The following is a 266,740-nucleotide window of genomic DNA, read 5'->3' on the forward strand; positions in this document are numbered from 1 at the left end:
TAGAATTGTCTGTTACTACACATATTCTGAGATGGGGGCATTTGTTAAGATTTGCTTATTAATTTAGTACAAAAAAAACTGCATTTGTGTCATATTGATCTTTCATCTCACACTGGGCATCTGTCAAGAATGAGCAAGATTGCAAGCAATATGATGTATTTTCCAAAAATGTACTGAAATAGTCTAAATCATTTCTTTTTGTGTCAGTATTAATCTCAACCATCTTAAAACCTTTAACAGACCTCGCACAGTATGCCCAAAAACCAGCATGGCCGGTCTAAAACCAAGTGATTCCTGCAAGGTTTCACATATACTGTAGCAAACAGTACCAAAGGCATTCCTTCATCCCAGTCTTTACCTATTTTCATACAATATAAGTTAGGTTTGATAAAATCTTTCAATTGCACCCTGACTCTCAGGATGATATGCACTGGAAACTTGGTGTTCTTTGGATAATTACTTAAGGGTTTGAGTAACAACTCATGACAAAAAACCTTGGGAAGGCCAAAGGTGAAAAAGAACTCCATCAATGGTTTCAGAATAACCGGAGATGTTATTTTATGCAACGGTATAGCTTTAGGAAATCGAGTCACTCTACACATTAGAGTACACAGATTGATTACCTGCCTTCATCTTCATCTTGGATTTTAATGCGCATCTCGTCAGTAACGCCAGCATTTGCTTTCAGATGGAGCGGCATTTACTACACAGAGCCATTGTTCACTGACAAGCTATATAATAGGCAATGAATCACCTGTGATTTTGAGCAAAATTTTGTGTAGCTTGTCAGTGAACTACTGCTCTATGTAGTAAATGCAACTCCATCTGAAAGCACGTGCTGGGGATTTACTACTAATCACAGGAGCGGCTTTACTGATGAGATGCACATGAAAATCACGTTCGATTTTTTGCACAGTCCTAGGTCCAACACAGTCAAACAGTACTTCTTCAGACGCTTCCCCATAACTGGAATAGGAGTAAGTGGAGCAGGCGGCTTTCCTGTGAAAGAATTTATCAACATCACGCTTCAACCCTTACCAAAAAAATAAATGTTTGAGAATGCAATGGTAAGTCTCAGCTACACCCAAATGTCCTTCTGGTGCCACCATCTATTTATAACTTAGTGGTGCTGGTGCTACTGCCTAAAAATCCACTTTCAAGTTCTGTTACAATGTTAATATAACAAGAACTAGGTTCTTTTTCAGTTTGTTAATTATTTAGTCTGCTGAAACGAGTCTAATTTTGGTTCATGCAGAGAGAATAAGTGTGCAGAATCCTAAAGACCCTAGCTGTTTCCATCTGCAGTAAAGCATGGGCAAAACATAACTTGGAGACAAAAGCAATCATTTTTTTTATGCCTTTTGTCTTTTTAACCTTGATATCTTAACAGCAGAAATATGACATTCACAATTGCAACGTCAAAATATAATATATTATTATTATTATTATTACTATATAAATATTATTATAACAGGATTTGTTTAGCCCTACTGGATACAGTGAGACAGAAATGTGGCCAGTGGAGCATTCATCGGCTTGGAACTGCCTTTTACCTCCTTCAGTACAGGTCCACTGCACATGTCACCATCTCCACTCAACATAAACCAGTGTAGACCACCAACTCTCTCACTAAAAGCCTTCAAACTCATCCGATCAATTGTTACACCTTGCAGAAAACCATTTGAGAATCACCTCATTCTGCTTTTGCTGCCAAAGACTTTTTAAGGGGCTTCAGCGCTTAGTTACTCGAGTGGGCAGAGTAGAGAAGCACAGGACAGGTGATGATAAAGTGGATATCACATCTCGAGAAGACATATCTGGGGCAGCTATTACACACTCAAGAAACTGGCTGTCAGAAGGTAAAATGGAATGTTGTTTTAAATCTCAGCATTTTTCCTGTAAAATACATTTACACATAAATTCAAACAATTCCACCTATACAGTATGTGCATGTATCGTTGGCAGTTTACTACAGCTAGATGGAAGCAAGCGGGATGTGTTTTATGTCCTGAACAGATTTTTAGGAGTTCAACAAGTCATGAATTCAACAAGGTGCTGGAAATATTCATTGGAGAATTTCATTGAGTTATTGTACATTTTTCATCCACACATGCCTACTTCCACTTCAGTTCATCTCAGTGTTCTGCTGTTTGAAAGAGACTGAGGTAGTGTCTGGCCCTTTGAGTCTAAACTATAGATGCTTTTCAAACAAACAGCTTCATACTTCAGATTTTTTTTTTTTTATTTAATAAGTCATAAACAGCAACTTAAGATATAAGACTCAACAATTCAATGTATATATTTACAAATTAAAAAGATTATATCTTAATATTAAATTCAATACAAGAATCAGAATGTTACAATACCCCATTACAGATAAATAAAAACAATAATGATATTAACTAAACATATGATGAATAAGAGCACCCCTCAAATGAATAATATCATTGCTTTAATATTTACTAATATCACTGAGCATGTCTTCAATTTGCAGCCACTCACTTGAATTCAGAACAGTTATGCTCCATCACACTGACAAAGCTGATAACCTCTCAATTTCATGGACAAAATTACCTAACTAGTTCCAGTAAGAAAAAACAAGGCAGGGTTAAGACTTAATATTTTCCAATAATCTCAACATAAAGTAAAGCTTCACTAAATCAGTAAAGGTACCGCAGCAATATCATAACTCAGCACTACTACACAAGATCCAGATTTACAACTCCGTCATCAGCTCTGACAATAAAATATTTTTGATAAAAATCCAAGCATATAAACAAAACTTTTAAATAATTAAAACCAGGGTGCTGTAAACTGATGTATTACATCAAAATGGTAAATGCATTTCAGGTGATTAGCTCTCTTTGGGGTAAATTTCCAACCTGACTTATTTTCTGTGTGTTATGATTCATCTCAAGTCGGAGTCAGAGTCTCCATTAAAAACGAGTCAGTCATTAAAAACGATTGGTTAAAAAAAACACGTCGTTCAAACTGAAATGAACATTTATCTTTTCTTTAAAAAATGCATGTCTATAAACCTCTTAAGATAAAAGGTGTTCAAGCTAAATTTTTACCTCAAATGACAAGCACATAATTGTCACTCCATTCCCTTCATCTTCTGACTGCTTTATCAAACTGACGAAAAAGACGTGTACTAACAAAATATCATTCTAAATGGTTACTTAAACATTGGTAATTCTGCCTCCTTTTCTCTTTGAAAATTCTCTCACATAACAGACTGAATGAACAAACCATGTCTGATTTGTTCGGCTTGGTAATGAATCACATGACTCATTTACTTAGTTAATTTATTGCTGCTCGTTACCAATAAAACTTAAGTGCGCATTCACAGCCCACACTCAAATTTTATTGATCAATACTCAGTTTTTAAAACTGGAAAGCAAGTCATGCGGCTAAAACAAGGCTTCAGAAAACAGCATGGAAGTGAAACAAATTCTTTTACAAATGCTATTGCAAATATCCATCACTAGTGTAAATGATACTCTGAATTCAAAATAGCATACTACCATAATACCTGTGCTATTTATTCTTATATCTTTCTTTATATTTCATCCATACTCAAACCATTGATGCAGTTGGCAACCAAATCAATTCTGTCATCCTAAAGGTACCTCTGGGTATCTTCTTTTATGTTCAACAGAAGAAGAAAAAAACGAATACAGTTTTGGAATAACTTGAGCATGAGTAAATGATGACAGAATTGTCATTTTTAGGTGAACTATCCCTTTAAGTCCAACACTTGATTCCCTCTGCTCTCCTGGGGCATGTTTCCCAAAAGCCAACTGGTTGCAAGTTTTGCTGAACTTTTGACCATAAGTTGTTTTTGGAAAATGTTTTCCTGGTTGGTTTTATAAACTAATACAGTCAGAAATTGCAATCTGTATTTATGTTTACAAATATAACAGCAACTTTGATACCAAAGAGGTGGCGTTCAATCCCACAAGGACATTTGACCATTGGATCTTAAGTCCAATGCCTTAGCTGCTCATCCATACAGATTGGGACAGTATGATTTTTTTGTAACACAGACCCTCAAATTTGCACCGACCACTCTATGCTGTAATTTTAAATGCTTCATTTATGCTCAAAAATTTTAATTTGTGAGGGCCTCTGATTTGCTACCAAGAGTGGGATTTGAACCCACAAGGGTGTTGGTCCATTGGATATTAAATCTCTCAATTAAAGCTGCAGTAGGTAACTTTTGTAAAAATATATTTTTTACATATTTGTTAAACCTGTCATTATGTCCTGACAGTAGAAAATGAGACAGATAATCTGTGGAAAAAATCAAGCTCCTCTGGCTCCTCCCAGTGCTCCTATTGCCATTTGCAGAAATTAATCCGCTCCTGGTAAGAAACAACCAATCAGAGCTGCGGTCCATAACTTTGTTTGTGTTCAAAATGTAGAAAAATTAACATAATAAGCGAGTACACCATGAATCCATTTTCCAAACCGTGTTTTTGGCTTGTCCTGAATCACTAGGGTGCACCTATAATAAGTGTTTATATTCAGACTATTTTAGATTGTTTCGGGGATACCGCGGCGGAGTAACCCAGTACCTTTGTGATTCTTCATAGACATAAACAGAGAGAAGTAGTTCCGGCTACGATGTTCTTCTGCTAGACGCAAGCAGTTCTGTTTATTAACCGCTAGAGTGTCAAAAGTTACCTACCGCAGATTTAAGGTACTAGTATTCATTTGTTTATGTAATCTGTTGTCTATGACGGCTACCTCTCATGACACAGTTTATACTATTTTCCCTTTAAAAGAATTACTACTGCTGTTTTTGAAACTCTGAATTTCAGTAAATATTAGCATTTTTCCCAAGATCCATTAACGGTTCTTTCATTCATGAAAAACAACCCTCATTTGGCTAATAAAGCTGATAATTTTAAATTGGATCAAAGCTAGATGGAGGCCTCACATAACCGCAACCTTGACCAGCTGTGAATAAAAGCACAGTGACTTTATGTTGTGTGATTCACATGTCTATGTGGTTGTGAGGGCATGATATTCATATCTAAATTTCTAAATGAGTATTTCTGAAAAAAATACTCATATTTTGTCCACATATTCGAGGTAACATTACCATTCTATATAATATTTTTTTTAAGTCATTTCAACTTGACAGACTTACATATTTGCACAAAACTGAGTATCATTGTAAAAGAAATGCCACTAGATTTCGTGTTAAATAAGTTTATTTCACACAGAAAGCACTTTTCTCATTTACAGTGCACTAGAATATTTTAGACAGCCTAAAATAAATTAGGAGAGAAATGCCCTGTCATTTAGTACTGTTTTGACTTGGTGGGATTAGATTAGGTTCCTGTGAATTAAACTGTCCATCAGTCAACTACATCATACTGGCAGTTTGCTGACCTTCTTATCTTACCGCGTTAGTGCTTCTGAAGGGCAGTAATTGGAACAGTCTGGACAAAGAGCAATCATATCCCCTCCATCTCACAGTATCTCATAAAGTCAAAGATATCTCATTGGCACAGGTTCCAGGGACAGATGATCCTTGTGCACAAAGGGCCTTGGTGTTCAGCATTCTTCGACTCAGGCTGTGCAACCTTTGGGTCACTTGCCAATCCATATTGCATCCTTGACATACTTCATTCAACTTTACTGCTGAACAGTGTTAAAACAAGCAATTACAAAAACATCTTTACCTCTCAGAACACAATATAAATAAAATATAAAATAAGTAAAACATTTTATTTTTTTGTATTTTATTTATTTTATTGGTAGTTTTTTTTTACAGTTTTTTACTGTATTAATTATTATTAAAAACTATACTCCTACTGTCAAAAAAGTGTAAATTTGTATATCTCCTCCTAGAGGAAAGAAGTCAGACAAAACAAGAAATATATACTGTAGGGATGTAACGATTCACTTAACTCATGATTCGATTCATGATTTTGATTTCATGATTCGATTTTCTCACAATTAGTTTTAACAAAATGAGACTGAAGACATTATACTGTAAATGAAAAGGTGACGTTTTATAAGGCTATTGCTGCATGTTTCTGCATGTGAAATTGAAATATAACAAAACTAAATTGAAATTTTAAAATGAACTTCAAATCAAACAAGTTACACAATATATATATATATAATCTTAATATAAACAAACTAAGGCTTCGTCTGTTCTCTTTCCATTTAACATTAGTGACAACCACTGGATTTTAGTCATGATTCAAACAAAGATGCAGCATACTCATGCATGAGTAGTTTTTAATCTAAATTAGACTGTAAAATTCCAAAATGTAAAAAAAAAAATTATTAGTATATTAGTCTTTATTTTTGTGTAACTATAATACATAATACATATCTGAACAAAACGGCAGACGAGCTAAATGAGACGCTGATTCATTCTCTGACAGCAGGTGGCGCTTACGAAAAAATTCATATTTTGGTTTTGGGAGTCCCCAACAAAAAGTTGGCATGAATGCAAGGTCTCATTTTCAATTCATCTTGCCTTTAATGCCTGATAAAGCAGCGTTTGTGAGCACAGTGCTGCTTTGTGTACAGCATTGCATTTTCATCCATATTGGGGCACTTTATGCATTACTAAGAAATTACCACGTAAACTTTTCTAAAGATATTCAGTTCCCCTCAGAGATACATTGATATAAACTCCTACTCTAACTGTATCGTGATTTGTTTGGCATCTCAAGCGATTTGAATTGTCACATATTTTAATCGATTTTCGACCGGCTCCCAGTTAATCATTACATCCCTAGAAATATAACTGTGAACTCCATGAAGTCTCCTGAGTGTTCAGAATGAGATCAAGCTAGCAAGAGGAGTGACAACTGTGCATATGTTTCATATGAGTCCTCAAATGCCTTCCTGACCTGCGGTCAAACCTGGAAGCAAGCAAACCTTCAATGTGTCCAAGACTCAGTGAAGAGACAGAGGACAAGGAGAGTCAGTCAAACCCATGATCTTTACAGCTCTTTGAGTCCAAAGCAAGACAGAGTTAGGAAACACAAAGTGACGTGGATACATCTGTCTTGAGAAACACAAAGACAAAGACATGAATGCATGCACACATGCATGCAGACCAATACGTGAATGCACTGACCCACTCTGGCCACAGATGGCTTCTATCATACCAGATGTGAGAGGCTGCCAAGACAGATGGACAACAATTTGCAGGGAAGAGCATATTGGGACACTGAGGAGCCAGTCTTTTTTCATTTTTTTAAAGCGGGATAAGGGATTGTCTACATATGGACATCTTAGTCTGATCTGCTGTCTTTCCACCATCAGGTTGACTGATCTCAAGGGTATCGCTCCATCTCATAGCAGAGCCAAATATCAAGAACTGTTTGCCGGAGCTGCTCTCCTCAACGTCTACACACAAGAAACATAATTGATTCAGGATTTTTTGTGACAGCAATTTCCCTCTGGTTGTTAAATTCATGAAAATTAAAGGCAGAGTTTAATTTCGGTGCCGTTAGACCATCGTGTCCTCATCTGCCGAAGAGGAAAGCTTCATAAAATGCTGTCAAGCAGCTGACAAGCTGTCATTGGCTGACATCTGATATCTGCTATATGGACTTCAGCACACTATTGTTTTTATATAATAAGCAATTAAAATTATAACTGTCTCTAAATAAATAAAATAAATTATTATTATAATTACATTTCGTAACAAATACATACCATATATAGTTACATTTTTGTTACATAAAACTATTTGAATTATAATAAGTATAATTTATATTATTATTAATATTATTAAGAAGAAGAAAAAGATGTTGTTTACTGGATATTTTCCATGCCTTTGCAACCCTACAGGTGACTGACTCAAAATGTTCTCATGGACAAAGCCAGCATATTCAAATAACATACTTATGGGGACTCCTGCCATTGAGATGAATTGGAATGCTAACAGATAACTACAATATTTCCTTGTATTATAGACCACCTTGGTTCAGACAAACAACTAAATGGATTCGAGTTGGATACCCTTGCTAACAAACACTATAAAACCTTCATCTTCTAGTCCAGAATCCATAGAGGCTCAATTACAGTGTTTTTAGCCTTAGGTCAGAAATGATTTTCTGTTGGGCAAGCACCTTCACCAATAAATAGTCATAGTAAAGTCTGAAAGAATAGGATGGCTGGAAGGGCTAATTAACACAAATTGCTCACTAAGACCATCTCTGGCACATTGTGTTTACAATCAAGTGGATTAACTACTCAAAAACGCTCTTTAACAGAAGCAAAGCAGTGAAAGAGCAGCGCACTAGCCATGCTAATGAAGCTAGCAGCCCTCCTCCTGCTCTCATTCACAAAGGTTTGTGAAAAATGCTAATATACACCATCTTATTAGTTTTCTTTGATGTTCATATTGCATATTTTCAGACCCTCATTATGCTCTTCTTTCGGATATGTTCTTGTAAATTGGTTTGGGAATGAATGACTTGGTTTCCTACCTTTGTAATAAGGCCTGTCTCATTGCTCATTCATACCTTTGTGTATGAAATTTTTTTTTTCTTTTTTTTTTTTTTTGCATGGAAAGTCATAAGAAAGGTTTAGTCAGTGCAGGCATGTAAGTAATCAAAAACATATCAGGGCTGGCTGTATGTAAGAATGTGCTCGTTAAAATATGTAAACATGAGAGTAAAATGTATGAATGTGTGCAATAAAATATGTAAACACAAAAATGTATATAAAAGGAGAGTGTGTGAGAATAGCAATATATGTATGTGAAAAGAGAATATAAGTGTGCGAGTTCAGTAGAATGAATTATGCCTTGTATATTCAGATGTGCGCAATGCATTTTATAAATGACTATTTCCTGATCCTGGGAAAGTAGACTGTGCCAACTGTTCTGACTCACAGTCTGTAAGTACATTTACATATTTAAAGGATTTGCCACTGACGAATAATTACTTGTTGTTTGTAATTTCTCAGATCATAAAAGCAGACATGGTTTTATGTTTACTTGGCGTAATGAAACGCAATGCGTAAAAAGATAGTATAAAGGGCTGTTACAGTGGTTCTCAACTCCAGTCCTTGTGCCACCTGCTCTGCACATTTTTTATGTTTCTCTTATCACTTCAGACGTTTATTATATTCGAATGAAAGTGCCCTGCGAAATGGACATCACATGATATTCTATCATAATTCCAGTTTGAAGCAAACGTATATGATCCATTCAAAGTGCACTGAAGTGTACGAGACGTGAATTTAAATTGTATTTATTCAACGAGATATATGATGTCAGGGAAGGGTGTTTTTTTTATTTCCATCACACACTAGAATGCACTGGATAGCTGGCCAATCAGCGTACACCTTGCTTTTCAGAATGATGAGCTGTAAAAAAAAAACAAAAAAAACAACGTGTTTCAGAAAGGCGGGGCATAGAGGAGAAACAATAATCTACAGTATGTGGAAAATAATGTTTTTTGAAACTTAAACCGCATAAACCCATTTCATTACACCAAATATAGAAATAATTTTCCTTTTAGCAACATCGCATGACCCGGTTAAAAAAAATGCTGTTGTTTCCTTTAAACTTTCTAAGTAATCCTGAAAGAGATATATAAACAGTACAACTGTTAGTTTATATGTGTGTATATTAAAAATATATATATAAATATAAATATATATAAACATTATGTTCATCATCTAGGGAAAGCCTGAACTCAGAGTGCGTAATGAAGTCAGTGAAATGTGGAGGAGGATTTTTATGAAATTCAAAAATTGCCAGTAGTTTTCTGTAAGGGGTAGCTTTAGCTTTAGGGTTGGTGTAGGCTGATAGAAAATACATTTTGTACAGTATAAAAACCATTACGCCTATGGAGAGTCCCCATAAACCACAAATGCAAGTGTGTGTGTGTGTGTATACATATATATATATATAGAGAGAGAGAGAGAGAGAGAAAGAGAGAGAGAGAGAGAGAGAGAGCACCACACCTGCTAGTACTCTACTAGTTGACCTACAGTGTTCTCTCCCTCTGTTAAAACATGTATTTCTATTCAAAAGCAACGTGTCCTGATGAGAACTTGTTGTTGTAGGGTATTAGTTATGGGTGCCTGTGTGTGGTAGGCTGGCAGTTGCTAACATTCCTCAATTCTAAATTTGCACTTTGTCATCGGGACCCATGGGGGTGATAATGAGAGAGAGCTAGCGAGAGAGAACAATGGCCCCATGCTGTCAGATGCAGAAGGTAAATAAGTGTTGAGTGTGTCAGTGTGTGTGTGTGTGTGTGATAGAGAGAGAAAGAGAGTGAGTATGTTTAGGGTGGGGGCCACCGAAGTTGTGATGGATGGTCCTGGTCTTTACAAAAAATACACGGCCTACGGATCTACTCCCTGCGTTTTCACCCTTTTTACTGGTACCTCTGCAAGGGATCATTGCACGGCCCACCTCTTACCATGATCTACACCTTTTTCCTTCAGTTCCTGTACCACAATTCTCCTTGTGTTTGTCTCTATGTCTCTGAGGATGATGATTCTGAATCTAATTATGAGGTTGTTTTGTAATTAATTTGCAGTAAACACCTCACTCAATTAGGCAGGGAGTCTAATTCTCCTCTCACACAGGAGGTGCCGCGCTCTCACTGGCAGAGCTGCTCTATTTTCAGTGCTGTGAGTTCACTTCAAAACCTCACCAGGTGCCAGATCTCTCCCCTTGCCAGAGTGCTTTCACTGTCTGGCTTTCTGAGGTCTTGAAACCTGATGCAAAAACAGTGTTTTGCCCTGCAGTAAAAGTTTAAATTAATGTTCATCATCCAATACAAAGCATTAGTCCACATTACTGCAGTCCTGCTAATCCAGCCATTATAATTTTATAATGATATAATCAAGGTGATGTTTCCACACTTATTATTTGTCAAATAATTTGTCAGTTTACACTTACTAAAAACTATAATTTGACTTTTTATATTTGATCCTGATGTTTGAAAATAATAACAACATTATATAACAATATAATGATCTGATAAAATAAAAACAATAAAAAACATACTTGCACAAATAATAAATGATCAAAACCAGTGCAATTTCTATTAACGAAAGATAGCACACCTCTCATAAATACATTTGAATTACTCATTTCAAATGTAATGATAAAACAGATACAAATACATTTTGTAAATATTGTTTTCCATTGGTATTAAAAATTATAATAATAGTATTTATAACTTATTGTTAAACATTATTGGGTTCTGAGAAGAGCTCTACCATTGTTTGTTTGCATGTTCATAGATCCTTTGATGTTTTATTTTCTATGGATTAAAATTCATTCTGTTTGGGGTCATTCACACAAAACACATTTTTTCAGGACATCGGAATGGAAAAAAAACACTTTTTTTAGCGCAACTTTCAAAAAAATCTATCCAGTGTGGTTTGCATATATTCTAAGAAAAAAAATCCATAGAAAAGGATCATTTTCTGATAGGACATTATCCATTAAGTTTAGAGACATTTCCTTTAACCCTAAAACACAATACAATAAAACTGTCAGTATTTACATATTTAACTTTACTCAGTTTAATTCCATGAATCAGTTGCAGGCTGAATACAGCAAGTCTATTAGCATAACAAAACTCACTAAAACACAGAAACCACATTAAATCAAGTCCTCATTGGTTGTACCTCACAAAGTAAGCTTCCAGACACCAGCGAGATCAATGATTCAGCCCAACACTGTTAAAAGAACAAAGAGTGCCCCTCGATGTTTTTAATGCCATTCTTGCTTATGGATATTTGACTTGCTTTGGTGTTCTGTCTCCAAAGCCAAGACTGGCCCCAGTGGGATAAATTATAGCTGCAGTAAATGAGGGTGCTTTCATTAGAAAGCAGTGCTGTCAGCAGTACAGTACAGTGAGAACACCAGAGTACAGACAATGAAACAGAAACTTCAACAGTCCCGAGACTCGAATGATTCTTTACTGTGCCCATATCTCATAGGGGAGTAAAACACCTTCACAGCATCTTAGAGGTAATTTAAACATGGACCAAACTAATTAATTATTGAGGATTCTTAAATGAGTAGTTCATCCAAAAATGAAAAATTGTTCACCTTCAGGCCATCTAAGATGAAGATTAGTTTGTTTCTTCAGATTTGGAGAACAGATTTGGAGAAATTTACCATGACATCACTTGCTCACCAATGGATCCAAACAACTGATAAAAAAATAACAATAATCCACACATAATCCACATGACTCCAGTCCACCAATTTACATCTTATGAAGAGAAAAGCAGCATGTTCACAATTAACAAATCCATCATTTGGCCAAAACATGAGCTCATAATCCAAAATAACACTTCCTCCAGTGAGAACGTCCAATCCCTGTTGTCCTCTCACAGCAAAGTCCACTGTGTGTTTGTTTAAAACTGTTTTGGACCATTTTCACTTGTTGTGTGCATATTTCTCTCCTGATTCAGACGAGATTACTTTTTCACTGGAGAAAGCAATATTATGGATAGAGGACTTTTAATGATGGATTTGTTGCCTACAAACAAACTCATCTTGGATATCCAGAGAGATTAAGCACATTTTCATGATTGACTCTCCTAAAACATTGCATTGACTGCTTAAACGCTCTGACATGCCAACTTCTGTCTCATTTTTTGAGTTTTTTATTTAATATATAATCATACTACATTAACATCAATAAATTGACAGCCCAACTTATTAGCATAAGGATAAATAATGGGCGCAGAGGGAATAAAGAGGGTGAGCAAAAGGAGAAGAGAGAGAAAAGTGAGACTGTCACAGGCCAAAATACATTAATCACAATGATATACCTCTCGCTTCTCTACATATGGCCCTTTCCATATTAACCAAAGAAGACAAATCAATCAACACATTCACCTGGAGGTCTTTCCATTAATCTGAAAAGCACATGTGGATTTAGATGTGCTTCCAGCGCAGGGCTGTGTGGGTCAAGGCAGGTTCCTCATCAAACATCCTGCCAGACAAAAGCTTTGTGGTTCAGTGTTATTTTTGTTTACCGAGCGACACAAGCTGTTTGTGTGGCCCTGGTGGGAGTTACTGAACATTCTGGTGTTACAGAAGCAGACAGGCACTCTTTACAACATTTACTGTCGTGCAAAATTAAACTTGAACTTCTTGTCCCATTAAGAGTGTAAATGATACCATTAAAACGTTTCTTCTAGTTTTTTAATGATATTCATTCTGATCTTTTGTACTTGAGCCACATCATCAGAATTGCGTAAATGGGTTTTACTGTGTCTGTCTGTAAATATTTGGAAAGATATGGTTATGTTTGCAAAATGTTAAATAAACATGCCTGTGACATTAATGTGATTTATTGTTGTTATGATTGTGTGTATGATTTATGAGGATTTACATCATATGTTCTCTAATAACATAAAAATATATAAAAATGTAAATCTTGTCACAGTTCTAGGGTGTTCTGAACGGTTGCCAGAATGTTGCTATGAAACCATTCTAATATGCTGATTGGTGCCCAAGAAACATTTCTTCTTATTGTTGTTTATTTTTATTATTCGTTTCAATAGTTCAAACATTTCTGAACAAGCTTCACAATTAAAAAATACTCACCCTCATGCCATCCGAAATGTTTGTACGTTTTCACTCATAAATGGTGCTTGATCTGTTAAGATTTTTCTCCTGATTCAGATAAGACACCTTTTTCACCAGAGAAAGAAATATTATAGACAGAGGACTCAGATTTCAGCAGGAAGCCATGGTTTGAAGTTAAAAACAACTTGATGAATTTGTTTATCTCTTGGATGGTTTAATACAAGAATAATCCAATACTAGCAATCACTTATCATGCTGCTGTTCTGTGTTCCTGGTCATGTGGCAATACAATAAATTCTAAATGTTTTTGAGAAACTTGCTATGTCTTGAACTCTGGTTGGGTGAAGCTGTAAAACATGCCACCTTAATTGGCATAGACAGCTCTAACGCTTCCAGAATGAACAGGATAAAGCTGGGTTTAAAAATGATATTCCCACAAACTTAACTTTCAACGAGCCATTAATGCATAAAATATGGACCTATTCACTATGTTGTTCTTTTACAGTGCATAACATTACAGCTTTCTTTTCCATTTAACCATTAACTAAATCACCTTGAGCTGTGCCGAAAAAAGCCTGCACAAACTTTGAAGTGAGGATTTTCTTCTTTCACCTACTCTCCTCCATCCTGTGGAGAATTTGTTTGTACTGCATGTAAACCAGTGTACTGAGGGATACAATAAGAGGAAGACTTCACCAAAAATAATCTTGTGCCTGGGCATTTGCAAGCTTTTTTTGCCTGCTTGTTTTTATTTACCCAAGTACCATTCTAGCCCCATGACAATACTCTAAACCAGTTCTGGCCAACAGAGTTCATAAATTCTTATTAGCTAGACAATGGAAAGAGTGTTATCTTACCTGGCCAGACACACCACCAAATAATGCTGGTAAAAATGCACAAATTGGGTTTAGGGCTGAATAAAATGGCTTTTTCGGTTGACTGCCAGGTAATTTCTCATGCACACAAGTGTACTTTGTTTTAAGAGCTGTAAGAGCTGTTCTTGTTTTTTGTTTTTTTAGAATTACAAGTTTCTGTGTTTCATGAACTGTTTCTGATCCAATTTCTCTAACAGAATCTGCATGAAAAACAATGATAAAAAGAAGTTCTGCACTCCAGTCATTAAAATTAGTTACTGACGTATTTGTTAAATTTTTGTTGTTGTTATCATTCATTTCAACAGCAAAGGTTAGATAAAAAGAAATTGTTTCATTTGTATGTTTGTGTATTTTTATTTATTTGTGCTATTTACACAATGTTTAAGTTTTTTTCAAGTTTGTAGGTGTCAAGGTACCAGAGATGCTCACAAGTCTCTGAGCTAGAGTCCAAGTCAAGTCTCAAGTCTCTGAGCTAGAGTCCAAGTCAAGTCTCAAGTCTCTGAGCTAGAGTCCAAGTCAAGTCTCAAGTCTCTTTATTATATTAAGTCTCTGGTTATAATAAATGTTGCATCACGTACAGCGACCCATCCAAGCTGCTTAGAACACTGCATAGCTATATATAAGGAATTCAAAGCATGTAATATGTTATTATGACAACTCTATCTATTAGCATACAGTATCAGCTTTGATTTTGGTATATAATCAGTGTAAACAGGCTATTACAACATGACAAAAACACCAAGAATGCTTTACTTTTAAGTTAATATCTGTATTTTGCATTTATGGATTCAGTAATGGCCTTCTGTCTGTCCTGGCTGTATAGCTGCACACCTCTTGTCTGGCTTAAGAATGAACAAAGCTACGCTGACTTATGTTATTCATACAATACCTACTCACAAATAAACATCAAAAACAAAACCGGCTGCAATGAATTTCTGTGCAAAACAGCTTTTACTACAAACACTTCCACACAAGAACATTGTTATCACACAAGAACATTTTGATAGAGAACCAAAAATATTTAAAGTAGATAAAATTAGAATAAATAAAATGGAAATTACTACTATTACTACTGTAAACTTTGCAAATAGGACATCAGCCCCTTCAAGTCAATGAACAATAACAAAGTGGGCTGCAATGAATATCTGTGCAAAACGTCATGGCTCCGCTCCTACCCAATGACAGACGCAGGGTTTTTTTTCCACTGGAGTACTCACGTGAAGGATGCATGCACAACTAATAACTAATATCATCACGCTATAAAGGGTTGGCCTGCGCTGGGTGCGCCCCTCCCCCTATAACTGTTCTGTCTCGCGGAGGAGCTCATTTGTGTGCATCTGTGTGAAACACGCGCTCTGAAACACGCATAGGAAAAAAGAGCGACAGAAGGAACGGCTCCCCTCCAGCCGTGACTCGGCTCTCATCGTTCATGTTTATGAGCCGTTCAAAAGAATCGGTTCGTTCGCGAACGTCACAACTCTTAACAGCGAGCTCATCTGACGTTTACTAAAAATTAACATTGTTCACGAGTCCCGGAGCTCGAGTCCGAGTCGAGTCTGAAGTCTTTCGAGGACGAGTCTCAAGTCGAGTCTGAAGTCACTGTTTGTGCGACTTAAGTCGCACTCGAGTCCGAGTCTCAAACTCGAGTCCCCATCTCTGCAAGGTACAGAAACTAAATAATTAAATGTAAAATAGCAGTGGAGTACTTCGAGGAGAACTTCGCAGAAGAGAGCTTGGTTCAGTGTCGCTGTCCGTGATACGCGTCTCTCTCTCTCTCTCTTTCCTCACCGACACAGCGCGCGAGTAACCAGTTACTCTGTTCAGCTTTTCCGCATCTTGTGTTTGGATGCTTTAATATTTAAATCGACAAGCGGTAAGGCTTAAAACACGTGAAAAAGATAAGCTTTCGTGACGATGCGCAGCAGTGGCCCGTCAACTGTCCTGAGCATCTTTTTAGGCTGGCCTCAGTCAGTCGGTTATATAAAATATCAAGGTGAAAGTCATCATAGCTTGCTTAGTATAGACCCAGCTCCCAACCCAACTTTGAGAATAGATTAACGGCGATATTTTTTTATCGCCCGATAAGAGTCTCGCGTTAATGCAGCAAGTTAACGCCGATAACAGCCCACCACTAATATATATACACACACAGAATAACACTGTATATAATACTGTATATAACCATTCAATTGGTCAGTCATGCCTATCTGATATTTCTTTATATTTATCTCAACCATTGCAACACTATATATAAAATTGTTCATCTGACTAACTTCTCGTATCCCAACAAAGACTCCCTTTCAAGTTTCATACAAACACACCTAAAGCCATCGTGTGTCTCAGTTATCGAATGCCATGAAAATTACCTCAGAGTGACCTTGTTACTTTTGTTCTGATTATATTGAACAATGTGTATTAACAATATATATATATATATATGAAAGGAATTCCCTGTCATGTTTGCCTACATGTTTAAAGCATAAATGCATTGGCACTCTCTAATAACAAAATATATCCATTCTACAAGAGTAGTGGTACTAGAAATATGTGTAAATACAGACAACAATGCCATGCTGCTGTGAGCTCCTTACAGGGAACTGAAAATTGTCAGGGTTCAATGATAAGCTACAGGCCCGTTCCCTGGAGAAGTGTTGAACTGAAGATATTAAAGAAGACATTTTTCCTCCCTCTTGCCTCACAGCCAACAACATCTCTGCCAACAAACACTTTTAGTGCAAATTGCAGTGTAAGGCTGGTGCGAGGTAAATCACACTAACAGATAAATAAAAAAATACATAATAATAATCTAACTAAACCTTAAAAGTGGTGCAGGAAAGCAAGAAAAGTGTTTATGTACCTTCATTTTCACAGAATGCATCTGTAAGAATATACTGTCAAAGGATAACCAGATCACTTCCATATACGACTCTTATGAACACTGTGAATCATTTTAAAGTGGTGACATCATGCATCATACTGTATATAGATTGCTTATGGTGACTTTCATGCAGTTATGTCAGTACTGACAGCAGAAAATTGCTGAAGAAATAGCAACCGCCTGCATCAAATGCCCTCTCTGGATGATTTGTGATCATTTCATTGAAACCATTCAAATCTTGAAAGGGGCATAGAAAAGCTCCTTTGGTGAGCAGCAGGTGTTTTTTGTAGTCTTGCAAATAATGATTTAAATTTGGGATAAATGTTATCTATTAAGGTATTGTTATAAAACAAATAGTGCCGGTCTGCTTTTCATGCATTTAAACTTGATAATTGTGCCCATGAGAAAGACACTTCCTCTCAGTTCGCTCTAGGTGGACTGTTTTTAGACAAAAACTGAGGTGTCTAAACTGCAAAGGAGTACTAGTGAGTTTTCTGCTGTTAACTCCCAGTGAGTGGGTGTCATTTGTTATGCCGCACAAACATTTTGTACAATTCATACTGAAACCAGTGGGGTATAAACACTTTTAAGAAGTCCTTTTTTGGCAGTAAACATACCAGCCCTGAATTAAATCAACTTTACCCTGCACTCCAAAAAGTAAAGAACAGCAATGCACTTATTTCCCTGCAGACCAGCTGCATTAGTAAGCACTTACTGCCACATTTATACTGTGATAAGAACAGATGTTGCCCCCACACTTTGTTTACAACACTTTGCAAGGTCAAAGAGTACAAGCTAGAAAAAAAAAATTGAAGAAAAGTGTCAGCAGCTCAGAATCAGTTGCTAAAAATCGGAGGCTGAATTGTATTCATTTTACCGCCTTAGAGCTCTTCATTCTGCAAAGTAATGTCATGTAGTAACTTTATAAATGAAATAAATGGTAACATATGACCACATAGACATGTTCCTTAAAAGTGAAAATAAAATGAAAATATATATACTTAAAAAAATATGAAAAGAACAGTTCACCTCTCAAATTGAATTTTGAAATATTATGCAATATAAAATCAATATATTAGTGTTGAACATTTACAGTATATTGGTCAGTTTCCCCTGTTTTTGTATTTAGATCACTTTATCAGTTATTCAATGTCTAAAGTTTAAGTAAATATTCAAGAAACACTAATTGAATGACACTGTTAAAGCTAACATTTAACAAGTATCAAAATAGCTATTTTTCATACTTCATACTTTTGTGATACCATAAACTCACTTGCTGTATTAAAAATCATTGCTTTTCATTTTTAATGTTTTATTTTAATTCATATTTAAAAATATATTTCATCCCTATATTTAAGAAGTAATACTGAATTTATTTAGTCATTAATCAGCTATAAAAAAAAAAATAATACCAGAATTTACAATACTGGTGCATCCCTAGTTGAGACAAAAACGTCAGACCACCGTATCACCAAAAACAACAGACCTTTCAACCTACAAATGGCTTAGTTGTCTCTACATATTAAACCAAGATGTGAGAACGTACTTTAAAACCTTAACATACAAACAGCACTTAGAAAAAGACAGAAAACGAGTGACCTCCAACAAACCCCCAAGGCTAATGCTTGCTTTTCACTGTCTGAGGTCTGACTCGTCTGCCCTTATTTTACACTCGTTCTGCCCAGCAGCACATTGCAACTGACCTTAACTACAAAAATCATAAGAACTGCTCATCTTTAACTCCCCATAGAGGCAGCGTGGAGCCTGGCCAAGGCTGCAGTGACACCATCACACCTGCTTCTGCAGCGGGTAGCTGGCAGTTCAGTGACTCATAGTCAGATCGCCAACCGTTACGATGGAAAAAAATACTAATCTATGCAAAACATGCAGATTCAGAGCCACAAGAGCATCTGTGTGAAGGTAAAGGGTGAATTATTTGATCTTTTGTAGTAGAGATGGGTCGATTTAGTACCTTTGTCTGGCTTTTAGGATCCGTTGCAGCCATTTTGCGCTATTCTGAAAAGATTTCACACATAATAAGAAGTTTATGTGTACATGAAGAGCTTGAGTTACAATTTTCACGCCACAATGCAAGAACTGGATATCCACAACTCCGGTTTATAGTAATATCTACTTTGCAGTGTGTCACTTGAAGGGAAAATGCTTTGAAAACCTTTCTTCTTTTTTTACTGTCAGATTTGCCCGCCTGTACACCTCAGATGTCTCAAACTAAACCTCTTTCATGGAGTGAAGAGTGCATTTATTGCAGTTCCAGTCTGAAAGGGAGGGATAAATTGTCAGTATGATGTCTGAGGTATTTTCCTGTCGAAAGAGTTTAATGGCAGAGCTCGTGGAGAGGCTGATGGCAGGCTTGTCCCTGACTCACATCCGTTTACACAATGATCAGCCCACATGTGTTCACAAAAAAGCCGGATCGTCACAGACATCGCTAAATGATTCCTCGGATAAATGCACGAGACTACAAACGAGTGTGTAACTCATGCTTATCATTTTTTAAATGGATACAGCACAAATTACAGCATGACAGTGTCATTCTCAAATATACGCTCTCCTGCTTTCTTTAAATGCAAGATAATTTTCCTGATAATTTAGTCACCCCCGTGCATCCAGGATGTTCATGTCGTTCTTCTTTCAGTCTCAAAGAATTTAAGGTTTTTGACGAAAACATTCCAGTATTTTACTCTATATAGTGGACTTCAGTGGTGCTTAACGGATTGAAAGTTCAAATATGCAGATTCAATGCAGCTTCAAAGAGATCTACACGATCCCAGCCGAGGAATGAGAGTCTTATCTAGCAAAACGATCTGCCATTTTCTTTTTAAAAAAAAAGTGTGTAGTTTGACCCTCCTTGCACATTTACTTCTGCAGCAATGTAGGATGATTTTTAAGTTGGAGGAGAAAATGAGTTTTTGTGCTGACCTCAACAAGTGGGCGGGCATAAATATGCTAATGTTTAATGTCGACTTCATCTTGATTAGTTTTAATTTTAAAAACAACTCATTTTCATGACTCGGAGTCGACTCTTTCTTTTGAAAGACAATAACTAAATAATTATACACAATGCTATTTTAGACTTAAAACTTTGCAGGATGTTTCCATTCACTTAAAGCTAAATTTGTTACACGCTGCATGAAAGGTAATTTTCAAAAATCCATAGTGGGGCACTAATCCAACCATATTGAAAAAGAATAAAAATTAGACAACAGGAAAATTCATATACAAAGAAAAAAAAAGAAAATTATAGGTAAAAAAAAAATACTTCAGATCTTAATTTCTGCTTTTATGAATTCCTTTTTTTCTTTTTTTTTTTTCTTTTTTTGATCCAACACAATATAAATTTTATTTTCTGGAAAAAATTGTTGTAAAATTGTTCGCAGCCAGAACTTGAGAACTTGTGAAAGTAAGAATAAATAAATCTGTAATAGCCTAAAATAAACAGAATATTCTCACTGAGATTTAATGATTCATCCAGTATTGACTGAATTCATAACTCAATTCAGCACACAGTGCATATTTTCAGAACATTTTTTTTTTTTTTTTACTTTAAATTCATTTTGAATTATCAGTCCCAGAGAGACTATTTTGACTACTTAGGACTATTTATGTATTTAGTTATTTGTTTGTTTGTTTGTTTGTTGAGTTTCTTGAAATTAATTTAACCCTATCAGGCTCAAATTAAGTTTTAGTAACAAGTTTTTAGTACTCCAGATACATAAAATATATATCTGGAGTAATAAGGTAGTTAGTTTTTAACTGTTGCAAATCAGCAACGCCTGCTTTGAGAGGGTTAACAGCCATTCAACAGTTGATTCAAGTGTATCAACAAATGCCATACATACTGAGCTATTTCACTGACTCAGCTGTGATAAGTACATTTATGCAGCATCTGTGCATTAAATAGTCTTTATGCATATGCTATTTTAGTTCCTAATAAAAAAAGAATAATAAAAAAAAGAATCCATATCCACTGATTACCGACCTCTGGAACAAATGCAAATGGAGTAAGACAAGCTAAAAGCTTTTTTAGAGGTAACCCAAAACTCTCAAAAGTTCTTGTGTTTGAGGGACGCTGACTGTGATAAAGATGATGACAGATAACATCAGTGTGGCAAAATGTCATCTTTGTAGTTTTAGATGCTTGTGTTGCCACAGGGGTTACAGAATCAGATAAAGACACATCCTCTTATTAAAGATTCATCAGCCTCTGTCACTGAATGAAACTTGTGGCAATGGTTCATTGTGAGGAAGATTGAATGAAAAAATATTGTTAACTCAAGCCAGCATAGACAAAGGTGCCAGGTTTAACTCCCAACTCCCTCAAGGAAACAACTACTCTTTCCAGATTATGTTTGCTGTTTCCCAGTTCTCCTTGTTATTGAGAAAGAGAGGCAGGATGGCTCGTGGGCAACCACTATGGTCTTTAGAACATAATTTACTGTTAGTCTGGCCTTTGTGTCTTTCCTAAATACCAGGATTGTGTAAAACAGCTTTCATTAAAATGACAAAATTACTATTTTATTCTACAGTACTTATGAAATGCATCAACCTATCAAATTGTCTGTCTTGGCTGGGTGTAATAAACAACATTAGCCCAGAATGGGGAAAAACAGAATAAAGAGCAACAGTGACCCCTGGAGTTTAAAAGGATACATGTGGGAATTCATCTCTGTGCGATCACTATGACACAAAGCAGGTGCAGTTTCTCAGAGCTTGTTGATCCAGTCACTTCTGGACCTTTGTGTACTGTGATTTCTTTTTAAATGCAAGTCAGTTATTGGAGAAAAAAATTCTTAGTGTAAACAATATTTTACCAGTAACACTTAGAGTATCAAAGGTTCTTAAAAGCATGAAATGTGCTCACAGGACTGAGTGCACCATTACTATCAACTGAAATCCTAATGGATAGCTTTCTTCAGATAAATTAAACCTCTTGTTCCAATCATTTGTGGCCCTAAGTGCAAAAATAGGACAGTTGCAAATGGCTAAAACATTATTTTAGACTGACAGTCACTCATCAATACATTCAGAAGAACCACAGAAAAACCATTTTGGGTTCTTCAAAGAACCTTTCCGTTAACAGTTCTTAGTGTGAAGAAAGTTTTAATTATCTAAAGAATGTTTTATCATTATAAAGACATTTTTGTGGAATGGAAAGGTTCCGTGGATGTTTGAGGTTCTTGGTGGAACCATCAATGCCAAAAAAAAAAGAATCTTTATTTTTAAGAGTGAGCAGACTATAGCTATAGCTTATGTCTTTATATAGACATATCATTGTGTCTCAAAGGATGTTTTGTCTACGGAGCCACAGTAGCATTGCACATAACAGATTGCTCGTATCTGCAAACTAGGTCGTTACTGAAATTGTGCTGACCTCAAAAGCTTACTAAAGACCCATGTGGCATTAGTATAATGCTAAATGTTTAAAAAACCATTGCTAAATGTATGACATAAAATCTTACTGGTAGTATTTAGCATTTATAATGCTGCAGTTCACAGACTGCCCTTCTGTCAAAAGACAACATTTCTTATTTTTAATTAGAAACATTCTACATCAACATTACAAAGTTTTTACATTAACATTCTAAATATTAAGTTTTCTATCCAATATTAATATACTTTTTTAAATACAGAAACCTATTTTTTTAGGTTCCAATTTTACTTTAATGAACAATAACAATAAATTCAAGACAAATTATATAAACCTGCTGAAAAAAGAATTTTTTTTAACATTGTTAAAGTAAAAGGTTAATAGTTACAGAGGTGGCGTATTTTAATTATGATGTTTAAGCTGCCTCATTGAGTTCAATCTGTAAGGAAAAAAGGTGAGTGACAGATTTATATTGGCTATGTCAGCATAAACCACAAAACAGAGCAAACTGACAGTTACAGAAAGAGTGAGGGTAATACGCATGACCTTTACATCCCGACAATTCACGTTGATGCACAAATGTAGTGTTCCTGATTTGAATGAATTGCCTGATAAATCAAGAAGGTATACACTGCAAACATGCAAGGTTAAAATTAGTGTTGGTAAAACTTTATTTTAAGAACTAATACTCAATATTAATCGGTTTCTTATTGGCAAGCATTGCTAGCATATAGGCTGTTTATTAGTATCTATAAACCACATATTATTCCTCATGACCATATTTAAGATGCCTTAATCCTACCCATACCTAAACTTCACTACCTTACTAACTATAAATAATTAATAAACAAATAAGTGGAAAAATCTTTGTTAATAGTGAATGTGTTCCTTTTTCTAAAATGTTACCATTCATAGTATGCTAAACAGCTGATGCAGAGAGAAATTTGATCAAAATACTGTAAAAACGCTGTTTTTAAAATGTGAAAAATCATTAGAATTTAAAACAACAGATTTCTATTGTTTTGAATATATTTGTCCTGAAATGGCAAAGCTGAATTTTCAGCATCATTGCTCCAGTCTTCAGTGTCACACGATCCTTCAGAAATCATTCTAATATGCAGATTTGGTGCTCAAGAAAAATAACGAATGTTGAAGATTAGCTGTGTAATTTCAGATCTGAAACTGAATAATTATAGCCTGCTCAGATGGATTTTGCCTTTGATCGTTTTAAAGCCAGGAAAGGTTACACACAATTCCCCAAGTCCCTATTCCCGGTCTATTCCCCTCTCTCCGGCACCCTTTGCTCTAGTGCTAGCGTGAACCAGTGGAGAAGACCTTGACACATCTTTTCTAGTATTCATCCCCCTGAGAGCTGTCCCCATTCGGAGTTCAGCCACACTGGGAATTAGAGATGATAGGCCTTATTGAAATCATTACTGCTCTCTCCTCCGCGATATTTTCACTCAGCAGCCTTGACTGAGAGATTTTTATTGCCCTGCTGTCCCTGGATGAGGGGGGAAAATAGCAATGATAGAAAAAAAACAATAACCTAAAAGGAAAAAAAAAGTGTGCTATTCTTATATTGCTGGCAACACATGCCTTATGTTCTAGTTTGCTTTCAAATATAAAGGCTAAAAACAAGGACCTACATAAAACTAGGAAGAGTCTAGATTTGACTCTACATAAAGTTTTACAAAGCACAACAGAGACTGCCACTCATTTCTAGGGTTCTGCACCATAAAGTTTTAGGAGGATTGGCCGAGATAAAGGAAAAGATTACAGGAGCCCAGTCTGGTGGTGGACGTATGAGAGGACAGGACATGGCATGTTCTTCCTCTCCCTCATTACAGCCACATCACAGGACAGAAACCTGAATGTATCTCCCACTGTTAGCTTAATTACCCTTCCTAATGAATTTATCCTCGTTTCATCTGTGGGATTGACATTCTCCAGTCACAGCTATAATCTTGCAGCAAGACAATGAAATGAACTTTGTGGGTCAAGTCTGATCTAACTAGTTAATGGTTAGTACTTAGAAGTACAGATTTAAAGCCAGATTTAAATAGACTGAAATATAAGTCATTGCTCACTGTAATCATTACAAGCTTATCACCAAATCATTGAGTTTAACTGGATTTGTGAGCCGATCGTTCAGATCATTCATGACTCATTCTTTGTGGAGACTGAATCATCATATTTATGGTTACTAGCCTTGGGTTTTAACTACTACCCCTCCCTTTAAAATAAAGGAAACTCATTTGCAAATTTGAAACAAGTCAAGAATTTATCCATATCTCTTCAAGCCCTTTATACTTGACATGACCCGTCCACTGAGAGAAGCAAAGCTGCCAGGGAGAGACATTTGAAAAAGATTATATCGCAGTGAAATATTTTGGAGCTCTGAAAGCTGCTTTGGTAATTTGCCCATCAGTCTGGATTTTATGCAAAACTTGACATTTAAAAAGATGAAATGAGGAAGACGCGTAAATGAGATAGAATATAAGATGGCATTTGGATGCTAAATCAAGACAGCATTCATGAACATGCAACATGGCCTGAAAACTAAGAGACAACTGAGTTTAGTTTTATTTTATATTTTTACTGTCCATTTATTAGAGACTGAGTTGTACAGACACGGTTTGAGCTTCTCCTGTCAGTAGCGTGCACAACACAGGTTTGATTTTACCCATGCTGTTCAAAAGTGGTATTTCCAAGATTTGTTTTTTTTTCTATATACCGTATTTTCCGGACTATAAGTCACACTTTTTTTCATAGTTTGGCTGGTCCTGCTACTTATAGTAAGGTGCGATTTATGTATCACAATTAATTTGACATGAACCAAGAGAAATGAATCAAGTTAAAACATTACCGTCTAAAGCCGCGAGAGGGCGCTCTACGCTGCTCAGTTCTCCTGTAGTCTACACTCTAAAAACTGCTGGGTTGAAAACAACCCAATTTGGGTTATTTTGACAACCCAGCGCTGGGTCAAAAAGGGACGAACCCAGCGCTGGGTTATTTTAACCCAACCAGTTGGGTTATCATATTTAACCCAGCCTGCTGGGTTGCCTTTTTTATGGTTTAAAATGACTATATTGCAGGGTTTCAAAAACCAGAGCGGGTGTTTTTTATCACTGTATTTCAGAAGGAAAACTACTGTATTTAGAAAATGTTCGATATCATTTCGCATGTGCTTGATAAGGCAGCGTTTGTGAGCTCAGCACCGCTCTGCAGCCGTTACCGGAGAAACCTACCTCTCCCGCTCTTAGCGCCTCCTGCTGGCAGAAAATAAACTCGCAGAGTGCAGCCATGTGGGGAAACAATGCATTTCTACGTTAAAATTAACCCAAATTGAGCTAGGCATTAAACCTACAAATGTTGTTCATTTTAAATATCACTTTTACACACAAATAATAATTATCAAAAGGAAAATATTTATTAAAAACAAGAGAAAAGTCAAAAAGTAACATGTTAGAAGAAATGCAGAAAAGGATGGCATTAACAGCTACAGAGTTCATAAACAATGCATTAAACATTTGATGAATATAACTTAAGATCAAATTGGACTTTGTTCAATTGTATTTATTGTATAAAATATACGAAAACACATACAATAAATTTACAATTAGGTTTTTTTCCAACTATTCTGGCATGACAGTACACAAATAAATCACAACATTAACTTTGATATTATAACATTTAACAGACGCATGTGTGTGTGTGTGTGTGAAAGAATGTGAGCAGGTGTATGAATGACAGAGTGTAAACTCTTCTACTAAACAACACAGAAAAAGCATTTAACTTTTTTTTTTTTTAACAAATTATACACTTACAGTTTGTTTCATAGTCCATGAATACAAATCATGCATCACGGTCAATTTTCATGATCTCTTTAGCATAACTGATGTCATCATGAAGAAACCCCATCAGCACAGCATCTGACTTCTTCTACATCATCCAGGGCAGCGTCCTCCTTTAAAACCACTGCTGTTTAGGGGAAAGAAGATTCTCCTCTCTGACCAGGATTCATCCCAGTCACCACCTGCTCTTCATCAGTGGCCTAAGAGAAACACATTTGAAAAAATTATACATTTAATTAAACTATCCATTTTCAGGTAGAGGTGTATTCACATCCACAAGGATAGGTAAATAATCGGTTTTAAAGTTTCAACACTTTGTGTGGTTGTTTAATGTCTCAGTCCACCACAGCGCTCCAGGAGGCTATAATGACAGCACTACTGTGAGGGCAGGTGATATTGTTTGAATAAATATTGCTTTCAGAAAGCTTCTTTACTGAAACATTAAAACAGACATGACATTCACATACCTCACAATATTCATGGAGGGCTGCTCTTCAAACCGTTAGTTCACCAAATAATTAAAATGTTCATAATTTACTCTCCCCATGTTTTTCCAGACTCATACACAAACTGCTCATTTTTTGGAAAACATATGAATATATTTAATATTCTTTTTTTGTGTCCTCCATTGCTGGTCTGGGAGACCAGTATTTTATTTTGAACATACATGTTTGCTATCATATAATTTAAGATGTATTCATATATAAATATCAGAATTTACTTCTACAATAACTCTATATTTATGAAGCTTGAAAATATTGATTATCTAAACTATAAATGGATTAACAAATATGAGAAAACTGAAAATATATTAATTCATGTTGTAAAGACAGACAAAAGTCTTATAGGTTTGGAATGACTTGAGGGCAAGTAAATGATTTTTTGTGTGAACTTTACCTCTAAGAGCGAAGACCAAGAATAATGACTCTCCAAATCAGACAACTCCAAAGTTGGTTTGATTTCTGCAATAAAAAACACAGACATCAATGGTCTTAATGAAATGAGCACGTAATCACACTGTTGTTGCATCAAAATGTGAAGTAAACTGGCAGGAGACAACAGAAACATTTATTTTCTAAAAATAACTAACCCTAAATCTCAAAGGAATGATGCTCTCCCATGTCTCTTGCTTTTAACATCTACAAAAACAAAAAACAAACATTATTTTACTCTTAGTAAAACACAACAACAACTGATAACATGAAATTATGAAGTTTACTTGCCTTAAACGATCTTTCCCTCTCTTCAGAAGAAGCTGAGAAAACCTCCTCCTCACACAAGCAGACTTGTGTGTCCTTAACTCCAGTTAGTTTGAGTTCTGCAAAGAAGGGGCATCAATGGTTTCAATAAAATATTAACATATACATATATATATACATATATACTTACATATATACATATACATATATATATATATATATATATACATATATATATATATACATATATACATATATGTATATATATATACAGACAGAAATGTGAAGTTAACAGGCAGGACACAACAGAAACATTAATTTTCAAAAAAAAAAAAAGTAATAACTTAACTTACATCAGTCTCAAAAGAATGAAGTTATCTTGTCTCTGGATTTCAACATCTAAAAAAAAAAAAAAAAAACACACATTATTTTAGTCTTAGTAAAAATAAAGATAACTTGATGTTATTCTGAAGTTTACTCTCCTTAAACCGTCTGTCCCTCTCTTCAGAAGAACACCTCCTCCTCATCCTCACACAGGTCTGTTGACTCCTCACACAAACAGCTTCTGTGTCTTTAACTCTCAGCGCGAGGACAATGAGACACAAGCTTGACAAGTCTGAAATATTACATGTAAAACATACTTTTAACAGTTACCACTTCAACAGCCTCAAAATAATTATGCTAGTCTTTACTACACAATGCCGTTTCCTTTAGGGGACAAACATACATTCAGTTTAACCGCGAAAAAAAAAAAGACAAATTCACATGAGCTAACCCTGACCATAACCGTCTGTTAACGCCTCAAAAAGTACAGATAATGTAAAATCTTATGTAAATATGACAAAATACATTCACAGACGTTATATTAAAAGTACATCCTCCGTTCAGTAACGTTACATGAGGCAGTTAAGACCTCCGTGTCTGAGGCGAAAACCGCGTCCGTTTTTTTTTTATATAACTATATATAACGTTAAGCTCCTTTGTTTCCGCCTTTCATACAACCTTCCGCCTTTCATACAACCAGGTAAACAATAAAAGATAACTTTACATTTTGAATATTTACTTACCATAGTCTTTCACTCGCTTCTCGCTTCTATCACGCTGAGAAAATGGCGGCTGCTCGCACTGGAGACGTACGATCTTGACGTGACGTGCGTGCTCTCCTTCACGTCCGCGTCCTCAACCCACCCCGCTGGGTTAAAAAAGAGGCTTATTTTCAACCCAAACTTGGGTTAAAACATCCCAAAGTCCTATCCAACGGCCTCAACCCAGCAGTTGGGTTGAAAAAACAACCCAGCGTTTTTTAGAGTGTACACTGAAAACATAGAGCGCCCTCTCGCAGCTGTAGACTGTAACGTTTTCTCTTGGTTCTTGGTTCTAAATAAATGTTATTTATAGTCCAGTGCGACTTATATATGTTTTTTCCTCGTCATGACGTATTTTTGAACTGATGCGACTTATACTCAGGTGCAACTAATAGTCCGAAAAATACGGTAGGTAATATTTTTTATTCAGCAAGGATGCATTCAATTGTGTAAAAATATAAAGAAATGATTTCTGATGCATCATGTGACACTGAAGACTAGACAAATGGCTGATGAAATTTCAGCTTTCAAATCAAAGAAATAAATTAAAAATGTATTAAAATAGAAAACAGATTTTTAATTGTAATAATATTTCACAATATTACAGTTTTCACTGTATTATTGATCAAAAGTAAGAACTACAAAGAAACTGCTGATCCATTCAACTAGCACCTACAACTTTCAGGCAGCACCTGAAAACCTCAGGAACGTTGGACATCGAGCTTTTTGATCTGCTACAAATGGCACATTTTCAATTGATCTAACCATAGCCACAAAGCCAGCATTGGCAGATCTGCAGATGTCTGCCACCAGGTGCTTGAACAGCCTGAAATTGAGCCGATGAGAATTAAGGAGCGGACTCTTACAGAGTCACCCAATGTGAGCATTTTCCCTCTCTGGTGGCGGAAACCTTTTGTTTGAACACGTGGATTTCTCTGCCATATCCCACATCTGCCGTCACAAATGAGATTGGCTTTGTTACGAGTGCTCTGACAAACTCCTGGCAGCACTTTCTTTGTTTGTGAGGAAAAAATGAGGTGAATTTATCTAGTGGGTTCATCTTTGGTTTTAACTCTGTCAAAAACTGTATGTGTTGCGGATGCTCAAATGTGTCCAAACGCAGATAAAAACAGTGTTTCAGATTATAACTTGCGATAGTTCAATCTCCATTTAGATTTGTGTTTTTGCCTGTAACATCTCAGAGTTTTCAGGGTTATAAGATAAGATCAAAGGGGATGTTTACGTCTTTATAAAATCAGAGATGTAGGACTGAGGAGGAAAGCGCTAGTTCAAGTACTGTAAGAGTGTCTTATTCAAACTGTAGAATTTCGTCATGAAGGTGGTATTTGTTTCTGGATTGGCCGGGGCAGATCACATGACCTCTGGCCACCAAGATTAATAGAGCAGCAGAAATGGGGTCGATCAATACCCTGCTGCCTGAAGACAAATAGCATGGTTTCAATCCAGCATTAAATTTGCTCTTATTGAACTGCTGTTGATCAGAGGGAACACAAACCGCTCTTCAGACTCCATACATGATTGTTAAAGCTTCATTCAGTGCACACTTCTTCATTCCCTGGTAACTTAATCACGCTCCTTAAAGAGATAGATAGATGTGAAATGAGAGACTATATAAGCCTCTCAGACCGTCTGGCATGTATTTTAGCATATTGCATCAAACTGAGTGGCATCTTGGTAGACCATCAGGTTTTCTTCAACACAGAAAAAGAAATTCACAAGAAAACTTCCCAGATAGTCAGTGATGCTTGGTATAGACAGCGCTGTTGATACACATCATATATATTTTTCTGATATGTGAAGGATACTACATCTATTGTGTACAGTACTAAAAGCCAAGGAAATAATGAAAAAAAGAAAACAATTCTGTCACATTTACTCAACCTCATATCATAAAAAATCTGTGAGACTCATATATATATATATATATATATATATATATATATATATATATATATATATATATATATATATATATATATATACACACACATTAATATGTATGTGTGTGTATGCGTCGATAACATTTTATATTTAAATATATTTATTTACATTTTCATGGATTTTCATTGTCCAGTGCATGCTTCAGCTCATGTTCACAATGACAAACATCTTGAAAAGCAAAGCACTTGCTGTCTCAATCTATTAGCTACATCACAAAAAACTCACAAGACTTATATAACTGATGAAATACATGAAACCCAAAGAACAGGTAACAACAAACTACCTCATCCTTTTGAATAGTGAAATAAACTCTTCCTGACATCACAAGACAACAAGTTACTAAATGTGACAACAAAAATCAACAATAAAGGAAATAACACAGTCAATTTAACCATATTCAATATTCATGGTCCAGTGCATGCTGGGAAGCAGCCAAATGGGACTGAACAAAACTGTTTTTGTAGGATCACAAAACTCATAAAAATGTATTTATTTAACCCATACGAAAGGAAAATATATTTACCAATATATTTCTTAAAATATATTGTGATATATTGTAATATATTATTTTCCCTTTTTATTTTCTAATATTTTATATATTTGAATACATTTATTGATGATATTGATGATACATATATTTTATAATATATTGCAAAATATACAAATGATTGCCGCTTTCAATATATTGCAGTATATTGGAAAAAATAAATATATATAAGAATATATGCCTAATATATTACATGATATTTTCCAATATATTGCAATATATTTTTGTTTCATAAGGGAACCCACCTGCTATGACCTGTCAAGTGTAAAAAATGTAAAAAGCTGCATAAAAATGAATCACTTAAGACCCTGTAAGGGGAGGTTCCCACCAAATGCTAAAATTCTAAGTGAATGACCCTTCAGTCGTTAGAACTTCAGGAACAATAAGTAAACCAAAAGAACTGCAATAATCAAATATATCTGGTTATTTTTTAGCATTATTTATTTACATAATAATTTTAATATAAGATTGATAAATATAAGATTAAGTGCAATTCCTAAAAATAAAAATAAAAATTCTCAATGCATATTCAGTTTGGCTCAGAATTACCTCATATTACTAATCTAATTGTTCACGTGCACGAACAATCCAAACTAGAATGTTTTGTGACTCACCAGACAATCAGATTCAGCTCATTTAACAAAACTGCACTTAACACTGAGAATCAGTTGGCAACTGCTTAGAGCTCTATTGCCACATTACATATTCATACCCCCAAACTGTGAAGAAGAGTGCATTTTTTGTATCCCATAGGAGTCTAATTCTGCTTCACATTGCATCTTTGATCTCAAAATAGTTTTTCAAATATTTTTTGCATACCCAATTACACAGCTTAAACAGAGCTTAGCATTTTATTTAAATTTTTAAAAGATAAACAACAGCAGAATTAAGCTAAATGGACTTAACTCGCAATATTGAACATGTGCAATGTGTGCTTCACCAAAACATCAGGGACACACGGTTTTTAGCAGCAACACAAGAGCACAGAGAGTGACCGCACTTTGACCAGTTAAACATGCAAAGCAATGCGGCAGTTAAAAGAAAACGGCCTCAACCACAAAGCACAGAGGCCACACTGTGTGACAGTCTCGCTTTTATGGAAGGAATGGGAAACATACTGCACCCACTGATTCAGCATTACATCTCAAGTCCTACTGCCTACAACCAATGTGTAGATTTTTCACCTAGTGACAGGCAAGCAATTAAAGCCAAAAGCCTTAGCCAGTGTCGGCCCCCTGGCAGTATCGGTAATGACAGCCCTGGAACAGCAGTGGCAAAGAATAGGAAGAGTAATGTGATTAGAGGCCAGAATTGCAATCTTGTCACATGGAGCAGTCCCTGTGTCTCCATCTCTCTCTGCGGCGATGGAAAACCTGATTTATCAGACCAGGAAGCCAAGGAAGAGCAAACAAGAGTTATAAACACAGAAAACTGAAAACAAGCAACCATTTTTCTCCATGCAGGACCACAGAAGATTGCATGGAGCGGTCTGGAAAGTTTGTTTCATAGTCACTATACCCAAAACGCAGGTCTGCTGGGAGAGACGAAGCAGATGAAGATAGCGCTTTCATGAACCAACTCCCCACAAAGAAACAAGTGTGAGTGTGTGTATGCACGTGTCTGTGATTTATAACCTGAGAGGAGAGCAGGTTTCCATAGCAACTGGAGTTATCTCTTTGATAGGAGTTGGCTGACTGGAACCTCGTTGTGCAGGAATAAACCTCACCTGAGGCACTGAAGCATTTAAAAATAGCAACCATCGAATTAGCGTCCGTACGGGAAACCTGTCGCAGAGCAGAAAACAAGAGCTGCAGAACCTGATCTTAACTTGGGGGAGGTTCCAGGATGAGAGAGAATGGGGATCTCAGTGTTCTTCGTAATTCATTGTAAGCGTGCAAAGCCTTTTTGAAGAAAGTCAAAAATGAAATGTCTACTTAATGACAAAACAGGTTTGTTTGTTTTTAGTTTTTTTGACGTACAATTAGCAGTCTTGTTCTGACAATATCTTCATAATGTCTGAAAATTAAATATGTGTTCGAACAGAAATGCAATTTCACCTCACTTTAATTTCAATTAGTCTGTTCTAACCTGTATTTATCTATGACTAACAAAAGTATTATTTTTGAAAAAACAAAACAGTGGCTTAAAATAAATATAACTTTACTTTACAAAAATGAACCACGGTAACCATAGTTTCCAGTTTCCATCCACAGTGCCATAGTTAGGGGAGAGCAGGGGCAAAAGTACAATTTTTCAGAAAAACTTCATTTTAAAAGATAATGTTGTATACAGAGATACATTTCTGCTGTGGGCAGTAACTCAGAAGTATGGTCTAACAATACCAGGTGGTATTTTTTAGAAATGTAGAAAGACTTCAGTATAATTTCACTTTGAACATAAGTTGAACATTGTTACTTTCGACCCAATCGGTTGGGACGAAAGTAACACACAGGTGGGTCAAAAGTAACACAACAATATAAGCTAGATTTTTTCTGTTAGTCTTATTTTTATTAAGTATACCTGATTGTGACCTTTTAAATAAGTAACTGCAAACATATTTTATCCTTTATCTTTGCAAAAAAAATTATTAAATTACATTTTAATATTTTCATTTCAAATTTAAGTTTAAGTGTCATCAGATGTCTTAAAACCTGACTGTATTTTTTTATTGTAAATTTCAATGTATTTTTATATAATAATAAAAAATTCTACAGAATGCACAATATACATTTTTTTATCACATTAGCATAATAAAAAAACTCTAAACATAATGTAACAGTAGGCTTATTTATGTTTCCATCCAGGTGTTTTTATGCATAACTTGAAAATGTGCATTAAAACATCTGGAAACACTGCAAATTCACAGGTGGAGGTGTAAAGGCTAAGATATGGCTAAAACCTAAATATAAATGTGACGTAGCAGCTGCCCAGAGAGAGATACACCCTCTCAAAAACATCTGGATAAAACCAGACCTCTGTCTGTCTTTCTGAACCTCACTCGGACATATTCTTTTGGTATAATATGACATTAACATTTGTAAGAAATGATGCAAGAAACAGAAATTCACAATATAGCTTGCACTGGAACAAAATAAATACTTTTTGTGACTGTAGCGGGACAAAAGTAAAAATTGTTACTTTCGTCCCGACAGGAACTCCTCACATTTAAACTCGATTTAATTTTATATTTAAAAAAAATTGAAAATGCAAACTTTAGGATGTGTTAAAGCACTAAATAACCTGTAGATTGATCATTACTGTGACACATGAAACAAGAAAAACAACACAACTAATAAAAAAAAAAATTACAGCTTCAACAATTTACTTTTTGTACTCGAAAACAGTTTTACGGACCTAACTTCTGGAAACGATGAGGAAATCACATGATATTTCTCAGCTCCGTCAAGGATTGCATGCTGAATATGCTGTCATAGCTGGGAATGCAAATGCAGAAAGAGGCTCTGAGAAAATCGCTTTGTTACTTTCGTCCCACGTTACTTTCGACCCCGCTCTCCCCTACTTCATCATAAATGTTTGTGTTTGGAAGAAACCTCATTAATGATGATTTACACTAGTAACAATAACTTACTGTGGTGAATTTCTGTTTGAAGTTGAAAATCTTGCCTGTTAAGGTGTGGTGGTATTTATTGTTGTTCGTCCAATTTTTGAGGGTGAAATCAACAAACACAGCAGTTGCTATGCTGAATCCCAATATCCTCATTCACTATTTCCACACTACAATGAATTTAGTAAATGAAAATAAGCATGAGAACGCGGGCATTAAATATGTACCAAAGAGAGCCACACGTTTTTGTTGAAGATAATATTTTGATAGATACAGTAACTTCTACAACTACAAAATGTCTGATTTTATATGGACGGGGCGATTGAGTGAATGAATTAATGACTCACAAACAATGGACTGAATCAATGCTTCAAATGAATCAATTGAATGTATGCATGAATGGACAAATGAATAAGTCATAAAGACAGTCAGTTGTTTCATTCCCAGTTGAATCCGTCTATTTGAACAAATCAATTAAATTAATAAACCATTGAGCAACTTAAAAAGCCAGTCACATGTTGCCACCTACTGATGTAGTTATGTTATATGAAAGAGTGCAATAAGTGACCATTTAGTCACCGCAGTCTGATTATATATTATTGTAATTATATTATGATTATAGGCCTTCTGATACCTATACTTTACATGAATGGAATTATATGCAATTCAAAAAAGAGAATTGCCAATATTCCCTTTGGATATATAAAGTCATATGCAAGGGAAAATACTAAAACAATATAGACAATATATAAGAAAGCCTGTCTATTTTCAGCTCATCTCTGTCAGTGTACTTCAGTGGAGAAGCAGAGCATCTGTCTGAGTGCCTTTCCTCCACCCAAAAAGACGAGCAGTCCACTTGGGGTCTCCTCCAAGATTGAACAACTGCAACACAATTGCTCCAGCCCTTCATTGAGATTACTGTACTTCAGAACAAATGACGGGCTTGTCTTCTTTGCAGCTTGAGGGACTACGGAGAATTGTAGGTGGAAGCTCGGGGTGAGAGAATTGGCCTTTCAGTAGCCTCCTATGGGACGCTTGTCAGTGCACATTGTTCTGGAGATCTGGCAACCGACTGTGGCTACTTGAGCCAGTGGCTTTGGAGTTAAATCCAGAGTCTAAGCCTTAGGCCAGCACGGAGAGAAGGCCAGGGCTTTGTAGTAGGATTTGTAAGAAGAACAATATAAGCACGAGTTTGTCCTTTGCTCTACAGGCCCATGTGGGAGAGAACTAGAGTTGCATGCCCACTTCAGGTGAAAAAGATTGAGATATTTTGGTCTCAGTGTGCTGGATGTGCATTTGCTCATATTATTTTCTTATTGTCTGTGTGGGCATCTGTGGACATCTTGTGTTTGTGACTCTTGAGGATATGTATATAAATGAATGGAATCACTTGTGTATTATTAGTACATATTCTGCTAGAAGATTTACTAAATGTGGAAGCACTGCAAATCTTCTTAAACAGCCAGCAATAAAAGACAAGCTGCTTAACTTTGCATCTTCGTAGATAAAGTGTTAGATCATTTCCCTGACAGCTTTCAAAATAAGGTCACTTAAACAAGACACAGGAAACAATGAAAACGACATGAGCATTTATGAATTTGCTTGGCTAAGTGTAACTTGCACTGCAGATTTGCTAGAATTGCTGTTGATTCACATGATGTCTAAATCTGTGTGCTGCATTCCAAACCGGTTCAAGGATTTAGACGGGATGGTCATACAGGAACCCAAGCCAAAAAACTAAGTCTAAAAGTTATATAAAGGGAGCCCTACAAAACAGCATTTAGGAGGAAGACTCAGCATTGCATTTTAGTAAAAAAAAAAAAAGGATGGTTGTTTTTGAGGAAAACACAACAGATCTTTCAGAGCATCAGCTCAGCGGTGGTGCAAACATGGTGTAAATTTCTGCTTTGTGCTTTAGGGCGTTCCACACTACATCAAAATGAAAGACTGAATGCCATTTCCCACTGGAACACAACTGCTACAGCTCCACACTCAACACTCAAATGACTGCAAATATTAAGATCAACCATTTCAAAACCTCAACCAACCTGGTTGGTACACAATGTTGCCACTGTAAAAGACTCTCAAATTTACACCTACCCCTCATATGCTGTCATTTACATGCTTAAAAACCTAATTAAAAGCATCAAAGTTTATACCAGGAGTGGGGTTTGAACCCACAAGGACATTTGTCTATTGGATCTTAAGTTTAACTCCTTAAACACTCAGCCATCCTGGTCATGTTCTGTGTAGTCGGATTTATAGAAACTGTTTCTCTAACATAAATTCAAAAACCTGTATTCAACCATCCCTTTTAGATAAAGGGATAAAATTCATGCAAGAACTGGTATTTACTACCAAGAGTGAGGTTGAACCCACGAGGACATGCGTCCATTAGCTCTCCATTAGTCCAAAACCATAACAATGCAGTCATGCTGCCCATTTATACAGGCTTCTTGCAATTGTCTTGTAATGATATAGATGCTCAGAGAACAGTACTAATCACTTCTTAAGTTAGTATTCTCTATTATTTACAAGAAACTTTTGTAATCATTATTATGTTTACGTCATTGTACAAAGTGTCAGTTGGATTGTTTTATCATTTATAAGAATGACAGAAAACAAAGAAGGAACTGAATATGATGCGGAGAGGGCTCAAATTTATTTAACTTGAAAACCAGCAATTTACAGAATTATTGTATAAATTATTTTATTTATGTGTAAATACAAGTTGCATAATGGACGTTGACATGGAGAGTGAAATTTAGTCTTGATCAATAAAGCAGTTGCAAAACACATCAGTTGACCGATTTCACCAGTCCAGTCAGTTTAATTTCTCCATTACAATGAGAGTCACGGAGAGATGTTCCGATCCCCTGAGTCTCACAGCTCAGCTTTTGACAGAACAAACTGTTAAACTAGCTTAAGTGACACACACTAGTGTCAGTGAACAAGTCAGTTAAGCCATTTATAAGGGACTCCCACACCCACTCATTAAAAGACCCTGATTTCATTGAGCCGTGCTCAATCATTCTGCCTTTGATGCTTGGGGGAATTTAAAAATCAAACTGTTGTCACAAACTGTTGACAACTGAGAAACGTACAATTATATTATTTCAAGTTGAGTGAGGACATTTATTATTATTATTATTATTATTGTGGTCTCATTCCTACTTTAATTATTAGCAGGTGTTATATGAATCATTTCTTTCAAATAAATGTTCTGCAAAGAATCCTTTTCTTATGAAGAACTATTTATTCTGTATAAGGTTCTTCAGTTATCTATTTGATTCTTTAAAACTTCCAGAAATTTTAAAGTCAAACTACTTTAAAACTTCAAGCTGTGCACTCTTTACAGAGTGTCAGAGAGAAATAAATGTTTTAAATTTACTGAGTAATGTATTATTGTTCTGCTTTCTAAATTTTAACAGTACTTTTAACAGAGCAGCACTTTTTATGGCTTACTTGGGTTGTACAGCAATATTTTCTGTAGAGCTGCTTTTAAACTATAGTAACTGTAAATTATTTATTTTTAAGAGCTTACATTTTCCAGATATTATAATGAATATTTTTGAATTCAGTGCAGTGAAGTCCAAAACAAATGTCAGTTGTTTAATTTTACAAACATGAATTTGTCATATCACACATATTTATTGTGAATAAGCAAACTAGAAATACATTAGATCTAAAAAAAAAAAAAAAAAAACAGTGGGTACTAGAAATAAAGATTTTTTTAAAAAGTTTACTTTTTCAGATAACATTTTGGCTTTTGTGTAATTATTAATCCAATATAGAATTTTTTAATTTTTTTTTTCAGAATAAATGGACCATTCTGCACCCATCTTCATAGTTTAGAAAGTGGAAATCATCCTATTTAGTGGCCCATTTCTTTTTAGAAATACCTAGCAGATGGTTTTCCAAAAAATAAAAAAATAAAAAAAAATAACTACAGAAACAAAAAGGTTCTGTGTGGAACTTTAAAACAGGGTTCACATTTTTGACCGCAATAAATAACATTTCCCACTGTTCATAATTGAAAAAAGGATTTTAAAGGCCATTAGAAAGAGATTATGCAAAGAAAAAATCCTAGCTGATTAAATATTTTAGAGCTGAGCATAAATACATTTAACTGGTTGTAGAAAGTTCCGTGACTTCTAAGGATTGATTAGTTTTCAGGTTTTCAATGAGCATGAGAACCCTGTGAGAAGATCAGAATCAGAAACATTTAATTTACGATCACATTTACAGACTTACAAATATCTTCAGATTCCATCATCATACAGTAAAGTATGATCTGAATTGTTACAGGTGTCATGACCTTTCACACAAAATAATCACAGTACCACACAACGTTCTAAACACACATAGACAGATGAAGACAGCATGATAAAGTTTTACCTCTCTCCCCTGTATCACCTCTTTGAGCACGGTGCCCGAGCCGGTCCCCTCTGAGCTGTAACTTTGTCCTGTTTACCCTGCACTTTCTCATCTGGAGACGGATCGATAGGAAGTCTTCATCATCCCGCTCATCAGAGACAGACACCACTAATGAGGCTCAGAACAGCTGACTGCTCACTTTCCATTGTGCAGGAAAGACTATAGGGGGCACGCAGGGTTACATTGGGAGGGAGAAGAGATCCAAGGTGTAATGACTACTTGTAAAAGAGCAAGTAACTTGAACACGAACTGCTTCCGCAACCCATTGTACCTTCGTGAACATATGTATAGATCTGTTTATAAATATGTAACATTAACTAGTTAATCCTCACAATAACACCATGAACGTGCATTCAAAAGTACATAGGGTCAGTTGTGATTTCATTTAGTCTTTAAGATGAAGACAAATCATTCTTTTCTACAAACTTTATATTTTTCTCCAACAGTGAAAACTGTTATATGTTGAGTATAGTTCTCAAATGTAAATATGTGTTTATGATGAATAAGATCTGTTTTGACCTATGAAGGCCCACTCTTGCAAATGGAAAGCTACATATCCATTTACAAACATAGTTATATATCCATTTCAATATGGACAAGTTTATGATGAGAGGAAATTGTATGCAGATACATCGATGTTGAGTAATGTGTGGAAACAACCAGATACTCATTCAGTTGACAAAAACACTGCAGAAGACCTAGGACAAAGACCGTATGTTCTCCTGGTGTTTTGCATAGCACTACTGCCACCATGAGGTAAGGAACAGAACATATTACTAAAATATACCCTATAAATTCAATACTACTGTAAGTTAGAAGTTCATGACACAAGAAATTACTTTTAACTTCTGAATAGGTGCAATCTTCCCTCATTGGCTTTGAACCAACAAAACCATTTAACCACTGGATCTTAAGCACAACACAATAACCACAAAGCCATCACAGCTGGTTTCAAAAGCCAATTCACTTTGAAATTGATTGCTTATATGTTAAACTGAACAAAAACTAAAGCAGCTCTTGACATGACTGTTTGCTTCTTACGGAGATTTTTATACTGTGTGCACAAAGTAAAGCATGGACAACTGAGCTGCAGCTTCTACTCTTTAAAAATAACAACCCTGCTACCAGGAATTCGGTTTGAAGCCACAGAGACATTTGTTCGTTAGATCACCGCCTTAACCACTTGGCCAACCTGGACAAAGGATAGCATTTTTCCCCAATCAGAAAATAATTTATCAATAATGAGTTTATAATAAAATATATATAATACATTATTAACTGATTATTGTCTAAAGACCAGTAATGGGGTTTAAAGGGGTCATCGGATGCTACATGCACTTTTACAAGTTTTTTTAACTGAAATGTTGGCAGTGTGTTTGCACAACCACCCTATAATGATACAAATCCACCCAGGGATATTTTATTTTTTTTATCTAGTAAAATCTTTACCCCTTTCTCAAATCGAGTGGATCTCAGATGCCTGTTTGTGTGTTGTCATAAAAATAGGCCCCTCCCACGAGTTTGACAGTAGTGTTTCAGCACAGACTGGACTGGGGTCTTACAGTAGACCAGTGTTGCCAAGTCCACGGTTTTCCTGCAGAACTGGGCTACTTTAACAATGTTGCTGCGGTTTGTTTTTCCTGTCAGCGGGTTTAAGCAACCCTCAATAATGTGATATTTAGCCCCTAAAATGCAAATTGTACCTAGGTAACCCCACCAAAAATAAGTGTATTTTACCCTACCTGAATGCAATTTTTACCAGAGTATCCCCTCAAAATGTGATTGGGCTAGTTTTGAGCAGCAATTGGGCAGGTTGTGTTGTGTGAAACCTGGCAATCCTGCCTAAAACCCACCCTTAGTAAATCATTTGTGATTGTGGTCCTAATGATGTGCTTATTAGCAAGGTTCAAGATGAATCAGGCTGAAGTAAACCATACTTCAGACAGCAGGTGGAGTCAGGAGAGCTAATTAACATTTAAAGGAAAATGCTACAGAACAGCTGTTTTTGACGGGGTAAAAAGGGTGTTTACGCTACCATTTAGAAATTAACCAAACTAGGTTGCAGACTAAGACCCTAAAGAATCATATCAACTTGTGGAAAATAAGCATCTGATGACCCCTTGAAGTAAACCAGGTCTTAAGTAGACAAGGCGATAGTGTACATTTAATCAACTGCTCAATAAGTTACAAAAACAGCAATTTGCAAAAAATAAAGAAAATTGTTTGGAAAAATAAAACCAAACGCGTTAGTTTTAAGCAGCTAAATTTGTTAATTCTCATGTTCAATTAAACACCAATAATTCAGCATAAACTCTTCAGTTTTTCTACTGAAAATATTCAGTGTTGTGTGCATACACAATTTTGTGTAAGATTACAAACATACAAATATATAAAAAAAACTAAATCAGATACATGAAGAGAAATTGTCTTTAATGTCTTTTTTTCTGTTGAGCAATTTATACAAAAGGCAGACAATTTTGCTCCAACAAGAAAAATGACTGCATCAATGTAGGATACAGGCAAAATGGTTGCTTTACATTTACTGAATGTTAAAAATCACATTAGTATGGCATCACAATTGAAAACATCAGTGGTTTAGCTACTGTATGAAAGAAACTGGCAACACCGTGGTGGAACAGATGAAGGATCAGCACATTTCAAGCATTACTTCCATCAGATAATGTGGAAGGTCTGATATAGTGTGAAAATTTGTTTAGAGTGATGGTTCTTAAAAGCAGTTTATAGATCTTAAAAATTTCAAGATACACAACCAGTTGCCAGACCAAACTAAATGAAAAAAAGATTGGGAGATGAAGAATTCAAATGTAAAACCCACGCAAGAACAACAGCGCCTCAAAAATCTAGGCAACCACACAATGACCTTTGAAGAAACTATGCAAGACTGGCAGCAACTTCTCAACGCCGATCCTTCCGATCAGACTTCCGATCTCTCTCGCTTCTGGATGACCTCTTCCCTGACCGGCTTCCATCTGAACTCGTCCTCTTCCGGTCAGGTTTGGAGTTCTTGTCTTTGGAGCCCTTGTTTTCTCGTCCGTTGCCTTTTGAGGACTTGTGTCCCCTCTCACTGCCACTCTTTTTGCGCTCCCGGTCCGACAGTCTCCTGCGGCGCTTGTGGTCTCTACCGTCTCGATCCCTGCCGTGACTACGGGAGCGCGAACTGGAAGACGACGACGAGGAGCCAGAGGAACTGCTCCTGCTACTGGAGCCACTGGAAGAGGAGCTGGATCCACTGGAGGAGGAGCTTGAAGAGGAACTGGAAGAGGAGCTGCTGCTACTTCTGCTCTTGCTCTTCTTGGCATGGACTTTGGCCCGTCCACGTGCGTCATCTGCCTCCTCCCTAGCTTCCTTAGTGTCTGCTTTGGCTTCTTGTGGTTGGACTGATGGTTCTTGGCTTTGTTCTTGAGAAAGGACTTCTGGGTCAGGTTCAAGCTGTGGTTGTTGGGTATCAGACGCAGTGTCATCTTGTTTACTGTCATGTTCTGTTATGCTAGGTGTTGGGACATCCAGTTGAGGCGGTTTACTCTCCTCGGGTTGTGTTTCCATGTGGCTTTCAGGGGTTTGTAGGGAGTCTGTTACAACATCCTGCTGAGTCTCCATCTCTGCCTCCTGCTCTTCCTCCTTTTGCACATTACCTACCTCTTCAACTGTGGCTTCTGGACTCTCAACCTGCAACTTACCCTGTGCCTCATCTTCCCTGACAACTTCTTTGCCCTCCATCTGCTCTTCCCTAACCTCACTTGCTCCCATATCCTCCTCGTCCTCCTCCTCATCTTCCTCCTCTGCCTTCCTCTCACTCTCCTCATGTTTATCCTTTTCCTCATCCTGTTCCTGCTCTTTATCCCCCTCCCTCTCCCTAATCTCTGAGCTCTCCTCTCCTTCCTCCTCAACTACATCTTCCTCCTCGTCCTCCATCTCCACATCATGCCTGTTACCTGTCCGGCCTACTCCAGCCTTACCCTCCTCTTGATCTTCTTTCTTCGTCTCTTCAGCCTGACGGTTATCCTCCATTTCTTTGTCACCTATCCTTTGGAACTGACGCCTTGGCCGAGCCTCCATTTTGTTGAGTTGCTCTGCAAAGGCTTCACGTCTCTCATCAAACACACCTTGGAAATTGGAAGGAGAGTTCAAAATCCCAGTAAATAAACCAGTTTTTTTTATTTTGTTGACCGACATAAAACCTATATCTAGGTTATCACACCATTTTAAAGAGGCCCTATTATGCCATTTCCAATAATAGGGGCCTTCACACCAAAGGAACCTTTTCAAAGTACCACAACTAATTGTGGAACTACCCACTTTTGGGTGTTTTCGCACTGCTGGAACTGATAAAATAAAATAACTAGCAGCCTAAATGCTGAGCTATATACATGCATTTACCCTATAAATGTAATGCAGTCAAATGCATGTTGTGGACAAAAAAAAAAAAAGTATATACCAGGTGTAAACAGTTTAAAATATCTGAATCTATACAAAAAGTGGAAGATAGCACAAGCAAATTTAATAACCAGGAACCTAAATTATTAAAACTTAACTTACCATTTAATTTTTTCTGAGACTCCTCCAGGAGCTTTTGAGTAGCAGAGCACATTCGACCGGGCAGGTAGAAGATCGGGGGCTTGGTCTTCGTGCGAATGAACTTGATGAGCTTAGAATTATGTGCATTCCACTCTTCTTGCTAAAACACCATAATGCATGGAAAAGTCAGACCAAGAACAATTGATCCAAATAAAACTACAGCAGATATAAATTAAGAGTCGCTGTCTCACTGCAGCTGTGAGACATACCAGTTGAGCAAGCTCCACTTTGTGCTCCAGAAGACGCAGCTCTGTTTGTTTGGCACGTCTTTCTTCAAAGAGCTCTCTCCTTTCACTCTCAACTTTTTTACGCTCCTGTTCTGCCTGTACTTCCAATTTCTGCTCGATTTCTTGCCGTCTTTTTAACTGGTAGAGAGAGACATACGTTTTAAAATTAAAGCAGCACTTTGTTTCAAATGTGGTTTGATTTAATGTTTCATGCAATTTGCTGAATTGATTCTCGACTTCAACTGAATACAAATAAAGTGGGTTGGGAACATTCAGCTTAGGAGAACCAGTTAGGAAAAATATTTTTTTTTTCTAGACAAATATATTTAAAAAAAAAAATAGCCTCAAAAAGGAACCAAGAAATACAACAGTGCATTAAAAAATGAAAAATTCCAAGCTTAAGCTTACTCGCTCTGTGGACACTGTAGACTCTTGTTTGAACTTCTGCAACGTTCCCATCAACAGGCCAAACATGCGCCGGTTTCTGAATGAAGAGATAAAACAATAGTTTTTTTAATTCTGTAAATTTGCAGTGGAAAAACAAGCAAGTAAATGATAAAAAGCTTTGCAGACATTGCCCAAAACAAAAGCATTACCTCTGCTTTCCTCTCTCATCAATTGTCTGATCTTGAATAAGATCTCGGCGCGTACGTTCTTTGGAGGTAGCAACCACAGATGACTGCAACGCTGGCTATAGATAAAAAAAAACAGAAAAAAAACAGAGCAAGGTTATTTTTAAAACAAAGGGACAAATCACTGTAGATTGAGGAAACATTTAGTCTGCATACTTTTTTGACATCGTCATCATCCTCAGCGTCGCTGTCATGGCGTGAATCTCTCCTGGCTCGCTGGTCCCCTGCCAGCCTAGTTCGGAATAAACCATTTGTAAATGCATTTACACAACATATCCAGAAATCAGCAACTGGTAGGCAATGCCTCACCTCAAGAGTGCCCCTTCGATGTCCCTCTGTTTGGCTGGGGGTCCTACACCACTATCTGACAGTCCACGCCTGATAGGGTTTAACATACATTAAGAACAAATCTAACATGCATTTATTACAACCAATTTCTAATACAAAAACAGATTCTTACCTTAGCAGATTGATTCCACGCCCCCTACCTCCTCCTGGGCCTGTGATGGTCAGTCTCCTATTTTGACCCGGTCTGGAAGAGACAAAAAGGTAGAAGACACACAATTAACAATCATATACATACATATATATAAACGGCACATCTAACCCCAACTATGACTGTACAATGACCCAGAATACTGAATGCTCTGTTGGTTACAGTGTTTACTTTTTATTATATTTGTATTAAATGTTTGTGAAAAATACATTGTCCTTTGAACTATAAGCATTTTTGTTTGTCATTTATGCATTATCAATTTTCAAATGATTTTCAAATTATTTAAATATATGAAACATTGACACATTGATAAGAGTAGTAAATGGAGAATTACAAAATATTTCTAAATGGCTTAAAATTAATAAACTCTCTCTTAATATACAAAAAACTAACTTTATGATTTTTAGCACAAAAAAAAAAAAAAAAAAAAAAAAGGAGATTGTCAGGACACAGAGGTATCAATTGATGGTTTAAAAACCAAAATAAGAACCAAATAACATTTTTAGGTGTCATTGTAGACCAAAAACTAACCTGGAAATATCATATCCAGCATGTTTGCAGAAAAAATAATGAAATCTGTTGGTATACTGAGTAGAGTTTGTTCTTTAATTGATATTTCATGTATGAAAACATATTACAGTTTGATCTATCCCTACATTTTGTACTGTAATATTGTTTGGAGTGCAACATGCCAAACATATCTAAATAAGATTTTATTAATACAAAAGAAATTCTTAAGAATTTTGAGTAATTCAAATAGATTGTCATCATCTGCTCCGCTTTTCATAAAATGTAACATTGACAATATTCAATGTTAACCTCCACTGCATAAATACCTTTATGTACAAGTATGTGTATATGACAAATATTATGCCCAGAGTTTTTAATAACTTTTTCATGTATTCTTCGGATGATCATTCATGCCTACTCCACAAGGCGCTGCAAAGATTTTTAACTTCCTTTTTGTAGAACTACAGCCAACCAATCTACATTGAAATACAGAGGGCCTTCCCTCTGGAATCATTTAGACCCTGCTTTAAAGACTAAAACCACTCTAAATTATTTCAAAAGAGAGCTGAAAATAATGTTAACATATAAATAAGTTTATCTTGGTAATTTGTTTATTAAAATGTTTGATGCATTGATTGTAGTGTCTTGCTTGATCATGTAATTTTACGTTCATTTAATGAGATTTTGGGGAGGTGGTTTTATAAGACCTTATGGTCTTCTCACTCTCTCCCGCACAGTATTTTGTTTTCTTTTTTCTTCAATGGATTTGTAAAGTTGTATTTTGAATGTTATATGTGCAAATAAACTTTCAAACACATACAATTACACAGACTTAATATTGGCCACTCTGCTTTCCAAAATATCAACACTAGTATAAATACTATTAGCATAAGGACACAAAATGCTATCAGACTATTAATCAAATGAGATGGTCAAGCACATCTTGACAGTAAAGGCAGTTCTGTGATTAGTAGTAAATCTCCAGCACGTGCTTTCAGATGGAGCAGCATTTACTACACAGAGATGTAGGTCACTGACAAGCTACGCAAAATCGTGTTCATAATAGGGTTGTGCCAATAGACAATAGTATAGTGTATCGACAATAGTCCGAGATAGACATAAGCAGATGTCTGTCGATAGTAAATATATTAAGCTCATTCTCCTATTAATGTATTAAATAATAAATTATTATTATTGGGCAGCCTATTATAATTCGGCTATCAAACTGCCCCAGCTATTTCACTTCAGCACCGCATTTCACACACACGACAAACAGACGTACTCCATCCACAAACAGACGTACATCGTTTGCTGATATAAGGCATTTCATTGCACTTTAACAATAAATCTAAACGGCCTATATGTGCAATATTTTAAACGAGCCCGCACTAACGGAGTTTAATGCCACAGTTATGTTAGAAATCATCTCATTCTTTTGTTTCTGTGGCGGTGTGTCGGGCTCGTCATGAGCCGCGTGGTCCGGAGCACTGTATGACTGATGCAGCAGTTCAATTCAACTTTACACCAAACATATGAACTTCCTTCTTTTGAATACTTTATATTTAACGTGTTCGTTTATGTACAATAATACTGTTAAACTTTGAATGAAAGATACTATCGATTTTTACCATTGACTGATTTTGCAGTACATTACGAACATTTGTGAGCAGATGCAGAATTTTTTTCATAGGACGCGCGATATGACAGCTGCATCCGACTACACATGAACTAGCCATTTTAATACAGTACTTTTATATTTAACGTGAGTTTATCAGTATATTTGAAAGTCGAATATTTGAAAATCTCCCTCGCGCATCTACACAGTTTAAAACACCAAATAGTTATGATAAGACAAGAACAAAGAGTCTCTCTCTTGCTACACCCATGCATGATAATATCGCGTATCACCGATCTAACAGGCTGACGATTTGAAAAATGACCATATCGCCCAACACTAAATCATAATCGCAGATGATTTAACAAGAAAAAAACTATGAAATTCCACTTCCAAAGACATTTCAATACTACATTTCCCTAAAATCATGCTAAAATGTCAAACATGTAAAAACCCATTTATTTCTGCATCAGAGGCCTCCTACAACATTTTAAAGGAGAAAAAGTTTTTGGGGTCTTTGAGGGTTAAACCTTATTGGCTAATAACAAAGGACAAGTCTTTCCTGTCAAAGCAACATGTTGGAAATAAACATGCAGTTCTCAAGTTATCTTTAAGAACATTTGTTACTTTCGTAAGATAAACAGTTAGAGAACTGTGTTGGGTCGCTATCATCCAAGATCTTGAAGCAAATCCAGTAACACAAAGTCTCATTCAAACAATGCAGGAAGAACCTACAGAACTCATGTTAAACCTCTACAATTAGTAAATAGTTCAAATCTAAAGATCCATCTTCAAAATGAAACTTGTTTTCAAATTGATTAAAAAGATACTGGGGCTAGATTTAAAAACAGCCTTTATTAGGAACAATTAACGACGTACAGAATGGTTTTATGAGACGTGTTATTTGTGCTGGACTTACTGATAGCTCTTCAGCATATTTATCTACGCTGATCTGGGTGACTTAGATAGCTGCGAGAGATCACTGCACAGATTTAAAGACTAATTAATGTATAATAGAACGTTGTTTTAATCGATGAAATTAAACACGTTGTTCTTAAGCTTACGAGCTAGCTGTAGTCTTAGCTTGCTAAAAGGCCCTGGTTTATTTCCCCACAATATATACGTTAATGATTAAAACGCTTTCATTACGTAATACCTTAATTCGGTTGGATCTCTCCCGGTTAGCTTTCGGATATTTTCGTCCACGCTCTTTAAGCTTTCCTTGGCTTTTTCCAGCTGGTCTTGCAAACTTCGCACGGCCACCGCCATCTTGATCTTCGTCTTCCAACAGCGCGTGGAGCGTCGTATGCGCGCTCGGCTCGATAAAGGCGCGTATCACTGATCACGTGGCCGGTCCTGAAACCCCACTCGCAAGAAACGCAGCTGTGATTGAAAGGAACACCATCACGAGCAAATTTATGGATTGGCCTATTTGGGTATATAACTCCCATTATTACACTCTTTTTTTCATTATGGTTTGCCCCAAGAACGCATTAATATGCAAATTAGACACAATATATCGAGACATTGTAAAGAACAGGAACATCAATTTATGGACACTTTACGCACATATTCCATCAAGTAGTATGTCATATCATTCTGTTATATCTTTCATAGTTGAGAATCATCTTTGTACAAAGTTTGGCTAAAAATTGCCTGAAACCTTAAAAAAAAAAAAAAACATTGCTTTTGCCTATACATGCCTTTTCATGTTTATTTATTTATTTGTTTCGAATAACTTAGTCCTGGCATCCTCTACAAAGACCATAGAATAAAATGTGTGTGTACATTATATATATATATATATATATATATATATATATATATATATATATATATATATATATATATATATATATATATATATAAAATCAACAACAACAAAATTCACAAAACATTTTCACATATAACAGGGTGATAAACGTCTCTTTATTTTTTTAGTCATGAAAAATATTACAAATACTTAAGAAACCTCATTCAGTTTCCACTGAAAATACAATATTTACTACATTGTTTTAACAATATGGAATTAGTCAACAACGAAATAAAAAAAAAAGTACACAATCACAAAAAACTGTTCTTACATTTTTTGAAAGACAGCACAATTTTTTATGACGTTACTTATTAGTTATTTAAAATTTTGACTGAAACTATAAATACCATGGAATTATTTTTTTTTTCTAAATATAATCAAATTAACATTAAGTTAACGTTTCTTATGATGTTACTTATGAGTTATTTAACCACTTTGGAAGAAACTATGATAACCATAGATTTTTTTGTGCATTTCATTTTCATTAAATTTCAATAAAATAAGGATGATTTTCAGTTAGCCCTTTAATAAATCAGACATGTTTTTATTTGGCAGACACAGCACAACAAAACCAAGACAATGAAATAACAAGAAGCCAAAGATGTTTCTATGTTATGTCAGAAATTAAGTTTATTTGACAATAACAATGCTTTAAAGGACAGTAATTTGTAGTTGTAATAGCTGTACTTTAATTTTACATGAAACTCAATTCAATTGGCAAGATAGAGCCTTTACAAACTCTCCTGAGTATCTCACGATTCCTCACATTCACATTCATTTTCTTTACAAAGGCTCTTCCGTCTGTTTCCAAGTTCTGCTCATTCTTTGTCAGCCAAATCGTTTTGCTCAAAATACCTTTAATAAACAGAAGCATGATTATACTTCATGAGGACACCTGCACATATTTCAGGGAACACTAAATTTGGCTATAACAGCTCCATGTCAGTTACCTGGCAACAATACAAATCATCAAGTTAAGAGCTGACAAATGCTCATCGTCTTTGCTTTCCTGGAAGAGAAAAATAATACAGACTATTTTAAGCAACAGATTTTAGGCTGTCAACAAACAAGCATCCACTTGTGCAACTGCAACGAATGCAAGGGAGAAAATACTGATACCCCAGCTTTTAATTAAGAGCAAACCAAAAGGTGTTTACCAGATTGGCACGCACTGCAGAGCACCGCCGTGCCAACTGTCTGATAAGGGAATGTGCTTCAGGAAGCAGTGGCTTCTCAAGGCACGCTAGTAATGCATAAAACCATCTGCCCTGTGAAGATAAATGTGCAATGTACAGCTAAACTTAGAAAATACAGTTCAATAATACCTTTTCATATTAAAGGGATAAAATTCAAAACCTGATTTATTAGAAACAAAGAAATAAAAATAAAAAACTATTTTTTCTCAACTTTTAGAATGACCTTTTCATTATATACATCTCAATAGAATAATATCGGATTGGATGCGACACATTGAAGCAACTGAACTTACCAACTGTGGTACAAAGTCTCTCTCCTCAAACCAATTAATTAAATACTCAAGCACAGCAGAGATGGTTGACTGAGTGGAGAATGCAACGAAATGACAATTACATATTAGAATATGTGATTTATATGTGAATAATAAGAATATCTGCTGTCAAATGGCAATCACCTGGTTGAGTTTGCCGACAATGCTGAGGAAAGGTGGGAAACCAGTCTAATAAAAAGAGATTCAAGAACATCAAATCATGACAGTGTAATTATAAATCTACACAGTGTAACTCAATGTAATCTATTTATACTGATTACGTGTTGACCTATTACTTATGTGTTGAGTGTTGATGATCTGATAAGGGGAGAATTATTACCTTGACGTAATCAAGACCCGGGTTAACTTTGTCTTCTTCTTTCAGCTGGATGTCAAGACAAACATTCTCACCCAAGCAGAACCTCTTCCATCCATCCTCATCCTCCGTTTTGGGCTAAAGTGGGGAGAAGACTTTGTTTTTAAAGCAACTGTTTCATAATTTAATCAAAAGTACAGTGACTTGAAGCACTATAGGATTGTAATGTATAAGTATATTTTAAGTGAGTGTAATGTATAATGTGATGTTTATGTGAGTATAAAGTATAATGTGTGGAATTCTGTACTTGTGACTGTAAGATATACCGTGTGGATTGAGTGTATGCAGCTGTTTAACGGTATGCTGATTGTTGAATAATTGCATAAATAGATACTGCCATACAAGAAAATTTTCAGACTGAAAATAAAGTATTATATTACATAGTATTATATCATATCATGCAGATATCAATTATCTTACCATGACAACATTATCATCTAAAAACTGGGATTCCCAATGCTGACGATGCTTGTTAACACTCTGAAATAAGAAAGTGTTATATTGACTGTACTTAATTTAAGAACAAACATATCTTAGATACTTGATATTAAAAGTACTTGAACAAGGAACCAATACATGCTAATTGAACACCTGTCGGACTTCTGAAAATTTGCTGACTTGTTGTTGCTGCCATTTCAGGCTGGGAGAGAAACCCTGAGGAGCAGCCAAACAACCTGTGATCTGTAAAAAATAATAATAAAAACAGATTAAACACAAGTTTGCAAATAGTAAATGTAATAGTCACTGTTCACTTGTCGCACTTACAGACACATTCACAGATTGTTTCTTCTTCAGCTTCTTTGGGTCAATTTGTGCCACAACAACATCTGGGCACAGAGATGCTTCCCTCCTGTAAAAACATAACGCAACTGTATGAATGTTTACAGTGAGCAGCTGAATAATCATTAAAGAAACAAATTTATTTTTAAAGAATTTGATTAAAACAAATTTATAAAGTAAACTAAATGTACAACCAAGTTAAAAAGTTCTGTAACCAGTTTTTCATAAATGAATAAAAAAATCTCCAAGCATTGGTGTCTTAGAGAATTCATTTCTAGACTTTATTTTTTTCAGTTGAATATGAATATCACTAAGCCAAGTATCCCAAGTACACTATATTACTGAGACTTTTTCTAAATCAATCAATCAATCTTTTGCCTTTAATTTTTGTTTTAATTATTATTATTTTATTTTTTGCATTTTGTCCTTTAATATTATTTTCTTCTTCAATACGTGTAAAAATATGTAAGTATGTAAAGCATTTTGTAAACAATGTTTGTTTATATAATTAAAGTTCCAACTGCGTCTTCTTTAAAGACCTAAGATGAATAACGTTATAGATGAAGAATGACTTACTGAACCTGTCTGAGATATTCTTGAGGGTTTCTGGGCGGTTCGTTTAAGTTATATTCCTCTGTGTCGCAGGACTCCAGGGGCAAAAGTCTGGGCATCAACTCCTCCACGTCTGACTTCATATCTTTGTGTTTTTTTCTATTCGAGATCATCAAAATACGTAAGTCGCTGCTGCTCGTTCTCTACGTGATTGTCAGCCTCACCATTTTGAACACATTTGCCATGATGACGACAAATAGACGCGACAGTTACCGTGGTGACGCTTATTCGCTAGCTATGATACAGATGGAAACGGTGTGTAGTGAGTGACCTCTGTTGTTTAGGAGCAATATGAAAACGAATATGAACATAACAGGAGTTAAAGAATCATTTTCATTTCTATGCATGCAATGTATTATTGTCAGAATTGTACGTTTTTAAAGGGGAAACATTTGCCACCTGGAAGTGATCTAGATAACTTCATAAGGTTTTTTTTTTCTTATTTATTTTTATATTTTTTTATGAGGGGACTACAGTGTGTCAGCCATGTTATATTTTGTCAAATACTAAAGCTGAATCAATTAATTGAAATTAAGCATGGAAAAATTCTGAAATATCCACCTTATTTATAGACTGATATCTTAAATAAGGTTTGTGCCGTTGACAGAAGCTCAATCTGTTACTCCTTTCAGTATGTTCTTCTTCCTGAGTGAGCTGATGTGTGTCACCCATATGCATATTATTTGTCCTTACTTACTCTTGTACTGGAAAGAGCACTCTGATCTGTATTTTTTAAGACTATAATGAAACATTTCCGACCTGTATTTTGTTAATCAATTAACGGTGTTGTTATTGTAGGCTACTAATGAAAAACGTCCTTCACTCTTAAAAATAGAGGCTCTTAATTAGCATCTACATCCATGAAGAACCTTTAACGAATCTTTCAAATGCACAAAAGTTACTTCATAGTGGACAAGGGTTCTAGATCATTTTAGTGGTAAAATTTTATTTAGGTTGTTAAGATATTCTTCAAACAATGTAGAAAAAAAAAGTTATTTTAAAAACTTTTCACTGACAGATTCTTTGGGAACCAAAAAGATGGTTCTTTATGGAATCACTGCACTGGGAAACCCTTCTTCTAAGAGTGTTCAGGTTATTTTCTGTATTCAAAATTTGTATTCATTATAAATTACTGCTTTTTATGTCTCATAGTTACATTCTAACATAATGATAATTTAATGGGGGTAGCATTTCTTATACTTGTTTCAGAAGGATTACTCACTGTATCACAGGTAAAATCCAAACAATGTAAAAGTACTACTGCTTGTGGTCTAACATTGTGAAACCTTATCAGTTTGAATGTGGCTTTGGTTCAGTGTGTGTGTTTGTGATGTGGCGTGTGTTGATGTTAATGATTTACTGACAGTAACCTCTAATCCAATCTCTGTGTGTCAGACTGTGATCTCCATGCATTGGCTCATTCTGTGACAAGACAGCGGGAATGACATTTCGCCGGGATTTAGCTTGTCTTTCCCTTGGACTACTGGATTTGGAAATGTACATAAAGGAACTGATCTAATGTGATGAAGTGAAACTGCTGGATAAATCCAAACATGACAGCTGTACATGCATACATTTTGTTTCATATTGTCTTCGGTTATTTACATCAGGGTTTGGGTTTGATTTCAGAATACAAATTATGTGGAGACCCCCAATGTGAAAGTAAGATCATTATTATTTATGTTCATATAAGTGTAAAAGAAAATATTAGACTAAAACTGTGATGTGTGTTTACTGTTTATCTTATGATTATATGCCTTCATGCAAAATATGTCGATGTGATTCATGTGCAAGTTATTTCTTTCTTATCTTTAAGTTTTTATCCATTTCTTCAGGCATGATAAGTAATGTACAGGCACAGAGAGACCACAGTGCTAAAGATTGCCGATTTCTAAACTTCAAAACAGGAGATATAATAACTGTTTACTACAAACTCACTGGGAAAAGAAATGATCTCTGGGCAGGAAGTGTGAGTAATCTTTTTCTGGTTCTGTCTTGATTAAAATATCCATGCTATAAATCAGTAAAGTACGATCAATATACAACATTTGTGCTTTACTTAACCTGACATATAAACATTATGTTTAATAATATTCCAGATATTTTTTATTTTGCAGATTGAAAAGCTGTCTGGATTGTTCCCAAAAGATGCCATCAAAGTTGATCAACTGTTTATTGATGAAAAAAAGGAAATCCAGGTGCCAACCCAGGTAATGTACATTAAAAGTTTTTAATGTACTTTTTAAAAAACGAAAAATGTGCTTCATGTCATACGACTACATCAGCTATTTTAATTATGTCTTAAAATGATCAAATCAACCTCAATACATTCAGTTACAGGAACAAAAACAACTTATTTCTGATAATCCTTTTCACAGATGTATGTCATATTATGGAAGAAAAGATCTGTTATTACTTCTATTACATTAGATCCATTATATTACATCAATTCATTAGATTAAATTTGCGTTATTAAAGGCTTTTTACAGTGTACAGAATCTGACTCAAATAAGGTGGTGTAGCTAATGTTAATTATCTGACAGAATTAATTTTTCCATGTATTCAGGTTTGGTAAGAAAAGTCTCAACCAAGAACATATGAAACACTTTAAATTTTCTCCTCAGGAATTTGACTTCATCTGCTTTGATGAAAATGGTTTAGTGATTGAACGAAGTACTGAATTTGATGATCTGGAAGATTTGTCAAGAGAAACCGATTTCAATGAAATCCAAGATAAACCAAATGAAACAGAAGAGCGTGAACCCAGACAGGTTTCTGTTCAAGATGTTTCTGATCAAAACAGCCCCAAGACAACACAAAAAGGTGGGTCTTCCTGGATAGGCTCTGCTGTTAGTGGATGGTTTGGCAGGAATGCACAAAGCAATGATGAACCACAGGATGAGAGCAGTGAAGAATCCTTCAAAAGCAGAAAGATAGTGATGGATATTGAGGAGAACCATGTGGAGGAGAAGACGAACTCTGGAACTTTTGGTTGGATCAGGGGTGAACTCACCAATGCTTTTGGATTTGGAAACAAGGATCTAAAAACTGATACACAAGACAATATTAAGAAATCAATAAAAGATGAAGATACCTCATCTCAGCAGCCTAGCCCCTGGATAAGTACAGATAGAGATGTCTTGGACATTGGTGAAGACGATACTGAAGCAGCAACTAAACCTGAAGCTGAGAAAGCAGATGAAGACATAAACATGGAGGACCCAAGCATTCTTAACCCCAGTCAGAACATGGATGTGGTTGACAACAAACAGCGAGATGAAAACAACCTAGAAGACAGTGTGGAAAATAAGGATGGTCCCTTGGAGGACAGGAGAACAGAAAATGAAAAAGAAAAGGAACAGGTGGGGTGGTACGGAAATATGTACAACAGAATCACAAAACTTTACAGAGAAGAGCAAACTAAAGATGATGAAGATGATGGAGGCAATGACAAACTAGAAAGCCCTGGATCTGCTACAAATACTGAGACCACTGAAACGACAGAAAAGGAAGAAGATGCAGTTAAAAGCGAAAATGATGTTGATTTTTTTGAAGGAAAAGTGAAACAAGATACAAGAGATGTGCAAAGCAATGAGGAAAAGACAGGAAAGAAAGAAAATCCAGGTAAGGAAAACTTTGATGAGGAACAAATTAATTAGAAGGATCAAGAAGATAAAATGTCAATTGATATTTATGAGCAGGACACAAACTCAACAGATGTTGACGTACTAGGTGAAACTCAGTCACTGAAATATCTGATGTTGTCAAGCAAGAATCAAGGATGTTGATTTACTTAGTGAAACTCAGGCTTTATCTGATGGAACAATGACTTTAAAAGACAGTGTTGCATCTGATGGCTTTAGAGATATAGATGCATCTATCTAAAGACTTTAAAACCCAACATGGTGATTAAGTTAAGTCTGCAAATAATACAAATGATGTAGGTATTTAGAGCAAAATCAACTCGACTGATTCAGCCGATGACATTAGAAAATTATTCTAATAAAATTAGCACAGATCCTGTAACTGGTGCTGATACATCTGAACTGTCAGAATCAGATATTCAGACAGATTCTGAGTTACATTATGAAAATATACAAGAATTAAATGTTGTAGATTTGTACACCGACTCACATATTAAGACTTTCACAACTGGTCAAAGCATAAATGCAGTTGTAAATTCAGAACCGACTGTGGATGCATTGTCAGAATATAATAATGAAAAACAATTAGCTGAAGGCGACCAAGGTATAGCGAGAGAAAATGATGAGTCAGTTATAGACAGAAAAGATAAGTTAGTTATGGAAAGAAATGAAGCACAATTAGAAAAAGTATTACCAAAAGACATCACATTTCATGACGAAAGGTTATCATCTTCAAAAGCACATGTAAATGAGCAATGAACATAAACTGGACACAAACATAAATCCTCCTGATGAAAGATCATAATCACACTATTATAACAGATGAATTAACTGTACATAGTGAAGAAAATCTGTATTCAGACCTTGAGTCAAATTCATCCCTAAACATTGGTAATAGAAAACTCAGGTATAAGTATTGTCAAGAATACAGATTCAGTAAGTGAAAATAATGATGTGGTTGTAGTTTATGAAGAGCAAGAGGACTCATGTACAGTTTCCGAACCTACAGAGAATTATTTTGAAACAAAAGATCAAGGACGACACACAAATCACAAATGAAAGTCGAACAGAGGAAACACATACAAAAAGACCTTTGCTAAACATGTCTAATGGGTCTGGTGATTTAAAAGATGGTGGTCATGATCTCAGTTTAGCAAAAAATGCAGACAGCGATAATATTCCTAACGCTGTACCTGAAGACCCAGATGGATATAAAACATCCACAGAAACAGAATTGATGAATGATTTCTTCACATAACATCATGCATGATCAAAATCAAAGTGTTGAATAAAAAGAAGAGAATGACACAGCAAACTATGAGGATCATCAAACCCATTCAGAAAGCATCAAGCAAAGGGAGGAAAGTGATGATGGTGACATGGCGGTGAATACAGAAGATAAAGAACAGGGAAATGAAAAACAACCGGGAGGCCCTGAAAATACTGTCAATCATCCTAGAGAAACCTCTGAAGAATATACAAATTATATCAGTATATGTGTGAACAGAATATAGAAGATCTTTTAGATTTATTTAGATGCCAGAAGTTATTATGGCTGGATTTCAAAATGGTAAACACTAATACAGGTCAAGATAATGATGACCTCGATGAACTTGGTGACTTTGAACATCTGTTGGAATGCCATATGGAGATGAACACAAAACTGGGAAATATTCAACAAGATAATGGTTCTCCTGGCAAGAATCATACTAAAGAATATCTACCCTCTTATCTTCTCTAATAAAGAAATATTCACCAGTGATAACAAATAACAGTGTAGAAAGCAAAATAATAATAGCATGAAAGATAATGGATTTAATCATTTTGGTGAATATTGCATGGGACAAAAAGTTTCTGCATAGCCTATGTGATGAATGGGAAATCTAGGTTTTGTGATCTTACTCTTACTGAGTGATGGTAATGTAAAAGTTGTCCCCATAAGTGATGTTCCCACTCTTTCATCACAGGGATCAGCGAGGATGACTGTGTTCTTCGTGAAGCATGTCTAAATGTGAATAAGAAAACACAAATCTCCACAACAGAGGCTGAAAATAATCAAGTTACCGAAGACTTGGGCAATCCTCAAAATGAGCCAGTCCCTGAAGAAAAGAACCTTTTAGAGAACAGAGCTAATGTGGAGGATGTTCAGACTGTTGAGCAGGAAAAAAGAAAGCAAGAGGACTGGACTTTTTCTGAAACCAAGAAAGCTTTCCAAAACCACAGTCTTATTTCTGAGGAGCATGTTGAATCACAGAATAGTACCAACTTTAAATATATATATATATATATATTTAAAGGAATATTTTATCCTTAAATTAAAATTCTGTCATCATTTACTCATCCTCCTGTGGGTCTGACGCATCTTGAAAAAAAAAAAAAACATTTTGAGGGGTGAAATTTCACACATTATATACATTGTAAATTGTAAAATCTTACATGTTTTTTTATTATTATTATTCTTTTTGACAGATGAAGGTCAGTTTTATCAAATGGCAGTTTTTGTTGAAGTCAAAATGAATGAAATTGCATCTATAGTGAAAAAGGTGAGTGTTTCGTTTGAAATACAATTAAGAATAGTAGCCTGCTAAAAGTAGCCTGTCCGTTTTTTTTTACATAAAATCCTGAAAAATATATATATAGATATTCTGGACAATAGAAATAACACAATAATGTCATGTCAGGCTTAAAACATTTGATAGGCTATTCAGTTCATTCCATTAGGGTACATTTAAATGAGTATTATTATTATCGACCTTTTAATTATGATGTTTATTTATAGAAAATTACACCTAAATCTGTGTTGGGTTTTTACCTAGATGTGCAGTAAATGTTAATCTAAATGATACATTTCCAACATTTTACAAGGAAAATACAACAATTCATATATTCAGTTTAGCTCCTTAAGATGACAATCAACATTTTCTGAAGCCACTTTTTTTGTTTAAAAATATTTATGCAATATTTTGTACCCTATTCGTAGAAACTGCCAGCGACTAAACCTACAGTCTATTTTCTGTCTTGACATATCGCCAAAAAGTGTCAAATTTTGCACTCAAGGCAAGTTGACTGATATTGATAAACATTTACTGTCTCTACAACTAAATAAGCTATAAAAACTGGTAAATAGATAAAAAATTACATTTTAATGCAGACGCAAAGTAATAGTAATTTCGAGTTGAATCCAGACAGACTTGAGCTGCTCAACCGGTCTCTAGATCAATGACCTTTGTTTATAGAGATATATTTAACTGACACACCCACTAATGAAACATACCTGCCCATATTAGAACTGTGACGTTTCATAACCAGCTCATGACACATATTTTAGCGTGTAAGCTTCACTCTCGGTGTCTATAGAATAATAGATACGTCTGTCTCTTTAAAACTCGAACGGAACTTTGTGGCACTCAGCAATTGGTGACGTGTGGAATAAACCATGATCTTTGTAGGGGTGTTTAATTTAGTTGATTTTACATTTTTCGCATAAAATCAAAACAGTCTTATTTTATATAACAAATTATATATTTTTATTGTTTAAAAGATATCAAAACAAATATCACTGACGTTTGGTTTAGATTTTCGGAACACAAGATCATATGCTTTACGAATCCTCCCTAAAATACACGAGTGCGCTCTTCCTCTCAGCGCAGTGCGCACTAGCCGTCAGAGTAGAGCAGCGTCCGGCACCATGGCATAACAACAGATAAATTAACAGATTACAGAATATAGAATAACTCAGTTTGAATATAATCATGGCGGATGAATTTAAGGCCGAGTCGGTCGTCACAGAAGCGGCTGACATGAAAGGAGCAGCGAAGATTTACTACACTCTCGCCGTGGAGAAAATCAGAGATGTATGTGGCTCAGTGTGTATTATGAAACAGCATTAGTGTTTATAGCAGGTGTCATATATATTTCTAATAAGTCAGCTATCACAGTACTCATAATTTATTCTAATGCAGTGTTTACAAATGTTTAATTAGATGTATACTGTGTAAACTGTTTTGTATTAAGACATATAGCTTGTTAGCATTGAAGCATCTGGTACATGTTGCTCAGTCCATCTTACATTACCATTGATTTGGGTGATTTTATTAAACTTATTGATTTATAAGATCTACAGTGTCGTCAACTGCCATTTATTGGCCTTGTTTACCAGTTTATGACAGTATAGTTTTAGTGTTTAGAGGTGTAGTGTGTATATTGTCTTTTTTATCTTAGTGTTATTGGTTTTGGTCAGCTATTGTAGGTCAGTGACAAAGGAGGAGTTTTTTTCTCTTTTTTTAAAATCTATTTTAAAACACATCTCAGTTTGTTAGAAACCCTTTATACATTTTATTTCAATAGTTTTGATTTCTTGACTGTAAAAATGACAAGTGATGTAACAGTAAAGTAATAAGTGCTCAAATATTCTTAGCATAAATGTGTGATATAAATTATAATTATTTGTACTGCTACATTTAAGAAGTAATAATGAACGTTTATGTGAAACTACTAAAAGTTGTCTCTGTGTTTGATCATGTGAATGTGGGTTTAGGTTTATAGAACATCCTGTGCACTTTTGTATACGTGACAGAGAGAGGGTTAAAAAAAGCCTCATAATATAAGTGTTTGTAAAGTTGCTTAATTTATACTTCCCTTTCTATTGAGAATTCATATAAGTGTTTAACTTCTGTGTCTTAGGTTGTGTCTTCACTTCCTGATGATATCCGGCCTGGTCCTGACTTGTATGGACTGCCATGGGAAGCTGTGGTTTTCACTGGATTTTTAGGTTTATTGACACTGCTTCTGTTCAGCTGCAGGTTCATTCAGTCTGTAAGTCATTTATTACTGCTACACAAAAATGCACACTTTATGAGTGTTATTTCACTGAATGAGCTTTTTCTGTTTTGTTCTGCAGATCAGAAGTCGACTATATGCAAGTGAGTGTTTTCCATCTCTTTATCTGCTGTAAACCTATCCTCATTATCTGTTTTATCTGATCTCTACTGTCAGCTCTCAACTGATCCTGTCTGTTGATTTGTTTTCAGGTAAAGAGACGCAAATGGCGCAGAAAGTGGCTGAACTGCTTGATGAAAAGTGCAAAGTGCTGGAGACATTCAGTGAGGTTAAACAGAAGGTGAGAAATACTGTTACAGTATATGAACACCTAATACACATGCATGCTTGTATAACTGCATTCTCCTAAATCAATCCTCCTAAACAATGTCTGTCCGTCTCAACAGTTTGACAAACTAGAGTCCACACTACAGAACAAAGGCATGTCTGCACAAGCTGCAGAAAAAGACAGTTTAGAGGTAAATATGGTCATTATGGTCTCAAATCTTCCTGTAAAAACATGCTGTTACTAATGTTTATAACATGCAGTTATTTAGCTACCAATGTGTATAAAATGTGTCTCCCTGACCATTTCACTTGTTGCCTGATCCAATTATACTACTTTTAGGTGGCGTCACAGAAACTTGAACAATCAAATGCACAAATTAAAAAGGAAATCGAGAGGCTGCAAGAAGAGCTGTCCCGACAAAACAAAGCAAGAAAACAACAAGAAGATCAGGTAATGTTGTCATACATACAGATACACTCACTTTACACATCCAAGCTACCCTTAATCATGCTTGATGCACTTTAAGTTGTCTGTATCTGTCCAAAAAAAATTTATATTTGTTTTACAGCTTGCTGAACTTGAGCAGATTTTAAGAAATTTAGAAGAGGAAGCTAAAGAACGAAAGTCCCAGTTAGAACAGGTATTGACTATGTGTATGATGCATGTTTTATTCATATTTCCTTTTAAAACACAATCATTTGTAATTCTATGCTGTTACCCTTTTTCTCCATCTGTAGGACAACACAACGCTGAAGATCCATGAGATTAACACACAGCGACTGCAGAAAAACCTGCAGGTGGCCAAAGAGGAGCACGCAATGTTGCTTGAGAGTAAAGAACAGGTGAGATCTGTGTTAGTGTTCTTAGATTGGAGACGATGAACGGATCAAAAAAAAAATTTTAACAGGAGTACCTGTGTTTTCTTCACTCATACAGCTGGTGCAAGAGGCAGAGGACTGGGGTGAACGTCTGGGTGAGCTGGAGGAGGAGATGAAAATGTGTGAAAGATCTCATACTGGCATGCTGGAAGACTGCGCTAATAAGGATGATCGCATCCAGGTAAAAAACACAATGGCATCAGGCTCAATGAGACCAGACGCTAGAAAACAGGAACTGTCATATTTATTTCAGTATCAAAAGAACAGCATTTATTTGTGAATGCCTTTACTGTCACTTTGCATCCTTGCTGAATAAAAGCATTAATTTCTTAAAAAAGAAATACTGAAACCATATGGTAACTTAAAATTAGATGTACACAAAAATGTCAAAACAACATAAATAAAATTTTTACGTTCTTAAATGACCTATATTTAATAAAATTTTGCTCAGAAGAATTTAAAAACAAGAAATTCTTAATTGACAAAGTCTAGTGCACATCATGGTAAAAATACAAAGTTCTGTCATGAAACCGATAGGTCTGACATAATGAAATCATTCATGTGACACAACTGTAGAAACATTCAAATACTTTGCTAGTGCTCACTGTAGCAGTTGCAGCGTTCTTCAGAAACCCTCCACCTTCCCCAGCTCCACCTTTATAGATCTGCTACGAGGTGCTTTCATATTGTTTTAAATGGTGTTGTCTCATGTATGTTATATGTGCAGTCACAGCAGCATGTCATGGATGTACTGGCAGTAGCAAGTCTCAGTACTTTCCTTTTCTTGTATCAGTCACTGACAGAGTGCCTTTTGAAGATGAGAGGTTGGGATTCTGAGGACGAGAGCTGCGTTGACGGCAGCACTAATGCAGCTAGGGATGAGAATGGAGACCGTTCAGGTTCAAACTCTTGTGGTTCATTTGGGAATATTCTTAGTTTGATTTGAAGTCAGGTCTTGAGGTGTCATCTTATGAGTTTTTTGTGCTTGCAGATTTCCATCAGAGGCAAAAAGTACAGAAACTTATTGAAGCGGCCAAGGTACTCTTACTTACATCCTGGTTGTCTCAAACCTAGTGAAACACCTAGATAACAAATATGACATCCTGTCTAGTATGGCAGCTCACTGGGGTTTGAAACACAACCCTTATGTGTCAGAATAAATTAATAACATCTGTCTACATCCAGAATAGGCAGATATGCTGCTATCAGATATAATGCTGTAGATAAGTTGGTCCTCCTCTTTGTCACAGATGAGTGCAGGCTTGAAGTCCATGGAGGAGGACAAGAACAGAGTGTTCGCCAAACTCGCAGATGAAGTTAAAGCCAAAGAAGATCTCCAAGGTAAACATTTCCACTAGAGTTGAAAAAGGTGCTGATGCATGAACCTTTTATTTTGATATAAAATTATGTTTTTTGATTAATTTTAGAAAGAAAATGTGACCTATTCATTCATAATGTGAATCTTTAGGCACCTTACAATTACATTTTCTGTCGATTTGTAGTCTTAAATTGCTGATGTAATCGTAACATCACAATGTATTGCTTTCCTACATGGTTTTCTAGGAAAACCACTGCTATGCAAGTATTATAAGTAATAAAAGTTGATCTGATTTTCTTTGGCCGGAATATATCAAACATGAACTTGATTACAGACTGTAAATGAAGACTTGTTTTCTTGTTTCTCTGTATTCTCAGAGGGGATCAAACAGCTTGAGGAACAGAAGGAGGTGTTGGAATCAGAGAGTGCCAGCTATGCTAGTGAAAGCCAGAAACTCCAGCAGAAACTCCAGATCATGACTGAGATGTACCGGGAGAATGAACTCAAACTACACAGGTTTGGACCGTGGAAAATCATTACACTCCATTCAGTGTCTCTGAAGTTTTTTTATTTATTTTTTTATTGGAAATTCAAAAACTAATGCTATTTATTTGAATTATTTCTTTGACTCTTTTCAGGATGTTGACAGTGGAGGAGAAGGAGCGCTTACAGAAGGAGGAGAAGCTCAACAAGGCAGATAAGAAGATCAGTTTTGCTGCAGAGGAGCTCAGCACCTACAGGTCAGAGCAGATTGTTTAGCACACATGAGGAAGTCGAGTTAAGTATGATATAGTATGTGATAAAATCAAAGGAAATGGTCTCTGAGAAGGGGAGAAAACTTGAAGCATAATGAACGTTCACCAAAAACAGGAAGTTTACATTATAGTCTCTTTCACTGTGTTTGTATAGACAACGAGCCAAAGACCTAGAGGAAGAACTGGAACGGACATCAGTGGCCTACAAGAATCAGGTGACACATTAGTAATGCTACTTAGAGTTACAACGTCTCTACGTCATAAATATTGATAAAGGTTCTTCAGTGGCACGTGCTGATGATACCCACACTGAATATGTTTAATATTATTTTTATACAGAATTTGCTGTATAAAATATAAGAAAAATCTAAAACCACAAAATGTGCATTGTCAGTTGATTAAATTGTCTGTAGATTTTGGAACTGACATTAGGGGGAGACATCACATCCTTATATCAGTCTGTCATTATGATGTAGATCTATGTGACTGACATGAGGATCATATCATAATTCATTAATTAATTATATAAATTGAGATAGATGGTTAGATATGTATGTATATGTACACACAGTATAATAGAATAATATATATGATATATTATATATGACCAATATGAGATTGTATAATAAATAAAAAATAACTTTTTTTAAATTATATAAATATTTTACATGAATTATTATTTTTTAACACCACAAATGAAAGTGATATCTCATAAATACTGATATTATATCAGTTTATCATATTTATTTTGTATTTTTTTCCCCACCAGATTACTTCTCATGAGAAAAAGGCTCATGATAACTGGGTAAGTTGTTTTCAGACCACTTGATCTGTACCATTCATCAGTAGCTTTATTGTGTCAGAAGTTCTTTTTATACTGTTCTTCTTGTTGTCTGTGTTATAGCTAGCTGCGAGGGCAGCGGATCGAGACCTGGCTGAGGTCAAGAGAGAAAACTCTCATCTCCGCCAGAAGTGAGATTGACTAGAGAGATTTTTGCTGTAGTGTTTTATATACAGCAGAAGCAATATCTATCCATACATATTAATATGTTTACAATTGCAGGCTGACTGGGGCCCAATTCAAGTTTGAGATTCTTGAAAAGGATGTACGAGAGGGCAGACCTTTATTTAGAGGTCAGATACTCTTCACTTTCCTATGGCTAGCACATGTCTATGATTAAAATGGTATTAACCACTAGTTATGCATCTCCCCATCTCACAGGTGAAAGATCTCCATATGGACACTCTCCTCTTAACAGACCAACTTCAGAAACACGGGCCTTCCTGTCCCCTCCTACACTAATGGACGGACCCCCTCGAATCTCACCTCCCTTCATGGGTCCAGGCAGAGGTGATATACACACATCCCTCCCTTTTTGAATTCTGGGAAAAGTTTCCTAGCTAGAATGAAAAATGTGATTCATTCTTTGCAGTCTCAGTCTTAAGTTGTGTAGTTATATGTTGTGTGTTTGTGTGTATTACATGCATGAATCCAGTTCATCTCCCATGAGATATAGTTAATATGTTTGCATTAGGGGTGTAACAGGTTTGATTGTTGGCACAGTGTCAGTATTGTTTAGTAAATAATTGGATATTTCTGAAATTTCTATATTTGAACAGTTACCTATACGCTACCGTTCAAAAGTTTAGGGTTAGTAAGATTTTTAATACTTTTATTCTGCAAAGATGCAGTGAAGAGATTTCTAATGCTACAAGGTATTTGTATTTTAAATCAATTAATTTGATACTGAAAAAAGTCAGCTTCCTCAAAAATATTAAGCAGCACAACATCTTTCAACATTAATAATAACAATGTTTCTTGAGCAGCAAATCAGCATATTAGAATGATTTTTGAAGAATCATGTGACTCTGAAGATTGGAGTACAAATAGAAAGGAAACCCTGTATTTTAAATTGTCATTTTATTTACAGAATTGCTGCTTTTACTGTACTTCTGATCAAATTAACGCAGTCTTGCTGAGCATAAGAGATCCCAAACTTATATTCAGATTTTGAAAGAGCCCGTTTTATTTTATCTTTTACACACAACTATTGACATTTTACTAAATGTTACACAGTGTAAATGCATTTAAATATATAGATAGATATATCCAGTGCTATCTCGAAAACTGCTTTAGTATCTGTAAGTTTTTTATTCATTTATTTACTTTAGAATAGTTTATGCATATCACTAATAATTAAAGACCCGCAGGATATACTAGTATGATTTTTGCAGTTTAAATGCATACTAAACCATGGGAAGCAAATCATTCCCCAAGTTTGAATTTAGATGAGTCTGTTTGAGTATAGATGAGTCTTTTTGTGTTCCATTACCCTCGTTGATATTTTGTTGGTTGCCTCCCTTTCCTCGCCTTTCCATCCTTAACTTCCTCAAACATTTTTATGTGCCATTTCTCTCCACTCCATTCATCTTCCTTCACTCTCACTGTCACATAACCAGCATCCCGTGGCGTGGTAGAGCCCCCTAGTGGTGGGCCAGACTTTGAGCGGAGTGGCCCTCACTCTGATAGTGGCTCGTTGTCTCCCTCCTGGGACAGGGAACGCAGGGGCCCTCCCCCCCCTTCAGGTACAGTGATGTTCCCACTGCTGTGGCTGACCTGTAGCAGGGGGAAAATCTTCTCTAGCTCTTAAAGATCAAGAGTTATTAATAGTAGAACCATAAGCATAATAAAATGATGACTGCCTATTCTACATATCAATAGTTTAGCCAAGCGTAACAATTCTTTTACATAGTCTTAAAGGTACAGTAAGGCAAAAAAAAATGGACTTCACAGAAAAAAAGATTTTAGAAAACTAAATCAAATGTAGATTATGCAGTTAATGAGGCTTATTTGCTAGATGTCAATGTCAGTTTGCTATTGATTTATTTATGTTAAGCACTTAACTCTCTTGTGTGTGAGGTGAGAAGTGTTTCTGTTACTGAAACTCAAACTCAGTTAGGTGGCTGACGCAGCCGCACAGCTCTTTGAAGAGTCCCAGAACTGGGCCTTCTTTGTTCTAGACGTTTCTGTGTTTTTGGACTGTGCGTCAGGCTTTGTCCCACTGCCCTCTGCTGCTCCTCACTGTTGGGCTGAATACTGCCGATTCAGGAGCTGTGGACTAAAGGTTCAGAGCAGTGATTAGTGATTTTATACTGCGGGTGTGAATAGCACAGGACATCACTGTTTTTAAAATGTCATTCCCATTACATCCTAGGTGTTCATGAGCCAATCATTTTCAAACGTTTAGTTTAGTTTTTTTGTTTGTTTGTTTGTACAATGCATTTAGAAAGGGTCTTGAATTTAGTTGTGATAGTATGAATTAATTATTTTTTTTTATATATTGCTTAATATGATACATTTTTTATTTTATACAGTTATATTTTTTTTCAATAATTATTCTTACGTTTTTGTTAAATTATCAATTTCTCTGATAGTGTCTGAAAGGCTCACTATCATGTAGAATATTAAGAATAATAATAAAATTAGAAATTATTTACCTATTTTTCTGATCCCAAATGAAATGTGTTCAAATGGCATTTGAGTATTCGTTTTTAGATTTACTTTTAAAATATGCATTTTGTTTTTATTTTTTAATAAAAAAGGATCTTGAGTTTATTTATAATAAATTCTACTTATATAAATCATAATCTTGATTATAGCATTTTTTTAAATAAATGTACATTATATAGAATTTTCTTTTTTAATAAATATATGTATGTATGTGTGTTTATGAAAGGTCTTCCTCTCCCAGATCCGGGGTTGCCCTTTAGGAGGCCTCCTCCAGGTCCATATCCTATGGGTCCTTTGCCTCCTAGACCTCCACTTCCTCCTGAGCCATACTTTGGGGACAAATCAGGTGAGCCTTTATGATATGTTTGACTTCTCCTCTGTTCCTCTTAAAGGTCATTTGTACCTGTGGAATTATTAATAATATCCCATATGACTCACATATGCAAGCCTAATAGTAACTTAGAAACTAAAACTGAAAAACTGAGATTCATATTCTCATAGTAAATGGAGCAATATTATTGATAAAAAACCCCTGCTAACTTGTTTTTATGCAGCTCATGTAATAGCATTAGCAAGGCATGAATGAGTTCTCTTTTCAGTAATCCTGAAGAATTCGAATGAAAATGTGAGAGTGGGAGTTTGGCTCAAAGATCCTAAGAGTGTTTTTTCCTCTCTCTTTGTCCCAGATTCATCATTTCTAAGAAACAGCTCATCTGTCATTGAAAATGAGAGCAGAGAAGTGAGTAAACCTCCGACTGATCAGAAAACCACGTTGTTTTTGTACAGTCAGGCACATTACTTAAATGTCTTATTTTAAAGGGTCCTCACTCAATGCCTGGTGACATGAGATTGCCCCCTGATCCTAATTCAAGAATGGGACCTCCTGGCCCCCCATTAAAGGGAATGCCCCCACTGATGCACCCTAGGGACCCACACTTCCCACTCAGGGGCCCTTATGGGCCTTCGGAGTTCTTTTCCCCTCGTGGGCCTGGTGGTCTCCCCATAGGCAGTAAGTTAACTCTTTCCACTTGAAATATTGAATTTTACTTTTGCAATGTGACTTTTTTACAACTGAAAAGCATATTTCAAAATGTATTTAGATAAAACTTAATTTTGTGATTTGATAAAGATAAATTTGATATTATTGGTTAATTTTCTTTTTTTTAAATATAATTTATGATCATCATTACACATGATCTAATTCCTTGTTATTATTTTATTAGATTTATTACAGGATATGACTCAGCTACTTGAATTTTTATATTCATTAAATGATTAAATTAATAATTAATTTCTGGCGATATTCCTGGCAATTTGAGGTGGCTTAATTTCAGAGTTTTCTGTCTGATTATTTGAAATTTTTTGTTAATACAATTTGAATTATTAACACTTTATTCGTTATACTTTTTTTTATTTAATTTATTACAAGATAGGTATCGGCTACTTTAAACATTCAATTATTTTATTAAATTAATTATTGAAAAAAAAAATATATATATATATATATATATATATATATATATATATATATATATATACTGTTTTCCAGTACAAATTAAGAGCTTTTATTACCATTTCCACTAGTGCGAGGGCCACTTCCCCCGGGAATGTTTCCCAGAGCTCCAATGCCACTCCCTCAACATATGGGCTATTTACCACCAAGACATTCGTCTGACAGCTTCCCCATCGGACCTCCACCCAGACCCTCCCCACCCGGCAGCGAGCAGCCTCCCAACCAGTCGCCCTCTCCTCATGATGTCATCTGATCTCTCACGCTCTCTTCCTCCCATGCAAACTGTTTCCGACTTCCTGTTGTTGTGCTCAGGGGGTGTTTCCTTCGATATGTAACCACAGTAGCCTTGTGGTTATATCTTACTATTTGTCTTAGTTGAAAACGCAAGCATGGCAAAGGGTGCAGCACATGCCACTGCTTAATATTATGAAGAGCAAGTCGATGTCTGTATTTCAGGTACAGTGCGCAGCCTTTGTGAAGGCTAAGTAGGTGAATTGTAAAGTCAATGAGACAGCCTTTTAACAGGATTATAGGTGCTCAGGTTTGTGATGTTCTGATGCTTTTCTTTTTTTTTTTAATTGAAGGTAGATGATAAAAGGTCCTTATATTTGTCAGACTGTGTATATAGAAAGTCTACTAAGTATATATTGTGAATAGGATGCTGTTAAAACAAGACTTTGGTAACTAACTTGACGAATCCAACAACTCAATCCAGTGAACCGTCCATGGAGCAGATATATTTTTAGTTTCATGCCTCATGCCTTAAAATAGGTGGTCTGATTAAATAAATCATGTACATTAATAATAAAGATTTAATTTGAAAAACATTGGATTAGTTTCATGTTTTCTTTGCGGAGACATTGTGCTAACGTATGTAGCTTAGTAGTATCAGGATATTACTCATTATTTGTCAAAGATTAAATTGGTTTAATGTTTTTAAAGATTAAGATGTAGAAAAGTAATTATTAGTAATTATGAAGTACAGAAACATCCAATTTTAGGAACATTTTAAGAAGCAACTAAGAACGTGCCTTCATATTAATCTTTAATTTCCATGATCTGGAAAAGTCTTTTTTGAATCAATAGAAATTGAGCTTTATATGTGTAATCACTGTAAAAAATTAAGTTTCATTCAGTATCCCATTCAGAATTGAAAAAAAATAAATAAATAAACAGACAAGATTTTTTTTTTTTTAATGCTTTTATTTTACCGATTAAAAGAAAATGCATTCGTCCAACATTAATTCAAATCAACATTCGGCTGGTTTACCCAATATCTGTCAGTTAACTTTTTCCCAAAGGTTTAACTTCTTTATCGTGGAACCTCAAGATCACTTTTTCTCATTAAAATCTTCCAACCTGGCATGTTCACACCTGTGCCAGAGTACTTCCTGTTTGCAGATGTACATATAAAATCCAATGCTATGTGCTCACCGGAGACAAAAAAGTAGACAGAACACACCTGCCCAAATATTAAACATTTAAGATGGTAAAACCATTTTTGCAAAACAACAACGCTTATAAACTTTTTTCAGTGTTCATAAATAGAACCCGGACATGTGTTGCATAAAAGTATATACGTTGATATATATACGCATATGCACATTTATGTTATCTTATTTAACTCCCCTTTAAGTTTATAAGGTAGCAGCGTGGTCTTAGCACTGCTGGTGCCCCATGATGGCCACTTCTTTATTGCAAACTGTCCTGATTTTAAACAAATGCACAACATTCGTACCACTTATATCTGGGGCCTTCTGGCCAGTCTCATAGAGACCATGTCTGTAACCCACGGTCGCCCCTGAAACTGAGTTGGCTTCCGAAGAATCAAGATCTTAAAACAATAATAATAACAATAATAAGGCCAAGTATCGTTGCAAGTTAGGTCATTTCCATTTGAGTGACAGAAAAAGAAATGAAAAAGCCAAAGATAAACAAGTTAAGAGCCATTGGATCGTATGCATTCCGTTTGCATAGTTTTTGACTTTGCCGTTAACGCAAGCCGACCAGAGAGAGAAAGAGAAAGAGAGGCCAAGTCAAGCTAGAGATCGGACCTGCAGTGGAAACTCGGACTGTACGTTATACCAAAGGCTGGCGTGAGGTCGATAATCGGTAAGGTAGCTGTCTGAAAAAACCTGTAAATCACTGACCATCTCAGATGGGGTCATAGCAGCCCTCTTTCTCCTCACTACGAGATTGTGAAATGCATATAACGTTTACCAAAGAAAAAAAAAAATCTGGGATCCAACTGAGTTGTAACAACCGACTGGTCACATCGATCGTCAATAAAAACCTACGCTTGCTCTCAAATGGCTCAAGAATTTCATCATAGGACCAGTCGAACGCTGATTCCAGGATCCCGCCCCTGCCCGAACCAAAACAGAATAAAAGAGTAAAAAAATATTCATTTCATGCAGACATTTGGCCATTTTAGTTTGTTTTTAACTCCCCAGTGGAATGTTCCTAACACGTCTCATAGCAGCTTATAGGTCTGATAGAACCAACCTTGATTTTCAATAGTTAAATTACATTCACTCTTCACAGTGAAACAGGTGCATTGTAAGAGAGATCTAACATATGTTGACCAAAGCCACAGCACAGCTGTGGACCACCACCCAAGTCCAACCATTAGTACATTTATCTAAAAGTAGTTGTCGTAATACGATAGTAGTAGTAGTAGTACATCTCGGCCCATCAGCCATTGGCCCTGCCCTCTGCCAGCATGCGGGCACATCGAAAAAAAATATAAAACAAAAAGTGTCGTATCACCGTTATCTTTGGCAGCTGACGCAGATGATGCGCTGACAGAAGTTAAATCCAGTGACTTTGTTGAAAAGATTCTTCATTGATGGAAACTTTAATGGTGAGAGGCCTGAGCTATTGGACTCCGTTTTGTTTCCTCCACATGTCTAACAGTAACCCTGAGAATGGCTGTTTCCTGTTCACTGCTGAGGAAGTGGTACGCTTTGTACTGAACACACACCTCCTTCTCTGATGGATGCACTTTTTGAACGTTTACACGACACACGACACACTCGCACACACACATAGAGAGATTGCAAAGAAAAACAAGACGCAAGCACTGATGTCTTTTGTAATGCTTCATAGACTTGGTCAACCGAGAACGTACAGTGACGTGGGTTTGAAATGAAAGCTATTCTGGGTTTTAGGCACGGTATGAATGCTTTAGCAGTTTGTAATGTGTCGTACGCAGTAGTTCTCCGCCAACTAGTCATTCGGCAAAATCGATATATAGTGAACAAGCTCCGATTTAAGAACACACTTATCGAAATTGTCTTTTTGGTGCTGTACTAAGCAGAACTTTTTGAAATGAACTAAAATTCACAGAATCCTGGCACACGTTTAAGAGCATTCTCACATATTCATTACAGCACGTTAGGTACCCATGTCAACGCACCTGAAAACAGAATTTTTAGTCTGTGGTGTAATCAAAAAGAGAGTGAATTTAACAGATTTTAAACCACAATGACCCTTTTTACGTTCTGTGCCACCAACCACGAAAATCTGCCGTTTTCACCAATGTTGACATAGGTACCACAATAGGTTGTAAACTTGTCAACATTTAGTCAAGCTGGAACTCTGCGTCGCATTTATAAAATGTCGAATTACATCAACCCTTAATACACATGCCAAGAGTTGTTCGACCTCATTGGTTAACTACTTCAAACCTTTTTTGGACCACAAACAACAAATCCCGACAAGATCATAAGCTAAATTGCTAGGTCACCCCTCACTTGATAAGCTTGCATATAAAAGATCGTTTCCATGCTGCGAAGGTTTGCTTTGGCTGTACGATGTTTTTGTCATAAGCGCAGATCTTACAGGAAGATTGGGACGATGGCTTCCATTTCAAACCTGGTTTGGCTTTGGGTAGTCGATACCGCCAAATAACAGGAAGTTCTGAGGCCTGATCGATTAACGATTTGCTAGGCAACTTAACGGTTTTTAAAAAGCACTCCGCTCTTTGTCGAGTCACTTCGTTATTCAAGCACGACAAAATAAAGATATGCTAATGAATTAGGGGATTCTGCAGAGCAAAAACGCTGCCGCTTTCAAGAAGGCTTTAGTTTGACATTCACTTTTTTCAGCTATGCAAGTAACCATGACCTCCTTCGACTATGATTTTTTAAAACAAAAAAACAAATATACAATATATGTAAAAGCAAACAACACACTGAGAACCACAAACTAGGGAAATTAGACACAGGAAGAAAAAAATAAAACCAGCAACTTCTAAAGCGCATTCTTTTGGAAGAGCTTTCTTTCCTCCACAAACACTACAAAGTCTTGCCTATCGAGCATGCCAACCTTATGAACGAAGCTTCAACAAAAGCTTTCAACTGGAAAAGTACCGCAAGTGCAGGAATCCTGAGATATGGAACAAGCAAACGTCTGTCTCCCGCCATCTAATGCTTTACAGATGAAATACCACGGCCTGGATTCAATCCGTTCGGAGCGTGTTCACCCTCAACTATGATCCGTCGCTCAAGTTGACGCACTTCTTTAAGGAATTACAACAATGTTAACTCCAAACAGACTGAGGCCGAGGCCATAAACACACTGATTATGAAGTAAGGGGGAGTTCAAGGCAACTGTGACTCAAGAAGAACAATAAATCTGACGGAATAGCTGATTGTTTTCACTCTTCCCAAAATATCATGACCTTCATCTTCATCTTCATATAGTTTTTGCCTACCTGAGACAGACAGGAAGGACTTCTTAAAACAAAAACACACACAAGAAAACAAGAAAAGAACAAACACCTATGGCTGGGCCCAGATATTGTGCTGCAGGGCGGTCAGCATGCAGGCGTCATACACCAGACTGAAAAACCTCTACGATTGGTTTCACCAGCAGAGGTGCATCTACTTCCAGGTTGAGAAAAACCAGCGGGATCTGCGTCCCGAACACGTCGTTTCCACCAATCCTCATTTCTGAATAACAATTACATACTGAGGAACAAAGATGAAGGGTCGTAACTGCTGTGGATCAGTCCTGTCCCTTGGCTGGAAGACTAATCTCCCTAGAAAAAGGTCAACGTGAACGTGGGATTTCATCGTTGCAGAAGCCAAAAAGGGATCAATTGATAGTTTGAGGTAATGCCACACTTTCTAGGGGGAACCAACAAACAGACAAAAGCGAGAGAATGAACAACTCACTGTACAACTTTTAAGTTAGCTGTATAAAAGCCCCTCTCTCCATTCACTCAATTAGCTACTAAACCAATACCCAACTATACTTTCCTAGTAATAAGCAGGATATATAGATACAGATATAAATATAGAGCTAATACTGATTAAACACAGCACATATAAAGGATTAAATCCACACTACAAGAATAAACAAAAACAAAATCAAAAAGCAATAAAAATAAAAAAACAATACATTAAATGAGAAGGGCCCATTTAGTGAAAGATCACCAAGCACAGGGGTAGAGAGGGCGTTTGTGTCTACATGCCCGCGCTGAAACTCTGCATCTCGCGGTGGAAGTGCTGAGTGGGTTCGTTCAGGACCATGCTGTTGTCCATGGAGGGATGCCAGACGCGGCCCAAGCCCAGGGACACCTCCTTGACTAGATTGTGGACGGGGTCGCCCTCGATGTACACCGACTGGTCCGGGTCAAAGTCGATGCTCTCTTCGGACACCTCCAGGACTTTGAGGTTGGACCCACGCAGGCGAGAGATGGCCACCAGGTTGTGTGACCACACAGTGTAGCCTGTGGAGCGAGAGAGAGGACATGCATGGTAAAATGGCTACTACTCACAAAAAGAGGAGGCTGCTTTATTGACTCACTGATTCTTGGGACATGAGAGAAAAACGACAAAAGTAAAAATACGCTTACGTACCAATGGTTAATTTGAATAAAAACTTTCATGTGGGTAAGTACTTTTAGATACAAAAATGAAGTGTACTCACATGTCAAAAATGTATTATTAATAATGCAATTGTGTTTTAAAATTGATAAATTAGTACACTGAGATTACAGGACAAAAAAAAAATACAGTCATGACAAAATATGTATGTTGCCCCGCATAAGTTTTAAATCCAAGAGTCCTTTTTGTTTTCCTGCTGTTAATGGGAAGGAAATGAACTAAAAAACAGTGATGAAAAAGGCTTTGGAGCTGAAATATCATTAAAAAAAATATATATATTTCTAGGCAGGGTTATTTAAAACAATAAAACTAATATTTATTTATTTTTATTTGTTTTTTTACCCACACATACATTAAATAAAAAAATAAAATCACCTGTGTTGTGTTTGTGTTGTGTATTTTAGTCATGGTACAAATTTTTTATTATTATTAATATCATTATTATTATTATTGGTAGTAGTGGTAGTAGTAGTAGCAGCAGCAGCAGTATTTTATTATTATTATTATTATACATTTTAATTATTAATTTTTGGCATAAAGGTTTATGTAGAGGGGAAATGTTAAATTTTGCTATTGTATTATTGTTTTTGTAAATCCTTTGGAAAGGATTAAAAAAAAAAAAAAAAAGCCTGATACATAAAAGCAGCAGTAACAACAACAACAACTACAACTCGAATAGACAGGAGTTTTCAGATATAGTAATTTTGGATGAAAAGGATATTATGGAAAGGCTAATCCCATTTCTTAAATCAGTGAATTGTCAACGGCAAGTGAAAGTTTAAAATCTCTACTTACCATGGATTATCAAGACAGCGAGGTGCACACAGCGCCAGGCGAGGAGAACCAGTGGGTCCTCATTCCGGTTGACGCTGAGGTCTGGGAATCCAGCATCGTCTCTCATCAAGATGAAGTGGCTGAGGGTTTTGTGATACTGCTGCGAGATGAGCTCCAGGACACCATCCGTCACCAATGAGCTGTAGCTGTCCAGATGGATCCGCTCCAAGGGCAAACTGGGCTTCAGCACACGCAGAAGGTCCTGGCTGCACACATCCATCGCCATGATGTAGACGCGCAGGTTGGTGCTGCGACGGACCAGGGCTTTCCAATCGTCTTCCGTGGCGGTACCATCCAAAGGCTTGACGTCCAAAGCAGCACCATTCAGCAAAAGGGAGAGGCGATGGAGGGGCGCTCGGTCACCGCAGGCGAGAAGACGGCACATATCTGAGGTGAAGTCGCAAAATTCTAGGGACAGAGATTGCAGGTGAATGAGCCTTTCCAGTTCGATGGTGGAAATCAGGCTGGGCAGCTGGTTGTCGATCAGACTGAGGTGCTCGAGGGAGCTGGTGCTGTGGTTGGAGAGCGAGGCCAGAGAGCACGGGGTCACCACTCCGAACATGAACGCAGAAGACAACCACTTTAACTGCCTGCTGTTGGACAGGATCTCTTCGAAGAGCTGCTGGATCCTACAACAACAGGATGTTGAAAGTAGAACACGTTATAAATTCTTAAAGTCAAGTAAACAAAAGCTGCACAACTGAGACAAAAACACTCACTATCATTCAGAAGAATGGGGTCAGAAAAAAATTATACTTTTATTCAGCAAGGATGCACTAAATTAATCAAAATTGACAGTAAAGACCTACACATTTTACACACAGAAAAAAAAAGTCTACTAATATACATTACAGTTCACCAAGTAGTAACAGCAAATATATTATATAGAATAGAATTATATAGAATAGATATTATATGAAGGGGAAATTATTTTTGTATATATTTAGAGCAAAGTACAAACATTTCTTAATAGATCCTCGAACAACTGGATGAAGTAGAATAGTCATAAATCTTTGCATTAAGACATTCATTTTTAAAGTTAAATAAATGTAAAGGCAGCACAATGAGAGAAAAACACTCACTATGATTCAGAAGTATGGGGTCAGTCTTTTTTTCTTTTTAAAGAAATGAATAATTTTATTTAGCAAAGATGTGTTAAATTAATCAAAAATTATAGTAAAAACTTAAAAACAAAATACATTTTCTGATTTTTAGTCTTTTGAACTTTGTTCCATTAAAGAATCCTGAAAAACCTAAAATGTTGACAATAAACTCTGCATATTTAAATAATTTCTGCAGGATCATGTGACACTAAAGACTACTAAGGACGGCTGCTATATTACATAAGTATTTAAAAAATAATAAAACCATAATATTTCACAGTATGACTTTTTACTGTGCATTTATTTATTTATTTCAAATAAATACAGCCTTGGTGAGCATAAGAGACTTTCACAAAAAATAAATAAATATAAATATAAATTATATATATATATATATATATATATATATATATACATAAAAAATACACATGAAACTCTGAATGACAGCCTGATTAAAGGTGAAGTGCTTAATTTCTATGCCTCTAGTGACAGAAAACTAAACACTCTTTGAATTAAACAAAATATAAATATCATGTAACAGTTTTTTTTCCCTTCATTTCTTTGTTTTTGTTTTTTTGCTTCCAACAGCAATATGATTTTTAAACAGAAGAAAGTATAATGTCTATACACTGTGCAATAAGCTAGTATTCCACTGCTAAAAATGCACAAAACTGTATTTGGCATAACTTTGTTCATTTCTCCTAAAGTGGTAACAGAGTCAAAAAGATCTCTCACAGGGTTTAAACCAGCACAATCTAATAATACAAGCTTCATGATTCAGCCCAAACCAGAACGAGTTCCTTATACCTAGAACTAACAAGATAATCAGAATATTTGCAAAGCCAGCTTCCTTGATTAGATTTCTCTTACAGAGTGTGCCATTTCAGTATACGATTGTAATTACAAGAGTGAAAGGTAGCTTTAAAACATACTCTTTCGTTTTCTTGCCCCCTTGGTCGACCTGGCTGAGGTAAAGGCTGTCCAAAATGCCGTCATCCTGAAGAATGCATGTGTCCCCATAGAGACTCAGCTTCTGGATGTTTCTGGAGAGGAGAAAAAAAAAAAAAAGAGGAAGTGTGAGTCTCGTGTCTTGCAAATATAAACAAACCAGAGCAAACAAACAGATATCAGATATTCCATTCTCAATTCATGTGTGTCTTAAATGAAATCACATGAGAAGAGTGTATAATGTAAAATTAACCATTTTAAATGACCGCCAAATATAAATATATAATCAATAATCAAATAATTAATGAAACCAAAACAATGAGGAACTGGCCTTATTCACTACAACACCAAACTAGAATTAACAACACAAAAACATTGTTCCTGAAAACTTCAAAATCAACAGACATTGTCTTTTTATGACCAATTCAAACTATTCTTATGTTTAACTGTGTGATAAAAACAATTCTCAAACTCTTTCTACACCAAAGAACCTATATTCAGCTCTCTTTTTTTCTGTTCTGTGCACATTTCAAACTAAAGCCTGTTGTTTAAATGGCAAGTGCTGGGCTACGAGTTCTTCTAGAGCTTCTCTGTTGTACATAAACAGAACTGTAGGTTAGAATCAGCATCAGGAAACAGAATGAAATACAAAGCCAGTCTTGTTTAAATGTTGTTTTGTACGATTCTAAAGGTTCTGTTAGAATGTTAACAATCCAGTAAGCCTGTGGGAGTTTGAACATTTATTTACTCCTTAGAACTAACTAACATTTATTTTCTGTTAAAGTGCTTATTCTTTCCGAGTCTAGTACCAAAAGTAACTAGAATGTTTTTCAGTTTCACTAGAAAACAGATTGATGTACTGTTTGTTATTAATCACCAGTATCATCTATCCTCCCAATACAACCATTAGTGGTAATTGTTACAAATTGCGCCATCAAATTACAGATGCATGCTTTAGATTAGAATGCATTACACTTTGTATTTCAGTTTCACTATTAATTATTTTATTATTAGGTACTAGTTTTTTTTAAGTTACTAATCAAATATACATTACGGTTCACCCTGTAGCAACTGCATAAATACTACATAAAAACTATAAATACTTATACTTAGATAGAAACACCGATTTGAGTTACTTTTGTATACATTAAGTGCATTGTACTTATAATGCAGAAATAGCTCAAATAAAAAAGGTAGCTACCTCCCATTAAATGAACAGTAACTAGCATCCTATGAATAGGTAGCTACTAGTGAGACTGAGAATAAAACAGGTACTAGTTAGTTCAGCTTGTCATAGGAGGTGATAGCGGTTTGAATATCAACAAAGCAGGCAGACATGCGATGCTTCTGACATGAGCGTTACGTAATGCGCAGGGTTTGTTTATGGCTGCTGGTGATCATCAAATGTAAGCAAAGCAAAGCAAAGCGGCAAGAAATGAGGTGTAATGTCAACACCAGTGCATGCAAACCATGCCCAGATCCATATACCTGTTATTACGCAGCCCGCCGAGGACACACAACACTTGATCCAAATATGTCACCATCGCATCTTTCGCGAACTGCGGGTCGCTCTCGACGGCTTCCACTCCGTGCTGCAGCGGGCTTAGACAGCCGTCCAGCGGGGCGAACTCCAGCTGTAGCTCCCGCACGAACGAGCCGAACTTGCGCATGAGGAACTCTAATCGCGGGGTTTGCTCCGATCCAGATCCTCCGCCGTTGGTTCCGCCACCGACGCGCAGCTTGAGCTCCGTCCAGAGTGCAGGGTAGAAGAGACACTCCCTCCAGCGAGAGCACACGGCCGAGGCCCGGAGCTTGTCTCGGTCTGACAGGAAGGAGAATATGTGAACGATAAGCTCGCTTGGTAACGCCAAGGCTCCGACGCTACTGCACAGAGCCATGGCAGGAGTCTGGAAAGAAGCAATGAAGATTAAAGCCACAACCGTTACACAACCCTGCGCCCCTCCTCTCCGGCCTGCGACTGCGCTGAGTGAAAACAAACAACTGCGCGATGAGCTTTGCTTTCAATAGTACTGGATCAGTCCATTTTCGCTTTCCTAATAGGGGCGGAGAGAAATTTATCAGGAGATGATGTGCACCTGCTAATTGAAAATGAGATGTAAATATATTACATTGAAACGTATATACTATTAGACACAAATAGTGTGTGGTAATATTAATCTAACTATAAGTCGTGTAAAGCACTTGTAGTCAAATTGGTGGTCTCAGTGGTTCCTTCCGAAAATCCCTTATTTTTGCCATACAACGAATGGCCGAAAGAGGGAGCAAGAATTTTCCTTTTAACCACGGCATCGATTTCTCATCTCTTGCATACACTTTATCAATCAAATATGTGCACATGGTAATATCCCTTTAGAACCATAAAAAAGTTTTGTGAATTTTTTTATGTCATTACATTGGTTGAAGCATAAGAAACAATTTGAGGAAAATATATATTTAATTCCTATTTTATTCTATGTCCATTGGAATTTTTCACAAGGTTAAAAGCCATGTATAGGAAAAAACAACGTTTTAAGATGAAAACCTAAACATTGTTTTAGGCTATGCTTTATTTTCAGGCTATTTTTGAACAAACTCTGTACAAAGATGATTATTAACGTTGTAAAAAGATTTAACAGAATTATTTGATATATTATTTTACTTCATGCATTATGTATATAAAATGTCCATAGATTTATATTCCCATTCTATACAATTTATCTATATATTGCATCTAATTTGCAAATTAATGTGTTTTTGGAAGAAAAAAAAACATAATGAAAAAAAAAGTGTTATAATGAGAGTAATAACTTTTCATAAAACATATCTAATATTTCATAGGAACATTGAACTAGAACTTCTTTCCTTGTTCTTTCTCTATTGACCCCAAAATGCCTGATTAACATGACGTGTGTCCCGTTGTCCTCTACAGAAGACATGTATATAAATTATTCCCTGTTTCGTAGCATAGCATTTTTCTGAGACAAACAATTAGAAAATTTGTCAGATTTAAATGATAATTACAAAACATTATCATATTTCCCTAAGAGTGCTACATTTAATCATACTGTAAGTATCAGTGATTTTTAAAGACAAATGAAAGGAAGTGTTTATGATCAATCCTCCAAACATTTGATACCTCTTAAAAGCCCTGAATGTGCTCTGTACATGTGATGAATAAAACACTACTGACTAGTTTTACTGGGAGTGCAGACAACAGAAAGTCATTCTTTTTTGATTGGACTTGATCTGGGCGGGGAAAAAGAAATCAGTCTTGGTAATTATTTTGTGTGAAATTATAATCACTTTTCAAAGATTAATAACGCTGCACAAACTGAGCCTCATATTTGCATGAATAATAAGACTTTTAAGGAGTTATGAATTAGGCTATTACTATTTGTGTTTTTAACAACACATTAAGAAATTAATATTTGAATTCATAAAGGGTAAGAGATTAAAAGATGCAGTGACATGTAATGACGCCTAAAACATAGATCTACATAATATAGTATAGAACTATATTGTGTTTTGTTGTGAATATTCCAGAAGAGGCTACATTTTAAATATGGAATCAAACTTAAGCTAGTTTCTATTAAAACTACTAAATAAGAGGGCCTCACTCACATGCTACAACAAACTACATTGAAACAAAACTGAAATGATCTCTGCATTCAGCAGACTGGATACAGCTTGGATAAAAATCTATATAAATATGTATAGATCTTTTATAGGTCTTTTGTAAAACTCTCAGCGTTTTAAAGTGTCTTATTACGTTTTCTAGTCTGACAATCTATTTAAACAGAAATTGTTTACATGTGATGTCACTTCCTGCTTGACGCTGCTAGGAGGAAGAGCTCGAAGAAAGCAACAGAAGGTTAGAAGAAGACATGGCTGAACTGTCACTGTACCTTACAAATGTAAACGTGTCTCTGGGACAAGGCATGGACGCAGAGAAGGTAAAGTCATTTTTTTAATACATTAAAAGAGTTGCCATGGAATTACATACTTTGTTTTGATATAGACAACAGTCGCGATATATCATTTTATTTCCTTGTTCGTTACATCTCAACCTAGCGGTGAAAGTAGTTTGATAATAAAATATAATGTAAGGCTAGTTGAATTAATATTATAAAATACAAATATGATATTAATATATAATAATGTAGTTTATGTAGGTCTGTTGATCTCTCTGTATTGAACAGTGTGTAATGTTCTTGATAAATTACATTTAAATATAACGTTATACACTTATCTGCTGGTTTAGAGTTCTACAGTGGTGAAGGAGTTTGAAAGTGTTGAACTCGAAGATCTGGGTAAAAAGAAGGCAAAGATTCCTCGTAGAACGATCTACTTTGCATCTGGTGAAACCATGGAAGAGTACAGTACAGACGAAGAGGAGGAAGAAGAACCAGAGAAAGCCAGAACTTTAAGTACAGTGGATACAGTGAGTTGCATCAAACCATTCAATATTAAAGTGGTTTCCGTTGCTTCTTTCCGGAACATCTTCAGCGTTTAATCACTTTGCATCTCTGATTACAGTCGAAGTTGACCTGGGGTCCATACGTCTGGTTCCAAATGTGGAGAGTGGCTACCTCAACCATATCAGGTAATGAAACTCTTTCCAGACATTTAGTCATAGAAAAACAGTCCAAACTTAATACTTCAACCCAAATATTTCAGTTTGTGACTATCTTGGAGAGAAAATGGCATCACTGCTGGGAATCACGACACCCAAATATCAGTATGCAATTGATGAGTACTACAGGATGAAGAAAGAGGTATGCACACTGCTATTATAATTCTACAACCTTCGCTTATTAGCCGACATTCTCAAAAGTAGCATGTGCAATCATTGTTGTGCATGCTTTGAGTGATTTGAACAACTTTCACGACACCCTTATAATGTGTAATCCGCAGGAGGAGGAAGAAGAGGAGGAGAACCGTCTCTCTGAGGAGGCAGAACGTCGTTTTGAGGAGCAGCACAATCAGGAGGGCCAGCAGCCAAAGACCGAGCAACCAGAAGGAACTGCTTCTTTTGTGAATGTGACCTTTGAACTGGAGCAGGAATCACATGCTATACCTGATGCAAATAAAGTGCCTGCGCCCATTCCCTCCTAAAATACTGTTCAGCCGATTGAGCCTATTTGATGGTTTTTACCATATTAAACTTAGGCATGAGGTGTGTTAGGTTCCTTTTTTAGAGGGGAAAGTTTATCTTACATGAAGTTGAACAAGAAGGTAACATGAATGTAACATATGCATAGCTGACAATGTTTTCGCTTAGAATGTAGAACTGTTTTAATAATCATTTTATACAGCCATACATAAAACTAAAGAATAAAAATATTGAAAAAGGTTATTGCAAAATCAGAATCCTGGCTTTTTTCCTCAGGATTCTGAGTTTATATAATCACAATTTTGACCTTATTTGGAATTCTAATCTTGCAGTTGTTTTTTTAGTTTTTAGACACTTGACCTGAATTTTAAGAAAAGAAAAAACTCACAATTAAAATATATGAACTCGCAATTTTGATTTTTTTTTTTTAATCTGATTTGTTAGATTAAAAAGTTATAATTACCTTTTATTTATTATTTTTAATTCTGTGGTTGAGATATTCCATATAAAACCTATCTTAGTCTCTACAACAATTCATTGTACATTTTAATAATTATAAACATCTAAAAGGCCTAAGTGAAACTCTATAACAACTGCATGGACTACCAATATTTTACAATGCTGTAGAATTTGAGTACTTATAATATTAGACATTTCTATGTTACTGATAATGCTAGGAGTTGTCGAGTAAATTGTCAGATGGGAATATTCCCTCTTTCATAAGTCAAGAGCTGAAACATTCAGAAAGTTATTTTTCTAACCAAATATTCTTTTTATGTGGACATATTATTTTTAGTGTGTATGTAAATGTGCGCTTTACCCATGAGAATGGAGTTCAATTTGTCTACCCCTCTGACACAAAAAAAGGATTTCATTTTGAATAGTGTATAATTTATTTGTGTACAATAATTTTGTATTATGTTGGTGAAAACACACATACCGTTCTATAATGTCGGTGAAAAAATACAGTTTGTTTTGGATATAATATTACTTAATAAACAATTCAACACAGACCTGAACTATTCTGTGTATTCCTCTTTCTAACGTTTTTTTCCTCATTCAGAGTAGCACAACTGGTCCAAAAGCAGAACTTGATTTGGCAACAGACTGTGATGTCATGTGTCATCTAAATCAGCTGTGTTGCTGTCAGTGTCATTAGCCACCAGCACCTCTCTGTTCTCGTAAGTCCAGAAGCCATTGAGGTCGATGAGGATACTAGAGACAGTATCACCCTGACCGCTGTTCACCAGGTCCTGTAGTGTGATCTTATAAGGATCCTTAGGCTTCACCATGTCAAAGATTTCATCCTGTATACACAAACATTTGATTTCCATTTAATGACCCAAAACGCCCTGCTCCCTACTTGTTGATAGATTGCTTTATTATTATTATATAAAGGCCATTCACCTTAACATCCTGGAAGGAAACTGGCTCCTGCCCATGTATTTTCATTTGTTCCTGAATGGACTGATATCCCAGATGAATAAGTTAGTTTTTGCTTGGTATAAATATATAAAAAACATAAAAGCCAACAAATATTTTTGCTTGATTTCAAAAACGTTTCCTTACCCTGAAGAAGTAGTTGAGGGCAAATACATTGAGATAGCCTTTGTTTTCCATGTCCAGCAGTTTGAAAATATACTGGAGGGCCGCAGGCTCTTTCCTGTTCTCTAGAGCCAGCACGAAGTCTAGATATGTCTTATAGTCCTAAATGGTGGTGTTGAAAAAAATATTACGTTTTTAGATACTGAAAATTTTGATGGAATCATGTAGGAATTCCATATATAAGAATATTGTATCTCTGTTTTTAGTGACAAATGTCTACTTGGCTGTAGTCGTTTTCCAGAGTAACATAATATTCACACAAAAAAATTTCATGTGCAAAGTAAAAAGTACACTACGGTTAAAAAGTTTGGGGTCAGTTTGATTTTTTATTGAAGAAATTGATCACGGTTTCTGCCAAATTTCTAAGCAGCGCAAATGTTTTCAACATTGATGATAATAAGAAATGTTTCTTGATAACCAAATCAAGGCTGCTGAAAATTCAGCACTGCCATCACAGGAATTTATTACATTTTAAAATATATTAGAGTAGAAAACAGCTATATTATATTTTAATAATATCTAACAATTTCTACTGCATTTTTTTATCAAATAAATGCAGCCTTGGTGAGCATGAGAGACTTTTCTTTTTTCTTTTTTTAAATCTTACCAACCCCAAACATTTGAACAGTCTTGTTCAAGTATATCTGGAAACAGGACTTGAACTCAGTTCTCCCTGCCAACAAAACTATAATTTTGACAGCAGACTACATTTTTTTCAAGAGATTTTCTCCCATCAACTCTTAGTGTAATGTAAATCATTAATTAAGTCAGAATGTTATACCATTTCGCCGTCGTAGGTTAAGCATTCCTGGTAGACCCGGTCTAGGAAAACACCAGTTAGTGTTCCTGTGCCATAGCGAGACAGCTCTTCCTTACTGAGCATCCCGTTATGGTCCTTATCCAGGTTGAGGTACTGACCTGTAAAAAGGACATATGATGATTAACACATGAGATTTAACTTACATAACAGTGATTAAGTGTATTTTGCAGGTATACCATAAACCCGAAGAGCAGAAGGTGCAGAGAACCAGTTGGACTCCTGACTTTCCTTAGACAACTCCTCGTCTCGAAGCTATAAGTGAATACATCTGATTAGCATAATGTTGCAGATTCTGTTCTTTTGAACTTCCTATTAATCAAAGAATTGTGACAAAATATATCAAAGTTTCCATAAAAACATAAAGCACCACAACTGTTTTTAACATTAATAAAATAAAGAAATATTTCTTGGGCAGGATCATGTGATACTGAAGAGGTAATGATGCTGAAAATTCAGCTTTGCATCACCGAAATACTAACGTTGGCGAGTATAATTCTTTCAAAAACATTCAAACTTTTTAAAAGTAGTGTATACAGATATTTTATAGATAGGTTCACTTGAGCGAGAATCCATACACTACCTCAAGTAGATCATCCAAAAAACTGCAAGCTAGGATATCCTGAATTTTTATCTTCCCTGCGGAACATGTAAAAAAACATTAGAATGCTTCTTTTCATTCCAGTTTTTCCAAAGGGTAAAATCTAAATAATGTTTACAGGTGCTCTGACTTAAATCAAAAGACAAATTGTAAAAAACGACCACAGGAGAATTACCAGTATGTAGAGGATCAAGGAAGAAGAAGAACTTGCGAACGGCAGTGCAAACATAAAATGAGTAGAAGGATTTCTCCAAGCCATCAAGTTGGGGGAGTGTAGGAATTAACTCTAGAATGTAGTTCTCCAAATCCTGCAGAAAAAAAAAGCATTTATGTTAAACAATACAGCTTTACTTCTAAGCAGATACTGTGATTTCTACGGTTTTTCAGGGGGTAAACTTACAGACTCTCGGAGGTAACCCTGACCTGCTACATCATAAAGACTCAAACCAATCCTGGTTTGGTGCAGCCACACTGCCAGAGAAGAAACGCAGATGAACAGGATTCATCTACACATCTGTATTACTGTGTCAAGATTCATTAAAAAGAATGCTTAATAAACTGACATCATGAGATAAGCACAAAATTCATAACTACCTTTTCTCATGACATAGTTGAAAAACTGCATGATTGATATTCTCCCGTATGGATCATTATGAAGCAGTTTGGCATAGATTCTGGCAGTGAAGAAAAGCCTGATGGGGTGTAATGAAACATCTCAGTGAGTCATGAGCACTGTCCATGTACGAATTACATCGATTTAGAATACAGTTATCAGCACGTCATACGTTTGAGTAAAGCTAATTGATATACACTTCTTTTTTGATGCACTTACTTGCATTTGGCGCCTGCTTTTTCTCCAACCTTTAGGAAACTCTCATAACTGATCATGGCCTCGTCACCAGTTGTGGGCGGCACTTGATGCTTATCGAGAAGAAACCAAAGGTTCTGTAGGAAAGAATGAAAAAACATTTAGGAGAGGAAATACAAACACAGAACATATTTAGTAACTAAACTAAAGCAGATAATGAATGTTTAGATTGGGACACAGGCCAAAAAAAAATGCTCTTACCTGCAACTCTTCATTGTCCAGTAGTTCCCGGCTTTTCCTCTGGAGAAACACTGCCCTCGATTCTTCTCTGAGTTTCTGCAGCAAGACTTCATCTTCTGCAGGGAGCTGATATGAAATATTGGGGAGGTAAGAAGGCAATATGTTCAGAAGTTTCAGAAAATGTCTTTCTTTTAAACAACAAAAAGAATACTTCTATTAAGCAAGGGTGCATTAAAGTATTAGTTCACTTCCAGAATAAACATTTCCTGATAATTTACCCACCCCCATGTCATCCAAGCTGTTAGTGTCTTTCTTTCTTCAATCACAAAGAAATTAAGGTTTTTAAGGAAAACATTCCAGGATTTTAATCCATATAATTGATTAGAATGGGGACCAATATTTTTATAGGTCCAAATTTGCTTTCTCAATTCAGCTTTAAAGAGTTCTGCACTTACCCATCCAAGGAATAAGGGTCTTATCTAGCCAAACGAAAAAAGATTTCTGTCCATTTTATCCACAAATGCTTGTCTTGCACTAGATGGGACTAGATACCAACCCAGTGTTGACAAAGCAAATGCCCTTTACAAAAAAAAAAAGTCAAAGACAAAATGACAAGGAGTTTTTCACATTACCTTTTTGGACCAGAGTACACAGACGAAGAGCTAACAAAGAAAAATGACAGATTGTTTCACTAGATAAAAACCTTATTCCTCAGCTTTGAAGCCCTTTGAAGCAGCACTGAAACTGCAATTTGGTCCTTCAACCCGTTGATCCCCATTGAAGTTCTTTTGGTTTGCAATATTTCACAATATCACTATATTTACTGTATTTTTTATCAAATAAATATGATAACACCGTATTCTCCTTACGGATTAAAGTGTGATCAACTCACCCTGTAGTAGAAGCGTGGGATGTGTTTAAATGAGCCATCTTCTCCTTTTTCACCTCTTTTCCATTCAGTGTAGTACTTAGTAAACAATTCAGTTTCCTCTGCTTTCTTCTCCTCCTCTGTCCTGCCATCTGTGGCAAATAAAGATTTTTTTTTACACAAATTATGATTATTCACACTGTACAAACCTCTTCCAAATTTTACTATTCATAGTAAAATCAAATAATCATTAGCAAAACCATGGATGGCTCCTCATTACCAGGGTCATTCCTACTACGCAATAAATGTCTCCATCATTCATGTCTTAATATATATATATATATATATCATATAAAATACTATGGGTTTAAGTTACACTTTAAAAAAAATGTACTATGATTTTACAAATGGAATTTATAATAGCCAAGGTTTCATTTAATCACAATATTCTAATTAAACAAATAAATAACTACATTTATAAAGTCAAGTTTTATTGTCTAAACTTGACCAAAATATATTTGTTAAAGTCTGGTATACCCTTTACAAGTACTTCCATAAATTACAGCACAATCATATTAATTTTTCAACATATTTTGTATAACAGGAATAGAAAAGGGTTACTATAGTTTCTACACAACAAACTGTATTTGTTGTAACTAAGTCCCAAAATATAAAATATTTAGTATAGTAAAGTAAATTAAATTCATTTTGACTATATTTATAAATAAATATATACTTATATTTAAACATTTCCACTAAATACAATGTTTACCAGGGTAAAACCACGGTACATTTTCTTAAGCGACTTCAAATCCTTCTAGCGTGATTAAACAAGTTGATTCGGAGATTCATATACAAATGTATACATTTAGTGGAATTTAAAACATTGCTACTTGATCTCGAAATGAATCTCTAAAGCACCTGATTAGCTAACATTCATATTACCTTGTTTCGCAGTGGCGAGTCTTTTCCGCAGTAATTCTTTCCAATGTGCGGTTTTATCGTTTGCCATTATAAACGTTATATATTTTAAACTAACTTTAACTAAATTAAGACTAATCCTTAAACAATGTTATTATGTTTGAGTAGCCTAGGCGGTTGACGAATTGTTTACATCTCTGACCTAAAGGCGCATGCGTGACGTCAGTGAAGTGCGACTGCACAGGAAAGGGCTCTTCGCATGCACTTCTGTCCAGATCATGTAAGGTAGATGCTCTTGTTTAAATGACTGAAGATTGTATTAACAGATTTGCGTTTCAAAGAAATTTATGAGCTATCTTGGGTCTAAGGAACTAAAGATTGAGGGCTCTAAATACAAAAGGCAATTTCTTTAGAATATAATTTACTGAATATGATTTGTATCTATTCTATTGTAGATACAAATACTATTAAATATAACTTCATAAAGTTAGTGTGTCTTACTCTATGTGCGATGAACTGTAGAAACCGACCTTAATTCACAAAGCAATGAGATTTTGAGACAGAATAAGTCATTTATTATACGTTTTACATAAAGCACCTGAAAAGTAAAGCGGATTGGTAGAGAAATGTGATCTCTTGTTGTGTCAAAGTCTATGATTTGTTTTAAGCGTCTGTGCACATCATGGGTTGTCAACCCCTTGTGTCTCAGGCCCGATTTGGCTTGTTTACCACAACAAAACATTTTGCATGCTGTCAGGTGTATCATAAACCCACACACACAATGTTACAGCACAAAAGGAGATGAACAAGCACACGGCCGAGTTGCCAAAGAAAAAGTGTTCACTGCCAGAAAAAGGCCTGCATTCCCAAATTCAGTATTTGATGCTGGAACGGCCAGAAGAACTGCTGAACATATGAAAAAGAGAAATGGGGTGGATACAGAAGAGCTATCAGATAATACACCATCCAGAGGCAGAGGATCTGTGAAAGTTTCTCTTCCTGATCATCCACTGTCCGCATCCGAATGGGCGAAATTTAAAGAGAGTTCCTCCAAACCTGATCGCTTTGAGATGCAAATGATGGAAGGACTGCTGGCGGCTAATGCAGACGTCAACATCGCCAAGTCTCTCTTGGCCTACGTGGTTCAGGACAAAGGCACCCTTTCTTACGAACTCCTTTTGAGGTACCTCACACTGTGTGTCACGGGTGGCCACCACTCGGAGGTGTTTGAAACATACGACATCATGAGAACATGCTTTAAGACTCTTGACACTGGAGCCTCGTCCCTGTTTATTAAAGGTCTCAGTCAAACTGAACGCTGGAGGGAGGCGCTTGAGGTGTTGGAGGGGATGAAAAAGGCCCTCCTGCCATCTCCTCGTAACTATAGTGATGCCATCACGGGGGCGGTGCTTCACGGTGACACCGAGACCAGCTGGATGCTTTACGATGAGCTTCTGGAACTGGGTCTCGTTCCTAATCAGGACACCTGGAAGTGTCTGTTTCAGAGCGGCATCACTCAGCATGGACAGGAGGACAAGCTCTTTTCTGTTCTCTCATATATGAGAGATAATCAGATCTACCCAGAGGAGCCGCTGATTCAAACTATCAAAGCTTGGTTTGAGAGGTAAATGTAAAATATGAGAATGCAAACATATTCAAATATTGTTGTTTTTATAAAAAAAAAAAAAATGTAAATACTGTTTACCTTTTTTTTTTCATCTGCGCAGTTTACCGGATCAGAAATGGAGTGGGAAGTTCTCATACGTGGTCCCCAGGTACACTTGCTATTTTCCGTTTTATTCAAATATATTGTCAATAAAGACTTTTCTTAATTAGATCATTGATGTGGCAATATCTTGTGATTTAGTGGAGAGTCCAAGAACTGCAAGGCATCACTTGAATCCATTCAGCTGACTGAGGAAGAGTATGGTGAGCTGAAGGTCAAAGTGATGAAGAAAGTGATAGAAGGAAGTGACGTCTTCAAGAAAACCACCCCAGAGGTCTGTCTGTACATTTGAGTCTATAGATAGATAGATAGATAGATAAAAATAGATTTTACACCAGTGTTGTTGAAGTTAACTAGTTGAACATAAATATTAGAATATAAACATAAACTTAAAAATTAGAAATGGCCTTGGCAACTAACTGAAATAAATAATCTTAAATTCAAGTACTAAAATCACTAAAACTAAAATAAAAATAAATGTAAAAATAAATTTAAGCTAAATATAAATATTTTGTAAAAAGTAAGAATAAAATGAAAAAAAAAAAAATGCAAGCGTTCCAGTCTCATAATTAATGGTGTTGGGGGGGGCAATAATTTTTTTAAATTGTGAAATATGTCTTAATTCATTAGATATTTTAATGCATGTGAATAGCATGTATTAATTAAAATGTATTAGCATATTAAATTCTCATTAAAATCATGTTACAAATAATCTTAATGGTATTAAAATGGGTTTAATCTTTATGCAAGATATTTTTGATATTTTTCATATTCTGGAAAAGTGTTTTTATGAAATTCACCGTTATCTAAAGGATTTGAAGGTCGAAGTTTTAGCCAGGACTTATATAGTTCCGTTTGACTCCACTAGATGGCGAAAGTGTCCTATGCACCCTATATTCTCTTTTCTACATGACAGAGTAAACATGTTATACATGTAACATATGTTATAGATGTTAAACATGTTACTTGATTTTTGATGCTTTTAGATTACTTTCTCATTGAAAATTATAAAACGATAAGGACACATGGACTAAAAACTAAAGCTACATTTTGTGTTGCACCAAATAGGCTGCAGCCACTCGATAGGCAAAGTTGGGTAGCTTTCCAGAATTAGAAGATGTTCCATGCAGTTTTGATCTCCGTCATAAATGGAGTCTGCCCCTGAATTAGATGATGTTGTTGTCTGGAGGGCTGCTTTTTTCAGGCTGTGGGGTCTATAGATGTCAAAAGCATGTGATCCTGTCTAGTTTCCGCATTTAGATATGATGCAGGGGCTTTCCAACACATGTTCCTTCATGCGTCTGCCGGGTCCCTTGTTTAGAAAGCTCACGAACCCAGTCCAACCGAAGACACAAGGTCACAAGGCAAGCAATTCCTCTGAAATTCCATTTCCCAGAGAGAACCGTCGTGTTTGTTTGCAAACACCGTTCTCACGCATTGGAAAACCCATTCAGTTTCCAAGCACTGTCTCAGAAAGGGACATTTTCACACAGAACATCTTGGAAAAACAAAGCACTCAGTATAGCCATAAACGATCGCTTATTTGGTCGTGCACATGATTGATGCTAAGACATGTGTACTGCTTAAGTGCCTTTAGCTGTTGTAAAATGCAACACAATGGGCTTTCACATTTCAGCCCTCAAAAGCCTCTCACATTATTGACCCTGGAAAGTCCCAGCCTGTCTGTCTGCAGCGCTGCATGGGCTCCAGCCCCCCATTGCTGCAGCAGTGCTTTATGAAGTGAAACCAGATCAAGACGGTTAAAACACCCCCAGTCAAAACTCTGCAGAAGCATTTAACAACCCCTAGACAATCATTTTGCCTTTGATGGAAAAAATGTGCTTCTTTTTGGGCGGTTAACATGACATGCCAAGCAATGACAAGTGTGTCCTGCTTTGTGACATGCTATACTTCATCAAAACAACTTCCAAATGTTTTAAATAACCACTTTAAAATCTTGCACAGTTATTATACATGACCTCACAATAAGTGTGAGATTACATGGAATATTTGTACTTTTAAACATGAAAAAAAAAACATTAATCCACAATCTATATGTAAGTTTCAAGTATTATTACAAAAAGGAAAAAATATTATTTTAAAATAACCATTTTCTAATTTAAGAACAGTATTTATTTGAAATATAATGTCATTTTGGTGCATATTTGAAAATTATGTATAATTTTTAAAGTACAAATATTTAATGTGTGTGTTTTATGTGTGTGTGTTTATATATATAAAACCTTTGTAATACTTTATTTTGTCAGTGGAGTTTAAAAGTGCCCAAGTCGTACAGTTAATAGTCTACACAATTATTGTTATTAACACATTGAAAGATCCAAGTGAAATATTGTCAAACAATTTAGCAAAAAAAGCTGTTTTTTTTTGCCTCCTTACATTCAGTGGCCTGGATTTTTTTAGGTCAAGTTTGAGCTTGGGGGAGCCTGTTTTTCCCGTTTCAGAAACTTCAAGCTTGTAATAAGGAAAAGTACAGGACTTGCAGGCTGCCGCGGGGGCACGGTGTGCTTTACACGTACTCTTATTCATCTATTTTCTTTGTTCTCTGTCAATTTGGCTGCCTTTAATTCTATTGGTATTTCATGCATGCTTTGAACAAAACTGAGCAGGTTCTTTTGATGATTTACCAAATGCTGTTATTTGTTTTAATGATTCAAGAAAAAGCTTGCAATTGTACATTGAGTTAATAAACACTCAAGGCTGAAGGAGCGTGTTTTGATTGTCATGGGCCATTGTGTATATTCCAAATGAAAATACTAGAATGTGATTACTATCACACCAGGATTAAACTTGTTTTGAATGTGCATATTCCCGACACACCCATTTTGTAGGTACACAGAGTTCTGCACGACCAGCTGGTACCACACACACACACACGTGACCTCTCAACACCATCGGGGAATCCCCGGTGTTCCTGTTCCCACTCAACATAACCTCTCCATGGCCATTAGAGGGTGCGGAACGAAACAAAAACAATAGAACTGCACTTACAGTTCTAGATCTTTGTCAGCATCTCATTGCATACATTATCACATAGATAAAACCAAGATAAATTGTATGTTAGGATTAATTTTGTAGTCCTATGCTGAGAGTGCTAACCCTACCCAATGTTGCAAGATTTTATAACAACTCTGAACAGCTCAACTCACAACTCACCAACTGCTAACCCCCACCAAAACCAGAAAGGAATTCCCCAAATATCCAGCTCCCCTTCCCCCCTCTCGCTGTCCGTGGCACTCACCCCTCCCCCAGTCATGCATCCTCTCACCCACAGACGTGCTGCTTAACACACACTTAACAGGATTTTTAGCTTGCAAAATAGCTGCATGCATTCTTTTTTAAGGGCTTGTTTTCACATGTGGGTCACAATCTTCTGTTTTTGCATATTAGTGGAAATTGGAATTTTGGAAGGAAAAATTCTCACGCTTCGGGCAGAACTGAAAGCACCGGGTTCCAGCCACCTGACAGTCCAGGAATACATCTGGTTTTGACAAGCTCAGCTTTGTGTGTACTAAACAGAGGATTGTGTATTAGTTGTTGGACTTTACTTCACCACATTGTTGTTGTGTCCTCAGCTTTGAGGAAGAGCTAGCAGAGTTCGCAGTTTGATCAAAACTTTTCAAAGTCTTTAATTTATTGGAGAATTTTAACTTTGGAAAAACTTACCTTGGTTGCATTTCAGTGCAAAACATTTTTTTCTTTACTCCAGTATATTTGAGAAGAAATGTATTACTGCTCATTATTTAAAATTGAATACAATTTAAATAACAAGTGATGTCTGATTTGAGATGAATCATTCATTTTGAATCTGTTTAAACTGCCTGTTAAACTGGTTTATGGATTCCACCGAATGATTCATTTGTGAATTGCATAGATCTGGTTCATTGTTTGTTATTATTTATACGCCAAAAGATTTTTATTTTGTTTTTCTTGAGTTTTAAATACCATTCCAGTTTTTTTTACTTCAGTTTGATGTTTAATTCAATGTCACTAGCCATTTCTTTATAATTATTTGTGTAATCTACAGAAATTTCTGAATGAAAATAATTTAAAAATGTAAAAATCGTACTATTTTTGTTATAGTTTTAGTTATATATTTTTGTACTTTTTTTTCCATAAGTTGCCAAGGCGACATTTCTAGTTTTCATGTATATTTTTTATGCTTTCATATATCTATTTACATTTACATTGTACATTTATTCATTTAGCAGACGCTTTATCCAAAGCGACTTACAGATGAGGACAGTGGAAGCCTTTAAAAACAACAAAAAGAGCAATGATATACAGTATTGTTCAAAATAATAGCAGTACAATGTGACTAACCAGAATAATCAAGGTTTTTCGTATATTTTTTTATTGCTACGTGGCAAACAAGTTACCAGTAGGTTCAGTAGATTCTCAGAAAACAAATGAGACCCAGCATTCATGATATGCACGCTCTTAAGGCTGTGCAATTGGGCAATTAGTTGAATTAGTTGAAAGGGGTGTGTTCAAAAAAATAGCAGTGTGGCATTCAATCACTGAGGTCATCAATTTTGTGAAGAAACGGGTGTGAATCAGGTGGCCCCTATTTAAGGATGAAGCCAACACTTGTTGAACATGCATTTGAAAGCTGAGGAAAATGGGTCGTTCAAGACATTGTTCAGAAGAACAGCGTACTTTGATTAAAAAGTTGATTAAAGAGGGGAAAACCTATAAAGAGGTGCAAAAAATGATAGGCTGTTCAGCTAAAATGATCTCCAATGCCTTAAAATGGAGAGCAAAACCAGAGAGACGTGGAAGAAAACGGAAGACAACCATCAAAATGGATAGAAGAATAACCAGAATGGCAAAGGCTCAGCCAATGATCACCTCCAGGATGATCAAAGACAGTCTGGAGTTACCTGTAAGTACTGTGACAGTTAGAAGACATCTGTGTGAAGCTAATCTATTTTCAAGAATCCCCCGCAAAGTCCCTCTGTTAAAAAAAAGGCATGTGCAGAAGAGGTTACAATTTGCCAAAGAACACATCAACTGGCCTAAAGACAAATGGAGGAACATTTTGTGGACTGATGAGAGTAAAATTGTTCTTTTTGGGTCCAAGGGCCACAGGCAGTTTGTGAGACGACCCCCAAACTCTGAATTCAAGCCACAGTACACAGTGAAGACAGTGAAGCATGGAGGTGCAAGCATCATGATATGGGCATGTTTCTCCTACTATGGTGTTGGGCCTATTTATCGCATACCAGGGATCATGGATCAGTTTGCATATGTTAAAATACTTGAAGAGGTCATGTTGCCCTATGCTGAAGAGGATATGCCCTTGAAATGGTTGTTTCAACAAGACAATGACCCAAAACACACTAGTAAACGGGCAAAGTCTTGGTTCCAAACCAACAAAATTAATGTTATGGAGTGGCCAGCCCAATCTCCAGACCTTAATCCAATTGAGAACTTGTGGGGTGATATCAAAAATGCTGTTTCTGAAGCAAAACCAAGAAATGTGAATGAATTGTGGAATGTTGTTAAAGAATCATGGAGTGGAATAACAGCTGAGAGGTGCCACAAGTTGGTTGACTCCATGCCACACAGATGTCAAGCAGTTTTAAAAAACTGTGGTCATACAACTAAATATTAGTTTAGTGATTCACAGGATTGCTAAATCCCAGAAACAAAAAAATGTTTGTACAAAATAGTTTTGAGTTTGTACAGTCAAAGGTAGACACTGCTATTTTTTTGAACACACCCCTTTCAACTAATTGCCCAATTGCACAGCCTTAAGAGCGTGCATATCATGAATGATGGGTCTCATTTGTTTTCTGAGAATCTACTGAACCTACTGGTAACTTGTTTGCCACGTAGCAATAAAAAATATACTAAAAACATTGATTATTCTGGTTAGTCACATTGTACTGCTATTATTTTGAACAATACTGTATGTGCTATAACAAGTCTCAGTTAGGTTAACACAGTACACGTAGCAAGGGCTTTTAAATAATATAATAAAAAAAGAAAATAGAAAAAGAATAGAGCAAGCTGGTGTTAGAGGCCTTGGGTTTTAAGCCGATTCTTGAAGATGGCTAAGGACTCAGTTGGGGAGGATTGAGTTGCGGTAGTCATTCAACCAAGAGGGAACATCTGGATTAATTGTAAAGGTTTGATAGAACTGGCTGGAAGACCTGCCAAGAGAGCATTGCAATTAGTCCAGCCTGGACAAAACAAGAGCTTAAACAAGGAGTTGTGCAGCATGTTCCGAAATAAAGGATCTGATCTTCTTGATGTTGAATAAAGCAAATCTGCAGGATCGGACAGTTTTATCAATGTGGTTTGAGAAAATCAGCCGATCATCAATCATAATTCCAAGGCTTCTGGCTGTTTTTGAAGGAGTTGTGGTTGATGTGCCTAACTGGATGGTGAAATCGTGATGAAACAATGGGTTTGCTGGAATCACAAGCAGTTCTGTCTTGGCAAGGTTGAGTTGAAGGTGATGGTCCATCATCCAGCAAGAAATGTCTGTTAGACAAGCTGAGATGCAAGTAGCTACCGTCGGATCATCAGGATGGTATGAGAGGTAGAGTTGAGTGTCAACAGCATAGCAGTGGTATGAAAAGCCATGATTCTGAATGACAGAACCTAATGATGCCATGTAGACAGAGAAGAGAAGTGGTCCAAGAACTGAGCCCTGAGGCACCCCAGTAGTTAGATGTTGTGACTTGATTATTTTTTTTCTAATGTATATATATATATTCTAAATCTATTGGCTTCTTTATGTATGGCTAGTACTTTTACTTACAAAGTATTTGTGTACTTTGTTCACCTCTGGTGAGCTCTAGGCATGAGTGTGCATGACTTTGCAAACGCAATTTACTATGAAGCTAATAAATCAAAAGCCGTTTTCAGCTCTGCGTCCCAAGGACAGACAGGTGAGGGAGTGACTTGGCCCCAGTCCAGCTGGAAATTCCCTTGTTTTGTTTACATGTTGTACCAGGGACAATTCGGGAGGCATTTCAACCTCTTGTTAAACGACAACAAAGAAGAAGGAAGTTCTAGCTTTTTTTGGCCCTGTTATTCAAGGGGCCCTTATGCTTTTGTGTTATTCAGCTAAACATAACCTGATCACGCTTTTGAAGGTGAGCCAGGTGTGGTCAAGTTTAGTCTGAAGCTCTATCATATGCCTGTAACAAATGCCTATAAGATAAATCGGACAAACACCTTTTTTTAACTGTCCTGGGATGAATTCATAGAATCGGTAGACAATAAAGTTGTTTTTGTACAATGCTCTGACAGATAGTATGTTGAGTTCTTGGCAAGAACTTGTCAGACTATCTGTGAACACAATGCTTTATCTCATGGTTGCATGCTTTGCTCCTATACTTCCAGTACATTCATGACTGCACATAACTCTCTTAATCTCTCTTCGCTTAATCTGATATGTAGAGTTTCATTAGTTTCAGGCAGGATCTCTTACAACGATATATGTGCTTGCTATAAATGTCACTCACTCGTGATTTTCCAGAAACAATCTTGAGTTTAAAGGTGAAATGTGTATTTTTGGTCCCACTAGCATCACCGAACGGAAATGCAAAAATAGTGATTGTTTATTTAACAGTCGATTCCTCAGCTGTAATGTGAGAAAGTTAAAATCTGGATGTAATCCTCCTCTGATTTTATATATACTGTTATAGCATTTATTAATATTTTATTAACTTTTATTTTTAATATTTTTAGTCATTTTATGTGCTTTTAATATTTGTATATATTTATAATATTTAATAATATTTATAATATTGTATAATATTTATATTTGTAATATAATATAATATATATATATATATATATATATATATATATATATATATATATATATATATATATATATATATATATATATATTATTGATATTTATTTTATTTTAGTATTTTTATTCGTATTTTATTAATTTTTAAACTTAGTTGTAAGTTTAGTAATTCAGCTTAAATTTACTTGTTTAAAGGTTACTAAATGTGCTTATAATGTATTTATTTTAGTTTGTTGTCCAGGCAACATTTTTCATTTCCATTTAAGTGTAAGTTTATCATCTAATAATTACATTTTATTTCAGATATTTTAATGATTATTAATGGTTGTAGAAGTTAACAACAACAAGACTGGTTTGATATTACGTCTGTCCTGATTGGTACTGTTTTCAATTCGGTATAAAGGTTTTCTGTTGTCCTCTGTCTTGTGCAACACCGGTTGCTTTTCTCTTGTGCAATGTGCTGAACAACACCAAAGTGAGGAACTGTATATAGAAGCCCCCATACATCCAGCAAACCATATGTTCCTCTTGTTGAAGAAATTGAAACTGTGACTAGTTTTAGCCTCAGAACAAACAACATGGAAATATTGCAGTGTTTGTCTGTGTATCTAGATCACAACTGTAAGCTGTAAATAGTCATGATTTTGATATTAACCAATAATTTGTGTTCTGTACAGGAGCTTAAAAGCTTTAAGAGTTTTGTGAAGCAGAGACCCCCCTTTGATATTGTCATTGACGGCCTTAATGTAGCTAACACAACACCAAAGGCCACGCACTCTGAGACGGTGAGTTGTTGGTAACTTCAATGCTTGGGCGTTCCAAGACAGGGCTGGTTTGTCTGTGACCTATTGAATCACTGATCAGGCTAGATGGTCAACCTACTCTGATTGAAAGCTCTAACGGTGGAAAAAAATAGGCATACTTGTGTTTGTTTACCTTCATGATTGAGTATTCAACTAGCTGGCATTCTAAAGTAAAAAAAAAAAAAAGAAATTAGTTCCACCAGGGGGTGATGCTAAGCCTGGGTTGCTTTTAACACAGCAGAACAAGTTTAGGAAACAGCCCCAATTTCTCATAGTTTCCAACCTCAAAGACACCCCAAACCCATGAAACCTACAGTTAATCAAACAAAAAATTAGGGAAAGTTCAATGTCCATGTAACTTTACACAGAATGTGTTACACATCGGCCCACCTACGAGATGGTGTCAGTCCCAGACAGAAGTGGCTTTACATTTGGTTATCATCCTTAGTAATTAAAGGCTTTTTTTTGCCAACAAATACCAACACCCACCCATCTCAGCTTCAACCACCCATTCATCAAAAACCAATGACTTTCAGTGACACATGAGGACCATTTGAGACACATTAAAGGGACAGCTCACCCAAAAAATTTTATTCTGTCATCATTTAGTCACCCTCCACTTTTTCCAAACCTATATGAGTTTCTTTCATCTGTTGAACAAAGATATTTTAATAATGTTAGTGACCGAGAAATTGCCGGTAGCCATTGACTTCCATAATATTTTTATCCATACTATGGAAGTCAATGGCTACCGTCAACTGTTTGGTTACCAAGATTCTTCAAAATATCTTCTTTTGAAACGCACAGGTTTGGAACAACTTGAGGGTATAATTTAAAAATTTAATTTTTGGGGTGAATTATCTCTAGATACTGATTTTCACAAGATTCCCGTTTCAGTTTGTTGACTTCTGAGTGGATTTTTGGATATCTGTTTTTTATCATTCTATAAGTCAGAAAATATTGTCAACGGCTAGGAAAAAAAATCAATTTTCACCATGTTTTTAGAAATAAAATGTATAATATAAATAAGGAGAATGATGCAGGAACAAAATCTTCATAATATACTGTAGATAGAAATACAACTAGTAAGGTTGGTGTAAATAAGTGCTACTGAAGTTGAGATTTCTGGTTTGGTGCATAACTCCTTCGGAGAAAACAGCCTTTAAACACAGTGTGTATTATACAGCCATTGAAATCTACAGGCATAAAAAGATAAAGTGCAATAAAACTAACACTGTGTATTTAACATGCTTTCTTTCCACTAGACTGAAAGAAGACAAGTTATGGAAGCAAAATAGACTAAAATCAAAAACTAGACCAGTGCATAAAAAAGCTATGTTTTTTCCAGCAGTGTCTAACTTCAACAGATATGAGAAGACCTAATACTCTTGACATTAAACCACAAATTATGATGGAACACAAACTCTCGACCTTCAGTCAGATCCTTTTTCTTTCTACCCACTCATACTTGGTGTCCATCTGCATGTCACACATTATTAACACCACAGATGCAACCCATGGCAACTGAACATGCAGGCAGGGGATTTTACACTCATTTTGCTATGACTAACCATGTATTTAAAGTCAGACATGTGCATTTTGTGGTCAAGTTTATTTTTGGTGGCAACATTTACCCCACTTCCTCGCTAACTGGCACATTCATTGAAATGCTAGTATTAACCGGTTTTGTCTGCACACAGTCTGTGCAGGGTGTGAAAATGAAGGCCTAAGCGAACTTGTTGCCAAAGTAGGCCTATATGGTTTGTTTACAGGCTAAGTTATCAGACTCTATGCAAGAAAGTTACTGTAAATTGACTAAACTAACATGCTGGAAGGAAGTGCATATCTTTAGAAATTCTTAAGCAAAGGAGACTGGAGGCAGATGTTACGTTTGGATTGTGAGACATGGCACTATATTGTCTACGGTGCTTTCCAGAGTAAAACAGCCCATCTGTGGCTCACCGTTCACTTCCTTATCATGAATTAGCAGAAGATGAACACACCTGCAATTCACATTTAGCACTTCCTCATGTCTGAAATAGCAAAATGAGGGATACAAGATAAACTGGAATTCACTGGGACTGACTTTGCATATTCAAACTGTAGATAACATTACGGTAATCTAAATTTGAGTAAGAAATATAATTAGAAGGTAAATACAAAGCAGTTGGGTAATGCAATAAAAAAATACAAAAAATGATACATGCGTGCATTTTTATGTATATATATATTTGAAAAATAATTGAAAAAGCACATGTACGTATATATATATATATACCATTATTATAACTAAACTAAGATATATACAGTTTAACTCTAGTACATGTATTTTTACTAATTGCATATTTTTTAATCAACTGGTTCCAAAGTGATTGTTAGTCGATGTATGAATTATATCTCTTTTTTTGTTTTTTTTTGGAAAAGTAACCTTTATTTAAAATAATATTGCTATATATTTTGTAATGAAATAATATTTTATTATGTATTAAATATTAAAAATTATTCTGAATAATTTTCTATAGCTTGTGTACTAATGGTGAATAAAAAAATCTAATCAATAACTCCTGTAAATAAGAGTAAGACAAACAAATTTACAAACACAAACACACTACATTTAAAATAATTAGGCCTATCTCATGAATAGTTATGTATATGCAAGTATATGGGGTGTTAAATCTGAACATCTACATACAAAGAACGTTGGATATTTTTAGCACATGGTTGTAACCTTTAATGTCTTCACTTTGTATGGTGGGTATTGGAAAAACAACTTCCTGTGTAATCAGGAAAACCCCCCCCCCCCCCCCATCATGGTTTGTGAGTGAGTGGGTGGTACAAAAGTAGGTTAAAACAATGTGAGCAAGAATAATTTCCCTCCAGATGACCTGCTAAAGTCCCAAATAAATCTGTAATGCCAAGGGAAATTCCTCCAAAAAAAGTAATGCGCTACAGCTCACTTCATAGAGAACATGCTGAATGAACTGAGGTCTCTCATTCATGATTCAAAAATTATGAATGGCCTCGTTCATATTTAATATCTAAATAGAAATGGTAAAAGGTCACTGAGAGTGTGAATTATCTCTGCAGTTGCTGGCAGTCGTATCAGAGCTACAACAGCAGGGGCTGAACATCCTGGTCCTTGGCAGAAAGCACATGCTTCAACCTTCCTGGAACTGGGACAGACAAAACATGGTCAAAATCAAGCAGAAAGCCCACTGTTTCTTCACCGAGAACATGTTAGTATGACCCCCCTTTCTTTAATCACGTACTGCCCACACTGTTCCAAAACCTAGTGAGCTGCCTCCACAGGATCATGGACACTAAGTTCCAAAACATTTGTGACATGATTATTCTGACTTTGTCAGTTAAATTCTGTGTTTTGTGGAGGCAACAATCCCATAATGCACTGCAACAAGCTCAGTAAACAACTCATCCAGGATTGGTCTGCATGAAAATAGTTCAATCTAGAATATATTTTTATTTTAGTGTTCCTGTAGCTCAATTGGTAGAGCATTGCGTTGTGGTTGGGGGTTCGATTCCCCAGGCACACATGATAGGTAAAAATGTATAGCCTGAATGCACTGTTAAGTCGCTTTGGATAAAAGCGTCTGCTAAATGGATAAATTTATATTTAATTTAAATGTAATTTTGAGTTAGAGTATCATATATTAGTTTAGCAGCATAACTTTGCATGTGTTACACTGTTCAGAAAAACATTTTCATGCAAAATGCTGACCATTTATCTGATCAAAACTACAGTAGAAACAGTCATATTGTGAAATATTATTTCAAAATAAAAGAACTGTTTTCTATTTGAATATATTTTTAAATGGAAATTACTTCTGTGATGCAAAGCTGAATTTTCAGCATCATTACACCACTCTTTAGTGTCACATGATCCTTCAGAAATCAGTGTAATATTTGGTGGAAATCATGATCACCATTCACCATGTTTGAGATGAGTAAGAAAGAAAAGAAATCAATACTTTTATTCAGTATGCATTTAATTAATCGGTTGACTGAACTTTGTATACAGAGAATCCTGAAATGAATTATCAAGGTTTTCACAAAAATATTAAGTGGCAAAAACAGGTTTTAAGATTGTTAATAAGAAGAACCATTATAATAATAAGAACCATTACATTTACATTTAATCATTTAGCAGACGCTTTTATCCAAAGCGACTAACAAATGAGAACAATAGAAGCAATCAGATCAACAAGAGAACAATAGTATACCATGTCAAGTCTCAGTCTAGTACAGAACGCATAGCCAGGTTGGTGTTTTTTTTTAATAAGAATATGAAGGACAAGAAAATAAAATAATTTTGCATCATTAATAACTGAACACCAATAATTTATCATATTCAGCATATTAAAATGATTTCTGAAGAATCATGTGACACTGAAGGCTGGAGTAATGATGCTGAAAATTTAGCTTTGAAATTGCAGTAATATATTACAACTGAAATATATTCAAACACAAACAGATGTTCTTTTACATTTTAATAATATTTCACAATATTAATGCTTCTACTGTTACTGTATTTTATTCTGTAGCTTGGTAAGAATAAGAGACTTCTTTCTAAAACATTTAAAAAATCCTAACCTTTGAGACCAGTAGAGAGAGAGAGAGAGAGATAGAGAGTGTGTGTGTGTGTGTGTTTGTGTGTGTGTGTGTATAAAATGATGTACAGAGATGCTTCCTATAGTTATAGAGGCTTAATTGTGTTATGTGTCAGTTGCAAAATTCAAAATTGTTAGTGAAGTATGTATCGATCACTTTCCTTCAATATAAACTCATAATGATTCCATTCACCTATCATGAATGGCATTTTTGATAGAGTGCACTGTTTTTCTTGGATGGCTGCCACAGATCTGAGGATGACCCGTTTCTGCTGTATGCTGCTTTGCACTCTGGCGTTCACTGCAACTTTCTTAGTCGTGATCTGATGAGAGATCACAAAGCCTGCTTGCCAGACAGTGCAACCAGACGCCTCTTCTTCAAGTGGCAACGTGGCCATCAATTGGTGATCAGTCATTACGTCCCAGGAAAAAGAGTTCAATTTCAGGTAGGTTTAGAAATGGAGAGATCTTTTGCAAACAAGATTACTCTTAAGGACTGAAACCCTCATTATGATGAGTTGGCTTTGCTGTGTTTTTCAGAGGATCTCAGCTTATGACACCATCGTTCAGACATCTGGTGGCTCCTGGCACATTCCTTATGATGTGAATAGAGCAGATAGAGCCACGTATGAAGTTCCTCAGAAATGGCTCTGCCTCACTCCAGGACATTGAGGCTGGAGTTACCACTACTGTGCTGGCTGAGAAATGTGAAATAAATAATACTTTGCAAAATGTCCAATTGTGTCTCTTCTACCTCTTGTCTATATATATATATATATATATATATATATATATATATATATATATATATATATATATATATAGACTGCTTCTTTTATAATCCTGTAAAAAAAAAGGCCCAAATTTAGAACTATAAGGCTGTGTGTCTAAAGTGCATTTGCAGAAATCTTTAACATTCACTAGCACAGGTTAGCCATGTAGGTTTTAAGTCAATGGCAAACATTAAGGCAAGGTTCAGCTATATTATAAAGGCAGATTTTAACTGACAGTTTGTGTTTTCAGGTGTTTTTCATAACTGTCAAGTGGTGGCAAATTATAAACCTCAATAGAATGTGCTCTTTGGTGCTCTTTACTTATTCTAGTTTTGGAAAGATCAAAAAAAAAAAAAAGTGAGAAAGTGAAAGTGACATTCAGCCAAGTATGGTGACCCATACTCAGAATTTGTGCTCTGCATTTAACCCATCCGAAATGCACACACACAGAGCAGTGAACACACACACACACACACACACACTGTGAGCACACACCCAGAGCAGTGGGCAGCCATTTATGCTGCGGCACCCAGGAGCAGTTGGGGGTTCGATGCCTTGCTCAAGGGCACCTAAGTCATGGTATTGAAGGTGGAGATAGAACTGTACATGCACTCCCCCCACCCACAATTCCATCCGGCCCGAGACTAGAACCCACAACCCTTCGATTGGGAGTCCAACCCTCTAACCATTAGGCCACAACTTCCCACATATTGTTATCTACATATCATTTATATAACTGTTTGGCCATACACCACATGAATCACCAAAATAACCCTGTGTTTGTCTTCCCTACATCAGCAGACCTGAAAACACTCATAAACTATCTCTTTGGACAAAAGCTTGTTTTGTATACCATTTCGAAGACTGACTGAACCAATTCTGCATTTTGAAACAGAAGGTTTACACTCCCTTATGAAAATACACTCATGATAGAAATTAACTACTCTATTAAGGGGCAATATTTGGATTTGGAAATGTATACCTTACCATAAAAAATGTAATCAGTTAATAAACATTAATGTGAATAATTCGATTTAAATTTAATTACTTATAAAATTAAATATATGAATTTAGTAAAATTATACTAAAACTATATAATGACCTGCTTTAAAAAAATATTTTATTTTTTGCAGAAGGTTTGTATTATATAAGCATCAGCGAAATCCCAAATAAATTGAAGAGCTTTTTTACGGTGCTTCTCACGCAATGGCAACGCGTCATCTCACCCGGATGTGAATGTTGGAGCCGGTGCTATAATTTCCGGTGTACAACAGAGCAGTGTGGTCAGATCTGTTTACAAAATTTTATATTAAACAGTAAATCTCTCGCATTATGTCCCGAGGCTCGAGCGCGGGGTTTGATCGACACATCACCATCTTTTCTCCTGAGGGGAGACTCTATCAAGTCGGTGCGTATCGATGAAAGTGTGTCTTTGTTAAACCGAGAGAATAAATGCCCAGTCATTTTGCACCAGGACCATTATGCCCTTTCTCTGGCTCAGACGAATGTGTTTATGGACACACTAAACATTTCTTTGATTGAAACGGATGGCAACAAAAAGATTTCGGAACACGTTCATATGTTTATGTTTCAGTTTTAGGTTAAAGTTACAAGACAGAGTAATCTATAAATCTAATATGTATAGATATAGATAAAAGCTCTGTCGGTTTCATGTTTATAGTTATTAATATTATGAATGCAGATATTTATTCAGTTTTGTTTACGTTTCACTTGAGCAGATCATCCGTCAGTACATTTTCTGAATTATTTTCATCGATATAATCTGTATTGCATGCATGCATATATATAATACAATAACATAATTGTAAAGTATTTTATGTATGGTTGCATATTTTCTGATATATTAATGAATTACCATTAATAAAATTATATAATATTTGGATGTCAAAATTGAGTGGGTTACAATTTTATGAACAATAATGATCATAGTTAACATGTTAATTTTATTTTCGACAGAATATGCATTTAAGGCCATTAATCAGGGAGGTCTTACATCAGTAGCAGTTAGAGGGAAAGACTGTGCCGTTGTTATTACTCAAAAGAAAGTTCCAGTAAGTTTGTTTTGACTTTGTCTTTTTTTTGTCAACCACACTGTTAAATATAGACTGAATTTTTATTTAATTTAACTGCTACTTGTTCCAAATTAACATTTTAACTATGCAGAAACATTTCAGTGACTGTAAAGCAGTATTATGTGCTCTTATTGCGTTTTCCTCTTTTGATTGCTCAGGATAAGCTTTTGGATGAATCCACTGTCACTCATTTATTCAGAATAACAGAGAATATTGGCTGTGTGATGTCAGGCATGACAGGTAAACTCTTCTATGCACACAGCAACTCTCCAGCTACGGCTGTTTTGAATGGTGAAATGTAAAACTATGTATTGTTTTACACCACATGTGATGTATTATGTTTCTCTTTGAAGCTGACAGCAGGTCGCAGGTGCAGAGGGCGCGATATGAAGCTGCTAACTGGAAGTATAAATACGGCTATGAGATCCCAGTAGACATGCTGTGCAAGCGCATTGCAGACATCTCACAGGTGTACACACAGAACGCAGAGATGAGGCCACTGGGCTGCTGTAAGTATGTGCTCTGATTGAGGGCAGAAGGAATGGAATCAAGTCACATTTATATGTATAGAGGTTAATGCAATATTCAACTACACATAAATAAACAGGAAAAAAATCATCATTTCATTAAGTTCATCATTTAAGAAACTCGATTACAAAACTCTACTGAAGACAAATAGTTTCAATATTTAGCTTAAGTTAGTTCAATGTTGATTTAAGTTCAGTTCAGTAGCATGCAAAGTTCATCAATTATTAAATTACTTCAAAAGCAGCTCTACAGGAAACAATAGACTTACAGTATACCATATTAGTCTAGAAAATTAGTACACATATTAAAGTAGTTAACATTCTACTTATAATGCATTTATATACTGTAGAATGCGATACAAAAATAAGTATTTAAACATTGTCATATGCCGCACAGCATCTCATATATAAATTTTTGCCCTGTTTAATCCAATATGTGTGTGTGCGTGTGTGCGCGCGTGTGTGTGCGCGCGTGTGTGTGTGCGCGTGTGTGTGTGCGCGTGTGTGTGTGCGCGTGTGTGTGTGTGTGTGTGTGTGTGTGTAAAACACTCAAACTTTTAATAGATGAGACTAGAATATCTAATATAAAGACTAATGCATTACATTGTGCAATATAACATTTACATATCATTACATATAATTTACATATATTTATTTACATATGTCCTGTGTGTCAACCACCAAATCATAATCTGTAAAAATCCCCACTTGGTGCAACCAGACACCACTACTGTCATGCTCTCTACATACACTACCATTCAAATGTTTGAGGTCAGTAAGATTTTTATTTATTTTTTAAGAAATCAATATTTTAATTTGCCAAGGATGCATTAAATTGATCAACAGTGACAGTAAAGATCTTCTTTCAAATAAATTTTCTTTTGACGTTTCTATTCACCAAAGAATCCTGAGCCCAGTTTTCCACAAAAATATTAAGCATATCAACATAAGAAGAGATGTTTCTTGAAAATCTCTAATATCAGGTCACTGTATTGTGCGATGCAGTATCAAATGTACTGTTCTCTGCTTGTATACTTCCTATTAAGCATTCAAAATATGCACACTTTGTCTGTACATATCAGAATTCCATATTAAGGAATGTTATTGCTACATCATTATATCATCTTCATAAGACATCGTTGTCAATATTGTGTATTGTTCTGTCAGGTATGATTGTGATTGGCGTGGATGAGGAGCTGGGGCCGCAGGTCTATAAATGTGATCCTGCAGGTTATTACTGCGGCTTCAAGGCCACTGCTGCTGGGGTGAAACAAACAGAAGCAACAAGCTTCCTGGAGAAAAAGGCAAAGAAGAAATTGGATTGGAATTTTGACCAAACAGTAGAGGTATGATATATTCACCCTGAATGGAATTAATACCCTTTTTTGAAGTTAAATCCTCTCACATCGAGTTTTTTGTGTGTGCACTTTTCATCCCCACAGACTGCAATAAGTTGCCTGACTACCGTTCTGGCCATCGACTTCAAGCCTTCAGAGCTGGAGATCGGGGTCGTTACCACAGAGGAGCCCAAGTTCAGGTGAATTTGGAAATTTCAAAATGAGCAGGATGTAATATTTTCATATCACTACATAGCATTTACATATGTCCTGTGTGTCAACAACCCAACCATACTCTATAAACACTGAAAAATCCCCACTAGGCACTAGCAGTCACCAGAACTTCTAGACTGTACTTTCATATCGACATCACCGTTCAAATGTTTGGAGTCAGTAAGAATTTGTTATTTGGACATTTATAAGCAAGGGCAGATTAATTTGATCATAAGTGACAGTAAAGGCATTTATAACGTTATAAAATATTTTCATTTCAAATAAATGCTGCTCTTTTAATCTTTCTATTCATCAAAGAATCCTGAAAGAATTGTATCATGGTTTCAGGAAAAATATGAGGCAGCACACCTGTTTACATCATTGATAATATAATTTTTTCACAAGCCACCAAATCAGAATATTAGAATGATTTCTGAAGATCATGTGACACTGAAGACTGAAGTAATGATGCTGAAAATTCAGCTTTGCATCACAGGAATAAAATTACACTTTAAAATATAAGTTACTTCCCTCAAAAACATTTGAACAAAATCCCATTTTTATAACACATTATAATGGTATTCTTAAGGCACTATAATGAATGTGTAATGCATTATAAAATAAACGTATGTTGTTTCATCAAACAACAGTTATAATACATTATAAAACGTACTTATTTGTGGTTATAACTTTTATGAGTATGCTTATTTATTTAAATCCACTTAATTTATAATGGATTATAAGTGTCATATCTTGACATTATTTGTTCATTTAAAAGATCTGAACAGTATCTTACTGATATTACAACAAATATAGTTCAAATCAAATGTGCCAAATTAAATTACACGTTCATCTGATCAGATATCTGATCTTATGGCTGTTTAAAAAAAAGAAAAAGGTTGTTATTAATGTTGTTATTATTTATAAGTGCACAAATAAGTAAATATTATAATGCATTAAAACTGTTGTTATGCATTATGCATTCATTATAAATGCCTTAAGAATACTCTTATAATGTATTATAAACACAGGCTTCATAGAAAGTGTTACCACCTCAAATTTTTTTAACAGTATTCTCTGTATTTCAAACCACTAGGTCATTTAACCTTTTGTTGTCATTTTTTTGTGTAAAATGAATGAGTACATTTATAAAAAATTTCATTTTGTAGTTCTGTATATTTCTATATTTTTCAGAATTTTGTCAGAGTCGGAGATTGACACCCACCTCATGGCCCTAACTGAACGGGATTGAGAAGATTGTACCCTGTGACAAATAAAAGTCCGAGAATTACAATCACGTCATCAATATTCAGGTCAACTGATGTTTTTTTGCTGTTTATTTAGCTTTTTCTTGTAACAGTACAATAAAAAAAAAAAGTTTTGGAAAGCAGTGTGTTGGTTCTTTCTTTTGAATTCAGTGAGAATTATGTGCAGTGAAAATGTTTCTCTCTGGTATAAAAAAAAAAAATGCATTTACAAATTACATAAGAAATTTCTTAATAATTTACATTGTTACCTTTCTTTGTTTCCCAATTTTTTTAGTTTTTTCAATATCGTAAAACTTTTAAGGACTTTAAATGGGATTTTACTTCTAAGATTAACAACAGTCTCAAACTGAACCCCATTATATATGTACACACACACACACATATGAAGCTCTTTAAACTGCTGTTACAATTAAATTCATGAAACTTTATCTTCTGAGTCACCGTATTATATTACATATTGTCTCCTTTATGAGGAAATGGGTTACTGCCTGAATCAGTTTCCTGCTTTTTACAATACATTACATTTTTTCAGTCACCAGGAAGAATCTCACAGTCTCCTTCACTTATGGGAAGCGGTGTAAGTCAGCACCTGTCTGCTTTTTTCACACTCTCTTAAAGATGTAACTAGCATTTCCTAAACTCTCACTTAACAATCCCCTCCAGACATAGTATTTGCATAGCTGTAGTGCTCTGCACTTCATAGATGACAAAAAAAAACAGACGGATTTTCCAAGTGTCGGCCTGCTGTCATTTCTCGGATCTGGCTGAATCATATGAGTATTCTCCTGCAGTTACAGGAGCTGTCAAGAGCCCTGCTTGTCCTAACCCGACTCCTCAGGGCTGAGAAAGCGAGTGCTATGACTACATCATTTGCATGGATCTTTTCAAGAGGTGTCCCAGGGACTGAAGACGCTAACGGTATTTCAAAATCAAAAAGGCGTACAGTCCGGATTCACGTTCGGAAACAAGCAGGGTTAAGCTGAAGGTGGATTCCCTTTAGAGATCTCAGGTTTGTATTCAAATCAAGAAAACCACATACACTTCTTCACTCTGCTTTACTGTAAGGTGCAAGACAAAAGCAAAGTGCGACAAAAGTTGAACTGCTTGTGAAAATTTGAGTAAAATTTCAAGGAGTTTCACTTCACGTTGTTGGTTTAAATGTGAAATTAAATTGCAAACATTAGGGATATTAAAACTATGCCAATAAAGGATGTGGAAATTTTAAGGTCTATCTTTAATTTAATCTTTAATTATCTTAAGATCAGTCTTAAACAATGTTCAAATAACATGCCGAACGGACACTACACCCTTTCCCAAGAACGTCAACATGGGAGGCACTTTTCTAAGAATATAATTTAAAACCCAAAGAGTTACAAGTGGGTAAATTCTTAACTAATTTATCACCCTGATAGATTCGGCATAAAGCCGCATTGTGTAATTCCACGATCTTCCTTATTTTGGGAATTCAGGAAGTTGGGAACTTTCAGCATTGCCTATTTTGTTTAAGAGGCCCTTCCTGCTCAGGAAATTCCAGTGAACTCAGCTGACGGAAAACAGAGTACAAGTTCTTCAGTTACAAACACTTCTCCTCAGTGACATAAAAGGATATTTAACATCCTCATTTCTCTTGTAGAACGGTTCTCGTGCATTTCCAAGGAAGGACACAAAGTCAAGTTGAAGGTTTTAATTTAAAATGTGTTATATCTTTCCACAAAACAACAAAAAGACAATGCAATCTTTTATATACACACATGTACATGTTAATATAAAAATAAATCTGTTTGTATGCACAATATTTTACATCACAGTACAACATAAACACAGCCGTTAATTCAGGCTGACAGTACAGTCCGTGATCGAGAGCCAACGGTATGCTTTGGTCAGCCTCTCTCCAGTGTTGTTCTAATACACCCTTCATTTCCAGGGCCTCCTTTTACATCAGTCTTGTATTTGCGCCGCCAATGAGCCGTGAGCCACCGGAGACCCTGCGAGCTCTACTGCGGACTCTTTCTAGGCACCTTGAGTGAGAATATCAATCTCGTTCTCCATTCACACCTCCATCCACCAGAAGTCCTTCTATACTTGCCCCACCATTTTAATATCATCATAGATCTGTGAAACGAGCAAAAAAGAAATTAGGGACTACATAAACGCTTATTATTTGAAAGGAATCAAGTGAACACCAAAAAAAAAAAGGAATGCTTACATCTTCATCATCAAATGTACATTGGTCTTCATAATCCTCGTCGCTATCTTCTGACTCACTCTCTGGAAGTTCCCTTAGGTGTGGCACCGTGAGCTCACACAGGACATTTTGGATGTCTGTGTTGGCTCGGCCATAGGTCAGGTGATAAGGCGTGTGACCGCCGTACGTGAAGCTGTGAACATCAGCGCCTTTGCTGATTAGAAGTTTAACCAGCTCAAAGTTCTGGAGGTCGACTGCTAAGTGGAGAGCGGTCCGGCCATTACACTGCTCCTAAAGACAAATACAAGTATTTTAAGCCATTTGGTTTCACAAAGTAATTTTTCGGTTTATTAAGACACAAACAGATTTGTTTCGAGAGAAATCTCATTCTTACCTGTGCGTTAATGTCTGCGCCAAACTGGATGAGGCTTTCTAACAGCGACAGGTAGCCTTGGACGGCGACCACATGTATGCATTTCTGACCTGGAGAGTAAAATGAGATTCAAATCAGATCAAAAATGTCCAAACAAAGGTCAGGGAAGTTCATCGCAGATTGAAAACACCATCTTACCGTTATAGTTTGGTGTCTGGAGGATGGCTGGGAGTTGCTGTGGACAGCCCTGCGTTAGGAGGCTGAAGCAGGCCAGAGAACCTGTCCTGCAGGAGATGTGGAGGGCTGTATTTCCACGGTCGTCGACCAGAGATGCATCACAGCCGGCTTTCAGTAACTGCTCCACTATAAGAGGCTGCTCTGTGACGACTGCCAAATGCAATGCAGTCTGAAATGAGAAGAGATTGGTTTAGAATGAGCTAAATAGTCATAAAAAGAGCTAATATTTGATATTATATGCACATGTTTTTAAAACTAATCTTGTTGTACCTGTCTCTGGTTGTTTTGTATGTTGAGGAAGGGGTCACCATAGGACAACTGAATCATTTTTAATGCAGCCTCTTTGGCCTCGTGAATAATGGCAAGATGTAGATACCTTTAAAATAAAAAGGATAAACATTATTATGCAACCGTAAAACATTTTTCATTTATAAACCAACTTTTATGGTTTGCAGAGAACTGTATTTTTCCTAGTAGGGACATGCGCGGCTCTCGCGCGTCTGACTGTCTGGCGCGCAGCCCGGGACTTTCCGAGCTCGCGAGGCCCCGCCCACATTGACGCCAGGCCAGAGACCCGCAGAAGCCCCGCCCACACTGACGCGGCGCCAGAGAACAGTCCGTGCTTGATGCAGCGTTTCTGTTTACATAAAGTCCATTATGACTATACGGTTGTGAATGGAACGAGCAAGACTTTAACAGCGCTCACGAAACGATCATTTGCTTTGATTTTTTTTTTTTTTTTTTTTTTTTAGAGCAGTGCAGTGAAATAAGTACTTTGAAAAACAAACATATAAATTAATTAATAAAGTTATTAATTATATTAAAGCTCTTTACAAACTAAAAGTTGTTTAGTTTGATTATAACATTTAAATTACTTAACTGTGCCGAAATACAATCATAAACTTGAAGGACTTTTTGCATTAAACTAAAACTTGCTAAAAACAACAAAGCGGGCTAAATAAAAAAATAAAAAAATAGTTCTCTGCAACCAAAAGGTTGTTTCTTGTTCATCCATTATATATTATGCATATTATTTTAAAATATCAAATGCACATAAATGCTTTGCATGAGCTACATAAATATTGTTTTATACATCTCCGCGCACTTACGTGTCTCCGTCTTCGGTGAGCACTTTCCTCCAGGGCTCGTCCTGTCGCTCGGCCATACTCATCCGCCCGAAATCAGACACCACCACGTCCGTGCATTCTTCCTCTTTAAGCGAATCCAAACCGCTGTCTAAACGGTCGTCGGTGCTTGCAAGCATTTTCCCAGATTTGGGTCCTCGGCCATCGTCGTTATAATCCATTTGGTTGGTGCTGCTGCCTCTGTAAAGCTCCATGTTTGTGTCGGATGTCTGTGTAGCTCTTCTGGACTGAGAGTCTCTTGAGCGTTAAAAGAGAAGAAGAAAAGGGCGGAGCTTCACTGAGACTGGGGGATTTCCAAGAGTGAATTGACGTCTGAATTATGTGAACAGGGAATTAACAAAGCCAGGAGTTTGGGGAAATTTTCTCTGCTTCATTAAACACTATCAGATCAGTAATACTGAAAGCCCGACTTTTCCATTTGCAAAGATATTACAGAATCCAGCTGGGGCCGGCTGAAAAGAAAAAAATCCTAAACATTTTGTGTCAGAAAAGAAAACATTTAGTGCAGAACATCACAAAGTGTACTTTGGGGCTTTGCAAAAAATTCCATGTTCAAAACATTTCAAAATTTTTACTGAAAGATTCTGAATCATGCATATATTTTTCAGATAGTTTCCATAATTCTGATATTGCATCATTTGAGCAAAGTAATGCACAAACGATGATGGTAAATTTAATGTATAATACAAACAATCTTAAAACATCTTTATATTTCTAATATTTTATCATTATATTTTAATAATTCTAATTATAAAATGATATTATTAAAGTACACAATAATAGTAATTATTACTAATATAAAATTATTTTTTACAAATTATAATGAATTATTGAATAATGGTTTATTTTATTTTAATTTATTTTTATATTTTGCTGAAAGATATTGAATCATGCATGTAGATTTTGATGGTCTCTGTAATTCTGATATCACAACATCTAATCAAATTAAAACATGAAATAAAATGTATAATATATTTTTTAATTTGATTTTTATTATAAATTAATTTATAATTCCGATTATAAACTATATTATTAAAGTATATCATTATTATTATTAATTCTTAAATTATAATTTTACTAGTTTTATAATTATTCATTTTTTACATAATGTTTGCTGAAAGGTATCAAACATAGATTTTAGATGGCTTATATAATTCTGACTTTGCAAGAGAGAGAATTAATATAGTAAGTTAATGTACATTCATTTAAAGTCCAGGAAGTAGAGTGTACGTTGCCAACTTAGTACTGTTTCCTCATAATGTGAAGAATGGAAACTCCTCTGTCTGTATTTCTGCCGTGAGCATTTGCCCACAAAGGCATTCAAATTCACACAAAGGAAGCAGAGAATGCGTCGTTTTTCGTTCAAGACGCAAGTGTACTATCCACTACAGTCTGTCCTCAAACACAACTACCATAGTAACAGTAACCATGCACGGTAAACCCCAAGGGCAGAGGGTGTTCCACTAAAACGCATCTACATTTGCAAAATTCACATTGTCTAAAAGTACAACAGAAAGTGTACTCCCAGTGGAACGTTTTTACTACTGTAAACTTATATCAGTGTGACCTATAAACAGGTTGAGTAACTTGTCTCTGATACAATCTAATTCATTCAAGTATAGATAAGATGATGAGTGCATATTGTAGTAAAGTGACCTACAAATCACAACAATGCAATTGCTTCGCAGTGTTATCAGGTCCCAACTCATTTAACCTGATCAAATTCTGGAAACTGAAAATTTTCCTTTGTCAGTGTGGATAAGATGTCCTGTCCAGCTCTCTGCGCGCAGTCCTTGCACAGAAATGTTCGGTGGGAGAACAGTGGACTGACTATTACTAAAGCCCCTGGCTCTTTTGCTGAGGCAGTTCTGACATACACATAAACACACAATCTTCCTCTAATGATTCACAAGCTAAACTTCAGGAACAAGACCATCCGTCACATTTAAACATGATCACCGACTCATCACTTACCATCTCACATGCTTAATATGTATTGTTGCCATGTGAAAATAATACGATAACATGGATGTGATGCTATAAGGAATGAACTATGAGGAATAGTTCAGCCACAACAAATCATTGGGGTTTTTGTATAACATGTGACCACATTTTAATGCAATCTTTTCATTATGGATGAATAGAGAATTACATTTCCAATTATTTCCTTGTAATAGCAATCACATGGCTTATTCTGATTTTATAATGCATTTGCTTATCATTTTTGGAGCTTGATGGCGTCACTCCCCATTCACTTTCAATTCAGTTGAAAAGAGCTGCATGAACATTATGCCGAATCTCTCTTTTTCTTTTTCTGTGGAAGCCATATTGACTTTCTTGGAATACTATCATGGTAAATGAATGATTTCTTTTTTAGTTTCATGCACATATGCATTTGTCATTAATTGTTACAATTGTTACAAACCTCTTGGGGTTGGACCACCTTTTGCCTTCAGAATTGCCTTCATTCTTTGTGGCACAGATTCAACAGATTCAGATTCAGGTGTTGGAAACATTCCTCAGAGATTTTGGTCCTCATTGACATGATAGCATCACGCAGTTGCTGCAGATTTGTCTGCTGCACATCCATGATGTGAATCTCCCGTTCCACAACAACCCAAAGCTGCTCTATTGGGTTGAGATCTGGTGACTGTGGAGGCCATCTGAGTAAAGTGAACTCATTGTCATGTTCAAGAAACCAGTCTGAGATGATTTGAGCTTTGTGACATGGTGCATTATCCTGCTGGAAGTGCCATCAGAAGATGGGCACACTGAAGTCATAAAGGGATGGACATGGTCAGCAACAATTCTCAGGTAGGCTGTGGCTTTTAAACAAAGCTCAATTGGTACTAAGGGGCACAAAGTGTGCCAAGAAAACATCCCCCACACCATTACACCACCAGCAGCAGCCTAAACTGTTGAGAAATGTTCTTTACACCAAATTCTGACCCTTCCATCTGTTTCAGGGTTCAACGTGTTGTGTGTTCAGAGATGGTATTCTGCATACCTTGGTTGTAACGTGTTTTTTTACTGTTGCCTTTCTATCATCTCTAACCAGTCTACCCATTCTCCTCCAACATCAACAAGGCATTTTCATCCACACAACTGCCACTCACTGGATATTTTCTTTTTTTCGGACCATTCTCTGTAAACCCTAGAGATGGTTGTGTATGAAAATCCCAGCAGGTTTTGAAATACTCCGACCAGGCCATATGGCACTAACATCTATTCCACGTCAAAGTCACTTAAATCCCCCCTTTTCCCCATTCTGATGCTCGGTTTGAACTTCAGCAAGTCGTCTTCACCACATCTAGATGCCTAAATGTTGCCATGTGATTGGCTGATTAGCAATATGTGTTACCAAGCACCTATAAAGTGGCAAGTGCTTAAAATAAATGCTCTTCTATTAAACTTCCTATTCTTCAAAAATTGTATCACAGTTTCCTCAAAAAATGAAACAGCTCAGATGTTTTTAACTTTATTTATTTCACCAAATCAGCCTACTAAAATGATTTCTGAAGGATCATGTGACACTGAAGAATATGGAAAATTCAGCCTTTGCATCACAGGAATAAATTACAATTGGAAATATATTCATATAGTTTATATATATATATATATATATATATATATATATATATATATATATATATATATATATATATATATATATATATATATATATATATATATATATATATATATATATATATATATATATATATATATTTTAATAATATTATTTCACTATATTACTGTTTTTACTATATTTTTAATCAAATAAATGCAGCCTTTGTGACCCAAAGAGACTTTTGAAAGGTAATGTAAATAAATTCATGTGAACAATTTGAGATACTATTTCTTGAAACTGATTAAATAAGGCACATGATGTCCTGTGATATAAGATGGTGACTTACCAGTTTGTCAAGCTAAATGCTACATTTTCACTCATGTGTGAGCATAATGCAATTTTATATAAAATGAAATGGCATGTTCTGACACACCACCTGCTGACTCACTGTGAATGCCGCTGAAGGTTTAGACGTGAAGTGAAGGATGTGTGACCCACCCTCTCCAAACACCACTGGAATTTCCATTCTCATCCAGACTCCACTAGTGTCATTTCTAATAGTCATTAGAGATAAAGGCCACTTTTCAATATGAAAATAGGGTAAATCACTAATCTTTTACCTTCAGGCTTCCCCCATCTTTCCATCAACAGACGTGTTGTTCCTAGAGGTGTGGATGGGGATTCTGCAGTGACATTTTTAAACAAGTCATCACAATTTTCCCAGTTTCAAGCAGTGGACATTTTACACAGAGGGGAATCCTGAAGCTCGGTCCATAAATCACATTGGTTAAGTAATATGAATGGAATGTGATTCCACACCAATCTCACCTGAAAGGGTGTAGTCTACAGGTTATGTAATGGTTATGAGTAGTTTAACCTTTAAGCAGGGGATTGTATTGATTTTAAAGCGCCAGTGCATTCCCTGCATACTTAAAGGGATAGTTCACCCAAAAATGAAAATTATGTCATTAATTACTCATCTTCATGTTGTTCCAAACCCGTAAGTCCTCCGTTCACCTTTGGGACACAAATTAAGATATTTTTGATGCATCCCGAGAGCTCTCATAGACTGCAAAGGGACTACAACGAACAAGGTCCAGTAATGTAGCAAGGAGATTGATAAAATAATATAGGGGCCATCAGGGGTTCAACCGTAATTTTAAAAAGCTATGAGAATATTTTTATGATACGTTTGGGATACATTGTTTCTGTTTAAATCAAAGGGTAAACAGCGTATCTGAATGGCACAGCTGATCAAAAATATCTTAATTTGTCTCTGGAGATGAATGGAGGTCTTGTGGGTTTGGAACGACACAAGGTTGAGTAATTAATGACAGAATTTACATTTTTGGGTGAACTATCCCTTTAACTTGGAGGTTTCTCTCAACTTCATATGCAAAGTTGCCCAGACAATGCATATGCATACAGTGTGGTATTTCCCGTTTTGTCTAAAGAGACAATTCAGTTCTAAAAACAATTAAATGACAAGCATTTTTTGCAATTTTATATTATTTTTTATATTTTTATATAAACAATGTGTTGTAGGCACAACAGAGATGTGAGAACTCAATCTCATGGATTTTTAAATTAATAAATTAATAAACTAATGACGCAAAAAATAAAATAAAATAAATATCTACTATATATATATATATATATATATATATATATATATATAGTAGCATAAAGTATTTTTGGCACACACGTCTGCCAATGTAACAGTCCCAGATGGAATCTGTGAATATTTTACACAAACAAGCGCAGATGTTTCTGCTCCCTACCGCCCTCTAATGGATGCATGTATTCCTTTGCTACACTTATACGGACAACACAGTGACCACGCATATTTTTAGTGTCTTCAGAGTTATTTACATTTACTGGTTGACTGATTGTCTGTCTGTCTGTCTATCTATCAAATACTTCTATTGCACAGTGTGTTAAACATCTAGAAAATGGCTTTATTGTTTATATAAAAATTGCAAAGGAAGAAAGTGAAAGCGAAATAAAAGGTCTTGCTATCAAATAACAATAGAACATTTCAAAAGTGCAATTATTCGAATATTCCACAAGATGGCAACAGACTGTAATAAAGAGCAGATCCACAGATCCGCAAGTTAAACCTGAGTGAAACACAGCCAATATATAGACACCATCTTTGAACCGAACGATATATATATATATATATATATATATATATATATATATATATATATATATATATATATATATATATATATATATATACATTAACAGTAATGCTAATTATATATTTTAATAAAAATCTAACTTAAGAATCTAAATATTAATGCAAAAGTTTCAGGTTTTTAAAGGCACATATCCTAAATAAGTGACAGTCCAAATTGTAGCCTACGAGACGTCTTGGTTTGTGATAAAGTTATTAATACTTTCACGTGAAACCAGGTGTGTACAATTATTATTTATTTTAAAGAAATGCATTAATAGAGTGGATCATTATTGTTATAAAACTGCTTATAATGGGTAAAAGTAGCAAAAATGTTACACCGATAATAAAAATAATAATAAAAGGCTAATAATAATTATGATGATTTAAACATACTGAAATATTTGTATTTATTTTCGTTTATAGTGTTTCAGTTTATTTAATATCCATGTGATAATTTTGAGCTAATGGACCAAAACTGTGTTAGTGATAAATACAAAACGAGTCCTAATTAAAGCTGATTAAACATGAATTATTCGACAGTCTGTCTGTGTAAAGCTGCCAGAGTCTGATACTGGAGCTGATCGTCTCCTGCAGAGCGAAATCCAGAGCCAACCTGCAAGAAAACGCCAAGAAATGCTTCATCATTCCACACAAATCAATCAATCAATCAATCAATCAATCTATCTATCTATTATCTATCTATCTATCTATCTATCTATCTATCTATCTATCTATCTATCTATCTATCACGCTCATTTGCCGTCCATGGTGAGTGTCATGGGAGGAGAATCGCTGCTCGACACAGTGGGAAGGTAACATACTTGTGGCTTCAGCATCCGTCCGCTCCCTGCTCCACAGAATAAAGAGATGCGTCTGTTATCAGCGATCACAGCTTCAGGTTATCAGCAGCTGACTGACCTCACGTGAGAAAACCAGCGGCGCATATTCCCATCGCTCACTGCACTCGTGCTCGGCCACTAATTAAATATAGCCTATTAGTATTGTAGCCTGTACTGTTGTTTTAGTAAACGCAGTAATTTTGATAGAGCGTTCCTGCACATTATCAATATTATTATAATTGTATTTATAAAATAAAATAAAACCGACAAAGTTAAAGGTAATATTATTTGCCGAGCTACACAGTTTGGAACATTATACATTGAATCAAAATAAAATTGAATAAAAATCTTAATAACAATTATTTGTTTTCAATAACATTTTAATCAATATAATTAATTATTTTATATATAAATATCTACAAATAAACAGTAATAAATAAATACAAATTACACATTTAATTATATATATATATATATATATATATATATATATATATATATATATATATATATGGGTGACGGGGAAGAATATTTCAAATTGATTTAATTCATAATTTAAGTATATAAATAATAAATTATTCCCTTTAAATATAAGTTTAAATGTTTATGTTTTTATTACTCTATATATTTCGGTGGACTGATCTCACATTACTGAACCGGAAACTGGAAAACATGGGAAGGTTAAAGAGCCCATCGATCCCTTGAGACCTTTGAGATAACCGTCTGCTGCCCATTAGAAATGAATCTGTAACTGGATCAGCTCATTAATGCTCGTCCCGCCCCTCCTTGTTTGAATGTCAGCACTGATTGGGCACAACTGCAGTACTAACAGTGAGCACGCACAGAACCTGAAGGCGACCGAAAGGATAAAACGCGCACGGGACGCATCAAGTCGACAGTATCCAGCCCACATCCTCTCCTTAGTGGTTTCACCTGGACTTTGGGTGAATCTGACAAGAAGATGCCACGAGGATTTTTAGTGAAACGGAGTAAACGTGCCTCATCTGCATCCTACAAAGTGCGTGCTCAAGAAGAAAAAGAGCCGCGCAAAGAGGACCTGTCTTCCCAAACTTCAAATGCAAGTGTGCCGGACGTGCTGGAACCTATTACAGAATCATGGACAAGTGTCATTAGCTCTAAACATGAGCAGAAACATCTTCAGGAGGACTCTGGAGGGCTTGTTGGAGAGAGCGATTACGCACAGAGCTACTTCAGTCATCCAGAGCAGAGCGCGTCATCTCCGCGCAACAGCACAGACTCCTACAGCCCAATCAAACCCATCAGCACGGAGCTTTTGGACAGGTGTCTGAGCTCACCAGCCATGGCAGAATCATTTCCCTTGGTCACCCCAGTGTCTTCAATCGAGCGTCTGCTAATGAACCACTCTGACATGAAGTTTGGCACACCAGTGCCCTCATCGGTGCCCCCCTACCCTCCCTTTCATCAATGCGTAAAACGCGCGTTCATGGACTCAGAGCGCAAGAGCAAACCACCAAAAAAGCCTAAAGTCATCAGAAAGCTCAATTTTGAAGACGAAGTCACCACATCACCAGTCCTCGGGCTTAAAATAAAAAAAGAAAGTCCTGAGTCAAAACTAGAACCACAAAGTGGTAGAAAAAAACCTCTCGGTGAGTTCATCTGCCAGCTTTGTAAGGAAGAATACACTGATCCGTTTTCTCTAGCCCAGCACAAGTGCTCCAGGATCGTCCGGGTTGAGTACCGCTGTCCGGAGTGCGACAAAGTTTTTAGCTGTCCTGCCAACCTCGCGTCCCATCGCAGATGGCACAAACCTCGCAGCCTGAGCACCGGAGACGCGAAGAAGTCTCCGCTGGAGGCGCGTAACCACGAGAAGACCTCAGTGGAGGGGAAAGAGAACGCCAGCAAGTTGAGAGTGAACAATCAGCACCAACTGAGTCCGGACAGCTCCCAACAGCACAGATCAGCACCGGACAGCAACATGATGCACATGGGATCCCAAGACCCTCCTCTGGACCAGAGGTACCCGTCCTCGGAGAAATGCTTTGAGATTCATATCGGCTCCGCGGACAGCTCGAGGTTGTTCGATCACTACCCCGAGGAGCCCGACAGGTCCAGCACCCCCTACCTGCCCTCGTCCATTCCAGAAGAAGTGTTTGAGTGTCACTACTGCAGCAAGAAGTTCCGCAGGCAAGCCTACCTGAGGAAACACCTGGCCGCGCACGAGACGATCAAAACAGCCTCATACGGTCACATTGAAAGCGGACAGATCACTTTCCAGTGTCACCTGTGCGGAGCGCACTTCCCCTCCGCGGAGATCAGGGAAAAACACCGACTCTGGCACGCGGTCAGAGATGACTTACTCCTCAGACCTGACCTGAGTCCTGGAGAACAGCAGATATTCTCATGCAAACACTGTCCCTCCACCTTCTTCAGTTCTCCGGGTTTGACCAGACACATCAACAAGACTCATCCCACAGAGCACAGACAGGTGACGCTCTTACAGATGGCCGTCAGGCCGGGATGCTGATCTCATAAACACTTCAGACTACGCCTAACGGCTTGTTGTTGATATTATCACTAATAATACGTCCAGTGACTTTATGTGGGAATATCGAATTTACAGGTTTTCTTTGCTGAAAACAGGATAGTTTATGTATCCTTTGATAATCTTGGATATCACTTTATAACTTCCACTAGCAGGTTATTAACATACATTATATACAGGGTTCCCAAACTTTTGAGAATGCATTTTCTAGTTTATATATATATATATATATATATATATATATATATATATACAGTATTGTTCAAAATAATAGCAGTACAATGTGACTAACCAGAATAATCAAGGTTTTTAGTATATTTTTTATTGCTACGTGGCAAACAAGTTACCAGTAGGTTCAGTAGATTGTCAGAAAACAAACAAGACCCAGCATTCATGATATGCACGCTATCAAGGCTGTGCAATTGGGCAATTAGTTGAAAGGGGTGTGTTCAAAAAAATAGCAGTGTCTACCTTTGACTGTACAAACTCAAAACTATTTTGTACAAACATTTTTTTTTTTCTGGGATTTAGCAATCCTGTGAATCACTAAACTAATATTTAGTTGTATGACCACAGTTTTTTAAAACTGCTTGACATCTGTGTGGCATGGAGTCAACCAACTTGTGGCACCTCTCAGCTGTTATTCCACTCCATGATTCTTTAACAACATTCCACAATTCATTCACATTTCTTGGTTTTGCTTCAGAAACAGCATTTTTGATATCACCCCACAAGTTCTCAATTGGATTAAGGTCTGGAGATTGGGCTGGCCACTCCATAACATTAATTTTGTTGGTTTGGAACCAAGACTTTGCCCGTTTACTAGTGTGTTTTGGGTCATTGTCTTGTTGAAACAACCATTTCAAGGGCATGTCCTCTTCAGCATAGGGCAACATGACCTCTTCAAGTATTTTAACATATGCAAACTGATCCATGATCCCTGGTATGCGATAAATAGGCCCAACACCATAGTAGGAGAAACATGCCCATATCATGATGCTTGCACCTCCATGCTTCACTGTCTTCACTGTGTACTGTGGCTTGAATTCAGAGTTTGGGGGTCGTCTCACAAACTGCCTGTGGCCCTTGGACCCAAAAAGAACAATTTTACTCTCATCAGTCCACAAAATGTTCCTCCATTTCTCTTTAGGCCAGTTGATGTGTTCTTTGGCAAATTGTAACCTCTTCTGCACATGCCTTTTTTTTAACGGAGGGACTTTGCGGGGGATTCTTGAAAATAGATTAGCTTCACACAGACGTCTTCTAACTGTCACAGTACTTACAGGTAACTCCAGACTGTCTTTGATCATCCTGGAGGTGATCATTGGCTGAGCCTTTGCCATTCTGGTTATTCTTCTATCCATTTTGATGGTTGTCTTCCGTTTTCTTCCACGTCTCTCTGGTTTTGCTCTCCATTTTAAGGCATTGGAGATCATTTTAGCTGAACAGCCTATCATTTTTTGCACCTCTTTATAGGTTTTCCCCTCTCTAATCAACTTTTTAATCAAAGTACGCTGTTCTTCTGAACAATGTCTTGAACGACCCATTTTCCTCAGCTTTCAAATGCATGTTCAACAAGTGTTGGCTTCATCCTTAAATAGGGGCCACCTGATTCACACCTGTTTCTTCACAAAATTGATGACCTCAGTGATTGAATGCCACACTGCTATTTTTTTGAACACACCCCTTTCAACTAATTCAACTAATTGCCCAATTGCACAGCCTTAAGAGCGTGCATATCATGAATGCTGGGTCTCATTTGTTTTCTGAGAATCTACTGAACCTACTGGTAACTTGTTTGCCACGTAGCAATAAAAAAATATACGAAAAACCTTGATTATTCTGGTTAGTCACATTGTACTGCTATTATTTTGAACAATACTGTATATATATATATATAGTCAATTAAATATATAAAGAGCTTAGAATACCAAAAATATAAACAAAAACTATAGACATTTATAGTTACAAAAAAAAAAAAAAAAAAACCCATCAATTTAATGTTTTAGAATGGAGAATATCAAGAAATATAAATGTTAACTACTGAAATCTCTTTGGCTTTCATTATTGAAAAATTTATTAAAATTATGTTTTCCATTACATTTTCCAGGCTTTTCCAGATATTTCCATGACCATGTGAACCCTGTATATAATACTTCGCTCATATAAATTCAGATTTGATTATTATAAGCACTTTCAGGTTTGATTCACATCTATTTGAAACTCATTACTGCTAATATTATTAAAAGTTATAAAGTGTTACCCATTAAAGGTTTTTAATGTTACTGGTTTAATTTAATTTGTGAAACTGTTTAAAGCGGGAAAACAAAAGATCTATCAGGCTTGAGACTCTAGGCTCTCAGCAGGATTTTGATTAATATATGTCTTTATAATACGGGAAAAGGCAGTTCATATATTTTATGTATCATTGTAAAAATAGCTCCCATGGAAAGTTTATTAGTCTGAATCGTTTTAGAAGGTGCTTTGATTTCTAGATCATGAATGAAGGTACTGTACATTCCATTATATTTTAATTGACAACTGTAGCTGCAAAAAATTTATTTATATCATAACAACCGCCAGGAAATGCCATAGCATACATCAAGACTATTAGAGGCCCACATGTAATAATAAACTACAAGTGTCATATTTCTTTCTATTTTCATATGTAGCCATTTTCAGCTGTAATGGGGGAAATTAAAAGGTCAATAAACTGAACGGTCTTTGAATACCCTTTCAAATGTAGCTTATTTATCATTTGCAAAAATTTACAGGAGAAGCTGCTTAAAACTAGAAACAAATAAATAAATAAAAAAGAAAAATCAGTGCATTTAAAATATAAATGGTTAAACATTTGATGCACCCAATAACTGCACAGGATTTTCTATGTTGTAAGAATATTTTTATTCTTAATTGTAGTTGCACATCCACTCTCCTTCAACATCCGATACAAATGTACAGAGTTACTAGCATGTGACAATATTGTGGATCTGTGCGTGTGCAGCTGTTTTATCAACACATGCAGTTAGTCCTGGAATCATGCAGCATTTGATCAGTAGTAACATACACAAAATCTACCCATGAGGATGTTTATTTCCTCTTGAAATTACGTACAGGTCTCAGTTGCTTGTGTGCAGGCCTTTAATATACACTTTATAATTTCAATCCAGAAGGGTGCTGCATGATTTCAACTCCACAAGTATTTTTTTTTTTTTCTGATAAATTCAAATTAAAAAGAAAATAATAAAATCTGACCCCATGAAGTCTCGCATAGCTTTCAAGAAAATATACAAACTTGATTTTATCTTAAACATGGCAACAGTAATAACTTGCATCCGTCATCTACAGGGTCAGATACCCTTATATCCCTTAAACGGTCAAAATTAAACGGAAAAGTGCAGACCAAAGCTAGTGTCGAAGACTTTTTTTTTTGTACACTTCCACATCTACATGTTTAGAAAGAAAAAAACAAAAACAGGACATGATTACATTAAAGGCTGTCCAGTTGTCTGAAAACATGCCATGTGCACTGTTGAACTAGCTTAAAAAGTCCTGAAGTGGGTAGTTCAGTTAAATTTGGCAACATCGCCGTCTCCCTGCAAGACCTGTTAATGTGGCAACTCATTCACACTTTCCTTAAAAATCCCATCTAAGACGAGGTGAATCAAAAAGAGCATTGCAGTCAAATGATTTATTCTGTAAATGAGCTGATAAACCTGCATGGGCTCGTCTCTAAGGCTGCTGTGCAATGAAACGAAAATAACAAGACAGAGTCCAGCAAAAATCTAGCCATACAGACAGACATTCAAGCTGAAGACTTGTTCTTTGACTTGTTCTAAGTGGCCATTTCACTTTGTTTTTTTGGTTGATTTAAATATTGGTAAATATGTACACAGATCAGATACTGTTCATACACTATACACATACATTAAATATGTATATATTTTATATTTATAGATATATACACACACACACACACACACACATACAAATAACCGTTACAAATGACAAAGGGGCGGTTCAGTATAACATCAACATAAAAAAAATCTGTAACATTCTAACGAAGCGAAAACTGAATTTACAAATTGCAATAAACCGTCATCCATAAAGAAAACCAGCAAATAAACAAACAAATGTGAGTGTCAATGTTATATAAAACATGTTCCACATTAGAAGCGAAAACAAACTGAAATGTGAAACGCAAATCTGCTCCACAACATGTTTTTGGACACTTCTTTCGCCATCAATTACCGCGTCTTCTGTACAAATCTAAAAAGTTGTGGTTGATACGATGGCAATCAAAAAGAAACATTATCGTATGATGATTTTTTTTTTAATGATCACTGGCACTCTTGAGTATTGGGCAGCTACAGTGGCACCAGCTACGACAACAGTAAAGGAAGTTATTTAAGGTAAAACGCAACACAATATCCATCAGCGATTGAAAAAAAAAAAAAAAGAAACATTTCAGTCGTTGTTGATCACTCTGGCTCTGAATGGGGGGAGTCAGACAGCATTGGGGGTGTGGCTACCGCAGGCGAGAGGGTGTGGTTTGTCTCTGACAGTGCAGTGGGCGGAGTTCTGGCGTGAGCGCGAATGGAGTGAAGTGTGTGTTTGCTCACTCAGGTCAAGTCTTGTTGGCAGAGCCCGAGGAACGGCGAAGCTTCATGGACATCCGGCTCTTGCTAGCACGAGGTGATATTGGCGAGGCTAAGTCGCTCCCGTCTACCTGCATTGCTGGACTTTCTGCCAGCTGACTCTCGAGGCATGAGCCTGTCAGGGAGGGATGGGTAGAGGAAGAAGAAAAGAGAGATCAGAACCTCACGATGCTAGATCATACACACACACTTAACACCACACTGAAATGTGGCATCTCATTAAGGGGGTTACATTTAGCTTGGGTTTGTGAATTCAAATATGAAATACATTGACAGGGGAAATAAATTTGACTTCTTTGTGAACTCAAATCAGACTTATTGTGAATTTCACTCAGACTGGAATGGGAAAAACCTCTCAGATAAATTGTACATAAAGGCCACAAGTAACCAATAGAGAGCAAAATAAGTGTGAAAACCCCTTCCTGAGGGGCGTGAGAGGTTAATGCACCAGTGCATCATGGGTGAAGTTCACAGAGCGGATCACAGGGGATGCTGAGACTAATCAACGCTGAGACTTGACACCTCGTACCTCGATGAGACCAACAGTGGTGCAGTTACGTTGTCGCAACACAAACTACATTGTAAAAGAGGAATGGGGTACAAAAAAGAAGGTACTTTGCCATTTTCAGTTCCAGCATACCATTCACAGCTAGCGTGAAAGACCTTCCGTTTCAAGCCTTTTCCCTTTAGCTTGATGAGCCCAATGTTTTCTAGTTGAGGTTTGGGAAGGAGCAGAAAAATCACAGCATTTCTCTCTTGGGGTGTGAGGATGGACAGAAGTGGCAGATAGAAAGGACGTCAAGAGAGAGGGGCGGGAAAGACGCAAAGTGATGGGCATAGATGTGGTATGTAAGAGAAAGAATACAAAAAAAGGCAGGAGGAAGAAAAAGAAAAGAAGAGATACAAGATAAAGGTGTAAGCAAGCTGAGAGGGAAAATTGTAGCAGCTGCACATGAAATACAAGACCACATCTCTCCACATGCTCATGAAGGTTTATTATTCATACACGCACTCATTCATCCACTCAACTTACACATACACAACACAAAAAGATTGTGATTCAGTGATTCAATACATTCTGCAATTTGCACTTTTTCCATTCTGTAATCAATTGTTATAATGTTGTGATTCAAGCAAGAGATGGTTGAAGAACTCTTTATTGAGAATCTTATGGAACAGGAAGAATACTTCCGCAAAAAAAGGTTGCCATTAAGCTGTATTATCCATATGAGAGCTGTACTGTACCATTCTGGAGCTTCCATTCAACAATTACACAAACAGACAGACATTATGTGTGATATAAAGAATAGAAGATGAGGTGAGTGAAGTGGTGAGATCATGCTGGACACAGACGTCTGAAAGAGGTGACGAGTATAAATGTTGGTCAGTGTTAGGGACTTGATGTGAACATGCCATGCAATTTATGTTGCAGACTTCCCACTGGACAAAATACAGAGAACATGGAAAAAGAAGGGAACATGTTTCAGTCTAGAAAGGAATCAAACAAACAAGAACAAAACAAGCTCATAACTTCGTTACAAGCCGAACAAACGCAAAGACAATCAGGCAGCCTCAGTGTACGGCATCTTCAGAAATCTTACCTTTAGATATACACAAGTGATAGATTATGATCTGAAGGGGAAACATAAAATAAACAAAATAAAATATAAAAAAAAAAATCAAATGGGAATGAAAAAAAATTAAATAAAAATGAACATTTGGGTTTAGAAGTTATCAGGCACCCAACACAAAAGCCAGAATAGTCCAAAATAAAAAATAATTTGTGTACAGTTATGCATGTGTCCTCAAATGAAAGGCTTGGATAATGACTTATTTGTGGAGGAAAAGATCAATGAATTCTTCTCATTCATCTGCAATTCTCAGGAAATGTCTTCCTCAAAAAGGGCATAACATTATTTCTGGACTGCCTTTGTTTCAAGTTCAGCTGCCATGTTCATTTTAAGTTTAGCATTCCTTGTAGCTCATATATATGCCAAGGCCATGGGTTTGATTCCCAGAAAGAGCTTCTTGAAAAACATATTCAAACGTTTGAGCTCAGTGAGATTTTGTTTTGAAAGAAATGCACTTTTATTCAGCAGGGATGCATTTAATTGATCAAAAGTGACAGTAAAGACATTTAAAAACCAAACAAATGCTGTTTTTATCAGTATTTTTGAATCAAAATCAATTATGGTTTTTGCTAAATTATTAAGCAGCACAACTGTTTTTAACATTGATAACCCCCAGTTGGTGTTTGAAATTTAATAATATTTCACAATATTACGGTTTTACTGCATTTTTGATCAAATAAATGCTTGGTGAGCATAAGAGACTTCTTTCAAAGGCATAAAAACATCTTAATGACCCCAAACTTTTGAATGGTAGTGTTTATGAATATCGAATGCAGTGTTGCTTTGGATAAAAGCATCTGCCAAATGCATGAAAATGTACATGAAAAATAAAAAAGGGTGAGGTGATTGGATAGAAAGTGTGCATGTGATTCATCAAGCCTGGAACTGAGGTGAATCGTGAGTAGTGTAAAATGACAGATTCATTAAGAATCGATTCATTTAGTCAATGCCCACCTGCTTCGGAGGGAAGATGGTGGAAAGGTGCAGGGCAGAAAACACGAGCTGCATAGTCCTCAAATGTTGTCGGTTCCAAGTGGTGCTGGACTATCGTCTCCAGATACCTTGCTCTCTCTTCGTAGCTGATAAACATACGAGTTAAAGTCATACAATATTGGTGCATCAATATCATAAGCGACAGAAACACATCAACAGGGGTCAAACAGTTAGCCAGGATGCCATGGGTTAATAATTCTCCCATCATACTGTAAACTGTATTACAAAGCTGTCATTGCTTTACGTATGGTGACACTGGGTATCAATGGACATCTTACTGTCTGTGTTATTCAGTTAAGAAAAATGATGGTATTGAGTAAATGGAAGGGATTGGATTATGTCGCTGTGTATGGGTTTAAAAACGGAGGGATTCTGTAAATGGGGACGATTTGATTAAGTAGACCGGTGGCATATGGTCTTTGCTGCATTCATAACTCAGTAAGCCAAGAGCACACTGTTCGGAGAACGTCGGATGCTGTGTCACTGGAGAAACTTTATGGAGTAACGGCGAGAAACGGAGTGATTGCGAGACGAAAAAAAAAAAAAACGGAGGTCCTGCTGGGACGAGGCAGGGGGAAGTTATTCTCGGCTCTTGTTCTTTGAGCACTTCTGGCGGTTAAGATGAAGACGTAGGAAGTGTCTCCTCTAGGAGATAGTTTACAACACTCACGCAGATCTGTCGTTTGCCTTTTCCTGTCTCCAGCAGACCCGTTTCCTCCCCACGGGTCCCACAGTTTGAGAGCGAACCCTACGTTGAGTGGGTGAGAGGTTCCCACAGAGGAGAAGAGAAAGCAGCTAGAGAAAGTGTTTTCGGGAGCGATGTAATTAGACACATGCTGTACTACAACCATACGCAGAACATGACTGAGCTGGCGACAGCTATGACAGCCGTGTTAACAGCTCATATGGTCTTACTGACAGAAACATTCAGCCACGACTGCTAACAAATGAATTCAAAGCTTCTGAATGTAGACATCAGCTGTAGCCTCCCTGTTCTGCACTTCCAAATGATTAAAACTAAGAGCGCCACTTCCTCATGAACCATCAACCACAGTTAATTTCCCTAGACACAGACTCGTTTATATTTCGTTTAAAACTTGCCAGCCAAAACACATACACAAAATCCTATTTTTAAAAGAAATTACTTTTATTAAAGCTGCAGTAGGGTACTTTTGACGCTCTAGCGGTTAATAAACAGAACTGCTTGCGTCTTGCGAAAGAACATCGTAGCCGGAACTACTTCTCTCTGTTTATGTCTATGAAGAATCACAAAGGTACTGGGTTACTCCGCCGCAGTACCCCCGAAGCAATCTAAAATAGTCAGAATATAAACACTTATTATAGGTGCACCCTAGTGATTCAGGACAAGCTAAAAACACAGTTTGGAAAATGGATTCATGGTGTACTCGCTTATTATGTTCATTTTTCTACATTTTGAACACAAACAAAGTTACGGACCGCAGCTCTGATTGGTTGTTTCTTGCTGGGAGCGGTCTGTAACTGCAAATAGCAATAGGACCACTGGGAGGAGCCAGAGGGGCTTGATTTTTTCACAGATTATCTGTCTCATATTCTACTGTCAGGACATAATGACAGGTTTAACAAATATGTAAAAAATATTTTTTTACAAAAGTTCCCTACTGCAGCTTTAAGTGAAGAAGCATTAATCAAATGTGAGAGTAAAGACATTTATAATGTTACAAAAGATTTCAGTTTCAAATAACATCAGATTTATTTGAACTTTCTATTCATAAAAGAATCCTGAAAAGACGTTTTACCATACTTTTTTAAAATTGATAAGAATTGTTCCTGAGCACCAAATCAGTATATTAAAATAATTAATGTGACACTGAGGACTGGAGTAATGGTGCTGAACCTTCAGATTTGCCTGAAGTCTTCTAGTCAAAAAGTATTATAATATTTCACAATATTACCGTTTTTACTGTATTTTTGAAGAAATAAATGCAGCCTTGGTGAGACATCATAAAAACTTACCAACTTCAAAACTTTTGAACGGCAGTGTACATCTGCACAAAACAGAAGTTACAACTTAGATACCATTTTTACCATAAAACTAACTACAATGAATATGACATGATGAAATATTTACAAAATTTTATCATAGGTAAAAAAGCTGGAATCAAACCAGCTTTTTATCTGTTTAAGACTGAAATGTCTATGAGTCTTGACGGGTTTAGTCTTGGTCTGGATCTTGGGGTGTGTTACTGGTCTGGGTTTTACAGGGTCTAGTCCTGACTACAGCTCTGCTACACAGATGCTTCATGGCCATAATAAGGTGCAAAGTGGACCAGATTTCATGCTGATAGTCTGGCTACAACCTGGCAACCATTCCAAACTGCGAGAGCAGAGCGTGAGCAGCACCGTTGTGCATCTTAATAGCCCTCTCAGAGCCACCCACATGTGGTCACCATCCTAAACCTGAGATGAGCCTCTAGTGCCACCCTGTCACCAAGACAACAAATCCTCTCCGCTGTTGACTTCAGATGCTCTTTGTGTGTCACAAAGAGAGAGGTAAAGGGAAAAACAGTTCTTCTTTTTTCCCCTTCTCTCCTTTTTGCACTATGTATTCACCCAAATAACCCGGGCCTTGCATCCGCCGTAATTGAATTTTAGATGGGTGGTGTTTTTTTATGACGGCTTGTTAAAAAGGAGAAAGTCCTTTTAAGAGAGTGCGTGCCGGGTTCTCGTGCCCTCTCTAGCATCACATGCTAGAAGAGGAGAGGAGGATGAAAAAAAGAGCCTTTTGTGCATTACCAGAAACTCATTTTCCCTGTGGATGAAAGGCAGAAGGGGGGAAAAATACTCCTGGCCTCTTCCCCCCTCCTACAGAGCTTTTCATTGTCACCACGCTGAACTCCTGGGCTCTGGAAGGAAAGAGAGAAATTGCCACTGAAGAGACAGCAAAAGTGAGCTTGTTAGCACATTAGGAGTGAAGGGCTCGTGGTGGGCTCCAGGAACAGTCCCTGGTGGTGTGTTAATTCAGCACTCCGAACATGCTGGTGCTGATAGCCTCCAAATTGATCACTCCTGCTACCCACGATTTCGTTCCCTCCCCCTCTCGAAGCTGACGGCAGTGGTGGAGAACAGAAGCACGCCTCTGGAAAGGGGTGGAAGCTTTTCATGATGTCAAAGTCGTGTCAGTCACCTTGACCCCCATAACTCCTCTATGACAACATGGTGTCTAGCGAACACTCGTAGGTAGACGACAATGATCTCCGAGAAACATCAGAACCGCTAAGATAAAGCAATAATCATGGTGAAAATGTGAAAAATGTATTCTTGAGTGTGAATTTAAATTGAACTGGTCACATCTCACAGGAAGTTGGAATTGGAATCTGAATTGCAATTTGAACAGGAAGAGGAATTTACCAATGGTGATTTAAAGGAATTAAAACCAGGTAAAGAAATGAAATGTTCTTCCACCCTGGACCACAAAAATATGATGAAATGTACATAACCATTCAAAAAGTTTGGGGTCAGTGGGAATTTTTTTTTTGAGACAAATATGCAATTTAACAGATTTATATATAATGTTAGATAATAATTCTATTTCAAAATAAATATAAAAAATAAGTCTATGCATTAAAGAATCTCAGTTTTCACTGAAATATTAAGCAACAAAACTGTTTTCACCATTGATAATAATAAGAAATGTTTCTTGAGCACCAAATTAGCATACTAGAAGGATTTCCTAAAGACCATGCAAGTTTATAACTGCAATTTCTCACAGTATAACTGTTTATACTGTATTTTTCCAAATAAATGTAGCCTTTTTAACCATTAGACTTCAAAAACATAAAAAAAAAATCTTACTGACCTCAAACTTTTCAACATTCAAAGTTTTTCTTTGAACATCACTCAAATTGTTATATGAAATTATTTGTACTTTACATTCAAATTTTTAATGGTAAGATAATTCTGCATTTCGTTTGCCACCTCAATTAAAATCCAATTCAAATTAAGGAGTTCAATAGGAATTTAAATGGCATTCTCAATTCTGAATAGTGCATGAGCCTGACTACAACATAATCATTATGCTAATCTGATGTCCAAATTAATCATAAAAAATACTATTAACACAAATAAAAACAGGGCATCTCAAAGGACACATGTGCCTGGAAACATCAGTTCATCGGAGAGCTCTGGGACAATTGGATGTGTGATTGCACAAAGATGACACACGGCCAATATCTTCAATATCCGAGAGCACAGCTATTCACTGCTCTGGTCTTGCAAATTAACACAGCACAGTAGCTGACAAGCCCAGTGGAAACACAGTCCCAAATTGCGCGCGCGCACACATACACACGCCTCATTTTAATTACACACATGATCAGTCATTTTCTCCGCATGGTGTGGTTGTTATTATCTGTTCTGAGGATTCCTCCATAGGACAGCATTGACACCGTTCAAAAGAAACCCAGAGCAGGATCCGCAGCCCCGCAGAGAGAGCCACTGTCCGGCTGCCGAACGGCTCTCATGTCTTCACACACAACCCAGTGGGACACGCACAGAGGAGTCCTCTCATTCAAACCACAAACCACAGGGTCTCCACAGGTACTTTTGTTGGGACTTGTCTGTCAAACCCTGCGAGAAATCACTTAGCTGATATACAGTTGCAGTCACACTACTTAAAGGAATAGTTCACCCAAAAATGAAATTTGCTTAATATTTACTCACCCTCAGGCCATCCAAGATATAGATGATATTGTTTCTTCATCAAACCAGATTTGGATAAATTTAGCATTACATTACTTGCTCACCAATGTGAATGGGTGCCGTCAGAATTAAAGTCCAAACAAACATCACAATGATCCACACCACTCCAGTCCATCAATTAACATATTGTGAAGCAAAAAAGCTATGTGTTTGTATGGAACAAACTTTAAACAGCTACTTCTAAGTCCACAATCCAAAATAATACTCATCACATTTTTGGATGGCCTGAGAAAGAGTAATTTTTCAGCAAATTTTTATTTTTGGGTAAACTTCCTTTAAATGGAGCATTTCCAAGTTTACACATTTCTGATGTTAAGATCTGCCATCAATCAAGCAATCTCATCAGATCTACCCAGGTATGCACGCGGAAAACATCCGAGTCAAATATCAAAGTGTTGATCAAACCAACTAAGAAAATAAACCAAAAAAATTTAGATCTGACCAGCCAAAATCCACCAATACAATTACATCTGCACTGACACTGGAGAGAAAGAGAACGAGATCAGAAAAGTGACAGAAAAACATCACACAAATAATCAAATTTGAGGAGTTTTACAGCGTATAATTACAGAAATCTATGTGTGCCCCGAAGAGCAGGCTAATCGGTTTATTTTTCCATCTGATGCCTGCTGATATCGTGGCTCTAACAGTGATTTTATTAGCGAGGCACGGTGCTGTGGCTGGCTGCCACAGACCCGTCATTACGGCCAATGTCTCCGCGTGGCACAAGCAGATGAGAGGAGAGATAGCCCAGGCTAATGCACCATTGCCTGGAGCTCCGAGACACTGATCTGGGCCTGGTCTCCAGCATCACAGCCTCTCCTATTAATCTCAGCTGAAACCAAATTGAAGGGCTCGTGAAATACAGCCCCGAGAGTGGCCAGCACGATTTATCGCCCCGCGTCCTGTCCCCGCGCCCCAGGTGGAAAGTGATGTGCGTGCTGCCATTGCAAATGCAACATTTATTTAACATTCATGACGTGCAAGTCAGCGCTAATGCTATCAGAGAGGGCTGCGTGTACGCCGAGCTACACGTACGTGGCGGTCCTGATTAGTATGAATGAGTAAAGGTAGGCTTGCCATCTGCCTCCTGTGCATGTCTTTTTTAAACAGTAACCTGATTTTGTGGTTCTACTGAGAGTAGAGATTTTTCACCATGGCTTTCAAATGCCGTGGCTATTAATTCTTTAAATCACATTTGGCTTCGCAGAAACATTTGAGGTCTGAATTCGCACAAGAAGTGTTTATCTTTTAACAGGTTTGAGCAGGTTTTGATGTGATTTGATTTAAATAAAATAATACATTATTGTGCAATTCTTCACAGCTATTCCAGTCAAAACAATATCAGATGTGAAGATATCTTTATTACTTTTTTTAAATTTTTATTTAGCCCCTTATTCATGTAGAATTAGCAAATTCTAGGCACTTCTGGAGTAATAAAAATAAGTGATTGTGCAATTTCACTTACTATGAACGAATTGAAATCATCCCATACACAAGTCATTAAAAAAGGTAAAACTTTGATAAAACTAATAAAAATTCATAGAACTAATTTGTAAATACATGTAAAAAACATTTTTTTTCAAACAAACTTTCAGACACAGACAGACAGACAGATAGATAGATAGAAAGATAGACGGACAGAACAACAGATCCAACGCTAGAATGAATAGAACGATATATATATATATATATATATATATATATATATATATATAATGATATAGAATGATAGAACGATAGATAGATAGAAATACAGACAGACGTGTCTCTGCTACACTAACCACAAACTCCATGTGAGAAGCCTGCAGTGCATCCTAAACACTTTGTAAGAGTCAGACCCACATTCTCCATTGCCATGCACCCCCAGGGAGCTTGTTGTTTACCAATCTATCCCGAGCCGGAGGGGGCCACGCAACAACATTTTTTTTTTTGTTAACACACCCTGCACCTCACTCATTCACACAAGGCCTGTGTTTGACTGACTGGAAAGTCTGGGGATGAAGCTGTCGGTGCTAACAGGTCAAAACAGCAGAGAAGTTCAGAGGAGAGGCTTAGTGATTGATTGACATATTAATGCCATCAGCGACCACTGAGGTGAACTGTGCTGGAAAAAAAAACAACAGTCACTGACAGCGACGGGTGTCGCTTGTGCAGTTACAAGAATTACTAATGCACAAAATAAAGAGATAAACAGACGAGAGAGAGAGACAGAAAATGGCAAAAGCAATTAAGCACTGACCCCAACAATACCCCAACCCCCTCTTTAATCTGTTCCAGCCCCTTTTTCGGCACTGATGAGACAATTAGTGAATAGTGAAACCTTGCATCCCCCTTCACACACACACACACACCAGCAAACCATGTTGCTATTGGGACACAATAGGGCCCATTGTGAGAGCTGGCAGTGTGTGGCAGCACTGCCTGTTATGCGTTTGGCTGTGGCTACGTCAAGTGTGTGTGTTTGTGTGTGGGCCGCTCAAGCATGGGGACAAAAGGGGAAGCGCTGGCCTGCTGCTTCCATCAGCTCGGCTGCTTTTGGAAAAGCCAGAGTCAGATGGAAGGAGGCTATGACCCAAAGCTCTTCCACTCTCTCCGCTATCACGCCCTGCCATATGCTGACCCCAGCAGCCCGGCACTTATCGCTGCCAATCAGCAGCCAGCGGGCCTGCCCCCACTGTCACACCGGAGCTGGAACGGTCCCACACACACCACTGGACTGGCACGGCCAATGGGGAAGCCGCTTAGCACGTCCCCTCCTCTCCCCCCTGCATCCCAATCGACCACTGACAGATGGAAGATGGCCGTGACTCTTAGACTTATGTGTTTTTTCTTTGTCGAGTCAGAGCCAACAACACTCAATCTACCCCTCGGCCAACTTGCAGCCATGAGCCAGACGGATCAGATAATGTGGGTTTCTCTCACCGTGCAATCAGGGCTTGAAGGACCAGATCTAGATCCACTTCATTCCAGTATGCGTTACAAGAAGATTAACAGCTGTAGTTATTCGCTAGACTCAGGGCGAGACAGGTCAACTAGCTCTAATTGAAGTGGGGTGTTTCAAACGCACACACACTTCCACATATGGCAGGCCAGGACATTTTATCACTCAGACCCAACATGGTGCCCTCAGAGACTAAGGCTGGTTGGAAGGCCCCGAGCTCAGGCTCTTTTTGCACACATTGCCCATTGGATTAGTCCTGTGCTATCTGCAGTTTAACCCTGTTATTTAGTCTGCCCAGCATTCATAACACTGACCCACGCCAGATACCTGCTATCTGCTGTTTTTATTTCCTTTCCCTCCAACAGACATCAAGACCAAAGAGGTCCCTTTCTCTCCATTCCAGGCCTTAATTTCACAGTCATGCTGAATGAGGGATCAGTGTTCAGGGAGGCAGATGGATGCAGCCCAGGGCCAAGAGAAGGAACTGGAACTTAGAGTCATGCACAAGAGAGGTTGAAGCATACTGGCTTAGAGAATGAGAAAAGCGGATGAAAAGTCTGATATTATTGAGTTTTGAGGAAAATAATTCGGGAAAAAAGATGATGTTTTGACATTACTTGACAAAGGCATACTACAGGCTTTGTATAAAAGGAAAACGCTGGTTTGTCTTTCTTAAATCTAGATAATTTACCATACAATGCATGTCTCTGTTGAACTAAAGAGGGGCTACTGTGATCATGCGTGAGTCGGTGCATAATTTAAACATTTCTAAATGAGGACCTCTTCAGCAAGAACAGCACCTTATGTGGATCCAGAAAAAAATCTAATTTAGTTTTTCTGTGAAACTAAAGGTGGTAAGCTGAGGCTCAGCGTGCAATGCAATTCAGGTGGAAGAAAATAAGCTTGATTATATGGATGAAAAGAGACTTGAAAGCCAATGTATTTTCCATGTGCACTTATTTTAACGACTTCCAATTCTTTTAAATTATACAAATTCACCCAAACAATGTGCTTGGCTAACAATGCAACCATTGCAGTCCAATTCTCCAAATAAATGACTCTTATGATTCAATTCTTTTAGTGAATCAAAAACAAAGCGTGACCAGTGTAGCCTGGTTCTTTTAGTCACTTAAATACCATTAATTACAGAGCGAACGGTGTAAACTGAACCCAGAAATAAATGACTTATGAGTTGGGTCTTTCAGTGAACCAAAAGCATACCGTATGACCAGTGTAGCCTAAGTCCAAAATGACAGACTTTTACGAGACAGTTCTTTTAGTGGATTAAAAACATACAGAACTGGCAAAGTAGCACAATTCATGAACAAATGACTCTCAGTGTGACCAGCATAGACTAAATCCCGAAACATGCGAGTCTTACAAGCTTTTTTTTTCACTGAATCAAAAAAAAAAAAAATTGTGACCAATGTAACCCGACCCCCTTCCCCCCAAAAATAACAAAAAATACAAATGTAATTCATAATGTGTAGTACCTTTTGTTATATTAGCAGAGAAAAAAAAAACTTTCATAAGCAATTCTAACAAAAAATAATTAGTAAAATATACTGATATGAATCATAATTTAATCAAATTGAGAACATGTTGAATCAAATCTGGAAAACTCTATTAATACCCAGCCCTAAAATTCTAGTTATCTACTAATTTGTAACCTTAAGATGAAGCTGAGAGGAACGAATCTGATAATTGCTCACGACTAAGTTTTGTACCAGTGACTTTTCTAGGCTCTGCAATTTAACTACTACACCACACCACTCGTTAGTGATTGATTCAGAGATACAAGGACGTTAAAGGGACAATTAAGTTACATAACTCTCTCTCTCTCGGAAATGATTGGCTCCATCAACAGGTAAGCAGGAGATACTGTGACTTCCTTCCTCACATCTCTGGGGTCCTCTCAATCTCACGGCCTGAATTCATCGTAGGAGAGCAGCTCGTCTGGCACATAGATCTTCTAATCACTTCTATCCTGCCATCCATCCCTCACAGTCATCAATTATTCGCACAGGACAGAATAAAAAGAAGGTGCGAAGGCGCTCAAAGAAAGAGAGAAAAAAAGAGGGAGGGATAGTTTCAAAATAAAGGGGATCAGACTGAAAGAAAAACAGACCAAAAGAGAATCGAGAAAGATGGAGAGAGAGAAAAGGTTTGGAGAGACATCCGTCGATAATGACAGATTACTGTAATTCAGGCTGTCAGGAGCATCGACCTGTGCGGCTCACGCCAATCAATAGCTCAGTCCACTATCGAGCTCCGCGCAGGCACACAGATGGGCGAGATTGCTGCGAGCGAAAGACTCAAGCTGAGCCAAACAATCTCTCTGGCTTGGAGGACATGGCAGATGAAAATCGCTTTCCCCCCCTTTTCTCTCTCCCTTTTTTCCCCCTCCTCTCAGACTTTGCTTTGTTTTTGGAAGTAGCATCTCTCTGAGAAGAACAGAGTGCTCTTAAAGGAAGGTTAAAGGTCTTAGGAGCCAACTAGACAGAGAGACTGGATTTGGACTTGGAAATGTTCAGATACTGAACACTATCTAAAAGCACACAGTGGCTGCAATCATTTAGAAATAACTGTTTTTCAACAAAACAAACCCCTAAAACATGAGCAGTACTAATAATCTTGGCAAACACTACTAGCTTAGGGCTGTCAATATATATAGAGAAAATTAAATGAATATAAAAATGTATTGCAGTGTTAAAAAGGTTTAGAATTAGATGAGAAAAATTAAGTCAAAATAAAAACCACAGGTTTCAAAGAAAGCATGATCAAGTCAATGAAAATACAGTTATACTTAATTTTACTGTTCAAAAAGCTTGAGTAAGATTTTTAATAATATTTTTTGTTTTAGCAAGGATGCATTACTTAAATCAAAGTTGACAATATAATTTATATCACAACATAAAACATTTTTTATCAAATTGCAGTCTTTGTGCACTTAAAAGTTTTCTTTCAAAAACGGTAGTCCATATGACTGTACCATATAGGGTTGATTTATAAATGTGATTTCACTCCTCTTGACAGCCCTAATAATTATGCAAACTAAACAAGCTAAAACGGCTACTTTTTAAGCTTATTTTAAGAGACAATGCATATTGTGTATGTAAAATAAGAACTGAAAAGTGGACCCAAAAATAAGATAAGTACAACAGCAGAGGTTCAGATCATCAGAAAACAGAAAAGAACACCAAATTGCCAAAGAAGCATTTCAAAATCAAATGGCTGTGCAGGCAGGTAAGCAGGCACTGAGGAGTGATATGAATGATTCTATCACCCGCCTGACTGGGTGAACAGAGAGCTGTGCTCTACATGTGCAGAGCTGAGAAATAAGACATCAATAATTATTGAGCGGCTCTACCTGCTCCCATCAGAACAAACCTGACCGCTTGAAAGTCAATCTGTACATACACGAGCCAGGACTATACGGCAGAAGGAGAGAGCTGAAGAACTAAGCAGGCTGTAACAATCATAATAGGCTTCCGCCACCTTAAACATGACAAAATCACACATGTGCACTCGTTAAAGTCTAGGAAAAGGATACAAATTTTGGTAAAGAGGGATGAGGGATTTCAGAGCTCTGCTGGCGTTGATGGCTGTGGCTCGCACCACTGTGGGTAAGATATTTCCATCCACTATGGCTCCATCAAACAAGGGACCGAAAAATGGCACCTGTGGAAAGTGAGACGACATGATATATGAACACTTAATGGCCCGAGAAGAGCAAAATGTGAGAGGCTCTGAGCAGGAACAAAACACACATTTCAATCAGTATTAAGGCCTATTCACACTCCCATAAGTTCACATTTTCAGCATGAAAAATGTGCATGACATGATTATAAAATGAAACAATGAATCTCTATAAGCTGCTTCACATCGAGTCTGAAATATTGTATTGTGATGGTCCATTATCAGATCCATTTTATTTTATACAGTACTTTTATAGTTTAATTTTTTTTTTTTTTAACAAAGTCTCTTTTGCTGATCAAGGCTGCAATTATTTAATAAAAAAATACCACCACCCAAAAAAAAAAAAAAAGGGAATATTGTGAAATATTACTACAATTTAAAAGACTATTGTCTATTGTAAAATATTTTCTAAAATGTAACTTTTTCCTTAGATGCAAAGCTGAATTTTCAGCATCATTACTCCAGTCTTAAGTGTCACATGATCCTTCAGAAATCATTCTAATATGCAGATTTTCTATTCAAGAAACTTTATTTTCATTCATTCATTAATGAACAAAGTTTAAAAGAACATTTATTTGACAGATTTTTTTTTGTAACATTATAAAGGTCTTTATTTATACTTTAATAAATTTTGTTTCTTTGCAGAATAAAAGCATTAACTTCTTCAAAAATAACTGACCCCAAACTCTAGAATGGTAATGTATTAAAAAAATTCTGCATCATACTGTCTGTGAACAGGCCTTTTTCACACAATATTAGCTAGCAGCTTTATCCTTCAAATAAAATGAGGCATGAAAATGTCAAAACCTCCGACGTATTTCAGTCTGTTACATAAAAAAAATCCCTGACATTAAGCCGAAAAGATAGAGTGAATAGCCCTCATGCACTGAAATGGGGTCTAAATGGACTTTCATAAAAGCCAGGCCTCGTCTTTCTTTATCTCTCCATCTTTCTACATTTCCTCAGACTGCATGAAAGACTGAGCCTCTCGTCTCGGATCCATCTCCACAGCGGAATTCGATTCGGAGAATCTCATTCATTCAATTAGCCCCGACATAACTGAGCAGGAAGCAAGGACTGGTAATGCTCAAAGACAGATATGCTTCCACTGTCTCCTGTACAAAGTATTGAGCTTTTTACAGAAAAACAAATGGGATGCACAAACAAATATCTCTGCTTTACAGTACACAGATCTCTCTGTTCAGCGGCCATCAAATTGTTTCACGAGATCCTTTAGAAATCATTCTAATATGAAGATTTGCTGCTCGAGAAACTATTCTTATTATTATCATTGTTGAAAACAGTTCAGACACATTTTTATTTTCAGAATTCTTTGATGAATAAGAAAGTAAAAACAGCTTTTATTTGAAATATATTTTTTAATAATTACTTTTTTCGTTGTTGAATAATAATATTAATTCCTAAAAAATTATTTGTATAGGCCCTACATTTTTTAGCATGTCATTCCATCTCACACTTTTACTCCCAAATGAATTGTTCTAATGGAGTCAAGTGCTTTAAATATGTTTTACAAATCTATTTGAATAAATTAAAAAGATAAAAATATTATTTTATAATTTTACAAAACTAATTGTTTGTGACATTTCTAATTATAGACAAATCAGAAATGATTAAAAGTCGGTCCTTATTGGTTCCTCTGAGATGGGTTCAGCATTGAGCTCACCTCGGGTTTTTTAATGATCTGGATGCTGTACATGTGGTTCTTCATGGGGTAGATGATGATGAGCACGTCTCCAAACTCAGTAGGAATGATGCCTCTCCGGTAGTCCCGCGAGTGCTCGGACCACACGATATGCACTTCATCATTACCCAGGTGTCTTAACTGTATGGAGAGAGAGAACACATAAAAGATGTCAGACATTTTGCTTTTGTTCAAACAGATTTAAAAGTATACTTTTTAAAGATATGGTTAAGGCTGAATGGTGATACCTCACTTTCGTTGTGGGGTACACATCCATAATACACTTGTATGCATTATTTACTCTGCAACAATACAAGAAGCCTTGAGCTTGCATTCAGTTCATATTTTATGACAATCACGTTTCTAAAACAAATGCAAACATTTAACTGGTCTGAATTGAATCTCGACTACATATAGCTGTGGTCCAGCGCTGCCCACTACAGTGTTATTAACCTTGCGCTGTGACAGTTGAGAGAACGGACACTCGGCCTCGTCTCTCCTCTTCTCATCTATCTTCCACCGATCACTCCATCTTCCCAAGACCCGCTGCTCAATCACTGCCAAGGCCATGGGCACAGCGACCCATCAACTGTCCCGAGCGAATGCCACAACCTTTATGCAACCAATGACAAAGTCTGTCCTTTGGACATCATTCATTTCTTTAACTGCAGAGTTCTGCTTTGCGGTTACGGCTCAAGTTAGTTAAATCAGTGCGGACCATAGAAAGGCTGTTACTCTTAAAGTGAACAGATCAAAAATAAACATTCTCTGGCCATCAAATGCATATAGTCGAGACTAGTTCTTATATGATGCTACAAAAAAGAAAAAGAAACATATCAAAATCATTTATTGCCACAAGGTAATATGAAATAATAAAGTAATAATAAAATATAAATAACATAATAAATATATAAATGTAAAAAAATACATTAAATATAACAGCTATATATATATATATATATATATATATATATATATATATATATATATATACACACACACATATATATATATACACACACACATATATATATATATATACACACATATATACACACACACACACACACATATATATATATATATATATATATATATATATATATATATATATATATATATATATATATATATATATATATATATATATATATATATATATATATAATATATTTAATACAACATTTAATAATGTGTAATAATTTGTTTTTATTGCCTATAACAAACATTTATGGTTGATTTTCTCAATTTACTTGGCAAGTATTGCAAAAGTAAATGTTATATCATATATACATGGACTGAGAAACATTTATGGCTACTAAATTCTCTTTTAAATTACTTTAATTGTGTGACATAAGGACAATAAATATATAACCATTATATATTATAATAAAAACAATTTCTTAACTATTTAGAATAGTTATTTAATATTATTATTAAATAATATATTTAATAACTATATTTTAGAATAATACATTAAATAACATTTTCATGGACTGTAAGAAACAATTACAACTGATTTTTGGTCAATTACAACATTTTCTAAATTTACATGCAATTGGCAGGTGTGGAAAAAATTTATGAATCCTTCATGGAGCACGTTAGACGATAAAAAGTGCATAAAACAGCAGCCATGAGAACAAAAAAAAAGGTAGAAAAATAAACGTGTGTGTGCTGTGGCTCTAGCGGCCGCGCTGACACGCTTTAGTGTCTAGTTAACATGGTTTAGAGCAGCTATCGGAAGATCGTGCTCTGGATAGCCTCTCCAGCAGCCCTTGCAAATCCAATTTGCCTCTGAGGAGTCATGATAGGCGATGCAGCACAGGGACAAACCCAATCTTATTTTTGGTGGAATATAGCCGTGCGTGGCGTGGAGGTCCCCTCAGCTCCCCTGCAGGGCAGGGACGGCAGTCCAAAACCCCTTCACCAGCCCAAACACCCCACACATCACTTCACCGCACGCCTCGTCCTCAAATTACAGCCATGAATTACATTCAGCCTTCAGCTGCACTGCTGCAGATCAGGGACTGCCATTTTGTTCCAGGGTGTGTGTCTGTGTGACAAAATGATTGGAGTTTTATTGGACGATAAGGTGGTCTGGACTGAGAGATTTTCTTTCATCTCTCGGCCATCTTTGTTTAATCATGTAATATCATTCTGAAAAATGCCACATTCGGTTGGCAGCCCATGCTACAGATCATGGCAACATTGTGGTAGAAACTCAAATGGCCTGTCCTCATTGGGATGAGAAGATATAGATCTGCATTAGATTTTTTATTGCGAGATATGCTCAGTCACCTCAATGACACAAAAACATGGGAGAAAGAAATGTCTGAATTATAAAAGAAACATGATTTAGTCTACCCCAGTTATGGTAATGAATGCATTATGGTGTTAAAAAGATGAGAGCATTTAATGCATTACTGTGTTAAAAAGTAGGGCTGTTACTACACAGAGCCGTTGTTAACTGACTAGCAAATCCACATTCATTTTCAGCGTTTATTTGCGCAGCTAGTCAGTTAACAACGGCTCTGTGTAACAGCTGCTCTATGTGAAATCAGACACCTGATGGAATTTACAGCTGATTAGAGAACCGGCTTTACTGACGAGATGCACATTAATGATTGGCCAATATTTATCGGTTCACCCCTTTAAAAAGATACGTTTCAACAGTTCTGCATTTTCTTTTCCTCCTATGAACCCATGTATAAATGTAATATTTTAAATGACTTTAACAGTTTTTGCGACTCCTACTTTTTCAGAGGTTTTGGGGCAGTAAGATATTGAAAAAAATAAATGAATACTTTTATTGAGCAAGGATGCATTAAATTGCTCAAAAGCAACAGTAAATACATTTATAATGTTATAAAAATTCAAATAAATGCTGTTTTGAAATCTCGAAGCATCATGAAAAAAAAAACCTACAAAAATATTAGGCTGTTTTCTACATCGATAATAAGAAATGCACTAAATTACAATCAGCACATTAGTACTGATTTCTGAAGGATCATGCGATACTAAAGACTGGAGTATTGGAAAATTCAGCTTTGCATCACATACATAAATGACATTTTAAAACAGAAAAGTTATTTGAAATTGTAATAATTCACTAAATTACGTTGTATTAAATGTATTTTTTATCAAAAAAATGCAGGATTGGTGAGTAAAATAACTTAAAAAACATATTACTGACCCCAAACTTTTTGAATGGTAGTGTGTTCACCACAGTAGTGTAAATGACTTCATGTTGACATTAATATGCATGTTATTCATCATCCTCCATTTCTCTCAACAGGGACAAACATCGGATTAAAAACAGTGGCCCATGAAAAGGGACCTTACATCTTGTCATCCTTCTGCTTAAAGCCAATTACAGTCCAACATCTTCCCGACACTATCCCACAACCCCCCTTTCAGCATACCTGCCCAGCTCATAAAAACAGAGAAGACACAATAAGCTGCAGGCAAGACCATTTCAGACTAAATGTGGTAATCTAATTAGAGCCCCCCCTTCACCACCGAATAAACGCCCCATGAAACGTCCATCTAACGGTCCAGTGTAGTCCCCCCACCCTCCCCACTGACCCTCACAACAATATCACATTTCTATCTATGTTCATTAATAAGTCTTTGGGGAGGATTAACACCTTATCTCCTCGTCTTTGCCCCAGAAGACGTATGAGTGAGGAAGTGAGGGGACAGCTCTAATGACAAGCGATTGGTCATTCGGCATGGAGCTGGCCGCTTCATAAACATCCCCATATCACAGCCTTCCAGCCAAGCTCATTAAGGATAATGCTGCACATTATTAGATTTGTGCTGCCCATCTGAACAGAAAAAAATACCCATGCAGACAGACATTTGCAGGTGTTTTTTCAAGTATGGACACTTTAATGTCCCAGGGGTTGATTTTTATTAAACGTATCAGCTTGTAACATTGTTCTTTTTGTTATATGAAGGTCACATTAAAAAAGACTTGGCAACCATGCTTTTATTTTATATTACATTTTTAGCTACTAGTTTTTATTGCTTACCTTTGTCTCAGACCCAGAACTTCAATATTAGCACTTACCTTAAATAAATAATCACTATTTTTTTAAAAAAACAAACTGTCCTTCAGTTGTCTGATTACCTTCAAAATGAAAAATGTTGCTAATAATTATAATAACCATTTTATATACCCCCCCCCCAAAAAAAAGTTAACATACCATGAAACAAAAGTGTCAATGGAAAAAAGCGGGATATATGAAGACATTTTTTTTTACATAACTTAACATCCCATAACAAAATATTTTCTATTAAAAATCTGTATCAATTTATGCAAGAACATATAAAAAATATGTATTGTGTATATTTGGCATACATAAAATTTTAGCAATGAATTTAGCCTTAGCAAGACAAATGAGTCTTTTTTTTGACATCCTCATTTCTACCATAGCATGCTATTAAACACTACATCTTTTGAGATATATATCCACTGTTGGATATTATTAGTAGACTAAAAAATAATAATAAACTAGCTAGAATGTAAAAGGTGCGTTTAAAGAGAGTTTAATTTACAAAAGCCCACAGGGCAAAAAAAGTGCCTATAGTTGAAGAAACACAGTTGTAGAAAGAGTTTCTCCATAAGGTCACATCGACTGCAAAAAAAGTGAAAAAAAGAAAGAGTGCAACATCCCTCTTTAAATAAAAGAGAGACAAGATAAAAGCCAGTGGGAAAGGCAGAACGAGAGAATAAAGTACAGCTGTTAGGAGTCATTACTTTCTCCTTTTCTATGTTCTGACAGCAGAGAGGACCTTTTCTCTCTACAGGGAACCCAGAAACATAAAAGCGCAGCTCTCGGCAGGTATAAGTGTCCCACCCCTCAGATTAGCCTGGGTTAGGTTTAATGATGAGGTGTGAACGCACAGGTCAGAAAGGTTCTGTGTCCCACTTCACCCATCGCACAGGAGGAGCAGAGCTGCACTGCTGGAGAAAACTCCAGACAGAAGAGCTATGAAAGAAATGACACAGACTACAATCTGAAAGGCCTTTCACAGGTGAGCTGGCAGGGGGAAAGTTTAACTCTTTAGAGAGTCAACAGCTTTTGAGTGATGGAAAACAAGATTTCTGCTTGTTCTAATGAGACCGGTGTACTAGTATGGAGATATGTGTTCATGAAGCAAAGCTCCAGTCCAGTTGACTAAGCTGCTAAATGGGTTATTTAGATGTACCACTTAGACTTTAATGTGTGAACAAAAATAGGTGAAACACTCTTAAGAAATACCTTCATTGTGTTTAGCAGAAGAGAGTAAGTTATACTGAATGCAGGGGTTATCTACATAAAGATACCTTTTTTGGTAAAAATCATTTTGCTATAGGTAATTAAAACTATAAACATTATAAATTATTTTGGTTTATTAAAATCAAACTGAAAAAAAAAAACATTTTGATTAAAAAAGTTAAACTTTGAAAAAGGTGATGATTTACTTATAACGGAAATTAAAAGAAATTAAATCTATATAGAAATATTAAAAAACAACAACTAATTAAAATGTTGTAAGCACATACTAAAACTTTAACTAACATGAAACCTGAAAACGTAAAAAACAAAAGCTAATTCAAATTACTGATAAATACTAGGGTCTAAAGAATACTAAAGTAACACTGGTAGAAATTTGTCATATAACCTGGCTAAAGTTGACTTTAAAATGCAGTGTTCTACAAGTTTACCTTTTTAGTGAGCGAGTCGTCGGAGTCCGGAGGCATGCGTGTGGAGACGTGGAACATGACTTCAACTGTAGAAGTGGCGAAGTAGGGCATGGTCAAACCCGTGCTCTTGTTCCTCTGCAGGCCGCCCATGAAACCACAATGACTCGTTAAGTTCACCTGAACATTGAGGAAAGAGTTTGTTAGGGCCCATGCATTAATATCAAATAAATATTGTAATATTTAAATATATATATAACTTTTATTAATGAATTGTCTCCCAGCAATTAATTATCAAGATTTTACCTCCCAGCCCAGGCCTGACACAAAGTCTTCATAGGCCTGACTCCCGGCGGTGTTGGACAGTATTGAGTGCTTGTCTTCCTGCCCCTCTGCCACGTAAAACACCGCAATCTTGTGTGTTTCACGACTGAAAAAATTTAAATAGGAAAGAAAGTACATTTTGGAGCAAAACATGCATACACTTTTATCAGGTTGTCTCAAAGACAGGTAAATGCTATGTTCCCACCCCCACCGCTTTACTCTTACAAGACCTTTCCTAACAGCTTTAAAAGAAACAACACTACATACCACTGCCTTGAATCCAGATTCTTCAGCTCTCTCAATAGTTTTTCGTTCTTCTTCAGCAGGTGGAAACTGTTTCTGGAGACAGGACATTTAAACATGAAATCTAATGAAGAGAAATATTTCACCAGATGACGCATCTATGATTAGCTTACACACAGGAAGGTGATCAAGGGCAAAAGAAAGATTTCTAAATAGATATAATGACAGGCAGACAGAAGAATTGACAGACAATAGACAAAACAACAGAAAGATAGACATACTGATAAATAGATAGATTTTTTGGACGCTCTAGCTATGGCTCAAAGATGCTATTTGGAGAAGCGCTGTTCTAGACTGTGCATTAGATCTCTTCCATTAAGCGTCCGCCTGCTTAATTACCATCTTCCTTGTTTTTCTCACAGACTCCTGGAAAATCTGACACCGCAACAGAAACGAAAATGAAAACAAACAATGGAAGATCCTGCACTGAAAAACATCTTATGACACGATGAGGCGTGAAACAAAAACCTACAGATCATAAAAAAAAAAAAAAGACCATAAATCTAAGATAATGCGACTTCTTTCCATCTGCAGCTTTTATAGTTCAGAGTTCAGTTACTTTCTCCCTTTCCCCTTCTTTATCTTTCGCTCCCTCCAAGCGAGTCATGTGGAAAACCACACGATGCTCTCTAAAAGGACTTTTTGTTTTGTTCTCTTTTTCTTTGAGCTGGGGTCTCTTTATTAGCTTGTTGCAATGTAATGGTCTTCATTTTCTCCATTGAAAGTGAGCCATTTCAGGAGGCGAATGCGCGAACGGCATAAAAGGCCGACATTAGGAGCGCGCTCACACACACAATGGCCCGGCGGATTGCAATGCCTTAGTCTCTGACCATGGATAAATGATACATGAATGCCTGGAGAGCAGCAGCAGGACAATTCCTCATTAAACAGCCCCTATGCATTTTCTCCCAGCTCTCCAACTCATAATAACCCTCCAGCCACATTCGAAAGGTAGCAGCCTTTTATTTTCACCCGATGTATCAGGCAAGAATGAAAAGTACCGCGGCTGCTCGGCAGATAACAGACCCCTCAAGAATTAATCCCCCATAAAAGCTGCATGCGTGCTCACACACACACACACACACACACAAACACCGCACACCCAGAGCTGTTTAAGAAAAGCCGCCTGCCCCCACATTAGGGAATTGTGAAAAAATAATTTTCCTTCATTAATCTCATAACAGACCATGTATATCATGAAAATTAATGCCATTACATTCAATGTAAAAAAAAATTTTTAAATAACCCCAATTTTCCAATTATTTGTCATCTGGAAATATTTGACCATTCTCTGTAATACCACAAAATGGTATGGGATTGAACCCTTACAGTCAAAAGCAATGAGGGAATCATTAGGCATTTTGAGGGGGATGGAAACTGATGTTTGCCCAGCAAGTCAGCAGCACTGTAGCATCTATTGTTGGATAAGCTAATCAGAAAGCTGTTGACTGTTCAAAGTAGATTAACATGGCTCTGCACAATCAGGGAGAGGTGCGAGCAAACAGGATGTTTACATGATGCATTATCGGCCTTAAACACCAAAAGCATCACCCAGATTGTGCTAACAAACTCTAGCAAAACAATGTAGTGATTCTTTTGGGGAAAAAATGGCAGGATGATTTGATTAAGTGTTGCTGAAAACTTAATTCCCAGACCAAAGGATTAAACGGATATGAAAGTTAAACAAAGCTAAGATAAAGACAGAATCGGCAGAATCGTGGTCAGTGGAACTAACTGCCCAAAAGACTCAACTAAAATGGTGGAAAAGAAGAAGTGTATGACTTTGGGTATGGTACATGAATACTTGAGATGACAGATTCTTGAGACAAGCTAAAAAAATAATAAAACATTTAATAGACAGAGCATTAAAAATTGTGACTTGGAGCGATGAACTCCCGTCAAGTCATTTATCGATTCACTAATAATGATTATTACAGTGATATGCAGACAGCGCAAAAAGACTGCAGAAGATGTTCTTAAAGTATTAGACATTTTTAATTAAAATCATTTTTCATGAATTGCACTTGTATTCTTACAAACATCTTGGGAAATTGTCTTTAGATTTTTGTAAATCCTGGAAAAAATAGCAACTCTAGCATGGGGAAACCACAACGGACATTATGATGCCTGATATTAGGACTTTTTTTTTTTTTTAAAGGATTGCTCCAATAGATGTTCGACATTGCAAATTTTTAGGCATCATCCCAAACCTGCAAACAGTAGGATACAACAGGGTTTCCCAACCCGTTCCTGGAGGCACCCCAATTCTACACATTTTCAATCTCTTCCTAATCAGACACCTGAATCAACGAAGCACATTAGTAGAGACTCCAAGACCTGAAATTGATTGCTCATATAATGCCGAGTTCACACGGCACGATTTTCAAACTCATCGGATCGTCATTGTTTTGACACTGTGTGACTATCTGTGGTAGTATTCAGTTGCTGCTGTGTTCACACTGCACAATGGATCGGCGACAGCGGGTTTCACATTGCATGACTTCACAATAGGAAGAATAGCCGACAGCTGTCTGGTCTGCTAACTAAGTTCCACAAAAAAACATGCAAGAAGTGATAAGGAAATAATGCAAGAAACCAGACCGAAGCCCGCTAACTGTTTGTTAGCTGATTTCCAGCTACAAGGAGAAAAAGAAAAACAGATTATTCAGGAGGGAGATGCAGGGAGCAGGGGTTGTGTGTTCTTATGCTGATGTTGTGGCTGGTCAAGCAAATGTTTGTGCTTGTTTCTGTATGATATAATTGTTCATATATCTACAAAAATACTGACATTCTGGTCTATAACTCCTCCCCGAACTTCCCTCTGCCCTGTATCTTGGTCTCTTATTGGCTGTAGGTCATCGACGATGTAGTTTTCTAGGGGTGCTCCGATCACGATCGGCCGATCGGCTTTACTGACGAGATGCGCATAACGATCCGCCGATCGTGATCGGAGCACCCCGATAGTTTTCAGTCAGAAATCATTATACAAAGCATGATTGTGAATCGCCGACAGCTCCAGATATTTAGCATGCCAAATATTTTGCTGGCATCGGCAACGTGTCAGCGATTCCCTCAGATCGCGTTTTTGATAATTCACAGTGAGTGATTGTCACTTGCGTGAACGTGCACCGATTTGCCTCTGTTTCGGGCATTTGTCTGCGATTTCGCAAAGGCGAGTGAAAAATCATGCTAAAATTGTGCAGTGTGAACTCGGCTTAAGGGAGACATGTTGGTCTGGTACACCATCCCAAAAACATTTGTTATAAATAGGATTTGTACTTGTAGATATTCTATAACAAGGGTTTTTAAACATGTCATGGAGGCCCACCAGCATTGCATATTTTGTATGCCTGCCTCATCTGTCACACCTGATACAAGTCATCAGCTCAGTAGTAGAGAGGCTGTTAGAACGGAATTGGATGTGTTTGATAAGGTAGACCAACAAAATGTAAAAAAATATATATTTTTTTAGTATATCCTATAGGATTACCAGGCTATTGCAACTGCAATGTCTATTCATGAGGTGATTAGTCCTACCTCTTTTCCCAGGAGTTCATGCCCAGTATGTTGAGGAGCAGTTTGCAGTAGTAGAAGGCTGACTGGGGTCTCTGTGGGCTTGGCTCTTGCTGCACTACAGCCCTCATGCTCAGGTCATTCCCACGATAGAGTGCGAAGTCCCGCTCTTCGGCACACTGCTTCAGGATGGCATTGATGACATCATTCTCTTGCTTCTCAGACACGCAAGTGGGCGGCAGGGCTGGAATGTTGAGCGGTGTGCCAGTGCGTTGTAGGCACTCTGGGCTGGAGTATCCCAGGTACTGCAGCATCTCATCCAGGGCGTCCTCCCCATCCTGCAAGGAGTCCCAGTTTGGGATCACCTCTCTGCATCGCCGTTTGGCCTGTGGAGCCATTAGTTCCAACCCTGCCTCTTCCTCTTCATCCACTTCCTCAAGTTCTTCCTCTTCCCCGTCTTCTTTCCCCTCTTCCTCATCCAGGTCCTCTTCATTCTCCTGAAAAAAAGCTCCATCCTCTGGTTCTTCTTGACTGCCTCTTTCTAGACTGTCCTCATCTTGGCCACGTTCTCTACCACCCCCTGCTTGATTAGAGTAGTGGTGCACAGTTTGACTAGGAGTGATGCATTGAGGTGGACCATACAGTATAGCAGAGTCCCAGGAGTGTTTTCCGGAAATGTCCCTCACGATCACCCGAACGCAGGCACTGGTGGTGGTGAGGCCTGCTGACATCCCGCCACCGGGCAGACCGTCCTCTGCCCGGATCTGTAGATAGGACAGCAGGGTGGTGCCATTGAGCACGAAGAACTGCAAGTTGGGTGCGTCGAAAAGCTCAGGGGTCAGGTCTGCACTCTCGCTGTATGGGTTATCCTGGTTCTCGCATACCTGGCTGGTAAGAGTGGCTGGACCACCACTCATCGGATAGTGACCCAGGTGGTTGACCAGGTGGGATATGACTGTGCGTGCCGCAATTGAAATCAGGCCTTGCTGAATACGGCTCCTCACTACAAATAGTCAAAAATACAAAGATGTATTTATAAGAAGTTGTATGTGCAGAAACCTCAAGAGATTTTCAAAAACAGTGCCTATGATTCATAAAGTTCTACACTTATCCCTTACTACTTGGGTGTTCATTTCTGAAGTTTTTTTTTTGGCTAATCTAACCAAGTTTTTAGCAACAGTGAAGTCCTCTCAAGCTCAGTTTCAATCTATTTGGAATGTTCTTAACAACAGAATTTAACAATCAACTTGACTGAACATCTTATTGACCAATCAGTAGTATGTCTAGTTTGCTGTCATCTGACATAATCAGCCATGCTTCTTACATAAATTGGCATTTTTACATGCAGATTTAACTAATGGAGCAAAAATAATATAAAACAATGTAAAAAAAAAAAATAATAATAAAATTAAAATTCTGTTCTGTTCAGTGTTAATGTGAATAAATTTAAATGCTACTTTTTAGAGATGGTTGATCTCTAAAATCGACTAATCGGTTGATCCATCCCCAAATCTATGCTGCAGAATTTAATAAAAAATCAGAAAGTGAGAGAAATGGAGAAACTGCCGTGATGAAGAGGTGTTAGAAACAAGTAAAGGAATAGAGTTTAGGCACTCGTTTCAACAGGGATGTAGTGATTTTCAGATCTATCAGTGTTAAACTCCTGCAGAGCTGGGATGAGTGAAGGTGCAGACGGATGAAGACGGCTTGTGTGAATACAGGGACATTAGGGTGTGATGAAGAATGCAGAATGCCTGGGGAGAGGTGCAGATGCCTCGATGCTGGTAAGAAGCTCCCGACAGAGACACTCCTTCTTCACACTCTGCCAGGCCTCACAAAGAAACCATGCGGAGAGCAGCCCAATACCAGTGCACTCGACGTGCCAGAGGCCCACTCCCCCACAATCAACACACCACACCAATCACATTCAGCAACACTCTCTACTGCCTTAATGAGCCAAAACATTCTTAAACCGGAGCTCTCAGGGGGAGGGATTTTATCCGGATGAAGCAGTCTTCTGTAGGGACCACCTCAGCCACCGAGTGCCCTCCGATCTAGCAAGAATCCAGCACTAGGAGTAATTTCAAGAGTAATGGAGGTAGGAAAGTGGTGGACACATGTCTCACTCAGGGTTTTAATGATTAGTTATTTTCGCCTGATGGAGAGAGACACAGCAATGGCAGCACAGGAAACCAGCCCCCAGCTGTCAATCTCAAACCCACCCTCTCCCTGATACACACTGAAACTAGCATGAGGGAGCAAATAGATTCAGTGATAACATTTATCTAGTTCATTCCTACTACTTCTGATCTGATCTGCATATTTTAACTAAAGAAGGTTATAAAGATAGGAGAAATGTGGTGGGTGGTGTTAACACTGTGCAGAAAGCTCTGTTTTTTTCTGTGTGTTTGTCTTATCCTACTGCAACAGTCAGAAATGATCAATTCAGTTCTATGTTAATGCAAGTAAAACGCTGTCGTGTAATAACGTTACAAGGCAAATTACTTGATGATCAAAACTTGTCATGTTGCAACTGGTTAGGACAAGGCGTAGGAAACTGGAGAAAGACAAAAGTGATTGCCGGACCTGGCTAAAATATCAAATGCATAAACACAAGAGATTTAAAGGGGTCATATGATGCATACAGTTTTCCTTTCTCTTTGGAATGTTACAAGCTCTTGGTGCATAAAGAAAATCTGTGAAGTTGCAAAGACTTAAGTCTCATATCCAAAGAGGTCTTCTTTATCAAAGTTAAGACTCGGCCATGCACCCCTAAAACTGCTCATTCAAACACGCCCCCACATGTCTATGTCACTGTGGAAATATTTGCGTAATGCCATCCAAATGTTAACGCAAAGAAAGAAGGCATGGTTTCAGTAACTGCAGTTAGTGTTGAAGCAGCCATGTCAGGGAGACATGAAGAAAGGAAAAGCACTTTTTTATTATTATTATTATATTATTATTACATTTATTTTGAAAGATGAAGGTCCCGATTATGGAAAGGGGCATTACATTTCCAACAAGTGCTTGCAGTGTTCGACCAATCACAATGTACTGGGTCAGTTGGCCAATCAGAGCAGACCGCTCTTGTCGGAGGAGGGACTTTGTAGAAAACGAAGTGTTTGAGAGAAAGGGAGCATAGAGGATCTACAATTATGTACAGTATTTAAAAAATAATGTGTTTTTTGAACATTAAAGCATGTCAACATATTCTGTTACACCAAATACACAAAATAATAATCTTAAAAAAAAAAAAAGCATCATATGACCCCTTTAAAGAAGGTCAAAACAAGTACGAGAGAGGCAGAAGACATGCACTCACCTTCAGTGACAGGCTGCAGTTTAGAGGAGCGTTCAGAGTCGGGTGAATGGAGTGGCTCTGGCTCCTTCAGGTTCTCCAGTAGTAGGAAGGGGTCGTAGTCTGGGCTGCTCAAGTCAGACAGGTGAATGGGGAAGTAATTGGGGTTGCTGAAGCTCTGAGCTCCATATACACAGCCATGGAGGACCTGACAGATGGACAAATGAGTTAGAAATACAAAGAAATACAGAGTGGAGTTTATGTCTTTAGTTGTTTCACAGGGCATGTAATTCACAGACAAAAATTTAATTGATGTATATAAAGATATAAAAATTATGTTTAATAGCAGGTGTGAGTGTTGGCCTCGTACTTTATAGATGCAGCTGAGGATGGACTTGTCAGTTTTCTCATTTTCTGAGGCTCTTTGGATCGGCTGCAGGAGAGTTTTAGGAGGTAGAGCCATCACCCAGTCCAGCAAGCACAGTAGCAGAGACACAACCAGCTGGAAAGATATAAAGTAAAATAAATAAAATGAACAAAATTATTCAAAATAAATGCTTTCCATTTCGATATATTTAGAAATGAAGTTAATTACTGAAAAAAGTGTCACATGATCCTTCAAAATTAAATTAAATTAAATAGTGTTCCTGTAGCTCAATCGGTAGAAAGGGTTGGGGGTTCGATTGCCCGGGAGCACATGATAGGTAAAAATGTATAGACTGAATGCACTGTAAGTCGCTTTGGATAAAAGTGTCTGCTAAATGCATAAATTAAATTTTTTATTTAAATTTTAAAATATTCTAGAAATAATTTTAATACGCTGATTTACTGCTCAAGAAAGATTTTTTATTATCAGTGTGGAAAACAGTGCTGCTTAATATTTTTGTTGAAACTGTGGTACATTTTTTAACGTAACATTTTTATTTATTTATAATTAATAAAAAAAAAAAATCAAAAAAGTCTTTTTGATTTATATATATGTGTGTGTGTGTGTGTGTGTGTGTGCCTGGACCACAAAACCAGTCATCAGGGTCAATTTCTCTAAATTGAAATTTATACATCATCTGAAAGCTGAATAAATAAGCTTTCCTTTGATGTATGCTTTTGACTCTTTAATCTGAGGGTGCAATAAAATCTAAATACTTAAAAAAATCACTTTTAAAGTTGTCCAGATGAAATTCTTAGCAATGCATATTACTATTCTTGCTCAAACCCATCACATTGCTTCAGAGGACTTTTAATATAGCAAACAGATTGCTTAGTTGCTTTATAAAGCATTTCTTTTTTAGTAAGAACAGGAAAATGACTTGATGTGTTGCATCTAGATAGGACAAACTGTTCTGGTTTTTAGGTGTGCATTCTCTTTAACAAAAACCATTATGAGCTGCTGGTTGTAAAAAAGCATTTATTTCAAATGTACATGATTGGGTTCTTTCATTATGTTGGGGTACATACCCTCTTATCCAGCTCATGAGGGGAAGACTCTGTAGCTGGAAGAAGGTAAGTGATGGTTGCAATAAGGACCTACGAAGCAGGAAATTAACATTAGTATCTTCTTAACAAATCCAAACCAACTTAAAATTCAGCTTACTTGCACTGTGACTGACTTTACCTCCACTATTTTCTTTGGAGTGTCCGGCGGGAATTTCTGCAGTTCGTCCACATAATTTATGAGCAGGTGCAAAATGTCCGAGGCCACCAGGGCAACGGTTTTATTTGAGAACTGGGAGGAAGGTATTAGTGGTTAAAATTGAGGCAATCAGCAACTTTAACGTGCTCAGAAATGTGTGGAGCAAAACTGCAAAATTGTGTCGTGGGCCTCATCTGAGCTGATTAAGACGGGATGAGTCTTTGCCTAATTCTGCTTCATGGAACGCACCCAAAGGAGAGAGACCCTCATGTCTAACCCTCCACCTAAACCAGATTCTCTGAAAAACCAATATAATTGACCCGAACACAAACAGACTTTTCTGATTGGACCGGAGTTTGAGTATGAGTGTGTGTGTCTTTTGGCTCTAGCCTTCATTTCAGACAGAAATGTAATAATTCATGGAAGTCTCTGAAGCGTGCATTTTTCAGTGGATTAGCCTTCTGTCTGTGAGAAGCAGAGAAGCCAAACATGTTGACGGTCCAGATTTAGGAAGGCTGGTAGAGGTGGGTGCAGGGAGTATGGAATAATCTTCTTCTGGATGAACCGAACACACTTGTGCCAGTGCAGTGAGCCCAGGCATCAGGAACGGCTTCAGAAGACTCAGGCCAAGGGCAATGCCATCATTTCTCTGCTGTTCTCACTTACATTGCCAGTGAAGGTTCTTTTACAACACAGACGCTTCTATTCTGTTTATAATCAATCTTTAACAGCAGAATATATGTACATGTTGTTGTATAACCAAGCATGCGTTACCTTGAGGGTGACACAGATGACATTGAGTGCTTCTTTGATCTGCGGATGCTGAGTGCCATGAACCAGCTCTTCACAGAGCCAAATACCCAGACTACAGAGAGCCACACACCTGACAAAATAAAAGGAACCAAGAGAGACCTTTAATTTAAAATAAATGATAACTTCCATCACATTTAAATTAAACTTCGAACATCTTACAAATGCAAAATCTCGTGCTTTAGATATGGAGATGTTGTTGTGCTTTAGATAATCACATATGAAACTTGTTCTTAAATTCATCACCATGTGGCACAAATAACACCATTGCTCAATAAAGCTGGAATTGTTGCATTTTAACTTGTAAATAAAGATAAAAAATAATGAAATAAATCAATGGTAATATTACAATAATTGGCTAATAAAAAATTATAACATTTAATCTCAAATTATTCATCATATAGCCTAAATGTTCCAGCTATCTAATATTATGGCAGTGCTTGAAGTGTGCTTACTTTTTATTGTACAGTACCGGACAGTATTAACTTTGCATGTTTAAATTACATTTAAAGATGTGTCCATTATGCCATAAAAAAAAAAAAAAAAAAAAAAAATGATAGAAAAGGTAGCTTATTGTTAGGAAGATTTTGAGTAATAGGCTAGGCCTAATTCTAACATATTTTGGCACTTTTGTAACAATGTCAAATATGAAAGGTTTGAAACTTACATTTAATAAATTGCTGATGCATTTCAGAATTTCATATATACTTGTTCATTATCTGATCTGTCCATTTTTTTAAATGTATTGCAGGTTTTCATTTATAGTCATATTCCTTGTGTGATTTGATGCAAAATGAGGAATACAAAATATGAATATGACAGCGTCAATCCTCTCAACTTTTGTGAGTGATAATTTAACGGATAAGCTACAGTCCTGCATTTAAACGAAGCTAGTTGCATTAAAAAAAAACAGCTTATTCTGGTTGAGTACCAACTTTACATGTAGTATTTTGCAAACAGGTTAATTATTTAATATGAAACACCTAGCTAAGGTTTTTCTAAACTTTTTATATTTAGTGGAGGGATAGAAGAGGAAATGATGTGAAGAGTTTAGGGGAATGGGATCAGGAAATGCTGCGGGCTGAATTCAATCTTGTGTCATTTCCCTAAGCTCCACAGCACAACATGTCCGAGTAAATGTGGTAACTTCTAATAAGTCACAGCTTTGACTAAGACAAGGTGGTTGTGTTCAGGGCTTGTACCTCGCTGGTGCAGAAGGCTCATCTCTGGCAGAGGTCAGGATATGCTTGATTATATGCTCCTGAAACAGAAAAATAAAAACAATCACTGTTAACGGGGTCATATCATACTTTATATATCGTTCCTTTAAAATTTTGGGTGAATTTAACACTTTTTTTAAAAGCCTTAAAAATGTAAACACAATTAAAAAAGTAAATTTTTTATATGCCTGTAACTAAAAAATATTGATACTAGTAAAACATCTACTTTAATACAATGAAGTAAAATTGATATACATCACTGGTCAAAAGTTTAGAGCCTGCAAGATTTTCGAAAGTCTTTTAGGCTCCCCAAGGCTGAATTTGCATGTTTATAACTTCAATTTAGACATTTTTATTTATTTTTTATCCGGTGGTGGAAATAAGCTTCCACAGTTCTCTGTTTTCAATTATTTTAAAATGAAATTAATTCCAGTAAAGACAAAGCTGAATTTTCAGCAGTTTTCACAAGATCATGAACCATTATTTTTTTTTTAATCAATGATGAAAACTTGCTGCTCAAGATTTTTATGGAAAGGTGACACTTTTTTTCAGAAATTTTTGATGAATAAAATAAAAATCCCAAAGAACAGCATTTATTTGAAAAAGAAATCCTTTGCAATCTTTTATTATAAATGTCTTTACTGGCACTTGTGATCAATTTAATATGCCCTTGCGTCAGACAGACAATTCTGAATGGCAGTCAATGAAAAGTACAGGGTGCATAAAATCCTGTTCAAGGAACCGTCGACTTCCTGATACTGATCAATTTCATTCCATCTAGAGAGTGTCAGATAATATGTACCCGTTTCTTAGCCACACAGACTTTCACACATCACATTCGCTCACAGAAACACATACAACCGCACACACTCCCAAAAGAGACACAGATGCACAGAGTGAGATAATGCAGACAGACAAACAGATAATGATCAGAACCGCTCGCAACAGACACAAAATCTGACATAAAACCAGCAATCTGGCAACTCAGAACATGACATATCCAACCATCTGGAAAAGAAGCATCTGCCGGCACACACACACGCACAGAAGAAGGATCACGTTAACCACAGTCTTGTCATTCATGGCCTGCTCCTGGTTATCAGATGCCATCATGCGAATTTCTGCAAGCGCGTTACGGACGCCTCCCCGCATGGCATTAGCTCCTTACCGTCGCTCTGAACAACACAGCAACACAATAACAACAGCCCTATGGAGCTTGGGTCAATGCGGCTTGCATTGCTGATCACCCATTAGCACATTAGAGTCAGCAGGAACAATTACAGCAGATTTCCCTGCACTCTAAACAACCGTTGGAGTGGCATACATTCAGCCACTTGGATCTGCATAAGGACAGGCGGTGGAGGAGGTTAAACACAGACTACAGACATAAGCACATATATATGTCCCGATTGAAGCCTGGTGGTTGAATGTAGCCCCATGATATCAGAGATTATTTTTAGGAAAGATGCACATAAAAATCTATATTTTCCAATTATTAGTTGATGGTTTATCAGAACAACTAGTCAGTGTAAAAGCTTTTTTCAGACTAAAGTGCAACAGTTTTGGTTCGCAAGGTATTTATTCTAAATATTTATAATAAATAATGAAAAAGATTCTAACAATAAAAATAATATCATTGTTATAAATGCACTATTAAATAAATTGGTCAAAATATTTGTCAAATTATATATATATATATATATATATATATATATATATATATAGACACACACACACACACACACACACACACAGTATATGCATAAAAGTATTACTGATCACAAATTTTTGACCGGTAATATGTGTGTGTGTATATTTTAGGGATGTTTGGAAACAGCTGTACTTTTTTCATGATTCTTTGATCATTTGTTCATAAAGAACAGCATTTATTTAAGATATAAATCTTTTCTACCAATATAAATCTTTGTTATCACTTCTTAACAATTTAACAATATTTAACCAATATTTTTTTTCTGGGGTAAAGATGTTATACCTTGACGTCTGTGAATTTCGTCATGAGGATGTCAGCTGTTGTAGGGTGCAGGGCGGGGAGTTCACTGTACAAGTTTGGGAGGCACACCAGGGAGCCCAACAAAATCTGAGCCTCCACCCGTGGAGCCTGGGAGAAAGACCAAGAACAGAGAAAGACAAAAATTAACAACAGCTACAAAGTTGGATGTAACATTTGCAAACACATGCAAATAGATGTTAATGCATGTAGAGGGAGGGTTATACTGAAGCAGTTCGGTGGTTTCTCACATTGAGAGATGAGCAGGCGGTTACACGGCTCGCTGCAACTATGAAGTCCAGGATCAGCATAGTGGCTCCCGGAAGTCCAATAGAGAAGAATCGTGGTGAGCAGTGCTTAATGATGGTGTTGACAATGTCCTGGAAGGTAAAGTGAAAGAAGTCAACACAAAAGTTCTGTACAAAGTTGGCAATCCGCATGGAAACCAGGTACACACAAACACACCTGGTCTTGATGAAGCAGGCCGCTGTGCATGATGTTGTAGAAGTGCGTAAGGAAGTCAGAGTTGGGTGAAACATCCTGTCTTCTCTTCATTATCTTACAAATCAGCTTATAGGCGTGGAGTTTGCCCTGCTTATAGCGTTCACCCAACATAGTGGCCTGCACACAGACAGCACAAAACCTTTATGAACGATGGATGGAAGGACAGAACTAATAAACTATGCATAATCAGCTATGTCTTTGCCATTCAGATAAAATATTCCTAAACTCACTTTGAAAAGCCAGGGAGTCAGAATCCGCAAAGGTGGAATCAGATCTGGTGGGGGTGGAGAAGACTGGTTGTCAAGGGAAATCCCGAGATTGTCTCTGATCTACAGAGACGGAAAACAACACCGAGACATAAGGACATTTTCCAATTGGAATTGGATTAGTTACGGCACTGTAAATCATCCGTTCATGGCACTCTGAAGGACTCTGAGTGTCTGTGTTCACCTTGGCCAGGTTCTGCCAGAGCTCGCAGAGGTAGTCAAAGACCTGCGCATGGATCTCAGGGTCCTTGATGGAGTTGACATCTCCCAGAATGCCAAGCATTCTCCTCCACATCACTGTGGCAACATCAGCATGCCAGCCGGTCAGAGTGCCGCCAGCCATCACACTACAGTCCTCTGTAGGAAATTCGCTGGTTTCTGAAATGTGAAATAAAGCAGGTTCATTACAGAGATGTCAACAATGCAACAGATAGTGTACTAGCTTGTATATTCTCAGCTAAATATGTCTGTCTATCTATCTATAAATTACCAAGGTCATCAGGGGTCTGCAGCACAGAGTGGTGCATTTTCTCATCCAGCTGCAGTTCTTTATGCTGGACGTGTTCTGCGGTCAGCGTGGCAGGGGACGGTGTCTGCGATCGTGAACCTCCCAGAGAATGCATTGGAGATGCGCTTTCAGAACCTGAGGAAATATCAAGCACAGCACAGCAACTCTTAGATTTCTAAACATGACAAGTGTGTGTCGTGATGTGCCACTGACAGTAATACAGCATAAGCGAACAGTGTGACTGATACCAGAGCATTTTTTATCAAGCAGCAGATGCTTTTACCAAAAACAACTTTCAGCACACTTAACATGTCGAATGTTTATTAGTTAGTCTAGTTTGGATAGTTTTGGGTTAACCAAAGAACACCCAAGAAAATAAAATGTAGAGATCATGCTGTTCATGTGGACTGAAGTATGGTTTGTAAATTTCTTTCCGTCCCCCCAAAAATGAAAGACTTCTTAAAATGTAGACTTTTGTTATCAATTTAAGACAGTTATAGTTCATAACCTATGTGTGAGAGAGTGTACCAGTGATGGTGACCGTGTCAGCAGACAGCCCGTGCTGACTGAGGCTGCTGGTCTCAGAGTCGATGTGGATTGTTGTGAGACTGGAAAGCTCCTGCTCCTCTGTGGTCTGTCCTGCTCCTCCCAAACTATCCTGATCCACAGAGGCCAGAGCACACGTTTCAGGGGGGAAGCTGAAATCTGCAGACAGACACACACACACACATTAGCAACCTCTTACTTGTCTCTTTCTTGTACTGGCTTGTCTCTTTCAATTCAACCTAAACTACTTACTTTCAAACTTGCTGTCATACTGAAAAGCATTGAAGGAATCTGACTGGCTGTCGGAGCTTATGAGGTCACTTCCACTGGCGCTGTCTGGGGAGGTCCACTCAGAGGGCACACCGGGGTCGTCTGCAGGACGCGTAGCATTCTGACGGTTCAGGAGCTCTGGTAGATCTTTGGGGATTTCCAGACTTCCCGGGCTACTCCCACGCCTCGTCATGCCCTAAAAAGAACATCGGAAAACCATAATATACATTAAAAATAATATACTTTAACATAAAACACCAGAATCAAAAACTGAATTATTTAGTTTTAAGCATTACGCAGCAGTTAGCCGACACTGTATGTGCACTTTTAAAAAACTATTAGTATATATTTGCTGATTTGTTTACAAATATTATCAGGTATATCCATTTCATGCAATTATTTAGTATGATTAATTCTAAATAAAATAATGCCTTAAATTATGACTTTTTTTGAGCAGTTCAAGTTTATTTAGAACCATCCTTTAATTAGATGAAGTTTTCAGACACTGTGCATACTGAATGTTCACACGGACATACAGAAGTGCTTCTGGCTCTCAGTCTTTCCTGAATGAACTCATCCATGAGGTCACTGTCATTAGGGTTGCTGCTGCCAACATCGTTGGACATGGGCCGCATCTTCGGCGTCAGCTCATCTTTATTGGCTAAGACAACAGGCACAGAAAGACACATTAGTACTTTTACTGGGACTTCCAAAAACGTATGCAAACATAGATGACATAGCAGAACGACATGTACTAACTGACTCCCTCTTTGTAGTGGTGTCTGACTCTCTCTACAGCACTTCAAAATAATTATGAATTAGATTATTTGAGTTTGGGGTTAAACACATTTTTCTTAAAGGACAACAGTGCCATTAAGTTTCTTTTGCTCATGTTGAACTTGAACATTTGCCTCTTTTACATCAGCTTTGTTTTTTTTTTCTCTCTCTAAAAAAAAAAGCATATATGTACACTACAGGTCAAAGGTTTGGGGTTGGAAAGATTTTTTTAATGTTTTTGAAATAAAATAAAACAATGCAGTAAACCAGTAATATTGTGTATTAGTATAATTTAAAATAAGTGCATTTTACAACATAATTTATTCCAATGATGACAAAGCTGTATTTTCAGCATCATTACCCTTCTGTGTTATGTGATCCTTTAGAAATCTTTTTAATATGCTGATTTGCTGCTCAAGGAATATTTATTTTTGTCATCAGTGATGAAAACAGTTATCAGAAACTTCCTCATATTTTAAGAACCATGATTATTTTAATGTTCAGGATTCTTTGATAGATAGAAAGTTCAAAAGAACGTATTTAATATAAATTTTATATTAAATGTTTCAATTAATTATTAATTTCTTTCAAAAATAAATAAATACATAGAAAAAAAATCTAACCGACCCCAAACTTTTGAAGATGTTCTTCATATTACGATAAAAATGTAATTTTTCAACAATCAGATAAAATTAGCATGAAACCAAATAATCATGGCTGTGATGCTTGAATCTTCATTAAATATTAATAAATAAAATGGTTTGTGTTGAAAAAAATGAGCAAATGAAACTCAGCACTATATTGCCCTTTAAACAGAACCCAAATCCCTTGACATTAAAACGCTAAACCAGAACACATACTGAAAAATAAAATCTTTAATGGGAGCCAACCACAAAACTGATTTCATCCAGTGAAGCGATGCAGTTACTCACAGTTCATGCAGTCCCCAAACAGAGAAAGACAGAGAGAGGGACAGAGCAAACCCTGAAATCCAAACCTAGGAGTTAGTGAGCCTTTTTGCTGATTGAGGTTAAAGTGAGACAGGAGTGAGTGGGTTAGAGGAGCAACCCACAACAAGACGAGGCAGCCTTCATCCCAAAGCAAAAGGTTAGGGAGCCACTGGTTAACAACAAATCATGGTGAGTTGGTGACTTTGGGCATTTCAGTACTTCTAGAAGTCTGGTTAGTTTAGACTACAAGCTGTGTTTAAGTTATGAGGGGCCCTGATAACTAGTAGCTTTGTGCAACTGAACTGTCCACAAGTTCATGATTCATGTTGCTACACTACAGGCAGGCCGCAAGCTTTTAACAGTACCACAAGAAAACAGTGCTCTTTGAGAGTGATAGTGCTGCTCTCTACTGGCCATACAAAACATTGCAACTAAGGCAACTACATCAACTGTTTTCTGTTACAAGTTAATCACTCTTAAATGAAAATGTTGTCTTCATTTACGCATTCCTATTTTGTTCCAAGCCCTAAATAGGATTATATAGGCTTTCTCTCTTAAAGGGAAACTACTGAGCTTCAAAAATGACATCTTACAAGCTGTGGTGTGTGATATATTTTGTCTACAATATAATTGTTGTTTTATCCATGTTCAAGCTAAAAGTATCAGCTATGTCACTCACTTTTTAAAAAACATACCGTAAAGAGTCCAAACATTCACTGCATTGTTAGAATGGCAACGAAAATAGTTACAAACAAAGCTGGAGCCGAACTGCTGTGCAACGGATTCTTTATTTAATCATGCCTATAAATGAATCTTTTGAATGAGTGACTCAGTGACTCATTTTTGTTCCCCACTTGTTTTTTGTTCATATTTATAGTGTCATTAAATCTTTTAAATAATATCCTTATGCAGTTTTTTTTTTTATATTCTATACACAGATGCAATTATAATTTCAGTGTAAATGTATTCATGCTACTTTACATTTAAATTTTCATATTCAAAGTGTCATTTAATTTCTTTAATTACATTTTATTTTATTTTACTTTCCAGTATTATTTTTTCCACACACACACACACATAGTCTGTGCAATTATTCACTAACACACACCCTTTTCGTATGACTTAAAAAGCCTACTTTTAAGGACTTTTTTCTCTTTTTTTTTGTCATTTTTGAAGCCCAAGTTACTATTTGGGTAAACAACAAGGTTATAAAAAAATTCTGGTCAACAACAAGGTTATAAAAAAAATTCTGGTAAACAACAAGGTAATAAAAAAAAAATTCTGGTAAACAACAAGGTTATAAAAAATGAGAGAATTACCATTTTGGGGTACACTATTCTTTTAAAATGACATTATTAAGAATTGCATAGATTAAAGATCACTGTGTTTTATGAATGTGTCGGTGAGCATGTGTGTGCATGTACATGTGTGAGAGATTGACAGAGGGTTGGGAGGTAGGCACGAGGCCGCATGCAGCATCCAGGGGAAGAGGGGCAGCAGAGATTAGGTCCCAGAAGCTTGAGGAGGGGAAGCCATCCCACAGGTAGGGGGCCGTTGGTCTTTTGGGAGTCTTTTTTTTTTTTTGGAATTGAGCTACTTTGAAAGAAAATACAAAAAGAGGCTTCAATTCAATCCACATTCAGCAAAAATCAAACAGTCACAAGAAAAGAGAGAAAAAAAGGGAAAACGCACAGGCGCTTTGGTCACATTTTTCATGTCTTCCATGTTGACACTGAGCCAATCAAGTCCTCACCTGAAGTTTTTCTTCCAAAATAGCCCATTACGTGAGTGTACAGGTCCTTCAGGTGAGCCTCGGTGGCTGGCGTTTTGCTGTGACGCTGGGGTGACACTGCCTGGGCCTTGGGTTTGGAGAGAGCATGGACCATAGACTTATACACCCCGCCCAGCAGCGCCACCTGCTGCTGCCGTGACGGGCTGCACCCTGACTCCTGAGACCTAGAGCGGGATCCCTGCGGGCGGACGGTTGGCCTGCCGAGTCGGCCGCGTCTAGCCCCACTGATTGAGCCTTTATCCCGTTCGACGGCCTCGCAACAGGTGACCCCCTCCCCAACACCCTTCGCTGCTGCCCCGCTCGCCCCAACCGAGTGGCTGCTAAAGTGGCCAAGACGGCGGAGACGGGTCTTCCAGTGCGCCTCTTTGGGGTCCAGGGGGTTGTGAAACTGCACAGACTCTGTGGATGGGCGGAAGCTGACGTGGACACCACCGCTGTTGCGTTTTTTGGGATCAACATAGGATAGTTTGGGCCTTGGGACAACCTGGGAAGCCTGCGGACTAAGCTCGCTCTCACTAGCCCTGTCTGTGGCGTTCTGGTGGTGCAGCTGCGTGACTTTGCTGCCCTCTGCTGGCTGCGTACTAACACTCAAATCCCAATCACATTCTTCTAAACACTCATAAAAACTCTTCTCGCTTTGCTCCATCTCTTTATCCCATTCTAGCGCCCAATCCCCACTTCCCCCAAACTGTACCTGTCTGTTATCTGCACCTGCTTCCACCTTCACTTCCTGCTTGCTACAAAACTCCCTAAAAGTGCTGAAGACGTCCTCCTCCCCTTCGCCCTCATTTTGATTGCTCGAGGCTGCCGCTGGACAGGACCAATTGGGGATAAATGGGGGTTCCTGCCCCGGCATCTGGCAGAGATGGTCATAGATGCTTTCGCCCACCTCCAGGGATGCCTGGCTGTCAGGGGGTTGGTGCGGAGTTAGGGAACTGTGGGGGGACTCAGAGGTGGTGGTGGTGGCGGTAAAGTGGGAGGAATGAGAGGGGCTGTCAGAGACAGGAAGTGCACCTTTGACCCGTTCTGCGATGAAGGGCTCCATGATGTCAGAGGCGCTGCTGCTGCGGGGGAGTGGGGGCTGCTCCAGCTCGCCGGAGGCAGAAAACACCTCGGACGACGGGGTCTCCTCACTTTGAGAGCAGTGGCGGATCCGGGGCCCCCGTTGGGCCATTGGAGGTTCCTCCATATCTGAACACGAACAGATATGTATCAATCAGCATGTTTAAGGATGCAAGTCTGTTTATGCATCAATATGGTCAGTGATATTATCTTAAATACACAAGGTAAGCAACAAGTCTTAAGATTTCAGATACCTAAGAGGTGATGAAAAGACCTAGAGAGTTTTATCATATTAACGGATGCACATTTTACATGCAAAAAACATGCATACTTAAAACAATTAAAATCGAATTAAATTTCAAAATAAATCTCAAAGGTAAATGAAACATCACAAGATCAGAAGATAAAAGAAAGCTATTCACTTTAAAAGACACACAAATCAATGCTTCAACTGTGACATTCTCTCAGTTGCTCTAGACAAAAATTATGATGAACAAATGCAGACAAGGTAAATCCTGTAGAGGGTAGTTTTCTGAGGGTTCTGGGTGTGAAGAGTGATTATACTGGATGAATGGTCAGGGAAGAAAGATAAAACTGTAGATTCTCAAAGACGAGCAACCAGTACTCTAGACAAAAATGCACATGCAAGACTCGATAGGTCTGTTGGGTAAAGTGCACATAAAGAAATGTCTGGGTCATATTCAAACCCAAAATCTATTTTTGTTTATTCTTTTCAATTTGTGGATAAATGTGACCAAAACATTTCTTAACATTTGTCTTGAGATTCATCCAATCAGAAAGCAATTGCATCAGAGCATGGCTTTAAAACAATGATAAATGAGAAGGCAATCAAACACACACACAAAAAACACATTCAGGTCTATTAAATAAAAATCATAATACACATACATTAATAGAACAGACAGACAGAGGATGCTAACTAGAGTTATATCCATGCACATCCATAGGTTGGGATGCAGTCAGAGGCGAGAGTGCCAGACGTAGAAGGCTCTACCTGACAGATCGTCAGCTAGGGGAGTGAGGACAGAACCAGGCAGGAGAGGGTGTACGGGGTGGATCAGGACAGGTGCGCTTTTAGCACTGCGGATAAAGGCTGAGGACAGCAGACTGTCCCCCGTAGAGCAACTACGCAGAGCTACAGACCACGCACACACACCCAGAAAGAGAAAAAGACAAGAACGACAAGACGGAGAGTGTAAGAGAGAAAGGGAAATGAGGCAGAGAGATAAGGAGTGATGGAGGAACACAGGAGAAGTTAGGGAAGAGAAAGACATTATGAAGAGAGGGAAAGCAGAAAGCACTGAGCATTACAAAGAAGTTAAAGAAGTGACCTTATCAGATCAGCACTGACCTACACTTGAACATGTCACTGAGAAATCTATACTGGGAACTTTATAGGAGAAACGTGATGTGTTAAAGACATTCAGTCATTGAGTTTTTTTAAGCATAAGGCTGCATTCCTATTTCTATACAATGGGCACCAAGTAGTCTGCTAGAATAGGTGTTAGATGACAAGGTGTATGTGAAAGTAACAAGATGCTATGCAGTGTATTCACTACCATTAAAACGTTTGTGATCAATAACATTTGAAAAAATAAAAATAACTTTTACACAGTAGGATGCTTTAAGTTAAAGAAAGGTTAAGACACTTTTAATGACACAAAAGCTTTCTATTTCAAACAAATGCTGTTCTAGTGCACTTTCTATTCATCAAAGAACCCTGAAAAACTGTATTACAATTTCCACAAAAATATGTGGGCAATATCCAGTCATTTCAATAGAAATCCACTCAACCTGGAAATTTCATGTGAGGATGAAATATTTTCCCAAGCAGATTTTGCAATAGGTTCAAGTTGGTTACACGGATACACTGTGTTGACCAACAAAAAAGCTGCTTAGTTTGAAAGTGACACCTGTGTAAGCAGTTCTTCATACATCTCTACACTATTGACAAGACATTTTTGCCAAGCCAAACCTTCACTAATGTGACTGAACCTTAAGAAAGGACATCATTTAATGCAATCAAGTTCTCTCCTTGTAAATATCTTCATCTTTGCTCATCTCTGTCTTTCTGAACTAGGGTAACAGAGTAATAAGCAAAGGATATTCAGGTAGAGAGGACAAGAAGTGTTTGAAGCACACTCACCCACTGTCTTCTGTCTGACGATGCTTCTGGCCTTCTCGATGCCTGGTGAGCCAGCAGTGGTAGCGCTGCGCTGTCTCATGACAGCAGCTTGGCCTGGTGGGTCTCGACTCCAGCCTTTGGAGAACGACCTATCCACAGTGATTTTCTGGCACTCGTGGGCGCCACCTATAGGGAGCGAATGCATCACATACACATACGATAGTGATGTTTCAAATGTTTCAAATGCTTCAGTGGCTTGGATTCTGCATGTTTTGCAACTACCTTAGTCTGTGTGCAAGCATAAAAGTACTCATGTGATTTTGTATTTTTGTACAAACTCACCTTTGCCTTTGTGTTTCTTCTGTTTCTGTTCACTGAGCTTGTCCAGGGGCAGCTCGTTCAGGTCCAGGCTGTAAAGGTTACGTGCTAGTACCTTGGTGAGTGTCTCCATGGTGAGAGACCACTCAGTGACCAGCTCCTCCCAGCAGGTGAGAGATGAGAGTACAGACAGCAGGTCGTCCCACAGCTCCCGAGAGATGTACACATTCAGATTCCCTTTGATCCAGGCCACGATCAGAGTCTGAACAGGAAGACAGCACAAAGTATGGGCTACATCAGACACTTTAACATGTGAACTAGAAATAATAATTGTAGGTTATTATATAAATAATAAACTGTATTTATTAATATTCTATAAATATAAAAATAAAATAGCTTTTGTTTTTACATTGTTAGTTTTAATTTGAGTTTAAAGGGATAGTGCACCTAAAATGAAATTACTTTCACAATTTACTTACCATCCACTTGTTCCAAAGTTTATTTTTCGTGCTACATTTTTGGCACAACATGAGGGTGAGTAAGTAACGACAGAATTTTAATTTCTGAGTGAATTATGCCTTTAAGTTTTAGTAATTTTTGTACTTTTGTCTCTTTTATTAGTTTTTGTTAGATTTAAATGTATTAGTTTAAGTAATTTTAGTACTTTTTCAAAACTTGAAACTTTTAACATTTTCAAAAACTTTTTTAAAAGATTTTTTTTTATACATTTAAAAGTTTTTAAGTTAACGTTTTTCCATTTCATTTTTATATTTTAATTTTAAATTACAATGAAATTAATTGTAATTGTTTTAGTAAAAAAAAAAGAAAAAAAGAGAGCTGATATCTACTGGGTCTGTCCAAACCAGATTTCAAAAAGCAAGTGAGATTTTTCTGTTCATCTGAAAGTAAAATACAGGAAAAAAAAAAAAAAAGGAAAAAAATCCTAAAGCACACAGTATATACGATCTGTAATATGTGGTGAGTGTTTTTGGACCAATGAAAATTCACCATGTGTGGAGCAGTCCAAAAATGTCTCCTATTCACAATCGCAGAAACCGCTAAAACTAAAGAAACAAATAAATAACTGGCATGGTGTGTTGGTTGGCGTTACCTGAAAAATGGCTCCCGCCAAACGGCCCGATAAAGTGTTACTCTTCTTCCCATGAGGCATAATAGATGGAGGCCTCTTCATCACACACTCCGTTACTCTTAGCAACACCAGCAAGATCTGCTCCCTGTGACGAACACAAATACAATCAGGATGAGCAGATATTCCAAGCAGACACCTGAGACCAGATTAATGAACTGGAATGTCATAGTCATACCAGGTCTTCTGGCTCATGGTTTCATGCATGACCAGACTGCGGTATATATTGAGTACACGCTTGCACATGTCAACATGCTCTTCCAGAAGTGACTTCAGCTCATTGGCTGCCTCCACAAGGAAGACGTTAGAGGAGTTGGTGATGAAAACCTGCAAGAAATAAAGATTAGTGGGGAACTGAGACTGGAAGGAGAAATGTTTCACAAATTTTCCCATGAACTGAACTCTGCTTCATCCAAAAATAAGTAAGTAAATAAACAGCTAGAAATCTGACATGCAGAGCTATGTCAAGGTCAAGGTCAACTTTATTATCCCCGAATTTCAATTTGTTTCACAGCCAGCAGTAAACCCTATGCAAACAACAAACAAGCACCATAACACACAAACAAAAACAATGACTTCCATTAATAATATACATACAATTATTTGTAATATAAAAAACCAATGGCAGCTGGTATAAAATAATTTTTAATTCTATTGGTCCTACATAATTGCAAACAATATCTGCGACTTGAATGAAGCAACTTAAAACCATTCTGCAAGGGATGGCTGGGATCATTCATAATTAACCCAGCCTTCTTCAAAGTCCTAGCCTTATACAAGTCGTTCAAATCATTTAAAATGGAGCCAACAATCTTACCATACACTTTAACAATACCCTGCAATCTGTTTCTGTTTTTAACATGTAGTGAGCCATACTAACACACAAATGAGAAAGTAATGACAGATTCAATACAACAAGAGTAAAATATCTTCATGAAAGTATTATCCACTTTAAAACTGCAAAGCTTCTGCGGGTAGAAAATACGCTAGTGGGCTTTCTTACAGCATCCACATGAGACTCAAAGGTCAACTTTTCATCTTTTACAGTACCAAGGTATTTAAATTGATGTACAACCTCAACAACATGATCATTAATGACCACAGGAGAGATGACAGTGGGATTCATCCTAAAATCTATAATAATATATAATATAATAATATAGCTCTTTAGTTTTGATCAAGATCAATGATCAAGATCCTCACTATTTAAAAGGGAAACGATCACTGAATCATCCACAAACTTGATATGACGCTTCTCTAGTTGCGTTTGACACTCATTAGTATAAAGCACAAACAAAAGAGGGATAAGAACGCATCCTTGTGGTGTCCCAGTCGAAGAAAAAAGTACATATAATATCCAATTTACTTTCATACGTTGAGACCTATCAGTTAAAAAAATCCACGCTTTCATTCAGCGTGTCTTTCACGTGTTTCCCCATGTGCTTCTCATGCCTGCTTGTTTACATCAGAACGCACATACGTCTTTTAAGCAGCATGCAGCAGTGTTGTGCATTTTTACCAGTTGATTGTAAAAATATTCTTAAAATGCATTCCGAATTCGGAATAATTTGTAATATATATTTATTCAAGGTATTTAGAAGTGCCCATGATAACAATATTGTGCATATTCATTACTGTGATATATTGCATTACCGAATACCTGCACATGTCTAGTACACCAACATCTAAACTCACCTGTAGTGTGGCCTGGACACCAGCATGGACATTATATTCCAATACCTCAGAATCAGAGGATTTACTCCCAGAATTCCTACACCAATTAGGGTTTCGACTGTGAATGGACACTGTGAGCCCAATATCCTATGCACAAAACACAAAAGACATTGATTGGTAAACAACAGCAGTACATTATTAATAACAGATAATTGGTTAGATAGTCAATATAAAAATATAGGCCTATGCTGTTTTATCTGTTCTATAAAAAAAAAACTATTATTATTTTATTATAATAATACATTTCACACAAAAATTCCATTGTTTTCAATGTTGTAATCATCAATAATATAATATAAATATTATTTTTATACATTTTATTTAATACTTCAGAAACTTGTTTTCGAAAAAAGTACACACTCTTAGAATTGGGAAAAAAAAAAAGGCCTGATATAAGCTTCTTACATCAACTTAGCCAAACGGAATAATTAAAAAAGTGGATATTAGCTAATACCACCACTGATGTATCAGATGCAAAAAAAGAGAAAAAAATACAGAGAGCAAGCTGTTGAGCAGGCTGACTCAGTGTGTAATAGCTGCTTTTGCATTCCTCTGTTGTCAACTTTAGAGACACCTACCTCCTCCTCTTTATCAGTTCTCTGCTCGTGGGTGGAGTCCGGCTGGCCTGTGAATTGGTCTTCCTCTGGTTCTCTCATAAACACAGGCTTATCCTGCTGAGAGATCCACTCTTGATACACCCGCACCACCTTACGCATGGCTGCGGCCTCACACATGGGCAGCAGGAACGCCTGCAAAATATAATACACTTTTATATCCACAGACAAGAATCAGTGTACAGAAGTATCAGTGACTAAAGAGATACATAGCTGGACATCTTTCCACACATCAAAATAAAATCTTTTGTACACATCATGTGCACCATTTTGAACAGGAGATCTTCAGAATAAGGGCTTTAACAATCCCTACTGATATTTAACATTTCTCACACATAGCAGTTCCTCTTTGTGAACTGTAATCACACTAGGACAAAGAAGCCCCTGATCAGAACAATCAACCTCTCTTATCACAACTTCTTCAAAAATGAGCCAGACTTCCTTTTTCATTGATATTTAGATGAACTGAAGTCTTTCTGTTCCTCATGATAGAATTACCTGTCGAAAGATTTCAGTGATAAAGTTGACGTTGGTTCTGGAGGAGCAAAGGACTCTGCGCACCACCTCAATGTCTGTGAGGTGTTCTTCGTCCATGCTGCAGAGGCTGGAGGAGCTGGGCTCTCTCTCCGTCAGGGTGCTGGTGTTGGAGTGCGACTGCTCCGGCTCACCACTCCCACCCCCATCCAGACCATCTGGTCTCAGGCCGCCATCCTCCCCTCGGGCAGCCAGGCCTGCCGCCGCTCTCTGAAACAGCAGCAACATTGCAAAAATGTGCATACAAATGTTGAACAAAAGCAGTGAGACAATGTCTAGCTTAAAGGGGTAGTTCACCCAAAAATGAAAATTTGATGTTTTCCCCCCACGGCTTCCATGATGTAGGCGACTTTGTTTCTTCAGTAGAACACAAACCAAAATTTGTAACTCAAACCGCTGCAGTCTATCACTCTTATAATGTAAGTGGATGGGAATCACGGCTAAAACATACAATAAAACAATACCAAAAAAACATACACAAACAAAACCAAATTAAACCTAGTGGCTCGTGACAACACACTGATGTGACAAGACAAAAAACAATCTGTCTGTGCAAGAAGCTGAACAGTATTTGTATAGTTTTTTACTTCTGATTCACACAATGTCCAAACTTGCATGATGTAAAAAACAATACAAATACTGTTCAATTCATTGCATAGACCGATCGTTTTGTGTCTTGTCACGAGCCACAAGGATTAATTTGTGTATGTTTTTTTTTTTTTTTGCCGTGATTCCCATCAACTTACATTATAATAGTGATAGACTGCAACAGTTTGAGTAAAAAATCTTGGCTTGTGTTCTATTGAAGAAACAAAGTCGCCTACATCTTGGAAGTCCTTGGGTAAGCAGATATACATCAAATTAAAATTTTTGGGTGAACTACCCCTTTAAGACTTTAACCGTTCGGTTACCGATCCAGAACTTAAAGGGAAATTCTGTCATCATTTACTCATATAGTTTCAAAACCTTAAGACTCCAGTTCACCTTTGAAACAAAAATATAGAAAAATATATAAAGATATTTTTCATAAAAAACCTGAAAGGTTTCAATTAAAAGTCCCGGTTGCCAAAAAAAAAAAAAACACCAAAAGACAAAAAATGTCATAAAGGCACCATTAAATTAATTCATATTAACCAACCAATTTGGTCCAAGGTATAAGATCGGCTGCATATGGTATACACAGAATCTCATTCTTGTGTTGTGCACATGTGCCACATGCTAGAACAAACACAGTTTTGGAAATGAGGGTGAGTAAATTATAACAGAATTTAAATTTTTGAGTGAACTATCCCTTTAAAAAGTCAGAGTCATGCCAACCCTAAAAGTGCTTTACAACCATTTCTGTGTCATACATCTGTGTATTTTTACCTGGATGTTCTTTGGCACGTTTTCACCTTCCATGCCAGGGATGTGTGTTCCTGTGTTTGACCGCGGCTCCAGCCAGAAGGAGACCAGCCAGCGGATAAATATGACTCTGGCATTGAGGAAGTTCTCTTTAGTGCAGTACAGGGCTTCATTGGTCTCTGGGTCTCTTTTTACAACTATGTAGTAAGGCTTTGGTCTCAAAGATGGAACCTCTATTATAAATCAAGACACAAATCCTAATTAGATAACTTATCATCATGAGCAATTATAACTGGTGAAATAGTTCCTCAAAAACAGCAAGAAAAAAAATAGGTTTGCTTCGACATAAAAAAGGATGGCATGATCGTTAACTCTTACCCAGAATAGGATTGTACAAACTGGTCTCCTTGGAGAAGTTGGGGAAGATATGGGCCAGGTAATATTTTTTGAAATTGGCGAATAGGAAGGAGAACCCCTTCTCGTGGTTCTCCTTGCATTTCCACTCTAGACTTTTGGCCTGTAAGGAGACAGAAACACATGGCAAGCTGAGCACATACACAGCCGCTGGGAGAGAACAGCTTGTTTGTGTTATGTGGAGGACAGTGGGGTTGGTGGAGGCAGGCAGTGTGTGGTGCTGTTGTTTATGTTGGGGAGGGTGTAAAGCAGAGCAGCCGTTACAGCGCAAGGGAAACATAACGCTGCATCAAATGCATGCAGATCTGGAGTCAGTGGCATGTAAGTTTGGTTTCCGCAGCTTTAGAGTTGGGTCTGCGCCAGCCATGTTAGCATAAGCAGTGTTAGTAGGAGGGGGGAGTACCTGGTTTACCATGTATTTAAGTAGAGCCTCAAGGAAGTAGCCAGTGAGATCTTCCTGGGATTTATCTCCTGACTGGGGTGGCACCAGGGGACTGATCTCCTCTGGAGTCACTTGAGCTGCAGCAATGGACAAAAATATGTTGTAAAGGGTATTTTTCATGTAAAACATTTTTTTTTACATTTATATTTAGAGGTTAAGAATTTAGTTAACTATGCAGAGACAATCATCATAAATCTCCCTGCACAGTGCACACAAAATATTTATTGAAACTAAGCTGCAGAACAGAGCAATTCAGAATTAGCTGTGGTTCTGATATCATAACCAGGAGCCAGTGTTATTTATAAACTAAAACTATTAAAAATCATTAGTGTGATATCAATTAACACAAAAGTAAAATTAAATTAAAATATTTGTTAAAAATAGAAATGACTATTAGAAATGTTGCAATGGCAACTTACAGAAACAAGTTGGATTTAGCACTAAAATAAAAATAAATTAAAGCTAAATAGAATAGAAATAATACAAAATAGAATAGATTACAAAGCTAAATTTGAAATGAAACCAAATAATTTAAAATACGAATAAACACTTTAATAGTATACAAATAATAAAAAAATTAAACTGCCATGAGCATACTATTAAAAAACAAAAAAAAACAAAATCCTGTTTAATTTTAAATGTAAGAGAGAGGATGGAAAATTACAATTAAATTATGACTATTTTGGTGAGAGAACTCTTGAAAAACATTCAAAACAACCTTAAGAGACAAAATAAAAATACTACAAAAGTGTAACAAAAGCTCTTTGAAAGATTTTGAACATAAGATTATATTATTTTATTATCTGATAGGGACGCAATTTGTGAGAGACAGCGAACCTTCACGCTCCTGAAGGTTAAGGGGAGGGCTGATCAGATTATCCAGGGTTCGAGGGCCTAGCTCAGACTGTGGTGCAGGGAATCCTGGGATTAGACAGGCGAAGATCCAGAGCTGCTCTCTCAGAGCGTTGTGCTGCAGAGCCTGCATCCACAGAAGGAAGAGACGCACCCCTTCCCTCCGGATCTATACACCACAAATACAACCACATTATTGGTTTAAATGATTTTTACAGCCATCTCAACCTTATGTCAGCAGAAAAATAACCCTGAATAACATGAACTGAATAAATATACACTGAAGAAATAAGACAAAACCATTTAAGAAATAATAAGGATTGATAAATATTTCCTTAAATTTCTTTCAAAATAAACAACTGCTCACACAATGACAATGTCTATTGAGATTTTGGCTTTTTATATGATGTAAAGCATTTTTTTTTTACATTTAATACCTTTAGGGAGTTTCCAGTGTGTAGCAGTTTCTTCAGAATGAGACCTACGAAGCAACACAGTAGTTTAACGTGAGGTACAAATTCATAACTTCCAAATGAGCTGGCTTTCTAGATAATTCTGGAAAACATGTTTGCTCTGGTCTTTTTGCGTATTTTTAGTCAATGGTGTTTATTTGTTTGTATGGAATGTGGGTTTATTGAGAAAAGAGCTAAATAAAATAAGTCTGAAAGTCCTTCATGGTATTGTTATTGGCATATATTGGTTTATCTCACTGATGAAGGACTGTAATGTCAGAGTTCTCGGTCAGATCTGGGTGTTTCTGGGCCCCAGGTCCTTGGCATTCTCTGTGTTTATCTTGGTGGTCTGTGTATCCTTCTGCTAAAAGACTTCAAAGCAGAGGAAAAAGAGAGACCACCGCAACCAGGCGCAAAGTATCACTCGATACATCAGATCTCGTCCATGTTCATTTGCGTTATCTGCCCTAACTATTGATGCGACTTGGTTTCTTGGAGAAAGCTCATTAGTCCAAAACCACATTCCATTTACACTACTGTTCAAAAGTCTGGGGTCAGGAAGAATTTTTACTTTAGCAAGGAGGTATTAAATTGACAAAAGTGACAGTACAGACGATTATAATGTTACAAAAGACTTCTATTTCAAATTAATGCTGTTCTTCTGAACTTTCTATTGATCAAAGAATAAAGAAAAACAGTTCCACCAATATAATAAGCAGCACAACCGTTTGAAAAATGTATGGTTAAAAAAAAATTATTGAGTGGCAAATCTGCATATTATAATGATTTCTGAAGGATCATGTGATACTGAAGACTGGAGTAATGATGCTGAAAATTCAGCTTTGCAATACAGAAATAAATGACATTTTAATATATATTTATTTAGAAAACGGTTGTTTTAAATAGTAAAAATATTTCACAATGTTACTGTTCCTACTGTATTTTCAAACAAACAAATGCAGCCTTGGCGAGCACAATTTCTTTCAAAAATCATATGTACCCCTAACTTTTAAATAGCAGCGTTAAAAAATAAATAAATAAATAAATAAAAAAAGTCGAAATGTTCACCTATGCTGTGGAACTGCCATCTTCCTTGTATTCGCTCTGGCAACAGCTGTAGGATTTTCTGCAAGGTAAGCACATGGATTTGACTATATATATATATATATATATATATTCATGTTAGTACTAGCATTTAAACAACTCAATGAATGTAACAAGAGATTGAAAAATGTGGTGAGTGTAGCACATTTTTACATTTCAAAACAGATGAACAGATTTGTGCAAACACGCATTACTAGGCTTCCTCGTGACATTGTAACAGGCTGGAATGTTGCAATAGCTCTCCTACACATAGACATCATGCCTGTCTCATCATGATGGGGCATCTAAAGTGTCTCCTACCTTCACCATTACAACCAGCCCATAGGGACATAGCAGGTGAGAAAAAGCTACAGCGTAACTCATTTAGCAGCATTTAGGGCGTGGAAAAGAACTGTTTTCTGTTTGAGGGACTTACAATTATCTGTCAGTTGCATGTCAATCTCTATTATCAATGATGTCATTACTGATGACACTGATGCCTCATTCATACTGCGCCAGATGAGAGTATGTGAATGAAAGTTTACACAGGTGAAAATGTCACAAAGAAACCAAAGCTGATGAGACTGAGCTAATTAAACAAGTGTTTATCTATATTTCTTACCTCAAATATAAAAAGAATAGAATCAAGCTCTTCTCGTTGTGATTTGTGACCTGTAGGGAAAATAAAAACGAACACAAAACATACTGAATGTCACCAAGGATCACAGAAACCCACAGGGCTGCTATTAATAGCTCAACAAACAAGGATTACGTATTTGTGCTGGAAACATGGGACACTCAACATGTGGCATCCAGACCAGCAGCTCAAAACAATCTTTTTGTAATTTAATTTTAATCAAAATGTCATACAGTAAATAGATCCTCTGGTGAAATGACATATACCGCACTTCAGATCTGCCTCCATCCAATCAACAACCAATGGATAGAACCAAGATCTCGTCTTACAAGTTTTTATCTTTCAATAATCCTTTTGATTTTAATATCTAATCACAATCCGGAAGAAAACCTACTATGACTGAACATGAACACGGGTGCTTCTAGATACAGAAGCTTGTTCACTTGTCGTTGAATTCAGAATTGCATCAGAAACTAGAGATCTACATTTTCTGAATAAAATGTGAGCGGTGGCAAAACTCGTCACTGAGCAGTTACTAGGGTCTTTCATCACCTTTTAACAATTTGGATTTGCAGTTTTAACTCAGAGGTTAACTTTGTAACCATTCAAAGTTAACCACTGCTAGCATGTGTAACATGTTGGAAGTCCTGTGTGCTTGACATGAATTAAATGAGCCAAAACCCCTTGTCTACACTATGTCCTGATGCAGACATATAGGTCTTGCTAAATGGTTGCTAGGGTACCCTGTTTGGTTGTTAGGGAGTGGCTAGGCAGCTAACAATGATGACACTCAAAGGCTGCTTACCAGTATGAATGATATAAATGAACCCCCATGTCTCTAAATTCACTAGGAAGCAGTGAATTTAAGTCTCTGTGAGTCAAACAAGTCCACCCCCATGACACTGTGATCCATAGATACCTATCTGGTACTTTTATAATGGAAGACTAGGGGATCAGTTGCTAGGGTACTCTAAATAGTTGCTAGGCCAAGGCTTGATAACTTCACAGTGATCCTGAAAGACTGATTGGTTGTCTGAGTAAAATTCTCCCACCCCCATGTCTGTTTGACATTTTGATCCACCATAGAGGGAAAAAAAACATATGCTTAGTTCCTTCACTATATCACATCTATTGGGCGACTTTGGGGGGCTCTTGCACCCAAGGGGTACAACGTATTACCCACTGGGAAGTATGTTCTTGCACAGCTTGACAGTCTCTTCAAATGCAGAGAGCCACATGTTTCTACGAAATCCTTGCCCTGTACCATGACCCATTAAATTTGGCAGCAATGCAAAGCCTAAGGGATTTTTCACCCCCTGTGCGAAGATCGTACGCCTGATTGCCTGATGTCATAGCAAACCACTCCTCAATGAGCCACATTATTTTATGCCTTTTTCATGGGTCTGTGACAAATGCGGTATGAGTTACGTGCTGAAGTTTGTCCAGAATCTATAATCATAAAAGACAAGTGAGATATAGTAACAGTTCACAAGCATCACTAATTCATTCATAATGCAGTGCAAATGTTTTCAGTGCAATCTATGTCCTCCTACTGTCATTTTTCCCTTTCAGGTCAGCTACTCTAATGGTGGTACAACAGTATGAAAAAAAAAAAGTCTTGCTGAACAAGTTAGTTAAACCTAAACTGTCACTACCTGAACAATAATATATCTGTTTTTATTGACACAAAGAGTAAGACAAGAATGCATATTAAGTAAACTGATCATGACCCAATCCCATTTCACCTCTCTCACACTTTATTTCCTGCCCACATTTGAGTGTCCCGTAAAATGAAGGCAAACTACCTAAAAAATTTAATTAAGTAAAAGAAAGCACAAGAGGGGAAAAACCTGGAACAACTGCATGTACAGAGCAAGGACAACAATATGAACCGTAGTTGCAGAAGAACAAGACGAAATGTTAAGACATCAAATGAGAGGTCAAAGGGCGTGAGCAGCTCTCTGAATACTCAATGAGCAACTGTGCAGTGTTCCGAGACACTGGCTGCGCTCTCTGTGCACTATAATGAGCCGGAGTCAACGGACATTGCTAACTGGGGGCTGGCTAATTTTCGTCCTAAGCCATTTCATGGAAACTTGCTCATTAACACAGTAACTTCTGACTGTGTGTTTGCTGAGAGCACACAATAAGTAGGCCAGCTGAAAAACAACACAATCAAAACCTGAAAAACATTAAACTACCAAACAACAGTTCAGAGAACATTCTCATGAGACAGTGGGAAAGAGATCAAATGAAGCGCTGCTGGTCTTACCTTTCTGTTTCAGGTTAACCTCGATGGTGACGAAGTTTTCAAAGAACACATAGTAGATGTGGGAGTAATTCTGCTCGAAGAGGTGTTTGAGTTCAGCAGGCTCTGCATTTTCTACAAAAACAAGAGCAAAAAAAAAAAAAAAAAACAGTGAATCAACTAGTCATTTTAGCAGTTTTTTTATTTTTCTGAAATCCCTTCTGTAGAATTGTACAATTAAAAACTGAATAACTTTCTATTTTGTGGTGTTTCAACTAGAAAAGACTAATTGAGATGCAACTTCTGGGGAAGAATTGTATTGTGCTAACAATTTAGTATGCTAACAGTCAGCACTGACAAACCCTCCTCGAGAAGTTTTGTCTTTTAATTCAGCAGTTTACCAAGGAGACCCAAATATGGAAATCTCATTGCAATGAACCCCATTCAATAAATGTAAAAGACAGCTACATATTTTCACGCATGATGACCGATTTATACTCTGTGAGAAAAATATTAGGCGTGTCACTGTGAGAAAAAAAAAAAATAAGTGTGATACAGAATGAACATTTTGTTTTAAAATAAATTAAGTGGCTTCTATACTTTCATAAGATTAAAGCAAATTATTAACATTTTATTTGTAATTTTTTTAATTCAGTCAATCTCAGTCAAGTGCCCGCTACAGTCTATTAATAGAGATGTGAGCTGTCATGAACACCAGAGCCAACAGAGAGACCTGGTCCAGATAAACACTGAAAAATATTCAGACCAAGGGTCCATTCTATCATTACTGAGAAAGCATAAGCAGTGGAGAAGTCATACTTGTTCAGCAAGTCACTCTGGGCATACTACAGATGTGCACAAGTTTACACTAAACTCTTCAAAGTGATCCATTCTTGCCTTCAACCCACAGAAAGAGGAATGCTTTTAATAAAGAGAATACAAAGAAAACAGAAAGAAAGAAGAGAAACCTATGAGAAATATACAAGAAAGAAAGCAAATGTTTTTATTGCCATTTTTTGAACCTGATGTTTTTAATGCATTTTCAAAAACACCTATTTATAAAGCATTATTAGTGATGTGCAAATAAAACAAAATATAATTTATGTACTGCTTATTTTTGACTTACAATTTAATAGTAACTGACTACAATAAAGTTATATAGGGACGTCAAAAATAATAATGCTATAATAAAATATAATATTTCTAAATATGCATTATTAGTAATATATTAACATCAATAGTTATTATTATTTATGAACAACTTGAACCTTTATTTATTTATACTTTGAACTATTTGGGAACTCAGTTACACAAATCCTCACATTGTCCATGTCTTAGTCAATCTGACAATGACTAACAGTGCAGTAGTGAACTAGAGCTCTACGAATTTTTCAGATTGTGGTGTATTTCAAAAACCTTTGAGAACATACAGAAGGAGGGGAATTTTGGCTGAAACTACACAACATTAGAGAGAACAGACCAACGGATGATGCTACACTGGCTGTCGGAAATATCTGTGATGTAAAATAGATTACAGCAGCGAGGACAAGTGTCTGACGGTGTATTAGAAACACTTGAAGATAATGGCCCTCATATTTAAAGATGAACTGAACACCATGAAAAGAACGATGCAACAGACGCTCCCAAACTGTCAATCTCAAAGAATGCACAATGTATTAGAGTGCATCTTAAAACCAGAACTAAATACAATCCTTCTGATGTCAGGATATTGCCATGTGGTCACTAAGGTATTCTGAGGGGTTGCTAGGGTAGACACTTTCTAACCAAGGTAAAAATTCTATGCGTTTAAGATATATATATATTTTAAATCATCAAACATGCAAATGCATAATTTCAATTGCTTACCTCTTTATAATGAGATACATTTAAAGGGGTCATATGATGCGATTTAAATTTTTCCTTTCTCTTTGGAGTGTTACAAGCCCTTGGTGCATGAAGAAGATCTGTGAAGTTGCAAAAACTAAAGACTCAAATCCAAAGAGATATTCTTTATCAAAGTTCACTCGGCCACGCACCCCTAAAACGGCTCTTTCAAACACGCCCCCACATGTCTATGTCACTATGTGGAAATATTTGCGTAATGCCACCCAAATGTTCACGCAAAGAAAGAAAGTGTGGTTTCAGTAACCACAGTTAGTGTTAAAGCAGCCATGTCAGGGAGATGCTGTGTGTATCTAGAAGAAAGGAAAAGCACTTTATTTGGCTTTCGAAAGTAGATGCATTTAGGAATCTTTAAGATTACTTACAACAGAACAGTAACACATTTTATGGACGACCGTTTTGTGAACCTAGAAGAGGAGCATGTCAACATATTCTGTTACACCAAATACACAAAATTATGATCTTTAAAAAAGCATTATATGACCCCTTTAATATCCATACTACAAAGATATAGGAAAAAATACATGCACATTTTTAATTGGTTCAAATCTCTAACTTTAAGTATGTGCAGTAGTAAAAGGGATGCAGTCATTTCAATATCAGCAATCAATCAATCTCTGGTTCTTCACAAGTTATTGAGTGTACAGCATTCGGTTGAGAGCCCATGTAATGATTGACTTCACATAAAATAAGACTGTTGTTCACATCAGCGATTCTCAAGCCCAGCAGGCTAAAGATGCAGATTGATTGCACAGAAAGGCTAACGTAGAGATGCAGAACTTCATCAGATTACAGTCTGAACTAAATACATATTAATTCACAAGTTCACACAGTTCAAACAGTCCCACTAGCATTCAAACAACAGGTAGTTCTTAAACCAACTCTCAAACAGTCAGTTTCCTATCAGAGCCATTTCTCTGCAAACACACCCATCCGTTTATTTAGGCTACACTTCACTTCCTCAGGTCCCCCAGTGCACAAAAGCTGTTGTGCACAGGGTCTGATCTAGGCCACAATAAGTGGATGTGTGAAATGAATGGTTTTTCATATCTGAATACTGACCATATCATTTATATAGAGAAACACCAAAATTTACCAAACATCATAACATGTGTGTATACACACACACACACACACAGTACATATCATCATATTATTGCTTTTACTGCATTTTATTAAAAAATTACAGCCTCTGTGAACATAACTTATTTCTAAAGAAGTTATGACTTCTTTCAACAAGACTTCTTAAAAAAAAAAAAAAAATTGTAAATCTTACTAAGGTCAAACTTTTTAACTGTAGTCGATATTCAGCTCGTTACTTTAATTTAGCCAAAATGAATAAGTAATGCAAACCATAGTTTTTCTGACCCCTTTGCAAACAGTACAATATAGACAGGCAATAATGCAATCCTTCGAAATACCCATTGTTTTTACTCGCCTCTTCTTTTGGAAAACACCTTAAAAATAATTAGTCACATGACAACATAAATGCATATCTTTGATGTTACACTATGGAACAATCACAGACACAAAGACTTTTCAACAATCCTTTTTACTGTGTGATGGAGGCAGTTTCCTTGCCATTCATGCAAACATCACATAGTTTTCATCGTCAAAACAATCATCAGCGTAACACAATGGCACCAGGAAACACCACAGAAAGCAATTCAGGAAACGGGATCGTGATTGGACAGTAAGGACTCCAGGGCAGGTCAACATCTCAAATAGACTCTTTGACCACAGACACTGATTGTACACTGAAGAATCTGCCCTGTTACATCATGAATCATCCTCATGTCCAACATTCAGGAAGTCGGTGCAGTTTTAAAGCTAAACAACTCAGGAATCTGAGGCAGCCGGCCTGAGATGGACTCCTTCTCTGACTTCCTTGAAAACTCCCAAAGGAAGTGCTATTTTTTTTTTTGTAATTTTGTGATGTCCCACCCAGTCCTGAAGAACCATATCTTTGCTCTTCCCCACCCAAAACATGAACTAATCTCCAGCGGCCAAGAAGCATCCTTTTCCTTCATTGCATTATGAATGACAGGCCATGAACTTGACACTTCTTGAGGGAATTGAGAGACAACTGCATTTACAGTTTTTCCTAAATAGTTTTTGCTTGAATCTCGAATGAGAATTATTATTTTTATTTTTTTTCACACCAGATTTAAATTGCACTTTTTGGCAAATGTGTTGAAAAGAGCAAATATAATTGTTTCCAATTTACACAATGCCTAAATGCACATGGCTTACTGATTAAAACTAAAGAGTGAAACTGTCATACTCTCTGCAACTCCTCGATCATTTGAGCCATGATTTTATAGAAATATATACTTTGATTTTGCCTCAAATTCCCAATTTGCTGCTTATTAATAGTAAAGTAGTTGTTAAGTTCAGGTTTGGCCACTAAAATAAAGTGTTACCATATATATATATATACACTTGTACTTACTAAATAAATTTAAACTTAATTTAGATATTATTTATTTATTATATTTATAGATTTGCACAATTCTTAATTATATTTAATATTTATATTACGCACATAAATAGACAGGTTGATAAACCTAAACAAGGGGAATGTCAATCATTCAATTGCACTTCCAGACAGAATAACCATTAAAATTTATAAAAATAAAAAAAATTACAAATATGCATGCATAACATCTACTCAGCAGATTCACTGACATTTAAAGAGGTTCCAGTTAAACCAATGCATTTGTCATATCACTGCAAAGACACAAAAGACTCAACCATTCAAAAGAACGAAACAAAACACTATAAAACCACTGCATACTTGTTCACACTTCTAAATGAAAAATTGTCAATGACTGTCACATGTTTTAAAACAAAAAACACAGGTTTTTGCTGGTGGTGCCTTCATTCTCCTGTTTATAGCATATTAGCACCCTGCAGGGCAACATTAGGACCATAAAATTAGTACAGATGTTATTTCTCACCAATAACGACTCTCAGATGTTTCAATCTTGTCAGCACGTCCTTCTTGGGGTCCAGCACTTTCTGTGTCGATTTCCTGACATCTCCATGAGTTTTTTTAGAGAACATACCGAGATGTTTTGAGGAGCTAATGATAATCTTCCGTTAAGTCCCTCAAACATGGAAGGGGTTGTCAGATTTACGGCTCGAAAGGTGTTATGGGTTGTAAGGAAGCTTGAGGAAATAGAGGTGAGGCGTGCATTTTTGCAGAGGAGGTCAAACAAAAGAAAAAAGCAGCAAGCCCTCCTCTGTGTGTGTGTGTCTAGTGAACTACACACCTCTCTGAAGATCTGAAAACATGGCGGAGGACGCGACATGAAAAACAGCATAATCGAGGCCAGAGACATTCAACGCTCAGACGTCATCCAAAGCACAATCACCAATAGACCAATCACACATGAGGATCCACAGGACAGGAGAAATAGTTCACATTCATAAACAATATGTATTAATGTTTATTTATTTATTTATTTTGAGTGACAATAGATGATTGCACTTAATATCTGACAATAAAATGTATAAGACATTTCTAAACTGTTATAATGAGGTCTGTTTCTTACATATTTTCTTTAGTGTTATGTTTTTTTTATATCTATGCGAAAATGATATACCGTTTTCTATTGTTCATCGTATGTCATCTTTGGTCTCTTTTATAATGTTTTTACAACTTTTGAACAGTATTGTGCATGTGATTTTGAATATAACATATGCTTTACATTATTTTATGAAATAACGAATTTAACCTTTTTATTATTATTTTCATTTATTATTATTATTATTTGCAAGTAAAATGCATGAGTGAGTGAAGCAGTGAAAACACAATAAAACTTCTATCTTTGCCTTTACTGTTCAGTAAAAAAATAAAATAAAATTATATATATATATATATATATATATATATATATATATATATATATATATATATATATATATATATATATATATATATATATATAAATAGTTCACATTCATAAACAATATGTATTATTATTTTATTTTTTTTGAGTGAGGAAAAAATTGCAATATATATATATATTGTCTTCATCTGTTTTATACAGTCTAAGGTTACACCTTTATTTTGTGTTACATATTCTATTGATAATAAATTAATGAAAAGAAAAAAAACTGACAGAAAAAAATACAAATATAAGAGGGTTTTTTCATAATGTTTGGAGATTGTGAATTATTATGCATTGTACAATTATCTGAAAATGAAATTGAGTGAACAACAACAACAACTCTGTTCCAAGATAAATAAAACAATAATACATTTATACGTTTAATTACTACACTAACGAAAACAACACAATCATTTCATCCATTCGACAATCGATTTATACCGCCTGTTTTTATAGTCGTAAACACGCTCGCCATTGGACGAGTGACGATGGGGAACTGTAGTTCTTTACTCCACTAAAAACAATGGTACCCTAAACATCGGTGTCACCATAAAAACTACAAACCCCAGAGTGCTAAAAAAGCGCACATAACGCGCCAGTGTCCCTACCTTTCAGAAAGTAGCATGGCTTATTAAATTAAAACAGGAGGGTTTTTTGGGGGTTACAAAAATATGAAAACAGGTAAAGCGATTTAATATGCAAGAGCCCTCCGTTTTGATTTAATCATATCTGGACTAAACGATAGCGGATGGTCATTTGCAGGATTTGAACGTTTGTTAGCATGATACATCTAGATGTTTATGTAACTGTTTTGTTTTTAGCAATAACATCAAGCTAACAAACACATCAGCTCACAAAAGAGAGCGAGTAATTAAAGGTGACAAGTAACTTAGTTCAGTAGTTTTTACTACTCCCGGTAGTCTTAGTTAAAAAAAAAAAAAAGACGGAATGCCAGTGCACTCGAGAGAAAAGAAGGAGAGCAACCATGAAGAGATGGAGGTGGATTTCGCAGAGCAAGAAGGGAGCAGCTCAGAAGACGAGGATACAGAGAGCTCTTCTGTCTCTGAAGATGGGGAAAGTTCAGGTGAGAAGCAGGCTTTTGATTTTCTCTGTGTAACGTTAGATGTGTAGAACAGATGGATACATGTAAAAATGCATTGCAATTAAACCTGCAATTCAACAAGAACCATGAATACTCGAAAATTGAAATAGAAAATATGCCGAAAAATTGGTTCACCCTCATGCCATCAAAAATGTAGATTACTTTGTTTCTTCGTCTGAGCAGATTTGGAGAAATTTAGCATTAGGCCACTTGTTAACTATCGGATCCTCTGCAGTGACATCAGAATGAGAGGAAACATCACAAGTAATCCACACGACTCCAGTCCATCAATTAATATCTTGTGAAGTGAAAAGCTTACACACACACACGCGCGCATATATAGATATTAAACAGTCCTTTCTGGTCAAAATATAAAAACAAAGCAATAATCCATTAGTTTTCTCTTCTGATTCAGACAAGATTACACGCAACGGTTTGAATAAAAAAAAAAAAATTCTTATGATGGAGCCTTTTGCTTAACAATATGTTAGACATATGGATTACTTGTGAATTATTCTGATGTTTTTTTATGTGCTGTTTGGACTCTCATTCTGATGGCACACATTCACTGCAAAGGTTACATTAGTTAGCAAGTGATGCAATGCTAAATTTTTCCAAATACGTTCGTTCAGATGAAGAAACAAACTCATCTACATCTTAAATGTCCTTTGAACTTTTAGGGCCATGCAGCCTAATGGCACTTCGATGTTCAGCAATCCACATTTTGAGTTGTCTGCTGGTTTTTTCCACATAACAGAGAGCACATGGGAAATGCAGCATATAAATAACGATAAAGGTCTTACAAGAAATCATTGTTTACAATAGTTGGGCAAAGAAAGAATCAATCTTTTTATTTCAGAAATGGACGATGAGGATTGTGAAAGGAGAAGGATGGAATGCTTAGACGAAATGACTAACCTAGAAAAACAGTTCACTGACCTCAAAGACCAGTATGTACCATCCTCCTGTTTGTATTTAATCCGTGCATGAATTCATGTTATTTACAAGTGCATAATTATTTTTATTTTTTTTCCATTGGTCACTAAGTGTGCATGCTTTCCTTAGGTTATATAAAGAGAGACTGAGTCAAGTTGATGCCAAACTTCAGGAAGTGATGTCGGGAAAGGCACCAGAGTACCTGGAACCCCTTGCTAATCTTCAGGAGAACATGCAGATTAGAACTAAAGTTGCAGGTCGGTCTTCTGTCCAAACTGAACATGGGAGTATTTTTCTTTGAAACTATGCATTTTGGTGCATTACGTCATTGTTGAAACAATACATTCATGCATAGGTATCTACAGAGAATTGTGCTTGGAATCGGTGAAGAATAAATACGACTGTGAGATCCAAGCAGCGTTCCAGCACTGGGAGGTGAGCTTTACAGATGTAATCCACTATTACCTAAACAATGGTGCATGTCTGAAACGTCTCGCTAAGTCATCATAACAGAGCCATAGAGGATTATTTATATTGTTTGAGCTAACAGCACCAAAAGCCTGCCAGCTACCACACTAATAGCATGCATCTATTTAAACAAACTTTTCAAAATTAAATACAATTCTAATTTGGTTCATTTGATCTCTTCTAGAGTGAAAAACTGTTATTATTTGATACGGTTCAAAGTGAACTAGAGGAGAAGATCAGACGCTTGGAGGAAGACCGTCACAGCATAGATATTACCTCGGGTACTGGAATTGTGAATACAGTCACAAATAATATCGTTTTTTGGATTTATTTATACAATCTTTGTCATATATTTACCTTACAGAGCTCTGGAACGATGAGTTGCAATCAAGAAAAAATAAGAAGAAAGATCCCTTCAGTCCAGAGAAAAAGAAAAAGCCTGTTGTTGTGTCAGATATCCTTAACTACAACCAGCCGTACATGCCTATAATCAAAAATGTTTTTGGAATTTGCTGGAAAAGTGTATAATTTGTGAGTTTCTTAACATGTGCACGCCCATTTATAGTTTACATGCTGCAAGACCTGGATATACTGGAAGACTGGACTGCTATCAGAAAGGTTAGACTGTCAAAACCATAACACTTTTTATATGGAACCATATTTATTGAGAAGCAAATTATGTATTTTGTTAATATCTTATAGGCAATGGCAACATTAGGACCTCACAGAGTAAAGACTGATGGTAAGAGCATATCTACTGCACTACAGTTTAAAAGTTTGTGGACATAGTAAAAAAAAGTAATCTGTTGTAAAATTTCCCTTTTAGTATAGTGACCTTGAACAAATGTGTCTAAGTCCCTTTTGCTCTGGGCAGCTTCCTGGAGTTTTGGTGCATAATGACTCCCTCCTAAGTGGTTACCTATTAACACATTCCAGTTAAATATAGACACATCATGTTTGTATTGTTACCGCGGTTATACTAGCTTATGCTATAGGTGTTTTATTATGCAACATTTAAGCTGTTACATTACTAACAGCAGAACTTTTGTTGTAGTTTCTTCAAAGAGTGACAAACACCAGCACAATGCCCGCTCAGAAGACGGACGCTTGTTTTACGACGGGGAATGGTACAGCCGTGGACAAGCCATATGTATCGACAAGAAAGACGAGTATCCTACGAGGTGAGGGATCCAGAATGACCGAGCTCATATTGATTATTTTGCAGCACTTTTTGTGAGTTCTGTTTCTCCCGTCTTCTGTTTCAAACAGCGCCGTAATAACTACAATCAATCACGATGAAGTCTGGTTTAAGCGAGTCGATGGGAGCAAGTCAAAACTCTACATCTCACAGCTTCAGAAAGGCAAATACACCATCAAATATGCCTGATCTACCTGAGATCTGATCAGATGTCGGGATGCCAGTCTGACACGTTTAATAGTGCCATTTTATGTACAGTGTATCATGATATAAACACCTTTTTGATGTTTAAAAACAGATATGTTGGTGTATTTTCTGTCATTTGAAAAGTTTATGTTATTTTATTGTATATTCAGTGCAATGCAATTAGTAAGATTAGACAAAAATGTAGTGTAATTGCTACCATGATTTTTATGACTGGCTTCATTACTCATTTTAGTTCAACTCAGTGGTGTTTGAACCCAATTCTAATGTGTAGGTCATTTGTAATGCCATGTCTGGCTCCCACAAATGGTTTTCTATTTTTTTTTGTTTACATATCTGCCTCATCACTATCTTCAGATACAAATGATATGCCACAATTTGCATTTTGCTTGTGAGGCATCTTCTATGAAATAAAGATATTTGATATTTTTAGGAGTGAGTGAGTAGCTCTTCAAACAGCTGTTAACTGTTCAAGATGTGATCTTGCTGCTCTATTTACAGTCTAAACAAGCCATACATGTGGTGAATACTTTATATAATTCACTGTAATGTGCTTTGGTTCAATGTTGTCATGTGGGGTTACAGCACCACCCTTTGGTTTCTTTGTTGTGCTGTTCCTGTTGTTTTTTTTATGCCTTTTTTCTTGATTTATCCATACTTTTGAAAAATCTGTTGAATGTTTTTTTTTTTTAGTTATGAATTACATTGAACAGACTTTCAAAATACAGCATTTTGATATCATAAAGCCTTGTTGTCCTTTATGAGTGACAAAATTCCATATGTCTAATTAGAATAGAAATATCATGGGTTTAAAAAAAAAAAAGCTTTAATCTTTTCAAAACTAATTTAGTTAGTGGAATGATAGTATTATAATTTACTAATGTTTGCCAGAGCATAAAAAATTGTTCACCCCAAAATGAAAATGTAGTCACCCTCTGGCCATCCAAGGTGGAGATGTGTTTGTTTCTTCATCAGAACAGATTCGGACAAATTTTGCATTCCATCAATTGCTCACCAATGGGTCCCCTGCAGTGAATGGGTGCCGTCAGAATGAGAGTCCAAACAGCTGATAAAATCCCAAATAAATAAAACTAAAATTATTTAAAACATATCATTTAAATAATTGATATGTCCTGAGATGTGTTCTACTATTTGTTAGTCTTATTATGAATAATCACTATTATATGAACTGTAGGTTTACTTAAATATTTATTTACTCATTTTCATCCTGAAGGGAACATTCAGATACATTCAGTTTGATGATGCTGTCATTTTAATACAACGCAATAATTATCCTGTTGCTAAATGTTGCAATCAATGCTGTATTAGAGTAAATCCTCTCATGACTGCTTTTGGGTACTATCTTATAATTCTGAATGTAAAATTCAGATGCTTGATATTAACACTTTTCCAATAATGTGCATACATTAATTCACAGAGAGAAACACTAGGTTAAAGGGATAGTTCTCCCAAAAATGAAAAAATTGGTTACTCACATTCTTCAAAATATCTGCTTTTGTGTGCAGCAGAAAAGGGTTTGGAAAACCTTGGGTGAGTAAATGATAAAACATTTGTAGTTTTTAGATAAACTATCCCTTTAAACAGACAACCAAAGATAACATTCAAGTGTGTAATTAATAGATGGACACATAGACATGACCACAAAGAAAAAAACTGCATGAAAATACATAGTCCTTCACTAAAATAAAATGCACTTTTATGGTCAGAAAACATGCAGCATGTATACGTGTGTAAAAGCAAATGTACTGCATTAAAACTGAATTTGTGTTACAAATAAATATCCACTGCCATTCATTTCATGGACAGTTTTCAACAAAGACCTTTGTTTCAATGAATATCACAGCAAATATTCTTTAACGGAAGTTTTGAGATCACAGTTCAATCAAAATCGTGTTAAACAGATACAACCTTATTGATGCCCAAACTAATGTTCTAATCAAATAATAACAGACATGAAAAAGGGAACAAAGGTGTGTTCTAACTCTAATGCTTTAAAATAAATGAATCAATAGCACATACTTTAAGGGTAGAGGATGTATAATATGTTCTCTCTGAAGGACAGACCTTCTATAAACACATGACATTAGTGTACACGAATATACAATAAACCAACCATCCTCCAGTGTAAATGTCCTCATAAAGCTGAGTCTGTGTTATATTTCGGTTTATAAAATCTTTGCAAAAGAAAGAGTGATGCAAGGTCCATACAGTGCGGTCTGTACTGTAACATGATGAACAGCAGGGCTGGGGTTTCTGAGCCGTCGTTCTACTATGCGTGTTGTGAAGCAGTCTTGACCATTTTTTCATTCCCGTCTTGCCATTTCCACAAGCAGTCCCAGCTGAAACCTCTCCACGGTAAGCCCAATGCAGAGGACAGGTGCAGCAAGCCTCGGACTGCTCACGCAAATTTCTTCTTGGTTGCAGTGAAACGCTCCATGTACTGAAGAAAATAAGATTGAAGCTAGTCATTATATGAATATGCAAGAAAGAAAATCACATTTAAGAGTATTTAGCTAATTTATGCTATGGGTCAAACATTTGGAAAATGCAAAACAAATGTTGTTTTTGAAATGTGATCTTGCTCACCACAGCTGCATTTGTTTCATTACAAATACAGCAAAACCAGTAATATTGTGAAATATCTTTACAATTTAAAATAGCTGTTTTCTATTGTTAAAATCTAAAATGTAATTTATTCCTGGAATGCAAAGCAGTCTTCAGTGTCACATGATCTTTCAGAAATCATTCTAATATGTTGATTTGGTGCTCAAGAAACATTTATTTTAATTATCAGCGTGTTGAAAGCATTTTTCTGCTTAATATTTTTTGTGGAAACTGTGATAGACTAAGATAGTGTAAACATAAACGATCTGCTCATTTTTGGGAAATTAAACCGGTACTTACAACATGATTGTCATCAAATCTTTGATGTGGAAAATCTAATTCTTAAAGCTTTCAATTGATGTCAATGAAAATAAGCAGAATTGCTTTTGAAAAGAGGATATAAATAGATTTAACTAGGTTATAAGATTGAAATTTCACTCATATGTGAATCAAATAAGAGAGGTCGTATTGAATTTGATATTTGTAGAATCACTTGTCCCTGTTTACACTTGGAAGTAAGATCTGTTTTAACTGGCTTCGAAATGTTTTGAGATTAAATCAAACTACATTCAGAATCAACAACACACAATCAGCAAGTGTAAACACTAATTTGTCTTAAAAATAACTTTCAATTACGCCTTAAACAGTAAAATGTTCTTATATCAATACTGGATTATATTTGGGGAAATTATATTTGAGGGTTTTTTTGTTGTCTTTTTTTAATCTCAGGTGTAAATGTGTCAAGTGCGATACAAGAATAAATCCGAGTTGAACTGAATTTCTCAAAGCAGAGCTAGTATTATCTCTTCCTGGATTTTCCTGCTTCTTGATTTTGGGGGACTTGACTTTGTTTCAAAAACAAATCATTAGATCAGTTCTGTTTTACATTCAAACTTTAACCATGGTATTTTCCATCTTGGAAAAACATGTGATTTTTATAGAAGAGGATGAGACACAAAACTGAGTGTTAAGACTGCACATGGAATATAACCTGAAAAACTAGACTTGTTTTTCTTATGTCTTCTTATAAAAGACTTTATTTAAAGCTATAATTAAAGCTATGATTGCAGGCTAAACTGACTCAAATTTACCTTGTCGTATCCTTCTAGGTCACGCATCTTTTTAACTTCAAACAGGTTGCCCTCCAGAGACAGCAGGGACACCTGGGAGTCTGTGAGGATGGAGACAGGGATAGAGACGAGCTCCAGACAGTTCTCCTCCAGCCGTAAAACCTTTAGTCTGGGCGCACGGGACACCTCTGGAGACACTGTTGAAATCTGAAGCACAGCACAAAAGCTCACCCTGACACTCCTTTATCAAGACGTGAAATTTCCTAAATGCAATAAACAAAGAAAAAAAAACCTCACCTGGTTTTGATTGAGGTTGATTTCAATGGCCTGCAGTTCGGCCACTTCTGCAGGAACCACCTGGATCTTATTCTTGGACAGGTCCAAGACATCGAGCTGGCGAAGGGTGCCGAGTCCACTGGGAAACTCCTTGAAGTGATTCCCAGAAAGGCTCAAGGTGCGCAAGGATTTCAGCTGACCCACCGATGAAGGAAGCTGCTTCAACTGGTTCCCATTTAAAATAAGAGTCTCCAGCTTCTTGAGTTTCCCGATGTCATTTGGTAGACAGGCTACACACGTTTACATTAACATTAATGGAGTGCTTCAGAGTTCATATAACAGAATACAGGCTGCCATTATATTTTGAAATGTATATTATAATTGCACATATTTAATTCTACACACACACACACACACATATTTATCTCATTGTTCATCAGATAAATTTGGGATTACCCATTTCACATGCAACGATGTTAGCCAATCACAACATAGGTAATTTACATACAAAAGAAAATTAGCAAAATGAGCCTATTTAATTCTAAGGGAAAAAAGAAAGTGAAAAACACTACAAAATGATGTACTGATTGCAAAAAAAATTTAAATACAAAAACACAAAAAAATAAAATTAAAAGAGTAGAATAATAACACTTACTCAGTTTATTGCTGCTTATGGTGAGACTCTTGAGCTGCTGGAAACCTCCTATAAATACTGGAAGCACCTCAATTTTATTGTTGGACAGATCAACTGTTCGCAGGTTTCCGGTGAGTTTCTGCAGCTCCTCTGGGAACTACACGAACAAAGACACGTGAGCTGTCAATAATCCAGGAGGACATCGCTGCTAAGTGCATTTGTGTGGTGAATATGATTACGACAAGCCTATTAGCACCTCTGTCAACCCCTTTCCGGTCAGCTGAAAGACTCCAGTCTTCTGAGATGTTTCCAAATGAGCTTTGAGCGCACTGTTCCCCATTTACAGGATCTGGCTGCTGCAAATGCTGTCGAATTTGATATCAGGAAATCCACAGGAAGACTGGAATAAAGTTAAATAAAGAAAATAAAGTAGCTAGACCCTTAAATTAACCAAGGTTATTGTATAGTAACATTATTTAAAGAGATAGTTCGCCCAAAAAAGAAAAAAATGCGGTCATTTACTCCCCCAAGTTGTTCCAAACCTGTATGATTTTCTTTCTTTTGTTGAACACAAAAGAAGATATTTTGAAGAATGCTGGTAACCAAACAGTAGCTGGTAGCCTTTGATACAACATGAGGATAAGTAAAAAGAATATTATAATTTTTTTGTTTTTGGGTGAACTCTCCCTTTAACTTTTACCGTTGTTAGATTGACACAAATACGGTTTCTATAAAATATAATTTTATGTGTTATGAAAAAATAGCAGCTTAAACACGCTTTAGCCCTAAGAGATACACATTTATTTGATTCATTCACGGATCCAAATTATTTATTTATTTATTTTTATTTATTAAAAACCTACTTGAACATTTAAGCTAAAATCTTATATTTAAAACAGTTGCTACCATAGTAAATCTATGGTAAATAATACAATCCAGATGGCAATTACGTAATTTCTGAGCTGAACAAACACATATAACATTGAATAAACTTTCAGCGCAAAGTCTAATTAGCAACGAGCTGTCATAAACCTGAACATGCGCGACTAAAAACCACGTTAAACATGATTTCACAGTAACATTTACCTTTGCCAGTTAGCTCGACTAGCTATCTGTAAATCCACAGTTTGACAATGTGTACAGCAGGAAAAGTTTACAGAATCACGCCGGCGGCTAACGTTACAGCTAAATAACCTTCATTAAGCGCTTAAAGAGTAACTGTTAATTAAATGTTGTCGGATCTAAGGTGGTGATCAAATAATGATCTAAGGAACTTTGTCCATCTCCAGGATGATGTTTGTTTATGTAGAAACAGTCATGATTAAAGCTCCTGCATGTAATTGTACCTCCCCTCCGCTAGGCGACGGTAATAGACAATGTATATTTCGTTTCATGTTCTGTATGTCGCCACTTAGTGGCTTGGCTGTGAAAGGGCTTCATTTTACATCACTCATTTACTGCATGTGACTTCTACATTAAAATTAAATAACTTATAAAACTCTTATTATTACCACCAGAGTAGGGCTGGGCGATATGGAGCAAAAAATATATCTCGATATATTTTGCTATATCTCGATATACGATATATATCTCGATATCTTTACAGGAAAAATAACCCCCAAAAAACTACTGCAAAAACAAATATGGCAAATATTACATGTTAAGGGGCCTATGAAACATTTTATTTTTTTCTTCACCATATGTTTTATTGTTACCTAATTCTGTGTGCATAAATGCATAAAAACAACTTAATAAGTTAAAAACAATTCTTTAAATAGCCTTATGTGAAATGTTTTTTTTCCCTTCAGAAATTCTGTGTATTTACATTTTACTGATTATCAAATGAAGGCATAAAACATTCATTTAATTTATCTTTTAATTATTTAAAGGGGATTTACTATTAAAAATAAAACATGGGAGAAATGTTGTGTGATTATTCCTTATAAAATTATGTTCGTTTCATTTTAATAGTAGTAGTAGTGGGCTATCTACATTCTGCTGTACAATAGTAATAGATTTCTGTCAAATACTTTTATTTTGACGGGTTTACCTTTACAGTTCTGTGTATGTGATACCACAGTCTATGATGTGATGTGAGCTAGTCTTACTCAAATCAAACGGTCAGATGCTCATGAAGTGACTCTCAGTGCAGTTCTGGAGATGTTCCTCATGTGTTCACGTCTTTATTTAGAGAGAGGAAAGACAATGTAATCAGCGCGAGCGTTATGCGAGCTTCCGTGTTTAATGAATGAAGACGCGCTTCTGCTCCATTCGTTGACACAGACACGCAGAACATGCAGGATTCATATTTAAATAGACTTTTCCGGGTTAATATTTGCAGATATTAGTCCATTTCGCGATTTGATGTAAGTGCAAAAAATTTTTTGACCAATTCCGTGACATTCCGCGTTAAACTGTAAATTCCATTTTTATGACTGGATTCCGCGATTCCGTCCGCGTTTCATTGGGCCCTACAGTAGACATCTGCCTGCCGTTCGCCCTACGCCTTAAAACTGAAGTATCTCCATATAATGGAGCCAGTTGTCTTTTTTTTTTTTTGACTAGTTCTCTACACGCGAGGTGAGAGGGGACAAAAGCAAGGAGGCGGGGGGCGAGCACAGCACAGGGAAGGCAAACAAGCAAAGTGGCGGAATCAGAATATAAACAATATATCGATATATACGATATGTCAAAATCCATATCGTGTTTAAAAAATATCTCGATATATTTTAAATATCGAGATATCGCCCACCCCTACACCAGAGTTCCAATTTATCCACTCCAGCTTACATTTTACATCATGCACTGAGTTAAAAAAAAACAGCAGTGTTGCAGATTAAATTAATTAAATTTATTAGCTACTTTTGGTTGATTTTTTGTTTGATATTTCAAAAAAGCAAACTTAAAAAACTAACTATCAAACTTAAACTAACAGGACTCACAATGGAAAAAACAACAACAACATGGGATTTGTGCATTATATTTAAAAATGATATGACACTAAATTATGGCATATTCAGAACAGCTTGAGTTATGTTCTTTTTGGATGACAGTGGTGGCAAGATGATTTCTTGTAGTAGTAACAATAACTAATATTGTTGACAGACTCTGTTACTATGGTGAATGTTTGAAGTGGCTGCTCAGTGTCGAGTGCCAGAGACCACATCCACATCATGACATGTATGTGGTAAAAGATGCAATTGTTGCTATTTAGTTACTTTATCATATAATGACTTCCCACCATAGACTGTATACGTTTTCCACCCTTGTTTTTATACAGTCTATGTTTCCACCTTACTTTTCAACGTGGAAGAAAGCCGTTTTCTGGGAATGTGCTAAATTTCCGGTTCATTATACACTGTAAGGAAAGAACGAGAAGAATAAAATAGTAGCAAACGGTAAAACTGTTTGCTCTACAAACCAGTGTGGTTATAATTTAGAGATTATATGTTAAAATAATATGGTAAGAAACACCAGTTTGCAATATCAATCAGCTAAACAAGCTTTTTTTGTGCAACTAAAAAAAAATAGCTGGTAGCGGATGAGACAGGAAGACACAGAAGACACAGACACATTACATTTACAAATGGCTGCACTCGCTCTTATTGGAAAAATAAGGTGGATACCTTCTCTCTTCTACTGAGGCGTTTGCATAACCCCAAAAAAAAAAAATCATATCATTTTTAAACATATTTTATTAGTTGGGCGATGTTTTTTTATCGAATTCTTTATTTAGTTTTTTTCAACAAAACCAATTATTATTTAAACATTTAAGGAAAAAAAGTTTGAAATAACTATAATTCAGAAGTGAAGATAACAACATCAAGACATCGGTTTGTTATAGAGAGTGCACAATAAAGATCAGCGATAGATAAGTGTTATGCTTCATAAATTGTATTGTCAAAACATGTTTAAATATTTTATTAATATTCAATACACAAGTATAATAAGTGTCTACTAAATTAATAAATGCAAATATTTCATACAAATTTAATTCTGGGACTATTTTGTTTGCAAAATAACTTAAAATCAGTTAAAGGTCTCAGCTTCATTGGAACAAATAACTAAGTTCATACTAACATATAAGTAATTTTAGGAGGTTTTGGCCCACGCACAGGTACAGCCCACTATTACTCTCTCAAAAGTCACCCTGAAACACTTTGTGTCCTCCGTATCCCGTTTCAGCACCAGGATGTCCTGATAAATAGGCAAAGAGTTCAGTCTCATATCCATGCCACTGGGAAAGGTGCAATATTCTGAATTGCACTGGGCTTCAAAGATGACCTGAGGTATTCTGTGTGGTGAAATCTTTGGTCTGAAAGTAAAGAAAACAAGAAGCTCATTTCTCTGAGGCAAAACCCACAGAACTAACCAAGACCTGCTTCACTTGATGTTTCCCAATGACGTCACACGGCCTGCTGTATCATAAAAAGGCTTATATAGTAGCCACTACAGCTAACTTCAGGTTAACCTCACAAACATAGCAATAAATCTCCTGATCCATGATCACACTTAGTGTTATTATTTTCATTGACAGTAAGCACTAAGCAGAAATCAACATCCTTCTACCTCTGCAACTCCTATTCTTAGTACTTTTTGATTCACTTCAGAGATTGGTGAATGTTTCATTTGTTTCTGTGCCTTTACAACTCACATCCAGGTCCATGCAGATAGCGAGCGGTTGTGGATGTTGCCATTTCCCTCCGCATCCGTATCCGGAGAGGCATTGAAGTCACTGGAAATCATCAAACTAGTGTCACATATTTTTTTCGGCCCTTGTTTTGCAAATGTGAGGTTCGCCAGTACACATCCCAGCAAAACCTGAAAGAAAGATCATTATATTCCACTAAAATATATTGATTCAGGCCTCTTCTTGTCACAACGTACAACATTAAGATTGAACTCTTTAGTAAAGAAAGCAGATAGTGTTAGCATATCTATTAGTTAAACTACTGCAAAATATCTTTGAACGTTTTGGTCATCTCACCATATATTTAGCGTTGAAGAAGCTCAGAAACATCTTTAATGCCCTCTTCTTAATCTCTTGCAGTGTGAAAATGTTTCTTGTTCACCTCATCTATTTATGCAATGCTTTATCGTGATTGCATAGATAAAATGGCCTACCTCTGACCTGGATTCCCTCATCAGATCATTTGATAGGTGATTGCTTCTATGTTCAGACCTACATTTTTCCTCTCATTGCCAGTAATCTGAGCTACGGATTAAAGATCAGTCTATGTTGGCATTGTTGCAGATCCATGTGACTGAATTTTGGTTGGGAGAAAATGATGAATTGTAATAATCAGGCATTTTGGGTGAGTTATCAAGATTTTGGATTCTGTTCAATGTATTATTTTTTTTTCACATTTTGAAAACTCTATTTGGTCGTGTCTTTCCTGATTAGGGTTTTGAGATTCATTTAGAAACTTTTATTAATCACTCCTGGCATTGATTTAATGGCAGTCAATATGATGAAAAAACGGCTTTGAAACAATTTTCACTAACAAATTGATAGTAAATGTCATAAATCTGTAATAAAGACTGAAAACATTAACACAAGTAACACACTGGAAATTAAGCATCAAGTAGAAAGACTGAAATAGTATTTTCTTTTATAATGTGCAATTATGTTTGTTTTATTTACAACTTATTTACAACTTGCAAGATAATCTTAAAAATATAAGAATTAGTGTTTTTAATTGTGAGAATTTTCATTCCTCATGGTCATGGTATAATGTGTGGTATAATTAAATGAATATTAACTGGTCTCCGTTGTGTTGATGAAGGCTACAGTAATCCTAATGTGCCAAATAAATGAATGTATTTTTTCTTATCAAAAATGAACATGCATTTCCTGCTTTCTAACTTATTGATAAAGCACAAAAGACAAGCATATATTACATTTTGGATGCTTGTATTCTACCACGGTTTGTTGGTTTGCACCCACTAGACAGTCAGGAAGACCACCTTGGTGAACCAACTTCACCAGAAACACTTTGTTGGTTGTTTTTTAAAGGCATAGTTCAACCAAAGTTGAAAATTCTGTCATCATTTACTCACCCTCATTGTTTATAACCTGCTCTTTATTAATGCTGGGTTGTTTCAACCCAAATTTGGGTCAAATATGGACTTACCCAATGGTTGGGTTAAATTTTTGCATTTAATTGAACTTAAAAAGAAGCTATTTTGAACCACACTGCATAACCAAGAAAAAATGTTTTTTTTAAACAATGAAAAAATGGGACATGTTCAGAGAACATTCAGAAATAATGTTTTCATAACTTAGGAATCTTAGCAAAACGTTCTTTGAGGATATTTTTGTTAGCTGGGAACCTGGACATGGAATTTGGAATATTTAACTATTGCATGATCAGTTGCACACTTTGCATCACATGCACATTGTTGAGGCTTGGTTTGCAATCTCCACAAAATATTATTTTTTTTTATAAGGGAAAGAGCAGAATGTAATTGTATAAAGCGTTTATTTGATAGTTACCTGATTGTAAAACATTACTTTTACTCACTTTCTATACATTATTCTCATTTGATTCAAACCAGTACTGAACCAAAACAATGCCAAAAACTATTCATGAATGAATACTCCAGTATCGACAAATATTTGTGACTGCTTGAATAAGTGGAAACAATGCAAAAAAACAAAACGAAACAAAACAAAACAATGCACTCTTTATGAAACACATGCTAAATATCAATAAAAAAAGTTGATTATCTAAAGTGATTGACTCTCATTAAGCTATTTGCCATCTCAAGAGTCTCTCGGGAAATTCCACCATGTCAAAAGTGTCAATGCAGATGTTAAATCATGCTTATCTTATATAGACGTTGTGGCTGGTATATACGGATGCGTGAGATCTTATCCTAACATCAAAGTAAGAAGTGCTCTTGATAGATTGTTTCATTGATACAGAGTCTATCTGCGGTGAGATCAGTGGCATCTGAGAGCTACAGTGCAAACCGGCCTATTTTCACCACCCACATAACCGTTCACATTTGGTTGCAAACACAGCTCTTTTTTTGGTCGGTAGTCTGAATATGGTTTATTAGTTTCGTTTTTTTTTTTCTCTTTTATTATGTATAAACTTATTATTCATAATGTAAGTTTATTTGGAAAAGCATGTCTTAAAAACAACTTCATTCAACTTCAACTTCATTCAACTTCAACACTTACTTCAAAAATGCTTCATTTTGGAATAATAAAGCAGCCTTTCAAAAATGATGAAACCATATTTTGCAAAGTTGACAATTGATCAGCATGAGTGTGTGACGTCTATTAATGGGCAGTTTGTCCATGGTTGCCCTGTGGCTTAACCCAGTGTTATGTCACCGTTATGCCTTTCTTTGATGTGGTCGGCTCCCAATGCGGGAATCCTCTCTTTGTAGGTTTTTTTGACCCGTTTTCAAACTGACTGATGACAAACCAATTACACAGCGAGCGGAAGCTGCTCAGCAAATCACTGACCTCATTTTACCATTCTGCTTTTGATGAAGGGAAAATATAGCAAAGATCTTTTGTGACACATCAGTCGGCCCTGTATTGTGTAATTTCACCACAATAAAATACATTATTAAGATTTCACTTACTGAATGCTTAAAGAAAACCATGACCACTGTGATGAAATAAGAATATTACTAATTGCTTGGGGGGAAGCCTTAGAGCTGCTTATGCATTTTAGATTAACTTCATCATTGCCTAATTTAAAGAACTATGAAACTTTATGGATCTCCCAAGTTTGGGATTGATAAGTTGGCAATGTTAAATTAAATATTAGTTACAAATAATAGCAGTGCTGGTTCTGTAACTCAAAAAATACATTAAAATAAAGATTATAATATGATTCATAATAAGCCTTCAGTAGTAAAAATCCAGAGTAGGATTTGGAAATAATCTCACAAGTGATCAAATTGTGATAATGACGTAACTATCGTGGAAATTTAGGTTTGAGATTTCAGTTCTTTTTAAGATTCTCCAGATGTGTGGTCTTATGTGGGTCACTACAAAAGCCCCTGTTCCTGGACGATGAGTGAATGAAATCCTTTTCGTGATTAAGTAAGAAGGAGATCTAAGATTTTAGGACCTTCTTTGATACTCCAGGAAGTAGGTCAGAGGCCTGTGTCACATTTTAAATGGGTTTTGGCAACATTCAGGGTTTAGTGGTCTAAAATAATGAATCATAGTATTTTTAAAAGGCTTATTTCATCCAAAAATCTGTCATGTTGATTCAAACCTGTAAGTTTTTTTTTTTTTTTTTTTTTGTGGAACATATAGTCTATTTTTTGTTTATACAATGAATGTCAGTGGGGTCCAATATTGTTCAGATCCCAGTTTTCTTCAAAATATGTTCTTTTGAAATAAAGTAAAAGAGTTTTGAAACAACATGACAGAATTTTCATCATTTGGGTGAACTGTTCCTATAAGTATTTTTAAATCATAAAACAAAGTATATATTGCTTATAGGTTTACAGCAGAGAATATCCTTTATTGATCTTCACAACAAGAACACTTTTAAAATGCATGTATTTAAAGCTGTCATACTGTTTTGGGGGATTACTTTGATTGGATTACTGTCATTTGCATGTGCATCGCCCTCAATTCTGAGTCATGAAAATGTGCCCCTGCCTTTCCACCACAATGCTTAGAAAAATCAGTGAAAGAGAGGGTAAGACCACAACTGCTCTGCAACTGACGCAATCGTTAACCAGCACCGGTGGGAAACTGTGCATCGCTGAGATGCAAGCCATTACAGACACTGGGGCGGAAGTATCAATGTCGATATGACTTTTTGCAAACTGTGTCAATCGAGGTCGCGGGCATTAACAGAAGGCAACTTGAGAGCTGACATATAGTGGACAGAATCACAACCAGAAAGAACTTTATTCACCATACTAATATATTCCTTCTGATCTGAGTGCATATGGGACGGCTGTCAGTGAAAGTAGGTTATGTTAGGATATAATGGTTGCTATGCTGAAAAAAACTATATTATGTGGGCACAACATATATTTAGACACTTCAAAAACACAAAATGCATGAACTTCTTTGCATTAGATAACGAACTATCGAAACAAATGGCATTTATGTGGAATAAAAAGACTTACTAAATATTTTACTAAAAGAAAAATAAATTCAAAAAGTATTAGGACTCTTTTTGGCTGACGTTACTGGAAGCTTAAACGTTAGTGGAATGTGTCCAGATTAAATCAATAACTTCTATAGATTCAATAGCCAAATTTTTTTTGGAAGGTCGCTTCACCCATGGGACAATCAATCAATCAATAAAAATACTAATTATGCCTTTCTGTCACACAATAAATACTTTTTCCCTCATAATTGTCAGAACTGAATTGAACTCTGAGATAAAAAAGTTATGAACTGTGAGATATAAACTCTTCTGGGAAGAAAAGTCTGAAGAAGATTAAATTCTGAGAAGAAAAGTTGTGAGAATCGTGAGATGTAAATGAAAAACTGTGAGAAAATTTCATTCCGTTGTGGAAACAAGCTTCCATAGAATTGCGCGATTATATCTCACAATTCTGTTTATATCACATAACTGACTTTTTATCAGAATTTTACGTTTACTGTACATCTGACAATTATGACTTTTTTTCTCAGAATTACAAAATATAAAATCTGAATTGCAAGAAGAACAGTCAGGGTTGTGGGATAAAAAAAAAAAATATATGATGGTGACGCGACGTCTTCTGAAAATCTGCAGAAGAAACTTCTATATCTTATACAAAGAAAGTAAACAGTGTATATTTTTGGATACAGATGTTAAGTATAACTGCATCATATTACTCAAAGGCATTGTTTTAAAAAAAATTAGCCAGATAGTAGCATAGTATGATATTTGACTGCAGTAACAATACACAAGTCATTTTTGCTGACATGCTGAATATGACAACATAAAATACCATCAATGGGGAGAATTCATCACAGGAAGTGCGAATGCACGAACAGGCCTCTCTATATAAACTGCACTTACCACTGCAAATGTAGAGCAGTGAGACTTAAGACCGACAGAACACATCAAAAAAAAAAAAAAAAGGGGGTCAAATGAATGCAACTATGTCAACAGCGCTAAACATCCAGTTCCTCATGGTGAGTATTGCTGAAATGTTCGAAGACGGCCTGCTAACTATCTGCTAAGGATTTATGATGCCGAAGTCGCCATGCTAATACAATTGAATCTGAAATGACGTGTCTGTGTTTCACAGGTGGCTTGTGTTATGGGGCTTGTTTTGATATCATTTGGAGCTGAGGGAGCACCTTCTAAACATCTTCCGAAGAAAGGAAACCACAAGTCATCAGAAGAATCGGAGCCATCATCATCATACCGGTTGATCTTGGACCCAGAGTTCAAATCCCCGGCCAGCCCAAACCTTCCTATAAACAACGACTCCATCTCTCCATGGACCTACACGTAAGACGCTTAAAAATACAGATTCTTTATTGACATCCATGAAACCTTTGGTTGTTTGGATTATTAAAACTTTCTTCACACTGAGAAAAAAAAATGGTTCTTTGCTAAACCCGAAATGGTTCTTCTATGACATCAATGCGAAACCCCCTTTAGGAACTTTTATTTGTAAGAGTTGTGATCATGAACCGTCATTTCTGTATCATATTCACATGCGCTGCTTTGTTGTTGTTACATTTAGAATGCGACTGTTGCACCACACAAACCTAAAACTCCACATGATTAATTTTGTTTCATAGGTTTCTGCAGGATGAGAGCCTGTACCCTTCGAACATCGCAGTGGCGAAGTGTTCACTGACTGGATGTCTGATAGATGGCACTGAGGACCAGGATTTCCAGTCCAAACCTATTTACACCCAAATCATGGTCTTGAGGAAAATTCGAGGAGAGAAGCACAACTATTCCTTGAGACTGGAGTACAAGACCATCGCAGTGGGATGCACCTGCGTCCGTCCATATGTACAACATGTTTAAAATGTGAGAGCTTATGGAGTTACAATACTGTAGATGTTTGATCATTAGCGTTACAGCGTTACAAATCCGGAGCATAAGGCTGAAGACTTATGACTTTATAATTTATTTATGGTATCATGTACATGTTCGCAAAATGTGGGCTATTTATTTATTTTCATGATATTTCATGATTATATATTTGTTTTTGTTTTATTTTTTGCCAATAGAAGAATTCGATCCATCATCATCATACTGTTGATATCTGAATAATGAGTTAAAACCTTCATCTGACTTGATCCATAATAATCTAATTTAATGATGTCATTATACATGTGGTTTCAAATGTATGGTATTTATTGTCACTGGATTTTATTTTATATTATATTTTTATTCAAATGTTTTGTATTAACTTTTTATTTATTGATCCAAATGTGTTTTTAAGGATATGACTGACACAATAAACAAGAAAAAAAAGACAAATATTGCTTTTATGGTCTTTTTTTTTTAAACTCAACTCCATAATGAGGAAGTCACAAGGACAAAGCTATACCAGAAGTTCTTTTAATTGCCTTTAAAATATATCACAATTTCTGTACAGAATATAGCCAAATCAGACACCAGCTGATCAAGAGGCAAGTGAACGTATGTACAGCGGCAAAAGCTTGAGCAGTTTACCAAAAATAGAGCCTTGAAGACAGGACAGAAGGCAAACTGACTGCATCCACATGGGTTTTAAAGTACATGAAACCGTCCAGACGTCATTCAGATACTCATAAACACAAAAGCGTTACCACTCACATTCACTCATTTTTGGCACTATTGGCATACAAGCTCATCGCAGAGACAAACCAATCTCTGCGTTTCTCAGATTAAGGTAGTACAGATTCCATCACAATCTTTGCTGGCCAGCCAGGTCTGTTCATCTGACAACATGGCCACCGTACCTTACAATGATATAGTGATATCATAATCTGGTTTCAGAGTCATAATCTCTTATGATCCAAGCTAAAAAAGCTCAGCGTGATAGTCAATCCTTTGGTCAATGGTCTCCCATATGATCAGCAAGTGTTGTGAGAAGATCTCAAGGCACCTGGAACATAAAGTTCAGAGATATAGCAATTAATAACAGGACAAAAGCCACACAGTCACACACCAAATGGCTTTTCACAAGTTTTATCAAGTGCCATGCAAGCATTAAAACTGTTGATTTCGGCCACATTTAATACACTATTTGTAATGTAACTAACAAATATTCTGCTAATGATTCCTCTATTACAAGAAACAGACACTAAGACACAAAAATACATAGCCAAACTACAGTACTAAGTACACATCACCTCTTTGAATGCACAAACAGCTAGTTCACAGCCGTACAACACAAATGCATGCAATCTTGGTAATTTTCATCTTCCTTGTCGTTCATTATCTTTATCCCATCAGTACATCCAAAGCTATTATATACTAAAGACTAAAGAAATGACACACTTTTTCTAATTAATTCCCAATTCCACTTCCATGATACACAGCATGTTGTGTGGCAGTAGACATAAGAATATTGTTTCTTTAGCTGCAAATATCATATGAGAGGCCTTTGAATCTTTGCCAATACCAAAACACAGCCTTTCTTTGCCTGACTAGGACCAACTATGCATTATTTGGTTGTTTTTTCTTGAACATTCTGGACAAGAAATGCTATTGATTCATGTCATTCTACTGCCAACCCAGTTCCATCTGTTCCTTGTTTTTCCTCACCTCCTCAGCATGCTTGTCCTGGAAAAACACAAGACAAAAAGAAGAACTGTTAAATAATAGCTCGATCGCAACTAAAAAAAGCCTAGTGGCACCAAATGGAATCGCAAAACGGATGCCTATTTCCAAAAAAGTTATATTCAGATGGTCTCACCCTTAATTTATGCTGACATCAGCTGAGCAGATTGCAATTCCATTTTGTGCCATTAGTGGTGCAGTAGTAATACTGCAACTTTAGAAATGGAAATGGGTTAGGATGTAAAGACCGTACCTTCTCCTGAAGACGTTCCAGCATGGCAAAGATGTGGGCCTCCCGGTTCTCTTTGTTAATCTCCATTCTTTGCTCCAGCTTTTCTTTGGCCATCTTGATGAAGTTGTTGTGTTCTTCCATGGCTTTCTGGGCCACCTCTCGTTCATGTTCTCTCTGTTCAGCCAAGTGCTTCAGAAGTTCAGCTTCCTGACACTGAGGAGATAATTCAGAAGATTCCTTGAGACTCAGATAGAAGCATATTTACTCAAACACTGTAAATAAAAATCATTACTAGTATTTGAAAAGAAAATATATATGTAAATATTAGATAAATAAGGGGAAAAGAAAAAGAAAAAGAAACAAATCAAGGCTACACACACACACACACACACACACACACAGTGTATATATATATATATATATATATATATATATATATATATATATATATATATATATATATTACAAAAGCACAAAAATTATTCAAATTTAAAATAAAATCCAAATGAATACTACAATAATAAAAACTAAAGCTAATGCAAAATATTAGAAGACCATAATAGTAAATAAATAATACTATATTATTTACAATATAATATTTATAATTTATAATAAACAGAATTATTTAAAGGTTTTAGCTTTTAAACATCTGTCTGAAGTTGTCTTGCATCTATTTCAGTTCAGATTAGCAATCCAAACTATATCTCAGTTATAGATATGCAAGTGAAAGCAATAATAATTAGACATGTCTGATTACTGACATCAACTAACTAATTAAAATTGAGATAAAAAATCATCACTGTTCCTTACTTTTCTCCTCTCCTCAGCTGCATTCAGTTTCTTCTGGATCTCCTCCAGGGAGGGGTCGCTGCGAGGTGGGAAAGTGGGATGGAATTCCCTCTGACCGTCAAAAGATGGAGGTCTGAGGATGACCTCAAAGGCCTGGCCCGATGACCTCTTGTTTAACTCAATCACCTCCATGTCTTTAATAATGCCCAGGTTGAGGTCCACAACATCTAAACGGAAGATCAACAATGACTGATTTGACACATTTATTTATTAATGCAACTAATTTGTAACTACTTGACTGGATGAGAACAGATGTAATTACAATATGTTCCATTTACTGTAGGTTCACTTGACCATGAAACAACTTTCAATTTGAGACCTTTAAAGGTGCCTTTAAGGTACCTTGTGTTTTCTTGGTGGGCTTTTCCTGAGGCTTTGGTAGGATGCAGGAGCAGAAGAAAGACACTAGAGGGAGCTCCTTCATCTTCTCTCTGTATGCTGCAAGAGAGAGACAGAGTTATTTTGAGGTAACATCATCACTGATGCCATGTGCTCACACATCATTCCTTCAGCTCCATTAAACCAGCAGGTAAATGTACACGTACCTGCAAGAGTCATCTTTCCTTTTTCTGAGTCCTCTGAGGCGTTTCAAACTGAGCTGATCCTGCAGGAGAGAGAAAAGATGATGTAATCAGAAACTACAGTCGATCGATTCCTCTGGATATGTCTTTGTCCTCACATAAAGGTCCCACAAGCAAAGATTATAAAATAACAAGCCCAAATCAAACCTTCACTCTGTTTTTGTTTTAAGCACAATTAAAAAGGAGGTTCATGCCTAAAAAAAAAAAAAAAAAAAGGAAATAATAATAATGAAATAAAGATATATGAAAAAAATTTAATTACCCTATATTCTCAGAAGACATTTACATATTTTTAGATACTGGTTAGATTATTATTATTTTTTTTCAAAAAGATAACAACAAAAAAATCCTGAAGTAAATAATTTGTTTGCAGTGTAAGAAAATCACACAGCTACATCTAAGCACAAAGGATTATGCATACTATATCAAATCTATTTGAATCCACAAAACAATGCAAGGAACAAATCAATTCAATAGAAGTATACTTGATGGCAATCGTTCACGAAAGAGAACATGAATCTGGTTTGCTCAGGATTTATGATCGTCTCTCAGCCCACGCGCCTTCTCTATCAGTCTCTCTCGTTCATCCTGCCTCTGCCCTCGCTGTGCCCCCTCATTTCCCACGCTCACGATCTCTGCACCCGCTAACTCCTTTGAAACCTTTTTACATAATCAGTGCATGGGTTTATACTATAAACCATTTCAACACTTTAAGTAGTCAATTGATAGCATAAAGAGCAAAAATGTTGATTCTGTAGGCCATTATAAGACAATGTGCATCATATTTCTTGTCACACTGCTTGCACACAAAATGAAAAACCCTCCTGTTTTATTAATGACAGCAATACATCTGATATAATAAATAATAAATGCTTTGAAACACAACTCAACAGCACTGTTGTCTACCTTAAACAAATACATATTTCACATGCAATTGTTTGCAGCTCTTGCAAAGCAAGTCACTTTCTCAACCTCCCACTGCCTTCTGATGCTTCTGATCGGAATAAACGCTTGTTGGTTTGAAAGCGAAGGAAGTGCCGCTCTATGAAGGGGCCATGGCCTTTTGCACACTTACATGCTCAATCTCACCTCTCAGTACCACCCACAGTGCAGACTAGCACGCTCACTGCAGGACCTAGCTATTTTTCACCTTGCACTACTATACAATGTACTCTGCACTATGCAGTGCACATCTTTTCTTTAAACTAACATAATTTTTAAGCACAATATCATGTGACCACTATTTTATTTGCTATATTTATTCTGATATGTCAATAAGACAGTTGATGTAAATCCCAGTAAAATCATGCTTACATATGCATTTATGCATATAGATAAGTCTAATAACCTCGACTGAATGTGCTAATTCTTGAAAGCATGCAAATCTGCAATGCAACATAATTAACAAGGAATGCCAAACTACATTTCTGCGCTACTAGAACCAGAACAAAAATAGAATTAATGGAAATTGCTATAGTGAATGAAACTTTAGTCCAACAGAAGTCAGCAGTCTCCTTTTTTTCCTGCAAAAGAATAATACAGTAAACAACTGATATGATATATAATATTACCTTAACTCACCAACAGAGTGCTGTGATCTTCTGTCGGAGTCCTTCCCTCACGTTCAGTCCGACAGTCTGCTGCTGTTTGGATGCTCAACCTGGCAGCATCAGCACCACCTCTGCTAGATAAAGCATGACATCACCTCCCAGCACCGTGATTGGTCGAAAGGGATGCAGGCTCCTGATGGGCTGGAATGGCTGGGAGTGCAGATAGGGGGTGGTTAACTCTTTGTTGAAAGCTGTTTTCAGAGAAAGAAGGGGCATATATTTTGCAGCTTTATGCAGAAGAACATTATTTTTGCTTCATTTTTTAAAAAATGGCAAGAAATATTGCATAATATAAGTATAGAATTTAAATTTTTTGGTTTAATATTTTATTATGGAAATCTGTCTACAGGAGCTAACAAAATTAGCATGGAGATTGCTTTAATTTGCTTTCTTACATGTCATTTTTTAGTTCATTTCAGTTTAGAATTACGTGCAGCATCGTGTGCTAAACCAGCTCTGTCTGGTTTTGGGAGCTGCTCGAAATGTCATGTCTAAAAACGGAGGAGGACGGGGATTTATGTGTCATCTTCTCACTCACTCATGGCTGAGGTCTCGTTGATGACTATGACACAGCAACCTTGCCAGCATGCTCGCCTGGACTTGGGCAGACCGGGCCTGTTTGAACAGTCTGTCAATGGCCCATCTGTTGCTCTGGTCCTGTGCCAAATCAGTTAGTGGTGTTTTTACAGTTTCAAACACAGCTTGTAAAACTGCATTCCTTTTATTTAAAAAACATGATTTTACAACCAAAATTGTCATATAAATTCACACTGTCAGTGTTCACACAGTAGTTTTCCATAGAGGCTCGAATATGGCCTGCATAAATGTTCAAAATGTCTTTTTTTATGTTCAACAGAGAAAGAAAATAATACAAGTTTAGAACAAGTTCAGATGCAGGACTGTCAGCAATATTCTCCTGCTGTGTTAATGTGGCTAGTAATATGCAGGGAACTCTTTGATGATTTCAGCATCCATATAAGGCGCTTATATGAACCTGTTTGCAGTTGCGAGGTCTCTCAGGCAGGTGGAAATACTCCCAGCGGTCTGACATGAATGTTGAATATGCAGAACAGAACACACTGTACCTATTTCCCAGTAGAACACTGATGTCAGGCATTTACCCTACCAGATGAAACTAAATTACATATATCTTAAACCGAGATGTAATGTCTTTATTTAGTGAATAGAACAAAGAAACTCAGTGCACATGGGTAAATGCTAAACAAAAGATTGCATAAAATTTTTGCAGTTAACAATACAATGAAATTATATATAAGTGCATAATTTGTGCAAGAAAGGATCACCCACCCATATAAGCTGGAGCTGAGCATTGGGTTGTGTATATGTTGGATGTGATCACTGAAGGGGGCCGCAGGGGGAGGGGAGACGGCAGTGCTATAGCGATGATGTCATCCAGCTGTCTGTTAGGTGGAGATTCGTGTGCACGCATACAGGGTTTTCCACATGGCAACAGAGCAAAGGATGCAGCAAACGAGGTCCTGCAACTGATTAACAGAGACAGGAAGGACAAAAAAAAACGTATAGTGGGAATTGTTCACAAAAGGTGCACCAAAATCCTTTGCTGAGCGACAAAGTGGGACTGAAAAGACAAGGCTGGGGGGTGTAGTGAAGAAAAACAATGTGCCTGCAAGGAAAGCCTGATCATCACTGGTAAACCTGCTATGATGTCATTTCCAGCCAATCAGGAGCGGTGCGCTGGATTCTCTAGTCAGAATGATACAATTTCCAGTTCACATCTGACTTGACAGGCAGTGATGATGATGACGATGATGATGAAGCTAATCATGCATACAAACAAACCATACCATACCATTTTTTTTTTTTCCTTTTTCATTTTTTTTGTTTAGCGTAAATGTTCTCAGCGTATGTTCTTATTTAAATATATAAATCTTATCTTAATGTTTGTTGCTACGGTGAACAGAACTGTTGCTAAAATGGGCAAATTAAAATTGTTTTTATATTATATATATTTCTCGTGTTGTATTCTAGAGGTGATTCTCTCTTTCCAGAAAATCCCAGTTAATGTTAATGCATTGGACTAAATGCAATTTGGCTCACAACTGGGCTGATCACCCCCCCCCCCCATCCCATAAAAAAATGCTTATAAATTTCTCAATTCTGTAAATTATTACCAAATACTGAAGAAAAAAAAATTCTCTACTTATTTTCTTTCAATTATCCGAGGCCTTGTATTTCTTTTTGGAACTGATGGATACTAGTTTTTGGAGCTGAGAGTTGCCAAAATGATCCACAAATAATACAGTTTTCACTCAAAACATGAGATGAATGAGGCCTATAATAAAAAAATTATGAATTCAAGATTTGCTGGTAATATAGCATAACAAGTGATTTACAAGCATTTTTTAACAAGCCTGTAATTTTTGACCATATTTGACTGGGAACAAATAAATAAATGTATAGGATTATAGGAATAGGGATGCTAAGTTTAGCAAACAGCACTTATTATATAAAACAAACAGTACTAATAATTATTTAAAAAAATTTCTGCTATATTTAGCCTTTTCATTTTTTTTTATCTCATTACATGCTGTACTTCATACAAAATACACAATAAAGCACAGCTGCAGTTCAATATTCTGACATCAGTCTAATTGCTTGTGATACTTTGTGGCAGAATGACTGATGGGCACACTTTGCTTAAGAGGAATATCATGGTGCTCTAGTTAAATTATAATAGAATATACTGTGATGAGCTCATTCTGGCACACCCCTCCTGAATAATACAGAGCAAAATAGTGAATAATTCGTGCTTTGTTTTGAGTCAAAAATGCACTAATGGTTTGGTTATTTTCTAGTAGTGAAGTTGTATTTTGGTCTCAAAACTGTCCACAGTGGCATACATCAAGGTCAACAATATGTAGATTTGTTGCTGAGTGTTGTTTTATAAATATCAAGTCGATTTATGTTTGAGATTTATATAGAATTTACGTTTGGGTCATTGGAACACTATTTTTCTTCTGCAGTTCTGACATTCAATCCACTTGTCCAAATGTTACGATCCATTAGGCATCATTTGTAGCTGTAAAGCATTTAGCATTTAAACTAATAAGTCAAAGCTGTACGTGATCTGATTCTGTATTCTAGGTGCTCTGGATAGTGTGATGTGTGATGTGAGAGTTGGTCATATCTGCAGGCTCTAAACTCAGGACATGACATCACTCTAATGGTCGCGTGCTGCATGACTCATAGCTTTTAACTCTGGATGTCAGTATCTCTCTGGCCTGGGCTTACGGTCAAAACCAATCTACATGCTTAGACGTGCTGTTAACTTCCAATAAGCAGAAAACAAAAGATGATGACATCACATACAGTCATAAAAAATAAAGACATTGTGCGTGTTGAAAATGGAACATGGTATATACCGTATAGCACCATTTCTTAAAAATATTATGTGAAGCAGCATGCAATTACTTGATAAATATTTCAAACAGTAGTGTGCTACTATTGTTGTCACGACTTCATGAGGCACTGCATGTTTAATTCAGTAAATGGCATCCATTTTCATCCTGTGTAAATAAATGTGATTTTTCTGAATTTTCAATCAAGCATACTACTTTACCATACTTCACTATTAAGTGTAGCACTTGATATTTACTATACTACGATCATTATAATTTAGTACAGTAAGTAATTTAATCATGATTTGAAAAAATTAAAATTAAAAAATCCATAAATGCTTTTTTTTTCCCTTGGTAGTGACAATTTGGTTTTAAAATGGTCCACAATGGCATAAATAGTTCAGCTAAATACAAAAATATGCTGAAATGTTACTCACTCTCAGATCATACAAGACATAGATGAGTTTGTTTCCTGATCAGAACAAATCTGGAGAAATGTAATATTACATCCCTTGCTCACCTATGGGTCCTCTGCAGTGAATGGGTCCAAAAAACTGATTAATGCATCACAGTAATCCACAAGTAACCCACACAACTCCAGTCCACCAATCTTGTGAAATGAAAGACTGTATGTTGATATTTCTGCACTACTTCTGAACATTACAAGTGAATTTTCTTCATGCACAGAATACAGATTGTCTGTTTCCCAAAACATGTATACACTGCACTAATACAATGACTTGACTTGACAAATGAACCAAAACTTATATCAGCTGCAATATCTGACATTTATTTTTTTAGACTTCTTATTAAATTATGCTACCAAAGACACACTGACACAATTTTATTTTCTTGTAAATGCTAATTAACATTTTTTTTTTTTTTTTTATCAGAGATGATAAGTAGACTGCTTGGGGAAAAATGTACAAAACATTAGGTCAAGTGACAATAATGTAAGATGCTAGTATTTGAATCATTGCATATTTACAATTACACTCTTTATTTTATGAGTTATTCAGTATTTCTTGTATACCACACAGTATACAGCAAGCAGTAAAAATGCATGCCTCTCTGGAAAAGCATTTGTTGCTCATAAAGTGCATGCACAGTACAGTATTTTACAGTATTACTGCCATCCATGCAGTGCAGTGGTGTCTATGAATGAACAATGACAAAATACCTCTTTGATCTTTAACAGTGATAACACAGAAGAACAACCAGAGACCGGTACAAGCCAGTTAAGACTGACTTTTAAATCTCACCAGGCAATGTTCTTCCTTCCAGACATGCAATTATAGTAGGCGTCCTGACACTTCCCGCTTCCATTCAACTCATCCTTTCCTCTTTTATGTTCAGCTAATATGTGTGTGTGTGTGTGGCGACAGCATAAAAGGGTGTTAAGATTGAGCTTTGGTAAACTCAACCACATAGTGACTCACGCTCTGTGAAAATCCAAAGGCATCTGCCGTTTTTAGGTTTGCAACACAACCTACATGCCTCAGAATGTGATGAGTCACCTACACAGAGAAAGCATGCTCACATCGGTTCACGACTACTCCCTTCTATAAACTTACAGATTAAAGTTGAGTCTGACAGACATGGATGCATCGAGTATAGCTCTTAATAATGAGAAAATTACCTTTCAATTGATGCAATTCCTCTGAGAAAGATGCAGAATTTTAAAGCAGCCATACTCTAGAAATATCCTTATCTGTGTGTTTCTGCAGGTTTGATGAAAGTAAATTTAACTCTTAAAGACCTTTTTAAAATCAAAGGAAAACCACCTAATGAATAAATAGAAGGGAACACAATAAAACATCTCTTAATGTAAATGTCCAGGCAGCACACAAGAAGTTGTATTAATATAGTTTGAAAATACAGCTTCCAACAGATCTCCAGTACTTATTAATTTTACTAAAATAAATAGCGTAAGCTTGAATATTTAAACTCTTAACCGAAGTAAATGTACCAAAAAACTGAGCAAGCATTTTTGCAGTGTAAGAAAACCTTAATGACATAACTTTATGAATTTAAGACTGTCTGCAGGTATTTTAATTTGTGAATAATAAGCCAGTCTTGAAGCATCACTTAACTAATTTAATAGCTGAATGCAGTTTCTGCATGCAAATGGTCGTTCTAGCACATATACTGTGAACAACAGAACAGGAAATATATGTTGTTTCCTCTGAAAATTGATTTTCCTTTACCTCTCCAGTACTTGCATTCAAAGTCTTCAAAATACTTGAATACCAAACTGAGTGGTATTTCATCTTAATTCATGAAACAGAGGGGCTAAAGGCGTGAATCTGTATCCCACAGTCTCACTTCACCCACTGGATCCCTGTGCAATATGGCTGAAAAACCACTTCTGCCCACCCATCATCTCAGCACACACTCTGCTCCATTAAATATGAAGACGCTGAACGCTTCTTCAAATAAAACATTATGAATAGACAAAGTAAGTTTGCAGCGAGGCAGATCTTGTATATACATATATAAAAATATTTTATTTCCCATCATAGAAATGTTAAAGGTACATGAAGAAAAACTTCAGATTTTGGTTTCTGTTCCAGGTTAAGAAATACAAAGCATTTCTATTAACAGACAAATAAGATTATAGAGCATAGATACATATATTATGCAAAAGAATACAAAGTTTTTTCTGACATTTTTCAGAATGTATTTGTTTGAATACATGTTCAGTGGTGACCCAAGATATTCAAATCTATGCTGACGTTTGCTTTTTAAACTAATGATGTTCTTAATCCGTGCATGATGCAAAAGACTGTTTTTACAAATTCATTCATTCGCAAATCTGAAATCTCAGTGCAGACTAGCTGATGGCCACAACTACAGAATACAAACAGATTTATGAAAAACGTTTGTCTTTCAAAAAAGTCAGTGTTGAAGGGCCAAACTCAAGTATGTTGACACATACACAATGCAAATTTCCCGCCTTCACTTTGACTTCCTGTTGCGCACTTGCACTATTTATTTCCCTTCTCTCCTTTAGAAAGTTTTTGAAAGCACCGGCCTCTTTACTTTCTTCTATGACTGTTGGGGAAAAAGTGACATCATAAACACCAGTGTTACATGGTGTGGCAGCGATTATGGTTCTTTACGGGCTATTTGAAGTATCCTCACCCATGCGATCGATGTCATCGCTGTCTATGTCTTCCTCAGCTTCATCAGGGTTGCAGTGGGTAAAGATGAGGTCACTGGGCCCACCAAGTTCTGGGGCATCTGAAGAATAAAATATCCATATGTGACAGTGTATACAGGGCACATATTTTTGGAGACAATGGCAGTGAAGGATCAAAGACCAGCTGATTGCATAAAATGATATACATCTGTTCTAAGAGCAATTCAGGTAAAATATACACTATACTGTGCAAAAGTTTTTTTTATATATATGTGAAGAGTTATCTCTTTTATTAATGAATGAACAGAGATGTGACCGTTCTGAATGAATGTACCAACAGGAACTGCAGTTTCCATGGGAACTCCTCTCATGTCCTTCCGAAGGCGTTCCAACTGCTCCGGTTGTTTCTGACTCTGAGCTTCAGCCTGAGTATGAGATGAATACATTAATAACAGTCAGACTTGACCTTTTCCTATGGAACGAAAAAAAGGGACATTTTTATTTGCCTTTCAAATGAAATAAATAAATTACAAAGTGCCAACAAAAACATATATAATTTAATAAGTGATGGATATTTGTGGAATGGCCAGTTGATTTATGAAGTTCATCAGCCCACATCAATGATTACTCACCAACTCTCTGTGCAGACGTTCATATGCAGGACGATACTCTCTGCAAGACAGTAAAACGCATCAAATGTTTACAGAAAAGCATTCATTTATCTTTAAACATATATGTTTATTGCCCTTAACAACACATCACTATCATTCAAATTAAAAGGAAACTGCTCCTATTAGCATTATAATAAACTAAGATATAAGTGCAATAAAAACATATACAATTGTAAATTTAATTCAATATTCTAAAACAACCCATTCAAAATCAATTTTATTTTCATTTTGATTCTTTCTGAAGTGCAGCTTTTTGGTAAAGATACAGAAAAATACATGTTGTGCTAGATAGTTTAACATTATGAAACAAATGGCTTACACTGATTTGTTCCATTCAAAACTAAAAACATGCTCATAGAAGATGAAGATGCGTTATCCACCAAAGGCCTCATTAAAGGATAATATCTGCCATCTCATCTTTTGAACAGAAACTGTATTCATACAAAATTCAGAACAATATAAATAGTATACTATATATATTTAATATGTCAATAATAAATACCAATAAACATAAATTGCCTATTAATTATATTTGTTATTATTTATTTAGAATTCATTTTGTTTAAAAATTAATATGAATAAAATAACTGTTAGTATATTTAATAAATACTGCAAACATCTAATTTGCTTGTACAGTATGTACATTAGTCATCTTGCTTTGGCCATTCACCATTAAAATTAGCATGACAGTTTTATTATCATTATTACCTTGTTCATGACGACTATGAAAGGTAGCTTAGTCTAGAGAATGCTGGAGAAAAAAACAACAAAACAAGATATTTTGGTAAGAGCTTCTGAAATCATGACATAACTTTCATAACTGAATTATACAGTGTGAATGTAACACTAAGAAGTGGAGAAGTACACTCTGAACTTGAAAACAACACTAAAATCTTTTCTGCAGTTTTTATTTCCAAAATATTGCATGAACAAGAAATAAAAAACAATTCTCAGACACTGACCTGCAGGTATCGAGCATGTTGGACATAAAGGTGACCGGATTTACACTTTGAGATGTGTCCATCACATAAATAACCACACAGGGAAAAGAAGAGGCCTAGAAAGGAAACTTTATAATGTTTAAACTCCAAATGAAGCAATGCAAATGTAAGAAATCCACAGTAAAAATAATCACGACTAAGAGTAACAGTCACATACCAGTGCTTCAGTTATGATGGTTCCAGATGCAGACCATGTGAACACCTCTATTTGCCCAGGAGTGTCAATTAACAATAATATTTCATGCATGAGACTGCATGGATGAGCAAAATATATGGGTATCACCAAATCTACTGAACACAAACTTACTGATGGTTGCTTTAATTTTTCTCAATAAACTATCAATGTCAATAACTGTTAAAACAGTGACATCTATTGGATTTTTCAAGTGCGATCAAATCTTGTCGAAAACAGGTTGAGAGATGTGACGATTTCTCTATTTGGACCTAAATCATATCTGTATGAGAGTCCAAGACAATCCACTCATATGAAATTCAATTAAACCAGTTTTCAGTCATTTGTGATTCACTGGATTTTTAAATATGATTTCATAGACTAAAAGTAATGTATATCTAAAATAGCATGAAAGCTGAGCATAACGCCATTGTTAAAAAAAGGAAAGAAAGAAAGAAAAAAAAGGAAAGAAAGAAAGCAACTAGCTATGGAAATGTCATGCATTTTTAAGAGTTGAATGTATGTTACTTGTCTGGGGCAGTAAATCAAATTTACAATTCACTGATATTTCAGGTTTTCCTTGAAAGTGTGCTTGAATAAGCTTAAATCTTTTGTAAAGTTAAAGTTTAAATAACATTTCACACTGAAAGGATTCTGTTTCATGACTTCCTTGTAATTGTCTCTGATATCTGCAAGGAAAAACACAGTAAGACTTGATCTTTGACATTAATGTAATAAACAAGATGCACACCAATCACGAACATTTGTCCAAAATAAAAACCAAAGATGTCTTTTTGTCCAGTGTTTTAATCAGTGAAATAACCCTGAGCGAAACTTCACTGCTTTCACACAGTGACCAATCAGACTGCAAACTCAGTTGGGTTTTAAAATCACTTTTTATTTTTTATTAGTATTTTAATATATTTATTTTATTCTAACAAACACAAAAGTTGCTTTTGTCAGTTTACGCATGTTGTAAAATCACTAAAATGATGTATTAAATGAATTTGGATTTATTACATTTGTTTTTAAAACTACGTCACTCATACGTTTTATGTCGTGTATTAACGTAGTCAGTCACGTGATCGTTCTGAGCATCGTAACAGTAACAGTTACCAATTTTGGTTGGAAAAGGGACATCATTAACTGCAATGTCTAGTTTGATAACATGTGGAGGAGTTTTCTTGATGTGCAGGTAAACTGTGAGCCTCTGGTGGAACAAGAAATTATATATAGATATAGCCCATCATAAATTAATTCAAGCTTTGGATTTCGCCGCAGTCGCCATAGACATTAATAAAGTAATGTGTACTGGCGTAAAAGGAGGGTAAAAAAAACATCCTGTCGTTGCTACTTACGACCCCTAGATGGAAGCAGATTCAATAGGATTTGTTTGATTTTAGAAAACGTGACAGACTGCTCTAGTTTAAAATAGTTTATATATTTTTTATATTTATATGAACCACGAAAACTGTCAGTGAAGTATCTGGATCATATTGCATTCCAAAAGACGAAAGAAAAAAAGCCTTAATAAATAAATATGTATGTATTGAATGTAGCTATCAACAAAAACATGAACCCTTGGTGTTTTTTTTCCATTTGGCTCTGCTTTTCCTCATGTCAGGGCTGCATTAACACAGACTGAGTCTTCTGAGCGCATGGTTTGTGCACAGGGCTTTCAGTTTACACTAGACATTCCTCTATAAGAACAGAACTGCAGAAAGCCACATTAACATGGTCTGTGTGTATCATTTAACAGGTTTATTCAGTTGTGTCTGTCGACGACAGTTTCTTTACATGAAGGTGTAAGGGCTGGTGGCTCTGGATGAGCTTCTAGACACCGTAAGCTTGCTTCATATTCTTGGAGTAGGAGTAGACAGACTATAAATGACATCAAACTTGGTGTACTTGCAAAACCTTTATATGCTACACTTTTAGAACAGCGAATAGCCAACCAATCAGAATACTGTCAGTAAAACCAAGAGAAAAATATTCCAGTGTTTAGTTCTGTTAACACTTTCTTCAGCAACCACTGATGACCGACAAACTTTGTTCACATTTCAGCAGCTTCATTAGTAGTCTTTTCATGGTGTTTCTGATAACAGATTTATTATTATTTACTAATCTCACTTTTAAAGACTGTTGGCAGGAGTAGTTTATACACTCTCAGGATAAAAGGTACAAAAGCTGTCACTGGGGTGGTACCTTTTGCAAAAGGTAGGCCTTCTAATATGCACACGGTACAAGTATGTATCTTAAGATACATCCTTTGGGGTAAAGAAAGCTGTATCTTTTCAAAGGGACTGTCCCAGTGACAGCTTTTGTATCTTTTTTTGTTTCTGGGTGGGTTGTGTCTCATGTTGAGACCTTTGACGTCTCTTTTGGCCAACATTCAGCATTCGGGTGAAATGTCAAGAACATGACTTGCCATTATCTACTGTGGGAATGTTTTCTGCCATACTTAACCATGTTTTTTTTTTTTTTTTGCGCAGTATCTGCTGATATAATTTTTCAAAAATCATATCCATTGTTCATAGAGGACGTTTCAAGGACATTGTTCATACAAGAAAGTGTCACCTTGAACTTTTGTCTAGTTTTCCAGTAAAAATATCTAAATATACACAACAGAATCATTTAGGGCTAAATTTACAACCCATTCATTCATTCATTACTATTTTTTAATAAATTTTTTTCTTACAATATTTCACAATGATTTTATTTTATCTTTTTTTTTCTATATAGTTCTTATAATATTTAGTTTAAAAAGCATAAAAATAATAATAATAATAAAAAATTTGTAGCAATTTCTGAGGAAAATAAAATGTGTTTTAATAGTTTTAGGCCAATTTGGCACTACTGTATCTTGAATGATGTTTATTTGTATTTTTTTAGCGCACTGGCGAATTGCTTTCTTTTTGTTTTAAACACTAACATCACAAAATTTCGTTTTGTTGATAGCAAATTTGGTTTGTTTTCTTATGAAGCGAATCTTTAATTTGTTTAACACACTGAGAACAATTTCCTTTGCCTTGTTTGCACACAATCCTGATCCATGTTGCATCCAATATTTATAGTTTTGGAATATCCTCTCTAAACACACCGAAAATACGAAATAGATTAAATTAAGGATTTCTTTTGGACTTAATGCATCCGTGGCTTTGTTTAAAAGATCATTTGCATTCTAAACGTGCTTTGCAGATGCGCACGATTACAGCGAGACACATTCTGATGGCTCCTTTCAGAGACCCCTCTGGTTATAACACTCTGAGCAATGAAAAAAGAAATGTGCATGTGGTTTAAATTCATTATGAACGATCCAGAGTGGGGAAGAAGATCCCTCTCAAGTGAATCTGATACTGAATGTTGTATTCCTTTGTTGCTTATCATTTATTTCATTTGCTGCATATAGATCTAATGTGACCTCTAAAGCATAGAGAAAACCTATAGCTGTTTAATTCAATGGCAATACAAGTGTGAGAAACAGTAATTGTCAAAATTGCCATTGCACATATCATTTTTATCTGCAGCACCAACAAAATGTGGTTTAGATTAGAAACCAATACTGATGCTTGCCTAGATAATTCTTGTGTTGGATGCCAATATTGGTTTGTGGCTGACATGGCACTCGTGCAGGGTTGACTTTGTGGGTACAGGTCGTGAACTTAAACCCCATTTAGGTGATGTCAGTTTCCATTTGATCTCAGACTTACGGCCTCTATGGGACTCTTTTCAGAGCTCAAAGTTCTTGTCAGTTTAATCAGGTTTTGGAGACAGTCAAAACAAACGTGTTGTCTAGTGAAGAATCTAAGGGAAAATGAAAAGCTTCTGCCGGTGACCTTTCATCCATGATCACAGAAAGACCTCCAAAAGACTTTCAAAGATAACAGACGTATATCAACACGAGTCCTGCACTAAATGTAACAACATCTCACAGACTCAGGCAGATTTTAATGTGATTTTCATAATCTATATATATATATCTATATTGGTTCTCCACATATGCTTTATTTAAAGTTGTCAATAAAAAAAAGAGTTTTAAAAAGGAAATACTATTTCAGTCTTTCAAAATGTAAAGTTTATTTATGACTGTGAAATTGACTTGCAATTTCTGAGTGAAATCTAATTAATATCCTTAAATTTGCCTTTACTTTGTGCAAGTTATAAGATTTGTTTTCACAAATACAGTGCAGAAGTGTTAATAATAATGTCAGTAGGGTGATACCAAAAGAAGGTGCATAACACCCATCAATATAACCTTAAATATGCTGTATTGAAACAAGTTCATACTTAGGCTGTGTCTGAGGCAGGGATTTCCAAACTTTCCCAGCTATGATGGAAGCACTGAAGTCATAGTCGGCAAACAGCCAAATGTAAGTGCAATAGAACTGCAATGAAAATAAATATGCCATCATTGCATATAAAGGCCTTCGCACTGTACAAAATACATTTGTCTTCATAGCAACCCTTGTTTCGTGTGTTTGCACTCATGCACTCATGTTGTTTGACCTTGAGCGTTTTGAGAAATCTCAGAATCAAATATATCTAATTGCTTCCTTAAGAAGTGCTATTTGATACTGGACTCCTGCTATAGTTGCATATCCTTACATGTAAACTAGTTATTTTCTCTTGATGGTGGGAGGCACTCGTCCATGGAACAGTATGCGTCAGATTCATAAGACACCTGCACCTGCTAATTATTAACACATCTGACATCAATGAAACTCCCTTAAAGGTGGTTCAGATTCAATCATGTTTTTTTTTTTTTTTTTTACCCTCAGATTTGATAGTAGGACTTTTTGTTTAGTTAGTAAGACTTTCTAATTGTGCTTAAAGGAATCGATCATCTAAAATACAAAAATTCAACAGTTCAGTGAAAATCTGTTTCAACCCAGTCCATTTTTTAAAATCATAATTAAAAATAAAAATGAAAACCTTTAATTTGACTTTGTTCCTCACAAAGGTATTGTATGGCCTCAGGAGACTTGGATTACAGAATAAAAGTCATTTGAACTACTTTTATGGTGTTTTTAATGTTTTTTTTAAGCTTGATCGTGAGGACATTATGAACTAATGACTATAATATTTTTACGCACACACACTCACACACACATTATGAATCATGAAATCTAAATGTTTTTGTTTTTTGCATTTATTATTTTTAGAAGTACAATTTTTAAAGGATTAAAGTAATTTTTTCTTCCCTTGATTAAAAAGGAAAGTAGAAGAATATACACAGAACTCTCTGTGAACTGAGAACCAGTGATTCAGATTCACATAAGTCAACAAGTTGTAGGAAGTGAAATGTGTATATATGGAAGTAAGAGAGGGATGGCTGCCAGGAGGAATCCAAGAACAATAGATACTGAAATACAAGACATCCTCCTTGGCAAAAAAAAAAAAAAACCTGCAATACCTCACATCTGCTGGGAAAGATGCTCAGGTCAGCAGTGCTCACACACATTCAGCAGTCAAACCAGTCAGGATCCAACACGTCCTTGGATAAAAATACTTAAGTCACAAGGGTTGAGGAACACGTCAACGGATGTCCTCATGCAAACCAGAGATCTTAGGAGTTGCTTCCACTTTGTGCAACAGGATTTGATAACAAAATACGAGAAAAATTAACTTCCATCTGGTGTTCTGTAATATATTTAATAGAACTTACTGTTTTTGTGGAATGAATGGTATGACTATATGACTCTCATACGACTTCTCAGAGTACCTGAGAAGGAACCCGGCTCACCCGTAAAGCCCTCTGCATTACAGGTGATCCCACCCATCCATCACATAACTTTTTCACACAACCGAAGAACAGTTTTCATCCATCAGGCTGTCAGGAAGCCGAACACCCTCCCGACCTTGCTCCCCCCTCCCCTCTTTTGTCCCAGACACCGATGAACTATGAATTCAATTCTCTGTATGTATGTATTGTACATGTGGAAGAATTGACAATAAAGCAGACTTGACTTGACTTGAAGTATAATAAAAAGCTTAAATCACGGTGTCAACAGTGTGGGTGGGCAGTAAAGTATACTTTTTTAAATTCCAAATATATTTATTTTAAACCTTAAAATGCAACTTAAAAACAACTTGGATAAATGAAAATATATTTTGGACAATATACAAATATTTAGTATGCCAATTTGAATGGTCTCAAAAATGGCCTCAAAATTATTGATTAAATTTAAGAAACTAAAACTAATTGAAACCATATTAATGTAAATATATTTGAATATATATGTATATATGCAATAAATGTTAAGCCTTTTTTTGTATATCTTGAAATTTATTTATAAAAATGAATTTAAAAATGAAATTACATTTATGCATCCAAAGTGTATCCAAATGTTTTTACCTAACAAATATATAAAATGTATCTAATTTTTTTTTTTTTTTTTGACACAATGTGAATAACCTAAAAAGTAACATCAACTATTTTTATGGTACTTTTCTGTCATTTTTTAAACTTATATAGAGTCTCTCTATATTTACTTTCATTTAATAGTATTCCTAACACCTCTATTTGTTTTTAATGGCAGAAAGAATGTGTTTAAACTTCCCAAGGGTAAATGATGAAAGTATTACATTTTCAGATGAACTGTTCCTTCAACCTTGATCTTTCACTTCTTAGTCAATAATTCCAAAACTTACACCAACTGGACGAAGGATGGATAGCTTAGTGGTTAAAAAATATGGGTTAGTGACCCAAAGTTTGTAGGTTCAAACTCCAAAGCTGCCACTATTATGCCCTTGAGCAAGGTATTTAATTCAGAGGGATACAGTAGAAAATGTACTGTATGTACTGAAAACATAAGCACAATAGCAGTAATAAAACTATGTGTGGAAACACCCTTACACAGTGTTTTATTTTGTCCAGTCGCACTATTGTTGTAGCTCCTAAACTGCACATCATCGATTTCCCCTAGACTTTCTTTCTGAAGTGATGATGTCAGCAGACCTCCCTGGTTGCTTGATTGTTTATGAGTGTTGGAAATCCTATGCTGCCCATTGATGAAGGTCAAACAAAGGACTGGCTCTGTTTATTTTCCTTCCAGTCAGCCTCTCCACATCATCCTCAAAAAGCATGGAAGGCACTCAGAGAACATGGTGGTGCCCGCTGAAATATTTGAGAGTGATGCCTTGTCTCCCGACAGCCATATGTGGAAAAAGTGATGTTGCATTTCAAGCGATAGATGGCTGTAGTAGTTTTTAACAAATCCATCCCCATGCATTTTGCATGCATGCAAAACTATGATCAATGCAGTGGACAAAATAGATTTTGGAAAAAATGGTGTTGCTTATAATTTCCACTTAGTGTGTGGATGTGTGTGCATGCACATTGCACAACACATTGTGGTCTGAGCATAGTGTCAGATTCATTGCTATTGTCAGAATCAATATGAATAGAAGGTTTAGCACATTGCCCACTGCAGTCTTAATCAAAAGCAGCTTTGCCCAAAAGTGGCTACATATGACAGCAGGAAGAGTTCTATGAGTGTCTTTGTTTAAAGGAACAGTCAGTTGAATAGCAATACAAATAGAAATTTGTTATAAACAAATATAGGTAATACTCTTTTTCATTGAAAGAAACATTTTTAAGAATTATGGACTGGATGTTGGACTGGAGTGATGTGGATTACTTGTGGATTATTGTGATGTTTTAATCCGCTGTTTGGACTCTCATTCTGACGGCACCCATTCACTGAAAGCGGATCCATTGGTAAACAAGTAATGTAATGCTAAATTTCTCCAAATCTGTTTCTATCAAGGATCTACATTTTGTATGGTCTAAGGGTGACTCAAATTTTAGACAGTTTTAATTTTTGGTTGAACTGTATGTCTATACACTACAGAAAACTCTGATGAGTGTTTAAATGATAGAAAGGCTTTTGAAAAGTGCAGAAAAAGAAAGAATCTTTCTCACTAAATGACCAGAAAGTCTACTAAAGTTTTCAACTGGGCTGACCATCGCCTGAGACAGACATTTTATTTTTTTTAGTCATATAGCCTTTTCATTTTTCACAGAGCTCTCATCACTTCAATTTTAAAAGTGGTGTAATTATATACCTGAGATGTAAAGGCCTTCACCAGAAGCTGGTTGGAGAGTCACATCTGGAGAATAGCTCTCTGCAGCAGACATTGGATTTGCTTTCAGGTCTAGTGCAGTATGTGTCTGAGGCACTGATCTATCAAAGTTATAGGAAAAAAACAAAAAACGATTCAGATGTGAAGAGATACATTTCGACAACAGCAGCAGCCACTCAACACCCGGTCTACATTTGACATGACGAGATATATAGGTATTTGTAAAACATTTATATTACCAATATATTTTTGGAGTTTATTTAAAATATTTGTATGATTGGCTGTTAAAGCATCCATGGAACCTACTACAGTAGAATATAGTCAGGAAGTTGTTCTGTTATTTTCTGACGAGCTGGATGGTATTAATCATGGACAGTATAACCGTCAGCATCTATGTTACCTAGTTTGAAGCCAGTAATCTTTGTTAAAAGAAATATGTATTATTTGTTTGCCTTCATTTACAGTTCAATGTATGGGCTAGTAGCAATGGTTCCCTTGGAGGAACATAAAGAGAAATGTTTTCCTTTAGTTCACTGTGTAAAGAGTGAACCCATCGCTCACAGTTGTCCCCGGTGAGAGTTGCCTGTTTATCCAGAGCAGATGAAGCACACGGATACAGAAGGAGAGAGAGAGAGAGAGAGTGAACGGATGGGGTCAAGGAGTTCATATCCAGGGAATAACCCACACCTCCTTCATGCAAAGAAAAGTGGCGGGCATTGTGAGTAATAGCATAAGAATGGTGGAGAAGAGGGTGAATGGAGGCAGCGGAGTCTACATTTCATCACCAGAAAAGGGGATTAACAATGGCAGCCTCCCAGTGTGGAGAGAAAAGAAAAAGTTCCACACTTTTGGCTGAACTTCACTCCATTGTGCAGAATCAGGTTTTCCCAGAGCATATTTCCACCAGGGATAAGGACATGAAGAAATTCATATATTTTTTTTATATGTATAATATGTTTTATATGTATATGTATACACACACACCAAAGCTGCTTTAATTTGATTTTAAAAGATACAGTAAAAGCAGAAATATTGTGATTATTATTTTTTATATATTTTAAAATGTCATTTACGCCTGTGATAGCACAGCTGAATTTTCAGCAGCCATCATGTCACGGTGTCTGGTCTGTGTTTCCCTGGGTCTCCACTAGTGGTCTCACTTCCCCATAGACACCTCATATTTTTATAACTATGTAAAACCATTTATATGTCACTTTTGATCAAATCAATGCATAATTGCTGAATAAAAGCATAAAAAAATCTTACTCATCTGATAATGTACTGTTCAGTTTCTTAAAAAATAAGCTTACTCTTTTTTGATAGCTTTTTTTTTTCTGTGTTTGAAATCATCATAATGGTTATGCAGAGACGCTTCTAGTCTTCTAGTGCTCATTTTTAGCACTCATTGCCTTCGTGTTTTATGACAAAATGAGAGGAAATTACATTGTACATTAAAACGCCATACAGCTTTCTTCCTCGCAAAAGAAAGAAGTAGCATTATGTTCCCCATGTTCATTGTGAATGGATAGAAATCAGCGCTAACTCAGCTGAGATAGTCCATAATGCAAAAATGTATAGCCAAAAATGTCTCCTGAAGCATTCAGTTGTTTGCTAATTAAACCATTTTGCCGAAACTTATAAACAGTTCTTTTAACTTCCATAATAAGTAGTGTACTGGACATCTGGTGGATGATCTGCCTCTAAATGAGATTGTGTCTTTCATGTTTTATACACATCCGTGTAAAGCTTACATCAGCGTGTGAAGTGTTGTGAATGTTTCCGCCTGCAGTGGTTTACAAGCGGCAAACTGTGCTATGACAGTCAAAACACTCTGAAGCTCTTTTTGCTAATATTTAGTGAAGCTGCCAAATTTAGACTGTCACTGTAAAGAAAAGGACTGTTTGCATGTTGTGCATGGTCAGAGTGACATGGACTTGTCTAGAAATTCATTGATACAGAATAAGGACATAAGTAGCCATTACTCCAGTCTACAGTGTCACACGATCATGAAAAATGATTCTGCTATATAAGATGTGTTAATGCAGTATCACAAAATGCATTGCAAAATCCATTGCAAATCAACCATAATGACCTTCATATATAAACATATATATATATATGCATAAATATGACATATTTCATACTACAAAAGCATACATCAGCTTAAAAACGATAGAGATGTTTTGAGATGCTGATTATTCTAAACCAGTTTAGCTATATCAGAGAATGGTTTCATGGGTGGGAAGTTTGTGCTAAGAGAAGAAACTTCACATCCGGGTTCTACAAAAGCCAGCTGATGTTATTAGTTTTGAGAGGCACTAAAGCAGCTATAAACATGGACTAAAAGAGTTTTAAGCAGACAGCAGTTAAGCTGGGTTTATTGAGGTTGTAGGATAGACCCCTCATGTCCATTAGCAACAGTATAAGTTACTCTAACAAAGACCCTGGGAAGTATTCTTTTCCAGTCTTATATTTCCAGTAATGGAGGTCTATTTCCTTTTGGAGGTTTTTAACTATGGGTGGAAGTCACTAGTGAATTGACTTTGCCCAATCTACCATGTAAGGCAATTCTAAAACAAAACAAAACTTCATGTATTTACTCAGTAGAGATTGTTTTTGTAGTATGAAACTGGATGGATTCATTATATAGCCTGTCAAAAGTTTGAAAATGGATCGGTCTTGCTTTTTTAACTGAAGTGTGCCTGTATATGAGCTTTAATGTGAAGGATGACCATATATCCTCTTTTTCAACATCTCCTGGGATTTTGCCTAAAATGTCTTAGCCTTTGTTTTCCTACTGATGTGCTCTCTATACAGTCCTCTTACATTATATGTGTATTTGCATTGCAAAAACCGGACATTTTAGGCAATTTAGAAATCTCGTCCATGACATGAGGACATATGGTCACCCATATGTCACCCATATGTAAGATTTTGGATTCTTTTGGATTATACCTGTTAACTCTTCGCATGGACTCTCTAGGAACAGTGAGTATCTTTAATTTCAATGCAAAATTTCAATGTTATGGATTGTCTCTTTTGAGTATTGACAGTTTTAATCAGAAGCCTGAATATACATTAAAACAACATGATAGCATGCTATTATAGATAGATCATGATGCTAATCCATTGTTTTTCTTTTACTATTTTATAATTAAGTGTAGCAAAGTAATATTTTAGATGTTTATCAGTTGTTTTTTCCTGTTCCATGTAAATGTTGAGGTATACATAGAGTACTGTGCAAAAGTCGTAGGCCACTAGTTTTTTCACCAACAAAAAAATTGTTTTAAGTCAGCTATTTCTATGTTTTGCATCGGTAGTAAGTATCACATTTCCAAACATAATTTTTTTGCCATTAATTGTAATAATCCAGTGAGTTATTTGTTTGCACAAGGAGTACGACAGCAGCCAGTTCTCCACACAGAGATCTGATCTCACCATCATCAGTCTGTCTGGAATAACATGAAGAAACAGAACAAACTGAGACAGACTCAATCCAGAAGAACTGTGGCGATGTCTCCGAGACACTTCAAGAAACCTACCTGCAAAGCTACCTGAAAAACAATGCGCAAGTGCACCTACTGTAGGACAAAAGCTTTTTTAACGTATAGTGTGGTCACACCAAATGTTGATTTAATTTAGTTAAGTCAACAGAATGGCATCCTCACTTTACAGCATTTTTACACAAGTGCCTAAAACTCTGCACAGTACTGTAGATTTGCAGGTTTCTTGAAGTGTCTTGGAGACATCACATCAGTTCTTCTTTATTGAGTCTGTCTCAGTTTGTTCTGTTTCTTCATGTTATTCCAGACAGATTTGACGATGTTGCGATCGGATCTCTGTTGTCAGATTCCAAAAATAATGTTTGCAAATGTAAACTGATATTTCCTACTGACATACTACAGCAAAATACAGAAATAACTAAGAATGCACAGTACTGTATATTTGACATTTGATTTGATTTTTAACTTTGCATGAAAATGTGATTTTATATAGTGGTAACATTTTTAGTGTTGTTTTTTTCATTTCACATCAAAATGTTGCAGTATTCACCTCCTGAATATAAAACAACATCCTGGAATTTGAGAGACAGATCATGATGTTTCTTAGTTGCTTTATCTTACTTTTGTGTGAAAAGGTTGAGGTACACATAATGGCATTTTGTTGAAACACCCAAAAACGTATTTTTCACAAGATTCATAATCCTGAAGAATGCATGGGTTTTCCCTGTGGCGTGTTGTTTGCCAATGTGTATGAGTATACTTGCATATTTCTGCTGTTACTCAAACACAAGGGCTGGTGTGTACATGAGTGTCATGGTCTGAACTGTGTGGGGAAATGTGTCCAAGGATGTTGTGGGGAGGAATAGAGCTGAAAATGACAAATACATGGGTAGAAGCAAACCAACATAGAGTCATAACAGCTGAGTGGATGGTGTGGCAGATTGAGCTCGGATTGTCTGAACCACAGAGTGACAGTAATAATCATATCCTCAGTCGACCGAACAGAGCTGGGCTTTTTTTGGAATGATTTAACGTGAGTCTCAAGCCTCGTGGTCATCCTGCATGATGAGATTTGTAAGGTCACTTCCTTCAGCAAAGCCAGAGGAGTCACTGTCTGACCAAACACCGCCATAAATTATCAGCTTCCGTCTATGTATGTGCGGGAAAAGTGGCTGATGTCATGGAGTGCAATCTTGAAATGCTCAGCAGTCGATGGGATGTGAATTTACTGCGGGTTGACTTGTCGAAACATGTTTCTAATAAACCACGACCTGCTACAATTGCTGTCATAAAATGTGTCATGTCACATGGCCCCCCTCTCAGATGTGAAAAGGTTAGTGGTTCTCTGTAAAACTTGTTGGTCACGTCAGTCTTTTGTGCCCTAGTAACCATGTAGTGAAAACTTATGGAATTGCACTAATTTAACCTTTTTTTGTGACCTTGAAAAATGTATTTATACATGAAAAGGCAAAACTAAAGGCTCCCACCCACAAGCTGACTAAAAATTATGGTCATAGTGGCTCTCTTTGTAGGTAAGCTCAAATGACTGTAAGTTTTTGATTAATGGTTTTAATTACTCATTCTTTGGTGGGTCCCTTGTGGAGTTAAGGGAACTACTGCTCAAAAGTTAGGGGCCAGTAAGATTTTTATTTTTTTCATATTTTTGAAATAAGTCTCATGCTCATCAAGGCTGCATTTATTTGACCAAAAATACTGAAAAACAATATTGTGAAATATTATTACAATGTAAAATAACTGTTTTTTTATTTTAATATATTTTACATTTTAATTTATTTATTTAATGCAAAACTTTTTCAAAAAACTTTTCAGTGGACATTACTTCAGCCATCAGTATCACATGATCCTTCAGAAATCATTCGAATAGGCTGACTTGCTGTTCAATAAACATTTCGTATTATCAGTGTTGAAAATATTGATGATAATAATGTGCTGTTTAATATTTTTGTGATTTTTTTTCAGAAGAACAGTGTTTATCAGTGTTTATCAGTGTTTAATTTTTCAATTAATTTACATTTTTAAAAAAAAGAATGCAATCAATTTAATGCATATTTGCTGAAGTATCAGTTTCTTTAAAAATATAACTGACCACGAACTTTTCAACAGTGCCGTATGTGCATTCATATGCATTTTTTTTTAAATATATGGCTCATCATATTTTTGCCTAAATCAATCGAAGAGACTTTTTATACATACATAAAGTACATGCACTTAAAATATTTATATATTAAATTCGCCTTGCGGCCTTCATTTTTATGCATTTTACAGCTAACTACAGGGAAAATGGCAAATTTCACAATGTTGACACAAAGATAACTTATATTTTCTCTTAATACCGAAAAGTATTGATTATATCTGAGATTTTATGCTGTAGGTTTTGCAACATTTTTGTGTCAAACTAAATTTGAAAATACATTTTGAGTTAAGTCTCCTGCTGTCTGGGAGCATGGCTGCTCACTAGGTTGTGGAACAGAGTTTGTGCTTAGTCAGTGCTTACTATGAACTTAAACATGAATAATGCAAAATGAACAAATACTTTAAAGCTGAAACTGCACCAAATATATCTTAGCAGCAAGTCTAGTATTGTCACCAAGTCCAGATGCTAGCTCTATTAGCAGAAGAGGTTTTGCTTGTCCTGCCTTGCTGCTTGTCTTTAATAGGGCTGATAGTATTGTAAAAGGATATTGTGATTCCTCTACCTAGGACATCAAGCCTCATTCCAGATGGTTTGGTGCTCCATATGATAAACAGATGAATGAGATACCATCTAGAAATAATCAGCTTTTTAAATGCTTGTAGGCAGAATAACACACAATAACTCAATAGTGCTGAGCATAAAGTCTACAGTGCTCTTTTCTGTCCTATTTGAAGTGAGAAAAAAACAGCTGTCTTCCAGCTGAGAACACTTGGAATAAATAAACACACACAATGATTTGTCATCCTCAAAGCGAATGAACTGACTTCAGCATGGTTTCTGCACAAAATGGCTGTAAGAAAACAAGAAAGGCTTAAGAAACGTTTATGGTTGAAACCAATCTGGCAGTGCTACAGCACTAAATAAGATTGCTTAGGTCATTTACTCACCTTCATGACTTTCAAAACCAGTATAATTTTCCTTCTTCCGTGAAACCCAAGTCTGGAAAGTTTTTCAGGGAATTATGACTCAGCTGTGTGAATCCCTTTCCTTTTTTATATATGGAAAGGACTTGGACATCCAGCTGAAACATCCATCTATTTTTGTGAAAGAAAATCATGCTGGTTTGGAAATGGTAAATGATGACACGATTTTAACTTTTGCGTGATCTATTCCTTTAAAACAATATGCAAGTACATAAGTTTTATTTGCTCATAGCAGAAACAGAGGCGATGTGACACGGGGCATAGCTTTTGAACTAAACAAGTCTTGTCTACTTGTGTTTGTGTGTCATATGAATAATATATATGTGCCCCATGCATGGAATCAGAGTGCCTGCTGCATGTAGTAAATTGAAAATACCAACCGCTACATGCATTCGGTTTGTTTCTACCATTTATTAGTAATGATTTACACAGTTTGTTTACTGCTTACTATTTACCTGAGCATTCAGTATTGTGCAATATAGCACACAGAAGGTGATGGACATTTTTTGGGGGGAAAGAAGTGCTGCATTTTATCATTTAAACTGACTTTTCATGAAAATTCTATAATTCAAGATGACCACCCCCATATGACGTCATAATATGCAAATTAGATGGGAAAATAAATCCCTACATAAACATTGGGTCATCCTTAATATTTTTATAATTGACAGAAAGTCTCTATCTTTTATAAATTTTAAGATATAGCCTTTTGAAATTAAGATGTCAAAATCGAACATTTTAGGAAAAAACCTCTGGCGCCTAAAGGGTTAAGACATTCTGTCTGTACTTAATGAACAGCAGGTATTGTCATCACTACTTTATGAAAACATTTTAAGTGATGATATTTAAAATATTTGAGCGCTCGAATTGGTCAGCAAGAATGAATGTTAATGTAACTGAAAAAAAAAGGCATTTGATGTACTCCTTATTGTTTACTTTGAAATAAAAAAAGATGCAGTACTGTACTTGTTTCTTGTAAAAATAGCATTTATACATAACAGGGTTGTTATAGTTCACTAAAACCATAATAATAATAATAATAATAACAATTTGTCTTACTTGAAACAAACTGAAATAAGACCAACTATATAAAAATGTAAATGTAAATAAATGTAAAAAATAAAATATTATATCAACTTCAGATTTTCATTTAACTGGTGCACTAAAATAGCTAAATAAAAAATTAAAAATATGAAAAACGCACAACATGTATGTATTGCTGGGGGTCATTGGGTTTACCCCAGCAATTGTAAAGGTTTTTTGTACCAATGCTCGATAAAAACATCTGAAAACGTTTAGCTTGTCCCTCTCCCCTCTGGAAATGATCTGATACTTACTTTCTCTTTTCTTATGCTAACTATTTTACATCTAATTGGTCTTGTGTTCCTAGAAAAACCACACAAACCACCTAGTTTGGTTTCTAAGTATTGTTTAAACATTATAAGAAAGAAAGACAAAGAGCCAGTGCGTTGTGTGCTGTGTGTGCATGTGTGTGTGTGTGTGCGCGTGCTGTGTGTCTGTGTGTGTGTGTCTGTGTGTGCGTGCTGTGTGTCTGTGTGTGTGTGTGTGTGTGTGTGTGTGTGCGCGTGCTGTGTGTCTGTGTGTGTGTGTCTGTGTGTGTGTGTGTGTGTGTGTGTGTGTGGTGGGGGGTGAGCTGACTCCTCCCCCTGCTGCTGCTGCTGCTCAGCGTCTTGTTTGTCAGGCGTGGCTGGGGAATTAAATAGGCAGAGCTTCAGCATTCCCCGCTGTAGAGGCAATGCTTACAGCGGCCAGGAGTTACGCACATCGTCCTCACTGGGGAGGATTTGAAACTATCAAACTCACCACACACAAGATTGCTGGACTAACAAAAAATCCAATGTCAAAAAGCAAATATCAGAGCAGTACTTCAGTTTCGATTGACACAGTTGTTTATATGTATTTGGTGCCACAGTATTTGCACTTTTCTTGGAAAATCAACCGAAAATGGCTTGCTTACAGTTATCTGTGCATATTTACGCTGCATACAAAAAAGTATTTTAACTCTAAAAAATACACACTTCACCTTTATGGTCACAAATCTGGGAGGACTTATGGATAAAAGTCATATGTTGGGGCAAAATAATATTTATAATTATTAACCACCTGTTAAATATGTAAACCTTTCATGAGCAGTGACATTTTTTTTTTTAATGTCCTGCGTTTTTTAACGGGACAAAGCTGGGAACTGTTTTCATGTAGTGCTTTTTTAGTCTCAAGTGGCTATTTTTTGCAATGGAAAATATTTCCAAAGGGTACTACGCCTTTACGATTTTTCACCTTAAAGTGACCAACGGTTTCCATGATATCACCTATTAGGGGAGAATGGGTGGTGTGTGTCTGCAAGTCCACCAGTCCGCCAAGTAGAGTTGTTGCTCTTACGAAAAGCATCTCATCTGATTATTCCTGCCAATTCTATGGATATCCATGTGTTGCTCCCCAGAGAACTGTTACTTTGTTAGCATAACACCCTATCGTATGGTGCACATGAGCTTCTTTGGGTCTTCTTGAAGCAATAGTTCAACCAAAAATGAAGATTTGCTGAAAATGTACTCATCATCAGGGCCTCATAGATGTAGATGTTTCTTCATCAGAACAGATTTGGAGGAGTTTAGCATTACATCACTTGCTCAGCAATTGATCCTCTGCAGTGAATGGGTGCCGACAAAATGAGGGTCCAAAACAGCTGATAAAATCATCACAATAATCCACAAGTAAAGCCCACCACACAAATCCACTAATTAACATCTTGCAAGGTGAAAAATCCAGTTAGGAGAGAAATATGCTTAGATCAAAAATATTTACAAGCAAAAACATTCCAAAAGATTTGTAAACAAATATATCAGTGGATTTTGATGTGAGGGGACAACAGGGGATGAAATCTTTCTCTATGGAGGAAGTGTTATTACGGATTATGGAGTCATATTTTGTCCGGAAGCAAAGTTAATAAACCTTAATGATGTATTTGTTTCTAACAAATGCACAGCTTTTCACTTCACAATATATGAATTCATTCACTGGAGTTGTGTGGATTATTTTGATGTTTTTATCAGCTGTTTGGACTCTCATTCTGACGGCACCCATTCACTGCAGAGGATCCACTTTTGAGCAATTGATGGAATGGTGCATTTCTCCAAATCTGTTCCAATGAATGAACAAACTCATCTGCATAAAATTATCAGCGATTTTTCATTTTTGGGTGAATTATTCCTTTAGATTTCATACGAAATATGAGTCAACCTCTATGTTTTTTTTATTTTCGTAACAAGAATTTGGACTTCCAAACTGGGTGTATATGCTTGTGATTATTATAAACTGACGTTATAAATCAAAAGTTGTTGTGAAATCTATTGCTTGAGTTTTATAAAAACATTCTGCTATCATCCCCAACTCCTCTAGGATCAAAATACAATTAAAAAAAAAAAAACAAGAAAACAATAACAACCCAACAATGACTTGAAATTATTTTCAGTATTGCTTTTATTGACATAAAGTTAGTCAAAGTTTTGTCCAGTGGATGCTTTTCCAGTCCAGTTTTTGCAGTAAACTAGTTCTATATGTTTTGCTGCCTCTACATGGTTGAAAAGTAAGAACTGGAGAGGGAAGAGATGGTCGAGATGTTTGTAGTGTGATTTAAGGTAGCTCTGAGATGTCCTGAGATCAGTTTCTGTTTATCCTGGATTGTCTCATGGTGAGGGCTGGCGGCCACCCACATGTGTGACAGATTTAGTTAGGAATCTCTCGAATATGAGGCAAGAAACACCATTACCATGATCCAGTTCTCATTCTTGGCCAGATTTTCAACTAGACATTAACATTATTGACTGTAACTGCATGGATAGGCAGTACAATTGCTGGTAAAATCTATTTAAGAATGTACATTGACAATCAATGGATTGTACTGTTTTATGGTCCAATACAGTGTCATGGTGATTTGTAACTATTTTCTGTTTTTGTGAATTCATATAAATTGTTTGATCTATATTCTACATTTTGGATGATCTACTTTTGATGGTTAAGCATAGGGATGGACTTTCATGCTTGCTTTTCTCCTATAAAATAGTTATCGTTAGTAATAGTTAACGTTATGCCTAAAGTTAACATATTTTTGTGTCAGAGTTTTGTGTCACCAGGAATTGTTTTAGAAAATCTTATTTCAATATCTTTCATCTTCATTTGCTAAAACAATACACAGCATCTACCCTAGGTCCTCAGTCACTGAAGTTCTTATTTTAGTTTTAGCACAACACAAATGGGATATTTTTGGTATTTACACAATGTGCTTCGTTAAAGTTTGGCTTCAGAGTTGGTAATGTATCAGACTGGAGGATGCCACATGGAGGACGGTCTTTGGAGTGTGAAAAACTGACTAATGGACTGAAGAGTTTCCTGGATGTAGTGCCATGAAATGGAGCACAATGTAAAATATAAAGCTGGCTTGACCCCCAGAGTCACATTTTGGCTCTCAGTGAATTATTTTCTGCAGTTCAGTTCCAAATTCCCACATTGGCTGCTAATATTTTACCACTGTTTATCAGGACTGAACTATAGCTGATCCCATTTGAAGGGTATTGTAATAAAGCTTTGTAGATGAATTTAAAAGAACTTTACTGTTTGAAAGAGACTTATAGCTTTGTACCAGAAATGCATGCTTGGCAAATCAACAGTGTATTCAACTTCACTTGCATTTCTTCATACTCCCCATGTACATTAGGTCAGTAAACATCAATTCTCCATTGATTTAGCAGCTTAGTCTATTCAAAATGCCTACTGCTTGTCATATTTCAATGCTTGCTTCCAAATTTGACCTTCCATTTCAACTATGACGAATGCAAAAGAAACCATTCATTATTTGACTGGACTAACAACAGCCAACAAGGTTAAGAAATAGGTTATTTTAATTTTGGAAAAGATAACTGTTGAAACAACTGCACACTGTTTAAAAAAAAAAGTCTGCACTGTGTCATTTGCTCTAAGTAGCATGCTATTATTCCATCGCCAAAATAAACTTCTTTTGAGACTGCTTCCCATTATACAGTGCACTCGACTTGCATTAAACATTATAAACCACCATTTTAAACTTACTGACTCATTCTTTGATTGTGCTATCAAATGTTTGGAAAATGTAAATTCAAAATTGGATTCATTTTATTTCTGAGATGATAACTGAAACTGCATACTGTTTCACATTTTTTTCTTTTCTTTTTTAATGAAAGAAAATGTTTGCTTTTATAAATGGCCAACTGCTTTCTATAATGTGATGCAGAAATTGCAATGTGCTTGAGTGTGAAAAATGCAACAAAAATGTTACCAGCCAACATTTTAAGCATCTTGACTCATTATTTGATTTACACTACTGAAATTAAATAAAAATTGGATTCATTTACTTTTTAGATGATTCCCATTTGAGACAACTGTATGCTGTTGCACATGATATTTTGTCTGATAAAGTAGGACCCTCTACTGTATTATGCACTAAGCAGCATTCTAGTGTTCCATTTCCAGTATAACCCTCATCTTGAGCTGTTGACAGAGGTGATATAGAAATATGTTAATGTGGATGTCATTTTTATGGGTCGTGTCTGTTTCTCATTGTCTTTGCTTGCCTATATCTGTTACTACTGGACAGCAGAAGACACGATCATCAGGCAAAGTGCACAAAACCCAGTTGTGCTGCCATGTTTCTGGCAAATCACTCAAGTAAATGTTGTGAAACTTTGTTCCAGGCTGGCTGCCCGTCCCTTGGTTTTTACTGGGGGGTTATGTTGGATTAATTCAGAAACTGTGGTTTTGCATTTGGTTGGGGCAGTTTAGTGATGAGTCGCGGTGGAGGGATCGTTTTTAAAGAGATTGGGATGAAATAGGGTCTGAATCAAGCTAACCCTCCCGTAGCGACTTAAGAAATGGATCAAAGCGATGAGTCATTCATTTCCTCTCTGGATGATTTTTCACTCCCTCATTCTCAGGGGTGTGTTTGAGGAGTTTTTGTAGCATTAAAAGGCCATTTGCTGGACCTGCTCAGTTTAAGAAGTATTTTGAATGCAATATGCTGTACTTAATGTGTTCAGCCGAACATTGCATGACTTTGTGCATGGCCTGTAACTCGTCTTGCTACAGACGTGCATGATATTTCGGAGAATGTTGTAAAGCATGACAGACTAGGTAAGTTTGATATCTGATTCTCTGAGCAGGGCAGGAATAAACTTTTTTTCTGTAAAACTGTGAGCGTCTGTGCCAACAGAAACAGTCTGAAGTCTCCTGCCAGCAGAACCATTTAATAGGCCTCTTATAGATTCAATTCTGCTGCTTGGGAGGACATAAGAAATCGCATCTACATTTTTTTGTAGTTGAAATGTTACTATGATGAGATCTCATTATCCTAACATTGGCAACATTGCGAAAAAACGGCAAAACAAAGTAAACAAAGAGTACTGGAATATGTTTAACAAACAAGAAAATACTATTTAAGTCTTTCTACTTCGTTTCTATTTCATATTTAATTCAATGTGTTACTTGCCATTTCTTTGTTACCGTGAAATATACTAGCAATTTCTGTGTGAAAATTAACTAAAACCAATTGTTTTATGGGTTAGGGTTATACTCTCGAAAGTCAATAATTCATTTCACAAAACATGTTATAGTATGAACAAAGTAAACCCCTATTTGATGTAGTCTGGGTCCTATTTTCTTTTATTTTGAGTAGTTTTATTCATGGTTTTAGAGGAGATGAATGTGCACTCAAAATCATGAAGATTGGTTAGCCTTTTGATGTCATATGGAAAGTCTTTTTATCTTTTTATTTTGATTAGCCTATTTGTTTTTTTGCCATTATTGCATGATAATGCAGTTAGTTGCACTTATGTTTTTACATTTAGCACAATGTTTGGGTTGTGTCTCACCAGTCAAAAAGCAAACAAAAATCTCCTTAGAATTAAACACTGAAATGTATTAATTTTGAACTGAAACGCCCCAACAGTATGCAAAATGATTACCATCACAGACTAAGAACATTTCATTTTTCTAAATGTCTGTTTAAAAACCAAAACTGAACTCTTTCTTAACTGAGATTTTAGTGCTCTCAGCAGACAATAATTCACCCTGTTGTGGTCAGCTCAAACCATGTTTATCCTTGCTGACGTGAACCCATATTTAGTGTAGTCAGGGTCAAATTTTATTTTTACTTTGCGCAGATTTGCTCTTCGTTTTCAAGGATGAGGGCTTGCCATGTAACCTGTCCATGTTGACATTCACCTGACTTTCTATATATTTTTGCCATTTATGCATGATTATATGGTTAATTTTGACAGCTGAGAATATCTAACCAAACTTCCTGCAAATTGGTATTTATGTATTATCTTGTTATTGATTTTTACAATAGTCAGTCCAAGGTCAAAGTGTGTTACTTAATGAAAGGCTTTCATAAGAATAAATTGTATGCAGCAGTGTAATCTTACTATACTTTATAGTTAATATTTATTTTTTATTATTATTATTTTTTGTGCCATTAAAATGTTGGTACTTGTAGTAATTTTGTTATAAATTTTCGTTATTATTTTTTAAACGCTGTGTCTAGTTTTTTTTCTTTTTTTCTAATATTTTATTTTTAGTTGTTTTAATCAAGTTAAACTAAATGAAAAATAAGAAATGTTGCAGAACTTGAGGGGAACTGAAATAAAAATGTTATTAAGTTTTTTTTTTTTCAAATAATAGAATTACTGAGCAGAGCAGGTTTTTTTTTTAATATAGATCTATTAAGAACTGAAATGCATCCGCCATTGCTTGACAGATTTAATTTAAGGTAACAAAAACATTCCAGGCACCCCTTGGCAACAAAGTCACATTCATTGCATAAATGCAATGTTTATTCAACCGCCCCCTTGAGGCAAATCTGACTGATTAAGATAGTGATGAAATATTTATTATATCTTGTGCACTGCTTTCAACTTTCTCAATCTAGTTTAGGTGTTTCTTTTCTATTTCTGTGTTATTTTTTGTTGTTGTTTTTTTTGCTCTAAAACAAGCATCTACACGAGGTTACACCATCGTCACAGCATGCTTTTAAAAGAAGATGAGGTGAGATCATCAAGAGCAAGCGATTTTCCCAGGAGATGTTAATCCAGAGTTTGGTGTCCTTAACTGTTCCGAGCTCCAACTACTATAAATCCACCTTAATAAACCTTTGAAAAAAGAAGAATGAAAGAAGAAGCCAGAGCAGAAACCACACAAGTCCTGCTTCATGCTGGAATTTAAGCATACCTTGGCAGGACAGTTGCTAATAGAGTCTGGCTCCCTCGACACATAACGGCCCCCTCAGTTCTGGCTTTGCACTCTTCACCGTACTCCAGAGACGCCAGTGTAAGCGCACATAAATACTACGGCCCTCTTATTGCGGCCTGGGCCCACCGTTGAGCTGAAACACTGTGTAGCTAATCCTTCTCTCTGAAATATAGCGCTGGCATGCTTGTGCTATTAGCCAGGCCTGATGACAGCTGGGAATGTGACAGCATTTCAGGTTAATGTTCCTGACGCCCATGTCACGTCGATGGGATGGTGAGTGTTGTTGAATAACAAAGGGCAGGGGGATGGGGATGAAACACAGGAAATATTCTGAGAAATTTGTAGCATATAGGATTCATCACCATTTTTAATAAAATATACCGTTATAGGCTGCAAAATATACAGGCACCAATATGCCATTATGCCATCCTGTAATACTGGAAAAATTGTTACAGTGAACTTCTGGCATTTAATTATCTCATTTGCATGACTTTTGTAGTGAATTTGGTGCATTTACATAAATGACTCTATCCTATCATGAGGACCAATGCATTCTTAGAAAAAACATTTTTTTTTTTGCATTTGTATTGAAATATAATGTATGCAATAGAGCCCTTGGGTGAAGTTCTCAGAGTCATCTGTATCTGAATGTTCAGAAAATTTCAGGAAATTCATCCAGGCTAAACATCTTTCTTGGTGAGGGTGATAAATTCAGAGCGGTGTAACTGCCCCTCACTTAAATAACTGACGTGGGCCAGACAAAAACACTCAAGAAACTCTGGATATGGAATAAAGATAGTAGCCATCTGGACAGAGTTCAGAAATTTGAATGTGTAACCAGCAAAACTTCCCAAAGCAAACACTGATCTTTAGGAGTGTTGGATGCGAGTCAGTTCATTATCTCAGCTCTTGACTTATCTACTGGTCTTCCATAAACAGAGCTTAATGAAGCATTCCTTAATGAATTTATCTGAACCTGGTCAGCATGTGTGAAATAGATTTAGACATGTTTACTCCACACTGACTGACCTAAAACACATTTACTCTACAGAGAAGCTCCAACGTTTAAGGTCTCAATCATTCTAACACCAGTGGGCGTCCTTGTGATGGAGGCCAAACATTTGGAGTGGTTTAACCATCCTGACTAGAATAACTAATGCGATGCCTATCCGATTCTAACAGAGTGTTTTGGATAGGCCTTATTCCAGATAAGCAGCCAAGAGAATTAAACATATTATTCAGCTTGAAAATTGTTGTGACCTGAATGACTTGAATGAGATCGTTATAAAAAAATTATATTCTCTATAATTTTTATATATATATATATATATATATATATATATATATATATATATATATATATATATATATATATATATATATATATATATATATATATATATATATATATATATATATATAAATTATATCTGATATCTCTATCTGAACTTAGAAAAAAGGACATGTAATTTGCAGATAGTCTGATAACAACAAAACTGGTTTGCATTTTTTTTTTTTGCTGTTTGTGAAAAACAAATATGTTATAATTTTATACTCCTTATGTAAACAACATATACAATACATCATATATACTTATATATATTACTTATAAATTATTATTATTATTTGTTTATTTTTCTGAAATTATATTATATTATATTATATTATATTATATTATATTATATTATATTATATTATATTATATTATATTAACCCACTATACACATATACTTGATATTATAATGATTTAATTTAAGTTTTGTTTATGCATTTTTATGAATATAAAAAATATATTTTGTCAACTAAAATATATATATATTTTTTTCTCTATTTGCTAAATGACAAATAGCTGCTTCCCATTCAAATGTTGAAAAAGGGGAAAAAAACATATTGTTCATGAAATATACTTTTTTTTTTTGTCTGAGGTGGAATGCATGAATGAGGTGTAGACAGTTTTAAATGTTAAAATGTTTTCCGGAGGTGCGTGTAGGTAGGCAGGTGCAGGCCTGTGATAGGTTTGCTGTGGTGATTGATGCTGTGCTGGTGTGCGTGTGTGAAGTGTCAGTCGTGGGTTTCACTGGGGGTTGTCAAGTGTTGTAGTCAAGGTTATAGGCAGCCAGTCTAGTATAGAGGAAATGAAATCATATGTAAGTGGTGCGGTGGAGCAGACACCCAACTGAATGCTGGATCTGCTTTGGTCAATAAGGAGCAGCTGTGGCCTGATGAACATGAGCCTGTGTTTTGGTGGTTACCCAGGGTGAAGTTAATGCATGCTCAAAGGACTGCCTCATGGTCTCTTAAGATTCAATCACAGTTGGGCCGTTTAGTGTTTAAGGTAGGTACAACAAACCTAAAGTATAGTTCTGCCACTTTTGTTGATGTTTTCTGATTTCTGATTTGTTATATTATTCATATTTTAAGCAACTGTATGTAGCTATTTTTGTGACTTTGGAGCCCCTTACAGTTTAATAAATGGAATTATAAGTGTAAGGTCGTAATTATAGCTCATAGTTGTACACTTGCATTTGTTGCTGCCATAAAACAATCGGCTCTTTTGGTGCAAATTCATATCCACTCAACTGTTTATGGGAAAGAAACAAAAGCCATTTTCCATATTAGAATCTGTGCCACCTGAATGATTTTGAAGCTAATATTTCAAGGTTAAAACATACATATAGCTGCTTTAAACTTTTTTTTTTAAAGGATCACTATAACACTTTAGGTTTTGTATAAAAACAGGTATTATGTATATAAAGTGTACTGATCATAATGCAAAAATGAACTTGATTTAATTAAACTTGATCTTTTCCATCAGAAATGGATTCAAGTATTATAAAAACACATTGAGCACACACAATTTTTTTTTTTTTTTTTACATGTTTGGCAATACAATATGAGGTGGTTTGAGTGAAGTGGAAAAATAAGTGTGAAGTGTTTTGTTTTGTTTTTTGAAAAATTGTGAAAACAACATTTTTTCCTTTGTATGCACCAATGAATCATTAACAATAAGGCCAGGAACATGTGTTGAGAAAGTTTTGTTTTCATGATGAGGTTAAAACAGAAAAGACATGCATAAGAGACCTGGCTTGAGGCAAATTGGCAGGAGGTAGTGAGAGGGTATATATATATATTTATATATATATTAATTTTTTTATTTTTTTTTGCCTATTTGACAGGTTTTCTTGTCTTTTACTTTTAATTAGCTAAAAATAAAAAATAAAAACAGCTGGACAATTGCCAATAATTTGTATTATGTAATATTTGTTCCTATATTTTCCTAATGCCATTTTTTGAATTGTTCTCTTACATCCACTTTTTTTCATTTTTATTTTTAATTTTTATCACTGAATAAGGCAGAAAATATATTTCATAGTTTCCATAGGCTACTGTAATAGGCTAAATGATATGTCAGTTAGGACTGCATTGTTCAGATACTTTGTTTATTAGGCCGTTTTGTTTGAATGTATGTCAGTGGAGGAGAGGCTTCATTACACTGAATAAACAGCTTTTTTGAGGAAACAGCTTATCATTTAATGAATGATATTGGCTAATCTTCAACATGTTTTACACAAAAAAATGCTGTTTTTATAAGAGAATTCACAGATTTTTTGTGATGTTTGGTATTAATTCCTATAGTATGCATTAAGGATGAAACCTCCCCTGCATATTCTACACCCGTAGTATTGGGAGAGCCTGCATGTGCATTTGCATGGTGTTGGTTAGTGTGCACTTTCTGGCACTAAATTGCACAATGTGAGATCGGCTGTTAGTGATTATGTTTGGCAGTCTACTGAGTGCACTCCAAAAGTAGTTTCCTGCCAAACTCTGATACTGTCTGCAATCACATGCACATTGTGATTTTCAGAAGAAATATTTAGCAAGAATGAATTCTCATCTTGTTCCTTTCGCATTATTGATCATCCTATAAAACTTCTGAGAACTAGTTAATGATTCTCTCATTTCTTAAATTGTGTCATTTAAGTCTCTCTTTTTTTTTAGCTAATTAATTCTTGGTACAGTCACTATACAGTCATAATGAAAACATCAGAGAAGCGACTTCGGTTTTGGACACATGGCAGTGGATCCGGTTACACATATTGATACATTTATGAGTCACTGTTTGATTGGAATTGTAAAAATAGAATCACATCCTCTGCGCTTTTAGACCAGTGGGCCAGATTCTTGAAAATCTTCTTAAGATGAAAAAAAAAATTATAACATAAATTCGAAGAAGTCTGTAATTTATTTGTACTTCCTAAGTGATTTTTTTAAAGAAGTTGTCAGATATCCAAGACCACCTTATTTTTTATGTAAAAAAGAAATAAATTACAGGCTTTGTTTGTGTTCTCTCAAGGTAATGTGTTCTAAGGTCCCTATTTGTTTTTGAAGAGTTGTTACTGAATTTAGAATTCAGAGAAAAGCCATGCCACAATTAATTATCACTAATCATTTTGTGAATCCGGCCCCAGTTGCAGGGAACTGTCCCACAATTCTCTACCTTGTTGCCAATAGGACCTTTTATCTTATTGTGCTCCTGCACAACTTAAAAATCAATGGGTAAAGAAAACACCCATTGAATCAGAGTTATTAGGGGTTGATGGTTACTTTCGTGGGATTTGCTTGTCAAAATGGGTGTTAGGTTTCGCTGTGTCCTTCCTGTGAACCTCATCACCTCTGAAAGGTGTTTAAAGAGACAACTGGTTTTGCAACATTATTTCAGTAACACAACACAATCTCTGTAGTATACTGGATTCCGATTGGTTAATCTTATTGCCGCATTCAAATATGTTTGTAATATTTCTCTAAACTGTATAATTAAAAGTTGTCGCTAGTTTCATGTCTCTTCAACTCAGAATAATATTTTATATCCAATTTATTTATTTATTTTTGTAAGTAGTCATGCTTCGGTGTGATTCAAAACCACTCACCCTAACCCTAACCCTAACCCTTATTTTACAATGAACGGTGCCTTCTCAATTACTAACCATGGAGGTCTTTCTAATTCATAACTAATAAGCTCTGTGTTTATGCCGTCTTTTCTTAATAAGTAAAGCCTTTATCTCTTGTGGACAGAAGAAAATCTTTAATGGTAGTCATCAGCCAATATCCTGAGTCAATTAGCTGTGACAGGACACATTAAAATAGGAGATTACATTAGAGCATTGACACACGACTCCACCACTGTTCTATAATGAGAGTTTCTCCTGTATATTTTGTAGATTATTCAGGAGCCCCATGCTTTTTATGCACAAAAGTATGTAGTAGTTAGCACTTAGCATGCATTGATTCATGCTATGTACTTAAATCCTGCACAAGTTTACAATATAACTCATCTATTGAGGGTGGCATGCCAAAGTACATTTTTATGGTTTTATTATGCATTGTCTTACAAGTTTCAGATAAAAGTATCTGCTAAATAAATAAATGTAAATGTTCTTTGTTCTTAGATTTATTTTGCTTTGTTGCAAGGGCATGTTATCGCTTGAGTGTCTCTTTACTTGTCTAGTTAGGACACTACTCTTTGCTGATGGAAGTTGGAGATCAAGGCCAACGCAAGCCAGCTTGTTTTCACAAGGCAGCAGAAACTCCATCTGGATCCAATCCTAGCCATGAGATGCCTCCAGTGCAATGCCTTCTGGAGTTGTGTGCCTGTTTTGGCATGGAGCCCAATTTAGCTGATAAAACCAGTTCTAGATTAAAACCTGAGCTCTTATTTTAGACTGAATGGAAAATATCTCATGGAGACAGCATAGGTTTATCCTGAGGTTTGATAAATAAAAGGCAAATGATAGCTTGGTTTTAATGTGGTTCTCAAAAACTGAGCTTTGATGGTGCTAACATTAACAATGAACAGCTCACAGAACTGTTTTGAAGAAGTTGATAACGAAGCTTGTATCTGGTAGATCTCTGTTAACCACTTTAACTTTTAGTGTTTGCATATTATAGAGTGACTCTCTACCCTGCATTCTTGCCTTAATTTTCCCACTGTATGACTTTGCCACTCTGGTCCAAACCCAAGCCAAACATCTGCTTTAATGCTGGAGGAAGTCAACAAAGCCTCTTTTCAGGTCTGTAGACCACGTGACTCGATGTGAAACAGTCTTGGATGCCAGATCTCTTCCACTCAATGCCTCCATGGAGAAGAGGGACAGCAAAGGAAGAGGCATGATTTGTTTTAAATAAACAGTAATTAGATTACAATTAACCTGCCAACCACCCAGCATTATTGTTATGCTGAAGGGTGATGTTGCTGAGCTGCCCTGTGTTTCTAATTAAGGTGGAGAATTGGCTCCCCGTGAGCAAAGCTTTTTGTCAGCTTTTATCCTGTACTTGCATCAAACGTATGACTGCATTATTAACTGAATGAGGTCCGGAAGCAATGGGGGTCTGGTTTCCCGACCCGTGCATGGGGAAATTGTTTTGCGTGTCCCTGCTGGTTTACTGAAGGTCTTCTTAGTAGTAGTTTCTCTTGCCTAATGAGCACAGAGTAGGAATCCCTCTCCAAACATGACAAATCTCTCAAAAATTAGTCCAGAGAGGCCTTTCATACACCCGGTACATTGTGGCCCAAGGCGTGGCACAAGTGTTTCTGCTAGTTTTAGCCTGACGCAGTTCTAATTTTTCTGTCATTGTTTAAATAGCAAATACATTTGTGCCCATATGTGCTCCCATGGGCGTGCTGGGGTAAAAAAGAGGAGCATTCAGGCGCATTGTTGGTGCATTGCTATTTTGAGGAACTGAAAATAGACTGCACCATAGACTTACTCAAACCTGGTTTAAAGTCTGGTGCATCTTTGTTATTTAAAGAGCCTAAAAAAATCCAAAAAGGTTTCTTTTTTCTTTTCTTTTTTCAGTGATACAATAGAAAATACCAACATTGTTAGAGTTTTTAACATTTTGATGATGACCTTAAGAATGTTTTCCCACTATACACTCTTAAAAATAAAGGTTCTTTATTGGCATCCATTGAACTTTTTTATTGGAAAAAAGGTCCCGTATTAAAATTTCCTTCATACTAAGAAGAAAAAAAAATGGTTCTTTTAAGAAACGATTCTTTGGGGAACCAAAAATGCTTCTTTTGTGGCTGAACTTTTAGAACCTTTATCTTTACGAGTGTAAAGAAGCTTTTGTGCAATTGAAAGGCTCCATAGATGTTGAAGGTTAGCAAAATAATAGAAGCCCCCCAACTTTATTTTTAAGAGTGGATGAAGTCTTTTAACTGGTTTGTATGCATTTTGTATCTGTAAAGAATCAGAATCAAAAAGAGCTTTATTGCCAAGTATGTTTGCACATACAATGAATTTGTTTTGGAGACAGAACAAAAAGCTTCTAGTACACAGAGAAAACCACAACACGGATAATAAAAAAAGAATAAAATACCACGGGAGAGATTTGCTTTATTAAAGTCACCAAGAATGACTGTAACAGTGTCTGGGGGTTATTGTTCTGTGTCTGTGATCTGTTCAGCCAGCTGTTGTAGCGCCGTTCTCAAGTGCGCTTGCAGTGGAATGTTGACACTTATAAAAATGTTTGAGGAAACGGCTTACAGTTGATTAACAGCACTTCTGGACTTGAACAGAACATCTTTAACTCCGTTACATCTGTACACTTCCTTTCGTTGATGTAGAAGTGTGTACAGCTAAAAAAAATTTAAACTTTGAAATGGAACTGTATAATTTTTCAATCAATGTTTAATCTTAGACTTACTTTTAGTAAACTTCTTTTAAGTACAGTGGCAACAGCTTTCTAGGAAAAAGTTATATCTAGTGTACACTGCCTTATCTCTTAAACATTTGATGACAAATGATTTGGACAAATGGGTGAGTAATGCATGAGTTTTAGTCTGTGTCTGGGCGTTTTTAAGGAACAGAACTTCTGTCCTGTTTATAATCAGCTGGGGGTCCACTGTGATGACTGAGGGACTGGGATAGAAAACCTGCTGATATATACAAAGGCTAAACCCTGCCTATCAGTTACGATTTCCAACCAATGTTTGCATTATTTCATTTTAGGAGACAATTGTAAACATCTGTATTTTAGACAAAAGCTACACTGTATCGTATTTTAATGTGGGGGGAAAAGACAGATGATGACATGCATGTGGAATTGCTTTTTTATTTAAAAGCATTTTTTTTTCACATTTTGTTACATTTATAAGAAGTCTATTTTACAATCAAGCAATCTAATCCTGCCTTGCTTGAGGGTGATTTTTGGAGAGGTCATGACTTAAATACCAGTTGCACAATTCAGTTGGCTTGTTTGTGTTGCTTATAAGCTTGTTGACAACAATGCAACTCAGCTGTGGATGTTTGGTAGACAGGACTAAACGGGAATGGCAATGGCAGTTCACTTTATTCAGGTTCGTTTATTTCAGATTTGGCTTGATCACTGTTTTTTGGATCTGGATGTTGTAGTGGTCAAGACGGATTTTTTTTACCATTCAAAGTAAAAATCAACATTTATATTTATAAAGCTTCACATCTGAAGTATATGAGTACCTAGGTTGTGGTTTATTTTTTGGCTCAAAAATTTTGTTTTACGTTGCAAGTTCCAAAGATTTCTTAAATCTTTGAAATTATAAAAAAGAGTTTCATTCAGACCATCAGACCCACAGTCATTAATAAATAAAATTAAACAGAAAAGCACATATTGAGATAAAATTATGGCACTGGACTATATAACTTGAAAAAAACAAAAACAATGAATTTCGTATTAATAGCTTATAGTGAACTAATAATATCAAGCAGAAAACGTACAAATCTCAGAGTTGATTTAATAAGTGCGTTTATGAATATAGAATTATGATGTTTGCTGTAACTTCAAGAGACTCAAATAGTCAAGTAAAAATGGTCCGTGAATGATCTTACAAACTGAACTGTTTCTGAATCAGTTTCCCTCAGCTGTACTGACAGCATTTAATTGTACTGATATTTAAGAAATTCTAAATTTATGTTAATCTTTGCAAACAGGCATCACATTTCTTATAGTTTTTGTGAATCTTGGCCTGTGATCTTGGCTGGTGTCTGTATTAAGCAGTTGTGATCTAGTCCCAGATAGTAGAAAGTTCATATTGCTATCAATCAGTGTTTGGGTGGCAAAAACTGCTTATAATGGACTTCTGTATGCAGTCTTAGGATGTTGTGGGTGGTTGCCATGTGTTCGCTAAGGAGTTCTGCAAAGATTTCTAGAAAGTTAGGTGGTTCTGGGTATTTTCTAGATGATTTCTCACTTGTCCAAGTCTCTAGAAATGGTTCAGGTCCCTCCTTCAGTATAAGACTGACAGCATTTTGTCTGGCAAGTCTGATCACAAAAAAAATAAAAAAATAAATAATAATAATAAAAAAATAGAATAGAAATAGAACAGCTAGCAAGCACCACTAAGATGACATGTATCTACTGCATGCAAAACATAAAACACAATGGATTTAAATATAGCAAGTGCAGCAACAAACACATAGCCACTGAGTAAACACATAAACAATCAAAGTTTATTTGACTGAACCGGGTTTTGGAGCGGTTAAGGAACAGTGTAATGCTTTCAGACCTCCTTCTATTGATTCTGTCAGGACTGTGGTATGTGGACCTGTATTTAACCGGATGCTGACTGCAAATGATTGATTCTCTGCAGACAATTTTTGTTGTGACTTACACAGGTTGTATTCATTTTTGCAGTGGACCTGTGTGGCCACCCCATGCAGTGCATATAGACCAGTGGAAACATGGACCAGATGGCGATATGGTGAATCCAACAATACCAGAAAAGAACATGTTTGGGTCATATTCCACTTTTGAAAAAAAAAAGAATAAATAACGGGGAAAAAATTCTGATAAATTAATAAATGTTAATTATTCGTTTATTTAAAATTGACCATATTATTATAATCATCGACAATGGCAAGAAATTGTGATAAGACATCAGCCTATAGAGCAATGAGATACTTGGTGAAATGTTCTTAATTATCATGAATAAATATATAATGTATATTTAGGTTTTTTATTTACTTATTTTTTGCTTTTTCAATCATACATTGATTTTTTTTTACTCCACAGACCATTGGGGGGGGGGGGGGGGGCATGTTCCTGACAGGTTTCCATGATGATACCATGATTCCATGAGAACCACCCAAAAACATCTTTGCTGACATGGTTTCAAGATTTGCCTCACACCCTCCTGAATTACAGTGAATTACAAATGAACCACTGAAAAGATACAAACATTGATGGCTGAGCCTGGTGCCCCCTTTTCACTTATCGAGATAGATGCTTGTCAGACAAAGCCTTTTACATGGGGGAGGGGTGCTTTTACCTTTGCTTCAAAATGGAAACAGAAGTTGGGCATGTTTGACTTGTATGGAATTACAGTGCTGGTGTCCCAGTGGACCCTGTGGTCAGGAGCTGAGTTGTAAAGGAGGCAGAGGGGAGGAGGTGGATGGGGAATCATTGAGGCCAAATGCTCTCAAACACAAAGAAAAGCTTTCTTCGAAGCTTCTTGCTTTCTTTACTCTTTCGCCTATTAAACAGACTCTCTCTTCCCCGGCACAAATCAGCGAGGTCCCGTGGAGTCAGTCAGGAGGCGGAGCTACTACAGAGGGAGTTTGATGCACATGCTCTTAAGGTCAATCTGACATAAACAAGTGCTGTGTCCGCAACATCTACAGATGACTTATAATGGTGGAGCGTAATCAATCACGATATACATGTATATATCATGGTGTTTAAGTCAGGATCCACAGGCACATTAAGCAATAATTTGATATTTATATCTACTCTCAGCCTTATCTCTGTGTAGAAGCTTGTATTTCATGCAGTATCTCTGCACTGTTGTGCTATTTATGGACATTGCGGTGTTTTTCTGTAAACTTTTCCACGGTCGGCCGAGCATGAGCTCTCTCAAACATGTAGTTTAAACCCATCTGGATTTCTGTTTCTGTTGAGTCAGACCTCTTGAATGCTTTGTGCTGTGTCATTAAAGATGTCAGACCACTTCTGAAGATCAGAGTTTTAGCATGCTGCGACTAGTGGATATGTTCTCCTGTTTGGTTCTGCTTTTGGTGATTTGGGCAATCCCCTAAGCCTCAATATAAAACTTCAAGTCTGACTCCATTTGTGCTATGACATGAATGGGTTTCACTTTACAACAACGTTCCATTAGTTAATGTTAGTTAAATGCATTAAAGGGGTAGTTCTCTCAAAAAAGAAAATTCGCACCCTCATGTTGTTCCAAACCCGTAAGACCTTCGATCATCTTCGGAACACAAATGAAGATATTTTTGATGAAATCACAGAACTTTCTGACCCGGCATAAACAGCAACACAACTGACAAGTTCAAGACCCAGAAATGTAGTAAAGACAATGTTAAAATAGTTGTTGTCTAGAAATAGACATCAGAGGTTCAGCTGTAATTTTATGAAGCTACAATAATTTTTTGGTGTGCAAAAAATAATAAATAAATAAATAACAAATTTATTCAACAATTTCTTCTCTTCTATGCTCTTTGATTGTGCTGATGATGCTGGAGCCGGCGTTCTGATGTCGGACCCCAATGCGCTACACCCTGTTTACAGGCAGAAGAATGCACACGGATGTGTTGTGGTATTTTTGAAAACTTTCTGTTCTGAAGATGAACAAAGGTCTTACAGGTTTGGAACAAAATGAGGGTGGGTAATTAATGACAGAATTAAAATTTTTGGGTGAAGTTTCCTCTTATACTAACATTAAATAACAATGAGCAATACGGTATTTGTTACAGTATTTCATCATCTTTGTTAGCATTAGTTAATACGCTTAATAATCTGTTCATTGTTAGTTCATGTAAGCTCAGGTTCATAAATAAAACTTTTGTTAATAATGCATTAGTATATGCTGAAATTGACAGATTAAAATGAATAAATACTTTCGAAGTTCATTTTAACAAATGTATAATTAAGTATTAGTTAATGCATTTGATTGTTTGCTGGTAGAATTAACTTAATTAATTAATTTTGTTTACTCATTTAATTCATTTTATTTATTCATTCAATTATTCGTTTTAATTTATATTTCACTTTTTATAAAGTTATTATATTTATTCATCCATTCAGTCATCTCATTCATTTTTTCAATTCAATTTATTTATTCATTGTTTGTTTTATGTTATTTGTTTATTTGGTTTTTAGTTAGTTCACATCACAAAAGTTATCAAAGATTAAGACAACACATACAGTACAGTATATCATGAAGACACGCAGAAATAATAAGTGATTATTTCTTTCAAATACCATTCAAGTCAGTAAAAGGTACCATTTTTCATCTTTTAACATCAAAGAAAACAAAGATTTTGAAATATAGACCATTTTTCTCAATGCCTTTGTTAAGTTTCCCACAGGATCCCAACTCAAACCAGAGTTAAAACCACCAGACCAGCCAACATGGCCATTACCCTTCCCTGCTCCACTGAGACTCCAGCAGAACAGCTGGGAAACATTACCCACTGCAGTATGGTCATACAACAAATTAAATCTAAGCACGTGTTGTGTGTGTGTTTTTTTCATGTTAAAACCTCATTAATTTGTTCATATACCATGTGGGTATGAATATAGCCCGTCAAAACCAATCTTATGGTATTTTCAGTAACCGAAAGAGCAGAACGGGCATCAATGACTGACTGCTTGGACTCGATAAACCAGTGGTTTTAGACCATAAACTCCCCAGAAAGCATCAAGTGGAACTTCTCATGGCTATATTTTAGTTTAATTGAGGCATGATCCACTGGGAGCACTTGTTTGCCTGTTGCTTTCAAATGCCAAGGGAACATTTGAGATAGTCTTTAAAATCATAACTCTTGCAAACCAGGTGGTTGCAATAGAACTGAGATTGATGGACGACATCGTTCACAGAGCCGGACTCAAATAGAAACAGTTCTTAGGAGTGTTATTGCTTCATCTGAATTTGCCAGAACACCAGCGATGTTCCTGTTGCAGCAGAGTGGTCAACATGGAAAGTTCCCTGGAGGACACAGCGAGGGTCTGCTTCTCTCATTTTCACAACAGCTTGTTATAACACTTGCAGTGAGGACATGGACCCCACAACCAACAGGAACTACATGTTTGTGTGTATTCTGGGTAGAGAAAAAGCAGAGAACGGGCCTGTTTTGTTTATTCCGTATCCATATCAGGGCCGGGGGTAATTTTCTCCTCTCATCTTTGTCAGATCCTATGAGTCAGGCCAAGAAAAGTGCTTGCGTTGTGTGTCGGACGCTGGCCATGGTCATCGTGTTTGCTTGTTTGCTCTAGATCTCAATTACCTTGGAAATACTTCCTGTGATTAATCACAGGATTGAAGGAGTCATCTCTTGGGTCATCTCTCACCCTAACGTAATTATTTCACTATATATTTATTCTGCTGACAAAGGGCAGTTGCACAATCATTACGCTGAGAAAAAAAAGAGAAAACCTTGTAGGATTTAAACCATTTTCACTCAGGATTTGATTGTAAGTTACAATGATGTAACACATTGAATTAAATGTGAAATTTAGAAGTAGAAAGACTGAAATAAAATTGTCTTGTAAAATATACTTAATGTACTATTTCAGTATACCATTTTACTTACAACTTTGATTTATTTATTTATTTTTGGTAAAGCAGATGCATTTATAATTAAAGGAAAAATTAGGCAAAAATCAAAAGAAAAAATTATACATAATATTTAGCATAAATAAATTAAGCATATTAAGATGTGTAATTTTCTTTTTCTATTTTTATTTGATTATTATAATTTTAACATAATTAATTACATTCTCATAAATTCTCAAAGTAAGAAAAATATTTTTTTAATGTAAATTTAAATTAAAAGCTTTACAACAAATGATAACATGATGCATAAATGCTTTGCTAATTATTTTGTTTTATTTTTGTATAACAATAAAAATTGCTGTCACAGTGGTTATACTGTATAATTTTTTTTTTATATATATAGAGTGCAGATGCATTTGATGCAAAAGACAAAGTAATAAATAATATTTTGAATTGATAAATGAAGAATGTTTTAGGACCATTAAGATTTGTAAGTGATTTAAAATCTCGTATTTCTTTTCATTTTTGAAGATAAATATGACCTGGCCATGACTGATATGTTTGACAGCTTGACACTTTGAAGTAAAACTAGGTCTGCCCTGTATGTTCCAGTTTTGAGGTTTATTAATCTGTGTTTTCATTTATTCTTCCTCTACAAACCCAGAAAGGTATAAGGGCCACCTACAGCACAGCAACCGTCTTAAAGTGTGCCATAAAAACAAGCCACGTGGCAGATTTCTGGTATAATGCACTGAAGAAAATTGTCTTGTTGAATTAGACCAGTGTCTTATTAGAGACCTGCATCATGCTGAGTTAAGGCATGCTTTGAGATGTCCAATAAAATGGCACCGCATCCAGAACCCCAGCTGTGGTCTTCTGTAATGGCCACATAAAGAAAGCCTTTATTAAAACATGCCACAGTATATGCGCTGTCAGTCATGAAAGGCCAGACTCTTGTGCCCCTGTATATTTATCCTGATCTAGGTCACATCGTCATGATGTTATCCTGATATTGGTAAAACAAACAGATGAGGTAGTGGAGTTTGTTTATGGAAATTAATGCTGTCATGGAGGGTTTGAATCACACTGAATGAGGTGGATAATGAAGGATAATGTATTTGATTAAATCACCTTTGTTAAGACTTCAGCTGATGTAATACCTCAGAATCCTTGAATTATAACTCTACATAAGTATTGATATTATTGGCAATAAACAGTCTTGGCTTCAATCACGGCCCACCCACAGTGTGTTCACTGACCGTCTGATGCATATCGTGCAAAAAATGCTGACGGAAATATGATTGGCTGACAACTTCAGATGTGTTTTTTGGATTATCCGGTTAAATGTTCTGTTACATTTTCATGCCATAGTGTAAATAATTAGATCATAATTAAAATAGTTAGAGAATCTGAGCTTGACCAGAGCATATTTCTGAATATCTGGTACATTTATTTTTCTTTTTTCTTTTTTTACAATATAAACATTTTCATTTTTAAAATACTGTACAATTTACTGTATACAGTACCGTCCAAAGGTTTGGGGTTGGTAAGATTTATTATCTCATAAATACAGTAAAAAGTGTAATATTGTGAATAATAAAGAAACAAATGACACAGCAAAATATTAAAATGTAAATATTGCTTAATTCAATAATATTTTCATGTGTCATTTATTCCTGTGATGGTGTAGCTGAATTTTCAGAAGCCACTTCAGTGTCACATGACCCTTCCGAAATCATTTGGTTTAGTGCGCAGTAAACATTTATTATTATTGACAGAGTTGAAAAAAAAATCCTGAATTTTTTTATATACAGTTCAAAAAGAGCAGCATTTGACATTTTACATTTTTAAGACGATAAATGTCTGTACTGTCACTTCAATGACAATATTCATATCGTTCAAAAAAAGAAAAGGCTTGTGACTGTAAGTGTATACTGTGTAAGAGTAATGATGCTCCTACGGAAGCAGCTGGTTCTCTCTGCTGACTCTGAGCCTGTAAAAACACACAGGAAACGTTGAAGTTATACTTAGTAGGGAACAAAATCTTGGCTTTGGACCTCCTAAGACAATACAACTCAAATCAGCACCTATAACTTTGTATTTAATTCTCTTACTTTAGACTTCCAAAATGAGATTCTCCAGGCCCATTCCAGAGAACGACTGAAGTCCACAGCTGTACGGCGCAGAGGAAGGTCAGCCAATGTATCCCAAGGTTTTACCTTCAAATTTAACACGTAAGCAGAAAAGGAGACTCGTTCCTCATCCTTCATAACTTCTGGGACTGACTGAATCCACTGGGCATACCATCAGAGACAGAAAAATAAACATCCAGAAAGTTGAAACATAGAAGACATACTGACTTTCCAGGATTTTTGCCTCATTTCTCTTTGTTTCTATGATGAACTTGGAGTGGACACACTTTTGGGCTTTTCACAGTTGAATTTTGTTAAATCATTTTAAGAACTAGGTTATCTTGTTTCACACTGTTCACAAAGGGAAAAAAATAGTAAATAGATTTGACTCAGATGGATTCAGATGTATACTATTGTCAAGTTTGGAATATATGTGATTTTTTTTATGTTTTAGAAAGATGTATCTTATGCTCCAAATAAAGTAAAATAATATTGTGAAATATTACTAGGATTTTTTTTTTTTTTTTTTTTGCTATATATTTTCAAGTGTGATTTATTCATATGATGCAAAGCTGAATTTTTAGCAGTCATTATTCCATGTGTTTTTTTTTTTTGTTTTTTTTTTTGCATTATCTTTCAGAAATCATTCTAATATTCTGGTTTAGTGCCCAAAATATAATCCAAACAATTAAGCAGCAAAACTGTTGAACAGTTGATAATAACCAGAAACGTTTCTTAAACAGGAAAGAATGATTTCTAAAGGATCATGTCAACTTGAATAAACTCCATTTTGACATATAGTTAAAGAGAAAACGGTTATTTTAAATTGTAATAATATTTCACAATATTAATGTTTGTGCCATATTTTTGATCGAATAATTGTAGCCTAGCTGAGAAAACCAGTACTGTTTAAAAATGTATTAACAACATTTTTCAGCTTTTTCTCCAAAAGTCAGTCGGGAGTAATTTGTTGAAGAATGTGATGAATTTCCATTCCCTGCATCTTGTATTGTAAACCTACATCCCTAAAGGCTTGTGACAGGGAGCAGGTGAGAAACCTATAAATCATAACTCCTCTGCCCTCTCTGGTTGCATGTTTTCCACTGATAACATCTTGGAACGCACCACTGAATATGACACACATGTATAAATTCAATAATTTTAGCCCAACAAGCTGCTCTGCTGAAATTCATGTGCTGTCAGAAAACCTAAAACAACAATGGGTTAACCCTAATATGGGATGGACTTCGAAAAATGTTCAATAACAAGATGGGGAAATATTTAGTATCAGGTCTAGCCTGTCACATTGGATTGATGAACTATTTGTTACTGGAGTTCCATTATTCTTCAGTTACATGGTCGATATAGAGGTAGTGTCACTAGAAATTGAGATTGCAGCGCAAACATCAAGTTGTATGTGGTTTTAAATAACAATCACTAATTTTGTTCACTTGCACAAGAGAAAATTTAATTTTTTGGCTTTACAATATATCCTTGGTCATTATATACACTGCTCAAATATTAGCCAACACCTCTGGTGCCAAAATAATGATGGTAAAAAATCAACTGGGTTTGATTTTAAAAGTGCTTCCATTTTCCATGCCATTGACCAAAGCATTCCATTATAATTTAAGACATCTGTTGGTCATCATGAATATGATATTTGCACCTACATTATAATTACTGGAACATAACACACTTCTGAATGTGGTGTCTGAAAAATCACCACACAAGCCATGTATCTTCCAGTCCTGTGATCGTGTTGCACGCACCGAAAGCTTCTACTCTGAGGCAAATGCAGTTTGTCAGCGATTAATTAAAGCCAAGATTATTGTTACCTGGAAAAAGTGAGTTTCGAGAAATTCTGGGAACAAAAGTAGCAAATTCCTGTGATTGTGTTTCGATGATTTATATGTGGGATTCAAAAGTCTGAAGATTGTTTTCAGGCATAATTTATGTTGGCTTCAGGTGAACGTATCATATAGCAATAATGAATTCAAGGATTTAGACAAATTGTCAGCAGTACTATAGGTGTTCAAGCTGTTCATGCTAAGTCTGGCTCACACAAGCGACCGGTGACCGTGAGGTCGCGTTGTTCAGCCCTCCGTGGATTTTATCACAGCGTCCTCAGGGTAAAGACACTTCCCTGTAATTGGAGTAAGGAAGTCTTTGGGAAAATCGCAGGTCAAAGTATCATGTGTGGCATAAACCTGTATTAGGAAGTCGTAAAAAAAAAAAAAAAAAAGATGACTTTTGCATTACTGTGCATTTGTGCAGTATTTTACTGTTGGAGAACACTGATATATGTGATGTCTCATTTATTCTTCCAAGGGAGCAGTGAGATCAAATGGAGACTTTTTCTTAAGTCAGGAAGTTGTCTGAAATCTGCTTTTTTTATTTTATTAGAAAAAGGTTGTTTTATTTTAAATTTATGACTCATCTTTTTCATATATAACAAAAATAACAAACATAATATTAAAGAAAATAAAGCATATTTTAGGAACATTAATTTTGTGATTTCTTTTCTTTCTTTTTATATTATTTTAGTTCAGTTTTTCATAATAATTAATAACATTTCCAAATCAATTGTCTATATATTAACTAATAATACATTAAATACATTATTTTTATATCTAAATGAGTAGCAGAACAAATGCTATACTAAATACAATTAGTTTGTAATACATTACAAATTTTTTTTTTTTTAGTTAATTATATATTTTCCCAAGAAAATGAAGACAACTTCAAAGACCATTAAAAATACATTGCAGACTATTTATAAATAGACTTATTAATTTTTTATTTTATTTAGATTTTTCTCCGAACAAGACCTATTGATCACAGATGTGTCTTTTTAAGAGTTCTCAACAATGTGTGTTCAGAACTTCCAGGATACCAGAGTATTCAGTCAAAAGACAGAGGTTTAAAAAAAGAAAGAAAAGAAGACTATGTTATTCACTTTAATTTTGTAGCTCTATAATTTTACTGTATGTCAACAATTGCATCTCTTGCATCTATATTTAAGTCTCCCTTTTAGGAGCGACATCTGAGACGATGTTAATGCTTGAATGAAACCATTTTCCTCTGCGATCCACAGTATGTCTTGGCTACTGCATGTTGCTTATTGTCTGTAATTTGTGCTCTATAATCAGTTTCCAAGCATTCAGTCTTTTATTTACCTGGGCACAGCCTGTGTGGAAGTGACACACACTGGTAAATGTGAGGCCTGATCCTAGAGGCGCAGCAATAAAACAATGGTTAGCTTTAATTGGAATGCATGGGTGGGCCTTCATTATACTTTCACAAATGAGCATTGCAGAGAGATTGAGAGACAGAGAAAGCAAGCGAGCACATGGCTAACTGTTTGCGAATCTCATGCTGTCTGTATACTAAAACCACTGGCTTAATCTGAACCTTCTGCAACATTCCCAGCTGCTCGGGAACATATTCTTGTGTGGCTCTAAACTCTAGTTCACATGATCGAGTGTGAGTTGTTGACACTGCTGTTTTGGGATCTTTCATCCCGTGTTTTGCTGTTGTAGGAATTTGGAAGGAAGTATCTGATCAAAGTGTTATTCAAAAGATGCCAAAAATATGTTTGTAATGTACTAAAAAAAAGTATATGATTTAGTTTGTTAGGCAGATTCTTCTGTCATTTTTAAATCTTATCTAAAACTAACTTTTTATTTATTTAGTTAAGTTAACATTAGTACATTTACTGTAGGAGTTTTCATTTTCTATTTTTATACATTTATATGGCAAAGTCTGCTTTTACTATGTAAAGGGGGTTGGGAAGCTTCTTTTTGTGCTATATAAAATAAAGTGTATTATTATTATTAGTATTATTATAAGCAACACTTAGTCCTAAATTCTGTTTGATTGATTGCTTGATTGATTGAACGAATGAATGAATGAATGAATGAACGGACATGCTTTTGGACGTTTTTGTGTGCAAATTAAAATACACTCATAATAAATGCATGTGCTATATTATGCAAATGCATTATCTACAGGACATATTTTTGGTCATCTAGCATAAATGCACTGTAATGTACAGATTTTGTGTTTGTGAAATAAACAGAGATAAAGCAGAAGCCTAGCTGCATAGTTTTATACTGTAAGCTTATCTATGTTTTCTAGGTTGTTCTGATGAAGTATAATCATTTAGTGTCATTTGTCCAAAAAAAAAAAAAAAAAACCTCACTGGAATCATTTTGCACTAATGATCTGTTTTGTATTTTCACTTTTACAGCTCTCCTTGTGGGTTGTTGCTGTGGTGATTTTGTGGTGTGGCAACCCCACATACACAGGATACAGTTTCCATACACACTTCTGCATATTGCACAGAGTGATTTCCAAGAATTGTAATATAACTTTACAGGGTGATGGATGAGTCACCGGGGTGGGGTGGGGGGGTTATGGGTGTTGCAACTCAGTGTTCGTGACATACTGCAGTTTATGGTGATTTTACACGTTTGGGCGATTTTAATAATGAAATTCATTTTATGGTACTTAACTCATATTTAAGGCTTTATAGTCAAGTCAAGTCACCTTTATGTATATAGTGCTTTGAACAAAGAGGATTGCGTCAAAGCAACTGAACAACATTAATTAGGAGAACAGTGTGTCAATAATGCTAAATGATGAACTGTTAAAGTTCATCAGTGAATTCAGTGATGTCATCATCTCAGTTCAGTTTAAACAGTATATCTGACCACACTCTTTAGGGTGCGGGTGTGCTCATTATACCATGGTGCCAGACTGTTTTCCTTAACCTTCCTTAAGCTTAAAGGAGCAACTGTATTTAATATGCTAGAAAAGAGAGAGTCCATAGTTTCTGTTACATCATCAAGTTGTTCTGAGGTTTTGGATATGCTGAGGAATTCGGATACATCAGGAAGATTGCTTACAAAGCAGTCTTTTGTGATAGAAGTGATGGTTCTACAATACTTGTAACAAGAAGTAGAATTTACAGTTTTAGCTATATGAAGTTTGCACAAAACTAAATAATGATCTGAGATATCATCACTTGGCTGCATAATTTCAACACCATCAACATCAATTCCATGTGACAGTATTGAAATATAGAGCAACAGAATCAATGCAAACTCTCAAATCCTAAGGTTTACACATAGTTTAAGAAGAAGTGACAGTCTTTGTCACTTTTTAAGAATGTATAATATGTAGAAAGATGACAAGAAATCATAGAGAGGGGAAAGGGGCACAGTAAAAAATAATTCAGAAGATACTTCATCTCTCAAATGTGGTAAAATTTGTTTCGATATTAACTCAAACAATTCTTTTCAAAACGGACTAAATGATATAAGCTCTACAATCCTCAATAATTTTATAACTCTGTAATATTACTGCACCATATTACTGTACTATACTGTACATTTCAAATAAATGATGTTCCTTTTTAACGTTCCATTCATTAAAGAGTCCTAAAAGATTAAAATACCAAAAACATTTTAAGCAGCACAACTGTTAATATATTAATGTTATATGAGCAGCAAACCAACATATACCAGCATATTAGAATGATTTCTGAAGGATCATGTGACACTGAAGACTTTTTTAATCACAGGAATACATTACATTTAAAATATATATTCAGATAGAGAATAGTTATTTTAAATTGTAATAATATTTCACAATATTACAGTTTTTGCTGTATTTTTGATCAAATAAATGCAGCCTTGGTGAGCACAAGAGAAGTAAAACATGAAAATAAAAAATAAAAATAAAGAAAAGCATCAGAAAAAGTTGATACTATAAGAAGATGGTAGATCTGGGCCTCCAGGACAACTCTTTTGGTCCTCAGCAACTGGATGAGGTCCATGAAAACCAGAGATACCTCATATTTTTAAACAATGGGACCCTAAATGCAAGGTGAACATACTATTAAGAAGCCATGTGCTTCTAGTGTATCATAAAAGTTTCTCCTGCGTTTGTTCTGTGTAAGTGCCTGAAGAAGCCTCGCTGTTCAGTATCTCAGAACTGCATGAGGCCGTTGCTCCAACAGTAGCCAGTTATTTACTTCAAGACATTGAAGTCTGATTAAAATAGCAGAACTGAGAATCATATGTGATAGCGATTACAGTAGAGCAGGCACTCATCCCCGTATGGAGTTTAACGTATCAACCGATACTGTGGAGGAGAGCAGAGACAGCCGCCAGATGAACAGCCCACAGTGGTTAAGGACAGGGGAACCAGCAGTGGTGGACAGTAACGGAGTAGCTTTACTTCGTTACTGTACTTAAGTACATTTTTCAAGTATCTGTACTTTACTGGAGTAGTTTTATTTTGAGCAACTTTTACTTTTACTTCACTACATTCCAAAGCA

At 36.2% G+C, this 266,740-nt stretch overlaps 16 protein-coding genes, 1 long non-coding RNA gene and 1 pseudogene across 35 annotated transcripts; 7 read left to right on the forward strand and 11 right to left on the reverse strand.

The window, feature by feature from the left end:
* Positions 1-26,300: 26,300 nt before the first annotated feature.
* Positions 26,301-27,704, reverse strand: LOC128031569 (uncharacterized). The gene is made up of 3 exons (XR_008188121.1): positions 27,654-27,704; positions 27,461-27,525; positions 26,301-26,763 (listed from the first exon to the last, which is right to left on the reverse strand). It is a non-coding gene; the product is annotated as an uncharacterized LOC128031569 (long non-coding RNA).
* A 14,063-nt stretch (positions 27,705-41,767) lies between these two features.
* Positions 41,768-48,825, reverse strand: LOC127933400 (pinin). Its single transcript, XM_052530390.1, has 9 exons — positions 48,591-48,825; positions 45,274-45,345; positions 45,123-45,191; positions 44,970-45,045; positions 44,778-44,872; positions 44,590-44,665; positions 44,164-44,319; positions 43,916-44,054; positions 41,768-43,482 (listed from the first exon to the last, which is right to left on the reverse strand). Exons 1-9 carry the CDS (start codon positions 48,701-48,703, stop codon positions 42,275-42,277), a joined length of 2,004 nt encoding a protein of 667 aa, XP_052386350.1. The 5' UTR covers positions 48,704-48,825; the 3' UTR covers positions 41,768-42,274.
* Positions 48,826-49,851: 1,026 nt separating this feature from the next.
* Positions 49,852-52,718, reverse strand: LOC128031443 (gem-associated protein 2-like). Its single transcript, XM_052619708.1, has 10 exons — positions 52,487-52,718; positions 51,896-51,980; positions 51,722-51,811; positions 51,551-51,610; positions 51,095-51,208; positions 50,899-50,943; positions 50,737-50,805; positions 50,405-50,515; positions 50,198-50,256; positions 49,852-50,102 (listed from the first exon to the last, which is right to left on the reverse strand). Exons 1-10 carry the CDS (start codon positions 52,633-52,635, stop codon positions 50,066-50,068), a joined length of 819 nt encoding a protein of 272 aa, XP_052475668.1. The 5' UTR covers positions 52,636-52,718; the 3' UTR covers positions 49,852-50,065.
* Positions 52,719-53,943: 1,225 nt separating this feature from the next.
* Positions 53,944-70,075, forward strand: LOC128031748 (melanoma inhibitory activity protein 2). Of its 5 annotated transcripts, none has more exons than XM_052620129.1 (28): positions 53,944-54,184; positions 54,358-54,491; positions 54,640-54,732; positions 55,147-56,146; positions 58,636-58,709; positions 60,850-60,981; positions 61,067-61,088; positions 61,197-61,285; positions 61,392-61,463; positions 61,613-61,723; positions 61,842-61,913; positions 62,011-62,115; positions 62,210-62,332; positions 62,945-63,050; positions 63,143-63,189; positions 63,402-63,492; positions 63,847-63,985; positions 64,108-64,209; positions 64,379-64,439; positions 64,994-65,029; positions 65,129-65,196; positions 65,288-65,358; positions 65,447-65,575; positions 66,685-66,810; positions 67,962-68,081; positions 68,422-68,474; positions 68,555-68,744; positions 69,320-70,075. In XM_052620129.1, the coding sequence occupies exons 1-28, from the start codon at positions 54,076-54,078 to the stop codon at positions 69,499-69,501; spliced, it is 3,657 nt and encodes a 1,218-aa protein (XP_052476089.1). In that variant the 5' UTR covers positions 53,944-54,075; the 3' UTR covers positions 69,502-70,075. The 5 variants fall into 5 exon arrangements, with proteins under 5 accessions (XP_052476089.1, XP_052476090.1, XP_052476091.1 ...); XM_052620130.1 differs by having other exon boundaries at positions 67,977-68,081; XM_052620131.1 differs by lacking the exon at positions 66,685-66,810.
* A 1,357-nt stretch (positions 70,076-71,432) lies between these two features.
* LOC128031752 (F-box only protein 33-like) lies at positions 71,433-80,029 on the reverse strand. Its single transcript, XM_052620140.1, has 4 exons — positions 79,516-80,029; positions 78,012-78,122; positions 75,938-76,605; positions 71,433-74,985 (listed from the first exon to the last, which is right to left on the reverse strand). Exons 1-4 carry the CDS (start codon positions 79,923-79,925, stop codon positions 74,720-74,722), a joined length of 1,455 nt encoding a protein of 484 aa, XP_052476100.1. The 5' UTR covers positions 79,926-80,029; the 3' UTR covers positions 71,433-74,719.
* A 1,814-nt stretch (positions 80,030-81,843) lies between these two features.
* Positions 81,844-84,159, forward strand: LOC128031756 (protein FAM177A1). The gene is made up of 5 exons (XM_052620145.1): positions 81,844-81,980; positions 82,289-82,468; positions 82,564-82,630; positions 82,705-82,802; positions 82,942-84,159. The coding sequence occupies exons 1-5, from the start codon at positions 81,912-81,914 to the stop codon at positions 83,140-83,142; spliced, it is 615 nt and encodes a 204-aa protein (XP_052476105.1). The 5' UTR covers positions 81,844-81,911; the 3' UTR covers positions 83,143-84,159.
* Positions 84,160-84,171: 12 nt separating this feature from the next.
* Positions 84,172-89,256, reverse strand: ppp2r3c (protein phosphatase 2, regulatory subunit B'', gamma). Its single transcript, XM_052620141.1, has 13 exons — positions 89,025-89,256; positions 88,104-88,231; positions 87,233-87,337; positions 86,996-87,108; positions 86,758-86,855; positions 86,564-86,634; positions 86,339-86,471; positions 86,146-86,201; positions 85,742-85,817; positions 85,527-85,663; positions 84,710-84,847; positions 84,548-84,607; positions 84,172-84,447 (listed from the first exon to the last, which is right to left on the reverse strand). Exons 1-13 carry the CDS (start codon positions 89,089-89,091, stop codon positions 84,256-84,258), a joined length of 1,374 nt encoding a protein of 457 aa, XP_052476101.1. The 5' UTR covers positions 89,092-89,256; the 3' UTR covers positions 84,172-84,255.
* LOC128031749 (mitochondrial ribonuclease P catalytic subunit) lies at positions 89,235-104,688 on the forward strand. Of its 4 annotated transcripts, XM_052620137.1 has the most exons (8): positions 89,238-89,285; positions 89,791-90,624; positions 90,728-90,775; positions 90,868-91,000; positions 99,199-99,306; positions 102,412-102,560; positions 104,200-104,395; positions 104,490-104,688. In XM_052620137.1, exons 1-8 carry the CDS (start codon positions 89,260-89,262, stop codon positions 104,619-104,621), a joined length of 1,626 nt encoding a protein of 541 aa, XP_052476097.1. In that variant the 5' UTR covers positions 89,238-89,259; the 3' UTR covers positions 104,622-104,688. The 4 variants fall into 4 exon arrangements, with proteins under 4 accessions (XP_052476095.1, XP_052476097.1, XP_052476096.1 ...); XM_052620135.1 differs by having other exon boundaries at positions 89,235-90,624; XM_052620136.1 differs by lacking the exons at positions 89,238-89,285; positions 99,199-99,306 and having other exon boundaries at positions 89,294-90,624.
* Positions 104,689-105,948: 1,260 nt separating this feature from the next.
* Positions 105,949-110,279, forward strand: LOC128031755 (proteasome subunit alpha type-6). The gene is made up of 7 exons (XM_052620144.1): positions 105,949-106,130; positions 106,700-106,794; positions 106,974-107,055; positions 107,169-107,324; positions 108,510-108,688; positions 108,785-108,879; positions 110,087-110,279. The coding sequence occupies exons 1-7, from the start codon at positions 106,055-106,057 to the stop codon at positions 110,142-110,144; spliced, it is 741 nt and encodes a 246-aa protein (XP_052476104.1). The 5' UTR covers positions 105,949-106,054; the 3' UTR covers positions 110,145-110,279.
* A 1,550-nt stretch (positions 110,280-111,829) lies between these two features.
* Positions 111,830-114,336, reverse strand: nfkbiab (nuclear factor of kappa light polypeptide gene enhancer in B-cells inhibitor, alpha b). The gene is made up of 6 exons (XM_052620143.1): positions 114,065-114,336; positions 113,226-113,331; positions 112,917-113,124; positions 112,740-112,828; positions 112,367-112,636; positions 111,830-112,272 (listed from the first exon to the last, which is right to left on the reverse strand). Exons 1-6 carry the CDS (start codon positions 114,292-114,294, stop codon positions 112,237-112,239), a joined length of 939 nt encoding a protein of 312 aa, XP_052476103.1. The 5' UTR covers positions 114,295-114,336; the 3' UTR covers positions 111,830-112,236.
* Positions 114,337-121,316: 6,980 nt separating this feature from the next.
* Positions 121,317-123,453, forward strand: LOC128031751 (insulinoma-associated protein 2). The gene has a single exon (XM_052620139.1). The coding sequence runs from the start codon at positions 121,657-121,659 to the stop codon at positions 123,199-123,201; it is 1,545 nt and encodes a 514-aa protein (XP_052476099.1). The 5' UTR covers positions 121,317-121,656; the 3' UTR covers positions 123,202-123,453.
* Positions 123,454-126,099: 2,646 nt separating this feature from the next.
* LOC128031747 (ral GTPase-activating protein subunit alpha-1) lies at positions 126,100-188,216 on the reverse strand. 6 transcript variants are annotated; one of them, XM_052620125.1, is made up of 41 exons: positions 187,884-188,216; positions 183,046-183,156; positions 180,759-180,808; positions 180,122-180,179; positions 179,039-179,082; positions 178,587-178,770; positions 177,711-177,826; positions 177,272-177,410; positions 176,918-177,126; positions 175,514-175,759; positions 174,980-175,150; positions 174,363-174,488; positions 172,846-172,994; positions 172,632-172,755; positions 171,545-171,782; positions 171,224-171,388; positions 170,072-170,212; positions 169,009-169,185; positions 165,012-165,136; positions 164,458-164,671; positions 164,188-164,364; positions 163,642-163,794; positions 163,336-163,529; positions 163,116-163,214; positions 162,847-163,002; positions 162,633-162,761; positions 162,367-162,492; positions 160,356-160,414; positions 159,118-159,226; positions 158,326-158,436; positions 158,169-158,237; positions 157,084-157,215; positions 156,738-156,921; positions 153,440-154,418; positions 149,867-149,938; positions 149,582-149,705; positions 149,300-149,455; positions 143,569-143,727; positions 141,739-141,866; positions 130,463-130,587; positions 126,100-127,992 (listed from the first exon to the last, which is right to left on the reverse strand). In XM_052620125.1, exons 1-41 carry the CDS (start codon positions 187,987-187,989, stop codon positions 127,847-127,849), a joined length of 6,480 nt encoding a protein of 2,159 aa, XP_052476085.1. In that variant the 5' UTR covers positions 187,990-188,216; the 3' UTR covers positions 126,100-127,846. The 6 variants fall into 6 exon arrangements, with proteins under 6 accessions (XP_052476085.1, XP_052476082.1, XP_052476084.1 ...); XM_052620122.1 differs by having other exon boundaries at positions 167,956-169,185; XM_052620128.1 differs by lacking the exon at positions 170,072-170,212 and adding an exon at positions 129,479-129,509 and having other exon boundaries at positions 127,846-127,992.
* Positions 188,217-189,395: 1,179 nt separating this feature from the next.
* Positions 189,396-193,159, forward strand: LOC128031365 (breast cancer metastasis-suppressor 1-like protein-A). Of its 2 annotated transcripts, none has more exons than XM_052619581.1 (10): positions 189,396-189,903; positions 190,781-190,871; positions 190,969-191,114; positions 191,213-191,292; positions 191,510-191,606; positions 191,690-191,779; positions 191,879-191,943; positions 192,028-192,067; positions 192,380-192,506; positions 192,595-193,159. In XM_052619581.1, the coding sequence occupies exons 1-10, from the start codon at positions 189,768-189,770 to the stop codon at positions 192,710-192,712; spliced, it is 990 nt and encodes a 329-aa protein (XP_052475541.1). In that variant the 5' UTR covers positions 189,396-189,767; the 3' UTR covers positions 192,713-193,159. The 2 variants fall into 2 exon arrangements, with proteins under 2 accessions (XP_052475541.1, XP_052475542.1); XM_052619582.1 differs by having other exon boundaries at positions 189,398-189,903; positions 190,987-191,114.
* Positions 193,160-193,917: 758 nt separating this feature from the next.
* LOC128031345 (leucine-rich repeat-containing protein 57) lies at positions 193,918-198,683 on the reverse strand. Its single transcript, XM_052619534.1, has 6 exons — positions 198,419-198,683; positions 197,589-197,732; positions 197,354-197,489; positions 196,720-196,988; positions 196,444-196,629; positions 193,918-195,188 (listed from the first exon to the last, which is right to left on the reverse strand). The coding sequence occupies exons 2-6, from the start codon at positions 197,670-197,672 to the stop codon at positions 195,147-195,149; spliced, it is 717 nt and encodes a 238-aa protein (XP_052475494.1). The 5' UTR covers positions 197,673-197,732; positions 198,419-198,683; the 3' UTR covers positions 193,918-195,146.
* Positions 198,684-201,424: 2,741 nt separating this feature from the next.
* LOC128031346 (interleukin-17A-like) lies at positions 201,425-202,352 on the reverse strand. Its single transcript, XM_052619535.1, has 3 exons — positions 202,320-202,352; positions 201,987-202,153; positions 201,425-201,647 (listed from the first exon to the last, which is right to left on the reverse strand). Exons 1-3 carry the CDS (start codon positions 202,350-202,352, stop codon positions 201,425-201,427), a joined length of 423 nt encoding a protein of 140 aa, XP_052475495.1.
* A 5,067-nt stretch (positions 202,353-207,419) lies between these two features.
* LOC128031628 (interleukin-17F-like) lies at positions 207,420-208,636 on the forward strand. The gene is made up of 3 exons (XM_052619930.1): positions 207,420-207,452; positions 207,569-207,774; positions 208,071-208,636. Exons 1-3 carry the CDS (start codon positions 207,420-207,422, stop codon positions 208,303-208,305), a joined length of 474 nt encoding a protein of 157 aa, XP_052475890.1. The 3' UTR covers positions 208,306-208,636.
* A 195-nt stretch (positions 208,637-208,831) lies between these two features.
* On the reverse strand, positions 208,832-218,151 carry LOC128031470 (stathmin-4). 6 transcript variants are annotated; one of them, XM_052619750.1, is made up of 11 exons: positions 217,966-218,141; positions 217,224-217,313; positions 214,632-214,828; positions 213,862-213,980; positions 213,295-213,514; positions 211,678-211,736; positions 211,475-211,570; positions 211,094-211,299; positions 210,305-210,496; positions 210,037-210,054; positions 208,832-209,374 (listed from the first exon to the last, which is right to left on the reverse strand). In XM_052619750.1, the coding sequence occupies exons 6-11, from the start codon at positions 211,688-211,690 to the stop codon at positions 209,366-209,368; spliced, it is 534 nt and encodes a 177-aa protein (XP_052475710.1). In that variant the 5' UTR covers positions 211,691-211,736; positions 213,295-213,514; positions 213,862-213,980; positions 214,632-214,828; positions 217,224-217,313; positions 217,966-218,141; the 3' UTR covers positions 208,832-209,365. The 6 variants fall into 6 exon arrangements, with proteins under 6 accessions (XP_052475710.1, XP_052475708.1, XP_052475707.1 ...); XM_052619748.1 differs by lacking the exon at positions 208,832-209,374 and having other exon boundaries at positions 209,382-210,054; positions 213,285-213,514; positions 217,966-218,151; XM_052619747.1 differs by lacking the exon at positions 208,832-209,374 and having other exon boundaries at positions 209,382-210,054; positions 213,295-213,473; positions 217,966-218,150.
* A 1,071-nt stretch (positions 218,152-219,222) lies between these two features.
* On the reverse strand, positions 219,223-221,495 carry LOC128031629 (GPN-loop GTPase 1-like; annotated as a pseudogene).
* Between the last annotated feature and the right edge of the window lie 45,245 nt (positions 221,496-266,740).

The sequence above is a fragment of the Carassius gibelio genome, chromosome A17, assembly GCF_023724105.1.
Source record: "Carassius gibelio isolate Cgi1373 ecotype wild population from Czech Republic chromosome A17, carGib1.2-hapl.c, whole genome shotgun sequence".
Classification (NCBI taxonomy): Eukaryota; Metazoa; Chordata; class Actinopteri; order Cypriniformes; family Cyprinidae; genus Carassius; species Carassius gibelio.

Excerpts from the sequence above, each read along its gene's own strand:
- LOC127933400 (XM_052530390.1), bottom strand. The coding sequence starts at position 48,703 with ATGGCGGTGGCCGTGCGAAGTTTGCAAGACCAGCTGGAAAAAGCCAAG. Across the intron at positions 45,346-48,590 it reads AGAGATCCAACCGAATTAAG|ACCGGGTCAAAATAGGAGAC; the intron begins GTATTACGTAAT and ends TGTCTCTTCCAG. Across the intron at positions 44,055-44,163 it reads AAGTGGAGCTTGCTCAACTG|CAAGAAGAGTGGAATGCACA; the intron begins GTATGTCTCACA and ends ATGGTGTTTTAG.
- LOC128031443 (XM_052619708.1), bottom strand. The coding sequence starts at position 52,635 with ATGATCTCGAATAGAAAAAAACACAAAGATATGAAGTCAGACGTGGAG. Across the intron at positions 51,611-51,721 it reads AATTTTCAGAAGTCCGACAG|AGTGTTAACAAGCATCGTCA; the intron begins GTGTTCAATTAG and ends TTCTTATTTCAG. Across the intron at positions 50,257-50,404 it reads CTGCAGTGCGTGCCAATCTG|GAAAGCAAAGACGATGAGCA; the intron begins GTAAACACCTTT and ends TTTCTCTTCCAG.
- LOC128031748 (XM_052620129.1), top strand. The coding sequence starts at position 54,076 with ATGACAGCTGTACATGCATACATTTTGTTTCATATTGTCTTCGGTTAT. Across the intron at positions 61,089-61,196 it reads CAGAAGTCGACTATATGCAA|GTAAAGAGACGCAAATGGCG; the intron begins GTGAGTGTTTTC and ends ATTTGTTTTCAG. Across the intron at positions 63,190-63,401 it reads AACTTATTGAAGCGGCCAAG|ATGAGTGCAGGCTTGAAGTC; the intron begins GTACTCTTACTT and ends TCTTTGTCACAG.
- LOC128031752 (XM_052620140.1), bottom strand. The coding sequence starts at position 79,925 with ATGGCTCTGTGCAGTAGCGTCGGAGCCTTGGCGTTACCAAGCGAGCTT. Across the intron at positions 76,606-78,011 it reads GGGGGCAAGAAAACGAAAGA|GATCCAGCAGCTCTTCGAAG; the intron begins GTATGTTTTAAA and ends CTGTTGTTGTAG. Across the intron at positions 74,986-75,937 it reads CGCTGTCTTGATAATCCATG|GCTACACTGTGTGGTCACAC; the intron begins GTAAGTAGAGAT and ends CTCGCTCCACAG.
- LOC128031756 (XM_052620145.1), top strand. The coding sequence starts at position 81,912 with ATGGCTGAACTGTCACTGTACCTTACAAATGTAAACGTGTCTCTGGGA. Across the intron at positions 82,469-82,563 it reads CTTTAAGTACAGTGGATACA|TCGAAGTTGACCTGGGGTCC; the intron begins GTGAGTTGCATC and ends CTCTGATTACAG. Across the intron at positions 82,803-82,941 it reads ACTACAGGATGAAGAAAGAG|GAGGAGGAAGAAGAGGAGGA; the intron begins GTATGCACACTG and ends TGTAATCCGCAG.
- ppp2r3c (XM_052620141.1), bottom strand. The coding sequence starts at position 89,091 with ATGGCAAACGATAAAACCGCACATTGGAAAGAATTACTGCGGAAAAGA. Across the intron at positions 86,635-86,757 it reads CAACTATGTCATGAGAAAAG|TGTGGCTGCACCAAACCAGG; the intron begins GTAGTTATGAAT and ends CTTCTCTGGCAG. Across the intron at positions 85,664-85,741 it reads TTCTGCTCTTCGGGTTTATG|GTCAGTACCTCAACCTGGAT; the intron begins GTATACCTGCAA and ends TCCTTTTTACAG.
- LOC128031749 (XM_052620135.1), top strand. The coding sequence starts at position 89,654 with ATGATTTGTTTTAAGCGTCTGTGCACATCATGGGTTGTCAACCCCTTG. Across the intron at positions 91,001-99,198 it reads TCAAGAAAACCACCCCAGAG|GAGCTTAAAAGCTTTAAGAG; the intron begins GTCTGTCTGTAC and ends TGTTCTGTACAG. Across the intron at positions 99,307-102,411 it reads AGGCCACGCACTCTGAGACG|TTGCTGGCAGTCGTATCAGA; the intron begins GTGAGTTGTTGG and ends TTATCTCTGCAG.
- LOC128031755 (XM_052620144.1), top strand. The coding sequence starts at position 106,055 with ATGTCCCGAGGCTCGAGCGCGGGGTTTGATCGACACATCACCATCTTT. Across the intron at positions 107,056-107,168 it reads TGTGATGTCAGGCATGACAG|CTGACAGCAGGTCGCAGGTG; the intron begins GTAAACTCTTCT and ends TTCTCTTTGAAG. Across the intron at positions 108,880-110,086 it reads ACAGAGGAGCCCAAGTTCAG|AATTTTGTCAGAGTCGGAGA; the intron begins GTGAATTTGGAA and ends TATATTTTTCAG.
- nfkbiab (XM_052620143.1), bottom strand. The coding sequence starts at position 114,294 with ATGGAGCTTTACAGAGGCAGCAGCACCAACCAAATGGATTATAACGAC. Across the intron at positions 113,125-113,225 it reads TACAAAACAACCAGAGACAG|ACTGCATTGCATTTGGCAGT; the intron begins GTACAACAAGAT and ends TTCTCATTTCAG. Across the intron at positions 112,637-112,739 it reads GCGCAGACATTAACGCACAG|GAGCAGTGTAATGGCCGGAC; the intron begins GTAAGAATGAGA and ends ATTTGTCTTTAG.
- LOC128031751 (XM_052620139.1), top strand. The coding sequence starts at position 121,657 with ATGCCACGAGGATTTTTAGTGAAACGGAGTAAACGTGCCTCATCTGCA.
- LOC128031747 (XM_052620122.1), bottom strand. The coding sequence starts at position 187,989 with ATGTTCTCTAAAAAAACTCATGGAGATGTCAGGAAATCGACACAGAAA. Across the intron at positions 180,809-183,045 it reads GGTTAACCTGAAACAGAAAG|GTCACAAATCACAACGAGAA; the intron begins GTAAGACCAGCA and ends TTTTCCCTACAG. Across the intron at positions 169,186-170,071 it reads CCTAGCTGACGATCTGTCAG|ATATGGAGGAACCTCCAATG; the intron begins GTAGAGCCTTCT and ends GTTCGTGTTCAG.
- LOC128031365 (XM_052619581.1), top strand. The coding sequence starts at position 189,768 with ATGCCAGTGCACTCGAGAGAAAAGAAGGAGAGCAACCATGAAGAGATG. Across the intron at positions 191,115-191,212 it reads GATTAGAACTAAAGTTGCAG|GTATCTACAGAGAATTGTGC; the intron begins GTCGGTCTTCTG and ends ATTCATGCATAG. Across the intron at positions 192,068-192,379 it reads TCACAGAGTAAAGACTGATG|TTTCTTCAAAGAGTGACAAA; the intron begins GTAAGAGCATAT and ends CTTTTGTTGTAG.
- LOC128031345 (XM_052619534.1), bottom strand. The coding sequence starts at position 197,672 with ATGGGGAACAGTGCGCTCAAAGCTCATTTGGAAACATCTCAGAAGACT. Across the intron at positions 197,490-197,588 it reads CCGGAAAGGGGTTGACAGAG|TTCCCAGAGGAGCTGCAGAA; the intron begins GTGCTAATAGGC and ends TTGTTCGTGTAG. Across the intron at positions 195,189-196,443 it reads ACCTAGAAGGATACGACAAG|TACATGGAGCGTTTCACTGC; the intron begins GTAAATTTGAGT and ends TATTTTCTTCAG.
- LOC128031346 (XM_052619535.1), bottom strand. The coding sequence starts at position 202,352 with ATGTTTCTGAGCTTCTTCAACGCTAAATATATG. Across the intron at positions 202,154-202,319 it reads TCTTCAACGCTAAATATATG|GTTTTGCTGGGATGTGTACT; the intron begins GTGAGATGACCA and ends TCTTTCTTTCAG. Across the intron at positions 201,648-201,986 it reads CTATCTGCATGGACCTGGAT|ACCAAAGATTTCACCACACA; the intron begins GTGAGTTGTAAA and ends CTTTACTTTCAG.
- LOC128031628 (XM_052619930.1), top strand. The coding sequence starts at position 207,420 with ATGTCAACAGCGCTAAACATCCAGTTCCTCATG. Across the intron at positions 207,453-207,568 it reads TAAACATCCAGTTCCTCATG|GTGGCTTGTGTTATGGGGCT; the intron begins GTGAGTATTGCT and ends TGTGTTTCACAG. Across the intron at positions 207,775-208,070 it reads ATCTCTCCATGGACCTACAC|GTTTCTGCAGGATGAGAGCC; the intron begins GTAAGACGCTTA and ends TTTGTTTCATAG.
- LOC128031470 (XM_052619748.1), bottom strand. Across the intron at positions 211,300-211,474 it reads GCCCACCAAGAAAACACAAG|ATGTTGTGGACCTCAACCTG; the intron begins GTACCTTAAAGG and ends TCTTCCGTTTAG. Across the intron at positions 210,497-211,093 it reads CAGCTGAGGAGAGGAGAAAA|TGTCAGGAAGCTGAACTTCT; the intron begins GTAAGGAACAGT and ends TTATCTCCTCAG.